At 50.3% G+C, this 282551-nt stretch overlaps 8 protein-coding genes and 1 long non-coding RNA gene across 16 annotated transcripts; 4 read left to right on the forward strand and 5 right to left on the reverse strand.

The window, feature by feature from the left end:
* The first annotated feature begins 4530 nt into the window (after window positions 1-4530).
* LOC121154088 lies at window positions 4531-7135 on the forward strand. The gene is made up of 3 exons (XR_005883460.1): window positions 4531-4612; window positions 5252-5295; window positions 7016-7135. It is a non-coding gene; the product is annotated as an uncharacterized LOC121154088 (long non-coding RNA).
* A 6402-nt stretch (window positions 7136-13537) lies between these two features.
* Window positions 13538-14800, reverse strand: IRGM (immunity related GTPase M). The gene has a single exon (XM_040974682.1). It carries the CDS (start codon window positions 14798-14800, stop codon window positions 13538-13540), a length of 1263 nt encoding a protein of 420 aa, XP_040830616.1.
* Window positions 14801-23401: 8601 nt separating this feature from the next.
* On the forward strand, window positions 23402-31716 carry LOC121154093 (interferon-inducible GTPase 1-like). The gene is made up of 3 exons (XM_040976904.1): window positions 23402-23763; window positions 27518-27590; window positions 30044-31716. Exon 3 carries the CDS (start codon window positions 30065-30067, stop codon window positions 31301-31303), a length of 1239 nt encoding a protein of 412 aa, XP_040832838.1. The 5' UTR covers window positions 23402-23763; window positions 27518-27590; window positions 30044-30064; the 3' UTR covers window positions 31304-31716.
* A 10095-nt stretch (window positions 31717-41811) lies between these two features.
* On the reverse strand, window positions 41812-60812 carry SMIM3 (small integral membrane protein 3). Its single transcript, XM_040972487.1, has 3 exons — window positions 60798-60812; window positions 60170-60510; window positions 41812-43142 (listed from the first exon to the last, which is right to left on the reverse strand). The coding sequence occupies exon 3, from the start codon at window positions 43129-43131 to the stop codon at window positions 42949-42951; it is 183 nt and encodes a 60-aa protein (XP_040828421.1). The 5' UTR covers window positions 43132-43142; window positions 60170-60510; window positions 60798-60812; the 3' UTR covers window positions 41812-42948.
* Window positions 60813-64998: 4186 nt separating this feature from the next.
* Window positions 64999-103379, forward strand: DCTN4 (dynactin subunit 4). 4 transcript variants are annotated; one of them, XM_040972503.1, is made up of 17 exons: window positions 64999-65497; window positions 66687-66828; window positions 77716-77857; window positions 78225-78904; window positions 82676-82746; window positions 84054-84232; window positions 86525-86568; window positions 87447-87554; window positions 89044-89064; window positions 89442-89515; window positions 89628-89740; window positions 90047-90156; window positions 92264-92337; window positions 95170-95224; window positions 96145-96252; window positions 98937-99034; window positions 100943-103379. In XM_040972503.1, exons 4-17 carry the CDS (start codon window positions 78770-78772, stop codon window positions 101154-101156), a joined length of 1404 nt encoding a protein of 467 aa, XP_040828437.1. In that variant the 5' UTR covers window positions 64999-65497; window positions 66687-66828; window positions 77716-77857; window positions 78225-78769; the 3' UTR covers window positions 101157-103379. The 4 variants fall into 4 exon arrangements, with proteins under 4 accessions (XP_040828437.1, XP_040828450.1, XP_040828443.1 ...); XM_040972516.1 differs by lacking the exon at window positions 89044-89064 and having other exon boundaries at window positions 65005-65497; XM_040972509.1 differs by lacking the exons at window positions 64999-65497; window positions 66687-66828; window positions 77716-77857 and having other exon boundaries at window positions 78223-78904.
* A 79-nt stretch (window positions 103380-103458) lies between these two features.
* Window positions 103459-114330, forward strand: RBM22 (RNA binding motif protein 22). 2 transcript variants are annotated; one of them, XM_040972540.1, is made up of 12 exons: window positions 103459-103772; window positions 104914-105193; window positions 105573-105626; window positions 106540-106569; window positions 107088-107220; window positions 108178-108278; window positions 108373-108545; window positions 109563-109763; window positions 110703-110867; window positions 111496-111584; window positions 111765-111896; window positions 113211-114330. In XM_040972540.1, the coding sequence occupies exons 2-12, from the start codon at window positions 105140-105142 to the stop codon at window positions 113339-113341; spliced, it is 1263 nt and encodes a 420-aa protein (XP_040828474.1). In that variant the 5' UTR covers window positions 103459-103772; window positions 104914-105139; the 3' UTR covers window positions 113342-114330. The 2 variants fall into 2 exon arrangements, with proteins under 2 accessions (XP_040828474.1, XP_040828465.1); XM_040972531.1 differs by lacking the exon at window positions 103459-103772 and having other exon boundaries at window positions 104835-105193.
* A 3007-nt stretch (window positions 114331-117337) lies between these two features.
* On the reverse strand, window positions 117338-128582 carry MYOZ3 (myozenin 3). Of its 2 annotated transcripts, none has more exons than XM_040976925.1 (6): window positions 128522-128582; window positions 122130-122284; window positions 120705-120758; window positions 120457-120592; window positions 120008-120170; window positions 117338-117506 (listed from the first exon to the last, which is right to left on the reverse strand). In XM_040976925.1, the coding sequence occupies exons 1-6, from the start codon at window positions 128580-128582 to the stop codon at window positions 117338-117340; spliced, it is 738 nt and encodes a 245-aa protein (XP_040832859.1). The 2 variants fall into 2 exon arrangements, with proteins under 2 accessions (XP_040832859.1, XP_040832851.1); XM_040976917.1 differs by having other exon boundaries at window positions 120699-120758.
* Window positions 128583-132176: 3594 nt separating this feature from the next.
* SYNPO (synaptopodin) lies at window positions 132177-163422 on the reverse strand. Of its 2 annotated transcripts, none has more exons than XM_040972560.1 (2): window positions 138198-140345; window positions 132177-133918 (listed from the first exon to the last, which is right to left on the reverse strand). In XM_040972560.1, the coding sequence occupies exons 1-2, from the start codon at window positions 140265-140267 to the stop codon at window positions 133253-133255; spliced, it is 2736 nt and encodes a 911-aa protein (XP_040828494.1). In that variant the 5' UTR covers window positions 140268-140345; the 3' UTR covers window positions 132177-133252. The 2 variants fall into 2 exon arrangements, with proteins under 2 accessions (XP_040828494.1, XP_040828485.1); XM_040972551.1 differs by lacking the exon at window positions 132177-133918 and adding an exon at window positions 163059-163422 and having other exon boundaries at window positions 138144-140602.
* A 46001-nt stretch (window positions 163423-209423) lies between these two features.
* On the reverse strand, window positions 209424-234567 carry NDST1 (N-deacetylase and N-sulfotransferase 1). Of its 2 annotated transcripts, XM_040976939.1 has the most exons (14): window positions 233685-234567; window positions 227948-228442; window positions 225255-225342; window positions 223266-223420; window positions 222327-222512; window positions 221936-222064; window positions 220954-221136; window positions 220021-220117; window positions 218819-218942; window positions 216656-216830; window positions 213841-214011; window positions 213164-213273; window positions 211028-211130; window positions 209424-210337 (listed from the first exon to the last, which is right to left on the reverse strand). In XM_040976939.1, exons 1-14 carry the CDS (start codon window positions 234195-234197, stop codon window positions 210218-210220), a joined length of 2649 nt encoding a protein of 882 aa, XP_040832873.1. In that variant the 5' UTR covers window positions 234198-234567; the 3' UTR covers window positions 209424-210217. The 2 variants fall into 2 exon arrangements, with proteins under 2 accessions (XP_040832873.1, XP_040832884.1); XM_040976950.1 differs by lacking the exon at window positions 213841-214011.
* Between the last annotated feature and the right edge of the window lie 47984 nt (window positions 234568-282551).

Genomic DNA, 282551 nt, shown 5'->3' on the forward strand with positions numbered 1-282551 from the left:
CCCACGAAAGGGGTGGGCTCAACCAAGGCAGAGGGCCCTAGCGTGGTCTGTAACGCAAGGACGGTTCAAGGGAAGTGCACGGGCACCTCCAGGGACACAGAGACATCGATCTTCCACCTGCTGATTCACTCCCCAGTGACTGCAACAGCCAGGACCAGGCCAGGCTCAAGTCAGAAGGCTGAAACTCCACCTGTCTCCCATAGGGGTGAGAGGGCCCCAAGCACTCGGGCCCATCTGCTACTGCTTCCCCAAGTGCATTAGCAGGGAGCTGGATGGGAGACAGAGCGGCAGGAAATCCAACTGGCACCTGTAAGCGATGCTGGCAGGGCAGCAATGGCTTAAGCCACCATTCCACTCTGCGAGAAGCTGCCTGTCTAGAGACCGGAGCACTACTCCTGTCGTGACGGACACAGCTCACTGCACTGGGAAGCTGAGGACCGGGCGCCAGGCTCAGGGCTGCTCTCCCATGCCAGGTGACGTGCTAGACACACTTCCGCTGGCTCCATTCTTCTCATATCCCACAGAGAAGAGGCTTCACAACCCCAACTCCACGGATGAGGAAAGGGGGTTCACAGAAATGGCTACTGGGAGCCTGGATTCACATCTGGCTGTGGCCAAGCAAGAAGCCCGTGCCACTCGCACCGCCCTAGCGTCGGAGAGGAGCGAAGGCAACGGCTTGTCTGCACGGTGTTCACGGGGTACGGCGCTCGCCGCAGTCTGCTCCTTCCTGAACACAGGCAGGAGCTATCCTCACCTCGGTTAGCTTTCGTTGCCGCTATGGAAGGGAGTTTCTTTCAGCCGTGTGGGACCACAGTCCTTGTTCACACAGCCCTCATCCATCAGGTGCCTGAGCAGGGCAAGGGACGACCGGATGCCAGTGCAGGATCTCACTCCTGCCATCTCTCCTCAAAGCTGTTCCACCACCAGCTCTGCCTTGAAACCCAACCCAATCTAAGCGCTTCCCAAGGCCCCGCCCTCAGGCCCCACAACTAATGACCAAGTTCCATCCTTACATTATTTACATAAGCCTTCAACACGTGGGCCTGAGGGACACCCGAACTTGATGCAAACTGTAATACCTTGTAACGTTGTCTGTGGGGAACTCCTTCCAGGGTCCACACTTCACGTCCGTGCCTTGGGCCGTTATCTTAGTGCTTTCTCTTCTTCAGCACCGCAGACCACATCGGCTTGCAGTGTTAAAGGCCCAGGGTCTCAGGGCCCTGTCTTGCTGGTTGGTAACCACTCGGGAGAGTTCCCAGGCAGGGCAGGCAGCACAGGGCAAGCAGGGCACCAACAAGACACCTAGCCCAGTGTGTAAGGAGTTATTCGAATACCCGACCCTGGACCCAGTATGTTGCAAGCCGCATCTGTATGCACTGGCCACATGCCGTACCTAAAATGGCGCCAGCCAAAGAAGCCACACCTTCGTGCGTGGTGGAGAGTCACGTAGCAGGTGCCTAGCGCATGCGCAGTGAGCTGCGGCGTGGCCGGCACGTGAACACGGGGGACTGACGAATCCGGTCGCCCAGGACCCTGCGTGATCATGACGCCGACCTATCATCGGCGGAGGCGGGGCCAGTCAGCACATAAGAGCAGACACCTGCCGGGGTCGCCTCCCCTTCCTCTTCCTCATCTTGGTGCGCGCAATAAATTTTACCGCAGAAGGCTTCACTCGCGTCTGCGTCTTATTGCTGGGCAGTAAGACACGTGGGCGCGACACCAGTACCATTTCAATTTTCCTCACAGCTCAAGAACTTCGGGCCAGTCCAGCCATCCACCAATCAGATGTGACCCAGCATTTCGCCTGAGAATCCCGCCCCCAATCTCCCAGCCCCTTCCCCAACTCCGCCCACTTACCAATCATTCTCGGGCAATCACCCGTGACAGTCTCAAGCACCAATCCCCTGGGGCCTGCCCTCAATCCCTCCCAATCCCCGCCCCCACACGGTGCAGCCTCACCTGAGTGACAAACGGTCCCCAGATGCGGCTCGCTCTCTCTCTTCTCCTTCCGGCTCCCCCCTCCACCTCTGCCTCCCCCTTCCTCCTCGTCTCCCCACCACCCTGTCCTATTCCTGCCCCACTGGAATAAACCCCCTAAGACCCCTCGTTGCATCTGGTGTTTTCGATGGTAAAGAGCCAGATTGCGGGAATTAGCTGCATGTAATAATATTGTAGTAATAATGTGACAACTAGAACTCTGTTTTTTTTTTAAACATTTATTTATTTTTATTACAAAGTCAGATATACAGAGAGGAGGAGAGATAGAGAGGAAGATCTTTTGTCCGATGATTCACTCCCCAAGTGAGCGCAACAGCCGGTGCTGTGCCGATCCAGAGCCAGGAGCCAGAAACTTCCTCCAGGTCTCCCACGCGGGTGCAGGATCCCAAAGCACTGGGCCGTCCTCGACTGCTCTCTCAGGCCACAAGCAGGGAGCTGGACAGCAAGTGGAGCTGCTGGGATTAGAACCGGCATCCATATGGAATCCCGGCACGTTCAAGGCGAAGGACCTTAGCTGCTAGGCCATGCCGCTGGGCCCTAGAACTCTGTTTTAAATAACTAACACAGTGGGCTTTGCACAGACCCTCTCTTGAGGTAACCCTCAATTCATCCACCAGCTGGTCCACCTTTCCCAAGTCACAGTGAGGATAAAATGTCAACATGACTTTGGGGTCATCCAAACATGGCAGAACACATCTCTAAGACATGAGAAGAGCTCAGGGCATGGCCCAGCCCCACTCCTGGCCGTTCCAATCTGAACCCCCACAAGCACACACATTTGCGGCACTTCCTACCCTGGGTGTCACGCCACGGTACCAGGATCTACCAAGAGGCTACAGCCATCTTGGCTTCCTGCCTTCTTCCTGGTCTGTCACCTCAGCAACACATCCCTAGTACCAGAACCCCTGACCTGCTCTGCCACGGAAGTCCAACTGAGAGCTGACCTCACCTCACACGTCTGGCCTTGCTGGACTGGCTGACCCACACATGGCCCTCTGTGCAGCCCTCCAGCTCTGCAGTGACCAAGGGATAGACCCGACTCTGAACCCCTCCAGGACCTTCCAGCCAAGGCCCAGAGGTGGGGCCAAGTCCCTGCGGAGGGGCAGTCCAAGCTGGGCCTCTCTCCTCATGGGTGTGTGCTTGCCCGTGGCGTCAAGTGTGCCACTAGCTTAAAGCAAAACCAAACCAAACAAAAACCTCTGATTTCCGTTTCTCAAAGCTCTGTCCCTCAGTTCACTCTTCGCTCTCCCCATTTTCTTTTCTCCTTCGTTTGTCCCGGAGTTTACTGCTGTGGTTACAATTTTCCCCAGAAGTTTTGCTTTTTATTGTTAAAGTTGATTGTCGTTCCTTCTGACCCACAGCGGGGTCCCCGGGAGGTACCACACTTCATACACCCTCTCAACAAGTCCGGTTGCCCAGGAGGGAACTGCACAGTTGACCAACACAAACGTGTACAGAATCGCTATTGAAAATACCTTTACAAAATAGACTTCCAACAGAGGTTTTCCCTCCAACCGCCCTGCCAGCCTCTCTGTGATCATCTACACCTTCTTCCCGGCTCCCTTCCCCGGCGACTCCCGCCAGTCTGAGGCGCGAACTGAACGGAATTCCTGCGCTTGTACGGAACCCACAGGAATCGCAAGATGGCGCCCACCACTCAGAACGGGAGCCGCCATGTTGCCCTCCACAAAGCTTCCCTGTACGGAAAGGCACCAGCCCGGGAGCCTCGGGCTTGGCTCGTGGGCAGGAAGCGGGACTGTTCGCTTTCATGGATGTGACTGGCGTACCCTATAAGCCACATTAGGCGTTTCGAGGCCAGGCAAGTCAGGGGAAAAATTTGTGCTGTGGTAATTGAAGTAGCGGAGGAAGGGGACCCAAGGGGGTCCCTGACAGGAGGTTTGAGAAGTGACAAACTCGTGAGGGAGGTCTGTGGGATTTGAAATGAGGGCGTTTGGAAGTCAGGAACGGCCTGAGGTATGTGTTTAGTAATGGGGAGTGAGGAGTTATGAGGGAGTCTGTGGTGTCAGGAGGAGCGGGTGGATGGTCCCTTTGGTAGGAATACCAGGGTCACGGGGAAGCCGGCGATTCTGAAGAGAACGCCGTCGGTGGGGGAGCACGGACCAAATGTGTGGCGTCCTCATGGTGGGCTTCGGTGGGGTATGTAGCTGGCAGACCCGACTGTTCGAAGATTGGAGGGCATAATGACTAGAGTCAGGATATCGCGAGCGAGCGCCTGCCTCGGTTTACCGGGAAAGGCTTTGAGGGACATTAAGTGTCCCCAGGTGTGGGCAACTAACTATTGAATTAAAGGACACGCCGTTTTTCACGTCTTTTCTCAGCCGGCCGATGTCGCCTTTGCCTAGTGCCTCACTCAGAAATGAGAGTTTGAAGACAGGGACAAAGAAAGCAAAGATTACGTGAGGCGTGATTTCAGTGTTCCTTTTTCCGGGTCATGTTTTGAACATTCGCTCATCATTCAGATGTTTCCTTACATACATATTTTGACGAGACCTAGACTACTTCGTGGCAAACAATCTCCTGATCATGGAAAGTCCCCATATCCCCTATTCTACCCAGTCCTAACTTCTCTTGGGAATGAAAAGAACCTTGCCAGGTAGATGGCTTTTTTCTTTCAGTGATCCCAATCTGTCACTTTCTTCTTCTTCTTCTTTTTTTTTCCTGTCACTATTTTTGTATACAGTGAACAACACTGGAAAATTAGCACTAAAAATGTGGACAGAAGAGATCTCAAAGTTAACATTTTTGTGGCAGGAGAGTTTGCTTGATTAAGGAGAAATGAAAGCGTGATTAGGAGCTTATTGGAATTCAGTTACACTTCTTTTTGGGGACCAGGGAATGCATTCCTCATTTTTCTCATTGTGTGGGAAGTCCTTTTGCAATTGAATCCTTTAATCATTACTGTTGTCTTATGATAGTGTGTCATAAATAGAATTATTGCTCCACAGAGGGAATGATAAAATGATAGTAAATTAACCATAAGTATGTTTATATCTGTCTAATTAAAAAACCTCCCCCAAGTCCCATGTAATCACATAATAGGCATAAGAAGAGAGCAGGTTGGCTGTCTTCTCCACTCAGTGCTTGCCAACACTTCCTTAAGGTTCAAACTCTTCCACAGGGTCGCCCATTATTTTGTTTCTAGACCAGTGAATGTAGAAGCTACAGTCTGAGTTTGGGCTATGAAAACTGGATTCTGATCACTGGTTTTGCTCTTTTTTTTTTTTTTTTTTAGGCATCTGCCCTTTTGGAAGAGAGTAGAAAATGATGCAGTCCCAGGTGAGTGCCTTTTTTGAAAATCCAACTTGCTTATCCATACAATCAGATGGAAAGTACCAGTAGCTGAAGTTTGCATTGCGGAAGCAACAGTGAAGATCTAAACCTAGATAGAGTGGCTGGGCATATGGAGAAAACCTGACACTAAATATTTTTATGAACTTATATAATCAATTTTTCTGATCTTTCTTGCAGACATCACTAGCTAAATGATTTGCATTTCTCTAAAGGAAAAATAGAAAAATTTCCCATGGGAAGAAAACATTTCTTGATACATAAGGCTTAAAAAAAAGTTTGTCTTTATTGGATTTTTCGTTAGGTACTGGAGTGAAAACTGTTCTCGCAGTAGATTTTTTTGTAGCTGTGTCTTAAAATTTTTTCAGAGGTAAGGCACTTAATGTCTTAACCACTGGCCTTGAGCTTTATGATTTAGAACAGGAGGTCATAAACTGTTACCTGTGGGTCAAAGCCAGTTCTCTAGCAGTCTTTTTTTTTACACTGATTTATTTTGAGAGGCTGAGAGAGACACAGAGGGTGGTTGGACACTCAGTCCAGGTCTCCCTCTGTATGGCAGAGGCCCAAGTACTTGAACCATCATTACCTGCTGCTTTCCCCAATCTAACTGAAAACTGGAACTAGGAACTGGAGCAAGGAATTGGCTCCATGTAGTCCAACGTGTCATGCAAACATCTTAGCTTGTACCTTAACAAGCAGGCCAAGTGTCCACCTTAGGCTGTTTGTATAAACAAAGATTTTTCTAGAGCACAGCCATGCCATTTCTCCCGTCCAAGTGCTAACCAGTGACCCTAACAGCCAGGCTGTTTCTTTACACATGCCTATAGCAGTGCTGAGTACATATACTTTGCTGAAAACAGTTTGTTGATTCGTACACTGTAAGAGCAAATTAATTAGAGGTTTTCTGCTTCAGCCAAAGATAATCTAGATAATATGGAAAAGATAACACACTTAGAATGGTCTTCCAGAAAGTTCTCTCAAATGAGTTTACTAAACTATGCTTCTACTTATCTGACAAAACTTCAGAGAGCAAATGTCTCTGATACTTCCATATCCTTTGCTGTGGTTTTAGAGTTTGTATGATTGTGTCCAATTCAAGGCTGTTCCTTGCTCTTCCATTTTACCTGTCTGTATTTTGCTATCTGCCAGTACTCACTGTATGCATGGTACAGACATTTCAAACTAAGTAAACAGATAAAAATAAAAAACGAAGAGATCTTTCCTCTTCCTGGAATAATCAGTGCTAATCATTTGTTTCTAACTATTCAAAACCTTTTTTTACATAAGTGTAGTTGGATTAAATGTGTAAAAGTGAAAGTACTAATATGTGAGAATATCTCTTGTGTATTTCTTTTGGAAAAAATAATGCTATAGTATTTTGTTCTGCAACCTGATTTTTAACTTTCTGTCTGATACAGACTTCTGTATACCCCTTTATTATGTTCCCATGGTAGTAATACATTTTTCACTGTTTTATCAGATGCATAATATTTTCTAATATTGTCTTGGATTGTCTCATCATCTAGAAAATGGAGATTGTAATCCTCACAGGGTTGTGAAAATTAAAGGAAACACTTGAGTATCAGCAGTAAAGCAGAATCCGAGTGTTGGGGTTAGCTGGACCACTTCATTATAGATCACCTGAAACTGTCTCTTTATGTCTTTTGATACAGTCAACCCACTTCCTCATTTATTTCTATTTTCATAGGTTATCCAGTTCCCAAACCAGATATCATCTCCAAGCTGGAACAAGGAGAAGATCCATGGACCATACAGAAAGACATATCACATTGGCTCTATCCAGATGAAAATCGGGCACATCAGAGACAAGGTAAGTAAAATGTCACCTTTATTATTATTTTTTTAGATTAATTGGTGCCTGCAGCTTAGGTTTCTGTCTGCAGCTTAGGTTTCATCTCATTTGTTGACCCTGTGCTGAGAACTTAATAGATGTTGAATAGTTGTTGTGAGCATTTATTAGATAATCAACAAGTAACTGAAAGTGGTTGTGGGCGTTTCTTGTTTCTTGTTGAAGCTTTCAATATAGTTTGTGTGAAAAAGTTTTAGAGGCAATCGCAGTCAAACTTTTCCCAAGACATCAATTGTTTGGGGGAAGGTATGACCCTGACTGTAAAATTGGCTTGTTTTGAAGTTCAGGAAAAGGTGTAAAGGTCTGGCAGAATTGGAGAAGGTGTTTTTCACAGCATGTGGCTGTAGCTGATCTGAATGATCTGAGTGCTGATGAGAAGGCGAGGGGTGAAGATGTCCTGTCAGGGAGAGAGCTTGTGAACAGAACTTTGGAGTTAGGAAGATAGAAGTTTTCAGGGAGAACTTGGTTCATTTTACCTGACATGTAAAGGAGGTGTTTTAGTGGGAGTAGTAGAATTCAAGTGTGACTCTGGTTTTGAACCCATAGTAGAATTATGGATTTTTATGTTGTTTGTGTTAATTGGTAATTAAGAAAGTAGACTGAGGAGGGTTAAAGTATTCTGAATACAGAGAAAATTTTGTTTCTTTGGAGTGGTGTCAGGACAAGTCAAGTATCTGTGGAAAATGGTTTGTAAGATCAATGGACTAGAGCCCCGTGTGATAGAGTAGTGGTCAAAATCCTCGCCTGGAATGTACCGGGATCCCATATGGGTGCTGGTTCTAATCCTGGCAGCCCTGCTTCCCATCCAGCTCCCTGCTTGTGACCTGGGAGAGCAGGAAAGCTTTGGGACCCTGCTCCTCGGAGTAATACTAATCAAATAAAATGTGCCAGAAAATGGAATCCTTCCTCTTTTCTAGAAGAAATATTATAGAATTCACACTATATTTTACTAAAACATTTAGCTGATCTTAACTGTTGTGTTGTTCTTCACTATTTTGTGGTTTTCTCTGTCTTCATCTTGTTTTAATCATGTTCTTTTTGCCTTTCCTGGAGTTCAATTCACAGTGTTTATCATCATAACCTATTGAGAGAGGAATGCTTAGGTATTTTAGGATTCTTGCCTGATCTGTAATTATTGCTGTAAATTTCCCTCTATTGTAGGTTTAGGTAGAGTTGGTTTTATGAATATTTTAATTATGTTGAAATCCTGTATCCATTTGAATAGCCATTAAAATTCATCCAAGTTAAAAATAATTATGCTAGCAAACTAAAATACATATTTGTAAGTTTTCAAGGAGGTGTAGTCATAGATCAGAAGTTCCCTTAGAATTCGTTTCCCCCTGCTTGATAACCACAGTATTCTTTCTTTTAAATTTTATTTATTTGAAAAGTAGAGAAATCGAGAGTTCGCATCTCCTGGTCACTCCCCAAATACCTGCTGGACCTGGTTGAAGGTCAAGGCTAGGCATGCAGCTGAGGTCTCCTACATTGGTGGCAGGGAGCCAACTCCCTGAGCCACCTGTTGTCTCCTAAGGTGTGTGTGAGCAAGAATTGGGATTCAGGTGCTGAGCCAGGACTTGAGGTCGGGCACTCTTAGGGGATGTGTGTGTGCCAAGTGGCTTCTTAGCTGCTTCAATGTATTTTCTTTTTAAGTTGGTCTTATGTGTGAGTTCTGTTTGAGATGCATTTCTCTTAGAAAAGAGTAAGTGAGTGTGATAAAAACTACTCATATTGTCAGTTACATTTATACAGCAATAAAATAATTTCAGAATATGAGTTCATGGGGTTTTAATACTTGCTTTAAAAATAGTATTGATTTATTTTTATTGGAAAGACAGATTTGCAGTGAGGAGAGACAGAGAGAAAGATCTACTGTCCACTGGTTCATTTGCTAAGTGACTGCAAAGGCCAGGGTTGAGCCGATCTGAAGCCAGAGCCAGTAACTGCTTGGTCTCCAAGGCTTTGGGGTGTGCTCTGTTGCTTTCCTAGGCCACGAGCAGGGAGCTGGATGGGAAATGAAACAGTCAGAAAATAAACTGGTGCCCATTTGGGATACTGGTGCTTTCAAGGCAGGTATTTAGCTTCTGTGCCATTGCCATAATACTTGCTTTACCATCATTACATGGAGGACAGGTATTCAACCTGGCAACTAAGACATCTGTATTGCAAATGACAGAGAGACTCTGTATTCCAAGGGACAGAAAAAGAGAGAGGAAAAATATCCCTCTCTGTTTCTGTTTCCCTCTCTCTCTAAATGTTAAAAATTGGTATTTTAAGGTTGGTTTTTAACATATTCAATGTGTTTTCTAGATACAGTACTAAGAATACAGCGGCATTCCCTTTCCTTTCTCTTCTTCCATCCCTCCCACCTTCATTCTTCATCCCTTTCTCTCTCTCTCTCTCTTAATTTTTTTTAGGCAACATATTATAAATTTACAATACAGTAAAGAAACTTAATTTATCACTAGAAGTAGTTCACGATAAGTGATCTGCCACTTCTATCAAAATAGCCATTATAGGAAATATTGTAAGTAACAAATGTGGGTAAGGAAGTGAGAAAGGGCAACCCTTGTACACTGCTAGTGGGAACGTGAATTGGTACAGCCATTGAGGGAGATTGATGTGAAGGTTCCTCAAAACACAGACAAAAGAGCTGTCATTAATCTGACTATTCCACTTGTGAGTATGTACCTAAAGGAAATGGACTCAGTATGTGGAAGCAAATCTTTGCTTGCGTGATTTATTGCAGCACTATCACAGTAGCCAAGAAATGGAAGCAACATGAGTGTCTATGGATAGATGAGTAGATGATGAAAGTGTGCTCTAAATACATGATACTATTCATTTTTAAACAGGGAGGAATGGCTGTCATTTATGACAACATAAATTAACATGGACAATATTCTTGTAAGTAAAATAAATTAAGCATAGAAAGACAAATATTGCATAACCTCCACTTACATGGGTAGGCTAAAATAATAATTGCCAAATAGTGAGAGTGGTGGTAGAAGATATCAAAGGATACAAAGTTTCAGATGGACAGAAGGAAGATTCAGGAAAACTATAGTCCTGCCAAATGACTAGAGTTGACAGTATGCGTTATATATTGATAATTTCTTTCTTTTTTAAAGATTTATTTATTTATTGGAAAGTCAGATATACAGAGAGGAGGAGAGACAGAGAGGAAGATCTTCCATCTGATGATTCACTCCCCAATTGAGCGCAACGGCCAATGCTATGCTGATCCAAAGCCATGAGCCAGGAACTTCTTCCGGGTATCCCACACGGGTGCAGGGTCCCAAAGCATTGTGCCATCCTCTACTGCTTTCCCAGGCCACAAGAAGGGAACAGGAAAGGAAGTGGAGCTGCCGGGATTAGAACCGGGGCCCGTATGGGATCCCGGGTGCGTTCAAGGAGAGGACTTTAGCCTCTAGGCCATTGCACTGCCGGGCCCCTATATTGATAATTTCTAAGAGTAGATTTTAAATATCCTTACCACAAAAATAAGGATATGAGATGATAGATGTTATTTTGAATTAATCACTCCACAGTGTTAATGTATTGTTAAAGTATGTTGTACATGATAAAAATCTATAATTTTTGTCAGTTTAGCAGTATTCAAGAGGACTTTTTTCATAAATAGAAAAGTGAATTGTAAAATACATGGACTTTTTAAAATAAGCACTTGAGGTAGAGGAGAATGTCAGTGAAAGAATACTCAGACAGAATAAATAGAGTGTTCAATGATCATGAAATTTTAGCATACCTAGTGTGTTTTAGAAAAAACAAGGAAAGTAGTGCTTCTGTTTCAAAAGTTTGTGGATAAAGGTCAGAGGGATATTGTGTAGAATCTGATAGATTATGTAAATGATTTATTGTTTGCACTGTGTAAAATGAAGTATCTAACTTTTCAGCATCTGAGACAATTTTAAATTAGTAGAAGAATTGCAAGAATAGTCCAGAATTTCCATTTAGCCTTTATTCAGCTTAACTGAATGTTGACATCTGATGCAACCATGATATATTTTGTAAAATAAGAACTTTTACTTTGCTACTAAGTGATTAACCAAATTGTAGACTTTATTTAGGTTCAATAAAATTTCTAGAAATATTTTAGCCAGGACCCAATCCAGAATAGTGGTAAATTTGATAGTTGTATCTCCTTCGTCACCCCTATCATGTTTTAGGACCTTTGTAATTGTGGAAACTACTGATCATGTTCTGTGGCGTGTTTTAATTTGCCACATGTCTACACACTTTTAAAGGATTTATTTATTTTTGTTTGATAGATTTTTACACAGATAAGAAAGGATGAGAAAGTGGATGGCTGCAAATTCTGCATCAAAGTTCTCTTGTAACCTAAGGGTGTGTTTCCTTACGTCACAGCCTGTGAAATGGACTCTGCCTGTTATTCCTGAGCTAGGTGTAATAGGAGACAACTGCATTGCACAATAGGCTCCTAAATTCTTCAACACAGAAATGGATGAAATCTGGTCAACATGCTCCTGAAAGGGTGGCTGTGGCCCATCTTCAGTGTATGTAAATGACAGGTGGTTAAAGACTAGCTTGAAGATAGATTATGAGTGTCTAAAAACAGTGTGTAGAAGAGCATGGAATAGTAAGTGATTTCCCACCCTTCTCATGGATGGAATAAGATTGGGATGCTTTACTTGAATAAAACCCAGAGGACTCCAAAAGGAGCACTTGAAAATACAATGATTGTCTATCCGATGGGAGATGAAACTCTGCCCCACTTTTTTTTTTTTTTTTTTTTACTGAACTGAAAACTGCAACTGCAACTTTGATTTTTATAAAAACAAACATTTACTTTTCTTGAAAAGGCAGATACAGAGAGAAAAAGATCTTCTATCCACCAATTCACTCCTCAAATGGCCACAATGGTTGGAGCTAAGATGATTTGAAGCCAGAATCCAAGCTATTCCTCCAGGTCTCCCTCAGTGGTGCAGGTGCAGGATTCCAAGGACTTGGGTTACTTTCTACTGCTTTCCGGTACCACAAGCAGAGAGCTGGATGGGATGTGGAGCAGCTGATACAGGAACAGGCACCCATATGGGATCCCGGTACATGCAAGGCGAGGTTTTAGCCACTAGGCTATTGTGCCAAGAGTAAATCTTTCATTCAGCTCTGGAAGAAATGAATTTGAAGAAATACTGGTATGCACAGCCTCATTCACAGCTGTGTCTTTAAAAGTGTATTGAGGATTAAAAGCCTTCCCAAACCCAAGGAACATGCACTGCAATGAACTTGGTCAATCAATGTTCAGGTTTGCTGTTCAGATGAGACTTGCCAGTCTCTCTGCTGTGGGCATTGGATTACTCTTGGCTTGCACTCATATTCTGCACTCTCCTGGGATATTTGTCTTTCATTCCAAACAGCAGCTGGCCATCTGTCCTTCTCCATATTGCCTTATAGATCCAATCAATGGAGTCACATTATCTGGATTCTGTGCAGGTGAATCTGGTCTGGTGTGAGGGTGGGGGTCAATGGTAGGAGATTCTTTGGGAGAAGAATGAGGACAACGTTTCATTTTTTCCATTCCCCTGTCAGCCCATGGGTGCTTAGATGCAAATATCTTGCATAGCGTGGCCATTATTTTCATCAAGTAGGTCTATCTAGACCCTGCCATCAAACTCCAGCTACCTGCCACCCTTTGTCCAACTAGCGTGAAGAGGACCAACATTCCTGTTGTTTGCAATTAGAGTCAACACATTGTCGTGATGGTCTTCCCACATTTTGCCCACACCTTTAAAAATGTCTTCCTCATGGAAGTTTCCTCATGTCTCAGGTTGGGGTCATGCTGAACCTTCTGCTGGGACCCTGAAATTATGTACTATAATCCACTTTAGAAACACTGATGGGGTGTAGGTTCCTGGTGGGGAGTGCTGTGAAGGTAACAGCTTCTGCAGCAGTCAAGCTATGCCAGCACTCTTGGCCCCAATACCCACTAGGTTTCAAAGAGAAATTCCACCACATTGATTGGCCCTTAAAATATGACAAGCCATTCTGTACCAGGTATGTCCCATTAAGTCCAGTCAATAGAAGAGACAAATGAGAGGAGAATGACAAGGTTTAAGGAAAAATAATGCTGGCTTTAATGAAGTCAGGGGTGGTTCGAACATGCAGGGCACTTTGCAATGGAAGGCACAGTTTCCACCTTGTGGCTCTGGGAAGCTTACTGATTTCATGCACAGCAACAAAATTGCTACCCAGAGGAACATTTTGGTGTGTGCTAGGGAGAACAGTGAAGGCATCTGTGATACTAAGACATAAAAGAAACTATGAATCTAGATCTGTCTGGTTAGGAGCGGGGAAAGCTGTACCTCAGTGAGATGAGACCCTTCACACTCCATAGTCCTCAGTGCCAAACCAGAAAGAGCCTGCTGAAGATCTTATCCCACGTTGACTGTTATTGGGCATGACAGAGTCTCTCAGGATTTTAGTTAGGACTGTCTTCAGGTCTTCAGCAACTATTTTGAGAAAGTATCTCTGTTTCACTTTTCTGAAGTAGGTGACAAGAAATCTACAAGGTGGGAAGATGTTAAGAAGGAAGAGGGTTATCCTTGCAAACACACAGGTCATGCATTTGAGTTTCAGATCACTGCTTCTGAGACGCTGTGCATCATGTGACTTCATGACATCCGTGTAGTCTGTGAGTCTGTTTCCCTTCCTCTGTGCCACCTGCTGGAGTGCTTCATCATCTACACCAAAGTTTGATCGGTAGGATTTCAGACACTCAGCGAGATCATCCACGTGCCAAATGCCAAAGACACTTTGCAAAGGTGGAACCGTTACTGTCTTCTGCACGGAGGTCACCTGATTGTCAATGATCTGCTCACAGTAGTGTATCATGTTTTGAAGAGGGCCATCACGTCTAATTTGGCAGATGTCCTCTTCTAATGTGTCTCTAAGTTGTGGGAATTCATATGAACAGGGATTAAGGCTGGAAACAAGGAATATGGGGGGTTCACACACTCGTGCTTTCTGGAGACTTCCCAAGATGTGATTTCTAATGTTTTGCTGTAGCTCAAGGTCTGGGAGGATGCTTGAGCTGAGGTCCTGGTCCAGCTTTGTCCAGACAATGTAGGACTTCTTTCCCAAGTCCTTGATGGTTTTCACAAGCTTCACATGATTAACACTGAACTGTTGGGATGCAATGATGATGAAGAGGTCATACTGGTGGAACTGCATTTCCACCGGATAGTCCTGCAGGGTTTCAGTGATTGACCCCATGCCAGGAAGGTCCCACAGCAGCACATTTGGGAAGAGGGAAGACACATAGGCGGCACGGGTTTGGGTTGTTTGTACTATCCCTGTGGGCGCAGAGGCTTCCTCCTCATGACCTATGTTGCGGAGTGCATTGATGAAGGTAGACATGCCATTGCCAGATACTCCTGTCACAGCAATGTTAACTGGCGCCTGGGACACTACCTTCAGAGGCCTATTCATGTCAGAGACTACCTTCAGCAAGTCTCCATCCGCTATATCTTTCTTGATCTTTATAATTTCATTCTCAAATAAGATGTTGCAGTCCTCCTGGTGTGGGACAACAGAGTTCAAGGATGCAGATAATGGAGTGTAAGGGGAAGACAGGGGCTCTGTCATATTGGTATAACCTGCAGAAATAGAAGGACCCATGAGTCACACAGATGAATACAACAGGGTACCCAAGATGACCTTGGTTAGCATCCCTAAACTCAAGGTCATATCTGCATCGAAGATCACAGCAAAGATGTTTGGATTGAATGCAGAGTGAGCAACAGGAGCTCTTTCAGGCAATTTGCACATTGCTGCAGAGGAGTGTGGGGGCAGGGTCCTTGTGGGACACTTGAGGCTGGCTGTGCCTCCAGAGTAGGAATGTGTCTGGGAGAGGCCTTGGGGAGTGGAAGAACTCTTCCAAAAATTCCCATGGAAGATTTTCTTTGGTCTTTCTCTCTTACTCTATTCTAATACAGAAAGTCTGCTCCTTCATGATTTTTAGATACTATTTTATGATCAGCAAAAACCAGGCAATAGTCAGGAAGGTATTTCTCTGCTGTAGGTGGCACCAGAGAACAAAAACATCCAGTTCCTTTAGCCTCTTTGAAGTTATGGTCAATGTCACTTTCTACCACTTGACCTTACCAGCCAGGCAGGTGAGCACAGTCTGACATGCTGCAGTATCAGTGAAGTCAGCCCCCTTCTTTGGCTGTTCCCTGAGCTTGTATTTGATTATCCTATTGGGCTGCAAGTAAAGGGAGAGACTCTTCCATTTACTAAATTCTGCTCTACTTCAAGGCAATGGCTAAACAACTAGTCATCATTACAGCCCCAAGCTTAATCCTTCCAAATTATCCATGGAGCAAGGTTTGGGGGCTGATGTAAGGAAAATGGGGAGCAGGCATTTGGCCTAATGGTTTTGACCTTGGCTGAGACAGCTGCATTTCATACCTGAGTGCCACAGTCTGAGTTCTAGTGTCAGTGTGTTTGTGTGTGTCTTTGCTCAAATAAATAAATTTTAAAACCTAATAAGATAACCTTACTTCTAGAGAGGTAGGCCTCTTTCACAAACTTACTGCAAAAACCACATGTAGCGCTGCACATCTCATATTACCTGTACACACTGGAACACAAGCTTGGTATGCACATTGCCCATGCCAAGTAATCTCCATTCACTCCACCATACACACTCAGTCACCTTTGGCACACACAGCACTGTCACAGTCACATGTACTTAAAGTACACATCTGCACACACTCCTTTACACTGACGTGTGTTCACATTCCATAATATACTGAAGCTAAACATCACACACACACACAAACACACACACACACTCAATCCTCCTTGCTGCACATACCACATGCTTACTCAGGTCTCCATGTGTCCACTTGCCCACACATACCCACCCAAATAGCTCACTATTGGTGACCCACATTCACATTAGCATTTTTTTGGTGAACACTCACACTCAGTGCACACACCTAACTACCCAGGCTGATACATGCTCACTCACCCCAACACTCATGCCTGGTCTGTATTCTCTCTTATCGGACATGTGCTCATGAATTCACACACCAGGAATTTGCCTCCTGAGTGCCCAAGACAATGGATCTACCCAATGTCTGGCCCCTGCAAGGCCCCGGAGACAGCACTGGTATCAGATCCTGACTGTGAGGGTCAGCACAAGGCTCAATACTGCCGGGTCTCCCTATCCTTGGTTCCATTACCACAGATGCAACCAATCACTGTTACCTCCAATACTTCTTAGACATACAATGCTTCTGTCTTTTCTGAACATACAGAGAAACTTTCTTGTTGTTACTCCCTAAATAAACAGTTTGCAAGCTTTTACATAGGATTTGGATTGTATTAGGTGTCATAAATGACCTAGATTATTTCAGATGTACTATAAGTTCCCGTTAAAATTTTGAAATTAATTTAAAAATAATAACATTAAGTATAAACTAGATTATGTATAGTTTATATGCAAATACTGCACCATATAACAAGAGGGTCCTGAGAAGATTGGTGTCTGTGCAGGGAAGGGAACTGTGGAACCAGTGCTCCATAATAACAAAGAATAACGGTGTATTTCCAGACTTGTGCTGTGACCATGTCTGTGAACTGAGCGAGCATCTCCCAGTCCATCTGCTCACCTGTCCATCAGTGCTGAGCCACATGGAATGCGACCTTAGGTCTTTCCTTTCCCTCAATCTGTGGTACCCACAATTGCATGCCTTTAGGCAGAGGCACGCACACATGCACACACTACACACACAAGCACACACACATGCATTACAGTCATCCACAAAGGAACTATTTAGTGCCCTGTTGCAAAGACAGGGCTCTTCACTACAAACAAATGTTTTAATCTAGAAGAATTGAAAGAGCAGGCAGACACATAATCTCTAGACCTTCACATCACAGATCCTTATTTTTGGATAAGGTGGCTCAGCCTGGTGAGCTAGTTACTGGAGTTGTCCAGGTCAAACCAGCCATTGCCTGTGCTGTTCCTGATCTCCTGTTGGACATGAAAACATTTGAAAATAGCCTCTACGGAATAGGACTGGCATACCCTGCCTTTGTTCAAAGTCATCTCAGAGAGAAACTCCTGATGCCAGGTGAGTCTCGGTGACCGAAGCAAATTCTTTCTCACTCTTGACTGGGCAGCATTTGGAGCAGCACAAGTATCTAAGGAGATTAGACTTACCCGCAATGCCACAGACACCTGCTTTGGATTCATCTATAATAGGAAACAAGCCAGACCCTCAAGCTCCTTATGCTTAATGTTAGGGCATCAGCTCCCACTGGAGACAGAAAAGCCCAGTTTATGGCCAGCTTGCCATTTTAAGCCCTTTTACTTACCAGTGACTGGAAGCAGGGTGTCTGTGATCTGGGGGTACAGGGCACGCTTGAGATGGCTCATTTCCTGGGGATGTTGTCACTGCACTTCCACACAGAAGTAGATCCTGGTTGGATCATCCAAGACTGGACTCCAAGTGCACATGGGATGATGGGAGTGAGGGATGGGAAGTGGGGTAGAAAGAGCAGAGAATTCTCTTGAGCAGAAGAAAAAGGCTAGAGTGAGTGAGGAGTGGATTGTCAGCCTTCACTGTCTCCTTCCTGCATATTTAAGTCTCTCCCAACTCCGCCTCCCCACCCCAGTTGGGAGGGAGATCAGGTGAGGACAATTTTCAATTTCATTTCCTGGAAATGAGTCTATTCCATGAGCATCAAAAATAGAAATGGTTTCACTTACTTCTGTCTGAAGGTGCCAGGATCCCAATGCTGCAGAAAGTGTGGCAACACTGACCCTGGCCCAGATGAATGGGGAGGGCCCTATGGGATTCCTGCTCCCTGTGCAGAGGCCATCCTACTGCCACAGGGTCTGACAAGGGGTCCTGTTGCCTCTTCACCCTAACTCCATGTCCTTGTGCATGGCACAGAGTCCTGTGAGACTGTCAACATTCTACTTGCAGTGAGGCGGTGAATTGAGACATTACAATTTGTCTCCCTTGGCTGCCTTGCCCCTGCCAGGATCAGCATTTACCCCCCAACAAGCCACCCTCTGAGTTCCTGGCCGGACTGTGGCTGGTACCAGGCAGCAAGGTGCTCTTCTGCCCTGTCCTTCTACCTGCACTGACAGCACCCCATTGGGTCAGATACTGTGACCCCCTCCCCACCTGCCCAGCCCACTTTCTGTGCTCCTGACCTCTAACCCCAATATTTTCAGCAATTTTCACATCTGGTTCTGCACTGACTGGCTGACAATCTCAGAAACCAGAGTTAGTACACCCATGCTGTTTGTTCAGCATCATTGCATCATGGCTGTGTACTGATAGGGTCATGTTTGGCAGGGATTACTGTTCTGACTCCCTTGATTCCCCAAATCACCAATGCAGTACATTTAAGAGGCATGCAGGGTATGTCCCTGTGGCTGGTACCAATGACCTCGTAGAAGGTTTGAAGAACCTGTGTATGCCTGTGCCTGTGAGGACACTTTGAAGGTAATATCCATGCAGCAAAGCAGTCCTCCACAGACACTGCATCTCCTGCAGACTTGATCTTCAACTTCGCCAGTTCCACAACTGTGAGCAGTGTCTCTTGTTTTTCAGTTACCCACTGGGAGTCTTCTCACAGTGGCAGCCCATCTGATCTAAGATAGCTGGCAACTTAGAGAAAGTCATGGTTAGAGTCTCAAGTATTCAGGACTTGCAGCGTGCCCTTGGACAGTCAATATATCTTCAGGAGACAGCAAGCAACACTTCTCCCACAGAGTATGGTAAGTCAGTGAGGGGCTTCCAGAGCAAAGGGCTATGAAAATGCACAGAAGGACTGAGTGTGCCTGTGTTCTGGAGAGTACCAAAACTAAGAAGTGACAGAGCGCATATTGGTTGCCAAGATGCTGAGAAATCAGCTTTAACTGTAGATTTCCAGCCCTGGCCCGAAAAGGTCCAGGCTCCAACTGAGGAAACTCAATGGCAAGGAGCACTTTACAGAATGTGTAGCTGTGCCGTCCTCAAGGCCAACAGCAGTAAGAACCGAGGTCCATGAGGCAGTAACCAGTGAATGCAAATGGGCTGTCCACCTCTTGCAGGTCCCAGGAGGTACCAAAAGGCCCTGAAATTGGGTGGCTTTCCCAGTCTCAAAGAGGTTATGAGAAGAGGACCCCTTCTCCTTCACAATCAAACGTGGTAGCCAAATGGCCTGTCCACCCCAGAGGCCAGACACATCTGTACAACATAAATGGGACTACCTGCATCTTCCAGCTGCCTCTCCTCTCCCTTCCTGCCACCTTCTATCACCTGCATCTCCTTTAGGGGCCCCCAAAGAGCAGAGACTGAAGCAGAGGAGGTGGAGGAGGGAAAAGGCTGAGGCAGACTCTTTGTACCTGCTGCTGACTTGTCCCTAGAGGGAAGGACAAGAAGCCTGCAGCCTGAGGAGGATCTGAGGCTTGTTGCTAAAGACCCCTGTTTCCTTGTGTGATTAGGAGAGAGAAGATCATCCCTGAGCATGGCCAGAGAACTGAGTGTGCTTCATCACAAAGCCAGCTTTGGGATCAGGCCATGTCCCATGGGAACCTCAATGCAGAGGACAGAGGTAAGAAGGCCCCAAGTTAACTGCCAATGTTGCTGAGTCAGATTCCTCCATTCCCACTCACTAGGGCTACTCAGGGACAGGAGCTGAGTGGGTGGGGAGGTTAGCTGGAGCAGCTAACCTGGGGGAATAACAACCCCAGGGCTGATGTGGGTAAGGAAAGGAGACCCTTTCATGGGCCTTTGCAGTGACTCCAGAATCCTGCTGCACTACTCCCAAACAGCTGCACTTCTGGAAGACATGTATGGCAGTCAACAGTTTGTGCATGGGGACATTCCAGGCACTGGAGCCCGGGCCACCAGCTTGGCTCCTTGCCCTGTATTACCAGCTGGAGCCTGAGCTACAGGCAGAACCCTTCACTTTCGTCTTCCTGGAAAGAGCTGCTGTGTGGGGAAGAGGAGAACACAGGTCTGATGCCCTTTTTCTTATTCTGTTCATTTAAGGGGCCCCTCCCAACCTCCAGCACTCATGTACACTTCAGAATCAAATAGCAGCTTTGTCTTCCATACACTTGGATTGGTGGGGAATAATCCAGTGTAAAGCTCAGTTCTACTCCATGAGAGACTTGGAGACCATGTCAGGACTCAGGTTATTCGTTGGAAAGGCAAAGTAACTGAGAGAAAGAGAGAGAGGGAGAGAATGAATCAAGATGGCAGAATAGGGTAAGGACACATTTAAACAGACAAATATTAACCAGTGTGAAGCAGACAAGGCACATTTCAGGAAACAAGAAAGGACAGAACAACAGCAGAGGGATACCTGGAGACTGACAGACACAGGAAAGCAGCGGACACAATGGTGTGGTGTTGCAGTGACGGATACCCAAGCAGCATTCAGAGAGTGGTGATCCAAATTGCAGTGGCAGCTGGAAATCCACCAGCAACAAGGTGGAAAGGGACATTCACCTGGAGCTCAGGAAGTGAACCCAGACAAAGAACTGTGCTGGTCTGTTTGATTTGACCAGGAGGGTCAAATCAAGAGGCAGAACGGCAGATCCCAGGCAGGCAGTGCAGGAACAGGGTGGATTTCACAGCCCAGTTTACCCCCCAGAGCTGAATATGGCACCATTTTGTTTAAGAAGGCAAAGACTAGTTAGTACTGCACATGCACTGAGCTGGGAGTGAACTCATTTCTGGCTCAGTGAAATGCAACAATGTGGCATCCTACAGGTTCCACCCAAGATAGATCAGGGCAGCCCTCAGACCTGAGGGCTAGCAGATCAAGAATTTGAGTGGTGATATACCAGACACCATTTTGTAGTATGGAAAAACTTTAGGACTGCAGGGACAACAGTGAGCTGCACATGTGCACATGTCTGTGTGCACCTCAGACCTAACAGCCAAGAGGTTCTGGCAAGATCACCATGAACAACAACCTAGTTTTATAGGACTCCTGGGACCTGCTCAAACCAGAAGTGGGAGAAAGGTTGTACAGACAATGGTGCAGCCTCAGCACAGTATTACAAGAGGTGGGGAGTGGTAGATCAGGAGCTTGGGCGATGGAGAACATGGTGGAAAGCTAACATAATAACCCAGACCTGGAACTCGCTGAAGGGAGTGGCACAAGTGACTGCAAACAAAGAGCTGTGTGTTGACTGCAATAAGAAAAATCGGACTGTAGACCTGTGGGTGACAGAACTTAGAAACCTGCCCCAAGGAGAAGAATCTGCTAACCAGAAGTACAATGACCAAGAACAAAGAAGAGACAAGGCACAATGGATATTTCTAAAGACTCCCCTCCAAAGGAGCAAAAGCCTTTGCCAATCTCAAAGTTAACTGAAGTAGACATTGAGAAAATGGGGGATACAGAATTCAAAACATTTGTTATAAAGCTTCTTAACAACATTGAGAAGCACATAATACAGCCGTTCAAGGAATTTAAGGAATATATCACACAGGAAATGAATCAAATGAAAGCTGATATATTAGAAGTTAAGAATACAGTGGAGCAAACTAAAAGTACAGTGGAGAGTCTTCAAAATAGAATGAAGGTGGCAGAAGAAAAAATCTCAAAATTAGAAGATATTTCCTGTCACCAAGGGGAAACAAATAAAAAGCTGGAAGCAGGGCTGGATCAGGCTAAAAAAAAAAAAAAAGTATTCAAGAATTGAAAGACAGTATTAAAAGGTCAACTATAAGAGTTATGGGACTCCCAGAAGGTGCAGAAAAAGAAACTGGGATTATAGATGTATTCAATGAAATAGTAAAAGAAATTTCCCTAATCTAGAGGAAGAATTGGGAAACAACATCCAGGAGAGATATAGAACTCCCAACAGGGTTGATCAAAAATGATCTTCACCATGATACATGATAATCAAGCTTTCTTCAATCAAACATAAGGAAAAAAAATCCTTAAATGCGCACGTCAAAAAAATCAACTGACCTATAGAGGGATGCCAATTAAACTCACAGCTGACCTCTCACAGGAAACTCTACAGGTAAGAAAATAATGGCGTGACATATTCCAGATTCTAAAAGCAAAACATTGTCAGCCCAGGATAACATACCTAGCAAAGCTTTCCTTTGCCTTTGAAAATGAAATAAAATTCTTCCACAGTAAAGAAAAGTCAAAAGAATATGCCTCTTCCAAACCTGCCCTACAAATGATACTTAAAGATGTTCTCTTGACAGAGATAAGTAATAGCACTCACCAAAATGAAAGGCAAATGCAAAGAACATCCCAGTAAAATGACAACAGAAGACTAAATCAATGAACGATCCATTGCTAAAATGACAGGACCAAATTGCCACCTATTTGTATTAACCCTGAATGTAAATGACTTAAACTCATCAACCAAACATCATAGATTAGTACACTGGATTAAAAAACAAAACCCATCTATTTGTTGCCTACAGGAGATACTTTTCACGAACAAAGATCAGTGGAAACCAAATCTCATGGATTTTGATTTTTTTTTTGTTAGTTTCATCTCTTCAAAACACTTCTGATTAAATTCTTCAGTGACTCATAGATCATAGAGTAGCATCTTGCATCTTGGGAGGTCGCTGAGTTCTGCCTCTCACTTTTCTCCAGAACTTGAGTAGCAGCCAGGCATAGCCCTGAGGCTAAACTATAACCCAAAAGACACCCACAGATCTGGCCCAGACAGAGATCAGGAGGGCCACCACAAGCAGAGACTGTGCTTGCTTGCTTCTTCACAGGTGCTCTAGCGAAGTAGAATCTATGGGGTTAGGGCTTTGTTTCCCACTGGGTCTGCATCCTCAAAGAATTGCCATCCAGGGACAGATACAAGTGACCTGGTTGTGTGACTGTCACCCTGACTTTAACTCGAATTCAAATGCGTCCAAGCATTTCCTGGAGTTGCAGAGAAGCATAGCTGACAGCATGGTGTCCCTGCAAGCTGCAGGTTCCTGACTACCAGCTTCCTGTGCACTGCCCCATCCCACACTTACACACTCATCTGTCCCACTTTCCCTCATTTCCATAACAATAGCAACAAGATCTGTGGGGACTTAGCCTACAGATGTCAGGCTGCTGGTGGGGAGGGCATTTGTCCGGGATCTAGCTTTTCTGTTGCATAAACCCTGGTTCAGTTGGCCTTTGCAGAGTTAGGGATCAGGAAGGAATGAAGTTTCTGGGGTCATAAAAGATGAACCAGTCATGAGATTGTCCTCTCTTTTTTCAAGCCATAGATTATTTGCTATTTCAGGAATTTTTTCTTTTCTTAGAACTGATTCACTTTTTGGACGGAGACTCCAGTGCTACTCCAGTTTCACTTTCCTGTTCTTGGAAACCCTTTAGATCTGGGAATGAGAATAGCTCCACAGCCCTTCATGACTGGTCAACATGACCATGAGGGTGGTGTGGCGAGGAGTCAGGTGGGTGTTCAGTCCTCCCTAGGTGCCTTATATTTGCTGCTTTGCAGGGACTGGGCACCAGTTGATTCCCGCAGAAGAATCAAGACCATAGCAGAGGACAATTCCTGGGCCTGAACTCCTGTGAGCAATTGACTGGACACAGGACTTGTGGTAATTTAGCAACAGCATGCAGAGCTAATTCTGACCTCAGAGGTAGCACTCCTCTGAGATAACAAAATGTGTGGGAGGCTGGTGTGCTCAGGTGGGAAGCTTGGGAGCCTGATGTCAGGGAGGCAGGATTGTTCACGGTCTTAGGTCATCTGTCAAGGTAAGGTAGCTCTAAAGCAAATGCATGGCAAAACCAATCCATTTGCTTTCCTCTGTTGCCTCCCCCTATAGTAGTTAAGGGTATCTGTATATGAGTAAGTATTGTGGAACACTGCTAGGGACTATATGAGGCTCCTTGTGTCTCAATCCTGTGCTGTTTCCAAGTCATGCTTTCTTACCTCTCCCTGTCAGTCAGCATTGTTCCTTCCTGACATCCCAGGAAATGCTAATCTGGGGAGAAGGCTCACAATCTGCATGGTACTATAACTTAACTGCAGTTTCTAGATCTGGGGGTCTATGATTCATTATAATTTATGTTTGATTGTAAAGTCAGTGTACACATTGTCTTTCTCTCACCATTGGGAAGATTTATTGAGATCTTTGATTAGAAACTAGTTTCCAGGGGCTGGTGCAATGGCTCAATTGGCTAATCCTCCACCTGCGTTCCACATGGATGTAGGTTTGTGTGCTAAATATTCCTCTTCCCATTGAGCTCTCTGCTTGTGGCTTGGGCAAGCAATGGAGGATGGCCCAAGTACTTGGGACCCTGCACCTATGTGGGAGATCCCAAGGGAGTTCCTGGCTCCTGGCATCAGATCAGTTTAGCTCTGGCCATTGTGGCCACTTGGGGAGTGACCCAGCAGATGAAATATCTTTCTGTCTCTCCTTTGTGTAAATCTGACTTTCCAATAAAAATAAATAAATCTTAAAAAAAAAAAAGAAAATCCTCAGATTTGCACCTCTTTTATAATGAGAACTCAGATGCTTCTTACTTTTACATCATGCTCAATGAAGACATGTAAGACAAATTTTCAAATGTGCATTATTATATCTTGGAACTAAACAAGAGAGGGACGTTGGAAGGATGAGACTTGTTGCAGCTCAGTTTGTGTTCCCACCTGGCGTCCTGAGCATGCCTCACGGGCCGCTTCCCATCTTCAGCAAGCCTGGTTGCAGGATTGCTTCCTGTGGTCATACACTTTAGGTTCTCTTCTATTAGTCTGTGTCCACATCCCCGCAGGTCAGAGATCAGCCGTGGAGTCTCTGGAGACTGCTGGCTTGCCTGCCACTGCCACCCTCCTGGGCCCGCCTTTTCTACCTCTCAGTTGATCTGCAGCTGCTCCTTCTAGAAGGTTCTTCTGGGTCTCCATACTCCTAGCTGCAGAGCCCCAGGGGCTCTTGTCAGGCTGTACAAGCTTTGCTGTGCTGCTTGTCCTCAGGGTGTTCTGTCCATGACTCCGTGTCTGCATGGCCTGATACCTTTCCTTAGAGGTTGGCTTTGTCATTTCATACTGAGATATTTCTAAGGACTATTCTAAGACTTAATTTGAGTAAGGTCCCAAGGTGTGCTGTAACAGTGAGCCTGAACCACTGTACACTCTATTTCCTGTCACGGTATTGTGTTTTCATTCACTTATGTATCCATTTTGTGGGCATATGATCACTGGATTTTGGTATTATTGAGAAATAATGTGCGTAAGATTTCACTGGAGTAATTGATAAAAATGCAGATCCCACCAGCCAAAAATCAATTAAGGTAATTCATCAAATCTACTGGAGTTTCATGTTTCATGTGTGTTTATGTACCTTTGTGTGTGTATGTGTACATATGTAAAGTATTTAAATATGTTTATATTTGATATTGGCATATGATTATATATTATATAAAACTAAATGTGTATATATATATTTAATGATGTACTTTAGTTTTACTTGAAAGCAGATTTACAGAGACAGAAGGAAGACAGAAAGTGGGTAACAGGCATTGTAATTTGCATCTTAACTGCTAGGCCAAAAGAATTTCTTTTCCCCAACTTGCATGTTTTGTGCTTCCTTGCCCCTTTTTTTTATTGGAAAGTAAGATATGCAGAGAGGAGGAAGGACAGAGGAGAATACTCTGTTGATTCATTTCCACAGCAGCTGCAACGGTTGGAACTGCGCTGATCTGAAGCCAGGAGTCCAGAGTTTCTTCTGGGTCTCCCATGCGGGTGCAATGTTCCAAGGTTTTGGGCCGTCCTCAGCTGATTTCCCAGGTCACAAGCAGGGAGCTGGATGGGAAACGAGGCTGCCGGGATTAGAACTGGCACCCATATGGGATCCCAGTGTGTGCAAGGCGAGGACTTTAGCCACTAGGCTACCATGCTGAGTCTGCTTCTTTGTCCTTTTAAAAATAGGTATCTTTCAAACACATTACTTTTTGCCTAACTTTTATACAGTGGTTAAGCTACAATAGGTGAGCTGAAACCATTTACACTTATTAAAATTACTTTTACGTGATGGCTTATTTCTGGTGTCTTATTTCCTAACTACTGATTGTTGTGGCTCATCTTACTATCGCTTTTTATGCTTTCTTTCCATTCAATAGTTAAACTGAATGTCTTCCAAGAGTTTTGCAAATGTTACAGCTCCAATTTATGTAAAGTTCCCTTATATATACAAAAAAATGCCAGCAACTTGAACACCAATTTTTAGCTCACCTGGATTTATAATCCATTGGTGCATATTGTTAGGCTTTTAGATCAGAAATAGTTGCTCCTAGAAATCATGATTAAAAATTTTTTTGATAAAAGAAGATTAAACATGAATGACTTCTAATAGTGTGATCATCAGATTAAAAGTACTAATTTGTGACTGGTACAGTTCTTCACAATTGCAATTTTCAGAGTCAGTGGATGAAAGTGTATTCCCAGCATTACCTTTATCCTTTTTACATACACAAGCACAAATTCGCAAATGTTTGCAAAAAGCAAGAATGTTTCTTCAGTTAAGATATTGTCTGTTTAAAACCTGAAATGTACATTCATAGAACACTGTACATTCATAGAACTTTGAATGACCAGAGATTATTCTGTTAGTACAGTTCTACCACAGTCATCACCAATTCTGCCTCATTAGAGAGCTTTAAAACTCTCAGTTTGAGGGTCAGAGATATGGCGTAGCTGGCCGAGCCTTCCCTGCAACATCAACATTCTTTATGAGTGCCAGATCATGTCCTAGCTGCTTCACTTCCAATCAGGAGACCCAGAGGAAGCTCTTGGCCACTGGGTTTGGATCAACTCAGCTCTGACTGTTGTGGCCATTTGGGGAGCAAACCAGTGAGTGGAAAATCTCTCTGGGGCCTAGCCTGGTGGCTGAACAGTTAAGTCCTCACCTTTTAAGCACCAGGATTCCATATGGGTGGCAGTTCACATGCCATCCAGCTCACTGCTTATGGCTTAGGAAGATGGTAGAGATTGCCCCAGTGCCTTGGGATCCTGCACCTGCGTGGGAGATTCGTAAGAAGCTCTTGGCTCCTTGCTTTGGATGACTCAGCTCCAGCTGTTGTGGCCATTGGAGAATGAACTAGCAGGTGGAAGATCTTTCTCTGTCTTTCCTTCTCTCTGTAAATCTGATCTACCTTTCCAATAAAAATAAATAAATGTTTAAATTTTAAAAAAAAGATTCCCTCTGTGTGTGTACTCTCTGATACTCCACCTTTTAAATAAAAATAAAAATAGGGTTTTTTTAATCTTTTGAAAAGAAGAGGGGTTGACATAATGGCCAAGTGGGTTAAGCCATTGTCTTCTCCCTTTCATGCAGCCTCATTGCCTCCTCCCAGCTTTAGGTTCCACAGACTTGCTGGGAAACAAACTGGAAAAGCATCCCTTCAGAGATCCAACATATACTATCAGGTGAACCCCAATATCACTCCCTCACAAAGTGCTTCCTCTCCCCTAACAAGACACCAGAGGGAACCTTGATGTTCATTGTGCCGGGTGAGTGAGTTCTGGTCCATGCAGTGAACTCTTGAGAGCGAGTGCTTCCTCGCGACCAACTTTATAGGATTGACATGAAGCTGACATGACATCCATCCCGGGATGACTTGACTTCCTCCTTTTTCAGAATTTTTTGTTTAGTTATTTTTTTGGAAAGGCAGATTTACAGAGATAAGCACAGAGAGAAAGGGAGAAAGAGAGAATCTTCCATCTATTGGTGCACTTCCCAGATGGCTGTGAGAGCCAGAGCTGAGCTGAAATGAGCTGATTCAGTCAGAAGTTTTCTCTAAGTCTCTGCAATGGGTGCTGAGTCCCAAGGCATTGGTCTATATATCCTGCATTCCCAGGCCATATGCACGGAGGTGAATGGGAAGGAGAGCATCTGGGAGAGGAACTAGTGCCTTTATGGGATGCCATGCCTAATGGTAGAGGATTAGCTAGTTGAGCCATGGAACTGGCCCTGGGTTTGCTTCCTTCTAAATTCAACATTTGAGGCCTTAGAACATTAAGAGACCAAAAGTTAAGATATTTTCATTTTTTTAAATAGTCAGCAAATAATGCCTTGCTGTCTCCAATACTGCTTCTTCCCATTGCTGAAAGTCTAGCTGAACAGGGTCTGTAAAGTGGAACCGGAGTGGAATTGCTAGGGACTCAAACACCAGTGTTGCCATAAAGGCAGAATACTTTGTAAATTTGTAACATGATATTGGGCTTCTGCTCTAGATAATGATACTCCAAGAAGTTAAAGAATACTTAGAGAATACTTAAAGATTGCTATTTTAGTATGCCAGAATGCCTACATAGCTTGAAAAAGCCCTAAAGATATATCAATACAATCAAAGAGAATCACCAACTGCTTTAGAAAAATCTAATCCTTTTCCCAATATGTGTCTTCACTTGAACTATATGTTTTGGTGACTTTTCGTTTTCTGTCTGCATGGTTGGTAATACATGATTTATAACCTTAATTGAAGTAAAACAACATTTATGAACATCTTTGCATTGTTTGAACAACTTGATATATAAGAAGGGTGATATAAGAAGGGTGTGGGCTTTTCTGAAGGACTACCATAACAAACTCTGCTTTTCATAAAATATCCTGTACAATTAGATTGTTTAAGAAATAAATTCAATGAAAGTGAGAGAGATAAGAGCTAAAATGTTTATTACTTAACCAAATGAATCTAAATGTAAGTTTGAAGAATGAAGAAGCTTTAAATTACTGAAAGTTAATAATATCACTAAATGAAGGGCCCGGTGCCGTGGTCTAGTGGCTAAAGTCCTCGACTTGAACATGCAGGATCCCTTATGGGTGCCGGTTCTAATCCCGGCGGCCCCGCTTCCCACTTAGCTCCCTGCTTGTGACCTGGGGAAGCAGTTGAGGATGGCCCAAACCCTCGTGTGGAGAGACCCAGAAGAGCTGCTGGCTCCTGGTTTTGGATCGGCTCTGCACCGGCCATTGCGGTCACTTGGGGAGTGAATCATCGGATGGAAGATCTTCTTCTCTGTCTCTCCTCCTCTATATATCTGACTTTCCAATAAAAGTAAATCTTTAAAAAAAAAATAATATCACTAAATGAAAAGGACTTATGGATGTGAATACCAACATCAGAAAAAATGCACAAGAAATGCAATGAAACACCTTAGGATATATTCATCAAATATAATAAGTGTCCTTTATTGATATTTTCATTCTAACCAATAATGTAAAAATATAAGAGCAAAATGCTATAATGTCCAAGAAGAAAATTTGACACAGATTGAACATGATGTGAATTAATTATCTTTTTGTGATAAATTTGCGAAAGTTGATTGAGACACCTTATAAGTTCAGCACACATACTAAAGAATTTGTTCACGGAATGATATGGGATGTCTTACGTTTGCTTTTGATGGTTATCAAAACTGGTCAATGACACATGGAATTTATTATTACTTTGTTCTTCCTGGCTATGAGTTTTTAAATTCCATAAGAGCATAAATAGGAGAAAACAGAAAGATATGAAGATTGATTTGAGTCAGGACATGACTGAGGCCACAGTGCTTCGTTAAAGGAAAAGTGTAGAGGCTGGCACTGTGGTGCAGTGGTTAAGCCACCACCTGCGGTGTCAGCATTCCATATGAGCTCCAATTGAGTTCTGGCTGCTTCACTTCTGATCCAACTCCCTGCTAGTGTCCCTGCCCTAATGTCTTCCATTGCAGCTATGTGGGGAGTGAATCAGCAGGTGGAAGAATTCTCTTTCTCTCTAGCTCTGTCATTCACATTAATAAAGTAGATCTCTTAAGGAAAAAAAAAAAAGAAGGAAAATACAAACATGTTCCTAAGCACAACCATCCCATTCAGCTTTCCCCACCTTTCTTTCTTGTAGGTTGATTATTTGCTTGCAGTCATGGGCTCACTTGTCTCAACTCCAGCTTCTGATGAACGCAGTGATTTGCCCAACCACTTTAAGGAGTATTTCAAGAACTTTAATCAAAAAAGTGTAATCATCTCTCAGAAAACAAGCACTTCAATTCAGTTACGCTTGGCAAAAGGAGATATTCAAGGTGCAAACACCATAATCAGTGATGCATTAAAAGATATTGACAAACTCTCACTCAACATCGCTGTGACTGGGGAGACAGGGTCAGGGAAATCCAGTTTGGTGAACGCCCTGAGAGGGGTTGGACACGAAGAAGAAGATGCAGCCGCCACTGGGGCAGAGGAGACAACCATGGAGATAAGGTCATACAAACACCCAAAGTTTCCCAGTGTGGAAATATGGGACCTACCTGGCATTGGAACCCTTAATTTCCAGCCAGAAGATTATCTGGAGAAAGTCAAATTTGCTGAGTATGACTTCTTTATTATTGTTTGTGCAACACGCTTCAAGAAAGATGACATAGACCTGGCCCAGGCGATCAAAGCTATGAAGAAGAATTTCTACTTTGTGAGAACCAAGGTGGACAGTGATTTACAAAATGAACAAAGCACTAAACCAAACAGTTTTGACAGGGAAAAAGTCTTGAAAAAGATCCGAGACACGGCTCAGCGGGAATTTCACAGGTGTGATATTGATGCCAAAATCTTCCTAATATCCAGCTTGAAGTTGTCTGAGTTTGATTTCCCAATCCTAATGGACACCCTACTAGAGGATCTTCCTGCTGAAAAGCGCCACGTGTTCACACTTTCCCTGCCCAATATTACTGAGGCCGCCATTGACAAAAAGAGGGACTCCCTGAAGCAGATTGTCTGGCTAGAAGCCCTAAAGGCTGGGTTTCTGGCTACCGTGCCTCTGGTTGGCATCATTCAGGACCAAGATGTGGAGAAACTGAAGAAGAGCCTTCACCAGTATCAAGTCCAGCTTGGAGTGGATGATTTATCTCTACATAGTTTGGCTAAAGATTTGAAAGTGCCTGTGAAAGAACTCCAAAGGAACCTTAAATCTCCTCATTTATTTGACACTGAGAAAAACCAAACAATAGGAGAAAAGCTTTTGAGATCTTTTGAGATATTCTGTTCAGCCAATGGAGGTCTTCTTGCTACTGGTCTTTACTTTAGGAGAGTCTTTTACTTGCAATATTATTTGCTTGACACAGTGGCTGAGGATGCTAAAGTTCTCCTTAAAATGTCATATTCCAAAAACTGATTTACTTCCAAATAGGCTAAAATCCTCTGGATTTTTAAATCCAGATTCCTAGAGAAAAGTAGGATAGTGCATGTTTGCCAGCTCACATGCTTAGTTTCCTGAGACCATCCAGGATGCAATAATGAGTGCATATCCCAGTTAGATGGGCCAAGGGCATGGGTTATCTGAATATGGTCAGACAGCTAAATGTCAGGCATCCACTTCCAATAAACCACCACATCCAATTACTTTACCTTTTTAATATAGCTGTGAACTTGACAAACATTTTTAGATTTGACTCAAGTTCTTTGAAATCCAGTGTCCCTCACCCCTTCAACCTAGTGATAACAATCAATCACGCAAACAGAAATGCCTTTGATCCCCTTGTGATACCAATAGATGCTGAATAAATGCTTGATAAAAAAGGATATTTGCTGTTGGTACTTGATATTCTCAATAAACTCAAGAGTGCTGATACTGCTTGTTGTTAGTGTTATCTTTAATAGTGATAGTCATCTTGCCTTTCTCCAATCAATCAGCTTATATTCCTCTAAATTAAATATGAAAACCAGTGCCTGGGCTAGAGAGATTGCAAGAGACTCAAGATGAAGAGGAACATGACTCACTGGTGAATGGTGATTTCTTACTTCAGGCTGCTGTAATGTGGTGGAGTGAGTGGATTAAGCAATGTCAGTGATTTTGTTGTATTTCTGCAGACTGAAAGCCTGGTGTCTAAGTGCCAGCATGGCTGAGTGCTTTGGGAAGGCTTTCCCTATAGGTGTGTCCTTACATGCATTCCTTGGTTATTTCTGTAGAGATCCCTTCTCTGTTCCATTTTTGTAAGGGCATAAGTTCCATCATTAGGATCCCACTCTCATCACCTAATTTAGCCCTAATTACATTCCAAAAGCCCACCTCCTGATATTATCCCACAGGGGGGTTGATTATTAACATTCAAATTTTAGGGAAACAAACTGCTGTACATGTGTAACAGGTGGATTAGACAAGTCATGTGGCTGATTCAGTTCCTATTTTATTAGAACTTTGCCAGTATCATGTATTGCTAAGTGTTTTGAACAGAAACTGAGTATCCTTTATTCAAAATGCTGGGAACCAAAGAGGTTGGGTTTTGGATTCTAGAATATTTGCATATAGATGATGAGCCTGCGTGGGAATGGGAACCAAGCCTAAAGACAAATTTGATTTATATCTCGTGTATGCATAGGCGAAACGAGCTTTGTGCAGCATTTGTACTCTACCCGTGTTTTAACTGCAACCTATCACTTGAGGTTAGGTGTGGAATTTTCTACTTGTAGCACTATCCAATGTTTCACATGCTTTGCCTATCCAATTTTTATTTTAGGAATGCTCTGTGTTGAAGATAGCAACAGCACTGTATTAAACTGTATTTCATTACTGTGATGAGATACTTGGGTACTTAGAAGAGGTTTATGTAGCTCGTAGTTGAAGAGGTTGTAAGTGCAAAGCATGACACCTGCCCCCATGAGGACCCCTTGACTGTATCTTGTTATTAAGGAGGGTAAATACCACAATGTCAAGGGATGAGACTAAGAGAGAGGACATAGAGACAGAATATAAATTACAGCACTGAGAAGGAACACAAAGGATCTGTAAGGGGACCAGGCTTTGCCTATGTAACAGTCCAACACAAGAACTAACTCAGCTCTCATGAGAATTCTCTTATTCCCTCCTGAGAGTTTGTCCCTGAGGACCTCTGTCTGACCTGTGACATCCCGTCTCTTATCATTTGTCACACTGAGGTCCAGCTCCCAGCATACAAACTCATGAAAGAAAAACCCAACTCATATCCAAACCATAGCAAATAAAGCAAAAGAAAAAAAGTGGAGAAATGGGAAAAACTATTGTATGAAACAAGTGAGCCAAACTATGAAAGAAAAACTAGTTCATAGTAAACAAGCATTGGCTTGGCAGTAGGGTGAGGACTGTGGACTAAGGCCTTACAGTGATGAGCTCAAACCTGGAGCACACAGAGTTCCACGACACCTGTTTGTGGTGCTCCCCTAATCCTTGAAGGAGGATATGGCACTGTAGCCTAGTGGATGAAGTCCTTGCCTTGCACATGCCAGGATCCCATGTGGGCACTGGTTCATGTCCTGGTGGCCCTACTTCCCATCCAGTTCCCCGCTTGAGGCCTGGGAAAGCAGTGAAGGATGGCCCAAAGCTTTGGGATGCAACACCTGTATGGGAGACCCAAAAGAAGCTCCTGGCTTTGGATTGGCTCAGCTCTGGCTGTTGTGCCCACTTGGGGAATGAATCAGGAAGTGGAAGATCTTCCTTTTTGTCTCTCCTCCTCTCTGTATATCTGAATTTCCAGTAAAAGATAAGTAAAACTTTTTAAAAATCCTTGAAAAGAACAGTTGCATATTATATGTATTAGTGTCATATCAGTAAATACAGGACAGGCTGTTTAAAGAAGACTAAACTTTTAACAAGCAAAATAATGTATTTCCTTGCAGAGGTTGATACAATTCAGGAGGATCAGGAAGAAATCTGGAAAAAGGAAATGCATTATTGTAAGTTATCCTCACATTTCATCAATTTGTGGACTCTGATAGCTCAAATGAGTAATAGCAGTAATCAAGATCTGATTCAGGGTCAGAGAAAAATTGGTAGAAATAATATCAGCGTAGTGACTAAAGTCCCTGCCTTGCATGCACTGGGATCCCATATGGGTGCCGCTTCCCATCCAGCTCCCTGCTTGTGGCCTCGGAAAGCAGTCAGGGACAGCCCAAGGCCTTGGGACCCTGCACCCAGAACCGAAAGAGGCTCCAGGCTCCTGGCTTTGGATCAGCTCAGCTCTAGCTGTTGCGGCCACTTAGGAAGTGAACTACGAATGCAAGATCTTCCTCTTTGTCTCTCTTTCTCTCTGTATATCTGACTTTCCAATAAAAAAAAATCTTTTAAAAAGTTGTTGAATAGAAAAATATATCACATGTCAGGAACCCTTTCAACTTCCTCTTCAGATGTGACAGGCTGTGCTTCTGGAGCATTAGGACAAAGAGGACACTCTGGCTTACAGGACCGTGTTCTTCAGTTGTGATACTGGAGTAATTACCACAGGAACCAGGCAATGAGTTGCTGCCCATCAAAATGTTATTCCCTCATGCTCGTGCCTTTGAACATCCCTACTCTTTATGTGACTTCCCCTACAAATGAGCAACAAATGAGTGTACACTTACAGATAGCAATGAGGACTAGAAGAAATAACCACTCAGAGTAGGCCTGTGCAATCTGACTTTGGTGACACCAGGCCACCGTACTAGCGCATTCTCAAATGACTTTCCAGGTTCTGCCATCTCTCTTTGCATTCATTCTTCAGTGGCTTGGTGATCCTAAGACAACCAGAAATGAAAACTACACAGGCTGGCACTGAGGCACGAGTTAAGTCACTACTTGTGATGCTAGCATCCCATGTCAGAGTGCCAATTCAACTCTTCCTTCTGCTGGGTCACATTCCAAGTACCCATAATGACCACAGGTGGGCTAGGTCAAAGCCAAGAGCCAAGAGTTTCTTCCAGGTCTCTGACGGGAGTGTAGGAGCCCACACACTTGAGTCCTCTTCTGTTGGTTTCTTGGTCACGTTAGTAGGGAGTGGGATCAGAAGTGGAGAAGCTGGGACTTGAACCAGTGCCTAAACAGGATGCCAATGCTGCAGGTGGAGGCATTTAAACCTACTACCCATAATGCTGAGCCCTTTGCTGAAGGCTTGGAGTGACATTTATCACACAGTAGGTGCCCAACTAGTACCTACTGAGTAAATAAATATCCAAGAAATTCATGAACTGAGCACAGGAAAGTGGAGATTGTATACAAGCAGGATATTCAGGCCTCTAAGTGCTATTTATCTGTCTTTCCAGGGCAGAGCTGGCATTGCTGTAGCTGAAGTGGTGCTGCTTGAAGGAAGGATCTACTGGAAGCATGGAGATACAATCTTAGACCCTGCAAGCACCTGCAGAGACTGGGAGAACGGTTGTGGATTCGGAGGTAAGCAACCAGCAGCGGTGAGGACAAATTCATTGCATTCCAAGATGGGTTCTTTGTGTTCACAGTGTCACAAAAACATCCCCTTGAGACCAGCAGCAGCACTGACTCACACAGCTTGCTATTCTTTGCTTTAAAAATATTACATAATTCAGTACTACCAATTTATACATAAATAATCCCATCATAATCAAATCATTTATGTATATTGTTTGTGTTATATGTAAACAATAACATTATATAATTTAATATATGTTTGATTTTATAACAAATTAAATGACTCCAGAGGCTAACTTTATAAATTACATGTGCTCCTCCATGCACCTCTTACCCAGAACCTTAGTACATCCTAGGGCGCACTGACTCCTTGAGAAGTACCCTTCTCAGCTATTCCTGCTTTCTGACTTTATCCAAGCTGCCTTTAGTACTGGAAGTTATGAACATCTGCCACCAGGGGGCAGTGGCCGCACGGCTGGAGGGCTAGGAGAGCTGCTTGGTTTTGAGCACTTACTGTTCCCCAAGCCTCTGCTTTTACCCAACACTTTCCCAAAGCATTCCAACTTTTTTTTTCTCTCAATGATTTTAGAATCAGCACTTGTAAGTTTTCTCTGTTTGTTCCCTACATTTTTCCACTATTGTCTTCACATTTTAGTCTTTGAACGCTTTGTTTTCATAATCGTTCTCATATAACCCATGTTGAAGGATTTTGTGTTCCATTTCTCCTTCCTTTAGAGCCGTTTACTCTCACCAGCTCTCATTTGCAGCTACCCCAGGCATCATAGGAATGGATTCATGAAAGGCTCCATCTTTATTTCAGTCTCTTCCCAGTTGAATACACTGCACTTGTCATCCAAGGTCAAATCCCCTGTTCCACACTAACAACGTTACTATCGAGTTGCCCTGATCCACAAGGTCACTGCTCACTTTTTAAGATAAAGTGAAAATAATTCCTTGTTATCCTGGTGATTTTACTGTGTCACATCAGGCAAAAAAAGGCAAAAAAATATCTTCTATTCCTCTGAGAGAGAAAGAGAGTAAGATATATATATAGAGAGAGAAATTGTTGTAATTCTTGCTCTGACCCAAGTATCTGTGCTCAGTGAACAGGCCAAGTGAAAACACAGGAGTTACAGCTCACTCACTGGGGTCAAGTTAGTGAGGAATGACTTCTGATGCAGCCATATGGGACCCCGGTGGATGCAAGGTGAAAACTTCAGCTACTAGGCAATCGCACCAGGCCCAGACTTGAATATTTTAACCAGAACTAGGGAAAACAATTGAATTCAGTAACTGTAGCAGGAGGGGCCGACATGTTGACTCAACTGGCTGATCCTCTATCTCTAAGCACTGGCAATCTGTTTTAAAATTAGTGGGTTTTTTAAAAAAAAAAAAAAGATTTATTTATTTATTTATTTTATTGGAAAGCTAGATAAACAGAGAGGAGAGACAGAGAGGAAGATCTTCTGTTTGCTGATTCACCTCCAAGTGGTCACAATGGCCAGAGCTGAGCCGATCTGAAGCCAGGAGCTTCTTCAGGGTCTCCCACTTGGGTGTAGGGTCCCAAGGCTTTGGACCATTCTCGACTGTTTTCCCAGGCCACAAACAAGGAGATTCATGGGAAGTGGGGCAGCTAGGATTAGAACCAGCACCAGTATGGGATCCTGGGGTGTGCAAGGTGAGGACTTTAGCTACTAGGCTTCTGTGCTGGGCCTCCTTGAAGAATTTTTAAATGTTTTGTAAATCAACATGTTTAAGATTGTAATAACTGAATGGAGACCAGGACTCAAGCTGGTCAGTTTGTTCATTTTTGTTTCTTCTCGTAGGTACCCTGAAGGTACCAACTGCACGTAAACTCAGTTCTCTCTACTGATTAATGTTGGTTTCTCTCACATTTAGCCCTATCAAAATTAAGCAGAAGGTTTCAGGTTAAAGAACTACCTCCTACCTTCTTGCAAATTTTAAAGACCCCTTAGAATGGATAGGAATCCATAGATTTGGCTTAAAAAATTAAAATTTCACAATGCATCATCTAATTTCTTAAAGCTATTACTGTGTTATCTGGGCTGCGGGGCAGTAAATGTTCCAGCAGCTCCAGCAAAATCTCAACCCGGTTCCACTGGCATCCCGCCTTCTGCCTGCTGGTCGCGAGGTATTCCCAACGTGGATATCCAGGACCCTCTCTCGGGACTCCCAGTCCACCTGTGAGACCTGGGGGCTGCATTAGTGCTTGAATTCAGTCCCCAGTGACCACAACAGCTAGGGCTGGGTCAAGCCAAACACTAAACTCAATCCAAGACTCCCATGTGAGCAGCAGAACCCAAGCACTGAGTGGCCAGCTGTTGACTCTGTACGTTAGCAGGGAGCTGGACAGAGCCAGGACTCAAACCCTGGCACCCTGAAAGGGGGTGTTGGCGTCCCAGGCAGCATCCTCACCAGCACACCAGGCATGTCCCCCACCCTCTGCAAGGTGTTCAAGGACCACAGGGAAGACATTTCTGAATGCGCAGTCCCTGCCTTCTAGAGATGCATGGACTGGGCTACTGTCATCTCTGTGCTATCTCCATGGTCTCTGAAACCAGCTCAGTGAAGGCAAAATCTTGATCTTGTAGGAATGTGGAGGATTAACTCTCAGGGACTAACTGCTCCATCTCAAAACAGGTTACATTGCCATCTGTTGGACAACATCAAAGTTCTTCGCATGCATTCACCCAAAAACCAGAACAATTCTTATTCTGATGTGCTACACACTTCACAAACCTGGGCAAACACACGGGGTTTGTGTTGTTGCCAGATACTCAGCTCCAAGTGGAAGCTGCTCAAAGGAATGCTTCATTTACTCAGGACAAGAAAAGTGCATGGTGGAAGGGGTTTCCTAAAGAAACTGCCTGCACAGCAGCCAGCCAGGACTTCTGTGGCGAGGGGTGTGGGTGGGGGCATCCAGGATGTAGAAAAGAGAAAGTGACAGGCCCTTTCTGCTCAAGCGACACACAGTGTCCTTTAAAAATCTCTCAGTGGTCTCTGAGCTTTCCCAGTGTGTCCACACAGAGTACTGTGTTCCAAGATGAGCTTTTCTGGAACATCTTCTAAGAGATAAGCTCCATCAAGCAAGTTGTCTGCCCACATTCCCATGATCTGCCTCTTGCCCAAATTCCACACTCTTGGTTACAGAATCAGACTGCAGAGACGCTCAGTAGTCTAAACACACAGAGACTAAATCCTACAACTGCCAATTCCTAGTCTGTTTATCAGAAGCTCAAGTTCACAAGACTAATCCTATGTTTGTATCACAAAAATTTCCAGGCATTCCTCCAGTGAGCAGTGAAAAAGCTTGAATCGCAGACAGTTATTTACAGTGAACCAGAGTTCCCAAAGACTTCGGCGTCATCTTTCTCAAACTGTAGAGAATGGCCTTTGACGTACAGAATCCATGGGGCCAGCATTTGGGGCAGTGGTCATCGTGTCACTCAGGAGGCCTGTGTTTCTTATAGTCCCCAGGGTGTGCAGTAACAGAAGGCTGGAACTGGACACAGAGCTGGGACTCAACTCTGGGTACACCAGTATGGAATATGGGCATGATACCTTGAGGCATCCAAATGTCTAAGCCAAACATCCCCCACCATAAGTAACATTTGAAAATCCAGTGTGCAAAGAAAGATGGGAACTTGTGACTAGAAAGATTTGCAGTGTTTGGAAGGTAGCATCCCAACATTTTCCATGCCCGAACATGTGTATCACCAAAGGGGTGGGTAAGTAAGTGACATGAAAAGCCGCCTGTGTGTGTTCAGGTATTGGGGTGTACTTTCTCATATACACATGGGATTGCATACACAAGAGTGAGCAAACAGCACATCTTGGGAATGTTGGTTTTCAAAAGCAGGTGTTTTTGAAGAAAGAAATATGAAAGCTAAATCTAAAGTAGTATTGCCCTTGTAAAAAGTGACCAAATGCCACAGAAACGGATGTGTTGGAGTCACATTGCCAGTACACGTGCTCGTGATTTTTGTTATGAACGATTGTAACTAATGTGATTTTCAACCATCTTATCGCTCCTTGTCCCATTACCTAGAGGAGTGGAAGTGCCAAGGAGAAGGTACAATCTTACATTTCACTTTGTGTTGTTGACCATTATGATAGAAACTTCCCAAGTGCCCTGTTCTGAGGTTTAATTAATTAATTAATTTGAGGGGCTGATGTTGTGGTGCAGCAAGTTAAGCTCTATCCGTGTTGCCAGCAGCTCACACAGGCACCTGTTTAAGTCCTGGCTGCTCTACTTCTGATCAAGCGGCTCATGTGCTTGCAAGAGCAGTGGAAGCTGGCCTAAGTACTTAGCACCCTGCCACCATGTGAGATACCTAGATGGGGTTTCAGGCGCTGGATTCACCTGGCCCGTTCCTGGGCATTGTGACTGTCTGAAGAATAAACCAACTGATAAATGACATTTCTCTGACTCTGCTTTTCCGTGTAACTCAGCTTTCAAATAAAGAAAAAAATCTTAAAATAGGGCCCGGCGCAGTGGCGCAAGTGGTTAAAGGTCCTCGCCTTGCACGCCCAGGATCCCATATGGGCGCCGGTTCTAATCCCGGCAGCCCCGCTTCCCTTCCAGCTCCCTGCCTGTGGCCTGGGAAAGCAGTCGAGGACGGCCCAAAGCTTTGGGAACCTGCACCCGCGTGGGAGACCCGGAAGAGGCTCCTGGCTTCGGATCGGCATAGTATCGGCCGTTGCGCTCACTTGGGGAGTGAATCATCGGACAGAAGATCTTCCTCTCTGTCTCTCCTCTCTGTATATCCGCCTTTCCAATGAAAAAATAATAAAAATAAATCTTTAAAAAAATCTTAAAATAATAATAATAACTTATTTGAAAATCATAGAGATGGAGGACAGGAATCTTCCACCTACTGATTCATTCCCCCCAAATACCTGCAATAGCCAGGGCTGGGCCAAGCTGAACCCAGGAGCCAGAAACTCAACTCAGATTTCCCAAAGGGAAGACAAGGAACCAAGCACGTAAGCCTCCCACGTTAACAGAGGATAGAATCAGGAACAGAGCCAGGGCCTGAACCCAGGCCTTTCAGCAAGGGATGCAGGCATCCCATTGTCTCAACCACCGCCCCAAGTGCTCACCATATTTTCCATGCTTTATTCCATTGTTTGTGGCTTTTTGGTGCAACACTCCTTGATAATGACTAAAATATTGCCATCTTTCCCTATTTCTGCAGGTCATTCTCAGATCTCCTGGTTATTGCTGGACTTGTGGTTGCAGAGGGGTAAGTCTAAATGAAAGATTGTCAATACTCTTTAGTTGTTACAATAGTATCCTAGCTGCCCAACAACCCTGGCTTCCCAAATCAGTAAGGATATTGTGTTAAATGTGAAAACATGAACTGATGCATTGTGGGAGTCTATGGGAAATGTTCATGACCCGTTCCTACCTAAGAGCACACATGTATTCTTTTAAAAACTGAAGTCACCTCACACAACTAAATGGTACAGTGGAGGCAGTGATCTCAACAAACACAGTTGTTTAAGTGTTATATATCGGATCCTTGATTTTTTCAAGTGGCCAACAAATACAAGCTTAGAATTTCTGCTTTCTCTTTTCAAAAACCATAATATGTTATCTCACATCTTTGGATCTTTCTTTTTTTTTTTTTTACAATTTTTATTGGAAAGGCAGTTATTCAGAAAGGAGGAGAGACAGAGAGGAAGATCCTCCTGTTTGATGTTTCACTCCCCAAGCGGCTGCAATGGCTGAAGCTGAGTCAATCCAATGCCAGGAGCTTAGAGTCTCTTCAGGGTCTCCCACATGGGTGCAGGGTCCCAAGGCTTTGGGCCGTCCTCCACTGCTTTCTCTGACCACAAGCAGGGATCTGGATGGGAAATGGGGCTGCCGGGATTAGAACTGGTGCCCACATGGGATCTCAGCATGTACAAGGTGAGGACCTTAGCCACTAGGCTACTGCACCAGGTCCACAATTCTCATTCTTCTCACAGGTGTTTCCTAAATTGCCAAGCAAGGTTCTCCTTCTGTCATAAAGAATATGTATTGTATCATGAAGGAAACAATAGTCTTACCCACTTTCCTGTAGCTCTTGAACCTTTTACCTTAATTAACTATGTAAAGATTGTCAAAAATATAATTAAAAAATGGGGGAAAAAAGAATATGTATTGTAGACACTAACCTCCGAGTCGTAACCCCAGACACAAAATTCTTTTCATGGAGTGGATCTACATTTCTAATTGCTTTGATGTGTCCATATGCATTTTACAAATTCACCATACATTACCTTGCTTTCAGAATCTGTTTCGTATCCTTTGCATTACATGTTTGTTTCAATTGCATAACTTCCCTCACCTGCTGAAGCCGGAACTCTGGAAACCAATTTGATCCTTTTCTTCCTCCTTCTGTTCCAGCTTTTCAACCATATAAGGCCCATTAATTCAGCAGAACCCTTTGATCTGAGTTGTGAATTTAACAGGTGCTTGTTAAAGAAAGACCTCAAACATGCTCATTCTAGCACTTTATTGGAAATTGGTTGTGCACACCAATGAAATCAAAGTAATAGTATAATTTTCACACAACAGTATCCTCATATTTGTGCTATCTTCTTACATAATTTAATAAATGAATACCAAGATGCTCCTGATTCTTGATATCAGAGAGCCTAGGTGGTCCAGGAATAACTCTGTATAAATATAAATCAGCATCTAAAAGAACAATATTGTCTTGAGCTTGTTCCAGAAGTCCTGGGAGCATCTCTTAAAGAAAGGTACCTGGGCTTGGCTGTGGTGCTAGTGGAGGTAGGGAAGGGCTACACATAGAACTAAACAACGCAGGAGCTGGTGCGGAGGGCCAGAGCCCCTCGAGGGTGGGACGTATGAAAGGACAGGGGCTGCACATCCTGAATGCTGGACAGGGCACTTGGCCACTCTGCATCCTCCAATATCACTTGAATGTCAAAATTAACACACACACACACACACACACGAAAATCTAGCTCCAACCCCCATGACATTGCCCCCCGCAAAATGGCAAAACTCTCCCCCAGAATGCCGAGGAATAGAGATTCTGACAGAGAGAAGGTTGTAGAAAGCTCTATGCATCTCTCTCCCCATGTCATTCTCAGTTCCCTGTCAAAGGAGAAGACTTGAGGAATGACAGCTCAAGGAAAATAACTGTGACCCAGTGTTCTGCACATCTCCTGGAAGGACAGGGTGTTTCTTGCTTGTTTGTCCTTGGGGGCACTGGGCAGGTCCACTCTACCCTCACTGTCTCCCTTGCCACCTTGAGCCATCACTAGCAGTCAGATTTTTTGGTTCTTCCAAGCTTCTCTACAAACAGCGTAAGGCTGGCATCCTGCAGTGGTTTTGTTGTTCATCAAGTTTTCACCTCCACCAAGTCCACTGGTTCTTACAACCCTGTGAGGTAGGAAGCACAGGGACCATGATCCCCACTTGAAAGACAAGGAACCTGGAACGGAGTGAGGTTCCTCTTCCAAGTTCACACAGCTAGCCAGGGGCAAAACCAACAGTGGAACTCAAGTCCAAGTTCTGAAGTCCTTCCTTCTGCCTTTCAGAGAACAAGGGGAGGCTTTGGGAAGGGAGGCTGGTCCCCAGCCCGACCTGGCCCTCTTGGGGGTAGGTCTCAGACAGCTCCATTAAGAATAGGGTGAGTCCGCATGCGATAGATGATGACCACGGTGGCGGGGCACAGCAACAAGGAGGTCATGATGACAATGGTGGCCAGGATGATGAGGACAATGACCCAGATGTCCAGGATGTGCTTGGGGAGCACGACTTCCACAGGCACTTGGCTGACAGCATCCATGCTGCTTCACTCTGCAAGAGACAGGAAAAGCAAATCACCGCTGTGTACCTTCTCTCCACACCCGCGAGTGGGAGGGAAAGCTCCCGGAGTTAGAGGCAGGGCATTTACCACTTACCAGATACCTGATCTTTAAAGTGCGTGGATCAGTTATTGCAACCGCTTCATTCACTGACAGCCTCCTATCGTCAGGCCTGTGCTATGCACTTTGAGTCTAATTTTTTAATGATTTATTTATTTATTTATTTGGAAGCATCAGAGAGAGATGGAGAGAGATTCCCATCTGCTGAGTCACTACTCAAATGGCTGCAAAGTCCAGGGCTGTGGCAAACCAAAGCCAGGAGCCAGAGCTACTTCCAGGTCTCCCACATGGGTGCAGAAGCCCAAGCACTTGGGCCAAATGCGCTACTTTCCCAGGTGCGCTGACAGGGAGTTGGATCTAAAGTGGGGCAGCCAGGTCTCAAATCAGCACCCATATGGGTTATATGCATTGCAGGCAGTGGCTTTATCCACTATGCCTCAGTACTGGTCCCACTTTACATCTGTTAACTCATTCAACCCTCACCTTAACCATGAAACTTATGAGGCTAGGACTATAATTACTGCCTGTTTTTTATTTTGTGGCCTTTATCTTCCATTATACCCATTCTATAGATGAGGACTCTAAGAGCTTTAGAAATGCTGATGCCACTAACTTGACCAAGAATGACCAAGGATAAACTCAGATAGCCAAGGACACAGAGCCTCCATGCTTAGCTATTAAACTACTGTCCTACCAGCCTCACCTGAAAAAGTTGGAAGTTCACTTTTTTAGTGTTCTTTCCTGGCAAGAGAACCCCTCCCCCACCTTTCTGAGGTAACGTACTTGGTCCATGTGGCTTACTTAAGGCACTCATGGGTGGTGATATGCCTGGGCTTGGCCCTTACTAATTTCTGGGAAGGCAAAATTTTCCAAAAGGATTAAAAATTTTTTTTTCATTGGAAAGGCAGATTCACAGAAAGAAGAATCTTCCATCTGCTGGCTCACTACCCAAATGGCCACAATGGCGAAAGCTGAGCTGATCCAAAGCCAGGAGCCAGCAGTCTCTTTAGAGTCTCCCATGAGGGTGCAGGGTCCCAAGGACTTGGGCCCTCTTCTGCTGCTTTCCCATGGCATAAACAGGAAGCTAGAAGACAAGTGGAGCAGTTGGGACACAAACCCGCACCTATAGGATCCTGGCGCTTGCAGGAGGAGGATTAGCCAATTGAGCCATCACACTGGGCCCTTCCCCAGGATTTTAGGCTCAAGGTTATGGGGAAGATGATTCTTTCTGCTGAGATGGCCAAACCGACCAAACTTAACTCTGGAAAGAAAGGAGCTGAGGCGATCCTGCCTGCTGTGGAGAAACTGCCCAAGAGATAGGAAAACAGACGGAGCTCTGATGATTTAATTTGGAAACTTGATCCCAGCCAAGGCTAATGCCATCTACAAACCAGAACATCCCCAAAAGACAAGCCAATAATTCCCTGGTTTTGCTTAACACAGTGCCCACTTGGTGTCTCTCCCTGGCATCTGAAAGAACTCAAGTGAATCAAGATGTAATTCAGTTGCCCCCAAACATTTTTCAGTTCACAGCGTCCTTAGGTTTTAGCCCCCGCCCCCAGGCCAAAAGAGATCCCTAAGAATTCTGGTTATTGGGCAGATGGATTCAAACAATTTTTAAGTATGTTCTAATAGCTTAGCAGTTATTTGAGAACTAAGCACTTGGTAGTTGTTTGAATAACACACAAAACTGAAAGAAACTATTTTATTCCATTTCTAGCCAGTTACTTACTAATATGACACATACATTTGTTAGGTACTTGTTCAAACTTTGGGATTGCCATCACCACTTTTTATCCCACATTAATGTTTGTACTGCACTTGCTATACCACAACAGTCACCAAAAACGCAGCTTCATAAGACATAACATCATCAAAAATAGTGGTATTAAAATTCAACTGTAAAATTCAACTCTAGCCTAATGGCTAAAGTTCTTGCCTTGCACCAGGGTCCCATATGGGCACCAGTTCTAATCTTGGCAGCCCTGTTTCCCATCCAGATCCCTGTTTGTGGCCTGGGAAAGCAGTGGAGGACAGCCCAAAGCCTTGGGACCCTGCACCCATGTGGGAGACCCGGAAGAGGATCTAGGCTCCTGGCATTGCATTGACGCAGTTCCAGCCATTGCAACTACTTGGTGAGTGAATCATCGAACAGGAGGATTTTCCTCTCTGTCTCTCCTCCTTTCTGTATATCTGACTTCCCAATAAAAAAATAAATCTTAAAAAATTGTTTTTAAAAAATTCAACTGTAAGCCACCTTGAGCTGGGAGTTTACATAGTATCTGAGAGTCTTCCAGGACCACTGTTTCTTTCTGATATCACTATTGAGAGCATCCTCTTCCCTCATGTGAGTTACTGTGGCTCCCCAAGGCTTCCCAGAGCACAGACGTGGCACATTGCCAGCCCAGCCCAGAAGGCACAGGCTGGCACAGACATCCTCCTGGGTGTTCTTCCAAACCTGAGATCTGGCATTCGGTCATTCTAGGTCCCAGGCAAAATTCCCAATTCTGGTTCTGTTTGCTTCTCTTAACTAAGCACTAGCTTTCCTTTTTAATGCCTCTGATGTCATGGCCACTGTTACCACCTTAAACAAGGTATTGATCACCACAACCAATGCACAGTCTCCCACATACACCTTCAAGCATGTTTCTGCATATGTGTTAGAGCACCTGACCCCCAAAAGAGTCAGTAAGTAGTAAGATATAGTAAGGTGGATCCATATAATGTAATACAATGCCATGATTTTATCTATTCATTCATTTGCTCATTCATTCAACTAACAAATATATAGTGCTTATTACACATTAAGAATTGCTCCAGTGCTCGCTTCGGCAGCACATATACTAAAAAAAGAATTGCTCCAGATTTACTACAAATAATAACTTATTTAAATAAAGCACTATGGAGAACAGTAAGGAAGTTTCTCCCAAAATTAAAAATATAGTTACTTTATGATTCAATAATCCCACTTCTGAGTATATAGCCAGAGGATTTAAGATCAGTATATCCAAAAGATAGATGCACCCCCATGTTTATTTCAGCATCATTCACAGTAGCCAAGTTAGAGAATCAACAATGAATGGATAAAGGAAATGTGATATATATACATATATATAATAAAGAAAATGTGAAATATGGATAAAGGAAACATGAGATGCATACATTCTGTGGTCAGCCTTTCAAAAGAGGGAACTCTGCCAGTTATGACAGCACAGATGACCTACAGAGCATTATGCTAAGTGAAATAAGTCAGGCACAGAAACACAAATACTAAATGGTCTCACTCATGTGTGGCAGCTATGGAAATCAACCAGAATGACGGAGTACAGGATGGCTGTGACGAGAGCACAGAGGGCAGAGGGATGGGCCAAATGGGCAAATGTTTCTGTAAGGGGTAATAAGGACTGGAGGTGAAAAGTGCAATTTATTTAACAGCTATTAAAAAGACTGATCTGCAGTGAGGTCCAAAATATTTAAATAAAGTGCAGGAATAGTGTGTACAGGATCATTGCTTCCATTCAGATTTTGTAGAATTTAATAGATAGGTAAGGATGCATGGGGACTTCAAAAAGTTAGTGGAGCCATTTCCAGATGGCTCAGTCCTGGACTCTGCTGAGTGGTGCTGGGAGTAGCAGCAGGGCCTATTGGAGGTGGGCTGCCACTGGGGAGGGGACATGCCAGTGGGCAGGAAACTGAGGAGAGGGGCTTCCATGGGAATGGACCAGAGTTTCGGAAAAGACTGGTATATCCCACAGTCGGCTCTCACCACCCCAGACCCCGAGCCTGTGCCACACATCACACACACACTGCAGACTGTCACTCACGGTGAGTTCCCCAGTTTCTAAGAGCATTTAATGCAGACCGAATGAGTAAGATAGCTCTAGTTCTAAGATTTATTCATTTTTATTGAATAGGTTTTATATCAGGTTTTACAGAGAAAAGGAGAGACACAAAAATTCTGCATCCATTGGTTCACTCCCCAAATGGCTGCAATAGCCAGAGGTGAGCTGATCTTAAGCCAGAAGCTTCTTCCAGATCTCCCCATGTGTGTGCAGGGTCCCCAAGGCTTTGGGTCATCCTCGACTGCTTTCCAGGCCACAGCATGGAGCTGGATGCAAGACATGACAGAGTGAAAGATCTTCCAGCTGTTAGTTCACTCCCCAAGTAAAAGCAACAGCCAGAGCTGAACTGATCTGAAGCCAGGAGCCTCTTCCATGTTTCCCATGCAGGTTCAATGTCCCAAGGCTTTGGGCTGTCTTTGACTGCTCTTCTAGGCCACAAGCAGGGAGCTGGATGGGAAGTGGAGCTGCTGGGATTAGAACCGGCACCCATATGGGATCCTGTTGTGTTCAAGGTGAGGACTTTAGCCGCTAGGCCAGGGTGCTAGGCCCTGTTCTTTGAATTTTGGTTAAAAATCTGGGTTAAAAGGAATCTGTGGTACCTATATGGGATCCTAGCACGTGCAAAGCAAGGACTTTAGCCACTAGGCTATCGCACCAGCCCAAAATCAAATAAAACTAATTCTCATCAATCTCTAGATCTGTGGTCATAGTAAGACTCACTTTAGACAGTACGAATAACACTGGTTTTCTGGCTCCTCCCAGACTTTATGAATTGGATGAGAGGGGGTCTTTTGTCCCAACTGCCATGGTGACTCGAGTATATAGTTGGCTTTGGGAAATCCCTGGATGTAACAATCTCTAAGATGTACAAAACCCTTCCTAAAACCGAGGTTTGGGGATTGTTTCCTGGGTACTCAGTTGCTAGGCTAGTCAGATCCACCAGGCCCCAGGTGACAGAGAAGCCTCACCCGGGGTCCCCAGGACCACAGGTCTATCAGGCTGTGCCTGCCAGGGAGGGAGAGGCACAGGCTGGCCACGACTCTGCTGTGGAAATGGAGTCACTTTCTCCAAGGTCTGAGACATGGCAAGCAATGTGAGTCACAGGAGATGCAAGTCTTACAGATGCTTGGGGCAGGATAAATCAGTTTTTGTGGTCTCCTGATGACATCAACAGCCAACCTGCCTAAGGCCAAAGGAACCCTACAAAAACCCTTTCCAGTAAACCCATTAACATCAAACTGTTTCTGGGTCTCCACGCCAGGAATACATAATCTGCCTGGCCAACTTTCATAAGCAAAACCTGTCATTTACAAGAAGTAAGCTTCTGACTCATCTGCAATCAAGAATCATAGAACATGAAATCTAGAACCAGCCCTGTTTCACAGATAGAGACACTGAGGCCCCTGGGTCTTCCCCCACCTTTGCTCCTGCTGCCTTTCAGAGTCATTATTCCAACACACAAATCCAAGCAGGTCCCCTTCTCTAACTCAAACAAACAAGTGGCCAGCACTTGCAAGGCTGGCATCCATATGTGTGTTGGTTCTTGTTCATTTCTGATCCAGCTCCCTGCTAATGTACCAGGGAAAGCAGAAGATGGCCCAAGGCCTTGAGCCTTTGCACTCATGTAGGAAACCAAAAGCTGTTCCTGATACCTGGTTTTAGCTTGGTCCACCCCTGGCTGTTTTAGCCATTTGGGAAGTAAACCAGAAAATGAAAGGTTGTCTGTCTGTCCCTGTCCAGCTCTGCCTTTCAAATAAATATTTAAAAGATAAAATCAAAACAAAGCCAGGAGAAGAATAAACCAGACTCTTCCTGTATTCTGCACACCACATCCGTATTTACATGCACGAGTGAAACTGTGTTCAAACTAAAGCTGCTCGGGTCAAAGTGTGCGGAGGCCTGCGGTCCCTTCCACTCAGCAGGGCTGGTCAGCATCCCGGAAAACACTAAACACTCGCCCCTCTACTACTGCAGCTCAGACTGAACGCAGCATGAAGCCAGACCACACAATATCTCCTTGGTAGGAGAGTAAAGCCGCTTTTCCTTCCAAATGACAACAAATCTGACAGCCTACCTGTGCAATTGTTGTTGTCAAGTGTCTCTGCCTGGCATGCCCTGCTGGCTTCCTGGCACAGCACAGCCACGCAGCTTTCCCTGGACCCTGTGGACAGGATCCTCAGGACAGTCTGAAAGCCACAGGTTGTGATGTCCTCGAAGGCCCTGCCGTGGCTGGACACAGATGAGGTCAGGCCTCACAGAGTCCGGGGAGCCCCACCTGCCTTGTTGCCCTCAGTCCTATGACGTGTGTCTTTTGTGTAGGAGTTGCAGTACACCTCTCCCCACTACCAAGGGAAAATTTTATTCCCGAAATAAGAACTAAACAAATCTTACACTTGGCAGCTTTGATTGCTGGCCGGAAAATTTTGCTTGAGAAAAAGCAGGACTGTGAGCTTCTGCTAGCTGACTTCTGACTGACCTCTGCTTGGCATCTGGGTGCACCAGCTCCTTACAAGTGCACAAAGACCTTGTTTCTTGGAACACTCAATTAATAGTTCTAAAGCTATTTGCTTTATCATTTGTTTCTCAGATATATTGCTTATTATTTCTGATTAAAGGTTCTAACTGGAACATGACTCAAACCACTAGTGTCACAAATTAATGGCATCACTGATTAAATTTTAAAAAAAAAGACTGTATTTCTATAGCCATGGGAAATAAAGCAGCAAGCCAGGCCTAAACTCCTGTCATTTTGAACAGAAAGAACTACGACACAGGTTCAAGATACATATATCTAAGAAACTGCATTTACCCTACCCTGGGATCTGCAGCTGAGAAGCCCCTGGTACCACCCAGGCCAGCCCTGCCCATCTCAGACTCTTTCAGTGTCCGTGGCATGTCATTGCCTCTCCTCAGGCCGTGGAGGTAAGCAATTCAGGTAACTTAATGGAAAGGCCAATAATTCCAAAGTGACTACTTGATATCCACTAACAAGATTGAGTGAAAAGGCTTTAAAAAAGCAAGTTTTCTCCAAAGGATGAGCAAACTGTACTGTACTTGATTCAATGTAGGCTGGAAAAGGGATGTCCTACTTGACTCCTGGGACCACCTTTCTTATGAATCTCCAAGTTCTTTGACAAGAGAACGCATCATTGCTCTAGTCAATCCTATTATGTGGCAACTTTTCTAGTTAAAGAAAAAAATTGTGTGTAAATTTCACAAATTAAAATTCCTACAGTTGGCAGGCATTTTAAAAAGAGATTAATTTTATTTATTTGAAAGGTAGAGTTATAGGGACAGAGAGGGAGAATCAGAGAGAGAGGAAATGTTCCAGCTGCTGGTTCACTACAAACTGAATGGGTCTGGCCATGGGTTTCTGGCCATGGCAGATATTTGGGGAGTTAATCAGCAGATGAAAGTCTCCCTCTCCCTGCATCCTTCTCTCTAATTCTGACTTTCAAGTAAAATAAATAAATCTTAAAAAAAAAATAAAACTGCAATGGCCAGGGCTAGGCCAGGCTAAAGTCAGGAGCCCGGAACTCCGACTGTGTCTCCCACCTAGGTGCAGGAGCCCAAGTACTCGGACCGTCTTCTGCTTTCCCAGGTGCATTAGCAGGGAGCTGGATTAGAAATAAATCAACCTGGAACTCAAATCAGAACTCATATGGGATGCTGGTGCTACAAGCAGTTGTCTAACCTCTCATACCACAACATCAACCTCAACTTGCAGTTTTTAAGAAAAAGTGAGTTCCAGGCAACAAGGCTGAGCTTCTATTTACCTTTCAACCTTGACACTCCCTAGCAAACAATGCATTTAATCCCAGGGCAACAGTGTTCTTATTTGTGGATGAGTACCTTCAGAACACATAACTCTACTCGGGATGCTTCTTCATTCATCCCTTTGTCCAGGACTTAAAGGCAAGATGCTCTTCAGACCCTACCATTGTTTGGTCATTATGCCTTTTTTGGTCCCCAAAAACACACCCTGACTCCCTCAAACACAGGATCATGCAAGCTACCGTTTGTTTACCAGCCTACAGGTTTCAGTTTGTAAAAATATTCTATTTGATTCATTGAATAGATGTATATTGTTTGTATTTGTCAAATGCAAGTGCTATCCTGGCCTGGTCCCACATATTAACTTTCTAAGCCTTCTCCATAATCCCATGTACGATGACATTATTTTACAGCTTTGGAGACTAAAGCCAAGAGAAGTCAGCCAGGCAGTGATCATAAAACTAGGTGAAGTCAGACTCGGGTCTCTTGACTCTGGACTCACCAAGGCACTTAGTATGGCTACCTCCAGAGCCCACACGGACCCAATTGTATATAAACACAAAGTTTCCCAGACTCACGACTCTCTTCAAGGTCCAGATCAGAGTTTACTATTTTTGACCAAAAGTCATTCCAAATTTGGAGAAAGGGAGATATGTAATCTACAAGATCAGGACTTCTCCTTTGCACACAAGTTAAGTCTCTGCATAGAACTTATGTCCCCTTGAAGTGCCTGGTTTGAGTTCTGGCTCCTTCACATCTAATCCAGCCCCAGCTGTTGCGACCATGTTGGCAATGAACCAGGGCATGGAAGATCTCTCTCTCTGTTTCTCCATCTCTTTTTGCAACTCTGCCTTTCAAACAAAGAAATAAAAACATTTTTTAAAAAGAAAGGAATGAAAGGAGGGAGGGAAGGAAGGAAGGGGGGTAGGAAGAAGGGAGGGAAGGAAGGAAGGGAGGGAAGGAAGGAAGGGAGGGAGGGAAGGGAGGGAAGGAGGGAGGGAAGGAAGGAAGGAAAAGTCTTGCCTGCAGGTGCGCCCTGACCTAAGTCTACAGTTTATAAGCACCCAGATTTGGGCCGTGTCTGTACTTTGCCAACAAAGATGGAAGTGATTCATCCATTTTCACATTTTGGTTTTTTGTTTGTTTGTTTTAATCAACCAGCAGAGTGATTAGTTAAACTGACCTATCCCTCCAGTCCAAGTATGAAACTGACACATTTAGCACACCAGTCTAACTGATTAAACATGTATGCACTGTGATTAATACTGAGGATTGAAGAATGACTGGGGGAGAAAGACAAACAAAATACAGAGCCTGCCCTTGAGATACTTACCCTCTTCTGAGAGAAAAAGATATTAACTGCAATTGCTCCATGCAATACTAAGTAGAGAATGGTGTACTAACAGTGCAAACTACTTCCTATTGGAGAAGAGGAAGGAAGTGCAAAGAGCTCAGTTCTGAAGTCCAGGATCTGGACAACTTGTTTAAAAATCACTAAGCTTTCGTCTTTCCATCTGTAAAATAGGGAGACTAAAACCATCACACTGCAGCATCCTTATCATGAGGATAAAGAGGGACGATGACTAAAGTGTCCTGGAATGTGATAGATGCCCAGAAAAATACTAAACCTCATTCCATTATTTCTGCCTATGTACAATAGAAGACTTCGGAAGAAAGAGGGCCCTGATGTGGACTTAGATGGATACACAGGCATTCAAATGGGAGAAGGAAGGGGAAAGGCAGGATGAACAGAACAGACCTCAACAGCAAAGCCCAGAAGTGACGACTTACACAGTGTGCTGCAATCATGTGTAGTCCTGGTCAAAGACTACACATTAGTGATAACTCCTAATACTGATGGCTTCACTGGGATGCAGTGGAAGTTAAATGAGCTAAGGCAAAAGGAGCAATTAGGGTAATGTCTGGTAAACAATCAGAGCGTCACAGAACTTCTGTTGAGGGGCCAGCATTGTGGCACCAGTGGGTTAAGCTGGTGTTTCAACATCCCAAACCAGAGCACTACTTCAAGTCCCTAGCTTTCTTCTAATGCCTTGGGTCTTTGCCACCCATATGAAAGACCTAGATGGAGTTCCTGACTTCAGTTTGTCTCAGTCCCAGTCCTAGTTAATGTGCTGTTGTGGCCATTTGGGAAGTGAATTAGCTGATGGGAGATCTCTCTCTTCCTCCCCTAGTCAGGCTCTCAAGTAAATAAATATTTTAAAATAAACAAACAAACAAATGAAAAAAGACATATAGATTGTAAAGAGAGAAGTTTTAAAAAAAAAATTAAGTTCCTGGAGCTGACACTGTGCTGTAACAGGTAAGGCCACTTCCTGCCAAGCCAACATCCCGTATGGACACCAATTTGCATCCTGACTACAGCACTTCCCATCCAGCTTCCTGCTTGTGGCCTGGGAAAGCAGTAGAGGATGGCTCAAGTCCTTGGCCTCTGCACCTCTGTGGGAGACCTGGAAGAAGCTCCTGGCTGCAGCTTGGTCCAGCCCTGGGTTGTGCCCATCTGAGGAGCAAACCAACAGATGGAAGATATCCCTCTCTCTCTTATTCTCTCTTTCAAATTTAAAAAAAAAGAAGAAGAAGAAGAAGAAGAAAGAAAGAAAAAGAAAAAAGAAGAAAAGGTTCCCAAGGTTTTGCCCTTAGTTAGGCAGCTGCCACTGCTCTGCTGCACCGTGACTGATCTGGGCCCAAGGCAGGAAGCCACAACTACACGTTTCATGAGCAAACAGCCTCTCACAGTCCGACTGCTAGCCTTGACCTTCCACCGGAAATCAAACACTCTCCACATCTGAGCTCAAGCTAACATTTAATTTTTGAGAGATTGCCAATAGTTATCCAACTGGTTTTACCATCAAAGAGTTCACAGGAGGAAGGCAATAAAAAGAAATGACTTCCTGCTGGCAGCCCAAGCATAATTACCCCGAAGTGGGAGAAAAGGCAGATAGAGGTAGGTGGCTTCCTGTAGCCACAGCCCGAGTCCAGCAAGGCTGGGACTCTGAGCAGACAGGGCCATGGCTATTTTCTTGCCATTGGGCACAGACCCTTGGAGAGGCAGCTCAAACCAGCATGAGTCACTGCTGCTGGGGGCGTCTGGAGATGGCCTGAGTGCTGATGCTGCCTGCAAAATGTGAACAACAAGGCTAATAGTTCCCAGGGGACAGAACCCTTGGCTCTGCCAGCACCACCTACTTTTATAGGAGTCATCTCCTAAGGTCAGGGAAGAGCAGAACATTTAGGACACATGGTGAGGACATATCAAGTTTCAAGAAGGGACCTCACTAGACCCAGCATAGCCTGGACTACCTAACGACCTGTGTCCCAAGGGCTGATTCCATCTGAAGTCCTCTGCACTTGCTTGTCTGAGAATGCTAAGAATGCTAACAGGGGTCCCCCCTGGCCACTTTCAATGTCCAAGATCTCCAATTAAAGACTACCTTTCAGAAAAGATTTCCCAGACCACCACTCTTATCCAGCAGGCTTTCTTTATCTCATATCTTGCTTTACTTTCTTCATATACTTTTCACAATCTAAAATTAACTTCTTTGTTGCTCACTAATTTGTTTTTCTTGGCTTTTATTCCTTAAGGAGGTTAACACGTGTCCTTTTGCCAGATCCAGTGCAAACACAAGTAGGAAAGATGCCGCATGCCTTGTTTATTGCTACACCTTCGGCACCTGTTACCAGGCCCGATCTTATCATTAAAGCCAATAAATGTAAGACTAAAGAAAGGGATATATATAAAAGAACAGGCCATTACAGGTTTGAGCTCAGCTCCTGGAAGTTAGTTGAACAAATCCAGACAGAACCTGGTGGAACCCCTGTGGGAGTCCCCATGACTCTAAAAGTCAGAAGTCTAGCTTCAAAATAAAATGACATCCTCTGACCACCATTTTCTGAGTTCTCAGGAAGGATTATGGGGTCCTCGTCTCTCTTAGCCCACCCTGCAGACTCCAGGCAAAGAATTTTTACTCTTGGAGAGCCCTCTCTCCCTGCAAGCACTCCCACCCCAGTGATGCAAGTTACCCTCCAACAATCACTGTGGTGGGCATTTGACCCAATAGCTAAGACTCCTGCACCCCTTATGGAAGCACATTAGCTCCTGACTCAGCTAATGCTCTCCCTAGGAGGCAGCAGCATGTGACAGCTCAAGCGGCTGGGCTTCTGCCCCCTATGTGGGAGACCTAACAAGAGCTACTGGCTCCTAGCATTGGGCCAACCTAGTTTGAGCAATTGTGGGCATTTGGGGAGACAGAATTAATCCCCAGAACAGGCACAGAATGAATCTCTCTCTTTCTCTCTTCCCCATTTTGAATAACTAAATTAAAAATAGCATTTTTAATTTAAAGCAAAAATGTTTCCCATATCAGCATGTCATTTCACCCAGGACCTTTGTTCCAAATAAGGGACCCAAAGAAGGAGCAGGCCGGGCACACAAACTATCTAAATTGAGAGCTACATCAAAGCCCTTTCTCCTATGACCCAAGGTCCCTGAGGGAGTCCTATATACTCATTTCACATCAGGCCTCCATCTCTTCTAAAATTCCTAATGAGCTAAAGACTTGTTCTCCGTCTGAGTTTCAGTCTGTTCCTCTGTGGCTGGAAACGTGGAAAAACACCAAGATCTTTCAGAGAGATCATTAAAGCAGCCAGAGCTTTTCAAGACTGCACGTCCCACACAGCCTAGCCAATCCCAGCATCTTAGAATGCAGCAGAGCCTGCAGAAGAGAAAGCCCAGGCCAAACACATAGCATCCTGTTTAAGCCCCCGCCACGCATCACATGCGACATGGTCTCCTGCCAGTGACTAAGTGCTGCTGTGTGCAGGACTGACAAAGCAGATGCTCCAAGACAAGGTCTGTCAGTGGGATGCAGGACAGAGCCACTGGAGTGACGCCAATCACCCAGCACCCTGAGGCTCCTCAGCAGCCCATTTTCCCAGAGAAGGCTTCATTCAGAGGGCAGGCAGAAAAATCACCCCCAAACATGCCCATGCCCTGACTGAGAAAGGAAACATGACTTAGAGAGAGCCATGAAACCCAGGACTGTGATTCAAGATAAGGAATCTGAGATGAAGAGATTACCCCGAGTATATGCAGGAGGGCCCAGCCTCATCTCGGCACAAGAGGCCAGCAGCGAGGACCACAGAGATGGGACACAAAGGCCTCATCTGCAAATGTTGGCTTGAAGATAGAGGAAGGGAGCTGAGAGCCAACAAAGACAGAGGCCTCTGGCAGCACCAGATGGCCACCAGTTCCCAGCCAGCAACTCCAGTCCTAAAACCATAAGAAGTGGATTCTGCCAACAAATCCATTAAACAGGAAGTGGATTCTCCCCCAAGAGCCTCCAGGGAGAAATATGCCTAATGCCACTTTGCTTTATTCTCATGAGACCTACTCTAGATTTCAATCTATGATATATACATAGATATATATATATATCTATATATTTAAAACTATCAAATTTACAGTAAATTGTTAGACAACATTAAAAAATGAACATGCTGTTGGATGCTGAGTAAATCACTTTTTCCTGCAGGGCTCCACCCGGTCCACTGGAAAGGTTGGAAAAGGGACAAGGTGCAAGGTGATCACTGAAGATCTGGCCAGCTCTCAAGGCTGACTATTCTCTCTCATCCCATCTCCCCTGCTGCTCTTGCCCCAGTTCCAGGCAGGGCTTATGTTGGAGACCACTGAAGAAAAGACAGGTAAGAATGAATAGAAAAGCATGATGTTTAAAACAGCATCATTTCCCAAGATATTTTGAGGCACTCAGGTTGAGAGATGTCCTATTTTGCCACTTGTTGCTTCCTTGACCATATCCAGGGCGATGAGGTGGGGAGACAAGGAAGAGCAAAGGCTTGCTTGGTAGGGCCTGTCAGGAAGACTGCGTGGTGGAGGCCTCTTGGCCTGTAGGAGTGAGATGCACTGACTAGCAGTTGGCCTCTGTAGGGACTGGTAGTGACAGGTGTGTCAGATATGGATTATCATAAACTGGAGCTAATTTGGGAACCTCAGTGTTGTTTTCTCTGTCTCTGCTCTCTCTTAATTTCATTTCCCTTGATCCTATGTAGTGAGTCACTAACAAGTCATATACCCAATCAGCCAATTGGAAACCAAATCAGCAAAAGGAAGAAGATATATCCATACACAATTAAGCAATTTAAAAGTACAGTCAGCCCTCTGTATCTGTGGCTTCTCCTCATGGATTTAACAAATCAGGGATCAAAAACAGTCTTAAAAAACAGTTGCAACCATGCTGAACAGCTTTTTTTCTTGTTGTTATTCCCCATAAAATAAGGTTTTAAAAACTATTTCCATAGCATTTACATTCTATCAGCTATTATAAGAACTCTAGAAATGATCTCAAGCATATGTGAAGACTTGCAGACCCAAGCACCCTCAGATTTTCATACTCACAGGACGGTCCAGGAATATTGAGGTGTATGCTACATAGTGGGCCCACCTTACTGTTCTTTAACGTGGCCAACCCTCCTACCTCTGCCCTGTTTCCCTTGCTTACTATCCAGTGCTTTGCCCTTCATTTCCCATGAGCATCACTGTTTCCTGGCAAGTTATGAGTATCAGGGTCTCTAGTGATCTGCTAGCGTAGAGGCTATCAACCCCGCACAGGGGTTTCCTGAGAAGGCAACAGAGGCAAGACCTGAAGCCTGACTCCCCCCATCGCAGTGCAGAGGACAGGCCCTGGAGCTCAACTGCCTGGGTTCAAACTGCAGCTGTGCCACTCATTGCCCAGGTACTCTCAGATGAATGACTGACTCTGTTTCCTCATCTGTGAAATACAGGAAACGATAGGCCCTCTCTAAGGAGATTGTGGTAAAGGTGTAACAAGTCCATACCTGTAAAACACAGAATAACACCTGGCTCCTAGGAAGCACCCAATAAGTAATGAGTGTAACTAGTGTTACATCATTCCACACACTTGGCCAGGCAGGGAGGGGGCACTGCAGGACGTGGCAATGCCAAGGTTGACGCCTATCAACTGTGGGTGGTGGCAGGTGTGATGTCTCAGCCAAGATAAAGACTTTCTTTCCTTGGAGCTATGTCCCTTCCATGTTTGAGTCCACAGATAAGAAACAGAGCATGTTTTTTAAGTAATAAAAAATGAAAACAACAACAAAGGAAATAAAAGAAGAATCGGCTTATGGCCAGGAGAGCGACTGAGGTCATGACCCCGTCTCTCGGACACGAGAGTCTGTTACTTGTCCTCTGTCTCACCACAGCCGAGTGGTTCTGCAGCTGCCCCAGATCTTTTGTGCACAAAAGCCCACATTTGGGAGGCTCTAGGAGGTCAGCGTATGGGACATTTGCTGAGTGTGACTTGTAAAGCCCCACAGCATGACTCATGGCCCTCAGAGCGGCTGGAAGGAGAAGGTCCCCAATGCAGCACAGAAGCACTTCTGGGCGTTTTCCACTCTCTGTATAGTGGTGCATTATTTCCTGCAATGTGGCTGGGCTGTCTCGCCAGTGTCCAGCATATTGATGAGTGCCCTGGCGAGCCTAAAGAGCTTGCTGTATCTACTCCAAAGCAAACACTCACCTGTCCAGCCCCCTCTCCTCATGCTGCAGAGGCCCGGAGCAGGGAAACGCCTCAGTCAGTAGGCTCAGAGCAGTGGCCAGAGTCGTGGTACAGCAGGTTAGGCCAAGGCCTGCCCCACCAACATCTGGATGCTGTTTGGAGTCCCAGCTGCTCTGCTTCTGATCTAGCCCCCTGCTAACATACTTGGGAAGGCAGCAGAGGATGGCCCAAGTACCTGGACCCACTGCCATCCACATGGGAGACCCAGATGAGTGCTAGGATCCTGGCTTCTGTGAAATCCAGCCTTGGCCTTTGCAGTCATTTGGGGGGTGAACCAGCAGATAGAGTTCTCTCTCTCTCAACCAACAGAGAGATCTCTCTTTCTCGCTATGTCACTTTGCCTTTCAAATAAATGTTAAATCTTTTTTTTTAAATTTTGTTTGTTTGTTTGTTTTAAGATTTATTTTTATTATTTTTTTATTGGAAAGGAGGATATATAGAGAGGAAGATCTTCCGTCCGATGATTCACTCCCCAAGTGAGCGCAATGGCCGATGCTATGCCGATCCGAAGCCAGGAGCCTCTTCCAGGTCTCCCACGTGGGTGCAGGGTCCCAAAGCTTTGGGCCGTCCTCCACTGCTTTCCCAGGCCACAGGCAGGAAGGGAAGCAGGGCTGCTGGGATAGAACCGGCACCCATATGGGATCCCGGGCGTGCAAGGCGAGGACCTTAACCACTGCGCCACCGCGCCAGGCCCATAAATGTTAAATCTTGAAAAATAATCACAAAACAGATAACTCACAGGATCTTCCTACCCCCATCTGGCATTCACCATCCTGGTCCACTCTCCTAGCCCAGAGATTACTGCAAATGTTCAAGGAATGCCTAACATGGCATGTGAGAGCAGCTGTCACTTCCCTGACCCAGAGCTCCCAAGCCTTAGAGTCATTGTCTGAAGAGAGGAGAATCAGCAGTCCCCAGATGCTGCGTAGCTGTTCAGAATAACGACCCCCATCGAGGTTTTTACGGGGGATGTGAGCATGTAGTGGGCACCCTTCATTTGCCAGGTTTTAGCAGTCTCTTCCCTGGAAAAATAGGAGGGCAGGGCTGTGGCTGTGGAGGGGTAGAGGAAGTTCGTAACTGCAACGACTAAGTCCTAGGTAAAGGAGAGAGAGGTAGCCCCCAAGGAGGACAGAACTTGTCAGAAAGCAGGTATCTGCCCCACCCACTATCATCTGTCTTCTATGTAAACCATATTATCCCCATTTCACGAATGGGGAAACAGGGCTGAGAGAGAATAGAGAAGCAGCTGGTGACAGAACCAAGGCTAGAGCCCAGGAGTCTGGACTCCAAACCCAGGGCAGACAACTGCTACTCTGTGTGGTGCACATCCCAGGCAAAATCCACGCCTGCGCTTGGGAGCAGGCGCCGGGCCTGGAGGACCGAGGGCGGCAGAGCGGTTAGATGATGGGGCGTCCTCCCAGAAGGCACGGCAGGAAACCCGGGGCAGAAGCCCGTCTCCGGGCAGGGCTGGGACTCCACCACCCTTCTCTGGCATCGCCGGGGACCCAAGACCAAGAGCAGGAGGTGGCGACGACTCAGGTTGGGAGCGGGAGAAAGGAAAAGCGGGGAGGAGGAACAGTGCACAAGTGAGGAAAGCAAGAAAGCAGGCAGTAGAAGGCACCGGCCGGCCTGCGGGAGGGCCCCAGCCCGGGGGCAACGTGAGCCTGAGCTCGGGAATCCACAGCGTTCCGCGCAGCCCGAGCCCCGCAAAAGACACCGGTGGTCCCACTCACCGCGATCGCCGAGCTGCTGTCAACCTCACGATCCCGTCGCTGCGAATCGCGGAAAGTTCCCGGCACAGGATTTCTGAGCGCTCTTCCAGGTCTGGGGACCGCTGGAGCTGAAAACGACCCTGGCCCGCGCCAGGAACCCCAGACCCCTTGGCGCCCGGACAGGCGGCTGAGCGCAGGAGCAGTCGGGACGCGTGGCTCGGCACTAGGGCGCGGCGCGCCGCTGCTGAGGAATGCACGGCCGCCCGGGGCGCGCCCCCGGAAAACCCCGGCTCCTGGCCGCAGCAAGCCTATTCGGCTCCTCCCCCAGAATCCCCAGATAGGGTCGCAAAAGAGAGAGCCACCTGCGTGGGGAAGAAGGCACGGAGGAGCTAGGGTTGTGCTCGCCACTGGTTGCAAATTAACCCTGGTCAAGCCACCGTATCTCCAAACCGAAAGGGCTAGCCCAAAAGGTGCCCTCGGAGGTTATCTGCAGCTGTCATGTAAACAAGGGCAAATACAGTCAGTGAGTTAAGCTACAGGAGCCGGAACCTTCATGTCCTGCCTGGGTGGCAGTGAACTACGAGTGGGACGGTTAAAGAAGCTTCCCATCTCTGTTTCATTGTTAAGGCACAGCTGACCACACACCCACCTGCCAGCCTTGGTGGGAGGACCTTTGTGAAGCTGGGCGATTGCTTAACATAATAGGGTCCCTTAGCGTTCCTGTTGGTTTGGGGATAACGATAAATGGCTCAGAACTGAGCTGATACCAAGCTTCCTATCCCCTCACAGGACAGTACTTACCCTGCAGCCACCAGCCCCACCTGTGCTCCATAGCAGGGGCGCCCAGCCTTGTCTACACGTAGCCCACTTTTGAACTCAATTCTACTCTTTTGAGAGCAGAAGTGCAGGCCTGAACTCGCAGTGCCCTGGGAAGCGTGAAAGCCCAGATGTGTCTCAATTCTCTGGTCCCCTATTCCCCACCTCCAGCGCCCCACCCCCCAGCAGCATGGACACAGCAAGAGCCATGGGGCACTCACCCTGGCCTAAATCCTGTAGGAAGCTGGGCCTGGCATCCCCAGGCTGCTTCCTCTGTTGCTCTCAGCGAGGACTTGTTCTCCAGAAATGGCAAGATCAGCCCATCCCTCACTACTTTTTCAGGGGAAAGACAATGAGGATGAAGATGACTGACATGAAAAATGATTTTTGACAGAAATTCTAAATGCTTTGATCAAAGCAGAATGTGTGGGAGCCTAAAACTAGCACAATCAGGTTTGAAGAGGTTAACACAAAACTTTTAGTAGGAGAAAAAAATATTAAAGGAGGATAATCTTAGCTCAATACAGTTTCCCCTGATCAGAGGAAGAAGGAGGAGGGTGTTTCCTTGGATGAACAACTAGCAACCCATACCCACTGCCTGACCATTGGCTTGTCTTGGACATAAGGCAGAGGCCCAGGATTGGAGCCAGAATCAGCCATACTGCATCTTCCTTTCCCAGTCAGTCATGAATCTGTATTTTAATATTTCTTTAATGTCAATTTGCCCTGAGACCCAAGAAGCAAGTGAAAAGGACAAAGTTTGCATCCTGTATGAGAAGTGTACTACCTGCTGTCTCACCTGCACTGATTGTGCTGAAAGAGCACTGCAGGGTAAGAGTCATGGGTCCTGTGTTGGAGTGCAAGAGTGGAAGACTTGACCCATTGCAGCAAACAAGCTTGTGTGACAACAACAACAATAAATGAGGAAATACCTCATATTCACTTTCTTTTTATTTACTAGAGACTAAGAAACAGCTTCCTTTCTTTGGTTCATTTCCCAATTGCCCAGGGCTGGACTGAGGCTAAAGCTGAGTGTCTGGGTCACAATTCAGGTCTCCCATGTGAATGGCAGGAACCCATTTGCTTAAGCCATTGCTGCTGCCTCATGGGGTCTGCATTAGCAGGAAACTGGATCCAAGAGCCAGAGCTGGAAATCAAACTCCAATATGGGACTCAGCCTGTTTTTCTGGTGAGTTAACCACGAGGGCAAATGCCTGAACCCAGTATTTCATATCCTCATTTATAAATATAGACTATCCTGTTTCACAATGGTTCAACCTGTGGCTTTTTTTTTTCTACACTTCATCCTGGCACAAAAGCAATATACGATTTGCACCTTTGTGATGCTGAGCAGTGGCAGTGAACTATCATCACATAGAGGGGAAATAGTTGACACTCTACCGTGTTACAGTATGATATTGTGTAGGTTAGGCTGAATAAATGCATTTTTAAATGACAATATTTTCAATTTGTGATGAGTTTATCAGCATGCGACCCCATCATCAATGAGGGTGATCTGTAGAGAAGCTGTAGGCTAGTAACATTGACCTCTACCAAAATACTGCTTGCATGAGCTTTTGACCACGTGATTAAGATGCCTACATCCCACATCAGCATATCTGGGTTCAATTCCAGACTTGAGTTTTTAAAGATCTATTCTATTTATTGGAAAAGCAGATTTACAAAGAGAAGAAGAGACAGAGAGAAAGATCTTCTATGCATTGGTTCACGCCCCGTATAGCCACAATAGCCGGAGCTGAGCCAATCTGAAGCCAAGAGCCAGGAGTTTCTTCCGGGTCTCCCACATGAGTGCAGGGTCCTAAAGCTTTGAGCCATCCTCTGCTATTTTCCCAGTAGGGAGCTGGATGGGAAGTAGAGTAGCTAGGACACAAATTGGTGACCCTATGAGATGTTGGTGCTTGAGGCAGGGATTAATCAGTTGAGCTATCACACCAATCCTCCCAGACTTGCTTCTGACTCCAGCCTCCTGCCAATGCAAATCATGAGAGGCAGTGGTGACAGCTTAAGTGATTGGGTTCCTTTCACCCACATGGGAGATCTGGAATGAATTCTTGGATCCTAATCTGACTTTGGCCTTGGTCCAGCTTTGCAGTCATTTGGGGAATGAACCAGCCAACAAAATTTCTCTTTAAAAAAATAAACTAAACAAACAAAAGTTTAGAAAGTAGAGAATGCTTAAGGGATGTCCCATTAGCATGCAATTTATAGCACGTACCCCCAACTCAATTACATCTACACAATATTTTCATTTTTCATTTGTCACTTACACAGGTAAATTTATGTAGTTGTAAGAAATAATGGGGGCCCAGCACGATGGTGCAGTGGTTAAGGTCCTCGCCTTGCACGCCCGGGATCCCATATGGGCGCCGGTTCTAATCCTGGTGGTCCCGCTTCCCATCCAGCTCCCCGCCTGTGGCCTGGGAAAGCAGTGGAGGACGGCCCAAAGCTTTGGGAACCTGCACCCACGTGGGAGACCTGGAAGAGGCTCCTGGCTTCGGATCAGCATAGCATCGGCCATTGCGCTCACTTGGGGAGTGAATCATCGGATGGAAGATCTTCCTCTCTGTCTCTCCTCTCTGTATATCCGCCTTTCCACTAAAAATAATAATAATAATAATAATTTTTAAAAATGTGATATACTGGATTGGAAATCAGTATATATGTTGCCAAAGTGAGCACAGGGTTGGAAATCAAGAAAATGAAATTCTGTGTCTGTTATTCAATAGCTCAAGAATTACTGATGTCTCAATCTCCTCACTTGTAAAAGAGCAAAAATGAGACCTTTGCCTTCTCCCTAATGTAGGTATTATAACTGAATATTTTATTCCTGCACTCCTTCATGTGAAGTTATTCCAGGAAGAAGATAAATCTCCTTTCTTGATTACGTTTCCATCTAGTGGGAAAATATTCATAATGTGTAAATAAATAAATAAACAAGATGATATCAGCTTGAGAAACCAGGAAGAATGCAAGATGATGTGATGGAGTGACAGAAAGTGCTTTATCAAGGAGATTGTAGTTAACTCAAATTTCCTCAAATTTTTATATCATTAATAATTATGTTACTTTGTAATCAGCTTATACATGATTTCCAAGGCGCTGGAGAATTTGGAATGATACTAAATCAAATAAATTAATTAATGATCTTTAGCTGCCTGGATAATTCTAAAAGAGAATGGAAAAACATCAACCACAACCCACTGTGCACACAACACACTTTTGCCTCTCTTTTTCCATGCTTATTGATTTATTTTCATCTTGAAAGGCAGAGGGGAGGAAATCTTCCATCTCCTGGCTCACTCACCAAACGCCTACAACATCCAGGGTTGTTGGTGATTTATGTGGATGACTGGGACTGTACAGAGAACTGACATCACAAAGAAACGTGAATGTGCACATACAATTATGAGTCCTTACTTCTAATCCAGCTCCCTGCTAATGCACCAGAAAAAGCAGTAGAAGATGGCTCAAAACTTGCACCCCTGCCACATATATGGGAGACTAGAACAGAGACTTGGTTCCTGGATTTAGCCTGATGCTAACCTTGCTATTGCAACAATTTGGAAAGTCAATCAGTGGAATAAAGTGCTCTCTCACTCCCACTATCTTTCAAATAATGAAATCTTAAATGATAGAAATTGACAAACTAGTCTTAAAATATTCACTTTGTTCTTAACAAGAGACAGTAAAAGTTATTTTTAGTTTCTGTGTAATCTACCCAAGTAGGAGATATGTAGCTAAGGAAAATAACTGCACAGTGTGCTGATTTCTCATCCTCTTGGTTATGGTTTGACCTATAAAAACTCATGAATGGTGACATTTTTCTAATTCAGAAGATGAGCTTGGAAAAACAACTTTAAAATACTTTTCAAATAAGAATCACCATTAGCATAAGAGAAAAGTATAGGAGGTCAGCATTGTAGAAGTGTTTGTTAATCTACTGTCTGCAGCACAAACATTCCATATGTATACCAGTTGAAATACCAGCTCCTCCACTTCCAATCCAGCTCCTTATTATGTGCCTGGGAAAGCAGAAGAATCCCTGCACCCAGATGTGAGGCCCAGATAAAGCTCCTGGCTCCTAGCTTCAGCCTGGCTCAGCCTGGCTCAGCCCTGGCCATTGAGGCTATTTGGGAAGTAAACCAGTGAGTGACAGATTTCTTTGTAAAAGATATAAAGGTGCTTGCCGGGAAACAATGACAGGTTGTAGCTCTTATCTTTTATCAAGAGTGTCAATACACTGTTAGAGTCTTCCTGCTATAAGCTAAAGCATATTAACCAAAGACAGGACCAGTACCTTGCTGGAAACAACCATACCAGGTCCTCTTCACTGGAATACATTCATAGAACTGCTCTTCTCAGCATAAGCTGACACTGCAACCCCAAGCAAACAGCGAGAGAGTGAACCACAGGACTGAATCAAATTTTCCAGGACTCTTAATCCAGAAGTGAATGAACATAGATGTACATTGAAGATCCAAGTTTTGAAAGCCAAGAAGAAATTGCAGCCTAGTAAGTCAATGAAGGAAATTCAACCTGATTGTTTTGGTAAATTGTATTGTTCTGATCTGTTTTCTGATGTAAAGTTCCTGATGTTTTCTGATAGAAATTATTTCTATCGCCCCCCCCCCCGCTCTGTTTTTGGTATAGTTTGCATTCTTGTTAGCCCTCAATTTAGTAAACTATGCTTATGCAAATTGAAATAAAGTAATCTTAAGTGATATCTTGTTCCCAATGACCCCATCAGAATTCAAAACTTTTACTGAGTCCCTGGATGTCTATTCAAAGAATATACCCTTGGGCCTGGTGCTGGGACCTAGTGGCTAAAGTCCTCGCCTTGAACTCACTGGGATCCCATATGGGCACCGGTTCTAATCCCCCAGTGGCCCAGCTTCCCATCCAGCTCCCAGCTTATGGCCTGGGAAAGCAGATGAGGACAGGTCAAGGCCTTGGGTTCCCACACCTGCATGGGAGACCTGGAGGAAATTCCAGGCTCCTGGCTTTGGATCGGTGCAGCATTGGCCGTTGCGGTCACTTGAGGAGTGAGTCATCAGACGGAAACTCTTCTCTGTCTCTTCTCTCTGTGTATCTGACTTTGCAATAAAAATAAGTAAATCTTTAAAAAAAAAAAAAGAATATATCCTCTTCTTTATCAGGATATGTTGGATAAATATGGAAACAAAGCCATCCAAGGAGTTCAACGTGTGAAAATAAACTTTAGTTAATGAGGTCTCATCATGCAACCATGAAGGAACAAGAGGTACACTTCTGGTGTGGAAGCAGAAATACAACTCTCTCCCAGGAAACTGGTCTAGTACTTCCTCTTTGGCTTGCAGGGTCCCAGCATTATGCTAATGAGAGAGTAAGGAAGTCCACTTTCTAGTGAACCAGCAACCTCAGTGAACGCTGGGAACCATGAGAAAAAAGGGAAGTCATTCACCTTTAGAGAATGCATGTAAAACCTATGTATTGTCTTAAGGATTTTGGAGAGGATAAAATGGGATTGTGAAAGAGCATGTGACTAGCAAAGTATTTAAAAATGATATATTCATACAGGTGTTTAATCCTGGACCCTGAAGTAGATACCCATATAACTATCTCCTTCCTGAATTTTCACTACATTGAGATGCTGCATGTCCAAATGAAAAGGAAATTAAAAGGAGAATTAGAAAGCATTTAATCCAAATCCATCCTTTTTCAGGTGAAGAAACATTCACTCAGCAGGCTTGAGTGACTTCTCTTCAGTCTCCACAGCCAACGGGAAGGCCAGAGTACGAGCCTCGGATTGTCTCAACACTGAGCCTGAAGTCAATGCCACTCAGCGCAGATCTGATTGCATCAAGGTCATCCCCAAATTCCAAGTTCTAATTGCACATTTTCCTTTCCATGCCCAACACCTAGGTGCAGAATACATTCTCCACTGCTTTAAGGAATGCATCAGTGAGTGATAGCATGCTAAGATGAAAATGAGAGATGCCTAGTGCAAAGCTGAATACTTGGAAAATTTTTATTTTTTATTCAAGAGTTCTTCAGAGAAACAGAACCAATTGTGTGTGTGTGTGTGTGTGTGTGTGTGTGTGTGTGTGTGCGCGCGCGCGTAGGAGGGGTATATGTAGTGTATATGGAGAGAGATTTGTTTTTTTAAGATTTATTTATTTATATGAAAGGTAGAGTTAGAGAGAGAGGAGACATGACAGATACAAAGATCCTCCATCTGCTGGTTCACTCCCTAAGTAGCCACATCATCTGAGGCAGGGGTTTTATGTTTTATGGCCAAAAACATAAAACAGGGAGCTTCATTCAGATCTTCCAAGTGGGTGCAGGGTCCCAAACACTTAGGCCATCTTCTGTTGCTTTTCCTGGCACAATAGCAGGGAGCTGAATCAGAAGTGAAGAAACCAGATCTTAAACTGGTGTCCAGGTGGGATGCTTGTCATCGTAAGTGGAGGCTCAATCTACTATGCCACAACGCCAGTTCCAAGGAGAGACTTTAAGGAACTGGCTGCCATGATTGTGAAGGCTGGAAAACCCAAAATCTGTAGACTATCCAACAGAAATCCAGGGAAGAGATATGATTCCAGCTTCTGTGGAAACATGGGCTCTGGCAGAGATCCCTGTTTTCTCCCATCTTTTGCTTAAAGACTTCAATTGATTGGATGAGGTCTAACCACATTAGAGGAAGTAATCTGCTTTATTCAAAATCTTTTGATTTGGCTACAGCCATAATACCCTAAATGTGCCTGATCTCATCTGATCTCAGAAAGTCTATTGATTGAAACATTAATCCTATCAAAATGTCTTCATAGCAACAGTCAGTTGTGTTTGTTCAAATCTTTAAGCACCAAAGGCTAGGCAAGTGAATGTATACCATTAACCCTCACTCTGTGTCTAGGTGATGGTATGTCTAGAAAATAAAGACCTTCTAAAATGGGGAATGGAAGAGAAATAGCAAGAAATCAGGACATTTGATCCAAAGACAGAGATACTCACAAAGGCTGTGGGACTCTAAGCACAACTCTAAGGCATGTCCTGAGACAGAGGGTACAGATACAGGACCAAAGACTGGCAGCTAAGGAGAAATATATCTCAAACACTCTATTAGAGCTTGATTTATTATTTAAAAGTCACAGAGAGAGCATGAGAGACAGAGATGAAGGTCTATCTGCTGGTTCACTTCTCTCTCTTTTTTTTTTAAAGATTTATTTATTTTTATTGGAAAGTCAGATATGCAGAAAGGAGGAGAGTCAGAGAGAAAGATTTTCCATCCCATGATTCACTACCCAAGTGACTGCAACGGCCGGTGCTGTGCCAGTCCAAAGCCAGGAACTCTTTTGAGTCTCCCACGTGGGTGCAGTGTGCCAAGGCTTTGGGCCATCCTCGACTGCTTTCCCAGGCCACAACCAGGGAGCTGGAAAGGAAGCTGGGCCACTGGGGGATTAGAACCGGCCCCCATATGGGATCCCAGCACATTCAAGGTGAGGACTTTAGCTGCCAAGCTACTGCACGGGCCTTGGTTCACTTCTTAGATGGCTGCAAAGGCCAGAACTGAGCCCAGCCACAGTCAGGAGCTAGTCTCATGAGCGCCAGCAGCCCAAATACTTGGGCTATCTTCTGCTTTTCCCAGGTCATTAGCAGGGAGCTCAATAGGAAGTGGAAATGTTGAGACATAAACCAGCACCCTTTGAGATTCCAGTGTCACAAGTGGTTACCCAGTATGCCGCAGCACTGGCCCCAAGAAAGCTCTTTTTAAGAGAGTTGCGTAAAATGGACAAAATAGGCTTTCCTAGGATGTGATGAGTTCCCTAACACTGGAGGTATGCAAACAGAGAGTAGGTGCAGCAGGATTCCATTGGGATGGTGAGGGACTGGAGGCTGAGGGGAGTAGGTGCATCACTGTCACAATGTGAAGGCAGTCACCTGGCACTAAATGGTACCAACCTTGGCTTCATATTGGCTCATTAGAGTACCATGTGATTGAGTGAGTAGCTTCTTACCCTTTCTGGGTCTATAGACTCAAAAAATAGAAAAGAAGGAAGTTGAGTTGGATGTTCTCTGAGGTTACTTGCATCTTTAAATCCTTTCAGTGTGTTAAAAAATATATATATATCAAGATAATTACAGTTTTGCATGGTGTTGCATCAAGACTGAATCTGTAAGCACCCTGTCTTGTTTTATAGAGGGGGCAGCAAACGTCTGTCCTGACTCCTTTTGGCTCTAATACTCAGTTCTTTCCAAGAAGCCAGGCCCTGGGTCCCCTGAGGCTACTGGCCACTCTTCTTTCCTCTTGCCTCCTGGGAAATATTTTCAAGTTCTTTTCCTACACAGATTTTTGGGCAAAATACCTTCTGACTCCTTGCAGAAGCTCCACTTGCTTGCTAGCTCTCAGAAGAAATTAGCTTTCAGGCTGAAAACAAGATGCACGGCTCATTTCTCTTTTAATTCGAACTTTTTTTTTTTTGTCATAGCTGAAAGACTTCATTGAGTTAACAAATTGGGCAGAAAAGCAAAGTGACAGGATTTTCTGAACATGTGGCATTTTAGATAAAGCAAGCTGTGGAGCACACCAGAAGAAAAGGAAGTGGAAGGTTTCCATGCTTCAGCTTTGAAGTGGAGTAACAGTCACAGGGCCTCATTAGTGTGCTTATGATTATTTGAATCAGCTCTCATGGCTTAATTCCAAAGTAGTCAATTATTACACAGTCATGTAGCTACCAGAGAACAGAATGTCTTTTACTGGCATAGCTCACTTCAGACATTCAAAATTTTTAAGTAAGTACACCGTGATCTCAAGAAAAAAAATAGCTAATAAAACATTTGACTTCATTACTTTTTTTTAGAAAAGAAAAAAAAAAAAAGAATGATTTACCTTACAAATCATTTCCTGAAGATTTTTTTTTTTTTTGGTAAGGGTTTTACTTGCATAAAACCACTTAGTTCTTCTGGCATTTTTATGCTGAAAATGTGATTAACTCTTATTTAACACCTGAGAAAACACAGGGCTCAAGGGGGATACAGGGACTCAGCCAGAAAGAGGCAGAACAGGTTCTAAAGGCAACTAGCCTGATTGCATTGTAACTTCTCTGTGCCTGTTTTCTGCTCTGTGAGATGGACTCAACCCCACCCTCATTAGTAGGACGTACCTTGTCAGATGCACACGAGCAACTGGGATGCTCACTGCCCAAAGCAAAAGGCACAAGCAGAGGCAGACAGATACAGAGCTGGGATAGACGGGAAAGGACAGCAACTGTGAGAATCAATGGCAGGAAGCTATCCAGGAATGTACTGGTCAATTTTTACTAATTCAGTTTTAATATGTACTTGTTCTTCCAGAATCCCCTTGCACACACGTTTCTCTTGTGCTTTGCAAGTGGGAGGTGTATCTGTATGCACCACATCAATGGGCCATGCAGCAGGCACTGCCACCCCTACCCAGGTCCCTTGGGCCTGATCTACTCACTTTACCCACTTCCAGTTGCCAGCACCTCTGTGTCTGAGGGCTCTTCCCAGAGCCATGAAAGGCAGGTTAGGAGGCTGACAGTTTAAGGTCACTCAGGAATTAACACTCTTCCTTCAAAACAGCTCTCATTCAAAAATGTAAGGTTACAAATGCTCCAACTCCCTCACCCAATGGTGAAATCATTCTGAGGGTTGTTTCTTGAAGTTTGTATATAAGACCACACTCTGGTACCCCATTGTGATGATTAGTATAAGAACATAAGCATCTTGGCCTCCTTCATTTCCTCATTTGACAATTGGTGTGCCCTGGTGCTCTCAAATGATCTGCGTTTAAACCCTCACCTTACCTTTCTGTATTGAAGAAACCTAGACTGCAGTAGCTTTTGTTAGGCTGAGTTAGGATGGAGGCACCAGTAGGAACTGGAGTGGGTTTTTTTTATTATTATTATTTTTATTGGAAGTCAGATCTACAGAGAGGAGGAGAAACAGACAGGAAGATCCTCTGTCCAATGGTTCACACCCCAAGAAGCCATAACAGCTAGAGCTGAGCCAATCTGAAGCCAGGAGTCAGGAGCCTCTTCCGGGTATCCCACGCGGGTGCAGGGTCCCAAATTTTTGGGGCCGTCCTCAACTGCTTTCCCAGGCCACAAGCAGGGAGCTAGATGGGAATTGGGGCTGCTGGGATTAGAACCGGCACCCATATGGGATCCCGGGTGTGCAAGGCGAGAACTTTAATCACTGCGCTATCACGCCAGGCCCATGAACTGGGGTGTTTTTGATTCCACTCCTCAGCACCCAGAGGTCTCAACTTCTGCCAAGAGTCTCCTTCACACAGCTCTGTCTTTAGACTGCTCCTCTGCCTGCCTTTTTTGGGCTCAGGTCATACATGGCACCCTCTTCACTGGTCCTAGCGTACTGTAGTATCCCTTTTGATTACTTTCTGCCCCATCCACAATGTCGCAAACACTTTCTATACTAAACTTTCTTCAAATTATCCATCTGGCTCAGTATCTGTTTCTTGTCGGCTTCATGACTGATTCAAGTAGACTTAATGACTTCCAGGTTTGGCTTCAGAGAGGACTGCTGGTTATGTGGGTACATGAGGAGAGTCCTGGGAAATTACAAGGATGATATAGGGATAGAGATGAAAGTGCCCAGTGTGGCAAAGGAAAACTTGTGGTAATAAGGAAAGGTAATTGCATTAGTCACCTATGGTGACATAACAAAACACCCCCAATTTTAGTAGCTCAAAACACTTTTTTTCTCCCAGTTTCTTCCAGTGGTATGGGAGCTGCTTAGCTGGATGGTTCTAGCTCAGGGCCTCTCACAAGGCTGTGGTAAGGCCATCAGCAGGGTCTACAGTCATCTCAATATCAGACTGGAGCTGCAGAGTCCAGCGCTGAGTTCACTCACTAAAGGCTTCAGTGTTCTGCCTCATGGGCCTCCCCATAGGGCTGCTCACACAACAATGGCAACCTGCTTTTCCCAAACAAGTGAAGTAATATAAACAGAAAGAGAGACAGGGAGATTTACACCAACCCAGAAACTCCAGACTTGGGAACTAGTCACACCTTCTCTTCAGGACCTCCAGTTGGATACAAGTTAGGAATACCAGGAGGCAGTGACCAATGAGGGCCAATTTGAAAGCTGGCTTCCACATGTGAGAACCCAAATATCCCAGTGAACTTCCCTGTGAGTATGCAAATATTTCTAAATGAGAGGGCTTGAAGTTTTTGAGTTTCCCAGAAATGAATTTTAAGAGGCATCCAAGAACAGATGAGAATGTGAGCAACACTGGAAATCCCAGCTGCATGGAATAATCAAAAAACCAAGTTCAAGCTCATCTGAAGCTACCTCAGAGCACAGTGTAACGTCATTTCCTCTCTAAACTCACCTTCCGGGCCCGGCGCGGTGGCGCAAGTGGTTAAAGGTCCTCGCCTTGCACCCCCGGGATCCCATATGGGCGCCGGTTCTAATCCCGGCAGCCCCGCTTCCCTTCCAGCTCCCTGCTTGTGGCCTGGGAAAGCAGTCGAGGACGGCCCAAAGCTTTGGGAACCTGCACCCGCGTGGGAGACCCGGAAGAGGCTCCTGGCTTCGGACCAGCATAGTATCGGCCCGTTGCGCTCACTTGGGGAGTGAATCATCGGACGGAAGATCTTCCTCTCTGTCTCTCCTCTCTGTATATCCGCCTTTCCAATGAAAAAATAATAAAAATAAATCTTTAAAAAAAAAATAAACTCACCTTCCTGCTTATAAATGACAGGACTGGACTGCACTCAGAGCCTAGTAATGGACACTTAAAGTAATACTGAGGGTGTGCCATACTCTGCTCTGTTTGCTTTTCTTAGCTTGGTTTATCCTTATGGAAAGGGGCAAAGCTTGTTTGGCAGAGTCCTTGGCACCATTTGAAAGGGGCTGAGCTCTTGCCATCAACGTCTCTGAGTCTGGGTCGGGGAGCTGAAGCTATGATTAATGTGTTTAGCAACTGACAGGCTCTTGCTCTGCCTCTTGTGAAATATGCTTTCCTGTGTGGTAATCAGCATGCTTTGTGAGTTGGACCAAAGTAAACAAGAGATGGAGCACGTTCACTTCATCCCGTTCTGGACAGTTCTGTTTTGCCTGCAGGGAGGACAGATAGGCTCCTAATTTTGGAGGAAATGAGCTTCCAGTGACTGAATTGGCCAAATCAGGAAAACACTGTGCTTTGGATTAACTGGGGTCTCTGTGTTGCATGCCTCTAAAGGTGCAGCTTTGGGTATGGGAGGCCCCAGAGTTGGACACTAGAAAAATCCCATCTACATTACCTACCAAAAACAAAAAGCCAGAATCCAGTCTGCCAGCCTGTGACCCTCACACTCTGACCCCCTGCTTCGATTCCTGGATCTGGACCCCAAAGGAGGGTCCAGAGCACCCCATTGTAAAATGACTGCTGTACTTGAAAACCTGCAATGGTTCACTAGTCCCTTAAAGCTCCTACGTGAACTGAAACCCCTGAGATCTCATCCTTCAGGTCCCCCACCTGCTCCCTCCTTAATAGCCCCACGAACCCCTCATTATTCCTCAGGCCTCAGAGGCTTGGGTCATCTTCTGCCTTCCCTCAAATATCCCCTCTCCCTACCTCCAATCTTCACTCAGAAAATCTTACCCTCTCATGAGATGTAACCTGACCGCCCTGTTTAAGCGTGGTCTTCCCCCTTTTTCCATTTATTACTTTTTCTAAAGTAAGGAATTGCTTGAAAATCAAAAAAAATTTTTTTTAAATGCTTTTTTTTTCTTTCTGCCAGAAAGCTCCAGAAAGTTCATGACAGTGTTCATTCATTCAACAGACTTACTGTGTACGTACTCTGTATCAGACACTGTTACACAGCAATTCAGTCCCTCAGTCAGGCATACACTGGCAGTCTTCGGGTTGGGCGGTGAACTATGTAGAGGGTTAGCCATGTGAAGGAAAAGCAAGAAACTTGGAGCCAAACTTTGGGTTCAAACTCTAACTTTATTTCTAACTTCATTCTGTTTTAAAATATGAGAATAGCCTAACTTGTCTTTGGTGTCAGTCCTGGCTCTCTCATACCATGATTTCACTGAGAGCTAACGCCCGCCCCTGAGTTAGCCTGACCTCGGGAGAACTGTGTTTTGGAAAGCGGTATTCCAGGCGCCAGGGTCAGCACTGAGCAGCAGCAAGTTGGGAAACAGCTGCAGCAGTTATTCTAACACTGGGCATCCTGAAGCTGGCCCATGTCCCTGCAGCTTCAACAGAGCACAGATGAAGTGTCCCTGGGGTACATGAGTCTATCAGTGCAGAGCAGAGGAAGGGAGATAGCTTTAGTGAGGGTTGAGATACCCTTGGGAAATTCCTGTTGAAGTCAAGAGATGTGAAACTCGTGTCCAAAATAGCAGTGGGGTCACCCATCAAACTTCCAGGAAAAAATCGGGTAGGCTATCCATGAGTGTTTGGCTTTCCCATGCATTTGCTTTAGTTTCTTTATTTTAAAAAAAAGAGAGAGAGATTTATTTATTTTTACTGGAAAGTCAGATTTACAGAGAGAAGAAGAGACAAAGGGAAAGATCTTCTGTCTGCTGGCTCGCTCCTAAGTGACTGCAATGGCCAGAGCTGAGCTAATTTGAAGCCAGGAGCTTCTTCTGGGTCTCTCATGCAGATGTAGGTCCAAAGTTTTGGGTCGTACTCTGCTGCTTTTCCAGGCCACAAGTATGAACTGGCACCCATTTGGGATCCTGGTGCATACAAGATAAAGATTTAGCCACTAGTCTATTGCACCAGGCCCTGCTTTAGTTTCTTTTTAGGTATTCTTAGAAGAGCAGCTGGTTTATTACTCCGCTGTAGATTGGAATCAACTTTTTGGAATGAAGCAAGAAGCTACATTTATGGAAAGAGAAAGCTGAGTCAGCAGTAAGAAAACCTGTGGATGGGCATTTCCTTGTGATCATATGGGACTCATTTTCTCTGTTTGGAAAACACAGGGACTGAACTAGAATCTTCCTGGGACTTAACTATGTTAAATCCTGTAGTCTACTACTCCAGGAGGTTATGGGGAGCATCCCCGAACTCCAACCCTTCGGCCAACTCCAGATGCGCCCTGTTTGTGTGCAGACCATAAGCACCACTGAAGAGGCTGGCGCTGGGACCCTCTTAGGCCAAGGTGTCCTCCTGAGTCTATTTCTCCCACCGCTCCCAGTTTCTATTCCCCTAGGCAGCATCTACATCTTGTCATTGCCCAGGCCACATACAGGATTATACTGGTGGCAACTGCCAGTAATCAGACAGTGAAGTCTGTCTAAGTTGAGACTTCTGTGATTTCTATGCTCTCCGGAAGAAAGCAGTGATAGTGGGAGTTCAACTGACCAGGCTTCCTCCGCTTAGATTTTTCCCTCCTGCTTCCTGCCATAGCCTTGCCCTCAGGCTGACCTCTCTCTAGTTGGGCAGTGTGCCCACCTCCAGGCCATCCTGCATCAACAGCTGGCAGTTTTCTCTCTTGTTATAACAGTCTTGATGTTGCCTTGGTCTGCAAAGCTCAAAATAGTCAAAATCTGACTATTCACAGAAAAGGATCCCCTGTCCATGGGTTGCAGATCTATTAAAGACTAAGGTATGGACTTAAAGGATCTGGGTTCAAATCCTAGCTCTACTATCTCATAGTGGTGTGACCTTGTATAAATCTCAATTCCTCACCTATAAAACTGGGTTAATAATTACAGTGCCTGTTTTATAAGATAGCTGTGTTCATGTAAGCTGGCTAGTGAATACTACATGTTAGGTAGTGTTAGTAAACTTGGCTATTTGTATATATACAAAGTATTCCAAGATATTAAAATGATCAAAATGTATTGTGTACCTTCTCTGGGCCAGAACTTTACAGGGCCTACTCTAGAAGAAAGATATTTTTTTTAAAACAAACAAAAAAATGAAGGCAATGCAGTGCACAAGTGTCCCTAACAGGACATAGCTGAGGAACAAAGACAACTTTTTTTTTTTTGGTAGGATCAAACTGCCTTCTCATAGGAGCAGTGAAACTTTCACAGAGAAAATTACCTATGAGCTAGCAAGTAGCTAAGAGGGTTATTTATGGGTCTGGTGCGGTAGCCTAGTGGCTAAAATCCTTACCTTGCATGCACCAGGATCCCATTTAGGTGTCAGTTAGTATCATGACTATTCCACTTTCATTCCAGATCCCTGCTTGTGACCTGGAAAAGCAATGGAGGATGACTCAAAGCCTTGGAACCTTGTACTCACATGAGAGACCTGGAAGAAGCTTCTAACTTTGGGTCAGCTCAGCTTCAGCATTGTGGTCTCTTGGAGAGTGAACCAGCACAAGGAAGATCTTTCTCTCTGTCTCTCCTTCACTCTATAAGTATGACTTTCCAATAAAAACAAATAACTCTTATTAAAAAATAAAAAGGCTATTTCTTCGGGACTTCAGAGTCCCAAAGGCATAAAAAAAGACCCAGCATATGGCATTGGATCCTCCTCCTGTAGCACCAGCATCTCATATGAGCACCAGCTCATGTCCCAGATGTTCCATTTTCAATCTAGTTCTCTGCTCAAGGCCTGAGAAAGCAGCTAAGGATAACCCAAGTGCTTGGTCACTACACACCCATAGGAGACCCAGAATAAGCTCTTGGCTCCCAGCTTTGAATCAGCTCTGCTGTGGCTGCTGTAACCATTTTTGGAGTGAACTAGTGGGTGGAAGATCTCTCTCTCTCTCTCTCTCTCTCTCTCTCTCTCGCTCTCGCTCTCGCTCTCTGTAGTATCTGCCTTTCAAATAAAAATTCAAAAAGACAAGGCACATTCTTTTGAGTGAATCAGCAAGGGTTATATGGGTTGTGAATACAGTGGGAACTGTCTGAAAGATGAGACGGAAGCAGCAGGTGTGTCCAGGCATGAACCCAAGAGTTTTTTTGGGGGGATGGAGGTTGTCGTGTAGGTGATGGGGAACCACTGGAACAAGTCACACAACCACAAAAGAGGATCAAGACCAAAGCTTCCAGAAACACCACAGAGGCTCAATGTGGAAAGCAAATTGGGGAGCAGTTGGGAAGCTGCAATAAGTCTAGAAGAAAAACTGCAAAACTCTGAATTAAGGCAGTGAGGGTTAAAGTGAGAGCTATTCAAGACATAGCACTGCAGTGAAAGGGTCCTCAGAAAGACCCCAGCTGCTTGGGGGGTAAGAGCCAGGGTAGAGCTACAATAGGAAGCATAGATCTATGGGCAGAAATAAGAGCTGTCAAAATTACAACTGCACATTCACTCCACAGAAAAGATTCCTCAGAGTGAAGGTTACGGCGTTCTGCCATGTCCGTACTTGGGCAAGGAGCCTTCACTGGCACTTAGCCACATGTCCTGGGCGGAGCTGCCCAAGGGTACTGATGAAACACCCTCTTTTTTCCCCCTGCCCTTCTGCTGATGAGGATGAATCTGTAGATTCAACACAGGAAAACCTGTGATTAATAAAGTTCTCAAGCAGGAAACCCCAAGAGGAGAAGGCTGGCCTGGCAGATGGCCAGAGATGCTCAGGGTTGTTCTGCAGAATTCCGGTGCAGGGGCCCTAAGCCTTTGACGCAGGAGCCCAAATTTATTCCTTCTTCTTAAGATCTTATCTGACCAACATCTGAGTGACTTCCAATGCCGTCAGTTGTTTTTGTGAGTCTACTTTGAAATGAAAACCAGTTTGAGGTTTTTTTCATCGGGTATGTTTAGTACTCCATCGCTTACAAAGTGCATTCACAGCCATGATGATGTTTTTCTTTCACCAATCCAGGGATTATCCTTCCTATCCTATGGGTGACAAGAGGTGTAAACAGAGTTTTCAAGATCAACGCCCACAAAGTGTCAAAAGTCTTCACCCAAATGTGATATCTCATGTTGGCAAAAGAGTAAGCAAAAGGAAGTCTCATGTTATGGTAAGAAAATAAACTGGTCCAGGTTTTCCTGAGGGCTCACTGCCAACATTTATTAAATGTGGTTACCAAGGGCGGTGTCGTGGCACAGAGAGTCAAGCCACAAATGCCAGCATCCAATTACAGGGGTTCTGGTTCAAGTCCCAGATGCTCCATTTTCAATTCGGCTTCCTGCCAGGTGTCTGGGAAGGCAGTAGAAGATAGCCCAAGTACTCGGATCTCCAGACCCAGTTTGGAGTTCCTGGCTCCTGACTTCAGCCTGGCCCAGACATGGTTGTTACAGCCTTCTGAGAAACCTAGAGGATGGAAGATTTTCTTTTTCTCTGTGTGTGTTTCACTTTGCCTTCAAACATAATTTTTTTTTTTTCAGAAAAATATGTGTGTCACCCGCCAACCTTGTTTCATTGATTTCATCCCTCCATTCATCAACACAATGCACACTTGAACCTAATCCTTAACTGCTTTAAACCTGGAAAGGGAATGAGAATTGGCCTCTGTTCAAAGTGCTTACTATCTAACAAGTTATAAAGAAGACAGCCCGTGCTCAAGTTTCGTCACTGTCCGAAGAAACGGCTAGTCGGCCGTTGACACTGTCAATCTGCTTCCTAGAAGAAAACAGGAGTCCTGAGCCGGACGGACTTTGATCTGCGAGTCTGGACTTAATTATTTAGGAAAGAATCGGCGTGGCGCCCTGCAGCGGACGCTCACGAAACGCTGAGGGGGAGAGGGAGAAGGGAGCGGAACGGAACCCAGCTGCGCACGCGCACTTCCATTGTCAACCTGCGTAAAGCTCCTCCGGGTCGTAGACCTTACGACGCTGTTACGTAGAAGACGTAAGGAAGGTGGCGAGCGCTGAACGCTGGCGCCGCGGTCACGTGATGCGGCGGGAGGGCCGTTGGCTCCTCCTTCTGCAAGATGGCGTCCTTGCTGCAGTCGGAGCGAGTTCTCTACCTAGTCCAAGGGGAAAAGAAGGTTCGGGCCCCGCTCTCGCAGCTCTACTTCTGCCGCTACTGTAGCGAGCTGCGGTCGCTGGAATGTGTGTCTCACGAGGTAATGGAGTCGTCCTGCGGAGACTCTGTGTGTTGGCGGGGGAGGGGCGTTCAACTAGTCACAGCCACCGGCGGGGAAGTTCCGCTGATTGGAGGCGGGTGGGCATTTCGTAGCTTGCTGGTTGGCTGTGTTTTCCGTCACTCAACTTTGTCTGCGATTTAATTTGCTTATGCTCTGTCTTTTGGAAGGAAAAGGCAGCCCAGGGTGGGGCTGGAGGATCATCTCCTTCTAGGGCGGCGTCTGATTGGGCAGACTTGACTTCGGAGGGTCCTGGTTGAGTCCTGTAGGGTGGGGCTTTGGGTGGGCTGAGGGTAAGGATCTGTTGTGCTTAGGGCAGGCTGCCTGAGGGGCGAGGTAGCCGGCTTTCCAAGATGGACGGGAACGAGGGCGCAGGCTTTGTCATGGTGACCACCTGGACCTCGAAGTTCTGCCCCTTTGGCCAGAAACGGCCCTCGTCAGACTGCCTTGCCCTGTCAGATCCTGCAGCCGGGAAGGAGTTGGGGTGGGGTGAGTTCGGTGACAAGCACTCGGGAGACGCCCCTCCTGAGGGTGCCGTGCTGGCCCTCACAGGCACAGCTGACCGCTGGAAAGGGATTGCTGGGGAAGTTCGAGACCCTGACCATAAAGAACGGATCATCAAGCACCAAGGTTCCCTGATTTCTGCAGTGCTTGACGCTACTTGTAGCTTTGGGGGTTTAAAAAACACAAGTAAAAAGTAAACCCTGATTTCGAATAACTCATGGTCTACTGAGGAACACCCGGATGGTGGCTACCATGTAACATATATGGCACATGAGTGAAGTGGATACCTTTTAAAAAAACAAACTACAGGGCCCGGCGCGGTGGCGCAAGTGGTTAAGTCCTCGCCTTGCACGCCCGGGATCCCATATGGGCGCCGGTTCTAATCCCGGCAGCCCCGCTTCCCTTCCAGCTCCCTGCCTGTGGCCTGGGAAAGCAGTCGAGGACGGTCCAAAGCTTTGGGACCCTGCACCCGCGTGGGAGACCCGGAAGAGGCTCCTGGCTTCGGATCGGCATAGTATCGGACCGTTGCGGCGGCTCACTTGGGGAGTGAATCATTGGATGGAAGATCTTCCTCTCTGTCTCTCCTCTCTGTATATCCGCCTTTCCAATGAAAAAAAAAAAAATAAAAATAAATCTTTAAAAAAAAAAAAAAACAAACTACAGGTAGACAGTGTTTGTCATAGGTCACCCCAGTAACTTAGGGGTGCAAAAGAGGACCCTGATTTGAACCTAAACGGCCTGACTTGGAATTTTACTGGTTCTCTGTTGAAATTCATACCAAAACACATGCTATACTATAAGATAATTTATGAATTATGAATAGCTTGTTGAAGGTACTTTTCATCAAGGGAGCAATTAAATCGTTCTTAAAAATCATGTATATAAACTATGGCAGTGATTTTTATTGCATTCTCCTTTAGCTCTTTCTGTTGTAGAGCTCTGTGGCAAGTCGTTTCTCCTTCAGTTGGTCCTTATTCTTGCCAGCCTTGCTTGAATCTCCCTGGATTCCCTACTTGAATTCCCCTGAGATATGCATTAGGGAGTTCTGTCTTTGTGGTCTCTAAAAATGTCTTTGGCAGCCTGGGGTGCCCCTGTAATGTGGAGGCCATTAGAGTTTGGGAAGGATGAGACTAGCAAGGGCTGGACAGTCCAGTGAGTTCTAATGGACAATCTGGGTCTGGAGCTGCACATGCAGGCACAGGCAGAATTTGGACTGTAGACAAGAGGGAATGAATTGTATTTGCCTTGTAAGGTATGTCTGCAGATGTAATTAGCAGTTCTGTATTGCATGTTCCTGGAGTTGGTGTGAGCAGCAACTTTATTCATTTTTTTCATATTGGTCCTGTTTATGAGATGAAAAGCTGGTGGGGCGAATAAGGACCTCTGCATGTGTTGGTCACTAAAGATCTATAATTGTCAAGTAGGCTCTGCCCACACAAAGAAAGTAAGTAACCTTTTAGAAAAACACAGTAAATTTCACTTGAACTGCCTTTTCCAGTTAAATGTCTTAAGACTGTCCTGTTGCTTTGTCATTCAAAAAGCTCCTGCTGGTTGGATATAGCCAAACATGTATTACTTTGGCCATTAGAATTTTGTTAATATCTGTGTAGTTATTTGTTTATTTGAAAGGCAGAGTGACAGACAGAGATCTTGTTTCCACTGGTTCACTCCCCAAATGGCTACAACACCTGGTGATAGCTCAGGCTGAAGCCAGGAGCCAGGAACTCCATCCCAAAAGCCCGCTTGGGTACTTAGGGCATCTTGTAGTGCCTTCTTGGGCAGGAAGTTACATTAGGAACAGGGTGGCTGGGACTGAAACCAGTGCTGCACTGCAGTGTGGGATGCAGCAGTCACACATTGCTGTAACCTGCTGTTCCCCTTTAAAGTGTCCTCTGTCAAAGTCACTATAATTAAATAAAGCTAAACTAAGTAAGAGTGTATTTATACTTTTTAATACTGGGTTATTTTATTAATCTATTTACTGTAGTACAATAGTTGACCATAGTGTCAGTTAGAAACTTATATATCTTTTAATCTTTTTTTTTTTGAGGGGCTGGTGCTGTGGCACAGCAAGTAAAGCTACCACATGCAGTGCCAGCATCCCATACGGATGCTGGTTTGAATCTTTGTTGCTCAAGCTCCCTGCTAACATGCCTGGGAAATCAGCAGAGGATGGCCCAACTACTTGGGCCCCGGTACCCACACGTGAATTCCAGAAGAAGCTTTTGGCTTCTGGCTTTGGACATGCCCAGCTGCTGGCATTGCTTCATCCTAGTTTTGCACATGGGTGCAGGGGCCCAAGTGCTTACTGCTTTATGCTGCTTCCCTAGGCATGAAAGCAGGGAGCTGCATTGGAAGTGGAGCAGCCAGGATTCCAGCTAATGCCCAAATAGGGTGCTGGTGCTCCACGGTGCCAATTCTCAAATCTCCATCTGCTGGCTCACACCCCATCTCCAGGTCAGCATCAGGAGTGGGAATGCCATCCACTCTTGCAGGTGGCAGGGGCTCCAAGACTGGAGCTGGCTTCTGCTGCCTCTGAGGATGCACGTTAGCAGGAAGCTGGATCAGAAGCAGAGGAGTCAACACTTGAGTCAGGCTCCAAACGTGGGGGCAGGCATCCCACTGGTCTCCTTACTGCGGCACCAAAGAACTCCACTTTCCCACATGAAATGCTGACTGAAGGGAGAACGGAAGGGTTTTAGTAAATCCATAGGATTTTTTTAAGAGTAAACGCTATGCTGAAAACAGCCCATATTAGAGATACTTCCTCTTTTCCCTCAGCCTAACATTTTTAAAATTTTCCATTTGATGTAGATATGACAAATTTATAAGCTAAATTAAGTTTTAAGAAGAAAAACTGTTGGTTTTTTAATGAATCTTTTTTCTTTTTTAAACATTTGTTGTTTTTATTGGAAAGTCATATATACATACAGGAGGAAAAGCAGAGAGGAAGATCTTCCGTCCGATGGTTCACTCCACAAGTGACCGCAATGACTGGTGCTAAGCCGATCCGAAGCCAGGAGCCTAGAACCTCCTCCAGGTCTCCTATATGGGTGCAGAGTCCCAAGGCCCTGGGCTGTACTCAACTGCTTTTCCAGGCCGCAAGCCAGGGAGCTGGATGGGAAGTGGAGCTGCTGGGATTAGAACTGGCGCCCGTATGGAATCCCGGTGCATTCAGGGCCAGGACTTTAGCCACTAGGCCATGTCGCCGGCCCTTTCTGATGGTTTTGATTTCTTGTTTCCTTCCAGGTGGACTCTCATTATTGTCCCAGTTGCTTAGAAAATATGCCGTCGGCTGAAGCCAAACTGAAAAAGAACAGGTATGACCACGATTCAGTTTTCCTTAACCATTTTCTTTTTAAGTTTTATTTTTATTTGAAAGCCAGAGTTACACAGAGAAAAGGGACAGAGAGATCTTCCATCTGCTGATTCACTCCCCAAATGGCCACAGCAGTCATAGCTGAGCCTATCTGAAACTAGGAGCCCAGAGCTGCTTCTGAGTCTCCCACGAAGGTGCAGGGTCCCAAGGCTTCGGGCCATCCTCTGCTGCTTTCCCAGGCCACAAGCAAGGAGCTGGACAGGAAGTGGAGAAACTGAGATGCCAGTCAGCACATGAACCAGCATCTGTGTGTGGTGATGGCCCCCAAAGGCAGAGGCTTAAGCTACCGTGCCAGGCCCTGGCCTCACATTTTCTTAAGAAAACACATGGGATTGCCTGGTTACTTCTTTGGTCATTTTTCATTTTTGGTATTATCATTGCCAAAGTTGAAATTTGAAATTTCTTTTTTTAAAAATAAGTTTTCTATTTTTTAGCAGTTTTAGACTTCAGCATTTATTGTGAAATTTTTATGGAGTTTCCATTTAGCTCAGCCCCAATCTCCCCTATTTTTAATATCTCACATTAATACAATGTATTTTTCCATTATTGAGTTGGTGCTTATATTCCGTTAGTAAATGTGAGACTATGTCACAGAAGTGATAGAAAATGAAATTAAAGGGAAGTTTACTTTGGTGCAGAACCTTCTGAGATAAACATGTATAAAGGATCTTCAAACATTCACAGTAAATACATGTTATTTAAAAAAAATGTATGATTTCTTTAACATCTCAGGAAAGAACAAAAAGCCCTGGAACTGTGTTGCTCCTGAACTGATGCTGTTTGTGTGGTGTATGTGTTAGCTTTCTGGCCCAGCAGTCAAGTGATTGTTCCCCACCTCCATCGCAAAGCCTCTTTGTCGTTGGCTCTTGGTGCTCCATCCTACTATTGCTCCATCTCTCTCACTACACAGGGCCACTTTGTTTCCCTCAGAAATCTTGTGATCTGTATGAATGTGAGAAGAGTCCAGAGTAGTAAATTACACTTGTTCATAGCCAGTGCCTCTGGGGAGTAGGATGGAGTCAGACTTGATTGTTCAGGAGTTTAGGTGATAATTGCCTGGTTTTTAAGAAAAAATAGGTAATTATTTTTGAAATATTGAAGCAGCTAAGAGACCCTCCCAGGAATATTTTTAGGCGTTCCCCTTTGGGTTTGTTCTTTTTTGACTTCCTAACGTTGAAGCCTGCCTGGTACACAGGAGGTGCCTGAGAGATACTGAAGGCACTAATAGCGGTGTTTGCCGTGTCACAGGTGTGCCAACTGCTTTGACTGTCCTGGATGTATGCACACTCTTTCCACTCGGGCAACAAGCATCTCCACACAGCTTCCCGATGACCCAGCCAAGACCACCATGAAGAAGGCCTATTACCTGGCCTGTGGATTTTGTCGCTGGACATCTCGAGATGTGGGCATGGCAGACAAATCTGTAGGTGAGTGCAGTGAACTCACACGGGGGATTGGTGCATTTGGTGGTCCCATATTTGCCCCTAGGCTGTTAGAGCAGTAGGAGCTAAATTCGGATGTTTTACAATGAATCCCTCACTTATGGACCATGACTTTTCATGTGAGATTAGCTTCCTTGGAATTGGTAAACCAGCTTCTGTTGTTATGGTCAAAACAGGCTTTCAAAAATAAACATCCTTGGTCCCAGCACAATGGTTTGGTGACTAAATCCCATATGGGTGCCAGTTTGTGTCTTAACTGCTCCACTTCCTGCCCAGCTCCCTGTTTCTGGTCTGGAAAAGCAGTGGAGGGTGGCTCAGTGCCTTGGGACTACCCTGCACCACCTGGAAGACCTGGAAGAAGCTCTTGGCTCCTGGCTTCAGATAGGCTCCGCTCCAGTCTTTACAGCCACTTGGAGAGTGGGCCAATGGATGGGAGACTTTTCTATCTCTTCCCTCTGTAAATATGCCTTTCCAATAAAAGTAAATCTTTTTTTTTAATTAATAATAAATAAACATCCTTGCATCCAATTCAGCATGAACAAAAGATAGAAGTAACAAAGTACCAAAAAATACTTGGAATGCAAATAACTCCTAACTTTAAGATGAAAAATCAAAAATTAAGAAATGTTTGTAAATGCAATAAAAAAAAAAAAAAGATAGTAGAGAAACAGCAGAAGGGACTGTTGTGGTACAGTGGGTTTAGCTACTGCCTGGGTCACCTGCCTCCTTATTAGAGTGCCTGAGATTGAGTTTCACCTTGACTTCTGATCCAGCTACCTGCTGATGCAGCTGAGGTTCAGCAAGTGATCATGTACTGAGGCCCACATGGCATGCATGTGCACAACATAGATGGAATTCCCGGCTTCAGCCTGGGCCAGCCCCAGCTAGTGCAGACATTTGGGGAATGAAAAGTGATGATGTCTCTGTTACCTGCCTTTCAAATAAAAAACAAATACTTTATAAAAGAAAAACAAAGGTTTACTTTTATTGGAAAGGAAGGTCAGATTTACAGAGAGAAGATGAGACAGAGAAAGGTCTTCGATCCGCTGGTTCACTCGCCAAATGGCTGCAGTTGATGGATCTGAAGCCAGGAACCAGGAGCTTCTTCCAGGTGTTCCACATGCGTGCAGAAGCCCAGGGTTTTGGGCCATCCTGCACTGCTTTTCCAATCCATAAGCAGGGAGCTGGATAGGAAGTGGAGCAGCCGGGATACAAACTGGCCCAAAGCAAATACTTTCTAAAGAAAGAAAAAAGGGCAATGGTTATGAGCAGTAGTTCTCTTAGGTGGGAATAAAAATAGTAAGTATACAGAAAGATGTATTTAATTTCATTAATAATCATGGAAATGCAAATTAAAACTTCGTTCTTGGCAAAACACTCTAATCTGATTATTTCAAGTATCTCCTAGAATATGAACTTATGTAATACCTTCTTGGAAAATAAATTGATATCTGTTAATATTTTAAAGTGCTTTCTCCTGCCCACTGATTCTGTTTGCAAGAATCCTGGATTATTCAAACATGGAGGGTTTGTCAGCTAAATGGAAAAATCATTTGGCTTTAAAGGTGTAAGGTGTTATTTACTGCTCCACCATTTGAGCAGTAAATCAGATTGCTTTTAGCTTTATCAGGAAGCTTCCTTTATTTTTATGTTTATATTTACTACATGTTTAATATCAATGTGGAAACACAATACAATCAGTTCAAAAACAATTTTTTTAGTTTAAAATGTTGAGTTGCTATTTATGCTTTATGTGTATAGTACCACCACTAACTCCCATTATCATTTTTCTTTCTGAAATTTTGTGTGCTGATTTTCTGAGAACCTTTAAAGTGTAAAAATGTAAAAGTCTGAAATCCTTATTTTGGGATTTTCATAAAATTGACAGCTTTCTAACACATGGGAAGGCCATTAACAAACTCATGCATCATCTGACATAGGAGAATACAGGCTTCAGCTAATACCTCTCAGAGCCTTGGTCTCCTCATCTGTGAAATGAGACTACCATTAAGTGTCCCTACCATAGAGTTGGTATGAAAATGAAGAGAAATGTCATACCTGCCAAATGCATATTGCAGTGTTGGTGGTGGACATGGTAGTTACCATTATTATACTACAAAATTAATCCTGAGCATTTGGGCGTAGATCATTTCTAGGGCTTTTTGTTTGAAATTCTGTCATTCAATGTTGAAATTTGATGTTATAGCCTCAAATCACCTGCTTTTAAGAGCTATAATTATGAAATCATCAGTCTTGTTTAATGTCTCTGTTTTCTAGCTAGCGGTGGTTGGCAGGAACCTGAAAATCCACACACACAGCGGGTAAGTAAACAGCAGCACAGGCATGAGATGAAATAATCAGAAGTAAAGGACTGAAGGTACTGCATTTTATCGTTGACTATAGCATGTGTTTTGAAGTTCACCCTATAAATATTGTGGCATCTATTACACATTATTCATTGTAACACATTAAATCAATGTCATTTTTTTCCCTAGCTACCTTAAATTAATGGAGAAAGCTAGGTATAGTTCAGTTCTATATGGGAGTTGTGCATCAGGAAAAGGAAACAGTAAGGGGGTGTTTGTTTTTATCTTCATCCGCCCACCAGTGAGTTAAGTTTCTATTTGTTCTCAAATATTCTTGGAATAATCATAAATGTGTAGATATTTTAAGCCCCCCAAAACACCAGTAATTTAGGAAATGTCCTTGGACTCTGTGGTAGTTGCTTATAGGATCATGACCTGAGCATCCGGTAGCAGTTCTTGGGGAGCTCTCTGTTCAGTGTGTGACATCGTATGTCCTTACCCTTGAGAAATGCACTGCTGCAGAAATGTAATATGTACTACCATTCAGATCCAAATTGAATGGCAATTTACAATTAGTGACCCATGACATCATGGAAATGTTAAAAATGTGATGGGGCCAGATAGATGGTAGAAGGAAAACAAACGAAATTTCCAAGCATTTTCATTGTGGTGTCTTCCTGTTGTTGAACTTGAAGGCTTCATTTTAGTTCTGAGAACTGATCAAAAAAAGAGAAATCTGAAGGAAAAAAAAGAGCACTTTAGTAATTTGTCTTCTGTATTAATTATGTATCCAGTCAGTATGTTTGATAAATACTGCGTTTCTTTTTTTTAATATTATATATTTCTTTGTTATCCTTCTTTTGAAACAAATATGAGGCCTTGATTTCTTACAGATGAACAAATTGATTGAATATTACCAGCAGCTTGCTCAGAAAGAGAAGGTTGAACGTGATCGCAAGAAACTTGCACGACGTAGGAACTATATGCCTCTGGCTTTTTCGGTGAGGATTTGCAAGATCTGTGGGGCATGATACTAGTGACCATTTCAGAAGATGGCTATTGTCCTAGATTCCTGACTGGTGGGTAGCAACGAGGAGTTTCTTAGGTTGCAGGTGTTGAAGCCCAGCAGTTGTGCTTTTGCCATGGCGTTAGCTCTGTGCGTTCTTTTAGGAATATTTGTGTTGTGTTCTCCATCACTCCCCTTTCTCTTCTGGTTATCCCCTACAAGGCTGCAGTTTAATTCTGTTGACACTGCAGAACTCTGCTTCCAGCTTTCACGTATTACACAAAGTGTGCAGTGGAAGGGGGCACATCCTGTGCTTTCTTCACACTAGCACGGAAGCCCACCTTTGATAACCCAGTAGCAGTGGTTTGTCAGTTCAAGCTAGAATTTTTTTGACACCTTCCATGTTTCCCCAAGATGAAAAATACTGGCATTGTATATTTGGGTGGTTAAATACATAGTGATACTTATATTCACGAATTTTAAGTCTTTTCTCACCAAAATAGATTTTCCTTTAAGTTCCATTATTCACAAACTTTTTAAAGTACCCTTGTGGGCCCAGCACAATAGCCTAGTGGCTAAAGTCCTCGCCTTGCACGCGCCGAGATCCCATGTGGGTGCTGGTTTATGTCCTGGCCACCCTACTTGTGGCCTGGGAAAATAGTTGAGGATGGCCAAGAGCATTGGGACCCTGCACCCTTGTAGGAGACAAAGAAGAGCTCCTGGTTCCTGGTTTTGGATTGGTTCAGCTCCATCTTTTGCAGCCACTTGGGGAGTGAATCAGTGAATGCAGGATCTCCCTTTCTATCTCTTTTCTCTGTCTCTCTGTATATCTGACTTAAAAAAAAAAAGTAACTTTGTATATAAAAGTGGAGTTTTTGCTAGGAATTATTTGTGGAAATTGTTTTCTATCAGTTACCGCTAGTTAGGTGTGAAAGGATAGGGTGTGGAGTTTTTGTTACTTACTTCAAGTTTTATTTGCTTTCACAGAACAGTTTTTCTGTATTCTTTCTTGAGGCCTAGAAGTTTTTTATTTAATAAGTAGCATTTATTGCATGGTTGTGTAGTGTCAGACACTGTGCTAAACACTTTACGCACAGTATTTTATCTAACCCTCATGTTAGCTGTATAGGTAGGATACATAGTGTATTTCCCTTTTACACTTGAGGAAATGAGGCCTTACCATACTGCATCCAATGAGAATTAGTTAAGCCTTTAAAGCCAAAGGAATTGTAAGTCCCATGTAAAAAGACCTGGATTCGAGTTTATTATGTATTAACACTTGTCAAGCATCCTCATCCCCCGATGGTCGCGGGCTATAATTAGCATGTGCACCTGTGTCTTTTCTGTTTATTGAGAGAAATTTGCACTAAATGCTTTGTTCTGCCAACTTTCCCATATAACCTGCCTGCTCTATAAGTTTGCTTCTATCTTATGCTGCATATTTTGTCTCCGTTGCAACCTGCTGCTATTTTGGGGCTCCACAGCAACACACTATTCATGTAGTGGTAAGTTCCCTTTTATGATTCTTGCTGATCCTGAAGAGGTTAGCAGATGATGACTGGTGTTCCAAGAAGACAAGGTCGTGTGTCTTAGACAAGCTGCATAGTTACTTCCTGAGGCATAGCTTAGATATTTTTAGGTTGATAGTAAAAGTTCACATTTGGTTCACTTTTACTATGTTAATGTAGCTTTAATCTCTATGTATGGTGCTTTCATTATAGAATAGATAGGATTAGAAATTATTCTTTTAAAGTAGCTTTTTTTTTTTTTTTGCTTCTCTCCCTGAGCTTCTCATGCTTTCCCACCCAAAATATTTTTTTAAGTAAGTATGTATGATGCATGAATTTTTACTTTCTAATTGGAATTTCTAAATTTTGTTTAGGATAAATACGGTCTTGGGACCAGGCTTCAGCGACCACGAGCTGGCGCAACCATCAGTACCCTTGCTGGACTTTCGTAAGTGTGGACATTAAACTGATAAGATGTGGCAGAGCAACATCTCCACTGATATCATAGACTTGGTATAATCACGTGGGCCCTTGAGAAATCACCACTTTTTGTTTTTTAGCTTGAAAGAAGGAGAGGACCAGAAAGAGATCAAGATTGAGCCGGCTCAGGCTGTAGACGAAGTAGAACCTCTGCCCGAAGACTATTACACAAGACCAGTAAACCTGACGGAGGGTAATTGTACACATCACTGTGCTTTGTTTCTATTCTACATCTGATTCTGCTTTTGCTACTTTCATACATTGTGATTTGAGATCTTTAATGGGATTGTTAACAGAAATTGAAGCAACCGGCAGAAAATAAGACAGATGAAATAGATTTCATCCTTTGAAGAATTTTGAACTGTTTATTTCCTTCAGTGTGGTTTTTGGCACATCACTATTCATAATGGCAGTACTGCTGCAGGCAATTACTGACCATACGTAGGTCTGATTTTGAGGACCACCGTGAGTTAAGCCTGGTTTCTGCCTTTCACACTAGTGACCACCCTTCAGCAGCGCCTCTTACAGCCGGACTTCCAGCCAGTGTGTGCTTCACAGCTCTATCCTCGCCACAAGCATCTTCTGATCAAGCGCTCCCTGCGCTGCCGGGTAAGTAGCCTATTCAGCAGAGCTTCCATTTGTATTAGAGAAAAAGCCGAAACAGAGTAAGCATGAGTGACATCTGACTAAGGTAGTAAATACAGAAGATAAAAGGTGCCTGGAATGTGGTCGTAAATGCCTTCAATATAAACTCAATTTTTGTAGCTCTGTGGTGGCTTCAGTATTGTTGCTTCTACTTTACAGATGTGGAAACTGAAAGATCTGATGGTTAAATACACAGTGTGAAAAACTAACAGAATAATGAGTATTCATCTTCTAGGTTAGTTTGAAGTAAAAGGAGGAAGCTAATAAAAAGTAATCCAAAATCATCAGCAAATACAAGTCATGGGAATCTGCAGAACAAGCAGCATTCCTTTAGTAAACAGTAAAACTGCAAGTAAACAGAGTGAAAAATCAAACATTTTAGATCAGCATTTCCCAATAGTACTTTCTATGATGATGGAATACTCTGCACAGTCAAATATCATAACTACTGGTCACACTTAAAATGCAATAATTTGAGGTGCAGTACCTTTCATTTTAGTGTATCTGAAGGCCACCTGTGACTAGTGGCTGATGCTTTAAATAGCTCTAGATTAGAAGAGACTTGCGTGGCACATCAGCCACAGACAGCATGTAGACTTCATGTAGATTCTGTTTCAAACACAACATGAAATGGGGCCGGTGCTATGATATAGCAAGCTAAGCCTCCTCTGCCTGTGGTGCCATCATCCCATGTGGGCAGAAGATTTATGTCCTGGCTGCTCCACTTCCAGTCCAACTCCCTGCTAAGGCCTGAGCGAGCAGAGAAAGATGATCCAAGACCTCAGGCCGCTGCACGCATGTGGGAGACCCAGAAGAAGCTCTTGGCTCTCAGTTTTTGACTGGCCCAGCTCTGTCCATAGCAAATATTTGGGGAATGCATACAAGATTTCTCTTTCTCTGTCTCACCCTCTCTCTCTTTGTTTCTCGGTAACTCTGGCTTTCAAGTAAAATAAAATGAATCTTTGAAAAGAAACAAAAAAAACTTTAGCAAACTAGTTAGGAAAATATAAAATAAAAAGAATAAGATATTAACATGAGTCATGACAGGAATCCCAACAGCCAATAAATATGAAACATTCTCAGACTTTAACAGTGATTTCATAGCTGTTTCATAGGGAAATGTACATTGAAACTGCCTTGAGGATGCCATTTCATAATCATCAGACTGACAAAACATTAGCAGTTCAAGGGTGTCATGTATCCCTTGATCTGCTCATGACAAATGATCCTACAGATATGTTCACACATGTGGGAAGTGGTCAGTACTCATTGCTACTATATTTGTAGTAGCAAAATAATGGAAATGTTTAACTGTTAGTAGTTTGCAGATTGTTACAGTGCAGCAGAGGTTCTTCTGTGTGCTGGAATGGAGTTATTTCCAAATTAGATAAAGTGAAAAAAAAAGTGAAACATTGTATAAAATGCTGCCTTTTGTGTGTGTTATGAAAAAAATTACATGTGCTTACACTTTTCCGTACACATGCTAGCTGCATCTGCATAGGCTGGCTCTTGAGAGGAACAAGCGGTCAGACAAGTTCATGTCCACACTGGACACCCTTTTTTACTGTTAAACAGTTACAAGCAAGTGTAGTAATCATAAAGAACTCAGTAGAACATCTGCTCCTGTGTTGTAAAGCAAGGGAGCTGGAACTACAGACCTCAGCTTCCCTGGTTGTGCAAGCTACTCAACCCTTTCTTTGTCCCATTGTAATCATCTAAAATGGGAACATGAATAGTTCAAGTACCAATACCTACCTCATACAGTTGGGGTGATGCTGAAATCCATTTAAATCGGTGAATGAATTGCTCAGCACGTACAGTAAGTATTCAGTAGGTGTTGTTCTCTCAGTAGTTTTAAGACACCATACAGGTATAGTACTGTTTGTGAAGTTGGTCATCATCTATAAATTTTGGCTGTCACTGGCATCTGTTCTATTTTGAAACACACAGCCTTGCAGAAGAATACTACAAGATGAAATCACAGTCACTGCTGTCCTTCAGAATTGCGCAACCCTGTGGTCAGCCAATGTCTTCTTATAGTTGTCTAATAACTCTTATGTTTTCTTTCTAGAAATGTGAACATAATTTGAGCAAGCCAGAATTTAATCCAACATCTATCAAATTCAAAATCCAATTGGTTGCTGTGTAAGTATTTTAGGATTCATATTTGGGTTACTATTTATCGTGCTGTTGTTCTCCTCTTTAGGTGTTTTTGTTTTCAGTTACGTACTGTGAAGTTTAGGAGCAATCTGTACATAGATGTAAGGGTGTTTGTATCAGGGACACAGTGCTGAACTGTGCTCTCAGGCAGTTTGGTGTGTTGATTATTAAGTGGATAGTTGTCATTCATTACAAATCATAAGGTAGCTAAGTTTTAGGATAATCTTTTTTTTAATATTTACTTATTTTTATTGGAAGGTCAGATTTACAGAGAGAAGAATAGACAGGGAGAAAGATTTTCCATCTGCTGATTCACTCACAAGAGGCTGCAATGGCCAGAGCTTAGCCAATCCAAAGCCAGGAGCCAGGAGCTTCTTCTGGGTCTACCACATGGGTGCAGGGTCCCAGGATTTTGAGCAGTCCTCAACTGCTTTCCCAGGGTGCAAGCAGGAAGCTAGATGGGAAGCAGAGCAATCAGGAGCAACTGGCACTCATTAGGGATCCCAGTGCTTGCAAGGCAAGGACTTTAGCCATTAAGCTACAGTGTCAGGCCCTCAGAATAATCTTTTAAAGACTTAAAAATAACAAAATATGGCATGTTGTAATGTTGTAATGTTCATTTAACCTTTTTCTGATAATAATTGGGTAAAGGTGATTAAGTTTGTGATGACACACAGGCTTGACGGTGGAAGGGAATTTTGTGTCAGAAATCATCTGACAAACAAAAATATTTTGAAAAGTTAGAAAAATATTGCCCACACTTTGGAATAAAAGAGCCATACCTAAGCAAGACAAGAACCCCAAAAGCCACCGAAAAGTAAACTGCTTTGGCTTAGCAAAATGAAACATAAGCTCTAAAAGATAACCACAAAGTTCTGAGGCAGAAGGGCAGAAAAGATTATTTGTGGGACCCAGCTTGATAGCATGGCAGCTGAAGTCCTCGTCTTGTACACGCTGGGATCCCCTATGCGCACTGATTTGTGTCCCTTTGGCCCTGCTTCCCATTCAGTTCCCTGCCTATGGCCTGGGAAAGCAGTCGAGAACAGCCCAAGGCATTGGGACCCTGCACCTGTGTGGGAGACCTGGAAGAGCTCAGGCTCCTGGCTTCGGAAAAGTGCGGCTCTGGTCATTGCGGCCACTTGTGATTGAATCATCAGACAGAAGATCTTCCTCTCTGTCTCTTCTCCTCTTTGTATATCTGTCTTTCCAATAAAAATAAATAAATCTGAAAAAAAAAAGAGTATTTGTTTTGATACCCAGGATCAGTTTAAGTTTAATATCCTTGGAATACAGAATTCCCACAAATTGGAAGGATAAAAATAGAGGAAGGCGCTGAGGAAGGTTGTGAGGCATCTGATTTGAACAGAATGTCTGTAACATAGGAATTCCAGATAGTAAGAGGAAGGATGGAGAAAGATGCTTGGGGCTGGCTCTGTGGCATGAGACTAAGTCTGAATGCAGCACTGACATTCCATGTGGGCACCAGTTTGTGTCCTGGCTGCTTCACTTCCCATCCAGCTCCCTTGTTACAGCCTCAGAAAGCAATGGAGGATGGACCAAAGCCTTGGGAGGCCCAGAAGAAGCTCCTGGCTCTCAACTTTGCATCAGCCCAGCTCTGGCCATAGTGGCCATTTGGGAAGAAAACTAGGGGATGGCAGGTCTCTCTGTGTCCCTCCTCTCTGTAAATCTGCCTCAAAAAAAAAAAAAAAAAAAAAGAAAGAAAGAAAAAGAAAAAAGAAAAAACTTAGGAGAGATAAGTGGTAAAGCTCAACAGGGAAAGCATAAACAGCAGCTAGTGCTCAGGAGAATGTGGTTGACGCATACTTGCCTACATTGTTGTAAGAAATGTGAATTGCTGGAGTCTTTTAGAGTAGCCTGGAAATACCAAGACAAATTATTTAAACCTTTTAACTTAGCAGTACTCTACCATCAGGGTTGTCCATTCTGTAGAAGCAAAAGTACCAACAAATAAAGATAACATTTGCAGGGATGCGTATTGTAATATTTTTGTGGCAAAAGCCAGAAAGTGTTTCAGTGTGGAGCTGATAAAACATTAAGACATACTCACACTGTAGAGTATTTTGCAGCAATTAGGAAGAGTTCTTAGGAAAGCAGAAAGCTGGTCTGCTAAGGAGTAAGGAGAACTAAGTATGAGCTCTGTAACTGTCTACACTTATTCTCATCTCTGAAGTGGGTGTAATGCCTCCTGACAGGGTTGTTGAAAGAATTAAAGGGACTAACATTTACAGGTGCCATATGCCTATAAATCACCACAAAGTATATTCATTTTGCTCACTACTCTTACCCACTGCATGTCAAGTTAGGAATGAAGATAGCTGCAAAGGTGGCACTTGTCAAGTCTGTGACAAGTATTTTTTCCTAACATCAAATATCTGTCATGAAGGTGAAGAGTAAAAATCCACGTATGTAAAATGCATAAAGCATTGCCTCTATGTATGGGTGCATGCACACATCTTACCTGCATGTATTACTAGTCTTATGTCTTACAACTAACTTCTTTCTACAGTTACAGAAGTGAGTTAAGTAAGACCTCAAATATACCTAATAGTTGCATGAGGAATGTGCCTGCCGTGATGTACACACAGACATGCAGGCTGTAAGTGAGACATATAAATATTTCAGAACTCATTTCCAATTTAGTTTCATGTCTTTTACTATAGTGACAATGTGATCTTTAAAGTTTTTTCTCTGATATGTTCCAATTAACATAAAGAAGTTCCTGTGTTAGCTAACAAGGATGATAATAATAATTTTAAGAGACTCCAGCGCATTAATACTTTTTTTCTTTATACATAGCAATTATATTCCGGAGGTGAGAATCATGTCAATCCCCAACCTTCGCTACATGAAGGTTAGTATCTTGGTTATCTATAGGAAAGGAAAGAATTGATTTATTAATGCTGTGTGCAGATGTGGATGTAAATGACTGTGTGTTTATGGCATGGGGTACATGGAGCAAGGAATAGAAAATGATTTGAGATAATAAAGGAATTGAGGCTTTAAATCTTTTCAAACTGATATTCTTGCCAGCAGCATCTCCGAAATGCATGTAGAAGCAGAGTGCACAGTATGTAAATGTGGAATCCTAGGTGGGGGAAAGAAAGATATGTCTGATTGCAGGCACTGTCTGCCCTCTCTCACCCACCATCTGGACATTGTCCGCCTTCTCACGTGTGCAGTGACTTCTTAACCACGCTGCTCTCTTCCCTGGCGTCAGCCTCTGTGCCCCTCCACACTGTGCTTTGTAGAACATGCCACAGCAATTTGTTTAGCTTTTGTCTTAATATCCCAGTCCCTCTTCATTCATTGCCTGCTTTTCAGATAGTATCAAACAAGGGCAAGTCATCATGGTTCAAGAAGTCTCAAGTTTTTAAAGTTTTGGTACACTTTTGTGTGTTTGTGTGTGCATGTCGTGTGTGTGCGTGTTAATACTTTTTGCTAGGCTGCAGCTCACACATTTTAATTTACAAGGGCTTCCATCTTTTCAGTCCTCATATGGCAGCCTGAGTGGGACAAGTTACCACTCAGATAACATCCCAGGACCTGTCCCCTTCCTAGGGTCTATCTCCTATCTTCTGTGAAGTAGCAGCTCCAGATTGTATTGAGGCTAACACAGATACTAGTAGACACTATATGGCTTCAGGGAGGCAGAGGTGGAGATGTGTCATTGCTTAGGAATCCTGGGAGGAGGAGGACTCTGTGGAACAGCAGCTGAGGATGTGAACTAGGGAACAACCTTGGCATGTGTCTGAGATGCTTTTCTTTTCCCAGGAGAGCCAGGTCCTCCTGACCTTAACGAATCCAGTGGAGAACCTCACCCATGTGACTCTGTTGGAGTGCGAGGAAGGGGACCCTGATGATATTAACAGCACTGCTAAGGTACTGTTTTGCCTCATCCTGCCTGTGTCTGACCTTGCCTAAGGTGGCCTCATTTGACCTGGCTCAAGGATGCCACACTCTGATTTCCACATCTGGTTAGCAACTTCTTTTGACTAGCTCCTCTCTTTTAATGCATCCTGCAACTACTGCCCTCTGTGAAGGTCTCGGCATTTCTTAATTGGACGGTGCAGAAACTTCCTGCCTGCGCTCACTGTTCTCAGTAACCACTCCCCTTCAACTCAGCTACCAGAATGAACTTGCTGAAATCTGACTCTGCATGGTATGCTCAGCACATAGCCTGTCTCTGACATAGCAGATCAGCTCCATAATGACCTTGCTTTAACATCCTCAAATTTAGCAAACCACACATATAGGAAGTCTTTAAAAAGTTGGTGGAAATGCAAATTGTTGGGAAAGTATGCACAGATTTCAAAAATGCTTGCACCACAAGACTTCTTTCCATTTTTCCATGAACTTTTCAAAGTAACCCCTGTTAATGCTTGTGATTCATGCAATCTGGTGAGTTACAGACTTTGATGCTGAGGAATTGTGCATGCTGTCGTACCCACAGTGCTCCCTCCTGTGGTCACTGCCCTCACTTGCCTAAGCAGTCTCCCAGTATGATGTGTACTATTCATTCTTCTAGACCCCTGTGAAGCTTTGTCCAAAGATAATGCCTTCTCCAGTTTCCCTCTGCTTATAGATAAAATGCTTAGCACTTATTAAATGTTGAAATGGGTAATTTTGACATTCAGCAAGTGTTATCTGAATGAATGAATTGTGGCCTCTCTGTATTTTGCTCTACTCATTAATTCATGTAGGACTTGAAATTCTCAGAAGAATTTTCTCTGGGTCAGTTATGATTCAGCATGACCCATATAACAAAAACTGGTAGGAAGGTTGCCTATATCTCTACTTAGTTGTCATTCAGCTAAATTGTTAGGGAATGATTCTGTGGCCTTTTTTGTTTTCCCTTAAAAAAAAAAAAAAAAAAAAAAAAAACGGGCCCGTCACAGTAACCTAGCAGCTAAAGTCCTTGGGTTGAACACACCAGGATCCTATATGGGCGCTGGTTCTAAATCCTGGCAGCTCCACTTCCCATCCAGCTCCCTACTTGTGGCCTGGGAAAGCAGTTGAGGACGGCCCAGAGCCTTGGGACTCTGCACACGTGTGGGAGACCTGGAAGAGGCTCCGGGCTCCTGACTTCAGTTTGGCTCAGCTCTAGTTGTTGTGGCCACTTGGGAAGTGAATCATTGAGTGGAAGATCTCTGTCTCTCCTCCTCTCTGTAAATCTGACTTTCCAATAAAAATAAATAAATCTTAAAAAAAAAAAAAGTAGTAACAACACTTTGATAGAGAAATGACACTTAACTTTCCTGCTGCTTTTCTTAAGTAACCCTAATAAACAGCTCCAGTTGTGAGCGTTTGGATTTGTAACTTTCTGTTTGTACCTCTCTTGCCACATCTGTTTCCCTAATTAGAAATGTGTTACATTGTTATCTGTTAATGTCTGACAGAGCAGAGTTGAAGCCTGAAGAGTGCTTTGCTGTTTTGTAACCATAAATGTACCGAACATCCCCATGTCAGAAAATATTATGATAAAACCAGTGTTTCTCATTTGTGTTCTTTTCTCTTAAAATATGATAAAGTGAGGCAGGCATTTGGTATAGTAATTAAGATGCCTCCTAGGATACCTCCTGGTCTGAGGCTGTGCTTTAGCAGCACTTGCTGCTGCCCCAGTTCCAGCTTACTGCTTACTCTATAGGAGGCAGTGGTGATGGCCGAAGTAGTTGGATCCCTTCTACTCATATGGGAGACCTGGATTGAATCCCTAGTTTTAGCCAAACCCCATCCCTGTTAGGGAGCATTTGGGGAGTCAGTGGGTAGAAGGTATCTTGTTCTCTTTCTCTCTCTGCCTTTCAAACAAATGAAGTAAATAAGTAAACTTTAAAGTATATGATAAACAATTTCAGATAGGACCCAGTGGCGTGGCCTAGCGGCAGCTAAAATCCTCACCTTGAACATGCCAGGATCCCATATGGGTGCCGGTTCTAATCCCGGCAGCTCCACTTCCCATCCTGCTCCCTGCTTTTGGCCTGGGAAAGCAGTAGAGGATGGCCCAAAGCCATGGGACCCTGCACCTGTGTGGGAGACCTGGAGGAAGTTCCTGGCTCCTGGCTCCGGATCGGCACAGCACCGGCCATTGCGCTCACTTGGGGAGTGAATCATCGGACAGAAGATCTTCCTCTCTGTTTCTCCTCCTCTCTGTATATCTGACTTTGTAATAAAAATAAATAAATCTTTAAAAGAAAAAAAAAACTATTTCAGATATACCAAAACAGAATAATCAAACACATGTAGTCCACGTTTCCTTAAGAACTAAAACATTAAGCATTTGTAAGTCAGAACAATGGAAAAGCCCAGTGATGTCCCAATTGAATTCCCCACTGCAACCTTAGTGAAGCACTCATTTGACATTCTCTGAAATATGTTCTTATTCTTTAACTAGGAATGTCTGTCTTCCTGAACAACATGTTTCTAAACTCTGTGTAGTCCAGTGCTACAGGTGTTGTGGAGCTGTTTACTTGTATGTGCCTAGATCCAGATGACACCTGGCTTTGCTCCCTTGAACCGACATCCAGCATGCGCACGCTGCTGAGCTTGGCCTCTCTGTTACTCTTCAGGTGGTGGTGCCTCCCAAAGAGCTTGTTCTGGCTGGCAAGGACGCAGCCGCAGAGTATGATGAGTTGGCAGAACCTCAGGACTTCCAGGATGATCCAGAGTGAGTGACCTTTCTATGACCTGTGCATCACAGTTGACCCACTTCTATTTCCCAGTGTTTTGGCCTGGGTATTTAAAAGTAGCTTTTCTTTATGCTTTTAGAAAATTTGTGAAACATATGTAAAACCATGAAGAAAAAAAAATTTGAGCATCAGGGATAAGCCCAATTTTGACACTTGTCCTTCCAGGTATTTCTTTGGATGCTCGCTTCGGCATATACAGATATTTCTTTGACCACTGGGATCATTCTTTAAACATGAGGTGTTTTTAGCTTTTGTATTTTTACTTAACTATGTTTTCTAGGGTAACAGTATTGGCATACATGTTCAGCCATCCTTGAGATGCCTGCATCTCACTATCAGTACCAGTTTCAACTCTTGCTGCTCCACTTCCCATTCAGTTTTCTGCTAATGAGCACCAGAGACAGCAGATAGTGGTTCAGGTACATGAGTCTCTGTCACCCACATGGAAGACCAGATGAAGTTTGTGGCTCCCAGCTTGAGGCCCCAGCCCAAGCTGTTGTAAGAATTTCAGGAATAAACCTGTGAAAGGAAAATCAATTAATCAGTCTGTCTGCTTTTCAAAATAAACCTTTAAAAATATTTTCCCATTGGAAGCGTTTGTCCCACCCACCTTTCTCCATGCTTTGATTCTCTTCACCCTAACCAGTGGTCCTCATAGGCATGTATCTTTGTCAACTATGTAAACAACATCAGAAATTTTAAAAAATTAAAAATATATTTTCCCATGGTAACAAATCATTTCAAGCATATAACTTTTAATGGTTCTAGATAGGGATTTGATACATAATATTCTATCTCTGTAGATTATCATTAGATTTGTTCTCTACCTGCACCCCTATAGAAAGTTTTGCTCTCTCCTACTCAATAAATGAGAACTAAAAAATGGAATTTCTTCCTGGCTGGAGAATGCATCATTTGGGATCCATTCTAGACAGGAATTATATCAGTACCTTGAACAGAGAACTTCTGTAACACTTCTATAAAGAATTGTAGGGTAAGTTGGGGTACCCATACCCCACATCAGATTCCCTGAGTGTGAGATCTGACTGCAGAGTCCAGCTTTTTCACTAATGCAGATTCTGAGAGGCAGTGATGATGACCAGCTGGCTGGTTTCTGCCACCCATGTGGAAGACCTGGATGAGTTCTGGTTCTTGGCTTTAACCCCGTGACCACAGCAGGCTTTGAGGAGTGAACCAACAGGCTTGAGTTTCCTCTCTTTATTAAAACTTCCCACAATATCAGCTTATATTGCACAGAAATACTGCCATGTATGCACAAAGGTAAATGTAAGATACTTGTACTTGTCCCCCCCCCCAAAAAAAAAAAAAGATATTTGCAATCACTTCTTTACCTTTTGGCTTGTAGAAGATATTTGTAGCACCATTGTTTACAAAAGAAAAATTGACAGGCACCTCAGTGTATACCAAGTAGGATAAATACATGATTGAATGCCGTGCACCCACTAAAGTAGAATGCAGCAGCCCTGTATATACCAATTTGGAAAGGGTTTTATTTTAAAGAGAGTGGAAAAACAACAGAACCATGTGTCCCATTTATGTTGATTTAAAAAAGAAAAAAAAAAGAAGAGGCCCTTAGAAAAATATTTGGTAGGTTGAGAACCAAAAGTATTTCATTTTTCTTTATGAGCTGAAAAGAAGAAAAGGGGAAGGTCCTGATTTCCCTGCCTGAATTGTTTACAAGTATATTTCCTTTTGTGATGTTAATAGAGATTGGTGTTATTGCTGGGGAAGCTGTTCCTAATAAGCAGGATGATGGTCATATCTTATCATCAGCAAGTTCCTGTTGTGCTGTCAACCACTGAAGTGAGACTTGATTGCCTGGCTGACTCTGACCTAACTAATCCTGTGCTTATTTCTTTCCACAGCATTATAGCCTTCAGAAAGGCCAACAAAGTGGGTATTTTCATCAAAGTTACCCCACAACGTGAGGAAGGTGAAGTGACCGTATGCTTCAAAATGAAACATGATTTTAAGAACCTGGCAGCTCCCATCCGTCCCATCGAAGAAAGTGACCAGGGCACAGAAGTCATCTGGCTCACCCAGCATGTGGAACTCAGCTTGGGCCCACTTCTTCCTTAAAAATTTCTAGGGGCGGACAGATAGCTAAGACAGTGACATCACTAACCCACGCTAAGATGTGGAAGCTGCTGCTTCATAGGCCTTGTTTATAACCACGTCCCCGTGCACTACTCAATCCTTTCCCTAGCACAATGGGAGCAGTGGCCAGGCGTTAAGAGCACAGATGACTGTCAAGCCTCTTGTCTCTGTCCACCACTGAGCCCTGCATGTTGAACAACAGCAACATAGTTCCATCCCACTATGCGGGCTGTTACTCAGAGTGGCATGAGATTTGTCACCTTGGAAACTGACCATGTCCTCTGTCGATGTGATCTCACTAAGGATCAGAGTGGCAAATGACATGAAAGATAACCAGAAGGTGGAGTGCCTGTTAGTGATCCAGCATTGGTCTCAGCATACCAGCTGCCACCTGTGTCCCATTAGCAGGGCCTAACTACCTACAGCGTGCCCGGCCCTTGGGGCTCCCCTTGTGCCAGTTAACAAAAAAGTAATGTAATGCTGTCACCTTGTCTTCACTTTAGTGCTGATTGGAAAAGCCTATGTAATTCTTAAGGCAGTTTGATTTGCCTTCTCACTGAATACAGAACACTTAGCAGTTTTTTGGTATAATGCAGAACTTTTGGGATGGAGTTGGGAAGCAACTAATTGCATGTCATGTCAGAGGGGAAGCAGATTCCATTCATTTTAAATATTACCACACAATCTGAGGATGGGTGCAATCCCAGGGTCTTTGTCTTACTCCCTGGCCCATCTCCGCTCTGCCTCTTTAACTCAGTAAGTTTTTCTGAGAATTTGGAACCGTGAGGAGCCCAGAGAAAAATCTCCATGGACAAGTTGCTTGTGGGAACATTTGAATGATAGAATTTTTTTTAGCATGATCTGAACTAACGTTCTTTCCGTTGATTTGAAGGGGAAAGTGACAGTATCTTGACTCCAAAACTGGGTGTTAGGAGAGCTTTTCCCTAGTGAGTTTCAGACTTTAATCATATGACATACATATAGTATGTCAAATAAGAGCATTTTGATTGTAAACCATAAGATAGTTGAGCAAGTAGTCCAGAAGCCTAGCCTAACAGCAGATGCTGTTTTCCCTTAGAATCTTGGAGCTGGTTTGCTAACTTTAATTTCTGTGATATTTCCTAAAATGGACTTGACAAAGTAGACTGCAGTTGCCAGTAGACTGTCAAGGAAAAGGAAATTTCTGGTTTACCCTGATTTCATTTTTAATTCTTTAAAGAAATTAAAATTAGGCATATTGCAATATGAAACTAAGATAATTCTCAGCTCCCCTTGAAAGATGAAAGTATTTAGGAAGCTTTTCAAAGACACTAAAGTGTACTCTTTAATAAAGTCAAGGCAACTTTATTAAGCAGTATTCCCACAGAATAATATACATGCTGCAGTGTAAGAAAAAAAAAAACACTCATCTCAATTAATATTAGAGTCACACTAAATACATTTGGCCTCCTAGGAGGCAAGGCAGGGGAGTGGGTAATTACAAGTTTACAGGCTACAGAAACAGCTGAATTTTGTATAACTTGCATAGTGTGGAATTAGTTTTGTATCACTGTCTGTTAAAGCCTGCGTTGAAACCACTGGTTGGTGTTTGCCAGGGGAGGAAATGGGCATCAAGGGGAGAGCAGCTTTCCAGGTGCATGTGTTTGCTAGGCTGCACAGCTCAATGGTGTGTCTTTATGGTCAGTGGACATTACCATAGATCCCCAAAGTAATAATATTTAAGTAACAGATCTCATCATTGCCATGTGACACCACACAAACACTTTTCCATGCAGAGGTCAGATTAACTTGGAGAATAACACATTGGTTTAATGTTTCCTCAAGGTGTGTTTTAATGCAGGCTGGAAATTCTGTTTGTAGAAATGTTCCAGTACTTGCAGCTGGTGAATTAGGAATTTGTTGCTTTTTTTGTATTAGATTGGGTGCAAGCTTTGTGATGCTTGTCCCACATGGAACAGTTAGAGGTCTTCAGCTCTTGAAAGTACAGTTTGGGAAATGAAAAAGCTAAGTTCATCTGGATTTGTGATTCACCCAATATTTTGTTTAAAGTGTTCTTAGGCATCTTGAGCTCTGTGTCACCCTTGTTTGTTTAGAATCCTTGCTGGGTCCCTCTGGGAATGAGAGGCTCTCCCTATCTTATGAATGACAGGTTACTGTTTTGCCTTATCGCTTAACTTAATGTAGTGAAATAAAGCAGACGAAGTATGTTTACGACTCCTCTTTGGTTTCCGAAGACTGGTGGGAAGCAGCATTTTTCACAGTCTATGAGTTGCCGAAGCCAGCGGGCATGAACTCTGCCAGACCTCAGGTCAGCATGGGGACCAGCTGCTTGAGCTCCATGCTTTTAGAGCTCTTCCAGCTTTTCTCCTGGACTCTTTTTCCCACAGGGTTTTCCATGTTTAGCTCCTGTAACCAGACTGCAGACTCCATCATCTGCTTCTATGCTTCATCCAAAGACCAGCCTAGAGGGGCTGGCAGCGTGGCACAGCGGGTCAAGACGACACGGGAGCACAGGCTGGAGTTCCTGTCTCGTGTTGCAGCTCCCTGCATATAATGCACCTGGGAAGGCAGCAAATGATGTCCATCCTGTAGCCAGGGGTAGGTTCCTCACCTCTCTAAACCTTCCTTTCCTTTTCTAGAAAAGAGATCACCAACCTGGCATGATGACTCAGTAGCTAAATCCTTACATTGTAGGTGCCAGGATCCCATACGGGTGTCGGTTTGTGTTCTGTTTGCTCCACTCCCCATCTAGCTTCCTGTTTGTGGTACAGGAAAGCAGTAGAGTGGCCCAAAGCCTTGGGACCCTGCACCTGCCCACGTGGAAGACCCAAAAGAAACTCCTGGGCTTCAGACTGGCTCATCTATTTGTCTCTCTAAATCTACCTTTCCAATAAAATCTTGAAAAACAAACTCTATACTTTCCTAGAGGGTAGGCAAGATTAAATACAACGACGTTTGGTTAAGTATGGATTTCAGATAATATTTTAGTGTGTCTAATACACATTTATACCTGAGAATGCTTCAGTTTTTCTTTTCACTTTTTTAAAAGATTGATTTATTTCTATTGCAAAGTCAGATATACAGAGAGGAGGAGGGAAAGAAATCTCTTTCTCCTGTCCAATGATTCACTCCCCAAGTGACCGCAACGGCCAGAGCTGTGCTGATCCGAAGCCAGGAGCTTCTTCCAGGTCTCCCACGTGGGTGCAGGGTCCCAAGGCTTTGGGCTGTCCTTGACTGCTTTCCCAGGCCACAAGTAGGAAGCTAGATGGGAAGCGGGGCTGCCGGGATTAGAACCAGCAGCCATATGGGATCCCGGGCGTTCAAGGCGACTTAGCCGCTAGGCCGCCGCACCGGGCCCTCTTTTCACTTTTTTATTTGTAAGGCAGAGCTACACAGAGAAGAACAGACCGAAAAAAGAGATCTTAACAGCAGCCAGTCTTCAGGACCGGAGGGTGGTAGCTGGGATCCGAACCTGGTGCCCATAAGGAAAGACGGTGCTGGCAGCTTAGCTTACCACGCCACGGCTTTGGCCCACTGGCTCGTTGATCTGCAGTTCAACCTCACCGGGCGTGCCGTGCTTCTGTTTGTTAAACCTTGCAAGCCTCACCAAGAGGTTGTGAGAATTAAATGAGATGCTGGGACCCTAAGACGTTCGCGAGCGTTTGCCGTCATAAGCGATCCTTGATAGCTGACGCTGTTTTGATCCCATTCGTGACTCATCCGAAATTGCTCCGCCCAGTTTTTAAACCAGCCGTGCGGGCGGTTCCTCCGTCAGACGGACTCCCGGAGCGACGCCGTCACCACCCAACGGCCCCGGGAGCGCGGGTGACGTCACACGCAGGGTCCCGCCACCGGACGCATAAATAAGACGTGAGTCAGGGCCGCGCCTGCCTCGAGGCCTGACGGGATTGTGGCGGTCCTGTCTTCCAAGTCGGAAGCCACGGCTGCCTTTGGACGCGCTCAAGATGGCGACGTCGCTGGGTTCCAACACCTACAACAGGCAGAACTGGGAGGATGCGGTGAGTGTGCTGTGTGAGGGCGGCGGAGTACCCGGGCCCCAGGGGCCCTGTGCCAGCCCAGGGGGTTCCGGGCAGAGGCCAGCGCCGCGGCCTAGCTCGGCCGGTGCAGGAGCCCTGGAAGGCGGCGGCTCTCCTGTGTCCTGGAGGGAGGGGGCTCACACAGGGTTCCCTGCCCGGCTCCCCCAACGTTTCCCGGTTGGTGAGCTTTTCCCTGGTCGCCTGCCGGAAGTGCAGACTGCGCCCTCTCTCGCGGCCGGCCCGTGCCGACCCTCGGGTTCCTGACCCGGCGATGCCCACTCGCGCTCCATCCCCGCCCCCAGCATGGTGACCGAGGGGGTCTCGGGACCGCGTCCTCACCCACATTTCCCGTTTCCACCAGGACTTCCCTATTCTGTGCCAGACGTGTCTGGGAGAAAATCCGTATATCCGAATGGTGAGTGGTCGCGGGTGGAGTGGGGACGGATTGTGCGTGTGGCTCCTGCCCACCATCTGTGGAGGGAGCGTGCCCCTTTAGCCCAAAGCGAAGGGCTGGTGTGCTGTGCTCTCACTTGGGAATTCAGCCCCGAGTCTCAGGAATAGCGGACGTGTGTCTAGCATTGCCCCAGGAAGTGGATCTTCCAGCCAGCAGCCAGGAATGGGCATGTGTTCGTGTATCCTGGAGAAGTGGCGCTTCAGGAGCACCTCCAGGAACCCTAGCAAGTTGGGAGGAGAACCAGGGCTAGAAACTAGGTTTATCTGACTCGTGGTTCAGTGCTTTTTGACCCAGCTCCCCTTGGATTCTGTTCTGGCATGTGCCCTGTAGCCTGCAAGAGTTGATTTAGCCACAGTTAACAAGTGACTAGGTTAGGGTAGCTCGACTGTGGTCAGTTTCAGAGATAGTTACCTAGTGGTACTTTGAAGATGTTGGAGGAGCGTATACTCTCTTCTTGGAGGAATAGAAGAGCTGCTGTGTGCAGGCAGCAGCCCCAGGTGGGGCTGTAGAAGTTACATTCTGACCTTTGTGAAGCGGGCTGGCTTGGGTAGGCTTCCTCCCTATATTGGCGGACTGTGAAGACTGTTAAGAACTTGAGTTCTTAGAGGCAAACTTGAGAGCAAAATAAGCCGAAGCATTTGGGAGGTGGAAAGGCACCCACTTACCTGCCAACACATCCAGAGACTCTTGAGAAATTATGCCTGGTGCATCATCATCAAGCCATATCCCAACCTTGCTATCTCCCAATAAAAGTTATTTGTTTTTTCCTTCTGTGGGATGGTAGAAATCTCAGGATACTCTTTTGGTTGTATTCAGGAAGAGTAGATATCTTTTTTTTTCTTTCATAATTGTGTCTCTGTTTTTTCTGTTTCAGACCAAAGAAAAGTATGGGAAGGAATGCAAAGTAAGTATGTCAAAGAATAATGATTTCATCATAGTTGTTTCTTTTTCTATATCAAATTAGCCATTTATTAAGCCTTTAGGTTCTCTAGTAAAATTCAGTGCTATATAACTTTCATACATCATTTTTGTATTTGTTGACAAGTAGCAGTTTATCAAGTGTTGGCTAACCATGTGCCAGGAGTGTCTTGGCTAAGGAGGAAATTATAGGTGCTGCAGGATTCTCAGAGGGTTGTATGATCCCTGCTCCTTCTCTCTCCCAAAAGTTTAAAGTTTAGATTGTCAGTAATACGTCTAAGGTAGAGGGGACTTAGAGTTTTTGAATGTTTTGTCCCTGTGTTGCAAAAGATTTTTGTTTCTGTTCTTAATTATATGGGAAACTGCTGTAAACTGGAGTGAAATAGTGGATGGCATTTAGCTGAGATGACTGCTACAGTATCTTTTAAATGCTAAATTTATTGGCTCTTTCTTAAATTCATGCATTGGTTATCAGTCCATGCTGTGGCTCCCCTTGTGTTCTAGATCTGTGCCAGGCCCTTCACAGTGTTTCGCTGGTGCCCTGGGGTCCGCATGCGTTTCAAGAAGACTGAGGTGTGCCAGACCTGCAGTAAGCTGAAGAATGTCTGTCAGACCTGCCTCCTAGACCTTGAGTATGGTAGGTTGGCCCTGTCCACCAGGGCAGCTCTTAGCCTGTGCAGGGGTGCTAAGCAAGCTGAGCTTCTGGTCGCCTACTTCTCCCCGTCTGCTTCTGATCCCAGTTTGGAGTGTCTCATGTGATCTGCCTTCCCCGAAGAGAGAAGCACAATCAGGCCATTCTAGAATCCTTCAAGGAACAGTTGGAAATTAATCATAACTGGCCTGTAACTCCATCTCTATAGCCAAAGTGAAGTAAAAGGCATTGATCCAGGTGTAGGATCAATTTACCTTCCTGAATGCAAAGCTTTTTCCCCATAGTCCCAGCTAGAAGTTCATAGGCTAAGTGCCTTAGACATTCTGCTCAATTGTGTTGTTAGTTCTAGTATATTCTATTGCTGCTGTTTGAGAGTTTGAGAATAGATGCCTTTTTTCCTTTTTTTTTTTTTACTATAGGTGCCATTGTTGGGGGGGTGGTGTGATTTATCAATAGGGGATTCTATAATGGTAAAATAAAATGAATGGCTGTATGTGTGTTTAAGTTCAGAATGCTGCTCTGCCAGTATTTGTAAAGGAAGTACTGTGGTCCTGGAATGCAGGGACCCTCATGGAATCCTGCCTCTGGAGGATCTGTTGGGCAGCCTGAAAGAAAGTAAAGCACTCCCCGTGTTGCTTTTCAACAAACCATGCTGTCACAACAGCTAGGCGCGTTATTAATTGACAGATCACATGTGACTAAATGATTTTCTGAAATATCCACTTCATCAAATTTTATGACAACTTTGGAAATTACACATTTTCTTAGAATTCTGTGCTGAGGGTTTGAATAAAAATTAAGTGTTTGGAAATAGGAAGGTAAAGGGAAAGATGGTATTGTGTTTTGTGGGTTTAAGGTTTGTTTTGTTTCGCTTTATGGTTGCTTTGCTTTTGTTTTCTAAATATAGCTAAAGAATCTGCTTCCTTCTTTATTTTGTACCAGGCCTGCCCATCCAGGTTCGTGATGCAGGACTGTCTTTTAAAGATGACATGCCAAAGTCTGATGTCAACAAAGAATACTACACGCAGAATATGGAGAGAGAAGTATGCTGCCGCTTTCTCGATGTAGCTGTATATTTGATTAAAAAAAAAATGCTACTGAGGTGACTCATTGTATAAATGTGTCTTTCCTGTCTAGATTTCTAACTCTGATGGGACACGACCTGTTGGCATGCTGGGGAAAGCCACCTCCACCAGTGACATGCTGCTCAAGCTGGCCCGGACCACCCCTTATTACAAAAGGAATCGACCCCACATCTGTTCCTTCTGGGTGAAAGGAGAATGTAAAAGAGGAGAGGAATGTCCCTACAGGCAAGAGCCGGGCTGTGTTTTCAGTTGGTTTACACAAGATTGACCATCTAAAAAGTGGGAGACGCTAGCTTCAAACTGTGTTTGCTTTAAAGCATAAAGCTCATACAATTAAGATGGCGTATCTCATGTCTTAAAATTGTTAAATGTAAAGGGGCTTGACTAAATGGTAGATTTTACTTCAGAGTAAGCTTGGGGAAATTACTTTGCTAGGCTGTATACCATAGATGCTAGCCCTAAAGGTCTCTGCCTGGCAAGTAAGACCTCACTGTCAAGGGTCCAATTCCAGCATATTGTTGAAGTTCAAATGACCAGATTTAGAAAAGATATGTAGGTATATTTCAGCTGAAACTGCCAAGCTGGTAAGCCTTCATCTCACAAAAACTTATTAATATTCTTTTTTTTTTTTAAGATTTATTTATTTTTATTTGGAAAGGCAGACATACAGAGAGGAGGAGAGACAGAGAGGAAGATCTTCCATCTGATGATTCACTCCCCAAGTGAGCACAACGGCCGATGTTATGCCGATCCGAAGCCAGGATCCAGGAACTTCTTCCGGATATCCCACAGGGGTGCAGGGTCCCAAAGCTTTGAGCCATCCTTGACTACTTTCCCAGGCCACAAGCAGGGAGCTGAATGTGAAGTGGAGCTGCCGGGATTAGAACCAGCGCCCCTATGGTATCCCGGCGCATTCATGGCGAGGACTTTAGCCGCTAGGCCACGCCACTGGCCCAACCTTAAGTATGTTAAGAATTTTTTGTTTTGGGCTGGCTCGTGGTAGAAACATTCCTTTTTAAGGAAAATCTCACACCCTAAGTGGGCATTTAATGGCTTTTAGGAAATGTCATACAGCAAATCTCTTTTACCTCTGTTTTGATCAATATGTTTTGATATAACCACAGTTTCTAATTCAGAAGGTATTATGTGTTTAGGACTTGAGTGTGTAGCCACTGTCACAGGTGGTGCTCACATTTTTCTCCCCTTTTTCATCCTGATATATTGTTGTTTCTTGAATCATAGGCATGAGAAACCTACAGATCCAGATGATCCCCTTGCTGATCAAAATATTAAAGACCGATATTACGGAATCAATGATCCTGTAGCAGATAAGCTCCTCAAGCGAGCTTCAACCATGCCCCGCCTGGATCCCCCGGAGGACAAGACCATCACCACCCTCTATGTGGGTGGTCTAGGTGATACCATTACTGAGACAGATCTAAGGTTTGTGTGTGTATAGAATTTTACAAATTCTTTTTGGCTTGTAACTGCCCTGGGATTATTTATTTGCAGACAGAGGCAAGCACATTAAGCCTGTATGAAGTATACTTTTCCTCAGTTGCTCTGTGGTTAGCATTATGCAGACGAGAAGTTCTATACAATTGTCCTTTATGAGCCGGAGTACTGTTCCTCTCCGTCCTTGGAGAATCATGAAAATATTTACACGGGATTTTATTTGAAAATAATTAGTGCAGGATTTCATCTGACCCATTGGCGGATGAGAATTTTTTAAGCATGGAACGGATCCATACAGGGCTAGTCACATAGGGGAGGGAGAACCTCGTAGTTTAAACTGTTGGCTTTTGAGAGGCTGGTGTTTGATATATCTGTCTTATTTTTGGCTTATGTTTGTGGTTTGCTATTTGAGACTTTTGGGCAAATGGTAATAGAAATTACCTCTTTCAAAAAGGCAAAGTGGAGAAGAGCCTCCTGTTAGTTAACCTACTGGTGACCTGTCTGCATCAGCTCCTATCAAAGTGAGCTAGACAAGCCTAGGGGCTGGGGGTCGGCCACCTTGCCCTGGGAAAGGCCACAAGGTTACTGTGGCAGGCATCATGGGCAGTAGATTCTCTGCCATATTTTTCTTGTTTTTTTCTTACAGCTATTACAGTATGCTCTTATTTTGCGTTCTATGCCAACCCTTTATCTGGAGTTCAGGGCTTAGGGTCTGTGAGGAGACTGTTGGAACCCCTGTTTCCTCTGTGGGAGAAGCTCTGACTTATAAGTACCCCAATTACTGTTTTTCTTTCCATTTCTCAGTAAATATGGGAGGAATACATGCAGTTAACCAGAGGCAATCTGCCTGGTGAAAACTGAGTGAAAAAGTTTGTTTCCATCTTGTGTTGTTAACTCCCGTTTTGTTTTCCTACCGTCTCCTCACAGAAATCACTTCTACCAGTTCGGAGAGATCCGGACCATCACTGTTGTGCAGAGACAGCAGTGTGCCTTCATCCAGTTCGCTACACGGCAAGCTGCAGAAGTGGCTGCGGAGAAGTCCTTTAATAAACTGATTGTCAATGGTCGCAGGCTCAATGTCAAGTGGGGAAGGTAAGACACTTTAAAAATGTCTTTATTGAGAATGTTCAGGAAATGGGTATCATCATCTGGAGAGACCATATAATGTTCCTCTTTGGCATACCAGTTTTTAATCAGTAGGAAGGATCTTTAAGAAGATCATTCTCTGGCTACGTGACAGTTGGTTCTTAGAGATGGAGGGAGTATATTGCTGTGAAGGGTTTTGTATCATTCTAATTTTTAGTATATGTGCTGCCAAAGTGGGCACAGGTGAAGGGTTTTGGTGTAATCTGCTCTTTTGAAGTTGTAGTTTTTTTGTGGGCACCTATGCCAGAGCACAAAAGTGAATTTGAATGAATGAGACCTAGAAAACTATTTTGAGTTTGAACATAATGACTGCTTAAGAGATACAGGTGAAATGCCCTGAATTTAAGTTCTAAGTTTCTAGCTTGGAACCACGGGGAAGACTACTAGCAGTAACACTTCTTTTTCTGGAAAGTTGTCTACCTGCCACACATCTGTCAAACACATGTTGCCTCTGCTGGTCCATAGTTCTAGCAGGTTTTGCATGTAGGCCTTTCTGGCCTCAAAATCTGCCATTCTGCTCTAGCCAGTAGAACAACTACTGATATCCTGTGTGCCCCTGTTCGTGTGTCTACAGATCGCAAGCAGCAAGAGGAAAAGAAAAGGAGAAAGATGGAACCACAGAGTCTGGGATCAAGCTGGAACCTGTACCAGGACTGCCTGGAGGTGAATGCTGGCTCCCCGCTGACATCAGCTCTATCTGCCCTTTGGTGCCTCTGTTGGAAGTGACCCAGGCCTGGCTCTTAGGACGGCTGTCTTGTCCCTGCAGGGTCTCAGGGACTTAAAGGTGGTAGAGGCAGTGTTGCAGAACTGTCTTCTGAATGCTGGCATTTGTCTCTCTTCTAGCTCTTCCTCCTCCTCCTGCAGCAGAAGAGGAAGCCTCTGCCAATTACTTCAACCTGCCCCCAAGTGGTCCTCCAGCTGTGGTAAACATTGCGCTGCCACCACCGCCTGGCATCGCCCCACCACCACCCCCAGGTAACCCCCATACTCCTGGTTAGCCCAGAGAGGTTCTTGGGAGAGGCCTGGCTGCCACCTCACCATAATGTTGAACTCAGCAAATCTTGTGATTTGCCCTGCAAGTCTCTGAGAAAAACCTGTTCTTCTGGAATTCCTGAATTGTATCCTCTTCCCTGACTTCCCCCAAGCAATCCCTGGTCTAGTGAGACAATGAAAGGTGTGAGTGTTCTGTATAGGTGTTAGAGTAGCATTTTTTGAGTTGGAGCAGTGACCTGCACCAGTTTGTTCCCTGTTCAAAACTGAAGCCTGCCCAGTGCCACAGAGTGAGCCTGCTGTCCAGAGTGTGGACTGCGGGCAGTGCCATTACACAGAGTGTTTATTGCCTGTCTGCAGCAAGATAAGGAGTAGGTGCCAGGATGTACGTCAGTGAAGCACTTCTTCATTGAGAAACTCCTGTGACCCAAAAAAAGCTGTCAAGAGTAAACAGTGTGCTCAGTCATGTAATAACGTTACATTTTGGCCCAAGCTTTTCTGGGTGGTGGCCAGCAGTAAACGATTGGAGGACCTGTACTTCATGTATAGTGGTGCTCTGGGTGACATTGGGGCAGCCTGTGCTGTGTCAGAGGAGCCTGTGCCTTGTGAAGATGATCTGGTTTCTGGATACCCTCCATTCTGGTGCCAAGCATTGAGGGCAAGGATGACAGTCTCCCCATTCCTGCTGAATCCTGACTGGTAGGATTGGGCAGGTTTGAGACATTTCAGAGTTTCTGGTGACATCCTAACAGATACACTGAGTCCTGTGAATTTTCTAGACTGATGTAAAGCAAGAGTACAAGTGGATATTTCTTTTCCTTTTTTTTTAAGATTTATATGTTTTTATGACAAAGTCAGATATACAGAGAGGAGGAAAGACAGAGAGGAAGATCTTCCGTCCGATGATTCACTCCCCAATGGCCGGTGTTGCGCTGATTCGAAGCCGGGAACCAGAAACCTCTTCCAGGTCTCCCATGCAGGTGCAGGGTCCCAAAGCATTGGGCCGTCCTCAACTGCTTTCCAGGCCATAAGCAGGGAACTGGATGGGAAGTGGAGCTGCTGGGATTAGAACCGGCGCCCATATGGGATCCCAGTGCGTTCAAGGCGAGGACTTTAGCCACTAGACCACGCCGCCGGGCCCACAAGTGGATATTTCTAAGCACATCTTGCGACTTGATCCAAATTATCATATCAGTCTCGATTGGTGTGTAGGTGGCTTTGATCTTGGAAAGATGCAGAGTCTGAATAGGTTGTCAAGGCAACTGCAAACTTAACAGATGTTTTCTTTCCCATCTGCAGGTTTTGGACCACACATGTTCCACCCAATGGGACCGCCCCCTCCTTTCATGAGGGCCCCAGGACCAATCCACTATCCTTCCCAGGACCCCCAAAGGATGGGTGCTCATGCCGGCAAACACAGCAGCCCCTAGCACATTCTCAACACTGTGGAAAGGGCGCTTACAAATCCCAGTAAATGAATCTTGGAATAAATATATTTTCCTTCCTTAAGTAGTTTCCATGGTAGCTGAATGTGTTCAGATGTGGGCAATTGGAAAATGGCAGCCATGCTTTCCTACGCATATTCAGAGGCTCAGTGGACTTGAAATACTGAAATAAGCTGCCATGAGCACATCTGGTTACTATTATAACATTACTAAAACAACCTAATGTCTGCTGCCCTGGCCTGCACAGGGGATGAGCGCATAGGTAAATTGGAATGTTTGACAGAGTTACTACTCTAATAATAGGTTTGTTTTGTATTTCAGGGGTGGGGGAGGGGTTGGACTGGTAGTAAGGAAACCTTTTGACCATTTTTTATGTCCTTTGGATATTTTCCTTTTCATCATCTAAAAAGAAAGATGACCAGTACTAATCACTGTAGTGTCATGAGTGTGACTGAACTCTGAAGTCGCACCCTCAGAAAGTCGAGTGGAAGCCAGTACCCAGCACAGCACAGAGCCTTTCTTTCCTCTCCTTTGGAAACTTCATTTATTGCTAAAGGAATTTGATGGATAATTTTATTTACCTATGCCAGTGAAAAAAAGACAAAAGCAAAAATTACTTTTTATTCCTATCAATCAGATGGAAACAGATTTCACGAAGCTGTATGTTATTGAAGAAACCTGGTGTCTGGGACAAAACTATTTTACAGAACTTCCTGTAAAACACTTTGTTTCCTCAAATTGGAGGGCCTGGGACTGTTTCTAAAAGGAAGACTTGGCGGCCTACAGCTGGAACTGCCCCTCCACATTGACCTGCGTGTGTCTTCAGCGTCGTGTGGTGGTCCCCTCCTCAGGGCAGGGGACTATTTGCTCTTAGAATGTCTGGATAGATCTGAACTGTAAACGGTAAGGGAAATATGGTGTTATTTTGTGTGGGGGGTTGTTTCTAAATAATTAAAACGGGTCACTTTTCCAAATACTCTGGTGGCTTATTTCTGCACTGCTGTTTTCCTTGTCCTTCGGTAGCTGAAGTTGAGGTCAGTGAGACTTAGAAACAAATTGTACATGAATGTGTGAATTTTTTAAATTGTGCTTTAGACTGTTGTGCTTTTCCCTTCGTTGTCCATTCCCTTGGTAGTAGGAAGACCCGGGCCTTTGTAGTGCTTGTCAGAGGTGATAAACACTAGTAATTTGTGAAAGGAAACAAGTGGGGTCAGCATTTTGATGTAATGGGTAAAGCCCACTGCCTGCTCTGCCAGCATCCCATAAAGGGGCCAGTTTGAGTCCTGGTTGACCCACTTCCGGTCCTGCTCTCCACTAATGTGCCTAGGAGGGCAGCAGAAGATGGCCTGTTGGGCTGCTGCTACGCTCAAGAGAAGCCTGGAAGAAGCTCTGGGTTCCGGGTTCCTGGGCCACTTTTATTCTTTTACTCACCTTTAACACTGCTCAGGTCTGCCATCTTTTTCCCTATGATGTGTAACGGGCACTTCTAGTTTAGTAGTTCTCTCTTTGGGTAGATCTAACATTAATCTTTTCATTATGATTGTTTAAAAAGAAGTGATTATTTTGGTAAACTTAAATGCATGCAGGAAATGTCATAAAGCTCATATATGTCTAACTTGAACATTATTAACAAGTACCCAGGTGTAGAAATAAGTCTTCTAATTTTCCTAGGAAAAATTGAATGCATCCCTTCACACTTAGAAACCATTCCCATCTCCCCAAATTACCACTGTTCTGGCTTTTATTGTCAGCATTTCCTTGCCTCAGGAAATGTGGGCGTGTTTCTTTGCTTTCCTTTGCTTATACCGGGTGTCTGAGAGTTGTTGCTTGAATCTGTAACTCATTCTTGTTCCCTGTTGCCTTGTCTGACCGCAGGTTTCTCAACTTTGTAACTCTCTTTGGTCTTTTCATTTCTTCATTCCTGTGATTTTATATTTATATATAAAGAATAAAAAAGGCCTTAAAAGTTGGGCTTTATGTGAAGGAAAAGACCATGCTGCTTCCAGTGGTTATCCCTGCTGTGCAGGACCAGGCGGATGCAGGAGAGTGAAAGGTGTGTGTGTGTGTGTGTGTACGTGGGCATAACCTTCACATTCTACTTGGCATTTATTACTTTTTATTTTTTAAATAAGCATTCTTTTTTTCTCCAGCAACAGCAGAAGTCACAGTATCAGAAGAAGCAAAGATGAGGATCCACTTTGGGGTGCAGCAATCTTACTCTCCGACTCTCTTCTATACCTGGCAAGGCAGTTACCTCCCGGAACACTGTAGAACCAACCAGGGCAACCCAAGTCCTCGCTTCCCTTCTGTTTGTAAGACCTGGAATAGTTGACTGCCTGCTCATAAAAAGCTGGCTTTACGTGGCAGCTCATAAATTCAGGAGAGAACATTAGCCATGCTAAGAGTTAGCCTGCTGGGCTTAGAAACCCAGAAGGAGAGTGTAGTGCTACAACTAAAGGAAAATGCATCAACCACTGCCCCACCCAGCCTACATAACTGTTGGACTCCCAGACCTTTCATCTCTCCAGAGAAGAGTCAGGCAAGAGGTAGGAGCAGTGCCTGCTCTAGTTCAAACCCTTCATAGTGGCAGTAGGCACCATCCACCCAGTCTGGCTCTGCAGCCTGCACCCTCAGCTTCCCGCATGAGGGCAGGCACTACGCTACGTTCAGGTGATTCCACAATGCACGGCCCTGGCTTAGCCCCCACTCACCCCACAGTGCGGTGGACACAAGAATCAGGGAGTCCCATTCTAACTCTATCCCTGGACAGGTCGTTCCTTTCTTTTGAGCCTGTATAGCCGCATCTTTACAAGTGGGACAGTCCCACCTTTCCCTCAGGGCTGTGCTGAGAATTAGATATAGCATATATACAGAACCCACTATCAGCCCAGGTGCCGAGGCACTTGGTACACAGCCCTTGTTGTCATCATCTTCATCTCTTCCCCTCTGTCATCACCACCACCACCATCTTCACTGAAACTAAAGGGCCTGCTGAGCATGGCAGATAGAAGTGTTCAGAAGTCTGCACTGTCCTGTAAGGTGTCCAGCAGGGTCCCCTTACCATCCCCATGACCTCATCCCTTGCACACTTTCTAGCTTAAGCATTCTCCAGCTTATACCCTACATAGCAACCCATGGGGCCATCACGAAAACTTCCCCAGTTACTTAGAACAATCTAGCCCACCCTGGCCCTCAGCAACTCCTCTAAGGGCCTTCCTTTCTCCACAACCCCTGCACCTGCACTCAGCTCCACACTTTGGAACCTGCTGGTCTGTTTGCCAGGAGTGCCCTCCCCATCACACCCTCTCTCTTTCCTTGGTGGACTTCCACTCTGCCTCCAAGGTCCCACACCAGTCCTCTGGGAAACTTGCCACCTCAAACCCTTATACTTTGCCTCTGCCCCATTAACACTTGGTCCTTTGGATGTTGTCAGTATGTTTTAGGGACAGTTAAGATGATATATTGCCGTTAATCTGTCTCTGCTAGTTTCTTTTCCTTCTTGAAGCCTGGAGTCCGCAGATCATCTTACACACAGTAGGTACATAATGTTCAGAGGAAAAAGCAACTGCCTCTGTGAAAGGGAAGACTTACTGATCTTCAGAAGTATGCACAGGTTGAGGGAACTATCCTGTCGGTGGGGGGGAAGTGAGCTGCTGTAGAAGGGCGGGGCCGAGGTGTGGCTGGGACTTGCTAATGACACAACCCAGGAACCCACGTGTCACACTGGAGCACTGGTCACTAACAGCTGCCCCCATTCAGGGGAGGCTGAAGCTGCGAGGCTGGGGCAGGGCAGAAATCTGGATTAGGACTGATGTCCCCAAGAAATTTTGAAGCATAGCTACATCTGGGGCCTGCAAGGCCTTGTGCGATCAGGTTTTACAGGTGCAGGTTCTCCATAAATCGCTATGTACCATCTGCAAACCTTAGTGCCATAGGTTACCCAGTGCCCATGCCCGGGGCCATGGAAGCTCCAGGCTGGGGCTACAGCTCCTCAGACTCCGGGAGGTTGCGCACCCAGCCCTGAGCCACTCGGTTGAAGCTGGGTCTGAGGCGGAGAAGCTCCAAGCCATTGAAGGGCTCTGGAACGAAAGGGGTGCCTGCCCTGGGGATGGCTTCCCCCACCAGGGGTCCTCCAAATGGCACAGGGGTCCTGGGAAAAAAGAGCAGCAGGAGACATGAGCTACTTGAGATGAGGTGGCAGAACACTGCCCTTCAACCCAGCAAGGTTTTGTGTTTTGAGCAAAGGGCTTCCCCAACACTGCCCCTGGCAGCCACAGCTCATTGCTTAGGCACTTGCGTGGAGTTGCCAGCGCTACATGGGCTTAGCCTAGAAAGTTGGAAGAGGGGTTTTCCTTTCACTTGTTACCCCTTCCCCCACCACCCCACCTTGAAGAGTTAATCCAAAATCTGAGCAAGAAGAGGGAATTGGCAGGGCCCTTAGTGACTAGCAAAGTGTCATGATATTGGGGAGAAGTTTGACTCCTTGGCTGCAAATTGGAGCATCCATGGGTGCCACTGTGTTGGAGGACAAGTAGATTATCGGAAACTGCAGGAACTCTGCCTGCCAATACCTTCACCTCCAAGCTTGTGATGTAGACAGGCACAGGTACCCAGGGCAGCAACCATGGACCGCACCAAGGCAGAAATAACCCACAGGCTGCTGGCAGCAGAAGGGACAGGGAGGTAAAGCAAAAGCAATAGCATGGCAGAACACTCCAGGACAGCTTATGGGATGGAACTACATCTGTCTTTGCTAGTATGGCAGCCCACAAAAATGTGAAGTGGAAATAGCAAGCACAAAAAACACCTCCAGTAGCTGTGTCACTAGGCAGTGACAGTGTCCTGTACACACACTCTCAGGGAGAGAACCAGGAGTGCAGGCTAGTGAACTTCATTTATAAATGCTGATTTTTTAAAGGGAAATATGCATACAAGTTTAAGCAGCATTTTTTTTTTTTTAACTTTAAGAATGAAAGCATTGCTTGCTTAGTTTTCTTACAGTCAGGGACCAATATGGGGAGGGAGCAAGCCTCAGGTGCCAGGCCTTGGTTCCAGCCAGGGCAGCCTTGCTGCTGAGGCCACCCAAGCTTTGGTGGTGACAGCCAGGCCCTGCGGGAACAGCCTGGCAGTGTCCATACTGAGTAGGTCTCAAGGCTGACAAGTCTTAACTGGAAGCTGAGAGCCAGGGAATCTGGTCCCAGCATGGCCACTAACATGGCTGTTTCTCTGCAGCGTGCCTTAGTGGCCCTTTGTGTCTCAGAAGAGAGACTGGGGCTCAGTTCCTCTCCACTGACACCTGCTGCTGCTGCAAATACAGAGCACCTCTCACACCTGCAGCCAGACAGAGGTGCAGGGGCAACCTGAGCTGGCACCAGCATGGGCTGCCTGGGGCTGCCTGTCTGCCAAGGGCTGACAGGGTCTGGGGGCCTGGGAGGGCAGACAGAAACCCCTGCCTTGTAGGAGCTGCAGAGATCTGTCCAGAGCTCCTGGCTCACACAATCCCTATTGGGGTCCAATCCTTTCTGGCTATTCACTGTCAAGACAGTCATGTCCCACCCAAACTGTGCCAAACTGCCTCAGCTCCTTCAGCCCTTCCTAGTCAGACCTGGTGTCCAGGCTTAGTCAGGGCCTGGCGCCTGTACATCTGTCTTCGTCAAGCAGACACGGTCTCTGCGTGTGGTCCAAGCAGGTGCCAGCAGAGCTGGACTGAGGCCTGCTCTCTAAGGACCCTTTTCCTTGCTTACTGTAGCCTAAAATAGCCTCAGCCGGAGGAAGCCAGCTGCAGCTGGAACATATCCCCCAGCTCAAGGCCTCCCTGTGACATCCTCAGGCCCCAGGACAGATGCTCGGATGATCCCTTTCAAGTTCTCCCTTAGCTCTTCCAGTCATCACTTTAGCCTACAAACAGGAACAGTAATAGCTACTGTGCATTAGAGCTGCTTTCTTATTGCAAACTTTGCCTCTAATTCTTCAAGACAGCCTCACAGCAATCTCATAACTTTCTAGAAAGCCTCTCCTACAGCTAAGGCACTATCAGAGTTGTCTTCCTGACATCCCGGAGTCTCCTTGGGTCCTTTCATTTGCAGGGCAGGTGGGGAATTAGAAATTGGCCTCTGTGTGTGTGAGGGATCTGGGGAGCATAAAGCTGCCGGGAAGCCCACCTTGAGAGCAGCCAAGTCCTGCCCAGCCCCTGACAGTTTTACAGATGGAGCCAGCCTTCTCCCGCAAGGCGCCCTAGAGCACTCTTTCATAGTGAGCAAAGTTTTTGCCCAGGAGAAGATGGAGGAGGAAAAGGACAAGTTTAACAGCAAGAACTGAGCCCCAGTGTGTCTCAGCGTCTCCTGAGATGCCCATCAGGCCTATCAGGTGTATTCCCTCCATTACACCAGGAACCTTGCCTTCCCGGGGCTGAATGACCTGGCATTCTCAGATTCCACTCAGAGGGATGCCTGTTCCTTTCCACAGATGCTTTACTCCATCCAACCTGGCTGCCTCACCTGCCACTCCTCGCTATCAAACATTGCAATGCTTCTGGGGAGACAAGAACCAGCTCCACTAAGGTCTGTTAACAGCACCAGCCTAAGCCTCCCACCCCTTCCTTCCTACCCCCTCCCCACGCCCCGCCACCACCGGTGGCCCACCCTGCCTTACTTGTTAAAGTTACGGTAGCAGTTGGGGCTGAGAGCCAGACCCAGGCCATCACTCCAGTAGTCTCGGTAGCTGATGAACTCCTCCCAAGGGCAGTGGTAGCCCTTGGGAATGGCAGTGTGGTTGAACTTCTCCGGAGGGACACCCTTCAGGGGCTCAGCGTAGCCTGCAAGAGGAGCGGCCGCATGGGGGCGGCAGAAGGGGACCTGTCCCCTATCTCCTGCTGGGTCCTGGGCCCTTCCGCCCGCAGGATTTAGAGGAGGGGGGCCTCCTGCCCCCAAGACTTAGGGGACCCGGGATGCAGCGCTAAAGCTGCTCCAGCTATGGGACCTCTCCCTGGGCCGGCGGGGTGGGATTAGCCGTGTGACCTGGCTGTGGAGCATGTGAGGTGGTGGGGAAGAGGAAAGCTTGGAGGCTCTCTGGGAGCTCTCTCGCCGGGCACACGCACTCACCTGGAGCCAGGGCACTGGGGCTGCGGACGCTCTCGGCTGGGGTGGCTGTGCTGTGGGCATCTTCCGGGGCTCCTGGCGAGGTGGGGTAGATGTGCAGCTCCGAGTGGTAGTTGTGCTCCTCAGTGCCGTTGGCAACCTGGGCACGGGGACCAGCGCTGGAGGAGGCTGCGACCTACCACCCACTTCCTGACCCACTGTCTCCTCCCTTCCCCAGGCGTCCTTTGGGTGGGGTCTTCCTTGGCACTCACCGTCCCTGGTTCTGCTGTTCCAAGTACCTTCCTCCTGGCACTTCCAGCTAGGCTCTGTAAGGGGCGCATAAACCGTAGAGTGGATCAGCTTGGCAAGAAACCAAGATCTTCCTGCCACCAAAAAGAACCAAAATGTCTGAGTCCTTCCCTTTCCCTTGGCAGTCAGATGAGATAAAAACTTTATAGCACTGGGATGGAGGAAATATTGAATGCCAGGGTCCTTCCAAAAGTTACTGGGCAAACAGAGTTACAGGAGGTATTTACTTTGCTGTAAAATAACTTGAAATCCATGCATAGGTGTGACTCTATTTTGTTCTTTTAGTACCCATTCCCCATGAACGTTTTGAGGGCTCTCCCCCACATGCTGGCTGCTGTTGTAGCAAGTCTGGGTGAGCTTTTTCACATCTCTGAGCCTTAGCTTTCTCTACAAATGGGATGATTGATGATGATGGTGGTGGTGGTGATAGTGATGGTGATAATGATGTCACAGGATTCCAGGAGCATTGACTGAGAGAAGCCAGCCCTGCTTAGGCACATAGCTGAGGGATGTGTGTTGCCAGGTTCATTTTTGTGCCACATCATTGTCTCTTGGTTGTTTACTATGTGGTGCCTAGCGGAGCCACCCATAGCTGCGAAACCCCTGCCTTCATTAGAAGTATCTGAAACTACCCTCTCCTTTTAAAAAGTTTATCTTAAAAGCACAGTTGAAAAGAGAGAGAGAGCAAGAGCTTCTATCTGCTGTTTTCACTCCCCGTTTTACTGATCACAACAGCCAGGACTAGACTAGGTCAAAGCCAGGAACCGGGAGCTTCTTTCGTTTCTCATGGGTGCAGGGGCCCAAAAACTTGGGCCCTCTTCTGCTTTCTCAGGTCATTAGTAGGGAGCAGGGTTGGAAATGGAGCAGCTGGGACTTGGACTTGAGCCTGTGCCCATACAGGATATCAGCATCACAGGTGGCAGCGGTAGCCACAACAGTGCTGACCCCTGCCTTCTCTTCTTTGAAGCCAGGGAGAAAACCATGCTTGCTTGCTTTTTCTACCAGAAGATTGTGCTATGGCTGCCTTCTTCCAATAGGAAGCAGGGAAAAGGTGTCCTGTATTTTCCGTCTTGGATCAAGCTCGAGCCTAAGTCCTGCCTGCTGCAGGTTTAGCCCAGAGCTCATGACTGCTCTTGGGCAGTTTTGGTAACAACTAGAGTCCTGTTCCTCCACGGCGCATTCCACCTGCTCCACCCTAGACTTCCTATCTGTGGAAAGAGGCCCCACTGCCCGGAATCACCCAGTAAAGCAGCAGTTCCACCCAATGGGAACCTTACCGTCTTTCCCAGCCATAGCCACATCCTCAACTTGGCTTTAGGCTCACTGCTGGCTCTGGACCTCAGTTTCCACCCTGCCCCTCCTCCCAGGCATCATGCAGGCCAACTCACCACCCGCTGGTTGTCCGGAAGCTCAAAGGTGAACCTCTGCACGCGGCGCTGCCTCTTCTGGAAGAGGAGGGACCCCCGGTTGTTGCGGAGGGATAGCTCCTCTATCATCAGGTCCTGGGGCACACTCAGCTTCTTACCCAGGTCCAGCAGGGGCACTGTGGCGAGAGGCCAGGGCTGGTCCTCACCACCAGCCCTATGGCACCCCAGGCCAGACCGACCCAGCATGGCTGTCCCTCCCCAGGCCTGCCACCCAGGCACTCATCTTTGAGACCTAGCCTACCTGCTGGGTGAAAACGAGCCTCAAGGATTTGACTGCTGGAGAAGTCAACACTTAGAAGATCTTTGGCCACTTGTATTTCATCAATGAATTTCCTATGTGGTTGACATGCGATGGCAGGGGCAATGAGCCATGCTCAGATCTGGGTGTTTTCTCAGGGTAAACCAGCAGCCAGAGGGTCAAGGGTAGAGGGGGACACTGCATGGTTTTGGGCTGGAACCCCTGGAAGAAGGGCACAGCCACTCGCTGAGATGGTGACAGCTAAGGGGGAAAACATGTCTTGGGGAAATGAGGAACTTGGTGTTTGATTTCAAATAGTCCTTTAATATTGCACAATCAGCACATATGTGCTCTGTGGATGGTTAGAAAGTACAGATCCCAGAGGGCAGAAATGCCCTTCCCCATCAGCCTGACATCACTCAGGGCCTTCGCAGAAGTGCTTTCCTGACTTTTTCTGTGCTATTTACCCTTGTGTGTGGGTTTTTTTTTTTTTTTTAAGATTTATTTTCATTTGAAAGGCAGAATTAGAGAAGAGACACATAGCCATTTTCTGCAGCTTCCTCAAGCATACTAGCAAGGACTTGGAATGGAAGTGGAGCAGCTAAGACATGAAAGGACACTCATAATATGATGCCAGCATCACCTACTGTGCCACAGTGCTGGCCTCTCAATGTGACTTTTGGCCACAAATGAAGCCATGGCATTCTTGCTTTTGTCAGTTAAAGGGCACTGCATTTCCTAAGGGCCACATGTGTGCTACGTTGACTTTCTAGTCCATACCCAAACTCTCCTAATTGTCTCTAACCTGGAGCACACTAATTTGGGGGAGCTTGCAGGCTTCCAGGTGGAAGTGCTGATAAGGAAGCTGCACGTATGAATGGAGTGTTCCCAAGAAAACCAACCTAGGGATAACAACCGGGCTGACTGTGAACTCACAGCAGGGTTTGAGGGTGATATTGTTCTCCACAGTGATACGTTTTTGTCTCATGATTAGGACTAAGTCACAGTCACTGTCGCAAGGATAGTCAGGGCTCATAGTTTGGTACCCATTACTCATTGAAGTGTTTCCCCACTACAGTAAAGAGCAAACTTTCACCTGTGGCCAACAAAGAAGGCTTTGAACGTGGGTTGAAAGAGTGATGAGCACCGTGCTAGGGCGGAGCGTTGGTGCAGACAGCTGACCTGCATTGTCCGGCTCTGAAGTCAAAGACGCCAAGCTCACATCCCAGCTCCCTGAATGGTGTTCTGAGCCGGATGAGGTCCGCACGAAATGGGAATGGATGAAAGAAGCTGCTGACTGAGCCCTGGGGTCCCCAGCTCTTAGATGGAGGAGATGAGGGGGAACCGGCCCCAGAGCCAGGGAAATGGGAGGAGGCCTGAAGAGAGAAAAATCCTGGAGCCCAAACCCTAATGGTGTGGGGGTGCTGGAATGGCCCAGCATGGAGGCTGATGACACTGCCGGGCAGGGTAAGGTGCAAGCTGAAGTGGGATTCCTACGTTGAGTAGCGTGGGATCACCGGAACTTCTCACAGTAGCAGTTTCTATGACACGTTTGGGTGTTGTGAGAGTCTGGTTGGAGAGGATTCAGGAGAAAAGGGACAGAGGAATCATTTCCACCAGCAAACAACGAAGGAAGACTGAGCCAAACCCAGGATGTAGAACACTCCACAGGGCAACTGGCCTGCTTTCCTCACACAAGGGAATGACATGGAACAAGGGAAGGCGAGGTGGTTTTAGATTAAAGGAGCTTTAAGAGACATGGTAACTAAATACAAATGACAGCCCTCTCAGACTCTAATGAAAGCAATCTAGAAAATTAGAGGTAGCTAAGTATAATGCTAGCTATTAGATGGCATTAAATCTTTTTAGCTAGTCGTGTTCCCTGTGCTAAAGTTTTGTAGCATATGGGAAAATGTCCTTGTTCTCCTTGTTGATGCATTCTGAAGAATTTGGGGAGGATGAACAAGTGTGCCCTTTGGTATTTGGAATATGGGAGGAAAGACAGGAGGCAGGGAGGCTTGAGCTAGCTATGTTGGTGTGTGTTTAGAAAGTAATTTAATAATGTGTTAAAGAGATAGAGGATGGGAAGGAACATGTGGCTAATTGCTTTGAGGAGCTGGGTTGCAAATGACCAAGGCTGGAGGCAGCTATGGAATCGAGAAGGATTTACTTGTCTGTAAAGATGGAGAAATTGCAGCAGGTGTGTTAGCTAGTGGGAACATTTGACAGAGTGAGTGCCCAAAGAATGTCCTTGAAGAAGACAAGAAGGGCTGGCACTAGACAGGTGTGAGAGGCCTCTGCCAACTTTTTCAGGAAGGAAAACCAAGAGCCTGGGTGCAGACGCCAGCTGTGGCAGATGGTGCTTGCAGATGTTCTCAGCTAGTCGCTAGATTCTTCTCAACGAAACAAGAAGCAAGGTCATAAGTGCAAAGAGGAAATGCAGATTCGAGGAAAGATGAGAGGGGTTGTCGGAGTCATGGAAGAGAGTGGCATGGGAGGGACGATGGGAGGGGGGGCGTGGACAGTGGCTTCCAGGCGGCACCACAGGCCACTCAGGACCTCTGAGTCATTCTATGCAGTGATGTCCTAAACAGTCATAAAAAAAAAAGGACTTTTGTTTTTCACTCTTTCAACAAATCTATAAAGAGCCCTTACTACATGCTAAGAACAGAAAGAAATCCATGGTGGGTTAGGTTGAGGGGGAAAGTACTTTCACAAGCATATGTATTCTAAGATCCTATGTAAGTTCATGCTCCGTTTACATTTGTAGGTATCTGTATATGCATTGAAAACTCTGCAGCAGATATGGCAGCTGCTAGTGACTACTTATGGGATATAGGAATGGGGGGAACTGGAAATGATTTACAGTAGTGTTCTTTTAACAAGTAAGTACATTTCATAAGTACCAATATGAAAGATTATACCTAAATACACCCGAGCCCTCTCCCCACTGCATGACCTCAAACAATATGGTCAGCATTAAAAACCTCTTTGAAAACAAAACAAAACCTATTTGACTAAGTAGTTCTATTCCTAGGAGTACATTCTCAGGGGATGGCGTTGAATACACATGTCCAAAGACATATATCCCAGCAGTGGGATTTGAATATTGTGAAGTCCCAGGGATGGATTTTGTGCTGGATATTGCTCCGTGTCTGTTCCCAGTGACTCACAGCTCACAACTGCCACCTTCTACCAAGAATCATCGGGTTATGTGGGAGCAACCGCAGCCCCTTGCCAGGGTGGGATGGGCTCTGTGATTCTGTGACTGAATTTGGACTATAGCTGAGCCCAGTCTGGCTGTACAATTTCCCCCCTGCCCTCACCTCCCTTCTGAAAGCACCGCCTTCATAAGGCACAGGCACAGGACCCCTTGGCTGAACTTACAAGGATCCCACCAAGACTTCCTCGCCCCAGGAGATAGCTCTGCTGACCACCATTGCAAGGGGGTGGTCAGTCTGTATCGCTGATGTCATAGGCAGAAACTGAATGTTTTGGGAGCAGAGTCTGCATGCAAGGCAGAGGTCAGCCAAAAGCTAAGTCAAAGCTGTCAGAGGCAGGTGCTGATCTTAAGATAACATTGGTCGTAGTTGGTGGGGCCAGCGCCCTAGGCAGCGCATGTTCCTAGGGTATTGGCCACAAGTTTTGCTTTCCTTCTCTCTGGGCCTGGAAGAACCTGAAGACTCCTGGCTGGGGCAGTGATGAGTCAGTAATCCAAAGCCCACAGGTGAATGAAGTTGATATTCAGTCAGGTTCCACAAGTGGATAAAAGCCTTCGACAGGCACTGAATTGTTCCTCTCTAAAAGGAACCCTCTGGCTGCCCACATAAACATTTTTTTTTTGTCTTGTATGTTTTCTCCTATGTATTGCCCCCGTCTTCAAACTCTGGTTCATGCTGTGGGGGTTGCAGCAAGAGGAGCTAGAACAGGGACCCTTGCAGAGGCAGGATCGCACCAAAAGGGGAAAGGAGCCGTCAGACTGATGGTGCGAGGAACCAAGGCACAGGAATCAGGCGACTGTGAAAGCACAGAACATCCCTGGCTTGCAACCACCACTAGTTTTTTGAGCTTAGTTAGAATAATGGGCAGAAAAATACGTAAATAATACTGTAAGCAACCAGCAAGGTATAGAAATCGAGCGACTGCAGAAGCACAAAACATGCTGGGGTTGGGACCACTGCAAGCTTAGTGAGTTTTGTTAGCTAGGATAAAGGGCAGAATAAAAGTGAAAGATACTGTAGGCAGTTACTTAAAGGAAAGGGATCTGATAGTCCAGAAAAAGATTAGATCTTACCTAGAGAAGTTTCTGTGCACAAGTTTAAGGTTTGTTCTCTATTCATCAAAATATAGCTTGTTAAGATTATAGAGCTCTCTGATGGTTTGCTACTGTCCTAAAGTGTATAAAAAGCTTTTGAGATCTTGATAATCCTCCTGAGAAATCAACATGATTCTCAAAAGTATAATTTCTTTTAAACAAAGCTTTGTTGGTACAGTGGTTAAGTATCCTGTTTTTAGCTTTCAGTCCTTTGGCAAACTTGCATTTCAAAGTGTTCTCTTACATTTGTGAGTTTGCTTACCAGCACTCTGGTTAAAATGCTCAGGTCTAATTTATTTAAACAAACAAAAACAAGAATGCCCTGCAGCTGCCTCTTCACACACAAAACAGCCAGAACTGTCAGCGCCCCCATACCACGAGCAACCATTAGGGTCCATTCTTGGGGGACGGGGAATGTCCCGAGTTGGATAAATGGACAGTTTGACAAAGAACAAGAGTTAGCTGATCATCACCTGTGGCAAGTTTTTCTTAGCTACTTGGAAAAACAAAGTGGGGGAGGTGCTGTAGGCAGAAACTGGGTGTTTTGGAGATGGGCTCTGCACACAGGGCAGTGGTCAGCAAAAAGCTGGGGCCATCGGACGCAGGTGTTGCTCTTGAAATAGGTTGGATAATGCTGCACTAACAAGGTCTGCAGCTGACCAGGCCAGAGCCCCAGGTAGTGCACATTCCTAAGGTAATTGGCCACGTGCTCTGCTCTCCTCTCTGGGCGTGCAATGATCCACGTGAGGACCTCGTGGCTGGGGCAGTGAGGAGTCAGTAAACACAAGCCCCGCAAGTGAATGATGTTGGTAGGAAATGTGGGTCTCTGAATGGGTGAAAGCCTCGGACAGGCACTGGATTGTTCTTCTAAGAAGAACCCTGTGGCCTGCTGCTGCTTTCAGATGCTTCCTGTATCTGTTTCTCTTTCCATTACGATTGCCCCCTCTTCAAACTCATGCTGTGTGTGTTACAGCACCCAGGTCTAATCAATGGGGTGCAGGGGAAATCAGGGTGGGGCGCAGGAGGTGGACAGTAAGTCCTACGGGATGGGCAGGTGTCGGCTGAGCTGTAGATGACCCAGAGGCAGCCTTAAACAGCCACCATAGGATGTGGAGCCCCCATAAGTAGCCGTTATATAAATGTTTGAAGTGGAACAGGGGAAGAACTGACACAAGCAGGTTGCTGGTGGTTGCTTCCAGATGGGTTCACTCCCCAGTTGTTCATGTCTGTTGTGTCTGGAGAGATTTTAGGTAAATGGCTTATTTGTATAACCTTACATTGAAGCCATGACCCCAAACACAGAGTCCTGGAATCTAGCCTTGGCTCTTTGATCCATCAGATGCGTGACCACATGCCTGCTCCTGCCATTGTGTCCCCTGGTACCCATGTTCCTTGTCTGTTTTGGGAGCAGGGTAGCTAGTGGTGGTGGGAGGCGTGATGACCTCAGTGAGACTCACGGTTACAGTTAGCAAAGACAAGTGCAGGGAACTTGGAGAAGCAGCAGGGCTGGCTCTGGGATCAGGGCCCTCAGAATTCCACTTGGAGCTGTCAGGCCTCTGTTGGGGTCACCACCAGGAGACTGTCTGGGTCACTCAGTCTTGCTCCTGGCTCTGTGGACACAGAACAAGTTCTCTCCCCAAGCCTCAGGAAGTTCCCCAGCCCTGGCTGCAGATCCCACAGGCACTCGCTCTGGGCTGGCCTCACACCTGTTTACTGGGCCTGGAGCCAGAGGGCCTGAGAGGAGAAAGACTGGGAACAAGAACAGAGTTTGGGAAAAGCACAAGGCTGGGCCCACCTTACCTGGTTCAGAGAAGTCTCCCATGGCAGACACTGCTGGTCCTTTGTGGTCCTTGGGGATCATACTGTGGAGGGGCAATACCCACATATGCACCAGGCTGCCTCCCTCCCTTTCTCCCTCCCATCCTTCTCCAGTCCCTGGCCCACCCAGATCCAGTCCCTAAACAGCCTCAGCCCAGCCCAAAATTAGAAGCAAGAGCTGTTTGGGCTTGAAGGGCTTAGGGGTCTTTGTATAGAGGAGCCTGAGACCCAGGGCATGCAAGGGAGAGACAAGAGGCCACACAACAGGCTTCCATGTTGCTAGGGACACTCTTCAGGTCTGGCACAGTGATCAGAAGGGCAGCAGGTGCCTGGGAAATGGGGTTGGGGAGGAGAGGAGTCTTAGCTGCTGCTGTCACCGGCCGCCCAGGACAGCTTTCATCAGGACTGGAGGCTAAAATCAGGCAGAAAGGGTACCTAGGCTACAATGGGCTCTACAGGGCCTTCTCATCCCTTGAGGGTGGAGGGTACTGGCTGGCACTTGTATCTCAAGGCACTTTCTAGGAATCTGGGAGATTCATCAAAAACCAATGTGTGGAGCCCAAAGACCCTGGAGTTGCAAGCAGAGTTGTCACTCACGCCATCTTTGATCTAGCCTCCCCCATCCCACTTAATGTCTAGTAGCCTGGGGCATAGGGTTCCCCTCCTTCTAACTCAAGATCCACCCCCTCAAGGCCCCAACACCCCGGATCCTGTGCATGGTCCTGCCTCTGCTCAAGAGAGTGCTCTGGCCACAGGCTGGTCCCCTCTGCCACTTCTGCACAATTCCCCTGATCCCCCTGGATTCTGGTACCTGAGTGGCTGAGACCACGGTGGGCCAGAGAGAGTGTGAAGCCTCCAAGGTGACCACCTCTGTCAGGAGGCCTGGAGTTCTGGGTCGGTCAGTGGCTGTGTCGCAGTGACAGCCAGCGGGCAGCAGGCAGCCTACTCGGGCTTCAGCTGCCGAGAATCACTCCTGCCTAGTCCTGGGTCACAGCCTTATTTCGGGCTGCAACAGGAGCCGGGGACCAGATGCTGGGAGCACCCTAGGGAAGACAGGTGCCCAGGCAGCAGGCCCTTGACGACAGAAGGCTTGCAGGCGCGCATAAAAGTCACCTGAAAATGCCAAGTGTCAGCTGCGGCTCATGTGGGCTTGTTAACTGTGGTGGCCTTCATGTCTCAGTGGGTGTCTGATGGGAGCTTCATAGATACTTGGTGGGTGGACAGATGGATGGGTGAGTTCCCGCCTCCCCCCAGTGTCTTTGTTGCACTTATCCTGCCTGCCTTCTTTATGTGTCTGCTCCCTCCCTCTTCCCACCTCCTCACATTCTCAGAGCTCTGTGAACTGAAAATAAATGAGGCGGGGCTCTCTGTCCTTAAGGAGCCCAACCAGGTCAGTCAGATCCAGACCAGTAAACAAGCCTCTGAGGCATCATGGGAAATACTCCGGAGGGCCCAGGGGTGTCCACAACGTGTCAGCAGCTCAGCCAAGGGGATTGGGAAGGCTTCCCAGAGGAGGAGCATTCCAACTGGGCCTTGAAGGATGAGCAGGGCCCCAATGGGCAGAGAAGGGGCAGAGGGCATCACAGTCAATGATAGGTAGGTGGCAAGCAGGGCTAGAGCAGGGGCTGTGAGGAGGTGCTGAGAGATGGTGTCGGATGGGTGGGTCAGGGCCTGGTTTTTGACAAGAAGCTGTGCTTACGATGCACTGATGGGCTAGAGTGGTCAGACTGGCATTTCTCAAGGACATCATGTGAGAAATGGGTTCAGGCGGCTGACTTCAAACAGGGGGACCCTGCAGCCAGGTGAGAGGAGTGGCTGGGCTGCAGCACAGGGGCCATGAGAAGCGAAAACAGGAGTGTCTAGACAATCTCTAGGTCTTGGGCCCGGTGTGGTAGCCTAGTGGCTAAATCCTTGCCTTGCATGTGCCGAGATCCCATATTGGCCCTGGTTTGTATCCCAACGGCTCCATTTCTCATCCAGCCACCTGCTTGTGGTCTGGGAAAGCAGTTGGGGAAAACCCAAAGCCTTGGAATTCCCTGGCTTCGGATCAGCTCGGCTCTGGCTGTTGCAGCCACTTGGGGGTGGGTTAGCAGATAGAAGATCTTTCTGTCTCTTCTTTTCTCTAAACCTGCCTTTCCAATAAAAATACATCTTAAAAAAGAAGAATCTCCAGGTCGTGGAGAGAGACTTCCTGTGGTGTGCCAAGGACCACTCTGTTTCCATTGGGGGTGAATAACGGTGGGTTGCAGGGCAGACACTGAGCCTGCCTCTGGATGTACTTGCTGTGTTGAGCTCAGCAGCTCATCACCAGGCTAGTGAATACTGAACTCTAGAGAGATCCCAGCTATAGACACTGACAGAGCACATAGGTCACTGCCGGGGAAGGGTGGGTATAGCACAGGGGCACAGGCTGTGCACTGTGCCAGGGCATACTGCTGAACTCTATGTGATACTGTCACCTATACTCAATTCCCTGCCTCTTGAGTTCCTCTGCCCAGTCCCTGCAAGGCTTGAGCTTCTAGAAAGAAAGGGAGGGGGAGGTGCCAAAAGTGGGTTTGGCCTCACCTGAGAGTGGGACCACAATGCCCTTCTCTGGGCAAAGGATGCCCTGGCAGGAGGAGAGGATGCCTGAGAGCTGAGTCCTGACCTGCTAGATTACCTGCACCTGGATGTGACCTCTCACCTTGATCTCCCGTCCTGCTAGGAGAAAGCACGCCCCGGCCTGACCCTGATCCAGCTTGACTGCCCATTGCAGTAACAATGTGCTGTGGTCAGAGCCTATGCAATACCTTCTCAAGATTTCTTAGCCCAGTTCTCCCTTTACACAGATGGGGAGACTGAGGCCAATCCAGGGGTCTTTTTTGTGGTCCCAAGTTTTTTCCATTGTTCTCCATCCTTCCCTACAGTTGTGCCCCAATCTCCCAGCTAGTGTGTCTCAAAGATTTCCATTGGCCTAGAATCCGTGCCTGGGGAGATGACAAAGGGTTTCCAACCCAGCCAAAAATGACACTGGAGGCAGAATAATGCAGGAAGCATTTACTGAGCGTCAGAGCAGAATGCTACAGGAGGCAAGACGCAGGACACTAGCAAGCTCTAGTGGGTTAGAGGGACAACTGACAATAAGAGGGGCAAAGGCACAGCTTGCCAAGGCTGCCTCCTTCTGGCTATTATGGGAAATGCAGGTAGAGGTGGCCCCTCATTCGCCCAGGCCTGGCAGCGTGTCCTTAGCTCCAGTCTCCACTGCTATGAGGGGTCCCTGCAGCAGGCAGGGGACAGAGGCTTCAGCAAATGTGGCAGCCTTTCATCTTCCTGCCAGCAGGGCCTAAGGCCCTGGGCACCCTTTGGCACCACATCTTTATTCTAAAGCTCCCACCACAACTCTCTTCCACCCTGACCCTGGCTCGCTTTCTCCACCCTCACTCGGGGATTCCAGACCTAATATCACCCTGAGGGGTAACTCCTGCCCTTACCCCATCCCGCCACCCCCACCCATCACACTCTCCTTCTGTAGCTACATCCTGTCATCCTTCCACTCACACATGCTGTTAATCCTGTGCCCTGAAGGAGTGAGGCTGCCAATGCCAGTCTCTAGAGGGCACCTCTGTGCCAATTCAGCCAGGCACAGCACCTGGCTGAATCAGAAGCCACTGAAGTGTATGCAATGGTTGGAGCCAGCAGCCAGTACCCCCACCTCCACCACCAAGTCATGGAGAGTTGGGCATTAGCTGGGGAGGAGGCAGATCCCACTCTAACAAGTGTGGGACAGACTGAGGGATGAGAATGAGGAAGGGGCACTTTCTAGGGCGGTCAGAAACGCGGGCATAGTGTAGCCTCACCCCTCATTCATGCTCCCCTGTCCTGTTGCCCTGTGTTCAGGCCCACAGGATCTCTACCTCCCTGCATTTACTACTCCCTTTCACCGAGAATTACATTCCAGGCCTGGAGGGGCCCTGGGTCGTCCATCCCCACCTTTGCTGTAGTGAGGGCTGCCTGCTTTCTTCCCCTGACTACAAACCCTTGGTCTGTCTCAGCAAGAAGGTATCCCCAACCCGTGAGTCACAGATAAAGCCTCAGGATCCCTCTGTGTCCCTCAGCTCTGCTTGGGATCCAGAACCCATCATGTGTAGGCTCAGAAGGCTCGGGGCCCAGTCCTGGGGTGGGGGGGCGAGATTGTGCCTTGGAACCTCTGAGGTGGGCTGTGTCGGGAAGGGCGAGAGGCGGAGGCTGGGACACTCTTCCTGCCTCCCCAGAAGGGACAGCCGGGCACCTTGAGCTGGCCTGGGAGACTTCTCTAAAGGTCACCGGGTAAAAATAGAGATTGTCTGGGAAGAGACGGAAAACAGTTGCTTCTGCCCAGGCAGTGGCGGTGCCAGGGAACTGGACGCGCAGGGCAGGGTCTGTGTGGGTCGTGGGGAGCACAGGGGAGCTGGGGGTGGGGGCATGCTGCAAGCTGGGGGGCTCCTATCCCCAGGACACATGCTGGCTTGTTGCCTTGAAGGCTATGTTAAACCGGTGGGGCAGCCAAAGGTCAAAAAAAGGAAGATTCTTGCCCAACATGAGGCAAAAAGATAACAGAACAAAGGCTAGAAACCAAGTTGGGGTCCCTGTCCCAGACCCGACAGGGACATAGTACAGGAGTCCCCCAAGCCCGGTCACTCTTCCTTCTGCAGCTCGGGCCGCGTGGGGTGGTCGTGGGCCGGAGCGGCAGGGGCTTTAGGTGGTGCAGGAGGCTTCTGTGGGGAGGCTGCCCCGCTTGAGCCGCAGGCTGCCCGTCCACCCGCGGGGGCAGATGTTGTAGCCAAGGATGCCGGGCGATTTGGCCCCGGAGTCCTCGGAGTCGAGGGACACGTCGGAGTCCGTGGGCGAGCGGCGGTAGGGGAAGGGCCTGGGTGGCGCGGGCAGCGGGCTCCGGGGCCTGGCACAGGACCGAGCCCCGACGGGCAGCGGACTCCTCAGGATCGGGGCGAACGCGGCCCCAGGCGCCGCCGGAGGGCCGGGGCGCGCGGGCTGCGGCGAGCGCATGCGCGGCGGCGGCGGCGGCGGCGCGCGGGGCGGGGAGAAGGGCCGCAGGCTCTCGGCGCCCGCCGGCCGCGGGGAGGCGCTCTTGCGTCGGGCAGCGTTGATGATGTTTCTCGCTAAAAGGGCCTGCAGCTGGCGGCTGGGAGGTCGCACCTCAGGCTCGGAGCGCAGCGGGGACACGGAACGCTCGCTCCACGAGGGCGACATGGGAGGCGGCGGTGGCAAGGGCGGGGGGCTGCCCATGTTGCTCCCGCGGCCGGGCTCCCACGGCCCCGGGCTCACCCAGCCATCCAGGCTGCTAGGGGGACGGGACGCGGCCGGCGTCCAGGGCGGGGAGGTGGGCAGGCTCTCCCGGCGGTCCTGAGGAGAAAGCAGAGAGGGCGGAGGCAGGCGTTAGAGTGGCGTTTTGGGGACCCGGGGTGTTTTGGGAAGGGCCTGGTCAGGTTTGTTTGTTATCTGGGAGCCCGAGGCGGGCAGCGAAGCACTGGTGGCCCTTGGGGTGGCGACTGTACCCGCGTTTGTCAGAGACCTGACGGGGCGCTTCGGGGACGGACTTCTTTACTGAGAGTCGTGGTTTCCTCAGTAATTTATCCAGGGGCTAATAGTAATCACGCTGAGGTAAAAAAAAAAAAAAAAAATCTGAGGTAAAAAAAAAAAAATGATAAGAGTCAGTCAGCCAGGGCGGCCGGGAGCCTCACCTACTGGCGGTCACCACAGAGAAACCCTTTTTGAGGGTCACAGATGAAACTACTCAGGGTGGAGAGTGCTAAGCCAGGGGACCCAGAGCACTCCACCTCAGGGCAGCGGGCGAGGCCTCCAAATGTATTGCTTTCCACAAAAGCTTACACCTGGGGACCCTCTGGATGAAGTGACCTGAATTTTAGAAACACTCCTGCTGTTACTCAGATTTTTGAGGAAAGCCCTTTTAACCTCCGCTCTGACGCTGTGCTCGGTTCCTCGTTTTTTCCTTGAATGCCAGAGCAGGAAAGAAGTTTTCAGTGGCAGACGAAAATACAAAAGAAAGTTGGCTTTGACCTGGGCAGCACATGCTGCCCTCCTTGGACTGCTGGCCAAGCCGAGGGGGCAGGGTTGAGATTTTCAGAGCCTGGCTCTCCCCTCTGAGGACTTGGGAGTTTGGGAGCTTCATTTTTAGTTGTTCTCTCTCATGAGCTCCTCAGGACAGACTGAGAGAACTGGCGCATCACCCCTGTTTACAGTAAATGATGCCCAGTGTAGACTATCTCGTCAGGAAATTGTGTGTGTGTGTGTGTGTGTGAGAGAGAGAGACTGTTGCTGCTAAAAGTGCAGCCATGTTTGGTTTGAGGGTGGAAGGTTTAGGGATCCAGGGCCAGCACACAGTTCCTACACCTTCCCACCAGACGCCAGCATACCCAGTTTCCTCAGGTTACCAATCTGACCCAGTTCCCCTGCAGTCCATTTTTCAGAGTTCAGGGCCAGTGGAGCCATCCAGTGCCCCCTACCTAAATCAAAATCTAGAACCAGCCTCAAAAGCTGTTCTTTACTCCAGTCAGTGATCAGCCATTGCCACGCCAATCATCCTCTCACTCATCCAGTCAGGAACCTGGTCCCTTCCCAACAGACAGAGATTGTGTGCAGGACATTTCCCAGGAAGATTTCAGTCTGTCAGGCTAGCTTCAGGAAGCCGACTCCATTGCGCAGGGAGAGAAGCTAGGAGGGAGGGCTGAGTCCCGGGACCAAATAGCAGGGATGGGAGGCTAACTCCCCAGCACAGTGCCATCTTGTACAGGGAACTGGGACTAAGAGCTCATGGCCCTGGGCTGGTCAAAAAACATCCAGAGGCCAAAAAAAGCACAAGCTGTATACTGGAGAGACATGACTGTCTAGAGCTCTCTAAGGGGGTGTTTTTCACCTGTGGTGTGTCCACAAGGGGAAATATTGGGACCAACAAGTGGAGCGAGTCAGATTCCATACCAGACCGCAAATCAGAGTGGCTCAGGCATGGGAAGGCAGCAGCTCAACACTGGGAGGTGGGGGACCAGGGCCTGAGTTTATCCTCACTTCCCTGGCTGAGTATGGCTGTGTGTGACTAAAAGTGCACGGTACAGAACTGTTGGCTTTCTGCCAGAGCACAGGGTACCCTACACACAAACGCCTTGGAAATAAAGTAGCACGCACTCAACCCAACACCAGCCCCAAGGCTGGGCATAGGATGGGGGTATAAGCATGAGTAGGGCCTGGTCAGTCATGGGCTGTCAGAGATACCAGACCACTTTCTACAATCCCAGAGGCCTAGTCATCCAAGGTCACACAGGAGTCAGGTGCAGAGCTGGGGCTAGATCTCAGTTTTCAGGATTCGCCCTCACGCTGGCAGTTTGTTTCCATCCTCTGGGGACGGCAACTTCCAGGAGCCAGGGGTGACAGTGACGAATGTGGGAAATGGTCACATTTAGATAAAAGAGAGGGAGGGTCCTGAAGAGTGAATGCCTTGGCTAAGGGCATTTCAATTCCACTTGAAAAGAATGCAAACAAACCTGGTCCTCAGGAGTAGTCCCCACCCCACCCCCACCTCCATCCACCCCTACTCCCACCAGCACAGCAGAAAGTTCCAACAGGGTGCTGGGCTCCAGGTGCCTACTCAGGGCAGATCCTGTCACACTGGGGCTGCAGGCAGCATGCTAGAACACACCCACACTCAACACATGTGTACTTGGCAGGCCAGACCAAGGAGGATGAGCCCTGGCTGTCAGCAGCAGTGCAGAAGAAAAGAAGCAGCGAGACGGATTTGAGGCAGAGTGTATTAAGAACAGGAGAGGAAACAGAGTCAGGGGGAAGAGTTGGGGTAGGGTGCAGGGTGGAGGGTGGGCTCTTCCATGGCTGGCTCTCAGGGTCTAAGGGAGCTGGGGTTCGGGAAGTAGAGGACAGTGGTGTCTCCCTGTACCAGAAGGGGCCTGGCAACTCCCCCATGCATGCCCCCTTGCTGTGCAATGAGCTCACTGGGAAGGCACCCCTGTTCCCATGGTGACCAGCCCAGAGCTCAGGAAAATTGCAGGCTCAGCCCAGCAGGGCACCGCCTCCACCACCCAGCACCCCTCAGGGAGCCCAAAATAAGGCTGGGGGTGAGAAAGTGGGTGGTCCTCAGCCCCCAGCCTTGGAAAGCTTCCGAGTCCTGCCTCTTGCGTCTATATTCTAAAAGTCCCCACAAAGCCTGGTTTGGGGGGAACTGCCTCACCTTAAAGATGCCAGAGCCTCTGGGGACCTCTGACTACCTGACCCCACAGAGTAACTCAGGAATGGGAATCCTGCCATCAGTCTGCTGGGATCCAGGTCTCTCCTGTCTTAGGCTTCTCCTTGCAGCCTCAAGTCTGACTCTCCCTCCCCTTCAAGCTGCTATGCTCACTCCTAGCCCTTATCCCACTCCAGGTAGCTGTGGCTGACCCATCCCAGCTGCCTGCAGCAGCTCATTCCAGCACACCTTCACATCTAACACTACTTGCTCTTGGCAATAGCCTGCTTCCTTTCACTCTCTTCCCTTAGCACTTACAAGGCCTATCTCTCAAAGCACCAGCCCATCTTCTCAGTCCTCACAGCTTATCACAGCAAGAAGGGCTTTCACTGTATATGTGAGAAAACTGAGGCCCAGAGAGGGGAAATGACTTGACCAAAGTCACACAGCAAATGAGAGGCTATTATGAGGATCAGAGCTGTCCCCTGAGCCACCCATTCCCACCTTGCTTGTCTCCTTGGGCCCCATTCCATTGCACCCAGCTGATGTTTTATGGTTGGGCAATTCTTGGCTGAGACTGAAGCCAAAATGGCCAATGACTGATAATCAGGGGCCACTCTGCTGGCCACTCAAACATACCTGCATAACCTTCTGCAGGACTCTCCTGCTTTCTCGGAGATCCCCTGGGACGCCCTCCCACCCAAAACCAGGCTAGGACTGAGATTGATCGGGGCGGGGGGGACCAAGGCTGGGAGGGAGCATAGGGCAGTTCCCAGAGGCGAAGAAAAGTCTCAGACAGCAGGGATGGGTGGAGTCCACCGCACATGGAGAAGAGGATGGGTGAAGGGCAGGCAGAGCTCTCTGAAGCGGCGAGGAGACCCACGACGTCCAGAAGGCAGAGGCAGAAGAGACAGGCCCGTGGAGGTGAGAGTCCAGCAACAGGAAGCAAGATGTCAGGAGCCTGGGCCCCACAAGAGGGCTGAGGAGGCAAAGCCCTGGCTGGCCAAGTCTACAGGCACGGGTAGGCTGTGGCTACCCGGACCCACCACCCCTTTGCTGGCCGTGCCCCAGCAAGACGCTGGCTTCAGATTGGGCTCCTTGAAGCTTGCATAAGGCAACAGGAAGCCTGGTCCTCATGAGTCCTGTCTTTGTGGCTCTTCTCCCAGCCTGACTAGGTTGGAGTCCAACCCCCTCAGCAGGATAGACGGGGCAGCTGCTAGGAGAGAGGGGAGGCAAGACACCCAGGGTTCCACGACTGGCTGGAGGCAGCATCGGGCCGCCAAGCCACATGGGCTCTGTGGCCTCCTCACCCAGTCCATTCCCTTTCCTGCTGGCTACACAGGCTCTCCATCTGGCCTGGATAGAGGGGCCCTTCAAGGCAGTGGGATCCCCCGTGGGGGGCCATTACTTGAAGCAGAAGGAAGGCTTCCACACCTGAGCCTCGATCCCAGCAGTGCGAGTAGAGAAGGAGGGCCTGGGTGCCTGCTTGGCTCTGGGAGACCAGGCCCTGGAGGGCGACACGGGGGAGACGTCGCTGCCGTAGGTGGGGCTCACAGCAGTGGATTGCAGGCCATCCTGGCCCAGTGAGGTGTAGAGGCCTGGAGAGGAGCGGGCAGGCCTTGGCAGTGCAGGGGATGGCGGGAGGGATGCCTTGGGCAGACTGGGCATCAAGTCCAGGGAGTTGGGTTTGGCTGGGGAGGCAGCTCTGGGCGAGGCAGCTCTGGGCGAGGCCCTGGCAGGCTCTTTGATGGGTGAGAGGGCGAAGAGGGAGGGGCGCATGTGGTGCTGCGGTGGCTGCTTGGTGGGCTCTGGACGCAGGACCCCGTTCTCAGGCAGGTAGCCATGGTAGAGAGAGGCAGGTGGGGTCCGTGCCGGGCTGCGAGAGGCCACTCGCAAGCCCCCAGGAGCACTAGTGGAGTATTTCCAGGACGAAGGCAGGGACATGGTAGGGGAAGGGCAGCGAGCCAGCTCAGCGGCTGTCGGGCCTGCAGACTCGATGACATACTTCTCCATGCGTGACTGGCGGCGGGCATACAGCTCAGCCCCCTTCCCCGAGGCCTCCGACAGGTTCTGGTTGGGTCTGGGCTTTGGCTTGGCCTGGATGCGGGGGGACTTGAGGCAGGAGGCCCACTCAGGCACGGTCTCCTCTACTGCTGCTGCGGGACTGGCCCTGTCCCGAGGGGCCAGCTCCTGCTGGAAGTTGGAGGCCTCGGCACCCAGGGCAAAGGGCTCCTCCTCCACGCCCGCCTCCCCCTGGTCCCTCTGCCTGCGCTTCTCGTCAGCTGTCTGCACCAGATCCAGCAGGTCAGGGTTCGGAGTGGTTTTGGGCTTCTCCACAAAGGTGAACATGGACTTGCGGCTGCCCCGGCGGGCCATTGACTCGTCCAAAATTCCTGTCTTGCTGGCAGGAGCTGCCTGGCCTTTCCGATGAGAAGGCTTGGGGTCAGAGCTGGGGTACAAGGCAGAGTAGGATGGGGGAGAGCGAACTCGGGAAGCTGGGGGAGCCGCTGACAGGGTCTCAGCATAGGTGGGGGGTGGGGTGAAGTGTCCCAAGGGGCGTCTCTCCATGACTGGGCTTCGCTGCCCCACCAGCCTCCTCTCTACCATGGGGCTGGGGGACATCACATGTCTCTGTGGCCGTGGGCTCCTGTCTGCCACAGTGGGAGAGCTGTGGAGCTGGGGAGCCACGGCCTTCTCCCCAAGATGCCGTCTCTCCACCATGGGGCTCCTTTCTACTTGGCCGCTGCCACTGGATGCCTGCATCCCAAAAGGCCTGGCCGTCCTGTTGACCACCGAAGGGGGCTTGGCCAGCGTGAGGTGGACCTCGCTGTATGCCTTGGTGGGTGTGGTAGCAGCTGCCTGTCCACACATGTCTGGTTCTGATGCCAGCCTGAAGGCGCTGGGCTGTGCATCGATGAGTAGGGAACTAGACAGGAAGTCGGGGCCGTGGGGCCCAGAGCTGGAGATGGGCGTGACTTCCCGGGAGAAGGTGCTGGTGGTGGTCAGTGGGGTTGACACCTTGTCAATGAGCAATGTGCTGAACATCACCTCCTCCCCTGCCTGTGCTGGGGATTGCCCATCAGGGCCCGGGGCACTGGGCAGCTGGGAATCCGGAACAGAGCCATTGGAGGGGAACGGCCCCTTGGAAGCGTTCTGCGGGGTTTTGGCTGGTGGCAAGCTCTGCGGGCTGGAAGTTGCCACTGGGTTCTGATTGACGTCTGTGGCTGGTGGGTTGTGGGCGCTGTTGGAAGCTGGTGTGGCAGTGAGAGTGGTACTGGCTGAGGAGAGGTTCTGGTTGACATCTGTGGCTGGGCTGTGGTCCTCAGCTGGAGGAGGGGTCGGTGGGGACTGCTGGGTCTCCCGGCTCTGGGACAGGTGCAGCCCATTGGCCGTCAGCAGGGCCGCATTCTCCTTCAGATAAACCACCAGCGGGACCTCCTCCTCCTCACTGGCCACCTTCTCCAGGTGCCGCAGCAGACTGGCCTCCTCAGAGTAACCCTCCATGCTGCGGCAGGGACCCCCTCGGTTGGGGCTCTGGGGACCAGGCTGGCTTGGAGGGGCTGGTTCAGGCAGTGAGGTAACGCTCAGGCTGAGCTCCCTCTGCACATGGCCCTTGGGGCTCTCAGGGAGTGCTCTGAGGGACTCCTGGCTGGGCTTCCGTCCCCGCTGGCCGTGGCTTTCCAAGGTGAACTCGTTTACTCGCTGTCGGCGCCGGTTGAAGAGCTGCACGCCACGGGAGTTGGAGCTGGGTGGGGTGGTCAGCTGGGCCGCGATCTGCTGGCTCCACGCTTTTGCCTCTTTCAGGTCCTTCTCAGTGAAGCTAGTGCTCCGGCCCAAGGCTGCAGAGGGAACAGAGGCCCGCTTAGCAGATGGGTATCAGCACCGTGAAGCATGCATGCACACACACACGCACACGCACACACAGGCTAGCATGTTCTCACCCAGGGCCCTCCTGCTCATGGTCCTTCTCTTTAGAATTTCCTGCACTTGGTCTTCATTATAAAGACCCTTGCCCCTGCCCTTTATGGTCCTGCTCCAGCATCCCCTGATCATGCCTTCAGGACTAACTGGTCTTCTCTCTGGGTTCCCCGTGAAAGCTGGTCATGTCACCAAACTGTGCCCAAACACCTCACTTCCGAAGTCATCTCTCACTCCTCTCCATCTACCCATCTCCTTTCCCGTTTGCCCTGACATGCTGGTTTCTTTGTTTCTCTTGAAAATGCCACAGTGGTACTACCCATGGCTTTGGAGTCCACTGTCCTCTCTGCTAGGAATAATCTTTCAGCAAAAGTTTCCACATTGCTTTCTTCTTACAGCTCAAGCCTTGGCTTCAAAGTCACTTCACTGGAGGGGCCTTCCCTTCCCCTGTCATTCTCTTCATAGTTTTCCTTACAACTTGAGGTTTACTTGTCCATGACATGTCTGCTCACCTTGGAGCATGGGTATACAGGGGCAAGGACCCAGCTTGACCTGTTTGTCCCCCGAACCTGGATTGCAGCAGTGCTTCAAGTGCCCCTCCACACCTGTGAGCTCCCTCTCTCAGGGCTCTTGACATTTTCAAACCAATGTTGTCATCTGCTTGGATTGTATGTAGAGGAGCTGCCAATATTCCCCCTGTCTAGAGTGGGAAACACGGTCACATGATCCAAAGAAAATCAGAACTCAGTCCCCCGTGAGACACTTGTTCCACCCTGAGTACAGCTCCTTAGCACCAGCTACCTGCCGCTGTCCATGTCCTCTGCCCCCTTCAGAATACCATCCCATTGTAAGGAGCACCCGCTTAGAAGTTCACACAGGTTCACCCTAGGACACTGTGTCCTTTCCTGTTCTCACAACAGCACTGTGAGACTATCATGACTTGCACCTATTTTTCAGAAGGGGAAACTGACTTGAGCTCTTACAGGTAAAGATGGCAACAATGGACTAGAACCGGTTTTAGGTCCACAGCTCATGTTCAAGCTATCTGCTTACCCTATTTTCTGGCCACTTTGAGATATACACAGGGACAGAGTCAGCAGGGGACCTGGGATCCAGGATGAGGCTAGGGTCAAGCCTCCATTAGTCCCTAAGTTCACTTGGGCCACCATTGCTCTCTTTACTCCCTGGTGTTCAGCTGGCACTCAGTTGATAAGCAGCATGTGCTGGCTGAACAGTGAGCAAACAAACCAACAGTCGTGGGTGGAGTGGCCTGTGGCAGGGTCAGGAGCTCAGTAGCTGGGAACATTCCTCCCTGTAACACCCTGTCCCTCCTCTTCCAATGGGAAGCTAATTAGTTCTTGAGGAATCTGACTCTGTCCTCCCTCCTCCCTGGCATTCATTAGCAGGGGACCATGACCTGCCAAGTCTCCAGAGACCATCTTTCTTGGCACCCTGCCAGCCACACTCACAGTTCACTGACTGGGAGGGCCAGTAGGCAGGAGCAGTTTCACCACCACCCAAGTACAGATAGGAAAACTGAGTCCGGAGAATGGCCAGGGCAGAGTCCACTGAGAGCAGACAGTAGCCTCACAGGTTCAGACAAGGCAGCCACAGGCTCTCTGGTCTCAACCTACTCCCCACCTCCTCCCATCTGGGCCTGGCTATCTCCCACCTGCTGGAAACTGAGAGCATGCTCAGCCTACCCCACCTGCCCGTGATACTTGCTGCCCATGAAGACTCCCCTGAGAATGGAAGAGTTTAGCCAGGCTGCTCCCCTGGGGGAAGATGGGTGATGGGTCGTCAGTCACACAAGAGGCCCCCCACTCCTGCATTGTTGGTCTCCTCTGCTCATTGGAAGCCCAAATCTGAACTCAGCCATTTGCTTAGCTGTACAACTATGGCAAGTGACTGCACCTCTCAGGGTCTTGGCCTCCTTCCTGAGAAGGGTTGGAATTGGATCAGGGCAGGGGGATATGGTAGGAAGGGATGTGTATGTTTTTGTCACAGAACGTTAGGTTTGAAGGGCCACAATTAGGTTGTGAATGCCAAGGGCTCATTATCAAGTCCAGGTGGACAGGGCAGCGGGTTCATGTTACCCTTAGACAGGGTGGCAATTGCTGATCCTACTCAAGTCCCTGGGAGGCATCAGATCTACTAGCAAAGGAGATTCTATGGAAGGGGTTCCTGCAGGCCACACAGCAGGGGCTTCTAGGAGCAAGTGGGGAATTGGAGTGCACTGCCCATGAATTTAGAAGCTCAATCTCTGGGTCCAGTTCCTGGTTCCCCCAAAACACGGCCCTGAGTGCATAAGTGTATAAGCAGGTAAACTGCTTACAAGTTCACCTGGTGAGAGTGCTTCATCCCAAGGAGGTGCCTTCCCCTAACACCTTCACCACCACCCTGATATGCCCTGCCTCCTCTTGTTGTGGTTCTTCGCCCAGCCTGACAGCCCTGCAAAAGATGAGAGATGAGTCCCCTTCCCTCCAGGGGACACAGAAGGTTCACATTGCCACAACAGCAACCAGCTAGGCTGACACTGCTGGGGCACTGGCTGCACTGAGGCTCACATGTGCTCTTTCCATGTCCCACCTGCCTCATGAAGCAGCTCTTCAAGCAGGAGCTAGCACTGCACATGCTTAAGTGAGCAAACAGGGACTCAGAGAGGTTGTGTGAGCTGCCCGAGGCCACAGAGCCAGACAGGGGTGTAGCCGGGTGCCGACCATGCCAGGCTCAGAGAAAGTGCTTTGGTGTGAATCATCCAGACCTCTCAATGCCTCTACAGTTTGCTGCAGTTCCCCTTACTTTTCTGCCTTGATTCCATTCCCCAGGCTGACTCTAGAAGGTACTGGGTTTAGAAAAGTCCCCAAAGCCAAAGTGTGAAGAAGGGTCCTTGGAGAGGAGCTAGCCTGGGAGGTGCAGAGAGGAGGCTGCTGACTCCCAGAAGGGCTCAATTCACAGCCTCCACCTCTGTGAGCTTGGAACTACCCTCAGGCTACTGTTCTGGGCTAAGAGGAACCAGAAGAGGCCAGGGGGTGAGAGAGCCCTGCCCCCTGAGGACAGCTCCCAGGCCTCCCAGCCCTGCCCGCAGTGACTCCATGGAAAAGGAATTTGGCGGGAGGTTTGGGCCAGACCCAGCCAGCAACCCAGATGACTTTTGCCACCCTGCACAAACAAAGCTGGGAGAAGTGGGGTGGAGAGGGGGTTGTGGGAGGGCAGGAGGAGGAAGGCTTGTCCAACAAAAGGCACCCCAGAGACCCTTGCCCCAGGGCAGCAAGGGGACAAGCACCATGGAAAAGTCCCCAAGACTAGGGAACTACCACTTCTGGCAGTGGCCCAGGCAGCTGGTCCAAGATTGTACTCCCTGGTGTCAGAGAGGCGGGAAGTGGCCAAGGGCGCCTGTCTCAGCTCTCACTCTGCCTGGCTGCAGCCTGCACCTGACTCCTCCTTCTCATGGATGCAGACAGGTTGGGATGTTAGCCCTCTCAAACCCCTCTGGGCCCTGGATGTGAAGACAGGCCTTAAAGAGAGGAAAACAGTGGAAGGCAGACTCAGGGAAGAGTGGCTTGGGGTAGTGAAAGAAGTGGGTCCCATAGGGTGAGTCCTGGAGAGTGGGAGGGAGGCAAGAAGGCCCGACCTAGGCGGCTGGCTGAGGCACTCACTCCAGCTGCTCCTGGCAGCCAGGCTCTGGGCTGTGCACTTCGAGATGACCACCTGTCTATCTCAAGAGCCCTAGAGATGCTTCCTGCTACCCTCCTCCATCTCTGTTTTGCAGACGAAACCAGGGCTCAGAGAGACCTTCCTGGGGCATCCAGCCTGAGGGTGGCAGAGCCAGGATTCAAAGAACCAGCAAGTCTGGCTGCAGTGTGGCACCTGCTGGACTCGAGGGTGGGGCAGAACCCAGGATGGCTCCAGTGTACCAGGAGAGTGGCTCACAGAGGCCAGCTGCCCTACCCTGTGCTCAGTACCCTTCTGAGCATCCAGCTGCCTGCAACAGCTCACACTTGCTCTCCACAGAAGAGCTGATATACTTATTCTTACTAAGGTGGAGACAACTGATAGGGCATGAAAGGCTGAGGGAATGGAAAACTCATAAGGTGAAGAGTCAGAAGACCACCCCTCACCCCCTCAGGTTCCAGTTTTGCTCAGGCAAGAACAACCTCACCGTTTCCCACCCCTTTTCTCAGACTCTGGCCCCCATCGGGCCTGTCTGGACCAAGAATTTGCAGGAGGGAGGCGGGCAGGGGAGGCCAGAGCAGAAGGTCAGAATAGGGAGAATTCAAGGAAATGGTTCTTCACACAGCTGCCGTCAATGGGAGGGTCTGGGCCTGACTCGAGCAGGGTGGGCCAGGGGGCCAGAGACACTGGCTGGAGGCAAGCCATTGTGATGGCTGGAAGGCTTGGCAACCGGGACGGGTAAACAGGCTGAGTAAACTGCCCCCCTGGCAGGCTCAGGAAGAAACCAATGGCTGGCCGCTGCTCAACCTCTCTGGCTCAGCTGGGGGCAGGAAGATGAAGAGGCCTGAGTAATGGCCTGACTCCCTTGCCAGCCCCTGCCCTGCATCCGCAGGCTAGGAGGAAATGACACAGCCTCCGTGGCCTGGGGAGCTCCATGCACGCCAGAGTCATGGAGGGTGCGAAAAGGCTACAGCCACCTTAGCAGGTAGGCAGGCAGGTAGGCGACTGGTTGGCTCCAGAGGCATCCAAGCCAACAACCACAGGTAGAGGGACTACCGGTACCCAAGGACTCAGGCTGGGAACAGCAGAGTCCGAGGCCTGGCTTGAGACTAGCCTGTATCAGAAGCGCCATGCTGTCTGGTGCCCATGCAGGAACCGAGAGCATAGTAAATCCCACCTGTCCTAAGCCCCGCGCACCCCAGACTAGATAGGCACCTGCCAGTGCTCAGATTACTCACTCTGGCTGGGTCCTCTCTGCAGCCCAAGTTCCCCTCAGGATGCTCCCAGGGGCCTCCAGGCCTTGGTTCCCAAAGCTGCCGGGAAAGGCAGCCAATAACGGCCTGGCTGACAACGAAAGGAAAATCCCACATCGGCGGTGGCAGCAGCACGGAGGAGCTGGAACTGACTTCTCTCCTCCACAGATGACTCAGCCCAGCTCTTTATCAGGAAAACTGATTTTGCAACAGCCTTTTAAATGGCCTCCCCACCCCCAGCTTCTCCCCCGCCCATCAGCCCACCCCATGCTGCCACATTCATCTTCCCACCTCCTGGCTCTACAGGAGTCTCTCCAGCATCAAACCCTTCACCGCCTCCCCAGGACAAGGGGAACTACAAGGAGAGCTCCTGCCTGGGATTCAAAGCCTCTGATATCAGTGCCCACTGCCCTCTTGTCTGTACCCTGGGCTTCGTGGGAGGAAGGTCAGCGGTGTGATGTTCCCACACCCACCCTGTGTGTTCTTGTGTCCAAACCATTCCATATGACGTCCTTTCTGCTGCCCGAACCCTGGCAGTCCTAATGCAAAAGCTGCCACCACCTGCCCTACTCCAGCTGTGTCACAGCTGTACCACCTTGAAGGATGCGATCACTACCTGCTGGGCATCCTGACTGCTCCCTGTGAGGCCAGCAGCACCCTCATGTTCATGTTATTGAACAAACTGGCTGTGGCAATTCACTCAGTGTCACACAGCCAGGCACAGGTCGACCCTAGGATGGTCCAGAACCCGCCACAGACATGCAACAAAGGTTATACTGTCCCCTCCCAGGGTTGGGCATGGTACTTCGTTCCACAGCCAGTAAGAGCCTCAAGGCCAGGGACCATGGCTGCTCGATCTACATTTCTGTTCCCACCCCCTTTTCCCACAGGCATTTGCAGAATGATGACAAAGTCACTGCTGGTGACAGTAGCCCTGAGGACACTGGCTGCAAGGGGCTTCCCAAGTCTGTCTTCCGTGAGTCCTTGCAGCAACTTATAAAGGAGGTTTCTTTTCACTACTTCATAGGTGAAGAGCACAAGGTACAGAGCAGAAGTTTGCTCACCCCAGGTCTCCTGCCTTCAGTATGTTCCCAGGACACTGTCCTAGTCTCAACCCCACTGATATTTCTTCTGGGCAGCCCTTGTCAATCCATTTGACTCCTGGATTGGTGCTCTTCCCCTGTTCGCCCCAGCACAGAGGCCTCAGAGCAGAGGTAGGGCTCAGGGAAAACAGGAGGTTTTCAAGGTGAGGACGTTGACCTGGATGAACTCCTGTTCCCTGTAGGACGTGGGTGGAAAGCAGGCAGGGTGGGAATGTGGGGTGCGGGTGGGGGGATGGAGATGAGGGCTCCCAAGTCAGCACAGGACCAGAAAGTAGTTGCTCACTGCCATCTGACCAGGGTCCTACTATGGCAGCTCAACCAGGAGTCAGGGACCACAGCCTCCCCTCTGCCTGTCTTGGCGACTGAAATTCTTGTCTCTAGTAGGTAGATTTCTAGAATACTGGAAACTGGAACTCGGAGAAACAGGCAGGCTGAGTTCTAGGTAGACAGCAAGCCAGAGGGAAAGGGTCATAGAGAGCCAAGGTCAGAGCCTGGCTCTCACATCCTAGACCAGCCCTGGAAATGCAGGCCTGTGCTCCCCAAGCGCCCTCCTGCAGTGTTGCCCTTCTTCCTGATTCCCTGGAGCCCTTGGGAGCTCAGAAAGGTTAGGGACCCACACACACCATTCCAGACAGAACACATGACCCAGGGGGCAAGAAGATGTGCAGCCATGACAGGCCAGAGGTGACTAGCCTCATACTGTGCCTCTGCCAGCACAGGGAAGGACCTGGTCACTGTCCGGGTCCCTGCTGCTCATGGTACAACACAGCCCACTCTGCACACACACATGGACCCTCCCCCTGAGTTCTGGGACAGCCCAGGACCAGGGGCTCCTCTCTACTCTGCAAATGTGTCCAGGCCCAGGAGGAGTCCATCAGTGTGGCTTCAGGAACCTATGGAAGGACCAGCACTCCCATGGTATTCCCTGGAGAAAACTTAGGTTGGTTCAAATGCTAGATTGGTCCTAAGTGCCTCATGTCAGGAAGAGGGAGAGAAGGAAGGAGGTAGCCGTAGGTCTATGGGCAAAGAGGGAGACAAACCCTTATCCACAAAGAGCTGGGAGAACAAAGAGCCTGAGGAGAGTAGAATTAGGATAAAGCAACCAGGAAGGCTTCCTGGAGGAAATAGTATATGTTTCAGGTCTTAAAAGATGGGGATAAGGAGGTATTTCAAGCAGTGGAGACAGTACATTGGCAGAGGCTGGAAGTAGCTGCCCTTTACCCACCTCCCATAGCCCCAGTCAACATGGCCTGCAGGAAACCTTTGCCAACAGGGTACACCCCTCCCGGGGCTTGTCCAAAGCCAAAGGAGAGTGGGATGTGTGCACCAGGCACATGTCCATGGGGGCTGCGGCCCAGAAACCAAGAACACAGTGCTGTCTGCCCGGGGCCTCAGTTACATAACTGCCCACTGCTCTGGCCACAGCTCACCAAGACCCTCTGCCACCTCCTCTGATGCCTGTGCCATCTGTCTCGGCAGCTTCTTTCTTACAGAAGAGGCCGCCCAGCAGCGGCCGCAGCCCTAAGTGAAGGCCAGCACCCTGTGGTAAATTCCCCACATTCTTTCCTCACAGAAAAATAAATATGTGGGGACCAAAGACGCAGGCGGAATGAGAAGGCCGGCCTGAGGCCGCTGGGGAGGGTCACTGTCTGCTGTTGCTGCTCCCCGAGGAGGCCTCACCTGAGCTGGCCCCTTGGTGGCCCCAGGGCCCTGTGAATCCCACTCAGGTCCCAGGTGAGCTCACACCCATTCAGGACACCAAGGAGTTCCTGGGGATGCCCACTGCCTGCTGCTATGGCTCCTCTCTCGGCATGCATTCAGTGAAAGCATGGCTGCTCTTATATCACACTGCAGTATTTTAGCCTCCAAAGCTAGAGGTAGCCTGTGTCGCTCCCCTATTTTACAGAGGAGGACACTGAGGTTGTCATGTGCACTTGGCCTGCCTGTTGCATCTTAGGCAGTTCCATTGAGAAGTGCAGCTCCATCACCCCTGGCTCTGCCTCAACATGGCCCACTAGCCAGGGGGCAGCCTTTTGCTGAGACCCATCTTGGCCCAAGTCTACCAGGCTGGGCTCTATGGGTCTCTGTTCCTGCCTCAGCCCTCTCTGAGGATGGTCTCCCTTTTGTGTTGCCAGCCACAGGCCAAACTTCACCTTCACCTCCTACTCTGAGCCTACTCTCAACTTGGGGACCCTACCAACCCCCTGGCTATAGCAGGGACAGCCAAATCTGAACCCCAGGACTCATGAGGCCTCAAACTACAGAAGACGTGGAGATTGAAGTTCAGGAGGTTTGGTCTCGGTGTCTGCCCAGTCACAACTTGTGTAAGACGTGAGACTGGCCCTTGGCCCTTTCGGGGGGTCAGTTTGTGCACCTGTTCCAAAGAGGGCTTGGGCTGGGCCAGGGTTCCCAGGTGTTATGCTCTCACACCTCCAGGAAGGTTCAGGTAGCACTCTTCACAGGCCTGAGCCCAATGTCTATTTGAAAGCAAAGTTGTGGTCTTGGGTGTGATACTGCTCAGTCAGAGGCTAGTATGGATATTTCATAGGAAAATGAGACTGAGCAAGGAAATTAAGGATGCAGGATGCGCGTTTTTGGTTTGATAAGCCAATATTCAACTAGGGTCAGTCACCATGCATAGGCAGGAAGACAAAAAGGCAAAACTGCTTGCATTCTAGCAGAGGAGTGAGAGAATGCATACTCAAGTCAGCTGGGAAATGCTGGAGAGAAAAGTAGAGAAGGGATGGGAGGTGGGAGGATGGCTGGGGTGGGGAGTGGCTTGCAATGATGTGAGTGGGCAACAAAATTGTTGTCACTGAGCAGGCTGCCTTGAGCCGAGAACTGAAGGACAGGGAGGGAGGCATTGGGGAGGAGTGGCCAGGCAGAGGGAAGCACTGGTGCTAAGGTCCTGAGGCAGGCTTGTGGCTGACAGGCTGAAGGATGCTGCACATGAAATGGTTCTCTAGCTTGTCCTGTGGGACTTTGGGGATCACCCCACAATGCCAAGCATGTGTGCACACACACAATCACACTCATGGGCTTGTGAACACTTGGAGACCCCTGCTGACAGCCATATGTCCTCCTTTACATGTTTTCCCACATAGAGAAGTGCTGTCTGCACTGCATGCAACAGAGCATGCTCAGGCATGGAGAGGGCAAGGACATACAAAAACATGTGCACATGGAGGCATGCAGCATTTCTCTGGCACACTGGCACCACATATGTGTGTTAGGTACACCGCTTGTGAGAGGCTGTGTGCCCCTGCTCTGTCTTCAGGACTCCGAGTCACCAGATGTCTCTGACCTGGAGGGCAGGTACCACTGAAAAATGGCAAGCGGTTTCAAATCCACACATCCAGTATGTCTGCTCCTGGCCATCATCACCCTCTACCACAGATACCTGCAGAGCTGCTACCCCACATTCACACATGCCAAGGGGCACGTTACTGTGGACAGTGGCCCCTTTCCTGTTCCTCCTGCAGTTACACAGAATGTGACAGGCCAGGTCAAAGATCTACTTTAGCTCTGTCCACAGTGATTGGCACACCAGCCCCAGCAGGCAGGGTCACAGCATGCCCTTACGGTGTTCAGGGCTGGCTGAAGAGTAAGAAGTAAGGGCGAGATTGACAGCCAGAGACCTGGGTTTAAGCTCTGTACAGTCTTCAATCCACTGCGAGGCCTCAGGCCAACCCTCCTCTCTGACCTAAATCAGAAGCTTGCAGGGCCCAGGATTGATGTACAGCATGTTAAGCCACCACTTGTGATGCCAGCATCCCATATTGGACTGCCAATATGGCTGAGTACTGGCTGCTCCACTTCTGATTTGACTCCCTGTGGATGTGCAGGAAGACAGCAGTGTTTGGGCCTCTGCACCCACAGGGGAATCTGGATGGGATTACAACCTCCTGGATGCAGCCTGGCCCAGCCCCAGCCCCAGCTGTTGTTGCCCACTGGAAAGTGAAAGTGAATGGAGGATTCTGTCTCTGTCTCACATAAAAATCTTCAAGTTTTTTTTTTTTTAAAAGAAACTTACCGATGTACCAGAATCCCTCAGGGAACATATGAAAATAAAGATTCTTTGTTTCCCCATGACCCAGACCCATAGCATCTCAGAATATATATATTAACAGGCTGACTGGAAAGAATGAGCTGCACCCCCAGTTGGGCATGCATCAGGGTTCAGAGAGCAGTTGTAGAATGAAGCTGCCAAGCCAGGAAGACGCCTGGCCTAGGTCCAGCACAGAGTGAGACCCCCCCTAACATAAGCCAACACACACTAAATAAAGCCCATTTCTACACATCACCATATGTGGTAATTCTATACCACTCCTTGCATATGCACAACATTCTTGTAGCTTTCCCACCCACCAGAGAGAAGCAGAGCAGGGACTGTCATGCTTCGTAGGCTAGAAGATGGAGACAGAGTTGGGCCAAGGGACCTACTGGGACTCTCACAGTCTGTACCTCCCTGCCAGAGACCCCAGCACCGCCTGGAGCAACAAGGCACTGCATGGCTGTGTCCATTCCAGAATTGTGAAGACCCTCAGCACAGAGGATCACTCCAAGAATTCAAGGGGGACATCAACCAGTTCACTTCCTTCCAGCCAGCAGGTCCCTCCATGGGCAGTGTGATGGGGGCCAGAGGGAGTCCACTACTGCTTCTTGCTACTTTTTGAACTGAACAGGTTGTTGTGTTTTAGCCGATCTGAGTTGGCCCCAACTGCCTGTGACAGTGACCTTTATAGGCCTGGGGATATGCTGAGCTCAGTGTCCTTCTCTGTGAAAAGGACTGCTAATCCCCACCCCACTGGAGCACTCACAAGGTACAGAGCTGCAGTGACAATGGGATAGTCGGCCTCTCCCACCTTCCTGGAGGCCTGGAGGCCTTCTTCTGTACCCAGAGGCACATACCCACACCTACCAACTGCCCTATATGCTCAATGACAAGCTAAGTGAGTGAAGAAATGAAATCTCACTAAGGCAGTCCTCTCCTTTTGGCTGACATCATATTCCATGGCCCATGTCCCAGTGGGAGGGTTGGAATGGCCAGGGCCAGAGGGGTGGGTTCTGGGTCCTGGGTCCTGGGTCCATGGGCCCTCCCATCATGCATTGTGGACACTCATGCAGCAGTGGCAGGGGAGGGCATGGGGGCATGACCCCTGAACATAATCCTGTTGAGTCAGAGGCATAAATAATGCACCAATGTGTCCTCTTCTCACCAGCCTGTTGCACTAAGAATAGCACTGAGACCCTTCCAGGGATTCCAAAAGGAAGAGGGCAGGACACCAAGAAGAGGACAGCCAAGCAAAGGCGTCATAGCCCATCCTTCCAAATCCATAAGACAGAAGACTCTGGAAGTTAGAACAGACAGAGATCTTGGAGGCCACTTGCCAGGAGTGGAGCAAGGACAGCCTGAGATGGGGTCTCTTTGCCCCAGCTGGTTTACCAGTCCCTGCCTGCCAACCTCCCCTCCCTCTACATGGTCTGAAACAAGCAGGAATGCATGGATCCCCTCTGGTGTCTGTTGGGTCTGTTTTTTCTAAGTTTGGGAATGATGGGCCTTCAGGTGAGCTTCCCGTGCTTTAACATACCTGGGAAGCAGTCAGCATATGGCTGGGGTGCACACTTCTGAATCAGGAGGTCCTCCTCATCCATAATAAGGCACTGGATGATGCAGGTACTGCACCCAGGTGCCAAACTTAGAGGGCAGAAAAACAAGAGCATCTCCTACCATACAGATGTGCAGACCAAGGCTCAAACAGGGAAAAGGCTGTGCCCAAGATCGTAGAGCAGAGCTGTGCTTGGGACATGGCCATCCCAGGGCTGCACATAGATGAATGGAGGTGCTGGGTGTAGGGTAGGCCCTGCTTCAGCCAAAAGCTAAATCTCCTGGGACTCGCAGACCCCCACAAGAATGTCTTCTGGAGTGACTGCAGCCTCCTGCTTAAGCACAGCCCTCCCCAGCCTGTGCCTAGGGCCTACAGTCACAACCCAACTCTGATGCAGGATGTAAGGTGGGGATGGGAAGTGGGATGAAGATGCAAACAAGCTCTGGGAACATGTGTGTGGCCTCTGTACTCACATGTCCCATGAAGTGGCCAGGGCAGTGTGGAGCGCCCCTGACAGCATTCTCAGAGTGGAGACTCACCCAAATGCCTGCAATGGGAACTATACGCTAGTAGGCACGGTAGTTTGCCTCTTGTTGCCCTCCCCCATCCTTGCAACAACCGCACCTGCCCTCCTTCAAGTGTCCCTACAGCTTGGTGAGTACTTCCTCACCCCAGGGCCCTTGCACTGGCTGCTCCTATTGCCAACAGCCCATTTTCTCACTGCCTTCAGCTGTACCTTTCTGCCAGCACCTCTCATCCTTCTAGGCTGTTTGCAAGTCCCAGGGAGCCCTCCCAGACCCTCAGAGGTCACATTCCTCTACCACAGCCTCCTCTCCTGCCCCTCCAAGCTCCTGTCAGCTTTGTCATTCCATCAGTGTTTGCTTTAATGACAATCTGTCCTGCCACTGAAGTGCTAGGGACATCAACTACATCTAAGCCCCACCCCTAGGCCACTGACTGAGGGGAAAAAACAAATGATTCAAACACTGCTCACACCATTGCTACAACGCTAGGAGCAAGTCACCCTGGGCAAATTGTGCAAAATCAGGAACTGCAAGAGGCTCTTTCTCCCCAGCTGGGGACCCCACTGAGTGGGGCTCCAGCATGAAGGATGAGGCCTAGATGAGAGCAGGAACCCCTAAGAGGGAAAGAGTCCCATGTAAGCCACATAGCCAATGGACAATGTCACCAGACTCCCCATCCTAGCTCAGAGCCAGCAGCTGAGTGTCAGCTCCCCCTCCCCCACCAAGCTCAGTGACAGCACCATCTGCCTGGAGGCTGGGCAGGGGCGGAGGAGGGAGCAGGAGGGTGCTGGGAGCAGAAAGCTTCAGGCCCAGAGCCAAGGGTGGGTGGGGCCTCAGCAGGAGACCTGAGTGGAGCCTGGCAGCTGGGCATAGGGGAGCCAACTGGCTCCCACTGGGCGGTGGCATGCCTGTTCTCTGTGCATGTCACTAGTTCTTCATCAGCATCCTCCCATCCCCCACCTCCAGGTACCTTTCAGAGGACTTGTGTACCCAGAGTCGTGTCTTAACTGTTACCAAGACGACCTCAGAGATGGTTAGGTCCCAATGTCCCATCTTTCCACAGAGCCCACAGGGACCCAACAGCTAGGGAGGCCCAGCAATGAAGGGCTCCTTGTTGCTCATGCAGTCTGGACTTGGGTGCTGGCCTCTCTGGACTCAGTTGCCCCCATCTGTGTACTGATACCAGCATATATGTCAGGCTGCATGTGAGTTCATTACCACTTAGGGGTTGGGATCCACCCATGCCCTACCCCTCAGGCAGCACTGCCCAGGGCACCTGTGATCCTTCTTGGCTTGCCTCCAGGGAGGATGGGAAGAAGGGAGGCTGAACTGGTCCAGGAGCCAACCTCAGACCTCAAGGTGATTAGGATGAGAGCAGCATGCTGTGTGTCCACAGGTGGGTGGCTCAGCTCCCTAAGTCTCGGCTTACTGTCTAAAGGAGAGCAAGGCAGTGTTGTGCACTGGGAAAGCAGTCTTTGAGGCCAGGCTATCACTCACCAACTGTGTGACCCCAGGAGCTCCCTTAACCAACCTCTCCATGCAGGGGCTGCTTCCCTAGGAGATGGTACTGACAATAGTACCAGCTTCATAAAGGACTTGGAAGGCTCCTGACACATAGTAACAAGAAGTGAGGATGTTTCAATAGCCCTTGGCTTCCATCTGTGTCCACGAGACTTCATCCAGGAGGATGGGATGGCAGGGGCTTGGGCTAGTCCACCTTCCCGCGATAGGGCTCATCCAGCCGTTCCCTTCCTGTCCCCCTGACACCATGTTGTCAGCCCCTCCTGCTGGTTCTAGTTCTTGCACACTCATGAACCCAAATAGACCCTGACCAGCCTTGTCACTGCAGTGCAGCTCAGAACCAGAGGTGGAGGCCCAGAGGAAATGAAGGATTTGCCCTGAGGCACTGGAAGGGGAGCTAAACCCAGAGGTTTCAGCATCCCTCCTTGAAGCAACCCCCCACCCCACAGCACAGGCACCCATCCTCCCACCATCAAAACCCTCTCCTGGCCTAACGTCAAGAAGTGACTTATACTGAAATCCGGCAACCCCTGAGCAAGAATCCGTCTCCTCAAAGCTTGCTATTTTAACAGAGATCAAAACACGATAATTCTATTAATAACCAGTAGCTCATTATTTTTAGCATTTGTCATCTTTTCATTTAATTGTCAGAACCACAGTATAAGACAGGGGTTCTTATCATTTCTATTTTATAGATGAGGAAGCAAAAAACCAAGAAGTTACATAACATGTTCAAGATGTGCCAGTGAGCTGGGAAGGGAGGTGAGGGACCTAGCCATAGAAACTGCATGAAGCAGGTCATGGGATTGGACAGTATTTGGCTCCACTCACTGCAGCCCAGGGAGGCTTGGGGGGAAGGGGAGCTGGGGCAGGGCAGGGCAGGGCAGGGCAGGGCATGGCAGGGTCAGTACAGCTCCACACAAGGCCGCCTCACCAAGTGGAAAAGATGAAGCCAGGACAGTGGCATTTCAGCCGGCGGCCACTGGTGGTGATTTCATTTCAGAGAGAGGGCTTTTGTGAGCCTCTGGAATGACGGGCCTGGAGGCTATGCCCATACTGGCTCCTCCGCTGGCCGCACTGGGGAGCCAGGCAGGCCCCATGTCCGGGGGCTGCTCACAAAGAAGACTGGGCTCACACCACTGTGGCCCAACCCAGTGGCTCTCACCCCTCTGACCAGAGCTCAGGCAGAGGGCCCAGTGGGATCTGTAGTCCTCAGTGATGCCAGCCCCCAACCACAGCCCCCCTCCTACCTGCAGCCTAGTTTACACCATCTGCCACTTTTGTGCAGCTGGATTCCACCCCCCTCCACTCTTCCAGGTCCTAGAGCCCCGCGTCTCCTCCAGGAAGCCTTGGCCATTCCCTGTCTCTCCTATCCCCTGCTAGGAGGCCCTCCCTGGCCACTAGCCCAAAGCAGCCCCTGGAACTATTCTCTAAACAGCTGGACTCAGTTTTCCCTTCATACTGCTTTTTTTCCCCCAATCTGAAATGATCTGAATCACTTTATTTTTTCCTTGTCTATCTTGACTAAAATGCAATCCCCTTGAAGGCAGGGACCCATCTGTCTCATTTCCTGCTGAAACTCCAGTTTCTAACCACCTTCTCTGCTGCTGCCAGTCAGGAACAGTGGGATCTCTGGGAGAGGAAGGGGTGCACCCAAGGGCCCATGGCAGGTGCACCAGTGCAGTGCTGCACTGCCTCCCAGCTGGCCCATCTCGCTTCTCACTCCAGTGGAGCCACAGCCTGCGGCTCCTCACTCAGGGTCTCTCAGTGCCCCGAGCTGGGCATCTCTGCCTGTTTCCCCTCAGGCTCTCTTCCTGGCATCATCCGCTCCTATGAGCTCATGTTTGGAAGCGTGGGAGCTGCCCTGAAGGAAAAGGTGCCTCCCAGGCCAGGTCCCTGGGGCCTGCAGGTGTGTTGCTTCCCGTGGGAGAGCCCTGGCCAGGCAGAGTGGACACAGCAACTCCCACCCAGTGCAACTGCCAGAGATGCAAAGTAGGCTCAGGGAGCCCCAGACCCACCCTGGCCAAGGGGCAGGACAAGGAAGGAGAGAGGGACCCAGAACAAGTCCTGCTGTTACTTTTCCCCTTTTGCAGATGCTCCCGGCCCTTGTGTCCCATCCACTTAGGAGGAGCAGCTCTTTTCCTGGGGGGAGGGGCAGGGGCTCAGTCACCTTCCTCCCACTGACTCTCCCTGAGCTTCTGTCTCCCCAGCTCAAAACTTACACTGACTGAAGAGAGAGGGTGTATCATCAACCAAGATCCAGACACCTGGATGCCACTGGTCTATTTTGTTGATCTGTGTCTGCCCCCTTGGGGGAAGGGTGGTTGAGAAGGACAATTCAAACAGAAAAGGGAAGGAGTTGACAGTCTGTTTTCACCTTGTGAACACACAGCTGAGTGAGTGCTGGCTGGGTGCTGGGGGACCCGGCTCCCTTGTCAGTTGGCAGAGTGGGGGCTGCAAGCCAGGTGGCACAGCAGCAGTTGGCTGGAGAGAAGTGATCCTAGTCCACCCACACAGTCGGAGAGACAAACCCCAGAGGGAAGGAACCTGCACAAGCTCTCCTACAAGGGACGCAACCACCTGCAACTCCCTTGAGGGCTCACCCCTCACCCAGGTGATGCAGTAGGCAACAGATCATCAGCTACAGTGTGTGTGTGTGTGGGGGGGGACACTGGTAAAAGTGAGACCAGAGGCGCTTTAGTTCCCACTCCCTTCAGCATCCTCTCCCACCCTCCACTTCCCCATGTGACAGGGGCAGTGCTCTCTCTGACCATTGTTATCACACCAGCAGCACTGTTGTCTCAGGTGCACACTGCCATCCCTGACCCCGGGGAACCGGCCAGAGCAAGGGCTTGCTTGGCGATCACACAGCTTGCCAGCTCATTCCAGGGCCACTTGCAGCTAGGAGGGGGTGGGAGCCATTACTGGGGAGCCCACTGCTTCCCTCAGGGAGCACACAGCGTCTCTGGTCCCAACCAGAATAACCCAAATTTGGGCTGGGGTCGCGGAGAAAAGAGAGAGCCCTGTCCCAGAGTCTTCGGGGAGCTTCTGCGCAGCCAGACACTGCCCCATGCCCCCGCCCTTGTTCTGGTGAGCTCCGCTGGCTGCGGCAAAAGGGGCAACAGAAGGGGTTGCGCTGAGCGTTCCACCCGGACTGTTGGGTAATTTCCCCTCTCCTCTGGGAGATCTCTCTTCAGTTAGGGTGGGGATCGGGCCGGGGGTCCTCGCGAACTACGTCCTACAGGCCCCGTGTCTGTGCCCCACTCATCCACCACCCCTCCCCCGCGAGAAGGGGAGGCACGGGTCCAGTTCTGGCCGTTCCGGCTGCCCCTACCCTCACCCACGTTGATCAACCCGGGCAGGGCCAGTCCACCGTTTTCCTGGGTCCAGGCGACCCAACCTTCCCCAGAGTGGGCTGGGCAGGGGTAATCGCGGGGCCCAAACCACCCCCCTAATCCCCATGGAGCGGGGCTGGGACATAAAGAGCGGCACCGGGGCTGAAGCGCCCCCGCAGCCCTAAGGAGTCGCTTCCTCGTGTGAAGGCTTCGCAGCTGCCGGAGGTCGTCCCCGTACAGATGGGTAAACTGAGGCCCTGGGGTGTAGCAGTGACTTGGCCAAGGTCACCCTACCTTCAGGGAAGGAGCCCAGCGGGTCCACCTTCTCCTGCGTAACCCCGGGAACTGCGCAGGTGGGACAGGGCGCGGCACACACAGCACCCGCACCCCTGGGGGGCCAGTACCCCTCACTCACCTCTGGCCGCTGCGCGAGCGGACCCCCAGAGCTGCGGGCGCCGTAGCCTCCTCGGCTCAGCTAGCAGCGCCGCTCCCTGCGACCCGCCTCCAGATCCCGCCGCCCCCGCCTCCGCCCCGGTCCCGGCTCGGTGCCCAGTGCCCCCTCCTCGCTGCCCAGGCTACTACCGCCTCGAGGGCTGCTTGGTCGCGGGAAGCAAGCCGGGAGCTGGGAGCGCAGGGCGGGCGGGCAAGCGGACAAGCGCCTGTCTCCTGCTCCCCGGGGCCCTAGCGCCGCCCCTGCCAGCACCCCGGCCCCGCCCCGCCCCGCCCGGCCTGGGGGTGCGGCTCCCTGTGCCCCAGCTCGGCCTCCGAGCTCCACGCAGATCTCTCTCTGCTTCCTCACCATCTTCTGTGGCTCTGGGTCCTGATCAACGTCCCCACCCTCCACCGCTTTTCTTCATCCCTTTGAAATTTGTCTTTGTGTTGGATCCTGCCCTGCACCTCACCTCCTCCTCTCAACAGGGGTTCCACCTGCCTTCCACAGGCGATGCCCTCAGTTCCTTGGTAGGACTTGGGCAAATGAGGGCTGAAGGGGTGCTCTCTCTGGGGCTTCCTCCTCCATCTCCTTTCACTAACACTGGGCCACTGGGCGCTCAGCTCAGGAGGCCCTGCAGCAGTACCCAGGGGGCCATCAGAGTCAGGTGGTGATGCTACTCCCAGCCCAGGACTCCTTTCAGGCGTGGGGAGGGGGAGGTTTGGAAACCCACACACCCCTGCCACTGGAAGGCAGGACCATTCTGGGTATAATGCTGGCCTGGGTTTTAACTGGCTCTCCCTGGGCTCCCGGCCCCTGGCACCAGGCTGGCTCCACTTACACTGGCCTGCTATAGCAAGAGTTTGTGTTTTTATATTTCTGCCATTGAAGTTAGGAATGTGTTGATGACAGCCTACCCCATCCAAAGTTCTCTGAGAAATGGGCCTCCAGGTGGCCTGGTTTGGGGGCATCCCCAGTCCCCCCCCACACCCCCTGGGTGATCAGGTGACAGAGAGGACAACCCCTCACCGGCCACTCCCATCCTACTGGCCTGGCCTCCTGGGCCTCAGAGAACTGCTCTGGCTCTCTAGGCTACTCTTGTCCCCATTGTGCTGGGCTGGGGTGACAGGTCCCCCCACCCCCGGGGACTGGTGCCAGGCAGGGCACTGCATGTCCTGAGTGTGCAGCCCAGCCTGCAGGAGACCAGGAAGCAGAGTGTGTGGGTGAGAGGGAGAGCGAGCGGGAGGCTAGGATGACTGCGTGGGTGGAAAGAGAAAGACATGGGGAAGAGAGGAGAGAACGTGGGGCAGATCTATGCGTGGGTGTGCTGCAGTGGGTGTGCAAGAGCGGCTATGCCTGGTGCAGAGGATGTGTGAACGCAAGAGAGCTTTCAGGATGTGGGTGGGTAGCAGAAGAACATGGGAAGAAAAAGCTGCTTTGAACCGGTGTCTGTGGCAGGCAATGTGTGTGCATATATGAGGAAGGGTGCACATGGTTGGTTTGTGTGTTTTTAGGTGGGACCACAGCTCTGTAAGCAAATTTGGGGCATATCCATAAGGGACAGGTGTACCTGGGAAGGCATGTACCCATTGCACAGGTGTGCAAGGACACACGTTGTGGATGTGGGCATGAGAACATATACACATTGTGTATGCATGTGCACATGCTTATGGATGCACGTGAAAGTGTGTCAGTGTACAGCAGGCTGCATGGCAGCCAGAGAGTGATGCTCCTCACCATCCCACATGCCCCCCATCATGATCGCTATGATGTCGGGGAGTGGAGGGAGTTGGCAGTGCCTTGCCCAGGCTTCTCTGGCTGCTCCTATCACATGAGCCAAGGAGCAAAAGCCTTGGCTTTGGCAAGGTGACCACTGTCGGCTCTTGACATAGGTGGGAGCTCCAGGGCCTCATCAAGATAGACATGACCAGGGCAGGGCTCCTCTGAGAAGCCAGCCCCACCACTGGGGCAGTGTCCACTGGAGCAAGAAAGGCTTCTGGATCCCCCCAAACACTAAAGCACATGGGTTGCAGGTCTCCCCAGCACATCTGAAGGGGGAGGGAGTATGGCTTGGCAACAGCCCCGCCAACTCCTGCAGCCTGAACAACCTTTTCCCAGCCCCAGGTGGGTGGAAGAACACAGCCTGCTGCCTCATCTCCATGGAGACAGGCAGCTGAGCTTGTTGAAAGCAAGGGCCCTGGACCTCCCAAGGTTTAGCTCTTAGTCCCCGCCCCCCCCCCCAAGCCAGGGGACTGACAGTTCCCTTCCTAGGCCTTCGTTTCCTCATCTGTTAAGACATGAGAAAGGTGTACCTCTAATAGGGCTGTTTGGTCCCTGGGCTACAGGGCAGCCAACCTGGCAGCCAATCTGGGTAGTGGAAGCCCCAGGTTCCAGCTCTAACTTTGCCACCAATATACTTTGGACAGGTTGCTTGCTGTCTCTGGGTTCTGGTGTCTCTACCCACACAACAATCTTAGGGGGACCTGTCAGTTGTGAACAGCCCTCTCTTGGGGTTGTTTGGTGGGCTGTGCTGCTGAGGCTTGCTCATGAGCCCCAGTTACACTGACCTTCCCACACATCTCTCATGCAAGTTGGCGGGTGCTGATGGCAGAAACTTTGCGCTGCAGGCTTCTGCCCACCTGTTTTCTCTGCAGCTTCTATCCTCCAGTCCACCAAGGACCCTGGCAGAACCCACCTGGCCGGCCCTCAGGATTGAGAGAGATAGCACTAGTAGCCACTGACCAAGGCAGGAGATGCTGCTATGCATCCCAGGGTAGGGTAATTATCTGGATGTGTCTAATCTTCTGGGTGTGATGGGAGAAAGCTCCCAAAGAAAACCCTAATCTGCCAACAACATGGCAAATGCTCAGGTTTCTTCCCTCCACTACCTCAGGGGGTCTCTGGTCAGAGAGGAGGGACTCTGGCCGCTCTCTTCCTAAAACCATCTCCTACAAGATCCAGCTTCCTTCTGGCCTCCAGCCCTAAGAAGCTTTCCCTACCCATTCCATTCCTCCAAGGTCACTCCTCTGCCCCTCTGTCCCCAGCAATGTCAAAAAGTCTTGGAAGACCAACCTGCTGGACCTGAAAGAGCTCTGAGACTGCTCATGGTGGGAAGAGCACGGTCATTATCTTGGCCCCAGAACTGACTGTTAGGGTCTTAGGTAGTGAACTTAAATCTCTGCACCTCGGTTGTCTCATCTCTACCTTGGGGAGAACAGCTCTCTAGAAAGGCTAGAGCAGAAGGAGTCATGACCCAGCACAGGGGAGAGGCCACCCACAGTCATTAAAACACTCCTTTCTCCTCTACTATCCAGCTGTGGTCTCATCCACTCTGAGGTGCCCATGGACAACATCCCTAGTTCCAGAATAGAGTGGTAGTTACAGTATTCCTCCAACCCTGATGGAATCCTAGCAGCCTGCTGCACGTGTTTCTTGGATAGTTCCCTCATCTTCCTTGAGCCTCAATCTTCTCATCTGTGCAATGGAGCTCATAGGTCCCCCATGCAGCCTATGAGATGAAATGCGGCACATGAAACTCGGCACAGTGGGCTGAGCACTTTCTCGAGGGCTAACAAGGAGCCATGGCTACTGAGCCAACTGTGTGACTTAGGATGCTCCTTGTATACCACCCCCAGGACTCTATGATATCCAAACACACTGCCCCTGCCCAGATCACTACAACTCCTCAGCAGCTCAGCAAGGTGCACAGCACTCACACTTCTAGAGATTTTCAAAGATGAAGACTGTGAAATTCCCCCACACTCCCCAAGGGAAGACTGTTGCTAGGATTGGTCCACTCAACTTTGGGTCTAGACTGTCTCTGTGCCTCCTGATGTCTAGTTGCAGTCTAGAACTGGAAGAGAGTGGGTCCCAGGACCCCATGCTCTCCAAAGTGACAGTCAAGGCTGCTGGACCTCCTACCTCCTATCCTTGTCCTTGCTGCTCCACTCCCACCCTCACCCAAGATGCTGGGGGCAGTGGCCATGGTGGGTGATCAGAGCCTGGAGAGAATTATTTCTGAGAGTGGAGTGGGAGGAAAGGCTGCCAGTTTGCCAGCTGGAGAGTCAGAGATGCCTGCAGAGGAGGGAAATGTTCCTTCAGCTTCCTGATGGACAAGTCCCCTACCCGCCCTGCACCTCCACCCTGGGAGCAGCTGGCAGCAGTTCCTGCCTGGGCCAAGCATGGCCCGGCTCACATCCTCCCCATCTGGACCCACTTCAGCGTTTCCATGGCTGGCGGTGGAGGTGAATCAGCCTGGGTCTCCCTGTCCCACCCTGCTCTGCAGACTTCAGGCGCCTGCTGGGGGGATGTGACTATCACCCTTTCCTTCCTTCCAGGGCCATGCAGGCCACTCTCCCAAATGCTGGCATCGGCACTCACTGTTGCCTAGAGGACCAGAACTCTGCCTTTGGCATCTCTAATAGAGGGGAAGCCAAGGGCAACCCAGCCATGCCAAGTATGGCTGTCCTCCCCATTCTGGATCTTAGCTTCACCTGTGCGATGAGCAGGGCACATTCAGTGAAGCCTGCAGGGTCCACCTCCAATGCCTGGGTCTGCATCGTCCAGCATTGTAGCTTCAGCACCCCCACCAACCAATGCCCCATGTTCCACGAGATATCCTGCTCCCTCAGTTCCTTGGTTACTCATTACCACCACCGATGAAAGGGCAGATGAGAGCAAGAGCGGGTACTATTTTTTAACCCAGCATGGGAATGTGGTTTTCCTCACCACCTGACAGAGAGGGGAGCTGGGTTAGACTTGGCCCAGCTGGGGATGTCCCACTGCTTCTGCTGTCTTGCCCAGCTGTTCATCTGGGCATGCTCATGGGACCATAATGACTGCTTCTACAGGACAGGAAACCGTGTGTGGAAGTCTCCACAGTACCCCTGTTACCCCAACAGGCTAGAAGAGAAGGGTCAGAGCTTACCTGGCTTCGGGGCCACCCTCGGTCCAGAGTTGTTTGTCATTACCTTCTGGGCCTTCACTGTGTCCCAGTCCTGGCTGCCCCTGCTGTCAGACTGGGGCCCTGCTGGTGGCTCCCTGGAACATCTGGGCAGCTTTGGTGCCCCTTGGGTGGCTGTGCAGGCAGAGCTGGCCTCACTGCTGCTGGCCACCTCCTCTTCTTCCAGGTCCACGAGCCCTACCTCCCCCTGCAGGCCCTCCTCACCACTGCTCTCCTCAGCCTCCAGGGCCAGGCACCTATAGCTCCCATCCGGGATCTGGAAGGCACAGGGGGCAGGCCTCCTTTCACTGGGCCCAAGGGGCGGAGGTGGCAGGTGGGGTCCCAGCATGGCACGGCCTTTCCTTCAAGACGTAGAGAATCTCCTGGGCCTGCACTGAGCAGCTGTGTGGACCCCCGTCTCCTCCTGGGGGAACCTCTGCTGCCTCTTCCTGTGCCTTCACCTTCTGCTGAGTCCCACAGTCAGGGGATGGTCCAGCTGGGGGGTAAATCCTTGTGCACCTGTCTTGGATGTCTGGAGCTTCTTCCAGGCAATTAGTCTGTGCAAGAGAAAAGAAATAGCACATGAAATACACTCCGGGGTTCCTGGCTGAATTTCTGAGATACACTCATCCCCAAGTGATCCTGAGAACTGCCTGAGGTTTGGGGTACAGGTCCCTCACTTCCACAGAGAAGTGTTTCCCAAGTTTCAATCAGCATTCCAGAATTTCACCATATCCTGATGCCACCTAACACTTTGTTTGCTTACTATTTTTTCTTCAATCAACTTTAAATAACTTACTTTGGTTAGTTTAAACTTATCTTAAGCAAGAGTTGGAGGAAAACCACAAGTGTATTGTGTGAAGTCATTTTCTCCCTAGTGTACATTAAATAAACACCTAGTGACTTAAAAATACTTTTCTGAGCACAACCCAGGAGGAATTCTCTCAGGTCCCACCAAAGGTACACACTTTATGGCAATCACAAGGACAGTGGGGCCCAAGACCCAAGCCTAGGGACAGGAATCCCTAAACCAGGTGGGTCAGCCAGGCCAGTGGTATATTTACAAGGTTTGCATTAGAATTTCAGCTCTTCCAGGCTTCTTGTAGTCAGCAAGGCATTTGATGTTTCTGAAACTCTACTTTTCCATCTGAGAAATGGGTGTGGTAATATAGAATAAACATCTCTAATCCAAAGATCTGTCTGAATGTTCTGGATTCCAAAGATTCTTGAGTACCAACATAACACCAAAAATGGAAAAATCCATGCCTGACCTCATGTGATGGGTGGGTCACATTTAGGACACATGTGTATTAACAGTGTTTCATAAAGTTTTCTGTAGGCTCTTTGCATAAGGAGTTTGTGAAACATTAACGAATTTTGTGTTTAGACTTGGGTGCCTATGAGATAGCCCATGATATATGCAAATATTCCCAAATCTCCAACATTTCTGGTCTCGGGCATTTGGGATACAGAGTACTCAGCCCATTTCTCCAACTGAGAATGTTGCTCTGAGGATCAAAAGAGAATATTCACACTGAGGACTTAGGACCATCTCAGAGCCCTAACTTAATTCATGTTGGCTATTTGTTCCTTCCATGCTGATTTCCTGGGCTACTGGGTATTTTGGATGTCATAAAAAATGCTGAGGATGGAGTCAAGGAAAAGGAAGCTTTGGAGCTCTGGCTCTCTAGCCCCTACTAGCTGCTGAGCAGAGCTGTGGATGATAGCAAGGACAACAGCAATAATAGTATGATTATTTATAAGAACTAAAAATGATAAAATCCCAGAGAGAGAGGATGCAGGCTTCTTGCTGGAGAGGAGGGCTGGATGGGGAAGAAACTTGGGCGGAAGCACTGGCTGGGCATGGAGGCAGATGGAGAGTGGGTGTGGAGGAAGAGAGAGGGATCCAGGATGCCTACCAGGTTCCCAGCTTTGATGACAGTGATTTTGCTAATAGAGATCGAGAATAAATGGGTAGGAGCAGGTGTTCTGTGGAGCAGGAAGATGACATAGATTTTTACATCACTGGGGGAGATGAGCAGAGAGCGAGAGTTCCAGGCTGAATCTCACACAGAGGCATAAGGTGGAGGTGAATGAGATTCCCCCAGGATGATCAGGTAGCACTTTAAAGAGGAGTGCCACGTAGTCTGTGCACGTGGATGACCTGAGTTTGCACTGCTCTCAGCTCATAACTCTGCCCCCTCAGCAGCATCAGGCACCCCGCCCCTCCTCCCACTGGGCAACAGGCTAGGTCAAAACCCTCCCTTCTGACTGGGGCTGTTCCAGAAGAGTTCGGTAGGCAGGCACAGAGATAAGAGGGCAAATCAGCCAGCCAGGGGGAAGGCAAACAAGTGTCAGGATGGGAAAGATAACCAGGCACCTGTTACAGCAGTCACAGCAGCAGAGAACCAGGGATAGAGAAGGCAGCCTTCTGTCTGGAGAGAGGAGCGGGAGCTCACAACCCCTCAGTCATCACAGCCCGTGAGAGGACTTCTTGAGTAATGTTCCATGTCAGAGAGGAGGAAGTTGAAGTTTACAGAGGGGAAGAGACTTCTTGCCACAGTCACTATAGCTAGCAAGTGACAGCACTGGGGGGAACCTGGCTCTGGTGGCTCTAGGCCCTCTTGCCTCTCCCAGAGACTGCCCACTCACCAGCTGCTGCCAGGTCTCTGCCCTTCCCAGCATCTTGCCAAGGGCTGGTAGAACTCCAAAGAGACCTGACTTGGCTGTGGGAGCCCAAGCAGGTGCCTCCTGCAGTGTCCAGGTCCAAAGCGAGGAGGCTGAAGGGGATGTTGCAGGAGCAGTGATTCTAAGCACATTCAGAGCGCTCACCGCTGTCTACGCCCCCCCTCCCCACTGAACCAGATGGCAGAAGGCAGAAGGAATGGGTCTGGGGGGTGGGGGCGGGTGGGCCACTCTGACTCCCTGCAGGGGCCTCATTGCACTCTATCCTTGCTTCTGTTTTTGCTGTATTTGACCATGGCCACGGTTTCCAGGAAAGAAGAGTGAGGCGGAAAAGTTAACTTTCCGCCACCCACACAAATATTTTTGGCTGGCGCTCTCTTCACTCTGCCAAGCCAGGAGGGAGGGGCTGGCGGCAGGAGCACTCCAATTTGAGGTTCCTTCCAAGGAGGGAACACTCCCAACCCAGCTGTGGGCTGGGCAGTCCTGAACTCTGACACCTTCACCCCTGCTCAGGTACCTTGTACTGGGGACCCTCAACAATGGTGGCAGCCTCTGAGTTGACTGAGCCTCTACTGGCTGGCTGCTGGCCCAAGCCCTTTCCCTGGCCCTCATGTCAGATGGGTGCATGCATGTATTCCATAGATGAGGAAACTTGGGCTGTGAGAGGTCACCAGGGTAGCCAGTCTCAGTGGGCGGGGATGGGAAGTGGAGGGGAGTGCTAAAGCGGGATGTGAATCAGACAGCTGGGCTTGAGCTCTCAGAACTGCTGTCAGCAGACACCAGGGCTCCCAAGTCCCTGAGAGGGTGAGCTCAGGCAAGTTTAGAGACCCATGTGTGTGGGCAGGAAGGGCCTGTTCCAGCCTCGGTGGAAGCGGAGGAGGGTGGTCTACAAAGCTGTAATTCCATTTCTCTCCTAAGCTGTACCCTCATCAGGCTGCAGGCTCTAAAATGCCTGGCTGTGGTTGTCAGGGCTTGATGAACCCCACAGTCATCCTCTCTGGGGAGTGGCTTCTCTGAGCCAGGGTTGGGGGGGGTTGGGGAAGGAGGTCCAGATTGCTCAGCAGTCCCAGGCTCCTGGCACAGCAACTCTGGCTCCTTTGCAAGTCCTGTCGCTCTGCCCATCAAAGGGATCAACCTCCACCCACCCCTCTCCTCCCACCTTCCCTACTGTGACCCAAACCCAACGCTGCTGTAGAGTCTGGGGCCTGTTGTTGGCTTGTGCAGCAATGGCCATGAACATGTCCTCTCGCTGCTCCCTATATGATGGTGGAAGGGAATGACCTGGGACTGGACCTGCATGCCAATTCCGAATACACCACCTGGTGGCGTCCCTTCTATTTCTTTGTTTCCATTTTACCATCTACAAAACAGCTTAAAGCAAGACCAACTTCAGAGTCTGGCACTGCAGTACAGTGGGTTAAGCTGCAAGATGTAATGCCTGCATCCCTCATGAGTGCTGATTCAAGTCCCAGCTGCTCCACTTCCCATCCGGCTCCCTGCTAATGCACCTGGGAAAGCAGTGGAGGATGGTTCAAGTGCTTGGGCTTCCGCTACCCACCAGGGAGACCCAGATGGAGTTCCAGTCTCCTGGCTTCTGCCTGCTCATGCCCTAGCCATTAAGGTCATTTGGGGAGTAAACCAGTGTGAATGGAACATCTCTTTTTCCCTCTCTTTCTGTGATTCTGCCATTCAAATAAATTAGTGAATGCATTAGCATAGAGCTGGTGGAAGCACAACAACCAGGAGTCAAACCCGCCCTCTGATACAGGATGCCAGCATTGCAGGCAGCAGCTTAGCTCACTGTGCCACAACGCCAGCCCCAGAAACTGATTTTTTTCCCCAAGTGTAGCTCTAAGTGCATCACTAACCTATTCAAAGTAAAGCAGAGTGTCTCTCTTTCTCTCTCTTTCTCTCTCTCTCTCTCACACACACACACACACACACACAGGAAATGCCAATTACAGAGCAGATCTTATGCTTCTTAGCTGAGGAAAATGATGTAAGGCTTCCTAGAATTGATGACCCAACAAGGCCCAGGGAAGGCAAGGAGGTGGGGCCTGCCAGGGGTGACTCCGGAGAAACATGCAGACTTGGACAAGGTGAGACTTAGGGGTGGTGTGGGCAGAGAACAGTGAGAGGTAAGGCTGGGAGAGGAGACCAGTGGGAGACGTGCTCCCATGGCCTGGGCTCTGCTGCTGGCTGTAGACAGTGTGAGGACTGCAGGGGCGGCCAGAGCAGAATGTAGGAGGCTAAACCAAGAGCTGGCATGTGGGATCCCTGCAGGTGGAACATTTTATAGCCATGTCCATGGCCCTGGGCACAGTGCCAGGTACATAAAACAAAAACAACGATAATAGCTGGTGTTGATGAGGTGTTTCTGATGTCAGGTGTTATTCGTGACACTTGGTGACATTCACTCATTCAATCCTCATCACAGCACTGTGAGAAAGGTGCTATTATTATCCTCACTCCATGGGTAAGGGCATCAGACTTACAGGACTCACCTCGCTCACTCAGCAGTTGAGTCAGAGTCCGTGAAGGTCTAGTTCAAACAGCATCCTTATTCAAAACACTGTCCTATCTCAGCAATGTCGGCAGTGACAGAATGAGCCAATGAAGAGATGGGTGAATAGGGGAGAAGGGTGGGAGAGAAGGAGGACTTTCCCCATGCCAGGCATGTTGCCTGGAATGTGCTGTGCCCTCATGTAGGGATGAAGTTGAACCATGACACAGGGCAAGCGAGCAGGGAACCAGTGAGCATACTGCTCATGAGCTAGGGGGCCTGGGAGGGATTCAGATACTCCGGTCATACCTGCCCACCCTGCCCCAGCCTGGCAGCATCCTCAACATCAAGTGGGACAGAGGCAGGGTCTGGCCTGTCCAAAACCTAGCTCTCTGCTCCTAGGAAGAGAAATGATGAAGTCCTCCAAAACTGAGCTGAGAATATATTCCTACATCATTCCTTTTCCTCTTAAGGTAGGAATAGGAACCAAGGGAATGTGGGGTTCCTGCCCCAGGGCTCCAAAATGGGGAGTCCCAAGCCTATCACTGGCTGAAAAAGACCTAGGGTAGAATGGCTGGTGGGAGCTGCAATCAACATGACTGACACAGTTACCAAACCCCCTTTGGCATGACTGCCTCCTGCTGTTTTCCTGAAGGATGTAAGAGTGTGTCCCTATTCTGCCCATCACTCCTCTACCTCAGTTCTGTGAGGCAGACCGGCCGATCCAGGCCCTCTGCCTCTAACCCTAACCCTTCGACATCCCCTTTCCTGCCTGCCCAGCCCATCGAGTCCACTCTTCCCCCTCATTTCTGCCCACCTTCCAGGGCCAAAGGGCCAAGGTGGGATGTGATGTGAAACTAGGGGGAGATCTGGGAGCAGCAGGAAGCCTTCCATTGGCATGGGGATCAGGCACTGCTCGGCGTGCTGCAGGTCTCCAGAGAGCCGAGTGTCCGGTGTCCCAGGGTCTGAGCTGCTGCTGTCATGGCAGGATGGAGACTTGGCCATCCGTGGATCCACTCCTTCCCCCAGCATGGATTCACTGAGCAGCAGTTCTGTCCTGTGGCTATTTTAAGGGCTGGCAGTACACCACGACCAAAGAGAAAGAAATCCTGCCCACGTGAAGCTCACATGTCAGCTGGGGGTGAACAGATACTGACGACGTAAGAAAGGATGTCAGACGTGTTAAATGCATCGGAAGTCATTATTAGGCAGCAAGGGAGTCGGGACCGCTGTGTATCATGATGACAGAGCAGACAGTAGAAACCTCATGGATAACCTTGACAGATGCCACTCTGTTTTGTGTAGTGTATGTTTCTCAAATTCACTGTTAGGTTAAATTCCCATATGCAATGATAAGAAATATAAAATCAACATTAGGAAGCAAATCCAGACCCATAAGCCTTGCAAATGCATGGAACAGATCTTTTTTTCTTTTTTTTCCCCAAAGATTTGTCTTGCTTATTTGAAAAGCAAAATTATAAAGAGACGGGGGGAGAGATTGAGAAAGAATAAGATGTTCTGTTGGGTTACTGCTGGTTTACTCCCCAAATGCCTACCACGGTCAGGACTGGGCCAAGCCAAAACCAGTAGTCCAACAACATCATCTGGATCTCCCCTGTGAGCCCAAATACTTGGACCGTTGTCTGCTGCTTCCTTGGTGCCTTAGCAGGAAGCTGAACAGAAAGTGAAGCAGTCGACACTCAAACCAGTGCTCAGATAGGATGCTGACATCACAGACTGAGGCTTAATCGCTGAGCCACAATGCCTGCCTGAGGCAAGATCTCTCTTTGGCCAACATTCTGATATTCACCAATGTTGGCCATTTTAGAATTTTTCTGTTGCACTGTGAATTTGTCTACCATTTAGAACGGCTTTGTGCAGCCCTGTATATAAACATATGATTTCACATATTAGTTGTATTTCCTCCAGAATATTCTTTTCCAAGTCCAGTCAATTGAGAGAACATTTTCTCAATGCAAAACATATGATACACGCTGAGCTTGAGAAGAACAATGATGGTGTCATGTGGTGACTGTGAGGATTAGTTAGGTAACCTGAGTAACACCCAGGGAGATGAATTTTAGAAGTCTCCTTTCTGCAGGGGAACTTACGGTGCAGCAAGAATGAGAGCCAGCAGGCATAGTGGGTGAAGTTGCCACTTGTAATGCCTGTATCCCATAGGGGAGCCTGGCTCCCGGTGGCAGCTCTCCTGCTTCTGATCCAGTTCCTGCTGATGTAGCTGGGAAAGCTGCAGAGGGTGGCCTCAGCACTGGGAACCCTGCCACCCAAGGGGAGAGACCCTGATGGTGCTCCAGGCTGGCCCAGCTCAGGTCATTGCAGTCATTTAGAAAATAAACCAGAGGAAGAAATATCTCTCTGTGTCTCTGTCTTTGAAATAAATCTGTCTTTTTTTAAAAAGATTTATTTTTATTATTATGTTTTTTTTATTGGAAAGGCGGATATACAGAGAGGAGAGACAGAGAGGAAGATCTTCAGTCCGATGATTCACTTCCCAAATGAGCGCAATGGCCGATGCTATGCCGATCCGAAGCCAGGAGCCTCTTCCGGGTCTCCCACGTGGGTGCAGGGTCCCAAGGCTTTGGGCCGTCCTCGACTGCTTTCCCGGGCCACAGGCAGGGAGTTGGAAGGGAAGTGGGGCTGCCGGGATAGAACTGGCGCCCATATGGGATCCTGGGCATGTAAGGCGAGGACCTTAACCACTGCACCACCACGCCGGGCCCATAAATCTGTCTTTTTAAAGTAAGGAAAGAAGAGGTACAATGTATTGGATATTTACTGTGTGCTGGGCACTGTACTGGTACAGTGTGTCAAATATGATCTTGTTCACTCTTCCCAATAGCATCAGGGGGCTGACACAGACTACTATGCCCAATGAACAGATGAGAACACACAAGCTCAGCAAGATGAGGTTCTGTCCATGGTCCCAGAGTAGGAAATAGAGCAAGCTGGGACCTAACAGGTGCCTGGGACCTGCTGTAGTCCCTGAGGATCCACACAAAGATCATTTCACACAATGCAAACCACCCTTCCTGTGACTTTGACCCTGCCATTACCCCTGACCTTGACCATAACCCTCTGCCCCTGAAACTTGTTCACCACTCCAAACACACGCAATCCCAGGGCTGGAATCGGGTGTCTCAAACACCTGCCATCTCTGGACTGTGCGTAGAACCCCACAGCCAGGATGCCGAGGGACTAAGCCCACTCCACACGCACTTGCTGCCGGCAGCCTACTCACACCATCAGCCAAGTCCCCTGCGCGTCATATCTATTTCTGCCCCGCTGAGTGGATAAATACGTGGGCCAGGGAACCAACTTCAGTGGAGCTGGAGAGACTGAAGTCACAGCTATAAATAAGGACCAGGGCTGCTCGGGATCGGGTGATTGGGGAGTGGGTACAGCAGGGCCAAGGCCAGCCTGAGAGATTGCACCCCAGGACCTGCATTCCATCTTCTCCTGGCCACACATGAGCAGGGGTGCTCAGATGTGGCAGGCCAAGGGCAGGCCTGGAGCACTGGACGCCTGCTATTTTCACATACCCAGCCCCCATGCCCTGAACTGCAGGTTCACACTGGAACAGCAGCGGGGTGAACAAGACCAGGTCTCTAGGACTTGAGTTACACCTGACAGTGACAGCTTTGTCCTTGTCATAGCCAATGGAGTTCTCACATATGTCATGGAACTAATAATTGAGCAAGTGCCTGTTTCTGTCTCCCTCCCACCCTGTAGGACTCTCCAGACCCACCCAGAGCTGTGGGCAGTGTGACCTGGAGTGATCAGCAGTATGTACACGTTGCCACCCTGTCCCCCAGTCAACCATCCATAGTCCTCCCCAGTTCTGTATTCAGGACACAGCTGTAGCTCCCAGTGGGCCCTAGTGGGAGTAGTTATACCACAGGAATGGGCAGGTACAACAAAGCAAGGCTTCCCCCAGAGACACCATTGGCCAAAACAGAGGCTGGGAGGGTCCCTGCTTTCCGGCTGGCTCTGCTTGGGCCAGTTATTGCCTTTCCTATCCTCAGTTTTTCATCTGTAAAGTGGGAACACAAGCCACATTTGAGCAGCAGTTGCCGTGAGGGCTGAGTGAGCATGAACCTCCCCCAACCCCACTCCACCCTGGGTTAACTCAGTGGTTCTTGGACTTATCCACAGGAGGGTTCTTACACATTGCAAAACGCGGCTCATATCCCAGAGTGGTGAACTCACAACCTTTAGGGCCTAGAGCCTGGGGATCAGCATATTTTAATGCCTCCCAGAGGGCAGTCATGGGGAACATTGACTCTTTGCAAGCCCTCAGCAGTAGTCCAGGCATCACAGAGGCATGGGGATGGGCTGAGTTCTCACTACTGGTCCATTTCTTAACTCATGGGGTTTCATGGAGAAAAATGTGGCACTGGGCATGCTGGGTTGTGATTGCATTTCCTGTCTGGAGGCTGAATGCAGGCAGAAGCCAAGGCAGGCAGGCTTCACTCTCTCCTGTACAGGCATGGGCACCACAGCAGATGAGCCACAAACCCAGAGACCTACTTGGGGGTCATCCTTTGTGCACTACCCAGGTGGTAGCCCAGAAGCAGGAGGGGTCTCCCCACCCCTTCTGGAGAAGAAGCTGACACTTCTTCCCCTACAGGCCAAAGATTCATGAAATTGGCTCACCCTGTGAGACACCAAGCTCCTGGTTTGGAGGTCTGAGGTTAAGAATAGCAGCATCAGTGCACGGTGCATGCCAAGGGTTTGATGCCACAGCCCAGCTTTTCCCTGGACCAACAATAGCCACAGCCAGGGATACAAATAGCTCTGCTTGTGAAGACTCTTGCAACACACCAGGGTCTCCCACAAGAAGCACCCTGCAGGCAGTGTGGTGGGGAACCCCCGTAGTCCAACATGGCAGCCCCTGAGCACTGGAATGTGGCAGGTGCCAAGGAACCCTCCCTGGGGATGAAGCAGTCACAGTCAATTCCCGACACTTGGCCCAGAATCAAGAATTGAGAAAGACTCAGCAGTGATGACATGTTACAGTGACGCCCCGGGGGGCTCATGAGTTTCCTTGTTCCGTCTATGGTGCTTTGCTTTCCCAGAGTGGCTACTAGGGAATTTACAGCTGCCCATGTGCTTGTATTGTGCCCCAACAAAGGTTAGAAGGCATGGCCTCTGCTGCCACGCCTCCAGGTGACCATTGTGAACCAGATGGGTTGCAGGAAAGTCTCTTAAGCTGCCATCAGCCCTGGTGCCAGGTGATGCTACCAGCTACCCATTATCTCATGCTCCAGGTGATGCTGCTAGCTACATATCATCTTGCCCCTCCCACCTTGAGAATCCTTTCCTTACAGAGATGAGACTGTACTTCTGGGAGCTCCCCCAACACACTGACCTTGATCTCATCCTCTGAGGATGCACAAAATAAGTCCTTCCTCCCTTTCAACTCCTCCATTCAGGAAAGAATGTTCTGACCCTCTTACCCCTGCCACCCTATCTACCCTCCTCTGTCACCAGACCCTTCTCTCACTTTCTCAAAAGGGAACTGGCTGCATGTTCTAGGAAAGTCAGAAGAGCCCAGAGCAGAGCAAAACCATCACCTCCCTCATTCTGGGTTTTCTACCTTTATTAGTACAAAGTGATGTCAGTGTTGGGTTCCTTTTTGATCATTATTTTGTTTTGTCTTTCAACAGCAAATCCCTGTTGGATCTCTATGTTTGTAGTCTACGAAAGCATCACTGTACAACAGAAGGTTTTATGCCGTATCTCCCACATTCCATGTCCACAGGCAGTTTGCCTTTGGAGCCCAGTGATATTTTCATAAATTTGAAAGGCCCTGATGATATTTTCATAAGTTTGGCTCCAGCAGGCAAGGGTTGTAGTCAGAGGGCACCGTCAGGGGGCACAGCCAGAACTTAAACCTATTCAAGAATGATAACAACCCCTCCCCCACCACATACCTAGGATGCACATACCTGGTACTGTGGTGATCAACAGGTACCCAAAGCTGTAGTTAAGGAGGTTCAAGCTAGCTAATGGGGCAGGTCTGAGGAGGGAGGGGGCCTCCAGGAAGGGGCACATGGGGAAGGGAGGTGACATTAGAGGAAATTACAGGAGGATCTGGAGGATGCTAAACCCAGCTCCGTAGGTGGAGGCAACCTCTCCCGGCCTCCCCCTCCGCTGGAGAGAGGCACAACACACACTCAGACATCCTGCCCTGCTCTGTGCACATGTGTGCCTGTGGGCAGCTCACTCCTCCTCCCTGGGCTGCTTCACACAGTCCCAGAACAGGGAACCCGGAGTCTGGGCCCTCAGAGATGGTGTCCTGCTGGCCAGCTGTGGGCTCTGCACTTGGCGGCCTGCTTTGGGAGCAGTTGTGCCCTAACTGTGTGACCCTGGACCAGGATCTTGCCCTCTCTGAACCTCTGTTTTTCAGGGCCAACTACGCAGGCCAACTCCAAGGGTGCCTGTGAGTGTTAACCAAGTTCATGGGCGAGACAGAGCAGAACTTAGCCCTGCTACATGCTCACTGCACGGTAGGGGTCCCAGGTGCACAGAGGCTGAGCTTGCTTGGCAGAAGTTGTGGCAGCTAGAGGGAAGGAGGAGCTTCCTAGCACCTGCACGCTGGCTTGCAATTTCCTGCTCTGTCTGTGTTTGTGTGTGTGTGAGATCATGTGTACATATGTGTGTACCATGTGTCTGTCTTTATGGCTATGAGTAGCTACATGTACTTCTGTCTGAACCCGTGAGTGTGTGAAGTTATGCTTGTGCCCATGTCTGTGTATAAATTGTGTGCACACACGTGGTAGGGATGCTGGCAGTGCTCTACCGTCTGCTGGGAGTGGCGGGGAGGCAGCTGAGCCAGACCAAACAGCCCCAGCGAGCTGTGAGCAGCACAGAGCTCCAGTCCTGACTGTTTGCTTTCTTTCTCTCCTTTCCGGTTTCCCTTTAACCCATTCCTGCTTCACTGCTGGGCAGGAGGCCTTGCCAGGGGAGGCGGCCTCTGCTTCTCCCCCCAAAAGGCACCCTGCTAGCTCACTTCTGCCCCATCCAGCCTCATAGCCAAGTTGACCCCACTCAGGTCCCTCCCCTCTTTCAGCCTCAGTTTCCCTGAGCTGCCTCATTTCTCTACCCTCTGGGAATGAAGCCATCCCACATATGTCTCTCTCAGAGGTGATCAAGAACCCCCTCGCCAGTCTTCCATAATCCCAGGAGACTCTTGGCAGAGCATTCCAGGAGATGCCCTGGCATCAGTTATAGGGATCTGAGGCCAGTCTGGCAGGGGACTTTTGGCTGCCCCTCCCCGCCCCACACCACTTTTGAAGGCTGCAGCTCCAACTGCAGGGTGGAGGACTGCTCATGAAAAGAGCAAATCAGAGTCCTCCCATTCAGCCGAAGCAACATTCACAGAGCAGGCCATGTGCCCAGCATATCCAGGCACGATAGCCACCCCGAGAGGCAGGTGCTACACCTGTCCCCTCATGCAGATGATGACACAGAGGCTCCAAGATGCAGTAACCCTTCCAGAGCCAGTGTGTGCAGGGCTGGGCCTGGGACCCCCAGCCGGGAAAGTTAGAGGTCTCCTCACCTACTTGGCCCAGATCTCATTCTCTCCTCTGTAAATGACAAGACACCTCCCTCTTCAAGTCACCCTATAGGCCTTGTCCAGCGTCAGCTGAGTGCAGGCCAGGTACCTGAGCCATTGCCTCATGGTCATCAATGACAACCCATTTTGCAGATCAGGCTAGTAGAGGTGAGGGAGCCCCAGTGGCCCAGCTGGCCCCACAGTCACTGCAGGGGCAGAGAACAGGCTTACCTGTGTTTCACCTTTTCCTTTCCTCCTAACCCAACAGCAAACTCCAGTCTTCCCTCTGCTGAAGCTAACTGACACTGTCTCCATTACAAGAGATGTGGTCTTATCCATAGCATAGATGTACCGCATCCACCCTCTGCCCCTACCAAAGCCAGGAGAGAAAGGCTGGAGGCCAAGGCAGTGGAAAGCCCAGAGTCCTCCGCCTCCAGCTGGCCCCCATTGCTGAGCCCACGATGACCTTGGCTACATGAGCAGTTTTGGTTTCTAACTGAAAGTGTCTCGGGATCGTAGCTGCTCATCCCCTGAGCAAGGCCACCTTCCCCTTCCTGGTCAGGCAGACCTTTCTCTAAGGATGGCCAGCAAGCTGCCAGGACTTCATGAAGCAGGTCTCTGTCTGTTCTTGGCCCCTGGGCGTAGCTCCCGCAGGTCAGCCAAACTCACAAGGCCATCCGAGGCCACTTTGAATGTGTCAGTTCCGCAGGCAGAGGCTGCACCCTGACCCAGCCAGCTGTTTCCTAGGGGGTTGAAACAGCTACCCAGGCCCCAAGATAGCCAGGCCTCAGAGAGTGTGTGTGACCCCACATGCCACCCCGGCTCCTGCCCAACCCCAACACTCACAGGACATGTCCTCTGGGGCAGCACCCATCTAGAGGGACAAGGAACCCCTAGAAACAAGGTGTTACTATGTCCCAGGAGAACTTTAAAGACCACTGCCACTTCAGCAAGGACAGTAGCTTCCAGAGCCAGAAGAAAGGCCAGGAGCTTGCCCAGGGCCATACAGCAACAGGACTGGGATGGATGGACCAGCACCTGCTGCTGTCCCGGGAAGCAGCCATGAAGCCATTTCCACCCAAGGATGCGAAGCGCGCTGTTCACTACCTCCTGTAGGCTAAGGCAAGAGGGTATCTGGGAGCTGCACTTTTCTTCAGACACTGCCAGAGAAGCTGCCAGAGTGCCAGAGACAAGCTGTACTCGGCCCCAGCGAAAGTCATATGGAGCAAAGGAGTTGGGGACACATCCCCCTTCCCCCACAAGTCTAGAGAATTGACTGGCAGGGTTCCTGCTAACCCAGCCCTGCACGTTTCTCCTGGGCCAGTCCACGGTGAGCAGAGCCAGTACAGCCAAGTGGTCAGGGAGTGGGGACTGAATGGCAGGAAGGGCTGAGACCACAACAGCCTCTTGTCTGCCCTCCCACCCCCGGTGATTCAAAGCAGGACTGAGGCGGACAAAGCACTTGAAAATGTCTGTCAGGGAACACGCTCTTTCCCACCGCTCCCCCACCCCTGTCTTTGACCTGGACCTCCCACCCCTCTAGCTGGGATGGGCTGATTTTTTCACCAGTCCTTGCCACAGAGCACACACATATATCCTAAGATGGCAATGGCTTTGCACCCTGAAACCATGGAATATCACAGCTCCTAGTCTATGAGACCAAAAGGCAGTCCACAATGAACCATGCCTTGGACCTTAGGAAGCTAGGACGTGCAGGAATACCTATACTGGTAGCATTAGAAAGTCAGCCCACAGGGACAGATTCCAGGGTCTTCATTCATTCTGGTGGAACACACATTGATTTCAATTTGCTTACTAAGTAGATAGGCCAATTACATATTGTTTTCCCAAATGCAGGCAAAAATAATACATCAAATTGACAGTCCACGCCCCTGCCCCTACAACCTGGAGTGGGAAGTATTCAACCCACATTGCAGGATGCAGTGTCCTGTCCAACCCAGTCACTATAGGGAAACTGAGGCACAGCCAAGCAATCTGTCCAGAGCCCACTACAATGCCAGGGGGCAGAGCTACCACTGAAATCTGGAGCTGGGTCTGCAGTGGGATTCATTTTGCTGGGAGAGACAACCCAGCACACAGACCACCCAAACTGGAAGACACACCATCTGTGACAGACCCTGTAGCTGCAGACCTCCTAATGCCATGGACAAGCTGGGCCCTCACCCAGCTATGGCTCTCCCATCCTTCAGGCCTGGCTAATAGAGGTGACCTGCCCGGGGAAATAGACAGAGGAAGTTGATAGAACTGGAGAAAAAGGGACAGAGGAGGATGGTGGCCCAGGGAAGTGCCGCCATGGTTAGGACCACCACCCACTTCAGAGATGCGCCCCCTGCCCTGCCAAGGATGCCCCCAGGAGGCAGTAAATAGGCTCCTAAGCACACAGGAGTTTACCTCAAAGCCCCCTACCCCCGAGAAACCAAGACATGGATCACTGTGGGCACTTTATGGATGTGGACTCATGCACACACACGCAGGTCTGATCTTCATCCCACCTTGACACATTTGTACTCACTCAGCTGCTAAAGACCCCAAGACACCCCCACTCCCTGCAATGCAGCCCTTGCACCCCCACTGTCCCAGGGCACACAGCAGCAGAAGTTGTGGGGGCTATCCACATCCTTCCTCCCCCAGCCCAAGCCCCAGGCTTGGTGGCGTCCCTGCCCGGCTGCCTGGGAGACACATGTGGTTTCAGTTAGAAGTAGAGCGGGCATTTCCGTCCCAGACAGCGGGGCCCTGCCAGGGCCCCGGCCCCACAGGCACTCTGAGAAGAGACACTTCGGCCCCTGGCTCCCTGATAGCCATCCCGGGATCCCAGAGGCCCCTGTCATCTGCAACCCCCAGCAACATTTCCCTGCAGTCCCCTATCCCCAAACCTCACCTCACCTGGAGCCGGCCACAACACCCGGTGGCTCAGGGACCCGCAGTGCCCAGCTCAGTCCTCAGCTGCCCGCCTGCCTGCTCCCGGCTCTGTCTGGAGCAGGCTGAGCGGGATGGGAGGAGGGCAGGGTGTTGGAGGGGGGGCGGGCGGAGGGAGGGGAGGGGGCTGTGGAAATGAAACTTTAATAACAGAGCCCCTTTGTTTCCGAGCATATGGGATATTTCATACATACTGAAGACATTAGCCGTCTATATTTTTAAAGGCTAGGGCTAAAGGATGAATAAATACAGCCCATGTTCTGCTCAGCAAACACACACATGCCGAGAGCTGACTTCTGGCACTTTGCAAAACCCGAAGGGAAAAAATCCCAGTCACACAGGACACTTGCAAATAAATATGTCTCCAGTACCTCCGGCTTGCCCTGCCCTCTCAGGAGCCATCTGGACACATTGGGGCTCCTGTGGCACCCCACCCCTACCACCCTGCCACCTTCTGCCCCACCAGCCCCCAGCCCTATTCCCTCTCCCAGGACCACATCTCCATGTGGGGAGCCCAGGGCCCAGAAAAGGGCAGGGACTTGCCTGAGGTCACACAGCAAATCAGGGCCTGGGGCCAAGGGGTCATGCCGCTTTCTTCCAACAGGATGAATCCTCTACTCCTTCACTTCGGGGGCAGAAAGGGAGACCCCGGGCCCCAGAGGGAGAGCCCACATGTGGGCTGGGACAGTGCCCGCCTACCTCTCCCACTGGAGCACCGTTCTGGGCACCCCCCTCAACCCCATTCTGGGCATCCATCCAGCATCAAGACGTCAGCAGGGCTGGGAACTGGGCCGGCCCCAGGAAATCCCCTCCAGGCCGGCAGATCCCAACAGGCCTGGAGGCTTCAGGTGCAGGAGGCTTCCTCCCTGACAGTCCAACTCCGGGTCCCCTTGTGTCCTGCATCTGTTCTCTGGGGACAAACACAGAGGCCCAGAGAAGTCCAGGCCTTTGGCCAAAGTCACACAGCAAGCAGGGGGCAGGCACTCAGATCTGTGCTTGCTGGAAGGACTGTGCTGGTGTCTTCCTGGTCTGCCAAAGTGATGGTGCCTCCTTGCCAGCCCCTGCGGGGGGGGGCGGCGCAGTTCTTTGTCTCCCATCACAATCCAGCCTGTGCACTCCAACTTTACAACCATGAGTTTAGTGATGTTGTTAGCATGGCACCTGGTATGTAGAAAGGACCAATAATGGATGCAATCTGACTATGGGGACATTGATGGAGTCCCTGCCAGGGCCACAGCCACAGCCATGGCCATGCCTCATCTTGAACCTGCCACAGCTACCAGTACAGAGATAGTCCCTGTCGTCACACTGTCTGTGTAGGCCCTCTGTACCCTTGACTTGGCAGCAGGCACCACGGACATGCCCATTTGGGGGTTACCCCCTTGCGAAGGCAGTAGAGAGTGGCAGGCCAGGCCTCCCCAGCCAGGGCTACTTGACACCAGGGCCAATGCCTCTATCCCTCTGGTGACTCACTCCTTGCCCTCTCAGCCACATGTTGCTGGGCGCCACATGCCCACTGAATGTCTCCACATCCTAAGGTCATCAAACTCCTGGTCCCCTGCCAGACAGGGTCCCCCAAGCTCCTCCCATGGAGAGGGGCATCAGCAAGGCAGCTGAAGAGTTGGCCTTCCTGCCTCACCCTCTTCTCTTGCCATTCGTGCTGACTCGAGGTGATCATGGGATAAAAAGATGTGATGGGGATTTGAGCTGGCGCTCCGTGGTTTCCCTGTGTACAATTGTACTATGATGGGTCCTGGCATTCTCTTCATCCTGTCTGGGTTTCAACAGGCCCTAACTGGTCTCTTTGCCCACTGCACCCGCCAAAGCCAGGCACTGAAGAACCCCCTTCCCTGATGCCAACTCCCACTATAGCCCACCAATGCCTACCCCTGGCTAAGATCAGCTGCTGGCTCAAGGGGCACCCAAGCCTCCTGGGAGCCCAGCCTCTGCTTCAATGTCCCTTTTCCCCACAGGTCACTTTCCCACCCAGGCCCTGTGCTCATGACAGCCCAGCCTCTGTGGTCTGTGGAAAGCCCTGCCCCGCCACCACCAGCTATGCCTAACAATACCATCAGCAGCGGACTCAGGGCAAGTCCCCGTGTGTAAGTGCATGGAAGTGGAACTTGGCTGATAGTTCCAAGGTTTTGTACCGGGGAGATTTTACCAGTTCTGGGCTGGGCAGTGTGTGAAGTAGGTTTCTAGGTAGGGGAGAGACTGTATCTTGTTTCTAGTTAATCTATTAAACAAAAGAAGAAGAAGAAGGAAAAGCAAACTGTCACATGTCGAATATGAACTCTGTCTACACATTCTGGTCCAGGGATGAGGCTGGAGGGAGGCACACTGCTTACTAGGAAGCCTAGCCTCTCTGTGGCAGAGCCATCGGCACCAGCCTATATCCTTAGCTGTTGCCCAGACTGGCTCTTGGGTCGGGATATTTCACTCCCCTGCTGCAGCCTCAGACTTTTCCTTCTCCAACAGCTGAACTGTGCTTTTGTTCTGCACTAGCATTTAGTGACTTTGCTAAACAGCATAAGCGACTCTCAGGCAGAGGGAGGTCGTGTGTGCACATCTGTGTGTCTGTACTTGCTTATGTATACACACACACACACACAATTTCCTCAGCCTGTCCTGCCTAGCCTGTGTAGTGTCTGTGGCTGGGGGTGCCACTTGGAGGACATCATAGCTCAGATCCACACTGATGAGCACGAGGGTCTTAAGTTGCTTCAGGCTGGTTCAGCTATCTCCCAACACACAAACACACACCCCTACTACCTGGAAGTCACTGTTATGGAGCACAGACCCAGTGTAAGCCCCTGAGCAACCCAGGCAACATGGCCCAGTGAGCTGGGCTCAGGAGGCAACAGGTCGTCCTTGAGCAATGGGTTTGATATCAGAGGCATTGAGTGGAGAGTGGCAGCAACAGGAAGCCTGAAACCCACCTCCACCAGAGCTTGGCAAAAGGGCAGGAAGGGAGCAGGTAGTGCCTGGATTCCCAAGGACAGACCCATCATGGTACGAGGTCACCAGCTACTGCCTGCACGTCCAGCTCTTGCCACTGTGTATAGAACATGGGTGAAGTCACATAAATTGCCAGCTCTCCCAGACCCCCTTGCTGAGCACCCTGCAGGAAGAGTGGGTGTAACACTCTTCCCCTCCTCCCTCCCTCTCCAGCCTCTGTGTCATTACTCCTATCTTTGGATGGAAGCGGGGCAGATGCTGAGCCAGTGCAGGAGGTGGCGACCCCTTCTGGGTCCTCATCCCAGAAGAGTGCTCATCCGACACTGCTGTCCAGACACTGCCCCTGAAGCCTGGGGAAGACCCTGTGAGCTGTGGGAGGAGAGGCTTGCAGACAGGGACCCCCTCATCCCTGGCAGAACAGAGCAGAGCAGCCTTTGCCAGGGCCCCTTCTGACACACGAGCCGTCTGATCAGATCACCGGTAATTGAGTTGCTTTAGGGGGTAAATTCTATCCAGATGTGGGGGGTGGAGTTGGCTTCCTGAGCCGAGCAGGGTGGGGGGCAGGGCCCATGTCAGGATTGGGGGAAGGCCTGGGCTAGAACGTGGCCTTCTGCGAAGCCAGAGGGAGAGTCTCTAAGGCCAGGGTCTCTCAGTCCTGCTCCCAGGATGCCTGGGAGAGCAGAAGGCACCAGCCCAGCCAGACTAAGCAGATATGCTGGGTCAGAAGGGGCTCTCTCCAGCTTGGGACTTTTGCATGGAAGTAGGCAAAGCAGTCCCTGCCCAGAGAAGTCCCTACCAAGGCCTGGCTCAGGAGGTCAGGAAGCAGAGATTCTGCGGTTGGGAGAAACCCTAATTACCTCCAGCTGAAAACCCCCCCCCAAACTAGAAACCACTCCAGCTCAAGGACTGAGGGTGTTGGGGGTGGGGGAGAGGAGGAGGCAGGCTCCACGCACCCCTGGAGAGCCTGCAGCCTGACGCTCCCTCCCCAGGGGCAGCCCCTGCTCGCAGAGTCGCCAGTGACCTCTGCGGGCCACATACCTTCCTGGCTCCTTTGGGCTGAGTTACTGGAAGGCAGGAAGAGGCCAGCTAGCTTGGGATTGGGGGGGTAGGCGAAGGGGGTGGGGCATGAGAACTTGGAGAGAATGAAAGGAAACAAGGGGGGAGTGGGCAGGTTGTGGGGGGCGAGGTGGGGGGCTGGAGAAGGGAATTTTTTGCCTCCTACCTCATGCTTTGGCCGCCTCAGTGTGAACATGTCTGGGCGCCTTATCACAAAGGCCAGCAAAGTCTGCCCAAAAAAGAAAATAGTGTCTACAGCAGGAGAAATCACATCTTGATAAAATATCCCCTTGGAACAGCCTTGTGCAACTCTTATCAGTGGATGGCCGGACCCTGCATACTTCTGTCTGCCTGTCCCCAGGCCCCCTTCCTCCCGCATTCCCTGACCCCATCACCCCCCTAGAACGTGGTTTGTCTAGGTTGTGACTGTTGCCTGGAAAAGTCAGGAAGCCCAGGCTGTAGCCCTGTCTGTTGTCACTGCTGCCCGATGAGCTGAGTGGTCCTTCCCCATCTCCAGCCCTGGGTTCTCCTTTATGTAGGGCAAGCAGGAGGGGCGAAGCAGGTAGCTTCTGCAGGTCACTCTGGCGTCACTGTCATGTGCAGATGTGTTCCAAGCTCCACTCCAACGCCATCATATGATAAATGTTTGTGAGCACAAACACCCAAGAGCCTTTTCATGGCCTTAGACACATGAAGCTTTGACTTGAGTCCATGACACACTCCCCTATACCCAGGGCAAGTCTCCCTCAGCCCCTACCAGACAAGTCTTTTGGATACAAATATTTCTTAAAACATTCCCTATGTGAAACTCTATATAGGAAACCAGCTGGCCGGAGAAGCAACTATGCCTCTTCTGGCCTACCCCCTCGCTCTCCACACTCTGATCTTTCCCCTTGCATAGTTTCTGCGGCCCCACTGAGGCCCCTGGCAAGTTTCCGTGGATAGGCCCTGCTCAGTCTCAACTTGACTGTGAGAAGCTCCCCTGCTCTGGACTTCATTGCATCTTTGAAAATGATCTAGAGGGATAGTGGTCATCATGATCACCTCACCTCGGGTAGAGACAGGAACCAAGTGACAAATAGGAAAGGGCATCAAAGACTGGAAGTGATAATGGTGGTGGTGGTGGGGTCTGCACACGGGAGAATGTGATGACTTTTAGTGACTATCTGTCTAAATCTTTCCTCATACAGTTGAGGAGGGGTTGACAAGGTCAGATTGCAGAGGAGGAGAGAATCGAGAGGTGGTGAGACTCGCTTCTTCAGCTGCTTGCAGGAAGGCCTGTATCTAGGCTGGGGAGAGGCCATTTAGTATTTAGGGTGTCTGCCCAACTTGAGGATTCTGTACGATGCCTCCAAAGTCTGGGCTTTCCCTTCTTCTAGCCCCCTAGCCTGGCCTACAAGGCAACCATGGGGAGAAAGCCCCTTTGTGCAGCAGCCAAGCCCCATCTGTGAAGAAGGGTTCTGTTCCTTGCAGGCCCCACTCCCTGGCAGCCCAGCCTGCCACCCGCCTGGCAGCCAGCCTTCCCCGCCGCCCTCAAGGCGTGAGTCCTGGCTGGAGCACAGGATCCTACAGAGCGCCTCTGTCCTTGGGCCATCTGGGAGGAGGCAGGCAGTAACACACACACACACACACACACACACAAGGTCTAAAGGCTGGAGAAGGCATACAGGGTGGGTACAGGCCTGCAAGGACTCACTGCGCCCCACGGGATGGCTGCTCCATTGTCTGACTTCACTGATGGCCTTGTGTAGCCTGCTACCTCATCCGCTGGTGTTGTCACAGCAGGCGGCCCCCTGGGGCATGAGATTGGCACTTATGTCTGCTTCCTCTCTGAACCCAGGAACCCTAGGTGTTAAACACCAGCCAGCACCAACCCAACAAAAGAGGCACAATTGCAGAAAGAAGCCAAGCTGGTCACAGCACATCAGGCTGAAGACCAGAGAGGAGAAAACACTTCCCTAAGGTCACACAGCAAGCTAGGGACTGAGCCGGGAGAAGGATCCAGGGCTCTGGGGCTCCTGTTATACCTCCTGCCAACTGAGTACTCCCAAGGGGAAGCCTTTCCTTCCCTCCCAGCATCCCCCAAGGCTAACTTTTTTTTTTTTAAGATCTATTTAACTGATTTGTAAGGCAGGGTTATAGAGAAGGGAGGAAGAAACAGAGAACATCTTCCACCTTCTGGTCCACTGCTCAAATGGCCACAATAGCTGGAGCTGGGCTGGGCTGGTCTGAAGCCAGAAACCAGGAGCTTCTGGGTCTCCCACATGGGTACAGAGCCCCAAGCACTTGAGCCATCTTTTACTACTGCCTCAGGTGCATTATTAGCAGGGAGCTGGATCAGAAGTGGAGCAGCCAAGACTTGAACCAATGCCCATAAGGAATGGTAAAATCTTTGGCAGCAACTTAACTCACTATGCCACGATGCTGGCCATGGCCAGCCTCTTTTTCATATCCAGTATGGAAACTAGGTACCAGGCAGGTCTTTTCCCTGCCCCCTGCCACCCTGGGCAATGCCCCCAATCTTCCCAGAGGTAAAGGAGCCAGAGACCAATCTGAGAAGGGGAGTAGACTCCAGGGGGCTGTCCTTGCCGCTGAGACCTCCCTGAAAGGCTGTCCAGGGGTGGAGCGGAACACTGTGTGTAGAGTCTTGACAGGAGGGCAAACCCGTGCTGCGCCCAGCAGAGGCTGCCCAGTGATGAAGAGTGCCACGCTGGCAGGTAGTGCCACGTACCTGGTGGCACAAACAGGCTTATGATGCCCACGTGGGGTGGGTGGGGGGGGAGAAGTACTCTTTCCTGTCCTCAGAGGGTGTGACTTGGGTAAACACACGCAATTGGTCCTCACACACACGTAGTTACCTGGCACAGGCCCCTCTGTCCTCCAGGAACCCACTCCAGCCTTTATCCCTGAGAACCTCTTCTGTCCCCTGGCTCTCAGGGTCAAAGGTTGGGGGGGAAGGTGCTCCAAGCTCCAAGCCCCTTGCCTTGTGCTAGCTGACCCCTAGGGTCCTGCCCAGCTCTGTGCCTCCTCTCCCTGTCTCTCAACTCCCCCCACTGGAATGCTCTCAGCAGCCTCCACATTCTCACACAAGTGTGTTTCTTTGCTCTAATTCCACCTCGACCCCGGGTGGCCTTTCTCAGGTTTATTTTTGGTGGCTCAGGGACACCACATGGAAACAGCTAATCTCTGAGTGGTGAGAATGCTTTCATTCATCAAGGGTAGGGTTGTCATATTTAGTAAATAGGAATACAGGATGCATTTCTGATAAACCATAATTTAGCCTATATTTGGGAGGTGCTTATGGTAAGACCATCATTTAATATCTACGTGAAATTCAGATTTAACCATGTGTCTTCTATTAGAGGCTCTGCCAGGTCTCATCAGAAAGGAAGTGTTTGGGAGACCAGTGCTGTGACCCAGCAGGATAAGTCACTGCTTGTGATGCCCATTGTCCCATATCACAGGGCTGCTCTAAGACCCACTACCCTGCTTCTCAGCCAGCTTCCTGCTAACGTGCTTGGACAGCCTGTGGAGGAGGGCCTCGGCCACCCACGTGGGAGACCAGGATGGCATTCCGGGCTCTTGGCTTCAGCCTAATTCAGCCCTGGCTGTTGCATCCATTTGGGGAATGTACCAGCAGATGATGAAAATTCATGTTATTCATTCTCTCTCACCTGCTCATTCTCGTTTTCTCTGTTGCCCTAGCTCCCAATAAATACAAAAGTCTTAAAAAGCCCTGATGCGGGTATTGGACATCAGCTAAGATGCCTGCTGCATCGCACACTGGAGTGTCTGGCTTCGGGTCTCAGCTGTGGCTCCCACGTCCCGCGGCTGCCATCCATGTGAGAAAAAATCTGGATTGCATTCCCAGATCCTGGCTCCTGGCCTGGCCCTGGTCTCCACGAGCGTTTGGGGAGTACGCTAGCGGAGAGGAGCCTTTTCTGCCTGTCTCTCCCTTTCTCTCTCTCTGCCCCCAGATTTAAAAAAAAAAAAAAAAAAGTAAAGAAGAATAGAAAACCTTAGGAGCTAAGCTGTGGAACAGAGCTCTCCTGCTTGTAATCCTTTATATCAGAAACAAAGAGCGTCTCAGGCTCTAGGTAAAATTTTAACAACATTGTTTTGGTTTTATTGAAGTGATATGGTTACCGTGTATGGCAAGTGATACAGATTTTCTGTTTACAGTAGCAATATAAAATTGCGTTTGAAATCAATGTATCCGAGGGTCAAAAAGTGGCTCAATTTAAAGAAAAATGATCACAGGTAAATGGTCATCCAACCAAAATGAAACAGTGGGAACCAGAGACCGCTGCACGAGGCTGTCGGAGAAGGTACCTGTCCCAATGTCTGTCTGGAGGGTCTTTGCTCTGCACTGGCCGGAGGCCCGGAGGCCTGGGCGCCCAGGGCAGTCTGCAGGAAGCTGGCGGCCCAGTGGTGTGTATGTTGCAATTCTGTGGAAGAAGTTTCAGCCCCTGGCCATGGTGGAGGTCCCTAGGGTCCTGTTACACACAACAGCCTCCCCATCCCCTGCTCTACTTCAGAAAGACTGTTTTGGAGGCGGCGGCCGCCAGGGACATCTCAATGTGTTTTCAAGTCAAAATCCAAACCTTTGCAGCTTGGCCAGGCCCACATGCCTGCTCCGTCTCAACACTGGCTGCCTCTGGGAGCTCAGCCACAGGGCTACTCCTCCAGCCAGTCCACCCTCGCCCTCCATTCAGACTGGGCCCCCTACCCAATGCCAGGCACCTTTTCCCCATCTGCATCTGCTCCCAGCTCCCCCAGCCCTCAGGCACAGAAAATAAACTTGGGATTGGGAGTTGGGGTAGGAGAAAGCAGAGAAGGAACTGAGGGTTGAGATTGGAGCATCCCCAAACCTGGCTCCCATCAGCTGCTCCTTAAAGTGTGAATACCGTGGATGACATCAGGAGCTGTCCTGTCTCAGACACTTCACACCTCAGGCACTGCCTGAAGGACACCCCCACCCTCTCCAAGAACCCGCTTCCCCCTCCTGGGGACCCTGGCAGGTTCCCTTTTCCTGTTTCAGAGACAGGAAACTGGCGGCACAGTAGTGTTCGGCAGCTTGCTACAGGTCACACAGCTGAGAGGACTGGAACCCAGGCAGGATGATAGCAGACACACAGCCACCACTGCAGGCTGTCAGCACCCAGAGCCCCCAGGAAGTGGAGAAACTGAGGCCAAGGGGTTCCCTTTTGGCTCTAGCAGAGACCTCCCCGCAGCCTCGCCTGGTGCGTCTGATCACCACCAGAGCTGCAGGGCCACACACAATGGCTGGACTGCAAATGTGGCCTGGGGTAGCTGCCTGGCCCTACCTGGGCCCTCACGCCCCTTCTGGGGTCTATCACAGGGGCCTTCCAGCCAGGCCTGGCTATGACAGCCCCTAGGCTCCCTCCAGGAGCTTGTGGTCCCCGCTGGAGTGCAGCCAGGGAAGCAGGCTGGGTAGAGGCCTGGGGACCATCTCTGGCTTTGCTCCTCTCTTGATCTGCAGCAAGGAGGCTGCTCCTCCCTGAGGCGGAGGCAGGCCCCGGCCCAGACATCAAAGAGCTAGGGCGGCTTGTGCTTTGATGGGAGCCTTGTAAAGTAATAGGAAACAGGAGGATGACACTGCGCCCCAACCCAAAGTGCAAGGCATGGAAAAATGAAAGAAGAAACTCTTGGCAGCCTTTGGTGCGGGCTTTGGCTGAACTCAACCCCATGCAGCTGCTGGCAGCCCATCCTCTGCTCAGAAGATGGTTTGCAGCCACCCCTGGGGACATGGGACCCTGCATGGTAGGCTGGGGGCTCTCACCACAGCAGAGGGCTGGTCTACCAGAACACCCATTTCCTCAGACTGCAGAAATTCTTGCAGATGATGCCTGGAACCAAGCACTGACCTTTCTCAGACCTTGAGCCCGTGTAGTTTATGGCCTGCCCATCTGCTCTTTCTACCCTCTCCCCAGGCATCAGCAGCAATGTACCTGGCCATGGCATCAGAAAGTTGGTGACATTCACTGAATTCCACACACAGGCGCTCTGAGCAGCGACGCTGCTGCTCGGGAATCCGCCAGCACGTGCAGCAGCCTATAGGCTCAGCACACACAGGCACTGCCAGGCAGTGTGTACGAGCCATAATCCAGAGGCAAGGCCAGTGTCCCTCAGTGTAGACTGGGTAAGAAAGTGCACATGTCCCTGTTGCAGGACAGTGTGTGGGAGTGCAATCAGCACCAGAGACCCACATTAGCCAGTAAGAGATGACCTCCAACTCAGGCATGGCAGTGGAAGGTCTGAGTAGCTACCATCTCTAAGAGGGAGATGGACACGTTCAATCGGCAGTACCCCTAGTCTCACGCCTAGGATCTACAAGATGGCTGGGGAGTTGTTTCTCAGCAGAGAGCTGGGGGCAGGAGAAGGGGTGTTTATTGTTCCTGAACCTCCAGTTCCACTGTTTGCTTTTTGTTCTTACAATGAGTGTACAATATGAATTTTTTATGTTAAAAAAAAAGTTCCTTTCTCAGTAGAGGGTGAAGTCCAAAGTCCTCAGCCAGACTTTATGATCCTTGGAAATCCTACCCCAGCCACCCTTCTCTCTGCATCTTCTTGTACCCCATGCCTGTACCCAAAAAGCACACAAGAATGAAACCTGCTCACCCCAACTGCAGGCTTGCATCTGAGGCTTTGAGGACACCAAAGACCCTCTTTCCTGCCCAACTTGTGGAGCCCCTTTCCCTGGGGGTTGGGTTGGAGCAGCTGACAGCCAGTTCTGGAATTTCTTGCTTGTCCAACAAACACTCGCTGCCGGCTCCAGGGGCCGGGGTTGTGGGAGCCCAGGCTAGGAAGGCAGATCCGGGCAGGGCAGATGAAGGCAGAAGGCAGGGCCCTTCTACCACCTGCAGCCGCCCCCACACCTGGGGTACAGAAGGAAATCATGCAAGTATATGGAACTAAGGGCCAGGCCAGCTCCAGGGCAAGATGGAGGCTGGTCCTCCTACCCCAGACCTCACTCTACTCTAAAACCAATGCTGTACCTCCTCAGCAACCTCTGAGTGTTGAGAAAGGCTTAGGTAGAGCTATCTGAATTAGTCCTGATGAAGTCCCATGAACCTGGGCTTCCCAAAAATGTAAGCAAAGCATTGGCTTTGGGCCTTGTGAGAGATATGGACTTTTCTTTAAAAAAAAAAAAAATAGGAAGGACATTGTTGTGCAGCAGAAAATCTGCCACCTAGGACCCGGTCCCATATCAGAGCACTGGTTTTGAGTCCAGACTGCTTTATTTCCCAGTGAACTCCCTGCTAATACACCCAGGAAGCAGTGAAGGGTGGCCCAAGTACTTCAGTTCCTGCAATGCATGTGGGAGACCCATGTGGAGTTCCTGGCTCCTGGCTTCATCCTGGCCCAGCCCTGGCAATTGTTGCTATTTGGGGAGGAAGTCAGGGGGTGAAAGATGTCTTTTTTCTCTCTCTCTCTGTATATGTGTTTGTGTACACTACCTTTGGAATAATTCACTACAGGCAGAAACTGTTTTTGAGAACCAGCTCTGCTGAGGTCTTCTGCAGGCAGGGCAGTAGTTGGCCACAAGCTGAGGCATCAGGGCAAAAGGGAAAGGAGCAGTCAAGAACCAAGGCAGAGGAATCAGGTGACTGCAGCAGCATAGAACATCTCCAGCTTGTTAGAGTAATGCGCAGAAAATAAGTAAATAATGCTGTAAGCAGCTAGCAAGGTACAGGAAGCAGGCGATGACATCTCATTCCCGTTTGTCTCCTATTGAAACCCTGGTTAACAGGGACCCTTGAGGAGGGTCCGAAGGAATTATCCAAAGGAAAATGAGTGATCAACTTGAAGCAGCTACTTAGCAGAAGTGGATTAGGTATCCCAGAAAAAGAAAATACATTCTCTGTCTAAAGTTCTCATCTAAGTTTTCTGGGTTTCCATAGTAGCTCAGGGACTGGGGCAAGGTGCGGGGAGGGTGGGAAGTGCTCTATGTGAGGAATGCAGGCCATGAGATTTACGGAGGTTTACGGAGGTTTATAAAGGGCCTGGGCAGGGTCTGACCTGGGGCTCGCCAAAAACAAGCCCCCATGTCCTAAGGTGAGATGTAGGGTCCCAAGGCTTTGGGCCATCATTAACTGCTTTCCCAGGCCACAAGCAGGGAGCTGGATGGGAAACAGAGCAGCTACAATATGAATTGGTACCCATATGAGATCCTGGTATGTGCAAGGTAAGGACTTTAGCCATTAGACTACCACGCCAGGCCCTGTTGGGTTTTACGATGTTGGATTTTACCAGGGCCTGAGAATAGTCTGAAAATGGCAAACCCATCTCCTGACCCTTCAACTAGAGGCCCAACATCTGTCAATGACCCCACAAATGAATAGAGGAATATAAATGCCAGATGCAATAGGAGACACACTAGTTCCACAGTACTATCCTAAAGGAGCCCAACCTCATTCACAAGGTATGGTAGGGCCAGGGCAGGCTTCCTGAAGCGTGAAACTGGGGTGCAAAGTGAGCCCACAGAGCTGTGTCTTAGGAGCTTCTTCCAGAGCTGCCTACCGATTCTGCAGCATGATCAGCTCTTGCTGCTCTGACACTGAGGTTTTTTTTTTTTTTTTTGTAAGATTTATTTTATTTTAATTGGAAAATCAGATATACAGAGAGGAGAATATACAGAGAGGAAGATCTTTCACCCGCTGATTCATTCCCCAGGCAGTTGCAATAACTGGAGCCAAGTCAATCCAAAGCCGGTGTCAGGAGCTTCTTCCAGGACTCCCACATGGTGCAGGGTCCCAAGGCCTTAGGCCATGCCCGACCACTTTCCCAGGCCACAAGCAAGAAGCTGGAAGGGAAGTGGATCAGCCATTACATGAAAATAGGGCCATAGGGATCCCGGCACATGCAAGATGAGGACTAGGCTCCTAGGCTCTACACCAGACCCTGATGCTGAACTCTTACTAAGAAGTCACAACTCTGACCTCAGCTGCCCCACCTAATAGACAATTGGCAAGGGTGAGGTTTCCTGTCTCCCTTCCCCATTTTCCAGCTCCACCAGGTCTGCCTGGCACACTGGCCTACAGCTACCCCACCCACCATGGAGCTTGATGACATCATGTGCAAGGGATCTTTCAGAGCCTGGTTCCCGTGCCTGTCCCTGGCAAACCCCCCTCTGGAGGTAGCACAGCCATAAGAGGTCTCCTGGCTCTTCTGAGGGGGAGGGGGTCTTCATTTATAATGACCAGGAGGCCTTGGTCTGGCTCAGGACCTGCCCTTGCAGCTCCCCTGGGACCAATTCCGGCTGAGTCTACCAGACTTGGGAACTGGAGGTGTGCTGAGGATTCCTGAAGTTTCCTGCCTTCCCTGTCCCCTCTTTGGTCCTAGGGGCCTAGTTACCAGTCAGCCTTCACACCTGTATTCAAGCCGTGCTCATTTCCCAGAATATCCTCCTACATCTTTCAGTCCTTTGAACCCTGCCAGCATCCCAAGTCCTTGCTCAAACCTTATCCTTCCTGTCCCTTTGTCCCTTCTTTGCCCAAGGCAGTGCAGCCTGGTGGGAGAGCTGGGATTCTGCACTGGCTGGCTGTGGCCTTGTTTTCCTTATCTGTCGGGAGAGGAGAGGGAGCCATGGGTCCACTGCTGAAATCAGACAGCACAGGGCCATGTGAGTATGCGCATTCAGCCACTGCTCCACACGCAGGAGCCATAATCACTGTCAGACCCCTCGAGCTGCCTCTGCAAGCTCTGTCTTGCTATGTGGGATACTCCCCACACCGCCTCCCAGCCTGAGCTACCCAGTGCTCACTGCTGGCCACCCAGATGCAAGCCCCAGGCTGCACACAGGGAGCTGTGCTCAGAGGCCTGGTTCTGCCACTCTCTGCTGCCCGGGCCTTGAGCAAGCTTCTTTCTGGGGCTCATATGTCTGAAGGAGCTGCCAGGGCCCCTAGGGCAAGACCACAGGCTCCTGGTTTCACCATAGCCCAGCACTGGTCCCACTGCCAGGCAGTGTCTCTATCTATTAGCTAGAGGGATGAAGAAGGAAGGGACTCTGGCAAGCAGGGAGTAGAAGCTCAAGTTGGGTTAAACAGTCCACAAAGGAGGCCAAGAAGGTGGCTTTCCAGCTGGGTGTACCACGTCTCACACAGCCCGAGTATGAACAAGCCCGTTCTGTTGAACTGTGTATCAAGGGCCGGGCAGGGTGTGGGGGTATTTGGGTGGTGAGCACACAGCCACCTCAGCCTGGGCAGGGAGAGGGATGGGCCCGAGTGGGCCCAGAAAAGGGCTATTCTGCTGGGCTTTGGCATGGGTGCATCAGAGCCAGCTGGGTGAGGGCTAAACAGAAAATGCTCCATTCACAGGTCAGTATGTTACTAAAATGATTCTATTATCACTATGATCACACACGGGTAGAAGACAATGACATTCCAAGTCTATGTGTGTGACAGAGGACTTAGCCGAGTGTGTGCACACAGATGTCACACACAGTGCTGGCTCCACATGGTCACCAGGGCTCTGAAGTGCCAGGAGGCCTTGAGAGGTCACCCCAAACCCAGTCTGCCCCCACCATCCTTGGAATGGTCAGGGTACAGGCTGCTTTGTACTAGCCCTTCTCCTGGCCCAGCGCTGTCCCGGAGCAATCTCCAGGCCCGATGGGCACCCGCCTTAACAGATCTTCTCTTGTCTGTCACTTGGAAACTGACCTGTCACTTTGTAGGCCCTTTGCTGGGGTAGGTGCTCTTGGCATTGCACCAAGCCCTAGTGATCCCTTTCACCTCTCCGATCACTCCCACCTTCTGTCTCTTACAAGTTGCCAAAGTCCCAACTGGCCAAGGGCAACGGAACCCAAGTGACTGTCCCTCAGACTGCATGGGTTGCAGAGACTTGCAGCCAAGCTGCTCCGGTGCAGATGGGGAAGGTGGGCACACACAGGAGGTATGCCATGTCTCCTCGGTTTGGTCCAGGATGCCACCCCTTGCAATATCCTGTAAAGAGCAAACAGGATGATGTGTTCCTCGGCCTCAGGCAGACACTGGGCCACGGCAGCTATGGAGAAGAGACCCTGCGGGCAGCAGCAACCTCCTCCCTCTACAATCATGAGTGAGGCACAACAGCAGTGTCCACTGAGGGCAGATCCAGCCAGTAGGCCGTGGGTGACCTGAGGAAACCGGGACCTGTGTGTGCGAATGATGTGGTCTGTGTGATGCATTCTTTGAGCAGTTTTCTTTCTCATCATTCATCCTAAGGAGATGCTCCACATGTGTGTGAAGGTACAGGGTACAGAGAGAAACAACACTGCCTTGTCTGGATTAAGGACATTCCTAGAGCCCACTACTGCCAGAGTGTGCAGCAGGCACTGTGGACCCACATTCCCAACCCTGGTCCCCAGGGGGAACTTTCACTCCAGACTATTGAATGCGGAAAAGGCAGGTCCCAAAGCTAGACAGATGTGATGAGCCCATTTTATGAAAACTACACCCACCGACATCAAATCCACATGGGTAGCTCTAGGGCCTAAGTGACAGAAGACTCCAAGCCCCATGCAAACAGTTCATTGTTCAACATGGTAATCCTTGGTGTCCTGTTTAATTCTCTTTGGGACCATTTCTCATAGATGCACACACTGTTTTCTGTCTTCTTGTTACTCAGGCAGGTGGGCTGTGGTGTGCTTCACAGCCACATCCCTTCCTGGGCAGCCTCATGACACTGACAGCCACTCCTCCTCCCCAGCTCTAAGCCAAGTCTCAGGGGAGACACAGCTGTGGCCCATGGGTCAGTGGAAGAAGCAAAGCCACCAGAGCTGGAACAGGAGCAGAAGGGGCAGCCCAACATCTGGGCAGCTGCCCTCTGGCCCTTGGCCCGCCCACTTGCCCCCACCCCAGGTCCCTGAAGGCCCAGAACATCTGGCCGCTGGCCTGGCTCCAGGAGGGGTGAGTTAGGGGGCCTCCTTCCGCCAGGCCCGGAGGCTGCCGAATGCTCGGCACATCAATCAAGGCTGCAGGGCTGGCTGGTGCTGGGAGAGGAGCCGGCTCCTTCGCCGCCTCCCTCCCCAGACATTCCTGGGTAATGGAATCTCCTTTCCTGTTCATTTATTACCAGCCCGCTTAACTCCGCCAAGGCCCCGTCTGCAGCCTGGAGCCCCACCAGCCCTGCATTTTCCCGGAGTAAGGGGCTCCCTTGGGGGAGCTGCCAAATCTTGATACTCACCAGCATGGCCCCGCAGGGCTCCCTTGCCCAAGGACACAGCTCTGCTGAGCATTTCCTGTGAGGGACACCATGTGTCTGCACCTGCCAGATGCGGGTCCTTTCATTCCTGGCATCTTAACAGAAAATTCCTGCTCAGAGTCGCACAGTGAAGCAAGGGCAGAGTCAGCCTCATACCTAAGCTCTTTCCTTGCCTGTCACCTCTGCGGACAGGACTATGTTTTCTCTGTCAAATGATCTTGGTGCCCTGGTCAAAAATCAGTTGATCGTAAATGATTCCTGGCTATCATTCTGTAATCCCAACTCTTGTCGCATTGATCTGTAGGCCTAAATGCGGGTCTTCCTAACTGTCCTTGTAATGACTTCGAATCTGGAGATGTGTCCTCCTACCTTATATCTTTTCTAGAATTACCTTGGCTATTCTGAACCCCTTAGCATTCCATATATATTTTAGAATCAGGTTGCCATGTTGTACACAGACACCAGCTGGGATGTTGACACGGAGGACATTGGGGAGTGGTGTGTGACATTTCCACTTCTACTGAGATCTTTAATGTTTTTCTGATATTTTGTGCTTTCATGCGAACTTTTTACCTTTCTTTTGTTCATGTCTTTGTATATTTTTTTTTTTGCCACTGTGAATGGAGTTGTTTTCTGTTTCACATCATTATTTCTTCATAGTGCTTGTGCCAAAACATAATTGACCTGTGTCTATTGACTGCATTCTGCAGCCTGGTTGAACTCATTTGTTAGTTGTCATTGTCTTGGGCTGGGTTTCTTAGTTTTTTAATTGATAAAATTATGTCACCTGTAAATAGACATTTTTTCTTCTTTTTCTTTCCAATCCAAGTGCGTGACATTTTTTTTCTTACCTAATGGCCTTGGCTAGAACCTCCAGGACAATGTGGGGAAGAAATGCCAAGAGGTTCTGAGCTTCTAGCCTTCCTGTCCACAGCTCTCCCTCTCCTGTCCCAGGGGGGTTATGGAGTGCCATGGGAGACAGGAGTGTTCATCCAGAGCAAATGACAAAAGCAAAATGAGAAAGAAGCAAATCCACTTATTGGGCCAGTGTCCCCTGTCATTCCAGCATCCCATACGGGCACCCCTTAGAGTCCCAGCTGCTTCACTTCCCATTCAGCTCCTTACTATTGAGCCTGGGAAAGCAGCAGAAGATAGCCCAAGGGTCTGAATCTATGCATCCATGTGGGAGATCCAAATGAAGCTTCTGGGCTCCTGGCTTCAACCTGGCCCAGCCATGCCTGTTGTGGCTGTGTGGGACTTGAACCCACGGTTGAGAGATCTGTCTGTTTTCACCTCCTCTCTCTGTAACTCTGCCTATCAGATGAATAAACACATCTTGAAAAGGAGAAACAGAGCTCTTAGGAGACTGATCATCAGGGGCCAGCCAGCAAGTCTGAGTTCCTGGAGTGTTGTGACTCACGCTGTGTGTTGAGCTGCCTGGGACACAGGGTCCCCGGACACTTGGTCAGGCCTCATGCGGGAGTTTCTGGGCAGATATTGCTGGGTGAGACTGACGCCGGGCTTTGTGAACCAAGACCAACAGACTTCCCTCCCTGATGTGGCCAGCCTCGTCCAGGCAGGGGAAGGCCTGCGGAGGACACAAAGGCTGTCCTCCTGTGAGCATGACAGAAAGCTCTGTTCTTTCTGCACCTGAACACAGCCTCTGGACTTGTAGCCGACCATCATGATACACGCCAAACAGGTGCCAAGCCGAGCTCAGCTGATTTGTTCCAGGAATCCCATGAGCAAGATTTTTTTTTCTAAAAAACACAGCCTGCCCCAAGTCATGCAGCTGGCAGTGGAAGCACTGAGGATTGGGTACTGGTGGCCTCCAGAACTTTCTGTGAACCATTCGGCAAGCTCTGCTTCACCAACACTTGCTCCTGTCCCCCAAGCCCCCTGCCCACTGCCATTCAGGGCTTCTCTTTCCTTGGAAGGAGGGTGTGGAGGTGCCAGAAGAGTCAGGGGCTACGCTATCTCCCAGCACGCCAGGAAGCAGAGGACTGTGCCCCGTCAGCTCTGCTGCCTCTCCTCACAGCAGCCATTCTGTCCCTCACCTCAACAGACCCTCACCCACGAGCAACCTGGCTTCCCCACCCACCCACCCTAGCCCCACCCAAGGAGGACAGGGCTCCTCCAGGGCTGTCGTCGGATGCCTGGCTTGGGGCAGAGCAGAGTGTGGGGATCCCATTTGGAGGTTGTTCCACCCTTAGGGGGAGATGCTTGAGGGCACCCACTCTGTGCTCCCACTGCCATGGGAGATACCCAGCCAAAGCCCTCCCAGCACCTCACCCCCCAGCCTCATGCTGGGGAGGGCCCCAGTCTCTCATTGCATGGGTATTCCTGCAGAGACCAAGCCCCCCTCCCCAAGCTCCCGGCTCGGCTGTGGTACTTGCAGTCAGTGACGGACCCACCCGCCCACCTCTTCCTGTGGGGGCTCAGTGCCAGGGGCGGCGGCCCAATGAACAATGCCTCATTCTGTTCTTGGTCTGGGTGGAGGTGGGCTCATTCAAGTGCACCTCACACCAGCCAAGGAGCCAACATTTCCCCACCAGCACCACTGCCCCCGCTGTTGTTCGGCCCCATTGACTGCCTGCATCAGGCCTCAGAGGTAGCCCAGATGTGCCCAGGCCAAACACTGCCCCCACCAGCTCCCTGACAGCTCACTGCCCTGCAGGCAGGAGCCATATGTGGCAGGGTCAGCTGTGGGTACCCCTGCCTCCTTGCTTAGCCAGGGTGTACCCAGGCCTCTGGCAGCCTGCTGTGAATGAGGAGTAGCCACTTGGCCTGGGCAGCTGGTCTCGGATGGCACAGCCCAGAAGCAGCAGGAACAGAACTTGAGGGAAAGATCGTGCAAGCCCATGGTGGCAACTCCTGTACCACACAGCCCTGGGGATGCCCTGATAAGATCTTGAGTGGAAGGCTTTGGGAGAAACAGAGTGACTTGTGGCACACATGCACATGTACACACACAGCCCCTCCTCAGCAACCCAACCCTGCTGCACAGTGCACGCTCCACAGACAGTCTTGGAAAAGGCCCTTGGAAAATGCTTGAGCCATGCTCTCCACCCTTGCCCGGAGTACCCTCTCTGCTCCCCTACGTCCCTACTCGAGACTCAGAGCTCAGACCTCGGGCTGTGCACACAGTGGATGGAGGTCAGGCCTGTCCCCAGAGCATCTGCACCCTGGCAGGCTGATAGGTCAGCCACCCTCCCCCAGCCCTCCAGGGCCCCCTGCAGGCCCCAGGCCAGGCCTGGCTTCCGGAGCTGCTGCCACCTTGGCTGGCCACACCACATATGGTTTTCATCAGCAGCTGGCTTGGATGAATGGTGCCTTGTGAGAGCACCGCAGGGCTCACCTCCATGGCAGGCCAGGCCAGGTGGTGCAGCTCGGGGAGGGAGGAATGAGAGGGAACCTGAAGGGGGATGGGGACAGGCTGGAGGGCCCGGCAGTCCTGAGCCAGGTCCTGTGATCAGACTGGGAACTGCACAAAGAGCCTCTCTGAGCCCTACCCCCAGATAAAGGGTAGGACGCGAGTCCCAAACAGGGAGGAGATGGTGCTGGGTACACAGTGTCAGGGCAGGGGGCTCCCCAGCTTGCCTGAGGGGAACAGGGAGAGGACCCAGCTTGGTGCAGGGTAAGGATGAGAGTGACAGCTTTCCAATTCTACTCATTCCCCTCCCTGGTTGCTGCAGCCTGCCCAACGCCCCCTCCAACCACCACTCCACCTTGACCAGGAGCCTCTGCGAGAGTGTGAGGGAGTAGGCCTGAGCTGTCTCTGTGCAGGCAGTGCCTTGGGCGTGACCGCTGATGTTCACTGAGGGCGCGCTCTGTGCCTTCGCTGGCTCCCGCGGACCGGCTGTGCATCCTCTCCTGGGCCCTCCTGCTTTGATTCCAGTCTCCAGTTACATACAACAAAGCCATGACTCAGAAAGGGTAGGCAGACAGCCCAAGGCCACACAGCAGGGAGAGGCAGAGCTGGGAAGTGAAGTCAGTATCAAGGCTGGCGTGTGGCATGGTGGGAGCGTGGGCCCCACAAGCATGGCCTCCACCCAGCTCACTGTGTGACTGTTCAGTCTCTTCTCCTGGCCTGCCCCCCTCCGTCCTCCCTTCAGGGCCCAGTCTGCAGGGGCTTATGGTGCTCCAGGATATCTGAGAACGTAGACGTGGAAGGAGATGCAGACTGGGGCAGCGGCGGCAGGGGGCGGGGGGTCTCTCCTTACACAGTCCCTGGGCTTGTCTTGTCACCACCAGATGAAGTGCAGGCTCCTCTCTGCGATGCCCCAGGCACACCAGGCTCATAGAACCCTCTGGCCTGTTGCCCCTCCCCATCTTTCCCTTGCCTGGAAGCCTGGTACATCCCAGCAGAGGAGCACTGTGGGATGCAGCCAAGTTGCCCCACCGTGCTGTGCACCAGATGCCCACCTGCCCCCACACATCCAGGCTCCAGAGCTTCCCCGAGCCTCCAGGAGTTGCTCAGGTTCAGTGTGATCTCTTCAGACAAAAACACTGGCTCCCCCGACCCCACCCGTGCCCTGCTGTGGGGCAGCTGGCACCACCTTCCTACTGCATCTGTGGCGCCACAGGACCTGTCTGCCCTGCTGGGTCGGAAGTGGAGCAGCCAGGACATGAATTGGAGCCCGTGTGGAATGCTGGTGCTGCAGGTGAAGGCTTTACAAGCTAAGCCACCATGCCAGCCCCTTAAGATAAATCTTAAGAAGCTGTTCTTCAGAAATGAACCTGAAGCTCAGCTCAGAGAGCCACCTTGCCCTGGTCCTCCCCCTCTGCCAATGTCACTGCTGGAAAGGGTGGCAGGCCCAGACAGAGTCCCCAGTGAAAACCAGAACAAACAGGCCTGGGCATTGCTTAGTTGCATGCTGCCGGTGCTGCTCACCTTTTGGGGTTTGTTTATTTGTATTAATTCTTTCCATGGTGGATGAGTATCACTTCTAATAGACGAGGAAAGCAAGCAAGACATGACAAGAGAGCAGCCTGGCAGAACCCCAGCCTGCTCTACTGGGGGGTGCGGCCCGGTACACTTAGCTCAGTACACTGCATGTTGGGATTTATTTATTTTTTCCTTCTGTCTTTATTAATATAAAGAGAACAGATTTCATATAGATCATGGATACAATCTAAGAATATATGCTACTTCCCTCCCTCCCCCCTCCTTCACTTTTTTTCTTCCCATTTCTGCGCTAACGTACTTTGAGAAGCTGTACTTATTTATTTGGAAGGCAAAATTACACAGAGGGGAGATGGAAAAGGAGGCAGTGAGAGAAATCTTCCACCTATAGATTTCCTCCCTGCATGGCTGCCAGAGCAGGGTCTGGGCTAGGCTGAAGCCAGGAGGCAGGAGCTTCATTTGTCTGGAGATCCCTTGTGGGTACAAGGGTACAAGCATTGAGGCCGTTTTCTCAGGAACACTAGCAGGGAGCTGGATTGGAAGTTGAGCAGCCGACTTAAAATGGAGCCCACATGAGATGCCAGCATCACAGACAGTAGCTTAACTCACATACCACAATGCCAGTCCCTGTGATAATGTATTTTTAAATTACTTAATAACCACAGGCTTAATCCTTCACTTAACTTTCAACAGGTAAAAAGTAGAAAGACCACTGTTACATAGGAATATAGACAAGGACTAAAACTACCAAATCTCAACACGTCTGTATCATTCATTCATGTTGATCTTGTGTGTGTGTGTTCCCTATACATTCGTTCACACAAATATGTAACATTTGTCTTTTTGCATCTGGCTCATCGTGTTAGGCATAATGTTCTCCAATTGCCGCCATCTGTTAGTGGCTGAGTAGTAGTCCTCCGTTGATGGACCTCTGGGCTGAGCACATATCTTAGCTATTGTGGGCACTGGGCTTCAATAAACACATGGGGGATACAGGTAATGCTTTCATATGCTGATTCATTTCCTTTGGGTAAATTCCCAGGAGTGGGCGCTGGCTTGTGAGTCTGGGGCAAGAGGATACAGACATTGAAATGTTCTTACTAGTCTGCATGTTCTGATTTCCCACAATGGGTATTTATAACTTTGACGACTGAAAAAAACAAAACCCTAACTGCCTTCTTAAAGGCCCAAGTCTGTGGCGATACCATTCACTGAGGACAGTGGCTCCTTTTCCGCCCATCCCTGCTGCCTCTCCCATCCACACATGTGTTCTCTCGCTGGCTTTTCTTTCATGCATCTAGCCATGTCCTTCCTCTGTCCTTGTAAAAAGACCTAACCCCTTGTTGGAACTGCTCCCAGCCAGGGGGCCCAGCACCCCATACTGTCTCCTGGGCTATTGTTCCAATTACTGGGGACTCAGAGCAGACCCAGAGGCGGAAGTATAAACCCGGGAGGCGGAGACCCGTAAACAGCTGGGTAACCAACTCCAGGTGTGCTGATGGGCCCTGGCGCTGCTCACACTGGGGCTGAATGGGGCCTGGCTTTGGCAGGGTGGGGAACACTGGGGACTGCCTCTGGCACTCTGTGTCTGTCCAGGGCTACCATCAGCAGGGCCAGAGAACAGGCAGGCAGGGAAGGTCCCACACAAACTTGGATGAGCTGCAGGGAGAAGGGTGCAGAATTTTCAGTCACCTAAGCACCATCTCCTATGCCCCGGGGTCTTAATTTGCCTGTCTGCAAAATGGGCAAAACAGGAAGTCACAGACTAGATGGGGCTTCTCCACTCTACCTCCTCCCCATGAGCTCATAAATCAGTGTATGGGGCCTTAATGTCTGCAATGTGTTTTATCTGTAATCTAATAAAAATATACACCATGTAGTAACAGGAACATGCTGTAGTAAAATTATCTGTAATCGAATCCAACGTATCATTTATGACTCTCTCATATTCTTACTAATACATTGTTCATAATCATTGGATCTGTGATTAGTGACCCTGTGGAGGCCAACCAGGAAGGATTGTTGTAGGAAAGAAGATTAGAGAGCTTGAAATCTGATAGGTCAGGGAATTAAGCCTTCAAAAAGGCCCCAGTGGAGAGAGATGAGGGTGCACAGGTCTGGGGAGGGTCATTCAAGCAGAAATCCATGTCCATCTTCCACCCTAGAAGTGTATAGTCTGGTAGGAGAGATGGATGGAGCTCAGCACAGCTGGCCACGCCCAGTCTGGGCCTGGCTGCACAACAGAGCAATGGGGGCCCTTCCCTGGCTCCTGAGCTGCACTAGAGGCAGCAGAGTCCGTGTTCTGGCGATTGTCTTGTGGAGTTGGAGGCCAGAAGTTGGCAGCATTTGATGGCTTTTTGGGAACCTCCGGCCCCAGAATTCTGTGTCTGGAGAGAGAAGGTGAGTCCTGCATGCCCTGCCCCATGTCTGGTCACCTGATCATGGGGCAAATGTGTCCCCAGGCAGCTGCTGAGTAATATGCCTGCTTAGGCCTGATGGGCCAAAGGCACTCAGAACCCAGGAGTTAAGAGCCTCACATGGCCAGTGAGCTGAGTGCTGGAGGCAGGGGAGGATCAGGCAGCATAGCCCAGGACGGAGGCTGGGGGTACTCCCAGAGGACACAGCCGGGGTCGGGGCGTGGGTACGGTGGAAGCAGGAGGCCTTCTGGAGGAGGTGCCCCGAGAAGAGAGTGGATCTAGGGGTGGAAGGTAAAAGGAAGAGCCAGAATGGTTAAAGATGGGTGCAGAATGGAAAGGAAATGCAATAGAAGGACCACTTGTGGCCACGAGGCTGGTCAGGCACTCTCCTTGCCAAGTGTTGGGCAAAGGTTATATGACCTGACCAGGGCCCCCATCTAGTATCTCAGAGACAGGCATGGGACAAAGGAGAGTGACAAATCCTGCCCCTGCCCCCAAGATCAGACCATACTTTCCAAGAGGGGCCCCTGCAGCGCAGCCATCCCTGACCCAAGTCATGCCCTCTGTCACACTCTCAACACTTCCACTGTGGTTAGCAGAGCTAAGCTGGAAGCCCTAAAAACAAAATGCCACTGAAGATCCTCAGGAGGTGTGAGTGGAGACTGTCTCTGCATGGGTTAGAAGACTTAAACAATTGCTAAGATGGCAGGAACAGGCCAACAGCAGAAACCAGCAGGGGCACGGATGTCCACAGCTACTTGCCGGATAAGGCAGCCTCTGGCAATGACCCACAGGAGTCCCTGCAGAGCTGGACAGGGAGGGACCCAACCAGCCACCAGCCCTGTCACTGATGACTGATGTAGAGGCGCATGCCAGCAGCATGCGAGAGACTGGGGTGATATTGCTCCCTGGTGGGCATGTTCTGTACTGCATGTACATCACAGGAGTCAAAATTCAACTCCAGGTCTTTCTTTTTATCCCTAGATAATTTCAGCATACATGTGTTCAGAACAATGATGGACTCTACATGACAATACAACCATTTAAGTCAGTAAATCTGGCACTGAAAGAATCTTGTTAGTATTCATATTTTGCCAGTTGGAAGAAAGTTCAATGCCTTTATCATGGGCTGTTTTTCTGGTTTGGGGCCAGTGTGTAGGAGCCTTACTACCAGGTCTCTCCAGTTCCTTAGAGTCCAGCACCGTATCTCTACTTGTGAATTTTTCACGACCTTGACCCCGTGGGAGCCGAGATCGGTTATTCTGCAAAAAGACGAGTGTGTGGGGTCCTCTGGGCTCCCTGTATGCTGACGTTGCACATGTTGGGCTGGATGTCTCTCAGTGCATCACACTGGTGGGCACAAGAGGCCAACTGCCCCATCCTGGGCAGGATAGCTAGGAGTGCCCCACCTGTGAGCGTGAGGATGCAAAGTTCCCAGGCTAAGAGGAGCTGACACCTTTCTGGACTCACATCAAGGTCAGGGCCCTCAGCTCAGGAGAAATGCCTCATCCCTTGAGTCTGCTCAGGACCTCAGCTCAGGCAGGCGCCCACAGGCGCAGCAGCGTTGGCCTGCGTGGGTTTCACAGTGACAAACCTGGTTACCTGGTAGATGGGCTGGGGGGAGCTTTTTGCCTCACCTGCTTTACACCATCTCCTCCAACACACCGCCCCCTGCAGGTGACACATGAACTTACACTCCCAAGGAAAGCACCATTGGCCACACTGTACAGAGTCCCTGGCTGGGACCAGGGTGCTGTCAGTAGCTGCAGTGGCCCATTCCAGGGGGCGGGAATACCCTAGAGGCAGCTCAGTGGCTCCCCCAGGCCAGGACATCAAGGTTGCTGCTCCCAGGATGTGACTAACAGGGACATACAAGCACCAACCACCTGACCCGGGACTTCTCCAGGGGACCTGGCAACCTCTGGCAGCCCGCACCCCACCGAGGGCACAGAGTCCCTCTGATTGGACTCCTTGGTATGGGGGCGAGGCGGCTCTGGCGGCTTGTACTCACACGTGCTACTAGAACTGCAGGCACGGCATGTTTCAGAACCTTTCAGCAGGCCAAGATGGGCAGGAGCGCTGGAGAAGCTGATCAGGGCCTTCTTCCAATAAGAAACAAGACTGGTTTAAAACTCAGGAGCTGGGGGCCCGGGTAAATCTTAACCTCATATGTGTTGGCATCCCCCATGGGCACCAGTTCGTGTCCTGGCTGCTTCACTTCCCATAAAGCTTCTTGTTTCCTGAAAGCAGTCAAGGATAGCCAAAAGCCTTGGGACCTTGCACCCATGTGGGATACCTGGAAGAGGCTCCTGGCTTCGGATTGGCTCAGTACTGGCTGTTGTGGCATGAACCAGCAAACAGAAGATCTTTCTCTCTATATCTCCTTCTCTCTGTAAATCTGCCTTTCCATTAAAAAAAAAAAAACAAAACCAAAACCAACCAACCAAACAAACAAAAAACTCAGAAGCTGGGGCCAATGTAGTGGTGTTGTCGAATAAGCTTCCATCTGTGGTGCCAGTATCTCATATAGATGTCAGTTCATGTCCTGGCTGTTCCACTTCCAGTCCAGCTCCCTGCTAACAGCCTGGGAAAGCAGAGGATAGCCTAAGTCCTTGTACCCCTACACCCATGTGGAAAACCCAGAAAGAAGTTCCTGGAAGCTCCCAGCTCTGGCTGTAGTAGCCATTTGGGAAGTGAACAAAACCAGTGGCTGAAAGATTGTCTTTCGTCCTATTTTTGTAACTCCTGCCTTTTGAAAAAAAAAATCTAAAAACAAAACAAAATCCCACCTCAAAAGCCTCCCCTGTGGCCGGAGCCCCTGGTTGGCACGTGTCCCTCTGTCCCTCTGTCCCCAGTCCTGCCCCTGCACTGCTAAGGCAGCCTCTACCACATGGCTGATGGCCATGACCAGAGGAAACTATTCAGCTCCCAGTCCACGAGCCCCAAAGAGGCCGAGGCCGGCTTGGCACCCTGACCTGCCAGCCACTTCTCTGGTGCATGGTACTGCCTCTGTGGCCTAGGTCAGTGTCCCGAAGGGCTCCTGAGCACCAGTGGGAGATTGTTCACATGGCCTGCTGGGACTTCCTCCTCTGTAGTTCTGAACAAAGGGGTGGGAGAACCTGGAAATATGCATTTTAAAGCTCCCCCAGGGGAGCAACAAGACATCTGGATTGCCAACAGCTGGCCAAGAGTCTTTGCCATGCTGGAGAGCTTGTTAAAAATGAAAATACCTAGGCCCCACCCCATCTCATAGCTGTGGAATTGACAATGCGGGGGGTGGGAGAAGTGGAAGGTGAGAATCTGAGCTTCAGGCAGCTTCTCCAGCTGAGGACAGGGGGTTCAACTCCCGCCACGTGCCTACACGATGTGGGAAAGCCCAGAAGACAAGCAGCTCATCCCAGTGACAGCTCACATGCAGGGAGAAATAACGCAGGTCCCCAGGGCTCCATGGTCCTGTGCTCTGCTCCCACGCCTCGCAACGGTGCAGCCGGCCTGGGACTCTGTCATCTGAGATGCCCTGGCCAAGGCCTCTCTGGACCTGTAGGGCTGCAATGTGTAACCCGGTGAAAGTGAGCAAGACACCAACAGTCCACATGTTGTTTCTGGATGCACGTGTTAGGTGAATTTTGGTCCTGCACGGACTTGCAAAACAGCTCAAACAGGACCACCGTGTACAAACAGAACCCCACTTTATTAGCAGTTAGTTCACGATTGTACATTAATGGAGGAAGGTTCCCACTTTTAACACAACCCAAAACGGCTGGTTCAAGAGCCCTCATTGGGTGGAGCTGGATAGTACCCCATCTCCACCCCCTCCCTGGCCTGTATCCCCTTAGGTGCCCCCCACCCTTGCCCACCAGCCCTCTCCTTGCCAGTAAACAACATGAATTTCATGCACAAAGTATAAAAGCAGCCCTCTTGCTGATAACAAAACTAGCACGGTCACGGTAAACCTTCTGCTCCCTCACTCTCCTCTAGGGCCCGAGAGAAGGCGCAGGAGGGGCAAGCGGGAGCATCCTAGGGCTCCCCATGGCTGGGGTCTCCCCTAGGCATTGGTAGTTCCCCACACAAAGCTCACACTTTCTCATAGGAGAACAGGAACCATCCCTGGGAGCAAACCTGGAGCCCAGTGCTGCCCTGGGCACGTGGTGGGCATTGAGTGCCAGGGCATCTAGGTCCCTGGGCCTTCAGCAATTACACAGTTGCCTTCTGTCCCGCTGCTTGACAGCCCCCTTGGCCCCTTCCACTGAAGGGAAAGACTGAGGCCTGGGAGGGGCTTCACACACTCGTTACTCTGTGAGGGTGGCATTACCCTGTGCTGCCTAGGGCCCCACAATCTCATATTCACACACCCTACTCCAGGCAACCAGCTCCTTGCTTAGTTCTTTCTCTGGCTGCCTACCAGCCTGGCACCTGTCGGCCTCAGGGCCCACAGATCATGGGCCTTCAATAAGTGCAAACCCCAGAGCTATAAAACAGAAAGACAAATGTTGTTGGGTGCCCCTGTCTCTTGCACCCAGGCCCACTGTGTTGCTGCTTCCTCTGAGTAGCCCCCCACCTTAATCTCCCCAGAGCTCCAGCCACCCCTCTGTTGCTTTGGCACGTGACACAGGTGACAAGGAAGAGCTGTTGAGTCGGCGCAAAGGCTTCGATGGCCCTTGCAAACACAGGGCATAAAGGGACCAGCTCTAGGACACCATGAGCAAACACTCAGATCTGGGAAATGGGCCTACTCAATGGCCATGGGCCTGCTAGTCTCAAAGGTGGAGCCACTGAAAAAGCAAATGAACAGAGCAGGGAGACTTTATGGCATTGAGTGAGAGTCTGGCTCCCGAGTGTTACCGAGTGCACCTTGGTCAGGTCCCAATTCCAAAGCCACATAGGAGTTACTGATGGGTGGGTGGGAGGATGTCTGGGTAGGAGCACAGTAGCTGGAAGGAAATGATCACTTTCCTGCTTGTGGCAGTACCCGACCTCAGGGCGCAGAGGGTGACAGTCAGGGGTAAGGACACATACAGGGTGTGCAACTGACTAACCCAGGTCAGAAATACACTCCAGTGGTACAGAGAGCAAGAGCAACAATGTGGCAGAGCACACAAGATCTTGACTTTAATGCTGGATACCAGGCCATGATCCTTCTTGACAAGACATGTGTGAACTCTCTTCACACCTTGGGTTGCCTCTAACAGCGGTGCGGGCACTGCCAATCTCTGAGGGTCGGCCTGGAGACGTTGCTCTGTGTTAGCAGCCCCGGGGCACCGGCTGCACATGCCCACACTTCTGAGACCCATCTACGACCTTCAGTTCCTCCTTGGTGCAGCATGGAACGTTCTAGAATCTGGCAGCTACATACGACACCTCCCACCTGCAGACCTGAGGCTCCTGATGGGGGACCACAGAATGGACCATGGAGGGGGCTGCACAACCAAAGCTACATTCCTCTGTTTTATTATTTGGCCAAATGCTTAACAATGAAGGAGCAGACACTGAAGACTGGCAACGCTGTACCTGCTCCTCTTTGGGCAGTTAGGGTGCCTGTTAGCTGCCAGTGCCTCCTCTGCTCCAACACCTGAGGGATCTTACAGTGTCTGGACCCGGCAGACCCCCAGGAAGCATGTGTGAGTGGCAAGGGCAGTCCCAGCAGGTCCAAGGGTAGACAGCACAATCGGGGGTGAGGGGTGGGGGGTGGGGGGTGGGCAGTGAGGCCCTCCAGACCCTGCGGATGGCCAGAGAGGCCCAGGGCTCACACTGTAGATGGCGACACAGCTCCCCAACCTCACACACACACACACACACACACACACACACACACACACACGCGCGCGCGCGCGTTCTCCTTGGCCCCCAGTTTGGGTGAGGGCAACAGTGCACACTGCATGCCAGGAAAGCACAGGCTGCTGCTCGCCTGCCACCTTCTCTTCCCCGCTGCCAGCAAGGGCTCGGGAAGACAGAAGAATGGCTGGGGTCCAGAAAGAAGACACAGCTGGGTCCTGTTGGCTGGGGAAGGTGGGGGCACACACATACACAGGCCTGGAGGTGGGAGGTTCAAAGGCACCCTGGCTGGAAGGAGTGGTTTGTCCCATATCCTGGAATGGCCACAGTGGTGACTGAGGGAGAGGGACCACAGCTGGGCCTGGAGGCAGTATGGCCGTGCCCCTGCTCAGCTATGTGGCCCGTGCTGGGCAGGTCGCCTCCCTCTTCTGGACCCACTGCAGCCCTGAGCAAGGAGCACTCCAGCCCAAGGTGCTAGGTCTGCTAGGCTGTCTCGGGAAAGGCGCATCTGGGCAGGAGGCATCTGGTTCAAGGTTGAACTGGCAGTCGGAGGGGGCTGGGGGCAGGGGTCCCAACCTCAGTCACTTCACATTGTTAAAAGAAGGGAGTAGGGTACGGGGACAGGAGCAAATCCCAAGCAGAAGATAAACCAGCAATCCCATTGTCTGGGGGGTGGGGAAGGCTGAGACTCATGTGGGTGCTAGGGGGCATCCAAGCTCCCTGGGCAGCTCCCGACCTAGCACCATGTGAGGGGAAGGGGGACAGGCCAGCCTCAGGCCCTAGCTTGCCCGCTCCAGCCCCGGCCTCTTCCTTTGGCCAGAACTGTCCCAGTTTCCTGGAGAGAGCCCACCCTTCTCTGAACAATGCCCCACCCACCCAGGCCAGCCGTGTACAGGAAATGGGGAGTGGGGGATTAACAAGGAGTGGAGGCCCTCCAAGGACACCCTCGTGCTATGTGCAGGTGGCCCCGGACACTGTAATGACACATGACCCCTCCACTTCAGTCTCCGGCACCTTCAGGAGACGCCCTGCAAGACTAGAGCTTGCCACCATCTTGTATGATTGAATTAAAAACAAACCCAACCAAAAAAAATAGAATATATATATATACACATTATATATATATATATATATATATATATATAAAACACAGTGCGACCCCAGCACCCAGGGTTATAAACTCTGGCACCAAGAAAAAAAAAACAAATATTAAAATACTTTAGCTTCTTAGTATCGAGGAGGTTAAGGGGTGGGTATGGGGGTCACCTCTAGGAACCCCCGGTCACAGGTGGCTGGGGCACAACTCAGCCTGCATCCACTATGGCCGGGGCTGGGTAGGTGTGGGGACAATGCATGGATGCTGGAACCACCCCAGTCTTTAACCACAGGAAACACCACGCATGTCAGACCCCAGGGTGGGGAGAAGGGGGTGGTTCTGCAGCCCCGGGTACCTGCAGGAGGGGCTGAGGACCAGGAGAACACTGCAGGAACCAAAGTCTTTCCCCAAAAAGGGAAGGTGAGATGTTATAGGAGGAACCCGGACGTGGGGTTGAGTTCTCGCCAGGTGGCCATGCCGACCCCTGGCCTCGGGGCAGGCTCCGGCTAGCCAGCTGACCCCTTTCGGCCGGCCTGGCTAGAAACCCTTCAGGGATATGTCCAGTCTCTCTCCCTGGTTTGGCAAAAGGCCTAGCTAGATTTTTGTCCCTTGCTGTTTGGAGGACAAGGGAGAAGGTGGCAGCTAATACTGAGGGGGTGGGTGCCCTGCTGGGGCAGGGCGGGAAGGTCCGGTCGGGTGGCAGAACACAGTGAGGGACAGAGGGGAGGGTCGCACAGACTCCCTCCCGCCAACAGGAAAAGGCCTCCCCCACAAGAGGCTGGGAATGGAATGGGCCCCTGGTGCTAGGGAGGTCCAAGGGGCCGCAGAGCCAGCAGGGGCCGCTCCTCTGAGGTGTGTGTGCACCTGCCTGGGCCCCTTCTCTTGGCCCCACGTGGGCCTCACAGCGTATTGCTTGTTAAGTGCTTGGCCGGCCCAGGCCCGGCTCCCCACTCTGCAGGTAGTGTGGCCCAGCGCGCCGTGGGCGTCCCTGCCGTCGTCTCGAAGGTGCGATCTGGCTGCGGTGGCCGTGGCTACCTGGTGTTCTGGAGGTCCTCCCGCAGCCAGGTGGGCAGTGTCTGGCCCATCTTGTACAGCAGCTTGGAGAGCTCGATGTTGTGGTCCCGGTAATAGTCCTTCAGGAAGGCGCGGGACTGCAGGAAGAAGGAGATGCAGAGGTGGGCTCAACAGCTGGCCCAAGGTTGGGGGACACTCCCAAACACGTCCACGTCCACACCACCTCCCACCAGCACTGCCCCAGGCCCCTTAAAGGTCATGGCCTTTTGCCACACAGGATTTTCCAACAGAAAATTCCTGCAAAGCAGGAGCATAGGAACATAGCTTGTGAGGGCCACAACTGCAGGCAGAATTAAGTCGCAACCAGGACAAATGGGAGCTGCTACGTGCCTATGCATGTGCCACCTCTCCCCCAAGAAGGTACAATCCTGCAAGCTTCTCCCTTGGGAAACCTTCCTGCCTCTCCCCTGACCCTCTCCCAGGCCTCCAGGGATGGTGCCTGGTGGTATGTAGCTGGCCCTTGGCACTCAGGGTACCTTTCACATTCTTGTTGCTGAGTGGGTGGCCCTCACCTCCCTCCTAGACCACGAGTTCCCTGGAGGCAATGGTCATGTTTGATTCACCCTCGATCTCTTAATAGAAGGCAGTACTCTTACATGACTAAATCCATCTTGACCCACCATGTGCTCCTTAAGAATGCCATCCAAGGAACGCCAAGCCCGTGAATAGGCAAAGCAGAAAAAAGTCTCTCCCCGTGCCCCTCGCTCACACCAGACAGAGACCCTGTCCTCCCTCCCAGCTGCCACGGGCAATGTGCCTCCACTTACATCCAAGTCCATCTCTGGGTATTTCCGGCCCTTACTTTTGCCCAGACACTTGGTTTTTCCTCCTTCAAGCAGCTGACACCAAAATCCTTTCTTTGGATCAAACCTGTGGAGGAAGGAGAACCAGTGGGTGGGAGCTAGTGCAGCCGACCCTGTTCCTACCTTAAGGCAAAATTCACCACGGAGCCCAGGACAGCAATGAACTGACTCCCATAATGCACCCTCCAGCTGCTAATGCTGTGAGGTTGACACCTGTCAGCTGCCCTGCCAGCATTTGCCCCCGGGATGTCCAACCACATCTGCCCTTCCTCCAGCCAAGGGCAGCCTCCATGCACCAAAGTGTCCCTGCTGCAAGCCGGGCAGCCTCAGTTTACTCGGTGATCAGTAATGCACACCCTCCCGTCCTTCATGTTTCCAGGAGAACTTTCTGACCATTCTCTAACGCTGTGACAAATTCTTTTCTTTGTTATTATTCTTCCTGGCTTCCAGGGACAATGGGAAGAGACAAAAAAAAAAAAAAGTAGATGCATCTCTATATCAAGGAATGCACTATCTGGAGCCAGCATCATGGTGCCCTGCATTAAGCTACCACTGTGTGGTTGGCATTCATATCAGAATGCCAGCTTGAGTCCAGACTGCCCCACTTCCAATCCAGCTGGCTTGATCATGGCCCCTGGGAAGATGGCCCAAGTACCTGTGTCCCAAACATCCATGTGGAAGACATGGATGGAGTTTCAGGCTCATGGCTCAGCCTGGTCCAACCCAGTCATTGTGGCTATCTGAGGAGTGAACAAGTACATCAAAGATCTATTTCTCCCTGTTACTCCCTTACTGTTTCTCTGCTTTTCAAAAAACAACAAAGTCAGGCCCAGCTCAGTAGCTCAGTGGCTGAAGTTCTTGCCTTACAGGTGCCAAGATCCCATATGAGCACTGGTTTATATCTTGGCTGCTCCACTTTCCCATCCAGCTCCCTGCTTGTGGCCTAGAAAAGCAGTAAAGGATGGCCCAAAGCCTTGGGACCCTGCACTCATGTGGGAGACCTGGCAGAACCTGCTGGCTCCTGGCTTTGGACCAGTTCAGCTCCGGCCACTGAGGCCACTTGGGGAGTGAATCAGCGGATGGATGATCTTTCTCTCTGTCTCTTCTTATCTCTGTAAATCTGCCTTTCCAATAAAAATCAGTAAATCTGAAAAAAAAATTAAAAACAGCCTTCTTCAAACAACATACACACACACAATCTTTAAGTATACTTACATATGTCTATCCTTGGAGAGTTTGGCTTTCTGGAATGAATTTCAAAGACAACAAAGGAAGACTGTCTTCCCAGGCAACATGTACAGAGGGAGGTGAGCCCTGAGATTGTCATGGGGAGGGGAGGTACCGGCAGCCCAAAGCAGTCCCCCTGTTCCCCATCATCGTCAGGAAGGCAGGGTTCCCATCTGGCAGGTGCAGGTCACAGGCTGGATGGTGGTGACGATGACAACAACACCACACACTGGGCAGGGAAACCCCCCAGGAGAGAGGGGTCCTTATTCCCAGTTTTCAGCTGGGTTAAATGGAGTTGACCAAGGTCATGCAGCGGATAGAGAGGTCCAAGATCCTGGCCTAGGCATCTCCCAGGCCATAGCCCCCAAGCACCCTTGCTGTGCCCCCTTTTGCACCTTCGACTTCCAAGTTAGTGATAAGAGGAGGGGACTCCAGAACCAGGGAGGTGACTTTATCCCTCCTCCTTCTCCAGCTGGCTGTGGTACCTGTCCCTGGGACCTTGCACACAGACAAGCACTTATTCCTCAGGGCATGGTGCCTGCATCCGTGGGACCATCAGTCATCACAATCACATTCAAAGGTCCCTTTCCCTGAATTTGTTTTAAGTCAAAATTGAATGCTAAGCAGCCTTTTCAAGAACTCACTGCTGGTTTACTTTTCTTAGATTAATCACTCTAAAATCGTTCAGCCCAGCCTGAAAAAGAACCCTCCAGCTGGGCTGAGCAGGGTGGCTCATCACCTCCCTTTTCCTGAAGCTGATACCTCTATGAACATGATTTAAGGCACACTAATGTTCATTGTTGTGCCAACCTCTGTCCAGACCACGGGTTCTCTGGCCCAGCTGCCCCATGGAAAGACAGAGGTGACACTCACGCCAAGGTTTTGTGGTAGTCGATGGTGTTGGTCACCCCAAGGAACTTCTGCACCGTGTCCATCACCTTGGCAGGTTCTGTTCGCAGCAGTTTTCCGTCCAGGACCAGAATCTGGAGAGCAGGAGAGGGAGGAGGGTGACCCAGATGTGCTTTCCCTCCGGGGCTGACCAGAACAGCAGTCACAGCAGCAGGTATAGGTCTGGTTTGCAGCATGGAGGCCAGCACCTGCCCAGTTCCACTTACTTCTCCACCACTGAATGGCAGGTGTACCTACACCCCAGAGCCTAGGGCCCAAATCCCTGCCACCCTCACCTGACCGACATCACTCTCTCCTAGAATTGGAGCCCATCCCTGTACCCCTCCAGCATCCCTCTCTCTGCTCTTGCTTAGCTGCCAGTCTCCATGTTACTCTCCCACTCAAACCCTCCAAAGGCTTTCCTAAAATGCCTGTTGCAGCCTGCCTCTGCCCACCCTCCAGCCATGCTCACCCTTCTAGCTACAGCCTCTCTGGGTCCCCTGAGAAATGCAAAGCCTCTTGCCATGGAATGAGGCATGACAAGGAGGACTCCTGTGTTGGGGACTGAAACCTTCCCCTAGATCCGGGAGGGCATTTCCAGCCCCATGACTGGGTAGAGAGATCACCAGACTGCTGGCTCTGCTTGGGGCTGGGTAGCGCACCTGGTTGGCATGGAAGGCGCTGAGCCAGCGCTCGATGTGCACGGCGTACCAGCCGGGGCCCAGGCAGCGGCTCTGCAGCGTGCGGAGCTTGGAGGACGCGTCAGGGCCAGCTGTGATCACCTCATGGAAGGTGTACTTCAGAGCCACGGCATCGTCGTGCGCTCGCTGGTGCTGAGGTCAAGGGGACAGGGCAGAGTCACAGGAGGTAGTCCAGGCACGGCCACCCAGCAAGTGTCCCAGAAATCCTGGGCCAGACTTGGAGGCCCTGACTCTACCTCTCCTTCCTGTTCAAAAGCCTCTGGGAAGTCTCCGGTTCCTGTTTTCATCTCTTTGCAAGAAGGGGGTTGGATCAGATCAGGGTGTGCAAATGAAGTACAGGTCCTGCCCCAGCCAAGACTTGCCTCACTTAGACTCATCATCACCTCCCCAAGGAAACTTGGCACTAAGCCTAGAAGGCAGCTGTTCACAGATACGATAAAATCGAGGCAGCATCCTTTGGGATCAGCCACACGCCAGTGCTGCCCCGGCCTGGAACCTATGCCCACACTTTCTGTGCTGCAAATGCAGCTCAGAGATGACAGGGAGACTGGACACGTCCCTTGCACTAAGCCATGCATTTCTCCACTTACGGGAATGGGAAGAGTCAGGAAAACAGCAGGTCAAGGGGGAAAGATGCTGGGTCTCCTGAGATCACACTGTGTGAGCCGTCAGCATGTACAGAACTCCCAAGTTCAGAACTGCAGGACCTACATACCACGGAATGCTGCACACCAGCCAATCCACAGCTAGAGCATTGCGGCCCTGACTCTTGGCTGAGAAGACAGACATCTGAAATGCCACAGGGGCAGGTGCTGGGGCACAGTGTGCTAAGCCACTGCTTGGGACACCCACATCCTGTACTGGGAGTTCCTGGTTTGGGCCTTGGCTACTTGGTTTCTGACCCAGGTTCCTGCTAATTAATAACGTACACTCTAGGAGCTAGCAGACGATGGCTCAACAACTTGTGTTCCTGCCACCAGTGTGGGAAACTGGGTTGAGCTTCTGGCTTCAGTCTGGCCCAGCCCCAGCTTACTGTGGCCATTTAGGGAGTGAACCAGTGGATGAAAAATATGTGTGTGTGTGTGTGTGTGTGTGTGTGTGTGTGTGTGTGTGTGTGCGCATCTGTCTCCCTCCCTGCCACTCTGCCTTTTGAATAAACCTCGGAAAATTTTTTCTTTTACAAAGCACAAAAATGCCACACATAAAACTTAATGAAACAATTTGTGAAAAAGGTACACACACACACATCTTCCAGACAAGTGTCATGGGGCTCCGGCGCGGTGGCAGGTGCGGCGTAGTCCCTACATGGAATACAGCCAGACCCGACCCATGGCGGCTTGCTCTCTCCCCGACACTGAGCAGCCATCTGCCGTGAAGGCAGACAGTAGAGAACTGGGATCCAGCACAGCAAAAAAGAAAAAGGGAGGCAAGTGCTTCTGGGGGATTTTTCCAAAAAGAGGAAATCCAACAGAAATGTAAATCTCAGGGCACAACTGAAAGTCCTAGAGAATGGGCTGGTGCAATTTGCTATTCCTCCACCTATAAGCTCTGGCTTCCTCTATGGGCACCAGTTTATGTTCTGGCTGTTCCACTTCCCATCCAGCTCCCTGCTTGTGGCTTAAGAAAGTAGTGAAAGAAGGCCCAAGTTCTTGGAACCCTGCATCCATGTGGAAAACCCAGAAAAAGCTCCTGGCTACTGGCTTCAGATCAGCTCAGTGCAGGCCATTGTGGCCATTTGGGAAGTGAACAAATGGATAGAAGATCTTTCTCTTTGTCTCTCATTTCTGTAAATCTGCTGTTCAAATAAAAATTTAAAAAAACAACAAAGTACTAGAGAACCAGAGGCAGCGGGCGTTCCCACCCTCACTCAGGGAGGATGTAGGAGGTAAGAGCAGGAGGACAGAGAGTTGGGGCACCAGCAGCCAAGAGGGCCTGCACCTGCTTCCTGCTGGGGATACCAGGGGACCCCGGTCTCCAAGAAAACAGGGTGGCAAGATATTCCCAAAGATAATCTAGCCCTAAGAAGCTGTCCTGGCCAGGAGAGTGGACACTTCCCAGGGGAGCTCCATCTAAGCCCAGGTCTCCCCATCCCAAAGAGAGAGCTGGTGGCTGAGCTGATGAGCACACAGCCTTGTCCTCCTCCTGCCAGGACCCACTTCCAACACACTCAACGCACTCAGCAGTGGCACAGCTCTGGAATACTGGCAGGGGAGTAGAGAAGGAAGGAAAAAAAAGGCCTTCAGGCTTCCCTGAAGGGGAAACTGAGTCTTACACATCTCATACAGGGACTGGGACATGTCCCTCTGCATGTGTCACGGGGCAACCAGCTGCGCAGCCTGGTAGGCACTTATACCCCTTAAGCCAAAGACAACAGGCCCTGGGCTTTGCTCTTCTCTAAGTTCCTACCACTATTCCATCCCGTTCTCTTCCAGGCCCAGGGAGGCAGCCACAATCACTGCTGGCCAAATCTAGGCTTCTTCTAAGCTGAATCCACCTCTAACTCTGGTGGAATCAGAATCAGAGGCAGGACACCACAGAGTGGGCCAACAGAGTGGGCAACCAACTTGCTGGATGGCAACTTCCACCCATCTCCTCCAGCCAGCTGGAAGCACCAAGTAGGCAGGACTTGATTCCACCTGCCACCATATGGCAGTTGCTCATTCAGGACTGTCTGTGACAGGTGCTTAATAAAGCATCTCAGGAGTGAATGAGCAGGTGCCAGACAGAGCCCTGCACCTCCAACTCATGGATGCCCCAACACCCCAGCTCTGCTCACCTGGTACCAGGAGTAGGCTCGGTCCGCCGGGTTGATGAGGATGGTCAGGATCTTGGCCTTCGGCAACAGGGCGGCCGCCCGCCGGGGTGCGACTTCTGAATCAAAGTAGTTGGCGCTCTTCTCAAAGTAGAAGTCGGAGGTGGTGTTAGAGGGGATAGGGAAGAACTCCATGTACCTGTAGGACGCCCAGGAGGGGTTCGTGAGGGAGGGTGGGCATCATTGGCTGGGGCTTCCTCTGAAAGCAATACGGGCACACCATCCCAACAAAGCAAAGACCACCGCCACTACTGCTACTGCTGCCTCTCTGCCCTGGATGTTGTCTTTCCCGGGGGGGGAGCCATGAGCCCAGGATCACCCAGACTTAGGAAGGGATGTGGGTTGTAGGGCATGTGTATCGTGGAATTCCATCCAAAATTCTAGGAACCTTCCCTATGATGTTCCCGGGGCAGGACTGATGGGGCGCTACCTCTCTTCGCCTCTAGGTGGCAGGCTTGGGTTCAGAGCAGAACCACCTCTGACCAGGGATGGCCAACACTGGGAAGGGTTTTCTTTTCTAATGCCCAGAGTGGTGTTCAGCTCCTGCCACTCACATCCTCTCCCCAGTCTGCCCACAGCTTTCAAGACAAATGTTCTACATGTCACTTCATCACACTTCTGGGTTCAGGGCCCCTTGGAAAAGTCAATGAACGCCACAGGCCTCCCAGCAGCACTAACTCACACAAGATCAGGCCATGATTTGGGGTGTGTGAGAAGGAAGACACCCTAATTAAGGCTGTAGGTCCCTAGTCTCGCCTATTAAAGGTTTCTCAAAAAAAAAAAAAAAAAAAGTTTCTCCAGGGTGGTCCCAAACACAGTCCCCCATCAGAAACATCTGGGGGCACTGGCCATGTGGTACAGTGCGTTAAGCTGCTGCCTGCCACATTGGCATCTCATACAGGCACCAGTTGGAGTCCCCGCTGTTCTGCTTCCAATCCAGCTCCCTGCTAATGTACCTGGGAAAGCAGCGACCTGCATGAGAGGCCTGGCTCAGCTCTGGCCATTGCAGCCATTTGGGGAGTGAACCAACAAATGGGAGATCTCTTTCTGTCTCTTCATCTCTCTGCTGTTCCGCCTTTCAAATAAACAAATGAATAAATCTGGGAGAAAAGGAGGAAGGAGAACACATCTGGGCCTCTTGGATTCTCTCATTCTACCTTGCACCTACCTACAATATCTCCCTCATCTTCCTGAATTTTCTCTGCCCACAATGCTTCGCAGTCTTTAGACTGGGAACACTCTAAGAACAGATACTTGATTTGTTCTGTAGCAAAGTGCCTGACTTAGGCACCCTTCTTCCTGCAAACCACCAACACACTTGGCTACAGACACACTCCTTGCTCGAAGGGTGCTGCCCAAGCCTTGGCGCAGATGTTGCCTGGCACGTGGCTTATGGCTTCCCACCACACAGCCTTTCCAAGCTGATGAAGGCTGACTTCCAAGAACACATCCGGCCACAGTGGGTTTTAGATAAGAAATTGTGGACATGTTACAGATAGATGGGTGCCTGGATGGATACAGGTAGACAGACAGGTGGGCAGAGGTGTGTTAGACATGACAAAAACACACAACCGGCACAAGGCCAGAATCTGACCCACACAGGTCAGCTAGTGACATACAATAATCACAGTAATACAGGTGCGCAAAAAGACGAGAATTGACTAATGAGAGAGACTGGCCATAGCTCACAACACTCCCACCCTTGCTGCAGCCTCCAACCACAGGTTCAGGTGGGCAGCTGCAGGCCCAACCTCCGAGGGGACATCCCAAAGACCAGCAGGCCAGCTCTGAAGGGCACCTGCAATACCTGTCACTCAGTCCTTGCCCTGTCCCCAGCTGACCATGGGGCCCTGGATGTGTGTGTCTCTCTCCACCCCTGGGACTCAGCCAATTTCTGTGAAAGCAAGCGAGGGGCTGCGCTCTGACTCACCCATCTCTGACCCCAGTGGGTGACACAGACGGCTGTCTGGAAGGCAGCTTGCATACCATGACCCACGGTCCCTGCCACCCTGTGGTCACCACACTGTGTCTCTGTTTACAGGAACCTCAGCTGCATGTGAGCAAGCATCGGCTGTTTCCTGCTGGCTACCCTGGCACGCACCATGCTGGACAGCAAGGCCCACTCACCAGTCAATGCCTTTGTGATAGTTGTGGCCGTTAAAAAACTGGATCTCCTCGAAGGTCTCCGAGCTGGGGTAGTTGCTGCTCAGGTCTGGGTGCATGCCCAGGAACAGATAGAGGGCTGTGGTGCCTGTGGGGAGGAGGGGCAGCTGAGAGAATGAGGGTTTAGCCCCCCACCACAAGATGGAGTCTGAGTTTTGAGCCTAGTTCTGCCTAACCCACAGGGACAACCTGGGCCAAATCCCTTCCCTTCTCTTGGCCTTCTGTTTCCTCATCTGTACAATGAAGAATTTATACTGACCTCGGGATGGCCAATTGCTGGCATGTGTGTGCACCTCACTACTTCTGTGCCCCTTGCAGACATCACTAATCCATCACTCTTCATCACTGAACAAAAAGGTGGTCTCGGAATCCTTCTCACCACAGCACTCCAGTGGTGCCTCTGCCTGCCTGCCTGCCATCTCAGGATCGCAGAACACAGTGCTCCCTGCTGGCCTTCCCCACTTTGGACCTCAGTCCTCTGTGGACCTGGGAGGAGCTCAGACAAGAGTGGCCTGGTTCTCAGTTCTGTTTCTGTGATCCTCAGAGGGATCCAGCTCCCATGTCCTGCCCACTGTGCGCCCTTCCCTTCTTCCTCCTGGGGCTGTTGACTCCTCATTCCCTGTGCTCCGAGTCTCCGGCTTATTGCTACAACAGGAGGGCCTTAAGGAAAAGGGGCTGTCATTCAGTGATTCAGAGCAGAAGCTCCGGTGTCACAGACTCCAGGGCCCAGGATCAGGTACTGCAGTCCTAACTGCAGTCCTAACTGAAGGTATTCAGAGAAGTCGCTTTACTCCTCTCGTCTGAAAAGGCAAGAATGCCCATTTGTGCCTTAAAGGGTCACGTGGTGGCCAGTTACCTGGCAGACATGACTAGTCGATGGTCATCCTTTTTGCACAGAAGCAATCCTGCCTGACTCAGACTTGCAGAGCAATTGATGTGGGTTTTTGGAGACTCCCAGGAGGCTGTGTCAGGACTAACGGGCGTACAGCGCGGACCACCCGCCACGCCTTCCTGCCCCACACTGGCTGGCGATTCACATTCGCCCAACTTCACTTCTGCTTCCAGGGAGGTGGGGGCAGATCCATGGGGAGCGGGCATACAGCAAGGCGGTCCCCACAACCCCATAGTTGCCGGAGCAAGGCTGTAAGGGAGCTGGGGAGACCTGCCTGTTTTCTGGGGGCCAATGATGAGCAGCTTGGGGAAGCGGTCACACGTCTTCTCCTTGGACCAGATGTCTTTGTGGCGCTTGTCCTCACAGGGGTCCTAGAGCAAAAGGGGAGGATAGATGAGGGGGTGGGGTGCACATGGACATGGGGTTCCACAGCCCACTGACAGGCATGACACCCCCAGATCTGCAGCTGTTGACAGGCGGGGCTGTTTCTGGCGAGTTCATTGATCCTTTGAAGGGCCTGGCACTCAAGAGGAACTTGGGAGTACTTGTTAAATTCCACTGGGTGAGCTGTGTCTGAGCCAGGGGTCAGGAGACATGTCTTCCAAAACTTGTAGCTCTCTGCATAAACATTTTAGGCTATGAGTGCTCCTCAGTTGCTATGGCAACCACTCCAGCAACCCTAGACATACAGAACAGTGAGTGTGGCTGTGTGCCAATAAAACTTTATTTACAAAAAACACACCACAGGCTGGCTATGGCCCATGGCTTGTGGACTCCTACTCTGAACTATCGGACTGCCAATCAGTTCCAACTTCTGCTCCCAGTGATAACAGCCCTGGGGCACACACACTTTCCCAAGGACTGGCTCGTTATTCCTCCCTTCAGTCCCCTTCTTCAAGGCTCAGTGCTGCCACTGCAGCTAAAAGGGAGCACAAGAGATTATCCAAAGCCCTGAGGCACAGCCCTCCATCCACACTAAGGTTACAGTTTGGTCAACCCGGTGTATAGTGCGGGGAGGTGTGTCCATGCACGTACAAGTGCACACACATGCAGGCAGCAAGCGTGCCCTGCTGGCAACACATACACACCTACGTTGACATTCCAGAAGGGGCATGAGGATGTGAGCGCTCAGCCTGGAGGGTGTGCCTGGCAGCAACTAGCACTCCACTCCTGCAGCCCAAGAGCCAGGCCTGCCCTGTGCCCCCACCTGCCAGAGAGGATCCTTCTCCTCGGAGAAGATCTGGAAGTACTTCTGGGCCAGCTGCACGGGGGGCAGTGTCTGCAGGCGCAGGTTGGTCCAGGAGTGCAGGAAGCGCACCAGGTGCTTGAAGGTGTACAGGCCCAGGCGGTCATTTCCATAGTTGGACAGGTGTGTCATGAAGATGCTAATCTGCTCCACAGGTAGGGAGGGGCAGGGGAAAGCAGGAATGAGGTCAGCCCCAGAGCCACCCTCTCATCCCCACCTCTGACCCTTCTGGGCCTGCCTCAGCTAGCCCAGACACCCAAGAACCAGTGCAAGGCACTGTGTGACCTTGGCCAGGCACACACAGGTGTCACTGACTTCACCAAATATGGGAAGCTTATGAGCATGTTGTTTGGGAAATCTGGAGGCATATGTATGTGTGTGTGTGCAGGGACAAGGGGTCCTCAATGAAGCCATGAAGCTGGGTAATAATACAATAATCACTTGCTAAGTATTCACAGGGAAAAGGGAATAGATTTGCATGTATATGCACATGAACAAAAACCATGCAAGAAAACATGCATGACTGTCAAGTGCGTGACTGGGTGGGGTGAGCATTTGGTGTAGCAGTTGCTTGGGAGGCTCCCATCCCACAGTGGGATCCCAGTTGTGTTTCCGAGGGCAGCTTCCTGCTGATCACACCCTGGGAGGCAGCAGGTGAAGGCTCAGTACTTGGGACCTTGCCACCCAAGTGGGAGGGCATCTAAGGAGTGGGGCAGCCACCAGCGGGAGGTCTCCTCTGGCACTCTCCGTCTCTACTTTTCTTTGTGTCTCTCAGATAAAATACATACTTTGTAAAACAATCTTAAGTGCATGACTACAGAAGCCCAGGTTCTTCAGCCTTGACCACACAGCAGAAGAGGGACAAAGGACAAGAGGCAAGGGGAGGGGGGACCCCACACAGACATCCTGAGCCCTTTGCCAGCCTTGGCCGGGGAGCACTTACGGGATTGAGGAGTACGGTGAGGAAGAGCTCGCCGCCGTTGATGATCTTGTCCAGCTCACTGGAGCCGCCGGGGTACTCGTTGTAGAAGATGGTATGTGTGAAGAGGCCGCAGGTCTGGCGCGGCAGGACCTGGGGGTGGGGAGAGGCTCTTTGGGGGCTCCAGACAGGGATGGTGGGGGAACAGACTCTTTCAGGAGATGGGCCAGGCTCTCTCCCCTTGTGCAGTACCCTTGCCCCTTAGAGGTATCCTGGCTTTAGGATGTTGTAGTCATTTGGGAAATGAACCAACAGAGGGAAGATCTCTGCCTTCAGCTATCTTCCCAGGATGCAGCCCTTGCGCCCTCCACAGCAGGTGTGCTCACAGCCACCCAGCACCCTGGGCCCTACTTGCCATGATGCCATTGTGGATGAAGCCGCGGCGGTAGCGAGCGGGTTTTAGGTGGGGGTACTCCTCCGTGCTGGTCACGCGGATGCTCCACACCTGCTTCCAGGCCTCATACAGCTGCACGTGTACAGGATACACACCCGAGTGGTGGGGTGCCACTGCGTACCCCATGTCCGTGGGAATGCCATGCTCCTATGGGGATGGGAGGAGGATGAGCAGGGAAGGGTAAGCACGGGGTCTTTCCCCTTTGGCCTTACCTCCCCCTTGCAGGATGGGAGAGAGAAACCAGAGGCATCAGAGGCCAGAACACAGTGCACAGGTGGTCCCGGCCCTCTCAGGGCAGGTGGAGAGGCTGAGGCTGGGGAGGGGATGTGGAAGAAAGGGACTGGGAATCTAAGCGGGTGACAGACAGGGCTGGGACTAGAACCCAGGTCTGTTCTCTAGGTCCAGTGAGTGAAAACACACACACACATATGCACGCATGCATGCACACCCTCCCACCCACCCTACCCCTTCATCCCACCTTCAGAGTAGTAATGGGCAAGCATGGGGCCTCCCCACCTCTCTTGCCTCTCAGTGGCTAGGAGGACCAATCTAGCCCACCTGACACCCAGGACCTCTTCTCTCCCAGAAGCTGAGCACTTCTTCCAACTTTTCCAACTTCCTAGGGCCTCCAGCTGTCAGCCTGAAGGCAAGAGCAGTGGCTTGTGCAGCCGACAGGCTTGGGCTGAAGACCCCTGGAGCCTTAACTGCCCTTATGTGAAGTGGAGCTACTCTCATTGAGACTTCCTAGAGAAGGAACTCACAATGCCAGTCCACCCTGGCCCAGGAATGCTTGTTAAAATCTGCCAGCCTATACTGCCACGGCAGCCAGAGGCCAGCAGTCGGGATGCCCAACCCAACCCCTAGCCCTCCCAGCGCTGCCCTGCAGGGAATCTTACTCACGACAGCGAACTTCTTGTTCAGGGCCATCTGCTCGGCCAGCACGGACTGGTTGTGGAAGAGGTGCGGCTGCATGTGGCTCCACATGTGGGGGAACCACCAGAACTCCTTAACATATGACAGCAGCAGGTCGTCCCCCGCGTCCTCTGCATCAGTACCTGTGGCCGTGACACAGGTTGCTCAGCAGTGTACCTCAGCCTAAGCCTGGACCTGGACTTGCGTGCACACAGTCCTGGCACACCCAACAACTGCCTAGGAAGTGATCTTAGCTATGGCACTGGAGCAGAGCTCTGGGCTAGGGCCGAGAATGTACCATTGACAGTGAATGGGCAGGGCCAAAAACCAAACCCTCGCCAAGCACTGGTAAATATCAGGCTCAGGATAAATTATCTCAAGGGTTTCTTACAACTTTTGACACACCTGCTTGGATCCCGTTCCAGTGACAGGGATGGGGTCATTTGTCTTTCACCCTCTGGTCATTAGCAGCTCTTTTTTCTCCTTTCATTCTTTTTTTTTTTTTTTCTTTCATCATAAGTGTTTTCCAAGTTTTTTTAAAATTTTACTTCTTCTTATTATTATCATTTTATGATACAGGTCCATAGATCATGGGATTTCCCTTATCCCCTCCCCAATTCCCTTCTCCCTCACTGAGTTCCCCTATATCATTACTATAGTATAGTTCTTCATACACAATCATATGTCCATCATTGTAGGCATGGACAGTGGCAGAAAGTACAGTATCCTATTGTCAAGATATAGTAAACAGTTTCACTGGGAGTCCGTCTTTGGAAGTAGAGATGCATACTGCATTGTATCCTCACATCTGGATATGATAGTCTCCATTACGCAGTTACTATACTTCCCCTTAAATGAAAAGCCACGATACAAAATCAACAGCAGGAAGAAAAACAGAAATTTACAATGCCATGAAGTTAAATAACATGCCATTAGCAGCTCTTTATACATTTACAGGAGGTATAACCACTGCTTCACACGTGGTTCCACCTTCCGTAAGGGGAAAGAGGGCAGAACCGGGCCTGGTTATCTCTCCTATCTGCCTTTGGGGCTGTGCTGTACCCTTCTCCACGCCACCCCAGACTGTTGACCAATTGGGCTTTGCCTGGAATTCAAGAGAGGCTGTCCTCACTGTGGCCTGGGCACAAATGGCCAGAGGGCGTGGTCATTGTAGATTGGGGGTTCTTCCCTCTTGCCCAGTCCCCAAAGGTAAACACAGAAAGGAGCTGAGAGTCCCAAAGAAGGAAGGAAGCCTTGCAGCTGTTTGGCCTGGGGGTGGTGACGCTGCCCGAGATGCCTGTGACTCCTACTGTGCTGCCTGGGTTCGATATCCGGTTCTGGGTCTAGATCCCAGTTTCTTGCCAAGGTAGACCTCAGAAGGCAGGACTGATAACTAGGATAATAGGGTTCCTCCCATTCACATGGAGACATGGAAAGAGTTCTCAGATCCTGCTTTCCACGCTGGCCCAGTCCTGACCACAGTGGACAGCTGGGGAATAAACCAGCAGGTGGGAGCTCACTTGCTCTCTCTTCTCCCCCTCTCAAATTGTTTTCTTAATTTAAAAAATAAATAAGAGAAATGAAGGCAGATGTAACCCAAGCAAGTGACAGCTGCTTTTCTCACCTACAACTGTAAACCACCCTTGCGACACAGGTCCAATGGTTCCAATGACACAGCACTTTACAACCTGTGTTGTGCACTTCTGCAATGTCCTTACAACTCACCAGATTCTATCATGAGCAGAAATGACACAGTCAATACTGAGAGGTGGGAGGTGAGGGGGAGAACACAACCTAAAGGCGATGGGGAGGGGCAAGTGAAAGCCCCCCCGGCTGCTGTCCCAACAAGGCCTCTGCCTGGGGCTGGGGCTGTTCTTGTGGGCCCTGGCTCTGGGGGACCCCCGTTGCGCAGCGCTCCAAGATTTCTGATGTTGGCATCCCCAGAAGTGACAAATGAGGCAGGGCAGGCCTACTTACCTGTGTGGAAGAATTTCCCTGAGTAGCCCAGGTTGAAGGTGAAGTTTGGGATGTGTGTGCGTAGCTCGTTCTGGGTATCAAACAGGGCCTAGGACAGGCAAGGGAAAGAGGAAGGGATGAGGGGCTGCCAGAGCTCCTCCAAACAAGGGTCGGGAAGGATCCTGCTGCTACAAGACTGGTTGCACAGTCAGTAGGCCCAGGTGAAAAACAAAAAAGGGGGACACTTATTCAAAAGTCACAAAGATGGGCTGGTGCTGTGGCATTCAGAGGGTGAAGTCATCACCAGTAATGTTAGCATCTCTCATGAGCACCAGTTCAACCCCACCAGCAGCTCCATTTTCAATGCAGTTCCCTGCTAATGACCTGGAAAAACAGGGGAAGGTGGCCCAAGTGCTTGGGTCCCTGCCACCCAGGTGGGAGACCCAAATAATTTCAGGCTCCTGGCTCCAGTGTGGCTCCAGCCCTGGCCATCATGGCCATTGAGGGGGTGAATCAGCAAATGGAAGATCTCTATCTCTCCTTCTCTCTCTGTAACGGTCTTTCAGATAAATAAATCTTAAAGTTATGGAGAATGTCAAGCAGACAATGGCAGAGTTCAGGCCCACACAGGCTCTTATTCCCATCCCTGACTGACAACTGAGAAATGGTGGGATGTGCGAGCCACTGCTACCCTGCGGGGACGGCCGCTGTGAGCCTCAACACCTTCATCTGTCCCGTGGTGGGGGGCTTCTCTTCCTTGGTGGCTAATGTTGACTTCCCAGGGCCTCCCTGCGTGACACACCCAGTGCTTGGCAAGTCAACATAGCGAGGCAGCCGCTTGGCTGCTGGGAAAGCTGTAACACCCTGGTGTCAGAGCACTTTGCAAACCAAAAGTCCTGGCCACTGCCGGTGAACACACAGGCTCCGGCTGGCTGTGTGGCCTGGAACAGGATGCTCCCTTGCTTCTCGGAGCTCTGGTGCCCTCTCCAGCAAAACGGGCTGCTGGGAGGATCAAATGAGGCAACCGCCGGGCAGGCGAGAAGGGAGCTGGGCCCAGCCAGGGCCTAGTTCAAGGGCTGCCACTGGGATTATGCCAGCTGCGTTGTGCAGCCTGTGCTGTGCGAACTAATGAGGCAACATTTGTGTTTAACAAACAGGGGCTCCACGGTGGCCTGGGCTTGGCATTGGAGGGGAGGAGGCACTGGCTCTGACTGGTTCAGAGAGGCCAGCCTCAAGCCCTCTGCAGCCTGCAACCTGGAAGAGGGCACCTCTGCCCACACCCTGTACGGAAACCTGAACACTGCCCTCCTTCCTTGCTGGAGACCTGGCAAAAACCAGACACACAGCAGGTTGCCCCACGCAGGGCTGATAGGGACACATGGAGCCTGGCAGCCTGGCTTCCTTGCACAGGCACGCCAGCCACGGTGATGTCAAGAGAGGACAGGACAGGCCGCAGGAAGACTGTCCAAAGGAGGTGGGAGGAAAAAGCCAGAAGGGCTCACAGGAAGCACCCCAACATTTCCTGTGCATGAGACAGCCCTTGAAGACATACACTCTTGGGAGGAAGCACAGGGCAGAAAAGCAGACAGGGACCAGCAGGCACACCCCCATGACCACGTCTTGCCATTTGACTGCTGAGGCTGCACAGCGGTTAGTTCCTGCTCACCAGTGCCACCCTGCCCATTGTTCTTCTCTGTGGGAGGAAGGGAGGGGACAGGGAGTCCCCTGCTGACCCTGGTAGGGACACCAACCCCTCCAGGACCTTCCTTCCCAGCGCCAAGGAGAACACAAACGCCTGCATGACTCAGGCAAAAAGCATTCCTCTTCCAGCCCGTGTCTCTTTCTAAAGCCGGCAGTCAACATCAAAGACAAGGCTGCTGCTGGTGTTAAGATGTTTCCAACACGTGCTAATCTCCCCTAAGAGAGGGCCGTGTCACAGGCACAGGGCAGAGGCGCTCTCTAGAATTTAATCCCCTGTTTTGTTTTCACTGGATTTATTGTTATGGTTGCCTGCTATTTATGGCACCAATTTCCCACTTACACTGGGATGCTGGTTGCTTGGCCAGCACCTTCAAGTGAAACAGAGAACAGATGAAAACTGTATGCTAAAGATGGTTAGCGATCATAATGAGCAGGCTTTGCTTTGTGGTCGTTCACATGTGCATAAAACGTTGGTGGTTTGCAAAGTGCTTCGATGCACAATTTTGTTTGGTAAATGCCTTCTGTATTAACTAAACATGAGCATTGTGCTATCTATAAATACCTCTAGAAACGAAGCCTTAGTTATAGGGCTGGGTGTTGGGCCTAGCCATACTATGGCACCCTAACCCCATATGGGAGTTAGGAGCAGGCTCCTCCAGACCTGCTCCCAATGCCTGCTCCCCGCTAATATGCACCCTGGGAAGCATTGGGTAACGGCCCAAGTTCTTGGGCTCCTGCCACCTGCTGGGAGATCTGGATGGAGTGCCAGGCTCTGGGCTTTGGCTTGGCCCAGTTCTGGTTGTTGCAGTTCTTTGGGGCATGAACCAGTAGAGAGAAGATCTATTTCTCTGTCTGTCTGTCTCTTGGTGCAACTGTACCTTTCAAAGTAATGAAGAAATATTACAGACCAAAAAAAAAATCGGTATTAAAAGGAACCACTGTGCTTCAACTGACAGGAGTGGGGGCCAGGCGGACTGGACAATGGTGACAGTGCCCTGAAGGCCCCGTCTCACCTTTACATCCTCCACCTTCATGCGTGTGCCCTCTTTGCCCACGAAGATGTCGTCGATGTCCACCAGGATGTAGCGGTCCAAAGGCAGCGAGAGGCGCTTGCCTGTGAGGAAGGCCACAGCATCCACAAACACGAGCTTGTGCAGCCAGAAGTTGAGGTTGTTGCCAAACAGCACGCGCTGGATGCCGTCATGCAATCCCAGGTCCTGGACCACAGTGGCGTGCAGTGCTGCATGCAGGCCAGCATCAGCACCCAGGTGTGGGATGGACTCGGATGAACGCGTCTTGGCCAGCAGCACCGGCTCATAGGTAGAGTGGTTGGACTGGAATACAGTCCAGTCTTCGCCAGGCAGCACACCCTTCTCCACCTCGCTGGGCCGCGTCACGTAGAGCAGTGGGGACTTGGGGTTGATGCTGCAGTCCTTCAGGCCCAGGTTCGAGTGCAGGAACAGCGGGAAGCCCTTGAGCTGAGCACTCAGCAGGCTGTTCTCATTGGCCTGCAGTGGGATGGGGAAATAGCCATCAAATTCCTGCAGCTTAGCTGTGGGCTGCTCACAGGAATACCAGCAATGTCCACCTGTACCCGTGAAAGCCTTATCCTACCTGGCATGTCCTCTGCTCCCCTCGCACAGTCATAAAGTGACTCCCTGGACAGAGGCAGGCCCGAGCCAGGCCTGAGTTCTTGTGTATAAGGCCACTGCTTTCCTCCCAGAGACCCCACAACAGGGTTGTGTACCCATCCTACAGATGTGGAGCCAGAGGCCCAGAGACATTTAAATCATACAAGACAGGCAGTGGCGGGCAGCATGGACTCTGCTACTGGACCTACGCAAGCCTCAGTCCCCTGCTGTGAGAGGTGGTTATGAACAGTAAATGGCACCTGGGCACATGGAGGACATGGAGGACAGTGGCACAGTTAATGCCGACTGGCACACAGCTCCAAACAGGGCATGGGGCTCCCAAACTGGCTGCAGCCACACAACCCTTTCTCAAGGAGAAATCTGTTGTGGAAGCCACATAGGCAGAGGGCTCAGCATGGGTACAGAACAGCATGAAGCCAGCAGGGCGATCTTGAGGGACAGCAGGCAGAAAGGTCAGCTGGGGCCAGGCCCACAGGGCCCTGCAGACTTGAATAGGCATCAGGAAGCTTGCAAAGGCTCCATCAGAAGGTTCCACAAGCGACGATGCAGGCTCCAATTTGCATTTTGAAAAGCTCTGCCTGGTCACCATGTGGAGAGAGTAGGATGGGGCACAGCAAGGGTGGACAACACAAAGTGCAATTCCAAGCTGGAGACAGAGCTGGTTGGGTGTGAGGCCCTCTGGAGAGCTGCTCAGCGCAGGGCTGCTCCAGTCCCCATGGCACCAGAGCTCCCACCAGCATGAAGCTGCTGCCTGCTCACAGTAGCACTATCTCCAGACAGAATAGCTCCTCTTCAATTGCCACCATGGCCCTGCAGGGCACTGGCCCTGTGAACTATGATAAGGAGCCTCCATTTACTTCTGCAAATGCCAGGAGTCCCTGCCAACTCCCTGCCCTCTGCCAACCTCAGATGTGGGGCTCCATAGAGGCTTGCTCAGCTCCGGTTCCCAGCTAAACCTGCACTAGCCAAGGATGGGAACTGCCCAGGCTATGGGGGTGGGGGGGCAGGGGCCAGGCACAGCTCAAGCTCTGCCCGTCACCTGTCAAGGCTGGGAAGCCATGCTGGGCCATGGGAGCCAGGGCATCCCATTTCAAAGTCCCGACTCTAAGCTGGCTGCCAGGCGCCAACAGCTCCACCAGCTGCCCCACCATCAAGGAAGGGACAGTGCCAAGTTGCTGATGGCCCATACTAGCTGGCAATGATAGGAGTCAGCCAGGGAAGGGAACGGGGAGCCCAACAACACAGAGGGGGTCCTGCTGCAGACCTCTACCACAGGAGGTGCACGCCCTCCAGTTTCCCCTCCCTAAGGGCCCATGCAGGGCACATCAGGTCTTCCAACAAGGTCACCTCAGAGGCCTCACACAGACTTAACAGCTAACTGGTCCATGACCTTGGGAACCCCCTGTCTCCTTTCTGGGCACAGTCTCCTATGGCTGGGTAGGAAGTGGTAAGTGTGGCTGTCAAGTTATCCTAGAACTCAAGGGCTATGTCACTCTGGACAAACTATTTAGCTTTGATCTCACATGAAAATAAAGTACCTATGTCACAAGGTAGTTATAGGAATTCAACAGCAGCTGGCGTTAGAGTACAACCAGTTAAGCTGCCACTTGCAACACTGGCATTTCATATCAAAGTGCTGATCTGAGTCCCAGCTGTTTGGCTTCCTACCCAGCTCCTTACTAATGCGCCTGGGAAAGCAGCAGAAGATGGCCCAAGTGCTTGGGGCTCTGCACCCACATGGGAAACCAGGGTTGAATTTCTAGCCTCTGGTTTCAGCCTGGCCTAGCTGTAGCAAAGTGGTCATCAGGGGGCTCAAATAGCAAGTGGATGATCTTTCTCTTTATTATTTTGTCTTTCAAATAAGTAAAAGAATTGAACACAGTAAGGCCTGAAGAAGCATAAAGTTCAGTGTCTGGCACATGGGCACCATTGAGTGGAAGATGGCAGGCAGCCCTTGTGCCCAACCCCACAGCTGAGGGGAGACTGTGCCAGGCACTGGGGCCACAGGAGAGGACCAACCAGTTCTGCTGGAGCCCCAAAAGAAAATGCCACAGCCTTTGCTGAACCAGGACATGTCAAAGCACATCCAGTGGCTGCAAGTGCCAGGTGATGGGCGCAAGGCTTCCCATCCACTGTCTTACTTCACATGTGGAGCTGGCAGGGAAGCCACAGCTGCAGCAGGTCCCACACCCACCAAGAGATGGAATGAGGGCCCGGCGCAATGGCCTAATGGCTAAATCCTTGCCTTGCAAGCGCCAGGATCCCATATAGGTGCTGGTTCATATTCCAGCTGCTCCACTTCCCATCCAGCTCTCTGTGACCTGAGAGAACAGTCATGGACAGCCGAAGCCTTGGAGCCCTGCACCCCTATGGAAAATCCAGAAAAGGCTTCTGGATCCTGGCTTGAGATCAGCCCATCTCTGACTATTGCAGCTGCTTGGGAAATGAACCAGTGGATGGAAGATCTTTCCCTCTGTCTCTTCTTGTCTCTGTAAATCTGCCTTTCCAATAAAAATAAATAAATAAATTTTAAAAAGAGAGAAAGAGCGAAAGATGGACTGGGCATCATACCCACCATCAATCCTCTTCTAGGAGGCAGATGGACTGAAGCCAGGGTCTGCACATTTAAGCCTCTGCTCTCACACTGCCCTGGGAATGCAGGGTCAGTGGGAACTGCAAATCGGGACACCGGGGATTGGCAAACTGGGTGCACACTACTGAAGCTGGCCTGCCAGGAGTGGAGAGATGCATCTCTACCACTAGGGGGCGGGCACCTGGAAAAACAGTCACAGCACCGGGATCAAAACCAGAGGCTAGGGCCCAGCACCATTGCCTAACAGCTAAAGTCCTTGCCTTGCATGTACCCAGGATCCCATATGGGTGCGACCAGTTTGTGTCCCACTTCCTGTCCAGCTCCCTACTTATGGCCTGGGAAGACAGTCAAGGACAGCCCAAAGTCTTGGTACCCTGCACCCATGTGGGAGACCCAGAAGAAGCTCCTGGCTCCTGGCTTCAGATGGGCTCAGCTCTATCCGTTGCACCCAACTATGGTGTGAATCAGCAAACAGAAGATCTTTCTCTCTGTCTCTCTTCCTCTCTGTATATATGACTTCAATAAAATATAAATAAATCTTTAACAGCAACAACAACAAAAACAGATGGTAAAAGAGCGAGAAGACCATGGATGGCTCTATTGGCCCTGCAAGGAGGCCCTGAACATGCTTCCCCCTGGGTCTCATGTTTACCTTCGCAGAGTCAATGACTTGAGCTAGACAGGATCCAAGGTCTGTGGTGCAGACTGTGCCCAGGGCCCCCAACCCCTGGCAACCTGGCAGCTCTTGGTATCAGATGTGGCCCTGTGATGTACCCCCTATTACAGAAACAGTGTCAGGCCCGGCACAGTAGCGTAACGGCCAAAGTCCTTGCTTTGCACATACTGAGAGCCCACATGGGTGTCGATTCTAATCCCAGTGGCCCTGCTTCCCATCCAGCTCCCTGCTTGTGGGCTAGGAAGGCAGTCAAGGATGGCCCAAAGCCTTGGGAACCTGCACCTGTGTGGAAGACCCAGAAGAGGCTCCAGGCTCCTGGCTTCAGATCAGTTCAGCTTTGGCCATTGCAACCACTTGGGGAGTGAATCAACAGATGGAAGAGCTTCTTCTCTCTTCTCTGTGTATTTGACTTTCCAAGAAAACGAAAATAAATCTGAAAAAGGAGGCAAGGAAGGAAGGAAAGAAAAGAAAAGAAAGAAAGGAAGGAAGGAAGAAAGAGGGAAAGAGGGAAAGAAAGAAAACAGTGTCTGGGACTTCTGAGCTCAACCTGTGGTGCTTGGGACTAAGGCCCATAGAGTCAGACGCCTGTGCTGCACTCCCCGATCTCTGCTTATTAGAGGTATGAGGCTGGTGATGCTTGTTAGCCTCTCAGCCTAGCGTCCCTTCTCTCTTTGGTCAGGATGCTGTTGTCCTCCAGCCTTTGAGCACAGCTGATTAGCGTGGGGCAAGTTAATGTGTGTGCACGGCCTGCACACAGGCCCTGTGCCGTGTGAGCTCTCAATAGACGCTAGCTGCTCTGATGTGTTTCAGGCCTGGGGCTCAGGATCAAACGGAATGAGGTTCACAGGCTGGAAGGGTGTGGTGTCCAGGGGAAGAAAGAGGCCGACAATGGGAACAGCCCAACTCGACCGAGGCAGAAACCAGGCCAGTGTTCCCCAGGGGGTGTGCTGTAGAAGAAAGGGCTTTGTGATCCAGCCAGGTGGAGAGCAAATCCCACTGGTGGCTTGAGGTACGGCTTGTGAGCCTTCGACTGCTTAGCTCACAGAGACATCCTCAACTGGCCTGGGTCTCCCAGCACCAAGCACAGGGCCTCCTTTTCTCTCAGCCCACCCTGACAGGAGTCTGTTTCTGGACTGTTTGCACGTGGGGCCACAAGGAGCCGCTCCACCCCCAACCCCTCAGGCCACTTGATCAACACCAGTGTCAGCTCCCGCCACCCTGTGCCTGCTCCCTAGCCAGGCTCTCTCCCCTCACCACACCTGTGTGCACCTGCCCTGCTGGATAGTGACGGTCACTCCCTGCATCCCAGCCAAGGGGGTGGGGGCACTTCTGCCTCACTGCTATCTTATCTGTGTTCCTTGTGCTATGGATGAGTAACTGCGTGATCATCTGCCAAACCAGGAGTACATGCCCCATGGCAGTGCCACTTGAGCCCGTGCTCACTTACAGGACAGAATCTGTGCCCACAGCCTCAGCATGCTGTGCCAGGCACAGGTCCCAGCCTCTACTCCCTTTCAAGCGAGGCCCCAATCCCTGGATCATACTGGGAGTCCCCTCCCTACAGCCCGGGGCAGCCCCTTCCCTCCTGCCCTTCTCTCCTTTCTCCTTGTTCTCCCTGGGGATGAAGGGTACAGACTCAATGAACCAATTTATGAAGGGCTCACAAGGTACTATGAGCTCCCAGTACCACACACACTCGCGCACACACACGCATAACCCTCACAGCCACTTCAAGAGGCAGGTGCTGCCACTGTACCCATTCCACAGATGGGAAAAGTCCGTGCTCAGTGAGTGAGCCCGGGGCTGGGGCTCCACTTGAGCCCTCGTACCTTGAAGAAGCCGATGATACCCACGCCGTAGGCCACGCAGTACTTGTCCAGCAGCTCTCGGTTCCAGGCGTCCAGGTTGACATACTTGAGGATGTTCTCGTAGACAATGAGGGCGAAGCGGCCGCGGCCCTTGTCAGTGAGCGTGGGCATGTCCCCCTTACCCGGCGCGATCTCCGTGCGGTACTTGAAGCGGCTGGACTCCAGGATGGCCACCACCTCCTGGCCCAGCTGTGAGTAGAGGCTTTCCACAAACACCAGCACCAACGGGTCTGTGCGTGATGGGGCGGCCGCCTGCACGGGCTTGAGTGGCAGCAGGCGGCTGGGGGCCACAGGCGGTGGGTCGCCGCAGTCGGGCTCGGGCGCATCGGCCGAGGGCTCCAGGCCCCGCTTCCAGCCGTACAGATAGTAGGCTGAGACGAAGACGCTGAACAGGCAGAAGGCAAACAGCAGGAACATCACAGCCTGCGGGGACACGTGACGACACAGCCTCCTCAGGCACGCCAGGGCAGGCATCCTGGCCCCTGGGGACCTCAGCCTGCCCCGGCCACCCCGAGGCCCCGCACGTGGGTAGGCACGAGAGTCGTCCACTGGGCAACAGATTCACAGGGACTTGAGAAGCGAGGTCCTTGATGGGCAGCAGGCGTGGGAGATCCGGGCCCCCAGCCCTCCCTCCCAGCCAGAGGCGCAGTCTGCAGGCTGGTCTCGCTCCTTCCTTCCTCTGCGCCCCTTTATGTCACCATGGCAAACCCCCACGTGGTCCTGCACAGAGCAGAAGTGCCCCAGGGTATCAGGGCCTCCTGGGGGGGCTGGGCCGTGGGCCAGAAGACAGAGGGCAGGTCTGGGGGTGCCGCATGCTGCTCACTCAGCTGGGCCCCGCAGGGCAGTAACTGTGGAGAGAAAAGAAGAGTCAGAGTGTGGCTAGGCTCAGCTGGCTGCAGACACCAGGACCCGGCCTGCTTGTCTGGCCCAGGCCTCAGGACACTGCCTGATTGGGTAGTGTGACCTGGTGAAGCTCTTTAATTGAAGCCTCAGTTTCCCCAGTCATGAAATGAAGCCAAAAGTCCATAGGACCCAACCCCCATGAGGCAGAAGGACTCAGCACAACAATGCAGAGACATCCCTGAGGGCGGCCTCAGCACCCCCTGCTGGCATCTAAAGCCAGGCGAAGCAAAACCCCCGAAGTCAGAAGGGACCAGGTAAAACAATAAACATTTGCAAGTCCTGAGAGCAAGAGGCAGATTCTGATCACAACTGGACCCCATGTCTTCACGATCTGCCCTCCTCTGCCCACTCAGTCCTGTGCATCAAGTGCAGAGAGAGATTGTGGGGCAGAAGCCAGCAGCCCAGGCTCAGACACTGCAGGTGTGAGGTCTGTGCCTAGCTGGTGTGAGAAGGCCCCAGGTGGGAAAAAGCATCCCTCCACTGGCTCAGGCTGGGGGTCGACAGTGGACTGGGGCCAAGGGTTGAGGAGCTGGATATAAGCAATGCTCAAAAGGCACCTGCACAGAAGTGTGATGAATTAACCATCACTCACAACAACAGCATCCCATATCTGAGTGCTTGTATCAGTGCCGGCTGCTCTGCTTCCACACCAGCTCCCTGCTTGTGTGCCTGGGAAAAGCAGCGGGAGGTGGCCCCAAGTGTTTGGGTCCCCCGTCACTCAGTGTAGGAGACCTGGACGGAAGTCTTGTCTCCTGGCTTTGGTTTGGCCCACTGCCGATGATTGTGTCCATTTGTGGAATGAACCAACACGTGGAGGATGAGACAGCTCTATCTCCCGCTGTCATTTTGCCTTTCAAATAAATAAAAAACTTTTTTAAAAAGAAAAAGAAAAGAAACACTTAGAAATGGCAGCTGTCACCATTTGCTCTAACAACCAGGAAACTCTAACCTTCAGGGCCCATGTCCACAGGTGTACAGGGCAGCGAGTGACCAACTCCCTGCCTGAGGATCCCAAGTTTGCCAAGGGACAGGTGGGAGGGCTTCTGGCCACGTAGTGACCAGGATGCAGAGCTCCAGTCTCCACGCCCCCTCCCTTGAGACCCCGCCTCCTAGGCCTGCCCCCTGTACCTGTCTCTCTGGGAAGAGTGAAAGATGCATCTTTGCTGCACAAAGGCCTCTATTCTCTCACCTCAGACACAGTCCTCCACTTGCCCTTAACACAGGTGAAAGCCACAGGAAATATACCACTTTCTATCACCCACTGCTAGTGAAAGTCAGGAGCAATCCTGGTGGAATGGCAGGTGTGACAGCCTATGCTGGGGCAGTCGCTGCAGGTGCAGCCTCAGGGTGGAGTTCTGGGAAAGCTCCCACCCAACCCTAGGAGAGCACAGTAAGCACAGCCCCAGGGCAGCAGCCAGAGAACAAACAGCTGCATGTCCAGGAAGTTATCCTAGAGGAGGAGGTGCAGAAGCATGTGAATTTTTCCCCAACAGCACACAAACTGCACGCAAACCCCAGTGTGGTCTGTAACAGCAAGAGCCCAACAAGAGCGGAAGCCACAATGCGAGGGGCCAGCACTGTGGAGCAGTGGGTTAAGCAGGAATCTGATTCATGTCCCACTCCTGATCGATCCAGCTCCCTACTAATGCACCTGGAAAAATAGCAGAATACAGCCAAAGTGCTTGGTTCCCTACAACCATGCAGCAGACCTGGAAGCTCTTGGCTCCTGCCTTCAGCCTTGCCCATCCCTAGCTACTGCAGTCATTTGGTAAGTGAGCCAGCAGGTGGAAGATCTCTCTCCCCTTTTCTCTTGATCTCTGACTTTCAAATAAATAAATAAATCTCCAAAAAAAAAAAAAAAAGTCGCAATGCCAGCACCTGCTTAGAGTCCAAAGCAGCCACTTACAACAGGTGGACATCTGCTGGCACCTGCCACTTACATTGTAAAGGTGGGAGACATTTAGGAAACAGTGTGCACAGATGGTCATATTTTCGTTCAACGTTTTTATGCACGGGCTGGAAGCGGATGTTAAATACAAACAGGAATGCCTGCAGTGGTTATCTCTGGGTGACATTTGTCCCGCTCTTTGTTGTGAAGTGGGAAGGCAGTTGAGACAGCAGCTATGGCCCCAGTTCTGGTGTGATATGCCGTGTGACCCAGAGCACACCCCGTCCCTTTCTGGGCTGCAGCCAGATGGCCTGTGGGGCTCGTGCGTGTCTGCAGCCCTGCGTTTTTGGCCCCACTTGGATCGGCACTCTGGGGAGCAGAGATGGCCAAGGACATGGGGGTGGGGGCACTGAGGCAGGTGGGGGAAGAGACGGGGAGAATGAGGAAGGTTTCTAGAAAAGTAGCACCTGAGCCAACCAGAACCACAAGAGAGGGAAAGGCACCCGATATGGCTCAGTAACACAGGTATGCTGGGCTTTCTAGGACTGCCTGCGATTCTAGCTGACAACAGGGCAGGAGGGGGCAGCTGTCAGTGCCAGGGTACTCTGGTGTCCTGTCCACCACTGATAAGAGCTGTCTACGGCCACAGCCGAGTCCCAGCCCTCGGCCCAGGGCCAGGAGGGAAACACAGAGGGCAGGAAGGTAAGGGTGCCTGGTGCAGCAGCTGCCCAGCCTCCTGGGAGAGGAGAGCCGCTCCCGGCAGTGGCAGCGGCGGCAAGCCTGAGTGCCTGTCTGTCATGTGCCCAGCCCTTTAGCACGTCTGTGTTGCAGCCCGCAGCCTCTCCGGCATCTGCGGGTCACGAACCTTCATGGGAATCTGACAACATTTCTCAGACACCAAAAAAAAAAAAAAATGCACATAAAAAAAAAGCATGTGGGTGCAGGAGAGGGACAAGCAGAGCCTAGGGGATGTTTTGGGCAGGGTCGCCACCAGGTGAGGATACTGGACAGGTGTCCCAACCCATTGGTGTGCAAGCCCAGCGTGAACCCAAACATGAACTCTGGGCACTGGGTGAACCAAAACCCGTGGATCCCACTGGTGGAGGGTAGGGCAGATGGCCAGGAGACAGCACACATGGAGGGCAGTGGCAGATGGGAAATCTGAATCTTTTTCTCCATTTGCCTGTAAACCTATAACTACTGTAAAAAAAAAAATAAACACCTAAAATATAGGCATATATATATATATATATATATATATACGTGCACATATGCTGGAAAATTTAATAGTGCCTGGGAGTTCAGACCCTGCTTCCCCACAAGACCACCCACGCACTGAATAAGCTAGATGGAGGGAGCCTACCAGTTCCACCTGCAGATTGGAACAAAGCGGATGGTAGGGTGTGGGGAAGGGCTTAGGAGCAGTTGGCGTGGGGAGTGGGGAGCAGTCCAGGTCAAAATGTAGGCTGCCACCTGCAGCTGGGTAAACTCAGACAAGCTATTTAAATGCTCGCTGCCTCAGTTTCCCCATCTGTAGAACAGGGACATTTTACATACTTCCCAAGGCTGGCCCACAACACTAGGAAATGGACAGCTGCTCTGCTTATTTCACTGCCAATGCCCTTGCTGTGTGGGTAACACCACCACCCAGCCAGCACTTGGAGCCCTGGTCTTGGCAGCCCGAAGAGCTGGTGGGGGTGCACACAGTTGCTTGATAGGGGTCTTGGGACTGCAGAGGCCCAGGTGGTGTCCTTACCAGCCTTCTTTGGAGGCCACAACCTTTCCTATTGGAAAGCAAAACACACGCCAGAGGGGCGAGTGAAGCAGCCCCTGGTCCCAGAAAAGGCTAGCTAGCCTGGGGTGAGTGAGAGCCACTGCTTTATTAACAAAGCACTGACCACCCAGCTTGCATGCAGGGAGGGCCCCAGTGCGGCTCCTCTGCACCCCCATCAGGGGCCCACCTCCAGCCCTTCAAGGCCCTGCTCACTGCCTACATTCCACAGCCTGTGTGGCTCAAGGGGCAGAGAACTAGGGAGTTGGGGGGAAGGCTTCTAATCCCTTTCAAGCCACTGAGTGCTCTGAGACAGCTGAAACTGAGGCCCCAGGGTCTCCCCACCACCACCCTGGGCCTTGCTGACACTGCCAGCTGCTACCCCTACACCACAGCCCTGCCCAGCTGGACACCGATAGATTGTGGTCAAGCATCAGGCCGCTACCATGAGGTTCCCACAGCCTGGAATGCCTGCCCCCTCTCATGGGACACTTACTCATCCTTGAAAATCCCAGCTCCAAAGTCATCACCTCTCTGATGTCATCCTTAGCCACCAGCCCTCTCCTGTCCAGGCCCAAGCCTCGGACTCCTGCTTCAGCCCCACTCCATAGAACCAAGGCAGAAAACAGAGCACAGATGTAGGCCTCTGGTTTACATGGCTTTTTTTTTTTTTAATTTGGGATCCATTATCAACTTTTAAAATAATGCTTTCAATGTATTGTTATTGATTTGAAAGGCCAAGAGTGACAGAGATATTCCACCTGCTATCTCACCCCCTAAGTGCCTGCAACAGCTCAGACCCAACCCAAGTTTGTAGCATCTAGCTGGAACCAGGAGCAGAGCCGAGATTCAAACCCAGGCCCTCTGATGTGGGATGCAGGCATCTCAAGAAGCAATGTAACTGCTTGTGCCAAATGGCCACTCCCTAGTGATCAGTATCTTAAAGTTTTTGTTTGTTTGTTTGTTTAAGACAGAGTTACAGAGAGATCTTTCCTCTGCTGTTTCACTCCCCCAAGTAGCCACAATGGCCAAGGCTGGGCTGGGCCAGGCTAAAGCTGGAGACTGGCACTTCTACTCAGTCTCCCATTTGGGTGGCAGAAGCCAAGCCCATCTTTAGGTGCTTTCTCAGGTGCGTTAGCAGAGAACTGGACAGGAAGTAGAACAATCAAGACTAAAGCAGGTGCTCACATGGGATGTTGGCAGTGCAGATGGTGGCTTAACATGCAGTGCCATGACACCAGCCTGCAGTATTTTTAAATCAGAAGATTGCATATGTAAGTCAGAACCACTAACTTCTGTTTAAAGGGGTACACTCTACTAATATGGGCATACGGACCTAAGGACCACCATGCCCATGCTAAATGGGGCCCGTCTTCTCCACCGTCTCTGCCGTCCTACAGCCAGCCCTCTTCCCTCACTTGGCCTCCTACCCAGCCCCAGCATGCACCTGAACCTGTGGGCTGTGCACTGTAAACCTGGGCCCTTCCAGGGCAGGACGGAGACTGACCGCCCTCTGCCTGGGCGGGTCCTGTCCAGCACCTGGCACAAGCAGGCCCTCAGCAAACAGCATTCTCCTTGCTGCCTCCTCCCCCAAGCTGGGTGCCACTCAAAGGCAAGGCCATGCCTGAATCATCAGGGACTCTCCCACTTTCTCCAGGGATGAGTCCTGCCTGAGGGGGTGTGGAGTATTAATGAACAAGCAGCTGTTATTATTCCCAATTTACAGATGAGAAGGCAGAGGCTTCAGGCTGACATGACTGGCCACAATGATGTGCAAGCCATGGAGTCTTGAGGCCAACAGATTTCCTTACTGGCTTTGCATTTGCTTTTGCATTCCTCCATGAAACTCAGGGCTTTCTACGATAATAATAATAGTAACAGCAAGTTCACTAGGCTCAGCTCTGCACTGGCCCCACACTGTGGTCACTGTGGGTCTAACACTGTGCTAAGCACTTTTCCTGCCTTGCTGCATCTCTGCCTTACAATGTAGTCACTCTCCTCGTGTACAGTGGAGGGAAGTGAGACTCAGAGAGATTAAGTCATTTTTCCAAAAGCACACAGCTTAGTTCACAGCAGAGTTGCAATTTGAACTTAGACCCTATAAGAGGGAATGCTCCAAAGCCAGCAGCGGGGCAGGAATCCCTGGCTGGGGGCACAGGCAGTGAGCATGAGGGGAACCTCAGCCACTGAGGCTGCCAGCCCTCAGCAGGCTCCCACTGTGCTCCCCTAGTCCCAGCCCCAGCCCCAGCTCTCCCTGCCAAGGTGCTGGGGATAATGAATGAGATGCTCTGGTTGTCATGGAGACACCATGGCAACACTGCACTTTCGGGAAATACCACCGTGACCGTGGCCAATGCTGTAGAGTTGAAAGTTACTCCCTACCCCACCTCCTCTCCCGGGAAAGTGCTTTGGTTTCCTCCAATCCTCCTCCCCTTCCAGGACCCATAAGAGAAAGGGGACAGAGGCAAAAGGCCATTTTACAAAGCAAGCTGTCCAGAAATTGGGATGGGTGAAGGGGGTCCAGCCTGGCTCCTTGGATGGATGATGGGTGGGATCCCTAAGAAAGGCACACTGGCTAGCTTGCCTTTCACGACAAAGTATGCACAGTAACCCAAGGCAATGAACTTTCTGCCTTATCCAACAGCATCCTGTGAGATAGCAAGCAGGAGCTGCCAGTGTCACAGCTGAAGGCTCAGACTGGAGCCTGCCTGCCTGGCCGTGAACCTTGGCTCCATTATTTACTAGCCTCATGACCTTTGAGCACACCTCTCAACTTTCTAAGCCTAGTTCCCTAAGTGTAAACCAGAGTTTTTACTATTTACCTGTCTCACAAGGTTGTTATGAAGACAGGATGCAGGGAAACCATTTAACCAAGTGCCTGGCGCATGGACGCACTGGCTAATAAAATCATCACTCGCTGAACAGATGTATAAACTGAGGCTCAAGGTGAAGCCAGCCCATTGCCACCTGTCAAACTCACAGTGGATCCAGAAGGAGCCAAGAAGAATTAAAGCCAGAGGGACTAGCAAGAACCTGGGCTCCAGGAAGGAATGACAGGCTCCAGAGCACACTGGGCACAGGAAACAAGCACAAGATTCACTCCCTGTTCTCTCCAAGTCTCTTGTGGACAATCAGCAGGTGCTTGTGCTTAGCCAGATGCCAAGCTCCAGCACTGAAAATGTGGTGCTACTGGAGCACCACCTTCTAAAAGCCTTTGGGGGCCAAGGTTTATTTGTCCTGTGTGAAGCTATTTCAGGGTGAAAGGAAGGCGGTTCCCAGAGCCCCAAACGTGCACCCAGCCCTGGACCATTCCTAACATTGCCTACTGTGAACCAGCCTTCCCACAGCCACCCCACCCCTCACCACCACAGGCACACACATACATACCATGCTCACGGGGACACAAATGCACATGGTACTTACATATTCAAATGGCACAGCTAGTTAAGCTGACATCTGTGATGCTGGCATTCCATAGGAGCACCAGTTGGGAGTCTCAGCTGCTCTGCTTCCAATCTAATTCCCTGCTAACGAACCTGGGAAAGCAGTAGAAGATGGCCCTAGTCCTGGGACCCCTATAACTCACCACACCCAGCTGGAGTTCTAAGCTCCTGGTTTCTGCCTAGCCCAGCCCTAGCCATCACAGCCATTTAGGGCATGAACCAGAGGGGCGATCTCTCTTTCTTTGTCTCTCTCTCTCTGTCACTCTACCTTTCAAATAATCAAAAACCCCCTTTAAAAGGGCCACATGTACAAGGGGATGGGTGGGATTTGGGCAGAGGGAATGTTTAGAAGAGATGGGTGCAGACAGAGCCTCACAGGCACAGCCTCAAAAGTAAACGGAGACTCAGGCAGAGGCCTGGCAGAAAGATGGAATGGTGGCAGGCGGCCAGCTTTTGGAGGCCCCACATGTACCCAGGGCCACTCCCCACAGCTGAGCCAGCCCCTCCCAGCCTGCCACACCCCCAGAACAGTCACACCACCACCCACCACTCAGCCACACCCCACAGCCACCCTACTGCAGCCTGCCCCACCCACTGCACCAGCTCAGCAAAGACAATCCTCCACATTTGCTTCCCAGCTGTGCGGCAGGAGCTTCTGCAGCCCAATTATGCCCCTGGGAGGCCAGCACTAGAAGCAAATCCTTCCTCTGCTGGAAGCTGCCTGCTCACTCGCCCCACCCTCACCACCCTCGCAGGGCTGCCTGGCCAGGGGCCAAGCGGCCACCTGTCATTCACCCCAGCACCAGGAGACTGTCTCAAGGCTGCCTCTGAATCCCAGTCATTGAGAGCACGTGGGATACCCAGGCTCAGAGAGAGGGAGACACCCCCTGGCATTGTGCCTGCCAAGCCCACCCCACTCCCACCTATCTCGACTCATTTCCTTGTCCATGAAAACCCTGTCCATCCTCTTTCAGGACCAGCCTGAGCCAGGAGCTGGATCTGCCTGCTGTGGGCTACAAACCTCCTGGCAGCCAAGCTCCTGTTCAGCATGCCATAATTCAATGTCGGGCGCCTGCTGCCTTCACAACTACACCTGGAGCCTGGCAAGGCAGGAGCCTCTATCACTTGCACTTGGCACTCAAGAGCCATGTGGCGGGGCAGGCTTCTAGCACAGTGGTTAGGCTACCTGTTAAGGAGCTTGTGTGCCACACTAAGGTGCCTGGGTTTGACACCTGCCTCTGGCCCCGACTCTAGTCTCCCGGTGCCGGCTCCAGTGACTGAACTGCCACTACTCACATGGGAGACCAGAATGGAGTGCCTGATTCCCAGCTCCAGGACAGCCCAGTCCTGGCCATGGTAGGCATTTGTGGAATGAGCCAGCCAGATGACAGATCTGTTTTGCTTTCTGTCCCTCATAAAAAAAAAAAAAATGTGGGGATAAAGAGAAGCATGATCTTGTCCTTGCCAACTTCCTTTCTCTTTTTCCCCTTTTTGGATGAGCTACGCAGAATCTGTAAGCCACATGCAATAGTAATATTATCTTCCATTTATTAGACACTGTGCATCTGTTTGCATTCCCCACCGCTGCCTCACCTCCACAACAGCGCCCTGACCTGTATTCCCCCTCCTTCATTTCACAGTTGGGGATCTGCGGTCAGGGAGGGTTGCCCTAGCCCAGAGAATGTGACCAGGAAAACAGGCATTTCAACTCAGGCCTGGCATCCCGGCTCCCAGGGCCATGGGCCAGGCCCTCGGTGTTCACCCGAGACACTGTTGCTAGCCAGGTGCCCTGTGCACCTTACTCTCTGCCCCACGATTGCGTGTTTGTCCACTGTATGTTTATGTTTTGACATCCCAGGCTGCCCCAATGACCCTTCCTGGAAGCAGCCTCACAGATCATCCATCAATCCCATGCAAGGAAGCGGAAAGGGATGGGCCACTCCCACCGCTCAGGGCACATCTGTTCTGGGCTCCCTAGCCAGGGTGGCGCAACAGGAGTGCCCAGGAGCTTGCACCCCACCTGCAGAGGGCTTGTCTTTCTCCCAGCAGGGCAGCGTTTACCTTTGCACCAGCCTCTGAAGATAGAGTTTGCCGAGCAAACAGACCAGCAGGGGAGGGGGAGGTGGGAGCGGGCCATGCAGGGAATGAGGCCAGGCGGGAGCAGCTGCCCTCCCGGCCCCAGCACAGGACATGCTGTTCACTGGCCGGGGAAGCTTCCCCAAACAGGCCATTCTGCCCGTGCCAGCTCCCAGATCTGCCTCTGACAGTCAAGTTCATCCTCATCTGCTTTCCACAGGTTCAGATCACAGCTACGGGTTGAAGCAGAGCACAGTTTCCTTGCAAATGTCCCAAGCTCCTGCAGCAACAGCAGCCAGTTTCTGCTTGCTGCCGAGAGAAGAGGTGTCACTGCTGTGTACATGTGACAGACAAGGAAACAGGCTCAGAGAGCACAAGTAAAGGACTTGTAGTCACACAACCAGGTGGAGGTGAAGCTGGGCGCACCCCTCCTCCTCCATTCTCACAGCCCTGCTGCTGACACGCGCCCTGCATCATTCCTGAGCCAGCTCTGTATCTCACACAAGAGGTCCTGAAGCTGACCGGTGCCATGGCCACTGCCCCAGCTGCTTTCACAGCAGTGCGTTCCAGCCTCCTGGAACAACCACGGGATCCACACCACTCCTACCCCAGGGACCCATGCCCAGGCTACCCTTGTCTTACTTGCACTAAAGAAGAGAAGGGCAGGAGGGTGGGCAGCAGGAGCACTTAGTTGGCAGGACAATGCCAAGAGTGACTAGCACACCTCCTGGTCTCACTGCCTGCCAGGCACTCTACCGAGAACTTGCCTGTTGCCACGTCACTCGCTTATTATTTCTTCCTGATGGAGAACAAACAATGTCACCATGTTCTCTCCATCTGTCTGCCCTACAGAAGGGCTGGGAGGTGTTGGCCACCAAGCTCCTCCCCTCCCATGTGCCCCAACTCCAGGGAACCAGACACCTGTGAGAAGTGCCCCCAAAGCAGGCACAGCCAGAGCTCTCCATGTCATGGGTGTGGGAGCCAAATCCAGGAGGGCCCCGAATCCACATGTGCATCCCAGCAATTCCCCTGACTCTCAGCATTCAAGGGACAGAGGGTGGCGTGGTGGGCTCAGGAGCCGAAGCCAGAGTACCAGCAGAAAGGAGGGAAGCACCTGCCGCTGCAGCTGCACACAAGTGGTGTACAGCAGAGCCTCCAGACTCCCCGGACACAGATTCGGGAGTGGCTGTGAGCGATTCCCCCTGAAAGCCAAGGAACCAAAAAGCAGGCTAGGGGCCTCACAGCTTTGACACAGCCCGGCTCTCCAGGACCCAGACAGGCCTGAAGCCACAAATGCAAATTCCAGACCTCACAATCTATAGTGTTCCCCAGGGCACTGAGTAAATCTTTAAGGCGAGGGGGTGGGGGGTGTGCTGGCTGCAGGTGGATATCTGGCTGGCCCAGGTGTCTGCAGAAGCCACGAGAGAAACCAGGAGAACCTACTTATACCCAGCCTCCTCCTCCTCCCACTCCCACCATGAGGAACCTATCTACCAGGTAAAGTTTCAGTCACAACTCCAGGGACAGTCCTGGGTGAGGGGTCCCTGGTAGAACCTGAGTACAACAGCAACAGCACGAGGACACACAGGTCAGCCAGCACACAGGGACACACACACACACCACCCCCCACCCCTACCCCCGGCAGGGGCAGGGGACCGGGCATAGTGGGAGGGTACAGGAGGCCAGGGCTAACTAGGCAGCCAAGGGGGAGAACGATGAGACCCACCAGACCTCCAGGCAGCAGCGGCTTGGTTCGGTTCAGCTGGGCTCAGCTCCTTTTCACCCCTCTGCACCCTCTCAGCGGCTCACCCTCCTCACTTAAACGCGCCAGCACCTAATCCGGGAGCCAGCACGAATGGCATTACAGGCCAGCCCAGTCCCCTCCCCTCTCCTCCCCTCCCCTCTCCTCCCCTCCCCTCCCTTCCCCTTCCCCCGGCCCCCCCAGGAAAGAAAAGGGAGGGAGGTAGCCCTGGGGCACCCAGAACCTCCAACCACATTCCAGGAAATCTCAGGGCCCCTTCCCCCACCCCTGCTACAACAGCTGTAGGGAGAGGAGGGCTCCTACCTTCTAGGCCCGCAGCCAGGGGATACCTGCCGGTGCCTCTGCCCGGTGCAGGGGGAGTCCCAGGACATATAGGGATGCCAACTGGAGCTGCCCTCTGCAGGGGAAGCTCGGGTCTTGCGCCTCCCCACCTGCCTGAAAAAGAGGATTGACAATTCTGCAGACCAGCAGGTGGCCAAGGCACCTGTGATTTGGCTTTTGGCCCCTGCCCTGAGCCCAGTGCAGCTGCCCAGCCCTTCCCACTGTCCCAGGCTACAGAGGTGGCTGAGTGAGGTGCAGAGGCCATTCCAGCCCATGCCAGACTGCAAATGCCACAGCTGAAAAGGGCCTTCCTCCACGGTGGCCCAGAGAGGGTAGGGAGCTTGGTCATGGCCAAACAGGGAATTGGAAAAAGCTAGGCCAGCCTGGCTTTGTTTCCCAATGGCAAGCATTTGCAAGTATCTACTCGGAAGGTAACCCACTCACAGCAAAGTTTAGGCCCTGAAAGCAGCTATAAGTTAAAAATAATTGAGGCCGGTGCAATGGCTCAACTGACTAATCCTCCACTTCCAAGCGTCAGTAACCCATATGGGCTCCAGCTGGTATCCCAGCTGTTCCGCTTCCCATCCAGCTCCCTGCTTGTGACCTAGGAAAGCACTGAAGGATGGCCCAAGTATTTGGGGCGCTGCACCCATATGGGAAACCCAGACGAAGATCTTTCTCTCTGTCTTTCCTTCTCTCTATAAATCTGCTTTCCAATGAAAATAAATAAATCTTTTAAATAATAATAAACTTGGGTTTGTCTATGTGGGGCCCAGTGAAAGAAATTGAGCTGACTTGTCAGGCCCCTCGGGCCACTGCACAAGCAAGGTCCCACCAGCACAGCTAAACCCTAGGAGCCCCTCTCAGGGATTAGCAGCCTTGGCCACCTCTTAAGAAGTCACCTGAGGCCCACAGGGCAGGCCAGGGAATGGCCCTGATGCATACCCCAAGGACAGCCAGCCCAGAAGAGGGCGAAGTCTTAGTGAAACTGAAAAGTCTCCAGGTCTCCTGGCCCTGTGTGCACAGCAAAGGAGAACCAGGGGGGCGTGGATGATGGAGGAAGGGAGAGAGAGGTATCTGGAATGCAGGAGCCCCTTATCTCCCCAAGGCCTTGAGTGGAGGGACAGGCACAGGGCCGGCTAAAACCAAGAACGCATCACCAAGGGCCTAACAGAAGCAGTGTGTCCCTCCAGACTTTCTGTAACTTGTCACCGGGACAGGCACCCATTGCCAACATGCTCACAGCTGACAAGGGAAGGGGCTGTGTTCCAGGGTACTCTCCCTAGAACACAGGCAGTAAGCAAAAGCGCAGCGACTGACTTCTCCCAGGGGGACTCTATGAGACTACGAGGTGCTCCCCCACGTGTCTTGAGCAGTCTGTATGTTGGGACAGCACCCCGGGGTTAAATTCTAGTGAGGCCAGTGACAGCTGGGGCACACACTGTGCTGAGCAGGTGCAGGAGCACTTGCCACAGCCTCTCCTGAGACAGAGATGCACTGCTCTCCTCCCCATAGGCCCACCTTGCATGGACTTGCCCATCACCTCAGGCAAGCACCCTGCCTTCTGGTCCTTGCTTTGTCTACCTGTAAAATAGGATCACACACAGTGAGTCAGTGACCCTACCAGCCCCAAGTTGGGTGATTCCATAGGGACATACCTGCCCTCCACAGCAATCCCAGAAACGGGTACAGCTTCTCCAGCTTCCGGCCATTAGTCCACCCCCCACAAGCACCAGGGAAGAAAGCACATTAGCATGACCACCTGATACTCCCACATGCTGGGCTCTGTGTCTAAAGCTCTGTCCCCATCAACAGGCCTCAACCTGCAGATGAGGAAGTGAGGCTCATGGAGGTTCAGCAACTTGCTCCAGTTCCCAGTTGGCAAGCACTCAGCGGAGATTTGAAGCTGCACCTGTCCAACTCTTCATCCCCACATTCCACGGCATCAGCCACAATAACCCAAACCCACAGTGGATCTTTACACCTCCCACATTTTCCAATAGGTACTGTGGGAACTTGTGTGCCAGGAAGGCTGGGGAGGTGGGAGTGAGGGCAGCTAGGAGCAGGCAGGCAGCACAGTGTGTCATCTGCTGCCTAGGTTATAAGGTCCTCACCACTGTGGGCAAACCCCCCACCCTTTGCCCAACCACCACTGCACCATTCTTAAATCACTCCCCAGAGGCAAAGCCTTTCCCCAGGCATTGCCTTGATGTCACAGAGCAGCACAGCACAGCAGGGTGCTCTGAGGATGAGACACTGCCCACAGAGCACACAAGGAGACTGTGTTTGGGCCCCTGCCTTCTGACTCCCTGCCGGGCATTGGATCCAACTCCCCCACAGTCTGCACTGCACAGCCGAGCCAGCCCTGATGAGCCTTGACCATGACAATGGATGCCTCCCCAGAGCCACATTTCCCATCCCATCTCACAAATCATCCAAGCCATCCATCCCTGTGCATGAGGTGCTTGCTCCTGGTTTCACTGGACAGAAGAAGACAGGCAGGCTCAGGAACACGGGGTGCCAGGCAGGGGCACAGATGGCTTGTACCCGAGGGTAGGCTATCTTCAAGCCTGTGGCCTAAATCTCCATGCTGTATAAATACTGTCTTGCAGACTGTGCTGGCAGTCACCAGAGGGGGGTCGGGGCCCAGACACCCCAAAAGGCGGGTGTGACTGGCAGGTTGCAGCAAGATTATGATAATAGGAGCACAAAGAAAACTGCTGAGGTGCCCACAAGAGGGAGGCTGTTACAGACATCTGGGCCACAAGCCAGGAAGCTCAGCCAGGGACGTGGGAACAGAGGGAGGTGACAGATAGGAGGGAAGCGGCCTGGGAGACCTTGGTCAAGTGCCTTGCTCTCTCCAGACCGTCATCAGCCCAGCTGTTCAGGAAAGTCCCTGGCACAGCTCCAGAACCCCCTTCCCACCCTACAGACCTTACAGACCCTGGGAAAACAAGTAGTGCTTTCTGACAGCCTGGCTTGAGGCCCCAGGGACGCCAAAATAATGTCCTTGACCGCCCTGGCATGGCTCACCTGCTTGGAGCCAGGCCCGTGACAGTGCAGGGCCTGGCCAGCATGCCAGGGCACCAATGAAGTGTGGGTCCTGAGCAGCCACATTCCACCCATTGTCAGCCTCTCCAGGGCTCTAATGCAGCTGGCAACTTCTACCCCCACCTCAGCCCCCACCGCTGGAAGCAAACCAGGCCCCCCAAGGAGTGCCAAGTGGAATGTCACTGCAGGTCCTGCCCTGCCCCGCCACACCAGGAGAGACCAGGAGTTCTTTCGAGACCTGGAAGAGAATGACCACCTGCAGCCCACGCACCTCTGTGCAAGATAGTGGAGAGTGCCCTAGACTGGGCTAGGGGGAAGATGGTCTGTTGGGGTTAGTTCTTGGTTCTCATTCTGGAAGGTGGGTAGGGCTTGTCCACTTGCTCAGGACTCAGCTGAAGACTCCATGCTCACAGCTGTCCCTGAGACCACACACATGCCTCGTTTCTGCTCAATGAACTCTCCTGGCTCCTTTCACCCCCTCCCCAGGCTGAGGACAGGCGCTTCCTCACTCCCAGTTTCTGTGGTTGGGGTGTGATTGTTGCAAAGCCCTCCGCTCTGGGCTGTCAGAACAGTTTCTCATTTAACCCTCATGCTAACCCAGAGGCAGGAACTCTGACCACCTGCAAAGCGGAAGCTCACAGAGGTTACATCACTAGCCCAAAGGCTTGCAAACAGCCGAGAAAACATCCGCACACACACCTGCCTGATGCTGAGCCCCTCCACCATCAGAACCTACGGCCAGAACTTCTGTGGGCAAGGTGGGGTGGGGGGACCAAGACCTGGACTCTCTGTTGGTAGCACAGCCAGGACGAAGTTCTGCCCCCATGGCATTATTAGCCCCTGAAGGATCTTCTACCCCCAAGGTGCGCCAGGCTGGACGCCTGGGGCCAGCGTAGTGTCAGACAGGGCTGTTTGGCCCCAAAGGGAGGCAGCCACAGGAAGAGGTCTCCAGAGCGAGGAAAGATCACAAAGGAGCCGGGAAACTATTTTTCTCCCAGAACATTTTCTCATGGTGAGGAACCTACAGGGCACCCCTCCCAGACCCCTGACAACAACAAGAAGACCAACCTCCCACAAATGTCCTGCCCTGCCCACCAGCAGGTACTCCAACCTAACACAGTAGACCCCATATCCTGAATTCTCTCCCCAGGCCTGCTTGTCTGCTGGCCTTTCTGTCTCAGTAAATGACAGTGCTGGCCTTCTGGTCCCCTGAGCCCAACACCTGGTAGTCAGCACACTTCTCACACCTGCCTTGAATCCATCAGCAAATCTGGCAGCTCATTGCTCAGAAGCAGCTCTGACTCCTGGCTGTCTCCTCCAGCTCCTGCCACCACGGAGCCTCCTGTTTTCTCACCCGTGTGGCCACAGCCACCTCCAGGCCAGTTCTGTACCCACACCCCACCCTTTACTACATTGACCACCTTGTCCAGGCAGTTGAACACAGGGCTCCCTGGAAGGTATGGGAAAACCAGCGCCCACCCCTCCAGCAGCTTTCCCTTCACTCACAGGGAAGCAGGGACCACCTCGCTGCAGGCCACAGCCACCCTCTGCAGTCCTCACAGCTCCATATCCCATGGCCTTCTGAACCGATCACATGAGCCCCCTTGCTGTGCCTCCCTCCTACCTCAGATCTTGGAGTACCTGCCCACCACGCCTGCACAGCTCTTCCCCAGATTGGCCAGTGGCTCTCTCCAACCTGTGGAGGCTTCTGCTCCCTTTCGGAAGAGAACTTCCCATGCCCACTTCACAGGGCGGTGCCACTCCCTCCCTGGGATTCCATTGTCTACCACGCTCCCACAGACTCCCACCCCCACCCCAGATCACTTTCCTTCCAGGTTCTTCTCAAAGTTGACAAAGACTTCTAGATTCTATCCACTGCAAACATTCTAACCCCAAATCCAAAACTATAACGTCCCAGTGCCTGGCAAAGTCCCCAGGACAAAGTCGTTGTGTGATGAAAACCTGTCCAAAGAGGACAGCTTGCTTGTTCATCCTCACTTACCTTGGGCCCTGCAGTGCCACCTGACAGCACACAGGACCGCCCCCCGCCACTCCCACTTCAGGGCCAACTTCTTTTTTAAGGTTTATTTTTATTGGAAAGGCAGATTTACAGAGACAAGGAAAGGCACAGATCTTCCCTCCACTGGTTCATTCCCCAAATAACAATCATAACAATAAAAACCATAACAATTGGAGCTGAGCTGATCCAAAGCCAAGTAGCAATGAGATTCTTCTGGGTCCCCCACGCGGGTGCAGGGTCCCAAGGCTTTGGGCCATCCTCTACTGCTTCTGCGGGCCACAAGCAGGGAGTTGGATGAGAAGTGAAACAGCCAGGACATGAACCAGTGCTCATTTGGATGTCAGCATTAACAGATACTGGATTAGCCAGTTGAGCCATTGTGCTGGCCCCCATTGCAGGTTTTCATATAAGCTGCTCAGCTCCCAATATGGGACAAGTGGCTCAAGACTCCATGCCCACTCCTGCCATTGCCCTTTCCCATCCTTCTAGCCACTGGGGGAGACATCTGGGTCCTGACTTTGTGGGCCACCAGAGGGAACCAGGAGCTGCACTGCCATGGGCAGGCCTTCCTCACTGCCCACCAGTGCTGCCAAAGGCTGGCATCTGGCAAAAGCCTACCCTGTGCTCCAGCAAGAGGGGGCAGAGGAGGGTGTCCAGAGCCACGCCTGTCCTCTTCCTGTTGTCAGACGAGGACGCTCAGAGGGAAGCTTTGTTCTCAGAAGACAACATGAAGCCCAGTGCCAGGCGGAAGCGGGCACAGAGGCAGCTGGCCCGGCTGGGCGGGGGTAGGGAGAACAGAAAAGGGATGGAGCACGCTGGAGGGGTAATACGTACACCCAACTGGTTCTGTGCCTCCAGGCGGTCACAGCCATGGCTCCCTCTTCCAGGCCCTAGCCTCTGGGTCATCACATGCAATCTGAGGGCTGTCCCAGCTAGGGGATCTGCCGTGTAGATAATGAGAGCAAGGTCTTGCCTGAGGGGTTAGAGGACCTGGATTCCCACCTCAGCCTTCCACATAGTCATGCGTGCCACTAAAGAGAACTGCTTCCCACTGGGTACCTCAGTTTATCCAGCTCTGCAGGCCAGTGCTTATTGCCTCAGGCTGCATGCCATAGGACCACACAGTAGGCGAGCCAAACTGGTGGCAAAGCCCTCCCTGTGGGGGCCACTGCACCTGCCTCCTCCCCAGGATCAGTGCAATCTTCTGCTGAGCTGTTAGCCAGGGTGGCTGGACCGACAGCTTGTCCCAGGAGCTGATGATAAAGGCTCAGGGCCCCAAGAGGAGAAAAAAGCAGACAGCGGAGGGGAAGCCTACGGAACACAGCTGAGCTGACCCACACCCGCTCATGCTGCCCTTCCAGGCTGAGGACATGGCAGTCAGGACCTAATACCCTCTGAATGCTTTTGTGCCGGCCCTCCTTGTCCACGCTAGCTGTGAGAGTAAAACTGGGGTGCAGCTAGGAAGGAGAGGTGCCTCTCCTTGGTTCCAATAGATAGTGGGGCAAGGGCTTCAGGGCTGTTTCTCTGCAGCTTAAGAAGCTGTCTTGGTCAGCGAGTGGCTAAGCAGCCAGGGCTTTACTTGGGCAAGCCTGGCAGGCACCTGGGCAGGCGGGGACATGGTGCTGCCATGCCTTCTTTCACTGATTCTGCTCCTGCTGTGTAGTGGCACACAGACGAGCCTCAAGGATAGTGTTGCAAACATGGACCCTTGGGGGACAGCCTGTAAGTGTGCCAAGGGGCTGGCCGGGCTGGGGCAAAGTGCAGTGACCAGGCCTCATGGGCAGCAGGGGCCATTGGCGAATGAAGGCTCAGAGTTTGCCAATCCTCCCATTTTTGAGGAAAAGCCAGAAGTCTGGATTTCTATGTAAAAACCTCCCACTGGCAACCCGCTCAATATCTGGCATGGGACAAACAAAATCTCCCCATGAGGCGGATATGGCCTACCGGTCTATGACCTCTGTTTTCTTAAAAGGGACAGAACACAAGCCATGGGGCTCTGTAGAAGCTGATTTCTTTGCAGAGGGGGTACCAGGACCAGAGCAGGCTTTCCAGAAGAGGAGGTGACAGCCAGTGCTAGGCCCGCAGGGCAAACCCTCCTAAACATAGAGTCCTGGAGACCGGCTGGGGCATCCCATTGTATCCACAGGGGCCATAGCAGGCGCTGCCTGGCCCAGGGCAGCTACCTTTCCCCCAGTACCTGCTGCTGTCCCTAAAGCAGGCATGGTGGCACGAACTCTGTTCTGTCCATAGGTGGCAGGAGGAGGGCCATGCACCCAGCCAACATTCATCCGGACTAAATCAATCGGCAGGCAGAACAGCATGGGTCCGATTTCATCCCAAAGCCCGAGGAACAGTCAGCTATCAACAGCTCCATGGGGGAAGGGAGAGGAAGACACAATGGAGGACAAAGCAGGCTGGGACCAGGCCCCACTGCTCGTTACATAACCCTACTCAGGCAGCAGCCTGGAGGGCTGGGCAGACAGAGTGCAGAGAGCTGCCCACCCTCCCAGGCTCACTCTGCTCCCAACCTCACCCTGCAGCTCCCAGAAAGACCCCCATGCAAGGCAGAGCTGCGGTGGAGACCAGGACAAGCAGAATCACACAACAAATGGCAAACCGTCACCAAGTGAGTTCTTTGTACTAGGCACTGTGAACTTCTTTCTGTGAATTATCTTAAAAGTCCAGTGATAACACCAAGAGATAAAAGCCTTACTGCTGCTATGTTGTACACAAGAAAACTGACGTCCCATCAAGGAAATACCAGCAGGCTCACAGAGCTCAGAAGTGGAGGGCCACATAGCCCCACTCCATTCTCCCTGCACTCCAGCCCCTGCAGGGCATACGGCGCTGCCTCCTGCAATACTTCACAGAGACACCAGGCTTCCAGCCACTCCATGCAACCCACAGGCTCTTCCTCTGAAAAAAAGGATACAGACAAATGCCTACAGGGTGGCATCTGCCCTCAAGGGCTCATGGGTCCCCATGCTGCTGAGAATATGTCAGTCAAGTTCACAGGCAAAAGGGGCAGAGGCAGAGGGCCCCCGACTCCTCATGTCAGCAAACTTGGGAGTCCAAACCCACAGCCCCTTCTCGCCCAGGCGTAGGCGTGAATCAGGACTCGGGATGGAGTAGTCATCCCTGCAGGCCTGGAAGAAGAGAATGAATCATGACGCACCACGGCCTATGCACCCACTGGGTGTGACTCACAGCTCCCAGCTGCCAGGCAGACAGCGGGCAGCTGGGCCTGGCATCTGGATGGGAGTGGCCTCTCCAAGTGCCCCAGTGCACTGTCTCTACCTTGTCTCCCACAGGGGATTCACCTCGTGTGGACCACACCTGGCCTTGCTCCCAGCCTAGCATCAAGGAGCACTCCAAGGTATCTCCAGCCCCACCAGCTGGGTCCCTGGGGGAAGAAAGTCAAGTTGGACTGCCTTCAAATGATATCCTGGTCCTTGTCCTCCTCCACCCCCAATTCTCTGCTGCTTCACCATGTGCTCCTGCAACAGCTGCCACTCCCCAACACCTCCCAGCCTGTGCCTCACTGGCTGTGAAACAGGATCGACTTTCCAAGAGCCCTTCCAACTCCAACACCCCAAGTCCATCAACAACAGCACCCAACAAACTTCACAGGGCTCTGGGATCCCGCTTCCAGGAAGTGACACAGACATCCTGCAAGGGACAGAAGTCAAGCCTTGAAACGCCACGCTTGTTCTTAAAGGATGTCAAGAAGCCCTTTCCACGGCACACAGCCCCGCAACCCCAGGCCCCCTGCCATTGTTCTGCACATCCTCTCCAAGGCATTTGGTTTCCGCCTGGGGCCCGGGCTCCTGGGCTGCTTCCTCTGGGAAGCTGCTCCACCTTTTCTTGGCAATCTTCTCTCTAGGGGCTCTGCCCACAGTGCTGCCTTGGACCACCCCGAGTGCCACGGAGATCCCCACTGTGGGGCAGGAACAGTCTTTGGGCAACAATCACTTCTCTGGTCAGAGTAGATACAACACTGGGGTTTAGTGCCAACCATGACACCAGCCATGGGTGATTCTCCAGGGTTCCCTCAGCCCCCAACTGTGAGACACATATGTGCCTTACCTGTGGCAAGGAAGTCTCTGGGCTCAGCAGGCACCCCGAGACACTGAGATAGAACAGCAGGGTGGAGGGGGCTCTGAGTGCTACCCAAGCAACCCCACTTCACTGCTCTGCTTGGATCTCTTGCCTTCGCTACTGAGCCTCGGACCTGCCACCAAGTCTCTGCGAGCCCCAGTGGTCCATTCACTAACCAGGCAGAGAACAATGGCTGCAGTCGAGGCCCCACCTTAGGGGCTGAAGCCCTAAGGACTCCAACACAATCCCATCGGCCCTCCCCTGGAGAGAGGGTGTGCTTGTGTCACCATCCCAGTTCTATGTGCAACAGGATCTGTATCTGGGGACAGCTTCAGAAAACCAATCTAACTTGTGCCTGCTATGCAGACTCTAAAAGACCCTCCTTCCAATGAGACCATGGTTCTAAGTACCCTATAGCCTTCTACTGAATTCCTATATCTATCCCCTTAGAATCAAATGGCCTCAGTATTTTCTTCCACAGAACAGGAACGATCATAGTGCCTCCTCACCTGCTAGGATTGTTCTGGAGATAACTCCAGATAGGGTGACATGGAAGGACCTAGTAAATATTTATAAACTACCAATACCCATGAGCAGCAATTAGGATCATCATTAAAATGACTGAGATGCTTAAAAGTCATTGACTTGTGACAGTCCTCTACACCACGGTCACAAGAGTCACACACATGCCTGTGCAGACACCACTCTCCAAGGCAGAACCCCATACTCTGCCAGGCTCCAGTTCTGGCTCCAGCCCCAAGACACAGCTAAGCTTGTTGCTGGCACCCATGCTTGCCACCCACAAACTCCTCTCCTCTTCCAGTCCCCAAGTCCTGCCTTCCTCAGAAGGTCCCAGGCCTGTTTCTTGTAATCTGTTGTCTTCATTGCCATGTCCCAGGGAGCTGCTGCTTACAGACAAAAGAGAACCTGAGCTTTGCTCTGGGACCTCCCATTTGCTGGGTGTCTGCCTACACTGAGAACAGCAGAGACGCAGAAGAATTATCAACTTTTTTTGATGAGCTAGCTACTGGGAGGGCTCCTTGAAACACAAGTTGCTAGACCTCACCCCTGGGCTATCTGACTCAGCAGGGCTGGTGGGGGGCAGGGGAAGAGGAAGCATATACAGGCTGGATAAACTGCACTTGCACCAAGTTCCCAGCTGGGCCACGGCCTCCAGCTACAGGCCTGGGGAGAGCTAAGAAGAGAAGACTCACTCCAGGAAAGAGTGGGAGCCAGCGTCACCAGATACAGGGAGGGTGGAAGGGCATGCAGACAGAGGGAGGTGAGTAAAGACCTTGCTATGGCAACCTTCATTTCTCCTCCTCTCATGGTCTCTGCCCGGGCAGGTAGCTCGTTGTACGGTTGCTGGTGTAAACCAGAGGTGGCTGCAAAGCAATGGCTACTGCCACCCAGGGACCTGCCCAGGAAGGCCAATCCCTGCCGGCCCAGCAATGCTGAGGATTGAAGCCCTCCCTTACTGAGCCAGACCTCAGGGCTGAGCCAGGCCAGAGCCCCACCGCATCTTCATCATATGGGCTCCCACCTACAGAAATGGGGAGCTTGCTCCCGGCAGACAGGTGCAAGAACTTGTACCCGGGCTTGCCCGGGTGCTGCTGTTCCTTGACTGCATTGGGCGGAAGTTGGTCTCCACCAGTCAGATCTGCCCCAGTGGGATTAGGGGAGGGTGGCCAGGGAAGCACCCACACAAGCTGCTAATGCCCTGAGCCTAAACATCTCCAGAGCAGCTACTTCTTTGAGCTTCAGTCACATCTGCTCAAAGGGATGAAGACAGACCCCTCTCCGATCACTGCCATGAGGATGGAATGGAAGTGAACGTCACTCATACCGAGTGTGAGCTGAGCTCCGAGCAACATCTTCCATGCAGGAGTGAGGAGGTGGTGACAACCATAGCTGCTCTGTTGAGATGAAGAACTAAACAGGTCTCCCACAGCCCCACAAGAAGGAAGCCCAGCAGGGAATGGACTTTAGATCCCATCTGTCTCCAGGCCTCGCGCCTGATTCTGCTTTGTCGAAATCTCCTGGTCACCTTCCCCAAGCCCAAGCCCAGGGTGTGGGGAAGCCCCAGGAAGCCTCAGCCCACACAGCCCACACAGTGCGGGGTAGGTGTCGTGTCGCAGGTCACCAGGGTGGCCACAGGCACGTGCCTTGCAGCCAGCAGGGTGGGGACGGAGACTATGAACCTGAACACTTCAGCCTTGGGGACAGGAAAGAGAGAAAAACAGAGGCGTCACCAAAGGAAACACTGTCGGGCTTCCTGGACAGGGTGCCAAGCAAGTGGCCCAAGCTGTCTGGGCCACAGATTGCCTCCTTGGGGAATCCTCCCCTTCTGGCTACCAACATGAGCCATAAGCGCTGCTACCTGTCAACAGCTCCTACTCGCCATACTCTCCCCTTACCTCCCTCCTACAACAGGACTGTCACTACCACCATTCTACAGCAGAGGACATCGATGCCAGAGGGATCCTAGGAAATCTGCACCATGTCACAGAGCCACTGGTGGTGGGCCTGGCCGTTGAGCCCAAGACTTCTGGCTTCCCTCAGCAACACTGCCCAGCCTGCCTCTCACCCCAAGAAATGGGTCACACACAGCCCCTGCATTGGGAGCAGGGAGCCAAGACGCATCCAGAGTTCAAAGCCAGGAGAGGAAGCTCTGAGGGTCCAGGAAACAGGCCATGCACACATGAAGGAAGGGGTGGGTGATGCCAGCTCTCGGCAATGAAGAACGGCCGCATGGAAGCCGGGACACTGGAGCTGTGCAAGGGCTAAGCACAGCCTGGGAGCAGATGAGGGCAAGGCCTGGGATGCAATCTCCTTGTCACACTTAGAGATGTGAAGGCAGGAAGAAAAGGGAAGACCCAGGGAGGGCAAACGAGCCAGGCTCTACTTGGGTGGAGAGGGATGGGACAGGGATGTGCCATGACCACCTCCCAGCCCTGGCCATCGAATAAACACATGCTCATTCACCACACACATCTCTGATTGACTCCTACTTGGATTGAGAAACAAGGTAGGAGGCTGGTGCTGGGGTGTAGGGAGTTAAGCCAGTGCATTCAACACTGACATCCCATACAGGAGTCCCAGCTGCTCCACTGCGAATCCAGCTCCCTGCTGGGAAGGCATTGCTAATGGCCCAAGTGCTTGAGTTTCTGCCACCCCTGTGAGAGATCTGTATGGAGTTCCTGGCTCCTGGCTTTGACCTGGCCTAGTCCTGGCTGTTGTAGCCATTTGGGGAGTGAATCCACAGATGGGAGATCCCTCCCCTCCCACCTTCAACTTTTCTGTTAGTCTGCCTTCCAAATAAGTAAATAAATAAACAAACATAATTTTTTAAAGATAAGAATACAAAGGACCAGAAGACAACCATCATGACATAAAATTCTGCTTTCTCCAGATAACAAATCTGGGGGGTCAATCAGCTTTAGCCCAGAGGTCACTAAGTCCAAGTCACATGACCCAGGAATGCCCAGTTCTTCCACTGATCTCCAAGACCAAAGCTGACGGCCAGAGCCAAAGGCAAGAGAAAGCTCCCTTGCTGGGCATACCCAGGGATCAGACAGACCCTCCTTTCGCCTCCACCACCAGCTGCGTGCCTCCCCCTACCCCTTATCTTCAGTCCCACCAGCCCTTTCCCCAGCACCAGGCAGGAACGATGGCTGATGGCTCTAAATCGCTGGAGGCGTGGGCCCAGCACCACCCAAACTGAAATCCTAGGGCGAAAAGGGAACTGAGAGAGCCCACCTCAGCCCACCCTGCTATTGCAGCCTCCCTCCCACTCACGCTCTCTGAAACTCTGCTCTGCAGCCCTCAGGAGCCCCACGGGACAAGGCTGTGCCCTCTGCCTACAGGCTGCCATCAGGAGGCACAAAGGAGTAACACTGTCCTTCAGGTTCCTCCCCAAACCTCAGGCCTCCTACACTGACCCTGCCAAGAGCCTCAGGTTCTTGCCCCCGGTCCCATCGCCTGAATCAGACTGTGGTCAGCTCGCATCACAGCCACAGCGAGCTTCAGCCAGGCACTGCTCTCCACCCAGCCAGCCCCGCCATCACCTTGGCTCCAAATCTCCTAAGAACAGCAACATAACAGGGACAACGGCTTCCAGGTCTGGGTTCACACTCCAGGTCTGTAAGGGAGGCCACCTCCCTCTGAGCCTCAACTTCCCTATCTGAAAAATGGGCTAGGGATGAGGATCCCCTATAGCCACTGCAGCTCCTTGCAGAGCACTGATTTCAATGCACTGTGTATAAAGGGCATGACACGGAGCCTGGCACAAGGCACAATAACATGCATCAGCTCAACGAGATGCCACAGAACAAAAACCAAACTCCAGAGCAAGATGCTGTAGGCTCCCTATGTCCCAATCTTGTCTCCTTGTAAACACTGCCTCCTCCAGGAAGGCGAGCAGACACTATCAGTCAGGTGCTTTCCCCTCCACTGACCACCCCCCTCAAAGCGCATCTATCATTCTAACTCCCAGCTGTCACTTGGCCCTTCATCTTCCCTCCACCACCAGACCAGCAGCTTCTCCAGCCAGAATCCAGCGAGCAGGGCCTCACCTCATTCCATGTCCCCTGTCACCCCCAGCCACAGTTTCCATACATATTTAACAAATTACCCTAACGTTCCATTTCAACTCAAGAACGTCTAAACCCTCCAAACAGTTCAGATATTTCAAGCCATACTCAAAACCAAATTCCAAGCCAGTAGAAGTCTGCCCAGTCTCAAGAGAGAGTGGAGCCTGGCTTGGGGCCCACAGCACAGTGAGGCAGGTCCCAAGCACAGGGCAGGGCAAGCATGGGACTGGCTGAGCCTGTAGCCCAGCTCCAGGCTGCTGTAGCACCTCAGTCTGCTCACATTCCTGACCACATCTTCAACCGGACTGCTCCAACACTGCTCTCTGCAAGACCCCCTTGCACCAGAAGGCTCACAAACTCATGTACTAACCTGTCTCCTCCCTTGCCCTAGTTGGGTCTCCCACAGGCCTCTCCTTTTACTCTCTGATCACATGACTAGAGACAGCCCCAGCCCTGCAGAACCCCTTCCAGTCCTCCTACTTTTCCAAGTGCCCTCAGGGTCCAGCCCAGCCATGGAATTTCCACTCATGTTCCTGCAAGCAGCAAGGGAACTGTCAACCCGGGAGAGCCCAGGAAAAGGCCACCAACCCTGCAAAGTCCAGGAGCCGGGGATCAGCTCCTGGAGCAGAGAGGCTGTGCTGGAGAGCCCTCCTCCTCCACTCGCCCTCAGCCCCAGGCACAGCAGTTTGCTTTCCATTTTTAAAGCCATTATTCAAGACCCCCAATCAGAGGCTGATGGGAAGTCACAGGGGTATCACTCCCACTGCAAGCCAGGGGGCAAGTCTGAGTAGCTCTGGGCATTCACCATGGCCATGGGCTGAGGGCTTCTACAAGGTGCCCGGCACAGGGCCAGCTCACCTAGGAACCCGTGTGTACATGAAGACTTGGCAATCGTGCCACCAGCTCAAAGTCCACCCCTGTTACCAGGCTCCAGGTCCTGTGGGGTGGGGACTCCTACAGAGGCCCATTAGAGTGGCCATAAGGACCCCACCAAGGGCTGTCACACCAAGAGCACTCCTGGGAGCTAAATCCCTGGGCCTTGGGTCTCTCCTCTGCCCCCTGTTGATCTACAAGTGACCTGATCCCCTGGGTGCTGCTGTGGGGGGAGCCTGTTGACAAAGCCACCAGCTGTCCTAAGTTGGAGCCAGGGACACAGGCTCCTCCCTGCGCCACCCACACTGGGAAAGTGTCCCTGCGACGGATCCAGCCAACAACCCCACTTGGACCATCCCGGAGACACAGACCCAAGGCCTCCCGGAGCCACCCTCCTGCTCGCACTGTCCACACGAACAAGAACCAGGGCATAGCCGCATCGAAGGCAATATCCCCCTTGGGGCTAAGTGTGCTGCAGGAGAATGGCAGGGTCCACAGCACTTCAACTGAAAACGAAACCACAACAAGGAAGCCAGGTCTAGGCCAGACCTGCTGCTGAGGTGCAGCAGGCGCAGGCAGCAGGCGAACGCCGGCTCCACCACCTTTTACCTGTGCGAGCTGTGCCTCTGCATGCCTCAGTTTTCCTGTATGTGCAATGTGTCAAATGACCATGTAGGGAGAATAGAACTGGAAATGCTCAAGCAATGAATGAGCCCAGGGCCCGGTGCAGGGCAAACACGCAATAAGGGACTTGTTGAATACAAGCTGCCAGCGTTCCCTGAGGAACCACAGGTTCATTCCAGCCTTCCGCTGCCTGCTCCCATTTCACAATTGGGAAAACTGAGGCCAGGAGAGGGTACAGAATCTGCTCAAGGTCACATCGCTGGCAACTGACAAACACCAAGGGCTCTGTAACCTCAGATCAGGGGATCTGGCTCAGGCGATTCCCGATGCTGGGGAGTGGGGAAGGGGGGCGGGGATGGGGGTATCAGACAATGGGGCAAGAAGGGGATGGAGCTCTGCACCCCCCCTCCCCGGCACAACAGTGCCCAGGTTCCCAAGCTTCCTGTGCGCCCCCTCCTCACTCCGCTCCCAGGACGGGCACAGAGCTGACTTGGGGGTGGAGGTGGGGGGCTCCGGAGAAGCTGAAGGAGGGAGTTAGAGACCAGGGCCGCTGGGAGCCAGGGAGAAAACCGGTCGGGCTGCCTTCCCCTAGCGGAGCTGGGACCCGGCCTCTAACCCCCCTCCCTCGCCAGACAAAAGTTTCCCCTGTTCGCTTGCCGGGGAGGGGGAGGGGGCATTCCTCGCGAGTGACATTATCCGTGACCTACAGCTGCCGCGCTGCCCTCGTCCGCGCCCGGTCCGCCGCGGCCCCGCGCGGCCCCCACCCCCGCGTGTGACCGCCACCCCCGCGCGGGGCCCGGCAGACTCCGCCCGCCCGCACGGCGCCCGCTCGGGCCCCGCGCGGCCTGCACGCCGGGCTCGGCCCCGCGGGCTCGGCGGCGAGAGGGCTGGCCGGCCCCGGCCTCCTACCTGCATGGCAGGGCACCATCGGGACACGCAGGGCACCCCCCCAGCCACGGCGGGTGTGCGCTCCGGGCTCCGGCTCCGGCCCGGGCCGAGCTTAACTCCTTCGCGGCCGGCGGCCGGCGCTCCCACCCCCCAGCCCACGCCGCAGCCGCCGCGCCCGCGCCGCCATCCCCGGCGGTGCCCAGCCCTGAGGCCCGGCCCCCGCGGCGCCCGGAGCCCGCAGTGGGGAGGGGGCGTTCTGAAGGCTAGAAGTTGGGGGTGCGTCGAGAGCCCCGGGCCCTGCGCCCTCCCTAGTCCCGGCCGGCACGGTGCCTACCTGCTCGGGATCGTGGCGGTGGCCGGCCGCGGGTTCGATCCCGAGCGCGCGTGGCGCACGGAGCTGAGCTGCGGAGGCCCGGACGGCCGGCGGGCGTGCGGAGAGCGCCCCGGGGCGGGGGCCGGGGCGGGACCGGGCGCTGCGACCGGGGCTGGATTTCTCGGCTTCCACCCGGATTCTCCCTCGGCTCTCCCGGCCGATTCGGTGCTGCTCGGCGACCACGTGACGCGGGCTGCCTTTGACCCCTGTCTCCGCGCGGGTAGGGGGCGGGGGCCGGAGGGAGAGAGGGGTGTCAGATGCAGGACCCGCGAGGGCCCGGTGCGGCTGCGGGGCGTCCCCAGGGCGATGACCCCGCGGAAACAAAGCCCAGGGGATGCCAACAAGTTATTCGGGGTCAGGGCTGGAGCAACGCTGGGGGTCGGCACAGGCGCGGTAAGAAAGCTGTGAAACAAAAGCCCGCGCCCAGCTCTGTCCCGCTGGGGTCACGGTCTGGAGGAGTGAGCCCTTGGGGCAGCGGCTCCAACACACCCACCCTTGCTCGAAAACCCCTTTATTCCCTTGATCGTGATTATCTGGCTCATCGACTGGTTCCATTGTTTGCTAGAAGGTCCTCTCTCCCAACAGGTTGCTCCCAGCTGTGTACCCCTAGCCTAGCACACAACATGGTTTAGCAAGGGATGGGAGAGGAGACTTGTGCCCACTTTTTACCCTCAGGGTATTCCCAGTGGTCCAAGGGCCATGCCTGTTGGAGTGCCGTGGCTGTGCCCACTGAACAGATGATAACAGAAAGAGATGATTTAGGGAGGGAGGCTGGCACTGACTGCTCCCAGCCCAGGGCTGTTTGCCTTCCAGGAGCCAACCTGTCAGACCACGCTGTTGGGGCCTGATGAAGGAACCCTTAATGGTGCTGATTAGCAGCACCCCCTCAGCAGGGGACCCTAGTTGTCTGGATCTAAGGGAAAGACTGGCGTAGGTGAGGGAAGCACAGGATTGGTGGATTCCTAGATGCCTTCAGATTATCTAACTTCAAGATCCTAGTTCAAAACACAGAGAAGCCTGACCAGCCCCAAGCAGGGAGGAGGGGGAAGAACCATAGGCTGGCCCCTGGAGGGTAGCTCCTGGGGCTGGCTGAGGGGCTTGTTTTCAGTCCAAATGTGGGTGGGAGCAGGCTTCCAACTCCCCAGGGGCATGTATGATGCCTGGCTGCAGGCCACATACACATCTTCCCCTGGGTCAACCTGTGTCCTGTGGGCATCAGTTAACATGGTCTCAGGCAGACTTACCAACCCCACCCCCCAGAATCTGGTATGTACATGCCACGTGGCCAAGACCCTTTGAGGGTCCTCTCTGTGCCAGGCACCAAGCCCCTGGCCAGGGTGATGAGAGGTGAGATCCGAGGTCTGTACTCCCCACGGTGTGATCCAGGCCGCCAGTGAGACGGCTTGCACACTCCTCTTGGTGTGTCCAGAGACTGGCTGAGCTGAGTGCCCACTGCAGAGGTGCCCAGTGAGGGCCACAGTCACAGGTAGAGGGGAGTGCTCTGAGGAGACTTGGGGAAAGGCAGTCCCTATGCAGGAGGTGGCATGGCCTATGGGAGCAGACACACAGTGGGAGGGGTGGGAGCAGAGGAGGCCAAGGGCAAGGCCACTTTGCTCTTGAGCTGAGCAAGAGCTGGTATCTCCCCATTAGAGGTATGGATCCAAAGCAGGCTGGCTCTCAGCATTTTGGGGGGATAGCCAGTAAGTGGGGTTACTCCATCTCTTTGGCAGCTCTGCCTACCCTTCAGTCGCTGTTGTCTAAGCTGAGCCCAGAACCTTCCAGCTTGCTGTCCCGCCAACAGCCCAGAAGGAGAAGAGGCCTAGGTCCCACCCAGGGATCTGGACCCTGTGGGCCCAGGCAAGGACCTACTATAGATGATACCCTGCAGCATCCGCCTGCCCAGACTCTGTCTCATCCCCAGGAGGCCCCACGGCTCCCTGGACATTGCCCTTGGCTGTCCCAAGATCAGCCATAAATTTTTTTAAAAATATTTATTTATTTTTATTGGAAAGTCAGATTTACAGAGTGAAGGAGAAACAGAAAGAAAGCTCTTTCATCCACTGGTTCGTTTCCCAAGTAGCCACAATGGCTGGAACTGAGCCGATATGAAGCTAGGAGCCAGGAGATTCTTCGGGGTCTCCCAAGGGCTTGGACCGTCCTCCACTGCTTTCCCAAGACACAAACAGGGAGCTGGAAGGGAAGCAGAGCAGCCAGGATATGAACCAGTGCCCATGTGGGATCCTGGTTGTGCAAGACAAGAATTTTAACCACTAGGCTACCACGCCGGGCCCAATCAACCCCAATTTAACACCTCAAAGCTGAGCCCAGGGGCTGCTAGTAACATAGTGAATTAATCTTCCACCCATGGTGTCAGCATCCCATATGGATAGTTGTTCAAGTCCCGGCTGCTCCATTTCCCATCCAGCTACCTGCTAATGTATCTGAGAAAGCAGCATAGAATAGCCTAAGTCCTTGGGACCCCGGAACCCATGTGGAAGACCTAGTGGATGCCCCAGGCTCCTGGCTTTGGACTGGCCTAGCTCTAGCCATTGCAGCAATTTGGGAGGTGAACCATTGGATTAAAGTTCTCTGTGTCTCTCCTCGCTCAGTAATTCTGACTTTCAAATAAAATTTAAAAACCTGAGCCTGCCACATTCTACCTAAACCTGCAACACCCTTGTCCTATGTGTCCAATTGACATGTCCAGTCCAGAATCCAAATGCCACCTCCTTGTCCCCCATTCAGGAGACAGTCCTACTGGTCCTGCCCGCAGTTTTTCTCCCTAAACCCACTCTTTGTTCCTTTATCAGGACACCCCTGACCCCCAAGCCCAAGTCCCTCACAACTCTGCCTGGACCCAGAAGTGGAAACAGCTCCTTCACTGCTTTCCTTCCCTCTACTGGCTTCTGACATAGGCTCACAGTACCCATTTCCGAGGCAGAACTACAACAGCTTCTGGCTCTGGTTGTTCTCAGGAGGAATTCTCTGCCTTGTCACCCAGCCTTGCCATTTCTTTGTCTTCAATGCAGTACCCTATCTTCCCCTTTTCCTGGTGCTTCCGGGAGTGTGTGCACCCCAAACTTCCTGGGTTTTATTCTGGTCTCTGCCACATGTGAACCATTTACAACCCTGGGCCAGCCTGTGGGCCTACTTTGGCCCCATCTCCGCAGCTGTGCTGTATGGATGACAGCAGGAGGTACTTCCCACAGGAGTGGGCGAGATGATGAGTTAACATGGGTAAAGCCTTCAGTGCAATGTCACATGAGAAGCACTGCACAAATGTTAGCTAAGTGACTCAGCGTGATCTTCTAGGTCGCAGGTTAAACTTCACTTCCTCCTGGTCTCTCCCTAAGACCCTAATCCTGCCCAAGGCTCCTGGGGCACACTCAACATCTCCCTCTTTCTTCACTGCCCTCCTAGCTCCTTGCCAGCAGCCCTCTCTCCCTCTGGTGGGTAGGGCATGGCTATACCCAGGACCCTGTAGCACCAGACATACGGTGAGCCACCAGTGGACATAAAACGCAAATCAAGAGACTGATCACAAAACAGAGGACACAGTCTACCAACCAAATGCCTGTCAATGGACCTTCAGATTGTTCATTCACTCCTTTGATAGTCCTTAGTACCTCTTCTTCTTCTTCTTTTTTTAAAGATTTATTTATCTTTATTGGAAAGGCAGAGGAGAGAGACAAAGATCTTCCATCAACAAATTCACTCCCCAAGTGGCCGCAAGGGCAGGAACTGAGCTGATCCGAAGCCAAGAACAAGGAGCCAGGAATCTCCTCCAAGTCTCCCACTTGGGTGCAGGGGCCCATGCTCTTGGGCCATCCTCCACTGCTTTCCCAGGCCACAAGCAGGGAGCAGGATGGGAAGTAGAAAAGCAGGAACAGGAACTGATGCTCATGTGGGATACCAGTGCTTGTAGGTGGAGGATTAGCCAACTGAACTGTCATGCTGGCTTCTAACACCTTTTCTGTAGTCTTCCTTGAACCATCCTGATAGGGGAGAAGTGTAAGGAGGGACAGAAAGACACAGATATGGTCCCTGTCCCCAAAGCTGCTCCAAAGACCATAAACAGACAGAAGACATCAAGTTACTGGCCTTGTTAGTTCAGGAGTCTGCAACAGTTTATAGTCCAGGAGGCTGGGTCTTTAGAACAATTGAAGTGAAAAGCAGCTACAACCATTGTTGCCTATTGTGAAGACAGTAGCCTATTGTCCCAGCATCTTCAGCTTTCTGCAGGGTGGGCCTTCCAGGCAGAGGTGGTCCCTGACCCCAGGGCACTGGGCTCACCCCTCTCTCTGCTTACTGACCTCCTACTCAGCCTCCCCACTAGGGCTCTTGTGGTTTTGCCAAAACTATGGTGGGATTTGTCAAGGACAATCCAAGTATATGGTGTCATTTCAAAAAAAAAGAAGAAGAAAGCATAGTAATCCCATGAATGTGTAACTACATGTGATTTCATGTTGAGACTGCAGTAGGGGCAGAAAATAGGTTCTGTCTGACCATGTGACCTGGCTTGTGGTTTTGAGAACACGGTCACCATAATTACAGTCTTGACCACATGGTGTAACTGTGTGTGTGTGTGTGTCTAAGACAGACACACATTCACACAGACACTGTGATTTCTTCAAGGGCAAGGAACAAGCACTATTTGCTTCCTAGAAGATTTTCATAGCAAATGAAAGAGGAAATCTATAAAGCGGGCAGGTTGTTCATGTGTTTCAGAGGGCCAAAATGTGCTGGAATCCAAACACTGTCTGTGATAGGAAAGTTGGCAAGAACAACGTTTACCAACTTGGGCTGGTGCACACCACCTGCTGTCTCCTGTTTATGACCCCCCAGCCCAGTCAGCAGAAAGTTCAGTAAGGTGAGGCAGTTTCTTTAAGTTCACACAGACTGAAGTGTCAGAAGGGCTTTCAAATCCAATTATTTTTTTTACAACCTAGTTCACCTTACTGCCCATGTGCTATACATTTCCTCCTCACCAAATCGTTCCAGATCACCTGGATTTTTCTTCGTTCAACAACTGTTTATTAGTCCCTTATAGCACATGTTACATTGGGTGCTTTTTTATTTTTACTGGAAAAGCAGAGTTAGAGAGAGAAGAGACAGAGAACGAATTAGAGAATTCCATCTGCTGGTTCACTCCCCAAATAACTACAATAGCTAGAGCTGGGCCAGTTTAAAGCCAGGATGCAGGAGCTTCTCCTGGGTCTCCCATGTGGGTGTGGGGGCCCAAGGACATGGGATATCCTTCGCTGCTTTCCTAGGCCATTAGCAGGGAGTTGTATCTGAAGTGGAACAGCCAGGATTCAAATGAGTCTCCATATGGGATGACGCTGATGCAGGCAGAGGGTTAGCTTGCAAGCATGACATTGTCCCCAAGAAACTTTTGTTTGTTTGTTTGTTTATTCTGATTTATTTTATTTTCATTGGAAAGTCAGATATACAAAGAGGAGGCGAGACTATGAGGAAGATCAACCATCCATTGATTCATTCTCCAAGCGGTTGCAACAATTGGTGCTGCGCTGATCCGAAGCCAGGAGCCAGAAGCTAGGAGCTTCTTCCGGGTCTCCCATGCGGTTGCAGGGCCCCAAGACTCTGGGCTGTCCTCGACTGCTTTCCCAGGCTACAGCAGGGAGTAGGATGGGAAGTGGAGCTGCTGGGATTAGAAGCAGTGCCCATACGGGATCCTGGCGCATGCAAGGTGAGGACTTTGCTGCTAGGCCACCATGCTGGACCTGAAACTTTTTTTTTTAAATTAAAAATTCTTTTTAATTAGAAAGGCAGATTTACAGAGAGGAGAGACAACGAGAAAGATCGTCCATCTGCTAGCTTACTCTCCAGGTTGTCAACAGCCAGAAGTGAGCCGATTTGAAGCCAGGAGCCAGGAACTTCTTTCAGGTCTCTCACGTGGGTGCAGGGTCCCAAGGCTTTAGGCCATCCTTTACTGCTTTCCCAGGCCACAGGTAGAGGGCTGGAAGGGAAGTGGAGCAGCTGATACTTAAACCAAACCAACACCCATATGGAATCCCTGCAGTTGCAAGGTGAGAATTTAGCCACTAGGCTCCCATGTCCTCTTACCTCCCTTCCCCCAAAAAACATTTTTTTTAAAGATTTATTTTTATTATCATTTTTTTTTATTGGAAAGGTGGATATACAGAGAGGAGAGACAGAGAGGAAGATCTTCTGTCTGATGATTCACTCCCCAAGTGAGCCGCAACGGCCAATGAACGGCCGATGCTAAGCCGATCTGAAGCCAGGGGCCTCTTCCGGGTCTCCCACGTGGGTGCAGGGTCCCAAAGCTTTGGGCCGTCTTTGACTGCTTTCCCGGACCACAGGCAGGGAGCTGGAAGGGAAGCGGGGCTGCCAGGATAGAACCAGCGCCCATATGGGATCCCGGGCGTGCAAGGCGAGGACCTTAACCACTGCGCCACCATGCCAGGCCCTCCCCCAAAAAACTTTTTTGAGAAGATTTATTTATTCATTTGAAAGGCAGAGTTACAGAAACAGAAGAACAGTAAACTTCCTTCGGGACTCGGAAGGGTAGCTTTCTCTGGTCCTTACTTAGTTCCAACTTTGGATCCTCACCCTCTCTTGCAATGACCATCAGAGTCTCTCTGGAGGCTCCCTATCCCTCGAAAAAAAATTAGATTAGGTAGACAGAGACCAATAAGGAAAGCTTAGAACAGACAGGAAACGTTCAGCTTGGACTCACATATACCTTACTAGGTAGGACACAAGGATTAGTTACACAAAGATTAGTTACCAAGGTATTGAAGATTTCTCTGCACACCCCTCCTAAAACTGTTCTGCACCCCAATTGTTAACATACACTTTGTTAGAGTTATAAGCCTGTTTGGACTATCCTAAATTCACCAAGTTCAGTAAAAATCATGCTTCAATACTATAAACTGCTAAATATAAAAATGAAAATAAACACGAGATAGCTGAATAATGTCCTATAACCATTTTAAGGTGTAGAGCAGCTAGTTGTGTATAAACTAAACTTAAAATGTCAATGAAGTAATCACAGGATGAGATTAAGAACTTGCATTTTTCTAACATATTAATCACTCAATACCATACCAATTAACTCCATAATGTTGTAAATTGTTGTTGATGTTATGTTTTGAGTTTTCATTGGAGGGGATGATATTCTGCCCGCTCTATTTTCAGACAGTGGATGATCTCCCAATGAAACTGTTGAACTTGTCTAGACAATGAGAGGCTGGACTGTATGCATGGTACGTGCTCGCAATGAGGGAATCAAGACTGGATATGAACTGTACTACTGCAACAATGCGGAGGAATCCAACATGGGGAGAGGGCATGGGGAGAGGTTTGGGGAATCCCAGAACCTATGAAATTGTTTCACAAAATGAAATTAAGAAAGAAAGAAAGAAAGAAAGATCTACTAGTTCATTCTAATTCCCCAGATGGCTGCAACAACCAGGGCTGGGACAGGTCAAAGCCAGGCATTTCATCTGTGTCTCCCACACGGGTGACAGGAAACCAAGTATTCGAGCCATCTCCTGCAGCTTCCTGGGCTCTTTAGCAGGGAGACTGTTGGAAGCAGAAACTAGAACTCTGACATGGGGTTCTAGGGCTTAACCTGCAGCGCCACAACCCCAGGCTCAGATGAAGCTGTTTCTGAGGTATTCCCCGCTGGTCAGCCCCCAGAGCAGTTCCACCAGTTGGGGCCAAGGATGTGTGTCCTGGCTTCCTAGGACCATCCCGTCCTCCCACGTGTGTCACTGGTAAAAGCAGCCCTAACTCAGCTTAGTCAGTTCCTTTCTCATGTAGCACCTCTTTTGGATTTATTTATTTATGTTTAACTAACTTATCTGAGGGTTAGGTGTCATGCATTGGGTGAAACTGCCGTTTGGAATGCCCACAGCTCTGCTTCCAATCCAGCTTTCTTCTCCTGTTCCTGGTTGGGAAGACAGCAGATTGATAAGCCACAAGCTTAAGCCCCTGCCACCCACATAGGCCAGCCCTGACTGTTGATGGCACTGGGGGCGTGAACTAAGTGCATGGAAGAAATCTCTCTCTTCTCTACATTTCCAATACTTAAATGTTTTTGAAAAATTATTTGGAAGAAGGAAGGAAGGAAGGAAGGAAGGAAGGAAGGAAGGAAGGAAGGAAGGAAGGAAGAAAGAAAGAAAGAAAGAAAGAAAGAAAGAAAGAAAGAAAGAAAGAAAGAAAGAAAGAAAGAAAGAAAGAAAGAAAGAAAGAAAGAAAGAAAGAAAGAAAGAAAGAAAAGATAGAGATCTTTAGCCGCTGGTTCACTCCAGAAGCCTGCAAAAGCCAGGGCTGGGCCAGGCCAAAACCCAGAGCCCAGAATTCCAACCCAGGTCTCCCACAAGCGTTGCAGGGACCTAAGGATCTGGGCCATCGCCAGGCCTTTTGTTATGTCACCCCAAGTGGTGCCTCAGTCACCATGTGAATTGCCTAGTTTACACAAAGCATTTATTTCCCCCTGCTGCACACCTCTTCCAAGGTCTTCCACAGCAGCCTGCAGAACTAAATGTGGTGATGTCTCAACCCCATTTGACAGAAGAGAAGATGGAGGTTTGACCAACATGTACGAGACCCCCCTCAGCTTGCAAAAGAAATCTAGAGCAGCTGAATTGGGTTTTCCTTCTTTTTTTCTTTTTTTAAGATTTATTTTATTTTTATTGGGAAGGCAGCCTAACAGATAGAAGGAAAGACAGAAACATCTTCCTCCTCTGGTTCACTCCTCACATGGCTGCAACAGCCAGAGCCAAATTGAGCTGATCTGAAGCCAGGAACCAGGAGCCTCCTCCAGGTCTCCCATACAGGTACAAGGTTCCAAGGTTTGGGGCCATCCTCCACTGTTTTCCCAGGCCACAAGTGGGGAGCTGGATGGGAAATGGGACAACAGGATCATAAACAGGCATTCATACAGAGTGCTGGCATTTGCTTGCAGAGGATTAGCTTATTGAGCCATCACACCAGCCCCTGACCTGGGGTTTTCAGACCACCTAGCCAAGTGCTTTCCTGTCCCTGGAGGGTTTCACTTGATCGAGAGGATTGTAGCAGGGGCTGAAGGATGGCGGAAATCCTCATACAGAGAGGATGAGAGCTGCTTCTACCAATCACAAGCCGAGGCAAGGAAAACACCTCCCCCTCCCCTAGCACAAGTGGTCTCTAAAGGGTCATCGTCAGCAATCGGCTCAAAGCCCCGAGTGCGGGGCGGCCAGTGGAGTGGAAGGCTCAGCTGCCGGGAGGACAGCAAGTGCCCTCCAGGCCTGCCTGGTCCACTCCCTGGCCTGTGCACACACCCAGCCCTCTGCATTTAATTGTGCTGTCCTCCTGTCGGTGGCCCTGTTGGCATCTCCTGAACCAACCCAACCCTTTTCCCAACAGAAGCGAGAGGCCTGGGAGTGGCTGGTGGCTGGTGGTCGAGTCAGCCCTGGAGGCCTCTGACTATGTGCCTCCTTCCCCTCCTCCCCACCAACTCCTCCTGCCTGGAGTGGGGGTGCAGTGTCAGGAGCTGGAGGAGCAGATGGCACCAGCATCCTCAGGTTCTGCCCTGCATCCTGAGAGAGGTGCTGGTGTGGAGGAGGAAGCAGCACTGACCATGGGGAGAAACTGGCTCTGGGCCGATACAGGGGCAGGGCCCCCTGTCTGGGGCTGTGGGCCGTGGCAGGAGGCATGGAGCTGCTGAACATTCCAAGGCTTTCTCCTCCTCCAACCTGACTGGGCTGCACCTGTCATAAGATAGGGGTGGCTGAAGGGCGCTGGCAGTGACAAGGATACACACCACTAAGGCACTTGTTCACACTTTTTCACACCCCAGCCTGCCCCCATCTAGAGCATAGGGCTTCTGAGGTCAAATGCCCCTGGGTTGGAATCCAGGGTCAGCTCTCCTGTCATGTAACCTGGTTTTCAGTGTGGGTAGAACAACGGCAAGAGTACTTCCCTCTTAGGTGAGGAGAGGGCTAAATGAGATACTAGGAAACTGATCAGCAGCTTGCCTGGCATAGCTCTCGTTGTAGGGTATTTTTTTAACCCCGGGACCCCTATAGCTTGAATTTCTCTGCTTCCCACGTGCAGTCTCTCTCTCTCACCCCCACCCTCACAGGCCAACTCTTTAACCCTCTCCACTAGCTGACTGACCCTCACAGCCCTGTCACTTCTGACCCCTCTAGACAGCATGGGACCCTCAAGGCCCCAGGAACAGTTGGTAACTTTCAGCTTGTCTTTGGCCTCTTCAATGCTCCTCCTTCCTTCCAGGTCCAGTTCTAGTCTTCCTTCCTTCAGGCAGCCTTTCCTGACTGACCCTTCCCCTCCATGCAGAGATGTTCCAAGCTGGTAATCTAGCCTCTTCCTTCTCCATCCCCAGAGCCTCTGAACATAGAACAGAGCATTTTCCAGGCAAACTTGGTGGTGGTGGTCCCTTAAATCAACCTCATGGTTCCTGTGCCACCCTTCCCCCAGCACCTGTGTTGCCTATCCCATATCCTCCTAGAGTTGGGAGCAGGCAGGACCAGCTTTGCAGAGACAGCACCCTTGGCAAGTCAGGAGAGGCTGCACCATTCCTAGGGTCCCAGAGTGCTTCTGCTAAGGGATGGGAAAGCAGAGAGGGGGATTCCGTTTTCAACATCCATCTGTAGGAACAAATAGGTCTGTGAGCCCTAGGACAGTGGTCAGGGAGGGTAGAGGAGGGGCCCTTGCTCCCTGTCCGTCCTGGGGAGCATGGCGCAGGCCTGCCTGTGGGGTCCAAGAAGGTGGTGGGGGAAGCCACCAAGATGGGCAGAGTTGTGGGGAGGAGCAGGCCCCTCCCAAGGCTGGAGACTCACCAAGCATGCACAAGGCCCAGCACCCTCGTGCTGGTGAGTTCTCTGCCCAGGGAAGGGAAGGGGTAGCTTGAAGTTGATTCTGTGCTGATTACAGTGGGCCGGAGGCATTCCTGTGGGACTGGGCCAGGACCAGGGTTCTTCTCAAATACTCTAGGCTAGTGTCTAAGATTCACAGTCAATTATGGAAAGGTTTGGAAATCTGAATTTTCCATACATAATTTATAAACCTTATTTTTCTATTTTTGAGGCAAAGAGATCTTCCATCTGCAGGTTCTCACTTTAAATGCCTGCAATAATCAAGGCCGGACCAAGTAGACACCAGGAACCAGGACTCCCATCCTGGTCTTCCACACAGGGGTAACAGGGGCAGCTTTTAGAGGCAGACCCAGTGACTTAATAGGCTAATCCTTCACCTTGCCATGTTGGTATCCCATATGGGCACTGGTTCATGCTCTACTTTCCATCCAGCTCCCTGCTTATGGACTAGGAAAGCAGTAGAGGTTGACTCAAGTTCATGGGCCCCTGCATCCACATGAAAGACCCGGAAGAAGCTCCTGGTTTTGGATTGGCTCAGCTCTGACTGTTGTGGCCACTTGGGGAACCAGTGTACAGAAGATCCTCTCCCTGTCTCTCCATCTCTCTGTAAATCTGCTTTTCAGGGAAACAAACAAGCAAACAAACAACAACAACAACGAAAGGCAGATTTCACAGAGAGAGAAGGAAATACTGAAAGAAAGGTCTTCCATCCACCAGTTCACTCAGCAAATGGTCACAACGGCCAGAACTGAGTTGATCAGAAGTTGGAAGCCAGGATTGCAGGGTCCTAACGACTTGGGCCATCTTCCACTGCTTTCCCAAGTGCATTAGCAGGGAGCTGGATGAGAAGTGGAGCAACTGGGACTCAAACCATATGGGATGTATTGCAGGTAGAGTTTTAACCTAGAAAGCAAGGTGGATCTCTGTGTAGCCTATGGGATAGAGGAAGCAGGGGGTCCCTGGCCGCTGCCCTCACCCCCATCTCCCACCTAGCCTGCAGAAGTGGTCTGCTTCCCCCATCCCTGCACCCAGGCAAGTCAGCCTGCCAGTGCCGCACTGTCTCCTGGAAAAGCAAGTGCACCTGACTCCCTCCCCAGGGACCTGTCTACTTGAGAGCATCTAGGGGCTGCTGCAGCAGATGAAGCTGCAGAGAGAAACACCACGTGCTTTCCCCTGGGGGAGGAGCCTGCGGTAGGCAGGAGCCTGGGGGTGCGGGAAGGCACAGTGGTCTACAGAGTCTGTGAAGGATGCTGTTCACCCAGAAGGTGGAGAAACTGAGAGCCCAGAGCAGAAAGGACTGCCTGAATTAATCAGAGGGGAAGCATTCACACCAGCTGCTTCCCTGTCCCAGATCAGACTTAGGGAAGTCAGAGGGCTTCGGGAAGGCTTTGGGGGTGTTCCCTAGCCCATCTGGGCTGCTCTAGCAAAGTGCTAAGGACTGGAAGTTTATCAACACCATGTCCAAGGTCAAGCTGCTATCTGAGGAGGGCCCACATCCTTGTCCGTAGTTGGTGCTTCCTACTGAATTCTGCTGTGGTAGAATAAACAAGTGAGTCGGTTCCTTTAGGTCTCATTTATTTATTTATTTGAGGGGAAGAGATGAGTGGGGGCAGGTAGATCTGGTTCACTCCCCAAAAGCTTGCAACACTCATGGCTGGGATAGGATGAAGTTGGGAGCCAGGAACTCCACCCAGGCATCCTAAGTGGGCAGCAGGGCCCCAGCTACTTGGACCATTATGTGCCGCTTCCCACAGTGCACACCGGCAGGCAGCTGGCATCAGACAGAGGCACTCCAACATGGGCCGCACTAATCCCAGGCAGTGGCCTAAACACTGCGCCAGTTCACAAGCACCTGGTCATGTACCAAAGGCCCCACCTCCTGACCATCACCTTTAGGGGTGAGGGCTTCCATGCATGCATTATGCTGCACACGAATACTCAGCTTATAGCAAGATCCTCAGACCAGGCCCCCCACATCTCCCAGTTAGAACTTGCCCTGGTCAAGTCTGTGACCTTGGCCCACAGGCCTGCAGAGGGTCTGGGAAAACAGCGATTGCTGGTACAGGCAGCAGCTTGGTGAGACAAGGAGTTGGACAGCAAAGGGGTCAGTCGACAGGAATCGTCCTCTCTGCTTATTCTGGATGCTAGTTCCCAGCCCCATCAGAGCGCCAGCCCCAGAGGGCAGCCAGGGAGCTTGGCATCAGCACACAAATCAGTAGTCCTGGCATCACGCAGGGGGCCAGAACTGCACCTCGGTCATTCTTTCTCTTCTTAGGGAGGAGGGGAAACAGCCCCAGAGAGGGGGTAAGAGCCAGAGGGAGACCAAGTGTAGGCTTTTGGGGAGTCCCTGGCTCTATGCCAGCCAGGGCACCCCCCCCCCCCACTTCTCCTTCCACCATGCTCACAAGCTCCCAGGCGCTCTGCAGCAGAGGAGATGAGCATTTTCCGTGAGCTGTTTCCCAGCTGGATTTCCCCTCTGAGGAAAACCCCAAGGTTGTTCCACCACACGGGTTGGGAGAGCCCATGCGGAAATGACAGAAATCCTGCTACAGAAGGTGACAGAAAACAGCCTGACCTCTGGTCTCCAGGGATTCAGCTCTGCCAAACTCGGTGGGTGTGGAAGATTGGAGGTGTGGGGAGCAGTGCAGGCAGAGCCTAGAGAAGCCTCAAAAAGATAGACCAAGAGCCCGGATTGCAACGTACTCAGATACTCAGACCCTGCAGCGTGCGGCTGGAGTCAAGGCTCCCCAGCTGCTCCTCAGCGGCTATACAAACTGACATCCCACCTGCTCCTTTTCTGTGACCTGCATAGCACCTAGCTCCAGGCCACAGGGCCTCTCAGAGTCCTTGATGAAATGTCACCTCTCACTCAGATGCCCCTCCAAGAAGGCCTCAGGTTCCGCCCCCTCCTTCTGTCTGGCACCCTTTGTTGCCATAAGTACATTCCATAAATATTTACTGACTAAACAATTCCATGGATGAATGTTGCCAGCCCCAAGTACAACGAAGTAGTGGGGGGACGGGGAGAAAGCTTTGAACTTCTACCCTGAGAAAGCCCACAGAATCTGCCGCCACTCGCCACTTGCTGGGTGGCCTCAGCATTCAAGGAAGAGTAGGTGGCCTCTACTAACCCCCTCAGAGCCTTCTGTTCTCCTGGTAGTACCCCAGATGGTCTGACTATTGTCTGCATGTGTGTTCCCTGAGGCGGGAAACTAAGGCACTGAAACAGGCTGGGGGTTCCTGAGACCACACAGCTGGGAGCTCTCGTTCCCCACCCTGGATGGCTTCCAGGGCCTGCCTTTCCATGCTTCTTGGACAAGGACCTCTGTGGGTTCAGGCTCCACTGTCCAGACTGGCACTGCTTAGGGCTGCCCGGCAGCTTTGGAATCTGCGGCAAGCCACACTTGAAGGGTTAACACGTCGGGGCTCTGCACACCCCAAGCCTATGCCCCAGTCCTTTGTCAGGGGTTGATTCCCTGCAACTGGCCAGCTGCTTCCTGCCTCATGGTGAGGCAGGAAACAAGGCCACTAGGGATTTTGGCTGTAGCTCCTTTGTCCTCCCTCCACCCCAATATCTGTACCTTCATTTATTGCCCAGTTACAGGCCTTGAGCTTGAATTTCTGATACAAAGGCCGCAACGTAGGAGTGGGCATTCAGGGTTAAGATTCTACACAGCAGCAAGACCCCAAGGGCACTTGTGTTTCTGTTTAGGCAGACTTGGGGAGAGCACACCCCAGGATGAAGGACTCAATGAGGAGTGGGAGGGAGGCTGGAAATGTGGGAACAGCTCCCACATGCATATCCACTCAGAGCTCATGGTGGTCACTTGGGTCACCCAGAGTGACCGGGTGCCAGGGTGGGGTTCTATCGTGATTATATCCATTTAATGGAAGAGGAGGGGCCAGTGAAGTGCAGCATTCAAAGCCGCTGCCTGCTGCTCCTAGCATCCTATGTGGGTGTGGGTTTGAGTCTTGGCTGCCATATTTCCAATCCAGCTCCCTGCTCATATGCCTGGGAAAACAGTGGAGGATGGCCCAAGTGCTTGTGGTCCTACACTCATGTGGGAGACCCAGAGAAACCTCCTGGTTTGGGACTAGCCCAGGTGCAACCATTATGGCCATTTGGGGAGTGAACTAGAGGATGAAAGATATCTCTCTCTGTAACTCTGCCTTTATTCATTTATTTATTTATTTTAAGGAATGAAGAATTTTTTTTTTTAAAAAAAGATTTGTTTATTTTTTATTGGAAAGTCAGATCTACAGAGAGGAGGAAAAACAGACAGGAAGATCCTCTGTCTGATGGTTCACTCTCCAAACGGCCGCAACAGCTGGAGCTGAGCCGATCCAAAGCCAGGAGCCAGGAGCTCTTCCAGGTCTCCCACATGGGTACAGGGTCCCAAAGCTTTGGGCTGTCCTCAACTGCTTTCCCAGGCCACAAGCAGGGAGCTGGATGGGAAGTAGGGCCACCAGGATTAGAACTGGAGACCATATGGGATCCTGGTGCATCCAAGGTGAGGACTTTAACCACTACACTATTGTGCCGGGCCCTGTAACTCTGCCTTTTAAATGAGTAAATATTAAATAGCAAATCTTTTTAAGAAGAAGAAACAGAAGCTGAGAGAGTTAAGCGACTTGTTTACAGTCATGCAGTTGTTTAAAAAGCAAATTTGTTTGCCTGCCATCATCATCATTATGTTATTAATACTACAAAGAGTTACCAGGCTCTGACTCTGCCAAGAGCTTTCCTCTCATCGCTTCATTCAATCCCCTCAAAAATTCTAAGTAGTGAATTTTCCCAAGGAGGAAATTGAGGCTTAAGGCAGCACATCACCTGTACAAACTCCCAGCTACATGGGAGTGTTAAAAGTGAAATTTGAACTCAAGTCCATAGGGCTCCAAAGACTGAGGCCCCACATGTGAGGTCCCCTCCACCTGGGACAGTCACCCTGTCTCTCACAGTGGGATCTGTGGCCAGTCTGGCCTCGCCCACCTGCTTGGTGGGCCTTGTCTGTGAGTGAACCCTTTCCACAGGGCAGCAGCAGCAGCTGCCTAGAACTGGCAGCCCCCCTGAAGGAGCCCTGCAGGTGCGCACCAAGCTTCATTCACACGCTGTTTCACTCATCCATCTGCCATGTGCCAGATGAGTGGCCTTCACGCTTCTATGCACCATCACCCACTCTTTTTGCTGATCTCCCCACCTGGCACTATCCATGTCATTCACAGGGCTTGGTGCAATGTGAAAAAGCAGAAACCCCTTTTCAGAAACAGTACTTTAGCCAGGTGAGGGGACTGTGGGAGTACAGAGGTCATGGGCCCATGAGGCCAGCCTTCCCCTTGGTCTTCCCTTCCCTGAAGCTGCCCTCAGGACCCTCCGTCAGCTCCATCAGCTGTGTGCTGTCACCATGCGTGTCTCTCTGCATGATCATCAGTGTGCCACTTATCCCTGCTAGAATGGTCACTCGGGAGGGCACCTGCCCAGCCCAAGCCACTGTGCCCAACAGCAATGTCCAATAGTGATTTGTAAAACTGTGAATGAAGGAATGAGTGAATGGATGCACGCATGCAGACGGCTTAAGCCACCCTCCTGCCACCTGTGTCTCCTTCTAATCTCCTTAGGCAACCCAGACAAGTTCCCAACTGCCCCCCAATAGTCCTAGTTCCCAAGACATCTCAATACAGGTGGCTGATAAGGTGGAGAGAGGTGGGCAGGTGCTGAGGCTGTGATGCGAGGACAGACAGAAGTGGCAAAGGAAGGAGAGGAGCCTAGGGGAAGAGGCAGACCGAGAAGGGAGAACAAGTTGAGCTTGCTGATAATCCCGCCTTGCTTTATTAGTGAAACTAATAATTACTATGGCTACTGCCCCTCCCGGGCCCTTTCATCTTGCCTTTTGTGAGGTTTGGCAGATGAAGGTTGGTAGTGGGGAGATGGGGGTTGGGGACTCTGAGAGGCAGGTTCCAGGGCCTTGCAGCCACTCATTAAACCCTGCATCCCTTTCCAATTACCCCCCGCCCCCCACACATACCCACCCTGGTGATGCTGGGCCATCTGATCCAGGTGGGAAGGTAAGGCAGCAGGTGGTTGCTCCCCTGGGGGATGCTGGGGAACAGCAGCCTTGTGTGGGTGGGACTGCCAGCCCAGTCACAGGAGAGGGGTCCGAAAGAGGAACCCCACACCAGGTGGCTGCAACACAGGAACGGTTGCCCCCAGCTGAAATTACAGCCCATCCTGGAGGCTGCCCTGCCCCTCCCCTAGCCTGGGGCCAGTGTGTCTCCCGCCCCTGCCAGATGGCAGTGGGGGGAAGGGTGCCACCAGCCAAGGAGGATCTAAGCAGACAAAGAGATGGAGTCAGCACATCCAGCTCCTCCACACTGTCCCAGATCACCCTCCCCTTGGTCCTGGGCCCCGAGCTGGCGTCCTCCTTGTTTGCTTCACCCCGCTTCTCCTTGAAGACTCCCTCCTCTACCTGGCACCTAGCAGCCTGTCCCTGCAGCACACCCGTGGGCTAGGGCCCTCACTGCCTCTTGTTGAGTTGTGCCGAGGATGTACTATCGGAAGTGATTGCAGCCTGTGCCTCCATTTTAGCATACTCAGGGGGCTCGGGAAGTTACATCAGCAACCCCCCCCCCCCGCTTCCACTGAGCCCCTACTGCTTGTCCCCCCTCCCACTAGGAGATCACAAAGACAGTCCCCAAGCCATGGACCCCTGGCCACCCTAGCCTGTGTGCATGGATCTGATGGTCCACTCAAGCCTTGAAGCTGCAGTCATCTCACCCTTGCCCAATCCTTCTGGAAAGTTCTATGGATTGTGCTTCTAAAGCATCTCCCCACTCCACAGCAGTCACCTTGCCTGCTATATCTAACCTGGCTCCTCCTCTTTGAGCCTCCAAAGCACCAGGACCTTCTAACAGCATGCGCTGCTTCCTGGCCACACTCCTTACTGGGCCCACAGTGCGCCCACAGCCCCTGACCTCTCCTCCTCCACCCACTGCTCCGGGCAGTGCCTCCAGCTGCCTGGTCTTAGCTTGGCTGTGTCTTGCTCAGCATCCTGCCTTCCCCTGTAATCTCTGTGGGTCTCAGTCTGGCCTGGAACAAACAAGCAATGGATGGTTTAACCACTCAGTGTATGGCTCACTCATAGACTGCTTTTCCTACGAAGAGGGAAATCCTCTCTTAGGGTTCCTGTTGCTTAATGCTCATCAGGGCCTGGGCACTTGTCCTTGAATGTACTGAGTGAGCAGTGGCCAGGGCTTCACAGCCCAGTCCTGCCAACCTGCTTGGGATCCACTCATGCTCTCAGCACCCAGGGAGGTGATGGACTCAGAGAAGGAGAGGCTCAAGGGCAACCTTCGTCCACTTCCTCCACTCTCAACCAGTAGCGTGACTTTGGCCATGACCCTCGACCTTCTCTGGCTTCTGTTTCCTGTTCTGCAAGAGGAAGATAATTAATTCAAACTCCCGGGGGGTCGGGGAAGGAAGGTGGGATGAGGCAGAAAGGAACGGCACACCTAGGCCCTGGTCATAGCACAACCCTGGCCTGAGCGAGATGCACACATACACACTCTCCCCAGGCAATGTCTGGGCTCAGAAACTACGCTACGCCTGCCCTTTCCCTTTGAGAACCATCCCCAGCCAAGACCCGGCCTTCCTTGCAGAGGTGCAGTGAAGAGCGCCATCTAGCGGGTCTCGTGGCAGGAGCAGGTGTTATGCATCTGTTCCCCTTCCCTACATCCAGGCTGCTCTTGGGGCTCCAGCCCTATCCTTCCTCAGAGGCCTCTGGGCCTGCCCAGAAGAGTCCTCCATAATGTCCCATCCTATCCTTCCAGACTCACGGTCACACTTGTCAGTTAGCTTCTGTTTTAACTCTTGGTCACCCTGATATTCACTCAGAAATGATTCCAGCCCTCTGGCCCCTTGGCCCTTGATGCCTCTCATTAACATTCCTATCCTCCTGTCCAATCTGGTCGCTGGCTTTCACAGTCATTGCTCATGCCGTGACTCCTCCTGAATCCATCTCCTCAGTCTCACTGAGCGGCCATGTCACCCAGCCCTGCTCTGTGGCCAGGTGACATGTCACAAAGACGACCCCAGTCCCTCTGGGTCTGACCCTGGTCCCTCTGTGAACAGTCTCAGGACCCTCAGTCCCACAGAGGCCAGGCCTCCTCTGCGGACACTCCATTCCTGATCCTCACCTCAGTCCCAGAACCTTCTATCCCAACAATCTCTCTGATGCCTACACTTGGACATGCAAATGAGCATTTCAAACCCGGGGCCAGGCACCTGGGGCAGCGGTTAAGACACTGCTCGGGCCTCCGCATGCTAGATCAGAGTACCTGGTTACAATACCAACCCCCTCTGCTCTTGGCCCAGCTTCCTGCTGGTGCCCATCCTTTGAGGCAGCAGGTGAGGGCTCAAATATCCCAGTCCTCTCCTCCAGGTGGATGGAGTTCTGCACCCTGGCTTCCGTCTGACCCAGCTCTGGCTATTGGGGGAATTTGAGAAATGAATCAGAGAATGGAAGATAATCTCTCCCTCTCTGTCTCTTACTTTATGTCTCCCTGACTTTCAAATAAATAAATAAATAAACCTTGAACTCAGTCCCAAGACTGAATATCTGACCTTTTTCCAAAAATTTCATTTACCTCCAACCTTTCCGATTCTGACTTAAGGTAGCTTTCTCTGTCCCATTGCTGTAGTCACCAGGAGTCCTCTTGAACCACTTCTTGCTCCACACTTCAAAGCTGGCCCATTATTTTTATTGGAAAAGCAGAGTTATAGAAAGAGGGGAGTCAGCAAGAGATCTCCCTTTTGCTGGTTCACTCCCCAAATGGTTACAAGGGCTGGAGCTAAATTGATCAGAAGCCAGGAGCCAGGAGGTTCTTCCAAGTGACCCACCCACATGGTTGCAGGGGCCCAAGCACTTGGTCCTGTCTCCGCTGCTTTCTCAGGCCAAAATCAAGGAGCTGAATTGGAAGTAGATCAGCTTGGACTCGAACTAGAACCCATATGGGATGCTAGCACCAGAGGTGGAGACTTAGCGTGTTATAAAATGGTGCTGGGCCCACTAAGAGCCTATATTTCACAGAGACTCTAGTGTGACCCCTTGAAACAGAAATGTGTGCACCATTCTTCTGCTTAAAAACCTCCTACGGCCCCACCTTAAGCAAGGCCAAAGTCCTCCTGTCCTCATCTCCCCTTGCTCCCCCCACCCAGCCTCACTGGCCTCCTGGCTATCCCCAGGGTATGTCAGTCACCATCTCTGTGGCACATGCCATACCA

The sequence above is a fragment of the Ochotona curzoniae genome, unplaced genomic scaffold (genome assembly GCF_017591425.1).
Source record: "Ochotona curzoniae isolate NIBS_2020 unplaced genomic scaffold, NIBS_Ocur_1.0 contig_1, whole genome shotgun sequence".
In the NCBI taxonomy this organism is placed as follows: Eukaryota; Metazoa; Chordata; class Mammalia; order Lagomorpha; family Ochotonidae; genus Ochotona; species Ochotona curzoniae.

Excerpts from the sequence above, each read along its gene's own strand:
- IRGM (XM_040974682.1), bottom strand. The coding sequence starts at position 14,800 with ATGACAGAGCCCCTGTCTTCCCCTTACACTCCATTATCTGCATCCTTG.
- LOC121154093 (XM_040976904.1), top strand. The coding sequence starts at position 30,065 with ATGGGCTCACTTGTCTCAACTCCAGCTTCTGATGAACGCAGTGATTTG.
- SMIM3 (XM_040972487.1), bottom strand. The coding sequence starts at position 43,131 with ATGGATGCTGTCAGCCAAGTGCCTGTGGAAGTCGTGCTCCCCAAGCAC.
- DCTN4 (XM_040972503.1), top strand. The coding sequence starts at position 78,770 with ATGGCGTCCTTGCTGCAGTCGGAGCGAGTTCTCTACCTAGTCCAAGGG. Across the intron at positions 78,905-82,675 it reads TGGAATGTGTGTCTCACGAG|GTGGACTCTCATTATTGTCC; the intron begins GTAATGGAGTCG and ends GTTTCCTTCCAG. Across the intron at positions 92,338-95,169 it reads AAAATCCAATTGGTTGCTGT|CAATTATATTCCGGAGGTGA; the intron begins GTAAGTATTTTA and ends CTTTATACATAG.
- RBM22 (XM_040972540.1), top strand. The coding sequence starts at position 105,140 with ATGGCGACGTCGCTGGGTTCCAACACCTACAACAGGCAGAACTGGGAG. Across the intron at positions 108,279-108,372 it reads CGCAGAATATGGAGAGAGAA|ATTTCTAACTCTGATGGGAC; the intron begins GTATGCTGCCGC and ends TTTCCTGTCTAG. Across the intron at positions 111,585-111,764 it reads TGTACCAGGACTGCCTGGAG|CTCTTCCTCCTCCTCCTGCA; the intron begins GTGAATGCTGGC and ends TCTCTCTTCTAG.
- MYOZ3 (XM_040976917.1), bottom strand. The coding sequence starts at position 128,582 with ATGATCCCCAAGGACCACAAAGGACCAGCAGTGTCTGCCATGGGAGAC. Across the intron at positions 120,759-122,129 it reads TTCCGGACAACCAGCGGGTG|AGCCTAGCTGGAAGTGCCAG; the intron begins GTGAGTTGGCCT and ends CGCCCCTTACAG. Across the intron at positions 120,593-120,698 it reads CAGAACCAGGGACGGTGAGT|GTTGCCAACGGCACTGAGGA; the intron begins GCCAAGGAAGAC and ends CCCCGTGCCCAG.
- SYNPO (XM_040972551.1), bottom strand. The coding sequence starts at position 163,422 with ATGCTGGGACCCCACCTGCCACCTCCGCCCCTTGGGCCCAGTGAAAGG. Across the intron at positions 140,603-163,058 it reads GAGGGTGGCCCCGAAGCCAG|CCTTGGGCCGGAGCACTAGC; the intron begins GTAAGCTCTGAC and ends TTCCCTCTGCAG.
- NDST1 (XM_040976939.1), bottom strand. The coding sequence starts at position 234,197 with ATGCCTGCCCTGGCGTGCCTGAGGAGGCTGTGTCGTCACGTGTCCCCG. Across the intron at positions 225,343-227,947 it reads TGAAGGTGGAGGATGTAAAG|GCCCTGTTTGATACCCAGAA; the intron begins GTGAGACGGGGC and ends TGCCTGTCCTAG. Across the intron at positions 221,137-221,935 it reads TCACCGTACTCCTCAATCCC|ATTAGCATCTTCATGACACA; the intron begins GTAAGTGCTCCC and ends CCTGTGGAGCAG.